The 244223-nt window shown below is 45.7% G+C and overlaps 1 protein-coding gene and 2 long non-coding RNA genes across 27 annotated transcripts, besides 1 other annotated feature; 1 reads left to right on the top strand and 2 right to left on the bottom strand.

The window, feature by feature from the left end:
- Window positions 1-47147: 47147 nt before the first annotated feature.
- Window positions 47148-172556, bottom strand: Map4k4 (mitogen-activated protein kinase kinase kinase kinase 4). Of its 25 annotated transcripts, none has more exons than XR_001784729.2 (33): window positions 172172-172556; window positions 171884-171949; window positions 111224-111280; window positions 99406-99531; window positions 96641-96751; window positions 92808-92898; window positions 90189-90319; window positions 89521-89575; window positions 88198-88276; window positions 86658-86833; window positions 84416-84488; window positions 83159-83369; window positions 76276-76437; window positions 73484-73570; window positions 72709-72927; window positions 71867-72028; window positions 69471-69701; window positions 68545-68651; window positions 66636-66787; window positions 65928-66025; window positions 65119-65127; window positions 63595-63770; window positions 62781-62901; window positions 61617-61808; window positions 59235-59288; window positions 58761-58931; window positions 56205-56348; window positions 53780-53914; window positions 52274-52374; window positions 50604-50753; window positions 49939-50098; window positions 49009-49148; window positions 47152-48829 (listed from the first exon to the last, which is right to left on the bottom strand). XR_001784729.2 is itself a non-coding variant. In XM_006496041.2 (33 exons), exons 1-33 carry the CDS (start codon window positions 172226-172228, stop codon window positions 48746-48748), a joined length of 4152 nt encoding a protein of 1383 aa, XP_006496104.1. In that variant the 5' UTR covers window positions 172229-172556; the 3' UTR covers window positions 47152-48745. The 25 variants fall into 25 exon arrangements, 23 of the variants coding, with proteins under 23 accessions (NP_001239129.1, NP_032722.2, NP_001239130.1 ...); XM_006496041.2 differs by having other exon boundaries at window positions 59235-59352; XM_017320994.2 differs by having other exon boundaries at window positions 59235-59352; window positions 66636-66784.
- Window positions 122986-127848: an enhancer, noted in NCBI's record as "VISTA enhancer mm1333". NCBI's record gives its function as "enhancer in: dorsal root ganglion[7/9] | forebrain[7/9] | cranial nerve[7/9]" and the evidence as "EXISTENCE:transgenic organism evidence [ECO:0001131][PMID:17130149]".
- A 35812-nt stretch (window positions 172557-208368) lies between the features above and the next one.
- On the bottom strand, window positions 208369-221015 carry Gm35600 (predicted gene, 35600). The gene is made up of 3 exons (NR_168308.1): window positions 220945-221015; window positions 209509-209759; window positions 208369-208882 (listed from the first exon to the last, which is right to left on the bottom strand). It is a non-coding gene; the product is annotated as a predicted gene, 35600 (long non-coding RNA).
- Window positions 221016-226127: 5112 nt separating this feature from the next.
- Window positions 226128-231030, top strand: 1700066B17Rik (RIKEN cDNA 1700066B17 gene). Its single transcript, NR_040465.1, has 5 exons — window positions 226128-226149; window positions 227612-227793; window positions 228119-228230; window positions 229355-229440; window positions 230902-231030. It is a non-coding gene; the product is annotated as an RIKEN cDNA 1700066B17 gene (long non-coding RNA).
- The last annotated feature ends 13193 nt before the right edge of the window (window positions 231031-244223 follow it).

The raw sequence follows: 244223 nt of genomic DNA, 5'->3' as shown, positions 1-244223 counted from the left end.
TGAATAGTCTTCTCATCTTGTCAAGATAACAAAGAGCCTGAGATAGCAAGGCCAGATCACATTGTTCCATAAGGAACAGAAGAGAATTGTACCCCAGAGCATCCTGGGACCCACACTCTGTTGCCTCTCCTGCTAACGTCACCTTTTGAAATAGCCTACTCACCTCCCAGCTGCCCACAGCTGACCCCTGCTTCCTTAACCTCCCTCAGCTTCCAGAGCTGGTGATGCACCCCAGTGACCCTCATTCTGCTCGCGGCTGTGGTTGGTGAAGACTCACAGTGGTGAAGTCACAGCTGGTTGCTCAGGACACCTGGACGAAGCTGAAAGATCAGAGCACTGCAGCTTCTCGCCCTCCTGGTTGGGGGTGACACCCTGGAGACTCAGGGTCACCGGCGGCCACACACACAGCAGGACTGAGTCTCTTTGTCCTATACATGGTCAGGGTTCAAGGACAGCCATTGTTATCTCCCATGATCCTTCTGGCTACAAGAGGGAGGCCTCTGAATGCTCCAACTTTTCACCAGGCAGCATGATCGAAATCTGACCAAAAATTGGTGGGGAGTGGTGGAGAGAAGCCCATGGTGGACAAAATCAAGACATTGCTCTGAGGGTACAGGACACAGCACAAGCCTCAGGGTGGCTACTCTGGGATCACAGGCCCAGACCTCCCCTGGATGCTGCACTTTACACATAACCACTACCCCTCATCCCACCTTTGACCTACATTCAGGTTTCTCTTGCATGATTCGGTCACCGGAGTGATCCCTTCCTGCCTCCTTTGACCAAAGTCCCTCAGGAGCATACACTTCTGAGCACTGGCTTTTGCCTCTGAAATGCAAAGCTGAGGGCCACTGAAGAAGGAAATCAGAGCCCGAAGTTCTACTGTCCCCAAAGTTCTGCTGTCCCCATCTCCAGAAAGGAAAGGGGAAGACTCTGAAAGCCTCCTTTCAAGACTCCTAGAGCCCTGACGATTTGACAGAAAGCAAACACCCATTGACTTTTCTGTAAAAACAGCTGGCTGGCCACAGGACTCCTTAGCCCGGGGCTTCCAGGGGAGCGGACGGATGCCCCAGGCCAGGACAGCACCAGACACAGCAATCAATATTCATGAGCAGGGGGAGAGGGATGCAAATGGACATGAGGCAAAACCCTTGCCTTGCAGGGAGGAGGATCCAAATGTCCTGAGTTAAACACAGACCGTTCTTAAGCAAGGACCTTGCCTCATGGGCACCTTCCTATCACCGTGGACAGTGGGCCACGACCTCCATCTTTAAGGCACATACATGAAGACAGCATCTAGCCAGTACTAGGGACCCACCCTGGCCCATCTCCATCCACATCTCCCTTAGATCTGGCCTCCTTCCAACGTGTACACCAGAACCCTCCCAAGACGCTGCTTCTGGAAGAGCCCTCTAAAGTGACAGAGAGGAGCAGAATGGTGTTACCTAGACCACTCTTAGCCTCCATCCTGAGCCTCCCCCTGAACCCCCAACCCGAGCCTCTGCCCTGAGCCTCCCCCCTCCCCCCTCCTCCCACCCCCGAAGAGCCTCCCCCCACCCTAGCCTTTCCCTGAGCTTCTGCCCTGAGCCTCTCTGCTGTCCACCCAAGGACATTGCAGGCTCTTCCAGCCCTCTCTGTAGATTTCCTCTCTGGGATAAAAGGAAGGACCAGGATCTCTCTCCTTGCTTGCTAATCAAACCTCATCTGCTTCTTTTCTGGGCATTTTTCAGACTGCTGGTGTGTGGGTCCACAGTCTTTCTAACCTCCCAGTGAGAAAGCTGGTGTCAAGATCTAAACAGTATTTATATTTATTTTATTTCATGTGAACGAGTGTTACAGTGTGCATCACCTGTGTGCCTGCTGCAAACGGAAGTCCAAAAAAAAAAAAAAAGGCATCGGATGCCCTGGAACTGGAGTTACAAACAGTTGTGAGAGACCTTGTGAGTTCAGGGAACTAAACCTGAGTCTTCTGCAAGTGCCTCCCAAGTACTCTTAACCGCTGAGCCATCCTTCCAGCCCCTGGCATCGAGATTTTTAAAGGAGAAGTTCTGTATTTAGCTGTACAAACTGAGCAGGACTTGGCTTTTATACTACTTGGGCATTCTTTTTTAAAATATTTGGTTTTGGGGTGTGTGTGTGTGTGTGTGTGTGTGTGTAAATGCCATGTGCTTGTGGGTACTTGTGGAGGGCGGAAAAAGGTGTCAGATCCATCGGAGCTGTACTACAGGGACTTGTGAGCTACCTGATACTGGTACGGAGAACAGAACTTGGGTTCTCTGGAAATAGTGAATGTTCTTAAGTGAGCCATCTCTCCACCCCAAGATGGGCATTTTTAGTCCCAAATCTGAAAGACATCTGTATTAGCATTCTCACTGAAAACATACAAGACATAAGCAACTTAAGGGTGGGAAGATTTATTGCAGCCTGTGGTTTTACAGGTTTTAGTCCGTAGTCTGTGGTTCCATCCATCCTGAGCCTGCAGTGAGGCAGAGAATCTTTGGGGAGAGCAGAGCAAGTGGCAGATCTCTGGTGGCAGAGAGGACACAGAGAGAGAGAAAGGGGGTCAAATATACAGGGCTCCAGTGGCTGCCTTCCTCCAACCAGGTCGCATTCACTAGCATTCCCACTTTCTCCCAACAGTGCCTCCAAACTGGGAGTCTACCAGTGGGTTCATCCATTCATGAATTTAGAGCCTTCCTGATCCAACAACATCTCAAAACCTCCTCAGTTTGTGAGCCGTCTTCTAGGCTTTCCAGGCAGCATTTCACATTCAAACTGTAGCAGGCCCTCAAACTTAAACATCTGGAATACAAAAATGACATCACAAAAGTCCATACCTTGACATTTTGTTTCATGCATAAAATTATTTTTTCAAGAGTTATTTTTTTATTTTATGTATATGAGTACACTGCAGCTGTACAGATGGTGGTGAGCCTTCACGTGGTTGTTAGGAATTGAATTTAGGACTTCTGTTCGCTCCGGTCAACCCCTCTCACTCCAGTCAGTCTGCTCGCTCCACTTAACTCCGCTTGCTCAGTCCCTGCTCACTCGAGCCCAAAGGTTTATTTATTATTATAAATAAATACACAGTAGCTGTATTCAGACACACAAGAAGAGGGCGTCAGATCTCATTATGGATGGCTGTGAGCCACCATGTGGTTGCTGGGATTTGAACTCAGGACCTCTGGAAGAGCAGTCAGTGCTCTTACCTACTGAGCCATCTCTCCAGCCCCACGGAAAAAAATATTAAAAATATTGTATAAACTATTACTTAAGACCACACACTGCATAAAATGTATATGAACTATAAATAAAATAATAAAATGTGTATATGAAATATGAATGGATTCCCTGATTAGTTTAAGTCTTATGACTGAGATATCCCAATAATTATATACAAATATTCCAAAATTCTTCAAAAAAAAAACTGAAGTATTTCTGGTCCCAAGTGTTGTGAGAGAGGACACAGAATCTGTGGCAGCATAATGCATGTGTTGTCTGTTAAAGCAGGGTGGCCTGTGATATCTAACTCCCCTAAGTAAATGTTAACGTGGAGCCTTAGGCTTGTTCAAATGCAGAGAATGTGGCAAAGAATTCCTCACTAGGTCAACTCGCCAGACAGAAAACCTTAGCCCTAAAAGACTAAAGGTGGAAATGACCAGCAGCTGCCCACTTTGACCTTGCTCCATGTTGTCATGACAGCAAGTTAAAAAGGTATTTTAACTTGACTTTACACGAGCCAGTGGTTAATAAAGGACCGGGAAAGTGTGGACCGGGAAAGTGTTCTTGCATTCTATACGCAGAGGAATTTTCCTTTCTCCATCTTTCAAGGGAAGCCAACCATCACCTCACATGTCATAATCTTCTGAGACAAAAGCCAAATATGCATTAGGCTGCTTAGAATCCACCACCAGGAACTTTTCTCCCATGAGAAAAGCGACCAAGGCTGGATAGAGAATGAAGATTATCATTCCTACAAGGTTCTTACATCCTGGAAGCAAGAGGAGACAGCACTTCCTAAAACGGTTCTGCCCAACCCATTCATCTCAAAGACCTTTAGCCTCAACAGTGAGAGCCATTTCCAGCTCAAACCTAGCATGAGCAGATCACCATTTTACCAATCAAAACCCACTCTGGCCAGTTGGTTGGTGTCTGAGATATAAATAAGCAAGAGACTTGCTATAGCTGTGAGCTTCTTTCGGAAAGGTCTGACGAACCCTTTATTAAACCTCCCTTACTGGTGTGCCTGCAGTCCTGGGGTACAGTAATTCTGGGACTGCCCATGACATCGTATACTGAGCTTGACGTGGTTTTAATGTCACTGTGAAGTTTGGATACATTTTGTCCCCTGTAGAAAGTTCGTGTGCCAGGTAGTAGATCCCCAGATGGTAGTACTATTGGGGGAGGCTCTGACTGGTGGAAGTTGGTTACTAGGACAAGTGCTTGGGAGTGTCTTATCCCTGGCCCTTCTTGTCATTCCCATTCTCCCTCTCCCTCTCCCTCTCCCTCTCCCTCTCCCTCTCCCTCCCCCTCTCTCTTCCAAGCTGTCTCCCTGTCTCTCTGTTTCCCTCTCTCTCTCCCATCTGTCTCTTTATCTCTCCCTTTCCTTCCCTTTCTCTCTGTTTGTCTCTGTCTCTCCTCAGCTCTGTCTCTCTGTCTCTGTCTCTCTGTGTGTCTCTCTCCTTCCCTCCCTCTCTGTCTCTACCCATCTCTCTGCCTCTCTCCGCCTTCCTCCCTCCCTCTGTCTCTGTCCCTCCCTCTCTGCTGTCTCTCCCCTTCCTTTCACTGTGTGTCTGTATATCTCCCCTCCACTTCTCTCCCTCCCCCATCTCTCCCTAGCTCTGTCTCTGTCACTCTGTGTGTCTCTATGTGTCTCTTTCCCTCCCTTTTACCTGTCTCTATTTCTTTCTCCCTCTCCTTCCTTCCCTCCCCCTCTGTCTCTGCCTCTGCTCATCCCTCTCTTTCTGCTGTCTCTCCCCCTTCCTCTCTCTATCTCTGTCTCTCTCAGTCTCTGTATGTGTGCGTGAGCATGCTTGAGCTCTCTCCCTTCCTCTCTCTATCTCTGTCTCTCTCTGTCTCTGTATGTGTGTGTCTCCCCAACCCATGCTTGAGCTCTCCCCTTCCTCTCTCTCTCTCTCTCTCTCTCTCTCTCTCTCTCTCTGTGTGTGTGTGTCTGTCTCTGCCTCTCTCTCCCCACCCTTCCTCTCGCCCTCCCCTTTCTCCCTTCCTTCCCCTTCCCTATCCTTCTCTCTATCTTCTTCCTTTTCTTTCCTGTTTGCACCCTATGGTATGAAGCTTCCATCCGTCTCCCACCACTAATAACATTCTGCCTCACCTTTGACCCAGAATGAGTAGAGTCTCACAATAAGGACCAAAACCATGAGCAAAACTAATCTCTTCTCCCTTGATGCTTTGCCAGGTATTTGACCATAGCAGTGAGAAAATAAGTTTACTGTAGCTTGACCTTGTGGTGCCCACCAAAGACATAGACCTGAAGCGAGTCCTGAGCAGACACTAGACAGACATGGAGGGGCCTTCCAAAGACTCCCAGGCTGCCTTCTTCCAAAGAATCAAATGCCATGAAATGCAAAGCAAGACTGTAAACCAGTCCAGCCAAAGGGAGGTGACAGTTAAATCCAGGAGGGATGCCAGGTTCTCTTGTACTGTAATTATTGGGACAAATGGGAATATACATGGTTCTCTGGCTGGATGAAACTCTCCTATCTTCAGCAAATAGGTTCTAATGTGTTTAAGAATAGAGGACTGACTAGTCACATCTTTAACAATTCAGGAAAAATATTAATGCCTGCACACAGGACAAAGGGTAGAGGATGATAACGTTAATATAATAGTAAAACATTAATATTCAGAGAAGCTGGTTGAGGTTTATGAAGAGTCTGTCTACCATTCTTACAATATTTTTCGAGGTATAAATTACATGGAAATAATGTCTAAGCTAAGACTAACACAGTTCTTAAGTCCCAGAACCCCTTGGCTCATCAGCTGACCTTAAGGTCATCTCCATAGATTTCCTTGAAAGAGCCTCTGAAATCACCCCAAGCTTCATTCTTCCTACACACACACACACACACACACACACACACACACACACACACACACACTCCTTGAGATCAGGCTATACTCTGCCCTAAGACCCTGTGTTGTGTAGAGGATTAGCTTTCAGGCTGTGCCTTCCCTTGCATGGTTCCATGCTGTAGGCAGCCTGTTGCGTTTTGAGAGCAACTGCTAAGAATGAAGAGAAGACTGCATCTTGTCTACACAGGCAAACAAGGCGCCGCATGTAGAGCACAAACATATGTTACGCTGCAAATAAAAGACGGCCACCAAGTTAATTTGCCAAACTAAAGTTGGAAAAGACAGACACATGAGTCTACCAAAACCATTTTTAAAAGTTCCAGCCCATGAACTTTTGAAAGCACCTGATGAATGTGTGCTACCACTCCCTCCCTGAGTCACAGTAACAGGCAGATGCTTAACACTGGGCACAGCTGCCCCTCCACCCCTCACCAAACCTGGCACACACACACCGTGGCACTGACAATGAGTGCCCAACTGAGAGCCTCAAGACAATTCCCTGCTACAAATTCTCATCATAGACTCAGGACCTAGCTCTCACCTTACACCAAGCCTATTCCTTGAACTATCTCTGTGTTCCTTAATTCCAACCAAACACAAAGGCTGCACCTGCATCTGCCCTTTGCTTCCTCAGTAAGGTCTGTGAGCGAGTGCTGAAAGATCTTTAACCCTTTCTTGGCCACTTGCACACACACACACACACACACACACACACACACACACCACATGTAATTTGTGATCTAAGGGTTATTATTGTTAACGTGAGCACGAGAGAACGTGTGAGTGCCAATTCCACATTTCTGGCAATCCTTGCTGTAACTCCCTTCCCCACCACCCAAACCCCCTTGCCTCAGCTGTTTAGGGAGTTTTGTTCCAGACATGTTCCAGGTTGGCCCTTTCCTCTTTTGATCAGGATCATGCTTCTATGGAAATAAAGACAGCCCAAATGAGAGCCAGCAAAGGCTTGTACTGACATATCAGCCACTGTCACCTAAGATTTGGCAGACTATAAAGGCAGGTGGCAACGGGGAGTCTCCTCCCCTGGAGGGCAGGGAAAGCATCAGAGGGATGCAGGCTACTGGCCTGGGGAGCTGCAGGAGAGACTGGCCCTGGGCAGTGTGTGTGTGTGTGTGTGTGTGTGTGTGTGTGTGTGTGTGTGTGTGTGATGGACTGGGGCAATGCTTACCTTTCTTCCACTGATTGTAAACTGGAAGCTGGGACAGTTGTCTGTTATTCCCCAGATTGCCTTAGGGACATTGTTTGAGACACCCAATGGTTTCCTTGTTTGGCTCAGTTTGAGCTAAGTTATCACAGCAGACAACGGGTATGACCTTGATTGTCTGCTGCAGACCCGGGTCAGAGTTCTGTTTTATATACATGCCTTCATCATAACTCATCGCTTATATTCATTTTCTTACATGCAAAGACCAGTAAACCCAGGTTCCTAACTTCAACCCCAGGCTGTGAAAATCATGCCTGATTTCTAAAGAGCTAAAACAGTCTTCAAGCAGCCAGGGGTCTGTTTTTACATGCTCTAAGTCCCCATTAACTAGCCAGCTCCTGATCAGTGCATTCTCTAAGGAGTCCTTGGCCATCCAGGCTGCCATTGCTCCAGTATCTCAGATGAGCCCAGTAGCCAGCGTTCCAGCCTTCTGAGAAAGGATGTCAGGTCCTTCTTTGCAAAAACTGTCAACTGATAATAGACACACACACACAGTTAGACACAAAGATGGGGAAAACAGGGTCTTCTGTTTCCACACTCACACTGTCAGGCAGAGGGATTTCCAGCTTGTAGAGATTGCTTCCTTTATGGCTTGGTCACTAGATGACACCTATATTAACAGTGGTTTGGAGGATGAAAGCAGAGAGTTCGTAGATAACCCCCACCCCCAGATTTAGTGTCTTGAGTGTAGTGAGTATATTCAGTCAATACTTAACAATGCAAATGATGATAGAGAATCCATTTCTTCATGCTCCCACAGAACTCATCTTGGCAAATCCCAGCCCCACCTCCAGAGAGTGTTTGCATTACACCCAGCATTCTATAGAGACAAACAAAAGGAGAGTCCACCCAGCCTCCACCACCCACAAGCCTAAACCCTTCCAGAAAGACCTGTAAGGACACCCCTGAAGACATGCTTGGAGTCTAAATTGGTCCTTTGGATGTTAAATGAGGCCTTACAGGAACAAGGGCATGAGAGCAGCCTGAGTCATCAAGGCCATAATGACATCTATGTGAATGAGGTAGCCCTAATGTTCTCCAGGCCCCATAAAATGTAGATGATGTCAGTGCGCAGGCCAAAGTCCGCACAGACCCATGACCTCTGATCATGATGGAGCAGAGGTGGGTGGTAACATTTCCCATAAAATCTCTTCGGAGTGTCTTAAAAGTCAAACATGGCAATGGGGTCGCCAGGACCCAATAGCCTGGGATGCTTTCCAGGATGAACACAGTCCCAGAAGATTCCCGAGTGCCGTCATGACAATGCTGTGTGCCACCCGTGTAGGCTTCTTGTGGTTTTAATGGTTTTGAGATCTTTTATGCTCAGGTCTCCCCTGCAAGCCTTCCAAGCTACGGTGATGCATTGTCTCCCTGTGGTGGTTTATTTGAGATCACCCATCTAGCCAGAGTTGGCTTTGCTGACGCAAGGACAGTTCCCCTTCCCACGATGCCTGTCTCTGGAGCATCAGCCTTTGTGGGGAAGTACGTTTCTAGACCCAGCCCACACCAGTCTCCTGTAGATCTCGGGACCTGTAGAACCATGTCTTGGATCCCAAGGAAAACCACTGGCTGGGGCCTGCCTGTTAGATCTCAAACTGTCCACTTATCCAGAGATGAATGCAACATGGACTTTAGTAGGATTTTTGGGTTAGAAAGGATGGGAACTTGTGAAACTGATTTCTGTCTGCCAAGAGGAGTTCATTTCTCTAACCTCCGGCAGAAGGAACATATGGATCCCTTGACATCTGTCATATCAAAGCCCATGCAGGCCTCCCAGTTCCTACTTACAAGTACCTGTTATACATTTCAAAGCTCCCACACCTCTCCCGGCCCTTCCCATCTCCCAGCTACTCACTGTCCATAGAACCCTACTATCTTCTTCTCTTTATGTACTTCATCTCTCTCTTACTGTACTTTCTTTTCTATCTCTTGCTCTATCTATCTATCTATCTATCTATCTATCTATCTATCTATCTTCCCTAGCCTATGTCTAGTCTCCTGGTCAATGTGTTGTCTTTTATAAAAAGATGAAAGGCAGGGATATGTTTGGTGGAAGTACAGTATGGTGTAGGAGAAGGGGGTGCTTCTGCAGACCCATGCTGAGGCATCCCTTCCCCCTTGAGGTATCAGCCACATGACTGCATAGTGTAGAATAGAGTTTATTCGGGGCACAGGGAGGGGAGTTGAGAGGGTAGTAGAGACAGAGAAAGGCAGAGAGAGAGAGAGAGGGAGTAGAATAGAAGCCAGCCATGAGCACCTAGAGAGAGGGGGGAGGGAGGAACAGGGAGAGAGGGGGATCAGGAGCAAGGGAAGAGAGAAAAAGAGCGAGGAGGGGGCAAGCAGCCCCTTTTATAGTGAGTCAGGCATACCTGGCTGTTGCCAGGTAACATGGGGCAGAGCCTAGACTAAAGGCTAACAAAAGCTCGGTCTACTCCTTCCTTCTCTGCTCTCGACTCCTCCAGATGCTTCTAGCTGTTCTTTCTCTCATATCTACAATCAAAAGCATAGCGCAGCCATGCAGGCTGTTTCTTTACCACACACCCTCACATACACCACCCTCTCCCACTTTGTCTCTGAAAAAGGAAACAACTCTACACAGGGCAAGTCCAGAAAGACCATGTGTGTGCTCCAGGAGCCATGCAGAATGCTGTCTGTGTTGTGTTTGAAAGAGCCAGGAATATGTTTGGTGGAGGCTCGGTATAGTGAGGTGGAAGGGGGTTCCTCTCAGACCCATGCTGAAACAACATCCCTTGCCCCTGAGGGATCAGCCACATGACAAGGTATAGATAGAGAAAGGGGGGGGGGAGCAGGAACGCGTGGAAAGAGGGGATGGGGATGGCCAGAGAAGGGATAGAGAGGGTAAGAGAGTAAGAGAGGGGAGGAGGCAAGCAGCCCCTTTTATAGTGATTCAGGCACACTTGGCTGTTGCCAGGTAACTGTGGGGCAGAGCCTAGAAGGAATGCTAACAGTTTGGGTTGACGAGAGAGAGCAGGAAGGGGAGGTTAAAGAACTGGTAGCTGTCCTCTAGCAGTCAGCTCCTGATGCCCTGACTGCACTTGGTGTCCAGAGGATTCAGAGGGCTGGAGGTTTGGGCCTGAGGCTCTGAGCTGGTACAAAGTCATACCAGGGTATGTGACGTCCCTCCATCAGCCTAAGGGTGTGGAGCTCAGCTTTGAGGCTTGCTAAGGCTTGCTAATGGTCTGGACTTCCCAGGTGGAAAACTGAACTTTCAAATTACACTTTAGCCGTGCTGAAATCCTGCTTGAGGAAGGTTTCGAGCCTTACGTGCAGGGCTGAAAATGGAAAGCCAGCATTGCCCAAGCATCACTACATTTACTGCCTGAGATGGTTAGTTCTGTTGCCCACTGGATTGGATAAGAAATGACTTGGGGACCACTGTGGAAGAAGAGGCAAAGGGATTGCAAGATCCAGAGTTCGGGGAAAACAAAAAACAAAGTGTCTACGGAAGAGGACAGGACCACCGAACCAGTGAACCCTAGCAGCTGTGGTGGCCTGCATGAGACCCTTGTGAGATCAAGTCCGTCCCGTCGGCATTTCAGCACAGATTGGGTAGGGCTCACACATCCCCACCCCTTGCTGAGAGGCTGCTGACATGGCTCCAGAGGAAGAGAGAGTTGGTTTTCTTTAAGGATGTGGTCCAAGCTCTAGTAGATGGCCTACTACTCATACCAGCAAGTATATGGGCAGCATAAACTGGACTCTGTGGGATATAAAAAAGAAAAGAGAGAGAGAGAGAGAGAGAGAGAGATCATAAAGTTGGAGGGAGAGGCAGTGTGACGTGGACCTAAGAGAGAGTAATGGAAGAGCAGGTGCTGAACATGATCAAGTGCATTGGACGCATGCGTAAGATTCTCAAAGAAGGGCACCAATGTGTTTTTAAAATGTGGCGTAAGAACTGGGAGGGAGCACCTCAGCGGGCCCTGCCAAGGTGTCCTCCTGAACTATCAAGTCATGTTACAGACCTAGGAGCAGAGCAGAGGAAGGAGGTCAGAGAAGGATAGAAAGAGAGAGGAGAGAAGAAGATAGATGGAGGCTGGCTGGGGACACAAGGGGAAGAGAGAGGGGGAGAGAGGGGAAAGATGGAGAGAGAGAAAGGAGCAGAGCAATCCTTCTTATATGCCTGGATCCTGGCTCATACCTGGGACAGAGATGCAGGCTGTTGCTAGGTAACTGTTGGGCGGAGCCTAGAGGAATTGCTAACAACAATAATATTTATGGGGCAGTTAAAGAAGGACACCAGGGAGGGTGTTTGTGATGGTGTTTCTAGAAAGACAGATCCTGAGCGTTCTGGCCTCCTGGATGGATTAAGCCCCAGACGGGTTCACAGCACAATGGCCTTATTGGGAGTTGGTGAGACATAAGGAGAGAAGCATAGTTGGAGGTAGTTAGGAAGGAAGAATGTTCTCGGAGTTATGGCTCGCCCTGTCTCCTTTCTTTCTCTGCTTCATGTCTAACATGAGGTGAAGTGTTTCATCTGCTCCCGCGGTCATGGTCTTTTTACCAGACACACGTGGCTGAGCAGCTGTGGCCTGAGCCCTCTGAGGACCGCATTTGGAGCCAACCCTTCCTCGCTTAAACAGTTTCTGTGAGACATCTGGTCAATGACAGAGTAGCTAATGCACTGTGTATACAAACATGAATGCTCAGTCTTCAGGCATCCATCCGACTTGTGGTCCAGCTTAGTATGTCTCCCAAGCCATCGTCACTCCACAGGCAAAACCAAGGGCTGTGAAAGACCAGAACCACTTCTGCCATTTTCCACAGAGCCCTGCTTTGTTCTAGCTATCCACCATTACTGTAGTCTAAATCCCTCTCAGCCCGGCTAACTGCAGATGATCACACACACACACACACACACACACACACACACACACACGCCCCCTTAAGACTTGCTGCTGTATCTTAGTTGTGTCTGCTTTCTTCTCTGCAATAACTAAGGAAAAATTAATAATAAGAGGCTCACTCTTCCTTCTCCATTTCCCATAGAATGTCCTTTACCACATTGGGAGTTCTGAAAGGAACATAAGTCATTTTAGAATTTAAACAGGAGACTCCTTGGAGCTTTACGACCCAGGCCCCATCTTCATCCTTCTGAAATACAGGCATTGGGGCTGTCATACGCAGCACCATAGCTGTCAGTGTCTGTGGCAGGTGAGATGAGAAGTTGGCAGCACCTGACTAGGTTGCCACACCCCCCACCCACATCCCATAGGCAGGCATTCATTCTTCTTGTGGTTGTGTGAGATCAATTAATTAGCACAGGTGGTGACCTGTGCACTGCAGAGGGGACGTGAGTCACCAGAAATACTGCCATGATCTTTCATCGATCCAGGCATCTTGTTTATCTCTTGTGCAAGGGAGGAATCTGCTCGGCTGTATAGGAAGATGAGATTTCTGTCTGCAGTCTCTTAGAGCATTGCCTTTGATACATATCCCGTTCTGGTTCGATGCTTATTGTATGCTACTGATGAAATGGTTTCTCCCTTCTCTACCTTTGTAGAAAGGTTCTCTGGGTTGGGAGAAGATTTCGTATGTTGCTGTGTTTTCTAAATAATCGGCATCAACTTCCTCTTTTCCCAGAAGCACATCGCCCTCCTGGACTGAAGGTCCCCTGGCAGAAGATAAATGTCCCTCCTAAAACTCTTCACCAGCCTGTCATACAAGCTGGTTGGGAGTCAAACCATTAGGAGGTGGGGGTTAGGGGAAGGAAGTTAAGGTGTTTGGGGGATGGCCTTCCAGGGACTGTTAGATTACTGCCTTGCTCCTTCCTCTGTCCCCTGGGTGTCATGAGGTAAATAGCCTCTTGGACCCTGCATTTCAACTACAATAAGCTATATTGTCCATGGGCTGGAGGCAACCTAGGATAGATGAACAGCAACACAAACAAACAAAACCTTTCTGTCTTTTAAGATGATTATCTCTGGTGTCTTGTCACAGTGACAGAAAGCTGGCTAACACGTGGTCTTGTACCAGGGGCTACTTGAAGCTGACAGTTAAGGAACTCCTGGAAGTTTATTTATATATATCTATATATATATATATATATATATATATATACCCTTCCTACTCTGATTAGCAGCCACTGGACCTGAGGACTGAAGCCTAGGGAGGGCACAGTTGTATTCAGTTTCCCCTCCTGGCCCAGTGCAGTACATGGGTGATCACAGGTACTGAACGTTCATCTTGATATCACAAGTGAGTGAACCCAGGATTACTCAGAGAAATACTCAGAGGGGTGGCCACGGGAAGTTGGGGCTTGGAGGGTTACCAGAGCCACCAAGGGGCTTGGCAATTTCCCTTCTGGGGCCTTTTCTTTCCTGTGTGCCTTGCTAAGATCCTTTTCAGCATATTGATAGCACCTGGCTTCTGTAAGAAGGCATGGATCCCCTGCCCTGAGCAGTTCCCCAATCCCCCAGAAGCCTTCGGGGGCTGCAGGACTACAGCTTCTACAGCTGGGCTATTACTTCTGGGGAGTAGCTGAGGCAGGGTTGGGAGGGGCCTATGACCTGACATGAAGCCAGAAGCCTAACATGACTGTCTTCCCAGAGCCAATTTATACAGCTCAGCTGTTCATTTAAAGCAAGATAGAGAGAGAAAACAAATGGGGATTGCACAATGCAGAGTCAAGATTTCACCCTGGCATCTGAGTTAGTCTAGGAGGGGACAGACATGTTCATGTTCATCCTTGGGGCTGTGTTCTGCCCTGCCCTCCATGCCCCACTCCCTAAAGGGCAAACAGGGGAAGTTCTACAGGGCCACCTTCGAGGCAGGCAGGGCACGGGTGTCCTCCCCCTTTTATGGGCAAGATTCAAAGAGGCTCAGTGATGAGCTCATAATTTTCCATTGCACATGCATGCACACACATGCTCACGGCACCCTAGCTAAGCCAGGCTGGCTGTCCCCTGCCCTGTGTACTGTTCAGGCTCCTCTTTGACTCTCAAGAGGCCAGGCAAATGATGGGAATGTGAGTGGAGATAAGATGGGTGCATCACCCCCAGTCTCAGGTGTCCTCTCCCTGGGTCTGTGCTCATTGCAAGGTGCTGTGCTCTTGTCCCTGATGGAAAACTCACCCCTGTCATCTCTAGCTGTGGGCTCTTTAATTCCACCTCTCCTTAGGCAAGCGGCTCTCCTGGGTGACTGACTACCCTTCTTGACCTGTCCTTGGTACGTCCAGGGTCTGGCTAGGTAACATCCTAGGAGCTTCTCCCGGCCATCGAGATGTACTCTTGGGCCAGCTTTTGTGGTAAAATCCTGCAAGGCAAGGGGATTAGAAATTTAAGGTGATTCTTGGTTACCAATTGAGTCTGAGTTTGATACTAACCTGGGCTATATAAGACCATGTCTCAGAGAGGAGTGGGGTGACAACAAGCCTTAACTACCCTGTCCACCACTACCTTCCAGGACTGTTTGCAGTAAGGGGTGGACGCAACCGCATGCACAATAACTACTCCTGTTGATCAGCCTCCATGGCCCCACAAAGGCATTCTGTTCCTGAGATGCAGTCCCTGGGTCAGAGCCAAGCCCAGTGCCTCTTACAGATACCCTTGGCTAATTCTACTGCTGTGCTATTGCTAAAGCTTCAGTGAGGTAGTCTCCTCAGACCTACAAGGAGCCCATGGGGTGGGAAACTGGAAACTAGAGGCCTTGGGGACGGGGGAGGGGGAGTCTGAAAAAGAGGCAAAAAAAAATCGGTACATGAATTTCATTTGTGAAGTCACCAATCCCCATATTTTGTGTCCTATTATGAAAGTGTCAAGACAGAGGTCCAGGGGAGCTGACCTGACAGAGACCCTAACACCAACAGGTAACACAGTCCGTACGCTGTCTCCTTGCTAGGGTGTGGGAAAGGAACACTCGATCAGATGTGAGGCACCTGATCCACAGGACGGAAAGGAATAGCCCTGGTCTGTGGTGTTTGCACACAGCAATTTCCCAACTGCAGTGCGCCGGTAAAGAAGTCAGCCAGAACTCTGCCCGCTTGAGTTGACTCTGCGAAACAGAAGCAGATTAACAGAGCTCAGGTAGCCACCATTAGTTCCCAGCTCCGGGAAAGAGGCTGTGGCAGGGGTCCTGGGAAACACAGCCCTAACCTAAGGCCGGCGCTGGCCCAGAGGCCCCTGAGTTCTCTTGCCTCTGAGATAAGTTTACAAGCCCAGTGGGGACACAAGAGGAGGACCTGGGTAGGGTATTCACAGAGAAGATGCTGCACCCTGCATTCAGGGATCTGGCCTGAAGAGGCTCAGGTCACCTCCTGTCACTAGCCCCGCCCACCCCACCCCCACCCCCAGCTTGACTCTTCATTTGTCAATGGAGTATCTGGGCAGCAGTTTCTGCTCTGCCAGATACAGGGAGCCTCGAGAGTGGCCAGGCAGGCAGACTTGAGCCCAAGGCACACAAAGTTGATTACCCCTTCTATTTTAGGCCACTGGCGTAAAAGAAAAGTGGGTTTCCTTGATGCTTCTCCAACTGTAAACGAGATGTTTTGGCTTTCTCAGAGTGAGGGATGACTGGGTGTCTTAGAAGTTAGTCACCGGCTCTCTCCTGTGCCTCCATTTGTCAAATGAGAGGCAATCTTCACAAATGACCTTAACAGTGACCTTGAAGGGCTGGCAGGGGAGTGGGGGTTCTCTGCTAAAGGCCCTATGAGTCAGCGTGCAGCTCACCTGCCTGACCTACCCAGGCTCTCTTCCTCCTGTTTAATGGGAGCCCACCCTTACCGCTACATCAACCCTTTGAGTGCACCATTTGAAGAGAGTAGAAGGGGAAAGCCATGCTAAGCATCCAAGAGACCTGGTTATCAAGCCAAGGCCAACCCCTATTTGCTGTGCCTGCCTCACCTTCCCTTGGCCTATCTAGGGAAGGCGAGCTTTAGAGAATAGTCAGGTGGGGGATGGGAGCTGCTGCTCTAGGCAGAAAGAACAGCAGAGAAAGTGGCTGGACCCTCTGACATGTGATTGCTCCTTCTGGGAGATCTTATCCTGGGCGTGTCATTGAGCTACGTTGTCCAATCTTCATGTCCATATGTTGCTGAGAGATGTGAATGAAGATGTTTAAGAGGCAGGGTGGCTCTCACAGGACCCCCACTGTTCCTGTGAGAGCAAGTTATTTTACATGGAGGCTTTTCCCTGAAGCTCTCTGCCTTCTTTTCAAATCATCAGCAACCCCCACTCCCACTCCTACACTACCCCACCCCACCCTCGTCCCACCCCTCCCCAACTTCCACTTCTGCCATTATGTTATCTACCATTGCGCCATGTAACCCAAAAAGTCCTCATTGGAGTTGAGCAGAGGCCAGCACCAGGCTCCTGAATCTTTAAACATGTGAGTTAAATGAACCCCTGTTCTTTATAAAGCACCCAACTTCAGGTATTTAGTTACAGAAACAACAACAACAAAAAAAAAGAGTTAATAAAATACCCAACATACTTACTACATATTCTAGAAAAACCACCCACTGCTCCTGGTCAACGAAATATTTTATTTCTTGTTCACAGCAAATAGCAATCTTGTTGGCTGAAATCCCGACAATTCCAAAGACAACTGGAAGGAGTTAGGCTGAATGGCTTGGCGTCATGCTAGGGGTCAGGCTAGATTACATTATGGTCCAGTACATCATCCTGTATGTGCTTTACCTGAACAAGTGAGTATTACAAGACCTGCTGTAGCCCAAGGCTTGTTAAGATGATGGAGAGACAAGCTAGACTGACTCGGGATGCCCAGGACGGCTATCCTACAACAAAGATCCTAAAGCACCTGCTGCTGTGACTGGAGATGCAGAGTGAGGTCCCATCCATTGGTCTGGGAGACCAAGAGACACCACAGCCACTGTCTAGTCACGTCTGCTGATAAAACAGTGCCATACTGAGCGAGATACATTGTGGAGACAGGATGCACCCCCAGACAGCACTACTCTGCCACACTGTGAATGGACGACTGCCAACCGCTGAGCCAACCCAGAGGTGATGAAGCACCCAGATGTCCCATGAAATCACAAGAGATCATCAAAATCTTTATTTTGAGTCATTTGGTTTCAAAATCATTCATTCCCCAGCAATAGATATAGGGGAATTACATGACCTAGTAAATAAAAGTCTTGACTCAAGAACGCTGCAAAGAAAAAACACCCATGATGACAGAGAGGCCCTTGCCTCAGACTGCAGGGCCCAATGGAGACTGTGTAGCTGTGGTTAAGATAGGAATCATGCACAAACAGTCCCGCACTATGAACATATGTGCCTTGGCTTACCATTGGATTGCCATAAAGCCCATTGTATGGCAAGTTGGAAAAGTTATAAGTCTATGTGATTAAGGCACCCTATGGATTAAAATGCACCAATCCGACACAGGGTTAGGACCGCTCATGGAGGCAGATAGGAGAAGTTTGCGCACACTCCACATCGCTGCCAGGCTGGGCGTCAGGCTGTGAGAAGCAACAGGGGTGGGGAAGCGCAGTCTGAGATGCCCAAGGAACTACCAAAGTTGGCTCAGACTCTTGGGCACCACATACGTCTCTGGGTGCCACGGAAGAGCGGGTTCTGGAGTCCCCGGGGCCGCATGGAGGGATGGCAGGTTCTCACTCTCGGACACCGCAGACATCTCTGGATGTAGCGGAAGAGCTGAGAATGAGCAGGGGGAGCCACAGGCTGACTCTAGCCCGGGGTCGAAGGAAAAAGGGCAGAAGGAGAGCTCCCGGCTGGTTCTCTCGGGGATGAGAGTCCTTGGTTTGTTCAGGCAGGAGGCTTGGCTTGGTGGAGACCATGTCTGGGAGCACAGGGAGGCCTCCCACAGGAGATTAGATGCGCGTCTCTTTAAGAGGAAGACCTGCTCCACTGCTCCAGCACAGCAGGTTTCGGTGAGAAGAGGAAGTCCATGGCTTTAAGGCCTTTATTGTAGAAAGGCAGAGAGAGGGAGAGAGTAGAGAAGTAGGGGTCGGTCATGGCCATGTAGAGAGAGGGAAGAAGGAAATGCCGGGGTGGGGGGGTAGCAAGAGGGCAAGAGAGAAAGGCAAGAGTAGAGAGTAAGAGTAAGAGTAAGAGAGGGAGGAGGGGGGCAAACAGCCCCTTTTATAGTGGGCCATGCCTACCTGGCTATTGCCAGGTGACTGTGGGGGTGGAGTTCAGACAGAATACAGGGGTACATGATTGATGGCCACAGAATTATGGAGCTGGGCCTTGTATCAGGAGCCTGGTGTCTGAGACCGTGGCAGACTTCCTTCCGTTCCTTGCGGAGTTATCTACTGGGTCTCCAGGATTTTAACCTAGCTCAACCAGAAAACAGGCTGCCTTTCACGGTCCTACAGTACCCAGCATCCTGATCCCCACAGGGTAGCAACTCAGCTAGCTCAGGTTCTCTCCTATTCACTCTGGAGTCTACAGCGCTGGCTTGGAGTTGAAGCTCACTGCTCGTATTCAGCATCATGAGAGAGGCTGTGAAGTAAGCTTGGGATATAACCAACCAGGGTCACAAAATGAAGCTCTCCGGAAGGCAAATGGATCCCATAAGTTATGGACTACAGAGAAAAGATCAAAGTTTCTGTCCAGTGAATAACATTTTCAACCCACAATAAAGTTGACAGTTGTGGGTTGATTTCATCAGAAGTCAGGGACCATCTGTACCACTCTGCTTCACAATGGCACCCTGGTGAGAGGACGGGGCTTGAGGTTCCACGTGGAGGGTTGTAAAGGCTCTAGTGTGATGGTTAACCTGGTGTCCAGCGGTGGGAATGGCCATGACACACCAATCAGCTGCTTTAACACTATCTCTGGCAGTGTCCAGAGGGAGCTTCCTAGAGATCAGCCTTTGGGAGGCTGAGAAAAGATCCTAGTGTGGCTGTACATACACAAACCTGCAGAATGGACTGACTGGGATGGGTGACAAACCCTGCTGGTTGCTGGGTTGGTGCATGGAGCTCTCTGGTTCTCAGGCCTTTAGACTTGGGCTGGAATCTATACCATGAGCCTTTTAACTTGGGGGGGGGGAGCATATCCTACACCAGCAGGAGTTTCTGGGTCTAAAGCTTGCAAACAGGATGTCATGGATGGCTCAGCTTCTATAAAAATGAGTCAGCTCTTCATCATAAATCTTTCTTTATACAGATATGAATGTAGACTTGAGAGATGCAGTAGAGAAGAGAGGGGGAGGAGAGAGATTCTCGTAGATCTGTCTCTGCTGAGAAGTTCAACCAGCTTGTCCATGATCTATTTTCTCTCAGACTCTGTCTGGCATTACCAGGAAACTCAAGTGCACAAATGTCACCTAGTCCACCCAATAAGCAGCTCTCTCCACTCTGGCCGGCCCTACCTTCATCTTCAAATAAATATACCCATCAGACCAAGAGGCTCATGGGAAGTGAAGTGTGAAGTCCATACTCAGAGGACAGACCTAGGGAAGATTACAGGCCTAGGAGAAGAGTAGAGGTGGCATGACCCAAAGTTTGGGGTGCTGGTGCTGGGTTGCAGCCTAGAAAGAAGGATACGGGACATGGCTGGCCTGACTTCTTCACCTGAAGATTCCTTGCCTTGTGAGGAGGCTCTTGGGAGCAAAGGGTGGCAGGTCTAGGGAGAGCCTCCTCTTGCCACAGTCTGAGGCTGACACTGAAGGCTGCAATAGGCCTGGAAAAGCTGAGCAGCAGAAGAAAGCAACAGAGCATAGGTTTATTCTCTCTTAGCTCTTGACCATGGATGTGATATGACTAACTGCTTAAGTTCCGGCCTTGACTTCTCCAAAACGATGGACTGTAACCTAGAATGGTAAGTAAAATAAATCCTTGCTCTGCTCAGTTGTTTTTGTCAGGATATGAATCATAGCAACACAATTATACTCTGAAAATCTTCTGCCAAGTGAAAGAAGCCAGACATGCAGAGGCCCCTAGTGGGACAAGAATTAAAAATCCACGAGCTGTCTGTATTTGGCAAATCTACAGGGACATCAAGTAAATTAGTAGTTGGGTAGAGCCGAAGGTTTGAAATAAGCAAAGAGTGAAGAACAGGGAATTCTAAAATATGTACACATTGTGGGCAGCCACCCTACTGAACGACTTAACATATGAATCACCTCATGTTACTTGCCTGTGGCTCCTGGTGAGAACACTTGAGAACACTTCATTTTCTCTCTGTTTTCAAAGACACCATACATTGTTGTTAGCCATGGTCACTTTGTATACAGAAGACATATCATTCCTTCTAACTAGAGGAATACCCTAACTGAAGTTGATGCTTTTAAGATTGTAGCAACACCTCTCCATGTGATTACCCCAGTCCCAGTAGCCATAGCTCTCTTCTACTTTAACATTTGTACTGTACGCCAGGCGGTGGTGGCACATGCCTTTAATCCCAGCACTTGGGAAGCAGAGGCCAGCCTGGTCTACATAGTGAAGTCCAGGACAGCCAAGGCTACACAGAGAAACCCTGTCTCAAAAAACATTTGTACTGTATTACTTGGTAGGGGTGTATGTGTGTGGGGGTGTGTATGTATGTGCCCATGACACCCATTCAGAGGCCAGAGGAAGATACTGAGTATCTTCCACTGTCACCTGGTCACCTGCCTCCTTGTCCTCCTGTACACTGGTTACTTTTCTATTGATGTGATGGAACCCTGTAACCAAGGCAACTAGGAGAAGGGTTTATGATCCCAAAGGGATAAAGAGGTCACTGCGGGCTAAGTGTGACAGGCGGTGGCGGAAACAGGAAACTCGAAGCTCACGTCCACAAATACAAGCACAAAGCAGAGAGGGCACATTGGAAATGGCTCAAGGCTTTAACCTCCTAACCTTGGAGCCCTCTCCAGCAGTGACAACCTTCCTCCAGCAAGGCCACGCCTCTTTAACCTCAGCAAATAGCACCTACTACTGCCAATCAAGTGTTCAAAGGCCTGAGATGATGGAGATCATTCTCATTCGAACCACTGTACCTAGAGAGGTTTCTCACTTGCCTTACCTCAAGCTCCCGGGAGCCAGATGTCTCTGCCCTTCCCCAGCCCCCTTGCTGGGGTGTCCCCACACCCAGCTTTCATGTGGGAGCTGGAGATTCAAACCCCAGTCTTTATACTTGCATAGAGCACTTTTACCCACCCACGGAGCCATATCCCTGGCCCCTCTACTTTGCTCCTACCAGTTTATGTGACGTTGTTTGCACCTGGCTTATTTTATTTAACAGAACATCTTCCAGGTCTAACCATACCGTCACAAATATATTCGCTACCGTTCATTCACAGATGGATATTTGTTGATTTCATGCTTTGGTATGTTTTTCAACAGTCATTGCCATATTGATTTCCAAAAAAGGGCAACATATACTATCCATAATTCCAATAGTATAGGAGGACTTTCCCAAAATTCCTCTCAATAAAAGGGTATCTTCATCTTAATTTTTATAAGTTGAATATTCTAATTTGCAGCTCCGTAACTGTGAATGGTTTTTTTTTATAGTTGTCTATATCTTTGCAGACTTTTAAGTTGGTTTTGTGAATATGGGTTACTTATTTATTAAATTGACTAACTTTTCTAGATGTTTTGGTTTTTTTCTTTAAATTTTTTGAGTTTTAGCAGTATTTCCATATGCATTAAAAACATCCCCTTCCATGTGATCATTACCCCTTGGTTTCTGCTATGGCTTGTTCATGTGTCAGACAAAGGCCTCTGGGGTAGGACTGAGACCTAAGGGCCTTGGCCTGTGGGGTCAGAGGAGCTGTTTGCAGATGGAGCTTCTTCCTGTGGTCAGGGTCAGGATGCTGAGGCTCTTTCTGCTTCCCCTTTCTTCCATTCCTGGCCATGAGGTGAGCAGCTGCCTCTGTCATACACTCATGATGACACGTAGCCTCACCACAAACCGCAAAGCAATGGGCAAACGGACGACCATTCATGGGCTGGGTCCTCCAAAACCATGAAGACAAGTAAACTTTTCTACTTTTTAAGTTGATTGTCTTCGGGTATTTTATTGCAGCAATGGGAAATTGATAGCTTCGTTTCTAGTATAATTTGATATTCCAAGACATATGTATAATCATAACACATAATATCTTCCAGATTTATTGACTTGGATTAAAAAGTCTCCCTTGTCACAAGCATAAAACATGGCTCCTTACATTTACTTTGTCTGATTTTTATTTGAATATTTTTACATTTGATTTGCGCAGAGTGTTTTATATAGATGAAGGCAGCGTTCGATTTTTCTTTTTCTAAAAATATATTATTTATGAGTATGTGTGTGTGCAGCGCGTATGTGAGGACTCCAGAAGAGGATGTCAGGTCTCCTGGATATGGAGTCACAAGCAGTTATGAGCTGTCTACACGGGTGCTGAGAACCCAAGTTGGGTCCGCATCAAGAGCAACAAGCATCCCTAACCACTGGACCATCTTTCCAGCCCTCTCTTCTTTTGTTTGATGAGTGGTTAGTGGCACTAACACATCGGATAGGTAAATCACAGACCAATTCAAGAGCGGTAGCATGAATAGTATAGTTAAAAAGCAGGTAGACTGATTTGGGGTATCAGTTCCACCACTTCCTGTCTATGGAACCTTAAGTATGTGTGCTGGCTAATTTTTATGCCAACTTGACACAGTTAGAATTGGTAATAAATATCCTGAGACTGACTCTAAGACTGTAGGACTCTCTCTCTGGATGTGGGAGGAGACAGCCCACTGAAGGTGTCACTATCCTGAAGTCAGCTTGGCCATAAACCATGGTGACCTCACAGAGGTTAGCCGCAGAAACAGGGTGGCATCTCTATGGTTGCCTGCAGACTTACTGTTCACCCCTGGTCCCTTGTGACTGACTTTTCCTTCAGACATCTGAGGACAGAGTTTCCAGAGCTCTGAAGTGCTTCATCCCTGAATGTCATCTCTGTTTCCTCCATGGCAGGAACTCAGAGGCCACTTTATTGTGAGAAGGGAAATGGAAGGGCATCTATGGCCAGACTTCCCTCAGGGAGCCTGGCTTCTCTGTCCTGACAGGTCTGTAACCTTGTCCTTCCTCTAAGTCTCTTTCAAACCCTCTTTTCATTAGCACCATAAAAGTCTTGCACAGAGCTGTCTTGCTGTTCCTGATTTCTTGGGCATCACTTCCCAGCATGGGAAGCTGAGGCTACTCAGGGAACCCCACGCCGAGTGGCTGGTGGAGGATTTCCCAGAAGCAGCGAGTCCTGAGGAGGTGCTGCACCATAACTGTGCTGAGGCTCTGGTAGAAGAGATCATTAAGACTTGTTTTTCTGGACCAAGAATAGGAGGTATATTTTACACGCTACATCCTATTCTCTGGACTCTGAGGCCTTGTCCTGCTCACTGAGCATCTATATGCAGGAACTGGTGAGTCTTTCTTCCATCCTGCTGTAGCACCGGACCTATCTTCTTGCCTTGGAGCTCAGCTGACACCCCTCTTCCCGTGGCCTGGCCACCCAATCACAATGTCTAGAGCAGTGGTTCTCAAGCCCCCATCAGTCAGGGCTTCTTGTCATTGTCTCCAAAGGTCAAGGAAGATATTTCCAGAAAACATTTTGGCATGTGTGCTATGTGTGGAAACATGACCAAGGGACAGGAGGAAAAAGCAGAGACCCTTTAAGGCGGTTCCTCACCCTGTGGTGACCCCAATCATAAAAGTATTTCCATTGCTACTTCATAACTGTAACTTTGCTACTGTTACAATCTGTAATGATATCTGATAGGTGACCCGCAAAGGCTCACAAGGACTTAACTGGGCAGAGAACACAAAACTGGTATGAGGTACTGCTGAAGCCGGAGGGATCGTGTTAGTTTCCTATCATTTCTGTGATGAAGAGCCTCAGACTCGGGGTTGATTATCCTCTGTCTGGTACCTTGCCTGCTGGGGATGTTGGCAGAGCATCATTCCATGCAGAGGCCTGGTGAGTTAGGCTCTACCCTGCTCAGATTTCTACGCCCCTGGGCCCCTTACTGCTCACCTCTCCCTTTCTTCCTGTAAGTTAGAATCTCTTGAAAGGTGAATTATTTACATTTCTTTTATACTTTGCTTTTAAATTTGTAATAAATTTCTATTTGTAATTCTTTTTTGTTTCAATAATTCTGTCTAAAGATGTCAAATGTTGTCTAAAACAAAATAAATAAATAAATAAATAAATAAATAAAGTTTTATTATTCCAAACTTGCAAGTGTTGAAAACGTCATTAAAAACTGCAGGTTTAATAATAATAATAACCCTGCAGGTTTGCCTTTTTGTTGTTATTGTTGTTTTAAAATAATGTTTACAATTGAAGCTTGGATGTCCTTTTTTTTTTTGAAGCTTGGATGTCCTTTTTTTTTTTTTTTTTTTTTTGGACATCATGTCTGTACTGGCTAGCTTTGTGTCAACTTGACACAGCTGGAGTTATCACAGAGAAAGGAGCTTCAGTTGAGGAAATGCCTCCATGAGATCCAACTGTAAGGCATTTTCTCAATTAGTGATCAAGGGGGAAAGGCCCCTTGTGGGTGGGACCATCTCAGGGCTGGTAGTCTTAGCTCTATAAGAGAGCAGGCTGAGCAAGCCAGGTGAGGCAAGCCAATGAAGAACATCCCTCCATGGCCTCTGCATCAGCTCCTGCTTCCTGACCTGCTTGAGTTCCAGTCCTGACTTCCTTTGGTGATGAACAGCAGTATGGAAGTGTAAGCCGAATAAACCCTTTCCTCCCCAACTTGCTTCTTGGTCATGATGTTTGTGCAGGAATAGAAACCCTGACTAAGACAAATTGGTACCAGCAGAGTGGGGTATTCCTGTGACAACCTGACCATGTTCTGGGGAGGATTGTGGAAGGACTTTGGAACTTTGGGCTTGAAGATCCATTCGTTGTTAAGAGCTCTGTCAGATGTTGTGTAGGAGCTTGGAAGATAATGTTGAGAACAGTGCAGAAGATGGAGGTTTGGTTTGTGAAATTTCAGAGGGAAAATTAAAGACTCTTTTCAGGGCCATTGCTGTTTTGATTGTGAAGATTCTGTAGTTCTGGTTAGCTGGGGCTGAAGAATCAGCTGTGATTAACAAGATACCAGAACTACTAAAGCAAAAACTTTGCATTACTGGGACTATTGATGCTGGTTAGCTGGAGCTAAGAAATTAGCGGTGATTAAGAAGAGACCAGCATCATTGAGGTGACATCTTCTGGGAGGTGTTTTCTGAGAGCACAGTGGCTGTGTTCCAGATATAGCCAAAGTTGTACCTTGTGCTGTGGCTGGACTTGGTAATGTGTAAGAGTCACCCAGGTGGTACTGGTTTTGAAGGCATGAAGGAGTTGAGCAGAACAGCTGAGGCTTGGCACTGTGAGAGGCCATGGAAGGCCATTGGTGAAAGTGCAGCCTCAGTTGCAATTGATGGCCCAGGACTGAAGGGGTCATGCAGTGTTTTGGAGATGCCAGTACCATGAGATGACCACCAAGAGCAGCAGCAGCAGTGGAGTACAGGCGTCTGGAGCCTACAGGATGACACATGTGCTACAAAGGGCCTGGCTGGAGAAGTGATCCAAGCCCTTGGAGGAGCCCAGAAGATCGTGAGTTGGATCCCAGACATTGGACGGTTAGAGATTGACTTTTGCTTTTGATTGTGACTGTGCCCTGATATTTTCCCTCTTGAAGGAAGAAACTGTTTTAGTGGAGCCCACAGTTAAGAGACTTTTAATTGTAAAAAGACTTTGGATTTTAAAAGAGATGGATATTTTAAAGAGATTGAAATTTTAAGCATATGTAAAGACTGTGGGACTTTTAAAGTTATTTAGAATGGGGATGAATAAGATTGTAAGGGTTGAGGCTTACTAGTGATGTGTTTGTGTGTCAAGTTGACAAGGGGTCAATTGTACTGGCTAGCTTTGTGTCAACTTGACACAGCTGGAGTTATCACAGAGAAAGGAGCTTCAGTTGAGGAAATGCCTCCATGAGATCCAACTGTAAGGCATTTTCTCAATTAGTGATCAAGGGGGAAAGGCCCCTTGTGGGTGGGACCATCTCAGGGCTGGTAGTCTTAGCTCTATAAGAGAGCAGGCTGAGCAAGCCAGGTGAGGCAAGCCAATGAAGAACATCCCTCCATGGCCTCTGCATCAGCTCCTGCTTCCTGACCTGCTTGAGTTCCAGTCCTGACTTCCTTTGGTGATGAACAGCAGTATGGAAGTGTAAGCCGAATAAACCCTTTCCTCCCCAACTTGCTTCTTGGTCATGATGTTTGTGCAGGAATAGAAACCCTGACTAAGACAATGTCTAATTCATCATCCTAGGAAAAGAGATTAAATAACTCAGAACATCTACTGTGATGTAGGAAGGGACTGTGGGTTTGTGGCCGATACCTCACTGGACCGTCCTTCCCTTTCCGCTTCCCCACCCCCATCAGTCAGGGTTTCTTGTCACTGTCTAAAAGGTCAAGGAAGATATTTACAGAGAATGGTTTGGTATGTATGCTACGTGTGCTATGTGTAGAAACATGACCAGGAGACAGGAGGAACAAGCAGAGGAACTTTTGCAAATGAACTCACATTTCAAGATAAAGTCAGTCTGACCTACTCTGCAAAGGAAGGCCCCTCTCCTGCAAACCGGAAGTATAAAGCTCACCATTGCCCTAAGGTGACCCTCCCCCTCTCCCTTCCCTCCCCTCTCTTCCTCCCTTCCCCTCCCCTCTCCCCTGTTCCTCTCCTCTCCCCTCCTACCCCTCCCCTCCCCCATTTCCTCCCCTCCCTCTCCTCCTCCCCTCCCCCTCCCCTCTCTCCTCTTCCTCTCCTCCCCTCCCTCCCCCCTCCAGTCCCTTTCATTTCTTCTCTCGCTCCTATTGTCCTCCTCTCCCCCACTCCCCTTCTTCTCTTTTCCTCTTTCTCCTCCCCTTCCCTCCCTCCCTCTCTCCTCTCCTCACCTTCTTTCATCCCCACTTCTGCCCCCTCCTCCTCCTCTTCTCTTTCCATCACCAGTTTTACCAGGACATCACAAATATGTTGATGACTAATTTTTTAAATACCAAATGCTTTCTTCCCACCGAAAACCCATGTAGACACATTGTGACCCTTCAGGAGTGAGGAGGCTGTGCAGTAACTTTGTGCTGTTTACTCTATATGGGCAGTGACACTAAATGTTGACGGTGGTTCAAGTCTCGGAGATACACTCCAATGACGGCTGCTCCTAACGTGTTTCTAAAGTGGTTTACCCAAGGAGGTTAAGAATCAAGGTCAGACAATGACTATGGAAAGAGGAAGGAAGCTAATCTGCTAACCACTGTGCTTGATGCCTTTGCTGGGATGGCGAGGTTTGACTATAATTTTCTTGAAAAACAAACTAAGAATGGCAGGTGAGGACTAGCCTCAGCTAGAAGCAGGAAGTGTCCCCTGTTGTCCACCCAGCTTTCTTCATGGGTTCTGAGACACTTGTGGAGTATTTGTGTGGTTAATACCAAGATTGTCTCCAACCTCCCTGCCTCCAGCCAACACTGTATAGCAGACAGAGCCATGCATTCATCACGTAGCCCTGATAAAAACCAAAGAATAAGAAAGCAATAAAACCTCAGTTAAGGCCCCAAAGTCAAAACCTATGTGGAAAGGAAGCAGCTTTCAACCAGGTGAGAGCAGCTGGATCCTTGCAGGGTTACCTTGCAGGTTCTGACGAAACATTGCACATCTCGATAAGAGCAGGACTTCTTCATGGCCCCTCTGTCTCATGCAGCGGTGGTGAAAACCATTGTTTTAGATGGATATCCTCCTGCAGGATATCCTTCTCAGCTTAGATTTGGGTCACAGATACACATCTGGTGACCGGAATTTGTCCTCAATGAGGAGGGCCCAAGGCTCCTCTCTTGCATGTAGCAGAGGACTGGACAGGTGAGTCAATAAGGAAGTAGTAGGTACGCTGGCTACATTGTGTGAAATTCTGGAGCCTAATCAGTTTTCCTTCCCCTAAAGAGAGAGGAGTCATGAGGAGGCCATTGGAAGACACCTGAAGTGGCTCCAGAGCCATCTGATCCAGGAAATGATGCCACATCCTGGGGCTTTGGGGCACCATTACACCTAAATATTTGTTTGTTTCGGAGGACCTGGACTCATTTTGAGTTGGCTCAGGAGTTGGGGGGGGGGGGTTCTCACATTAATGAACCTATTCTGCCCAGAGATTTGTCTCCAAGTGAGAGACAATATCTATATCCTGTCAAGCTGGCCTGTAACAGTAACCAAACACAGTGCATAAAGTGCTTACTGTGTAATATCCTCCTGATACATTGTTTCCTTATGAGTTACCTATATCCAGTAATACATTCTTCCCTTCTAATTTTGGTTTGAAGACTGTTTTGTCAGATATGAGAACAGCGACATCTGTTTGCTTTCTAGGTCCATTTATTTAGAATTACCTTTTCCATGATTTTACCCCAAAGTTATGCTTTTCTTGGAGGCAACAAAGAACTGGATATTGTTTTTTGATCCAACTGGATAGTCTGTGTCTTTTGATTATAGGATTGCATTCATCACTACGCAAAATTAGTTTTGAAAAAATGTATGCTAATTTCTGTCATTTTGCAGTTTGGAAGTGTGTTTTGAATGAGGATAGCTCCCATTCATATGTCTGAATGCATGGTCTCTAGTTGTTAGAACTGTTTGGGAAGGATTAAGAGGTGTGAGCTTGACGGAGGAGGCGTGTCGCTGGGTGGGCTTTCAGGTTTCAAAAGCCAGCAGCACTCCCAATTATCTCTCTGCTTCTCTGCCTCACACTGAGGGCCTTCATCTACTGCTCCCTCCCCCCAGTCTGCCTGCCTGCGCCCATACTTCCTGCCATGATGGTCAGGGACTCTAACTCTGGAACCATGAGCACCAAATAAAATGATGCCTTTTAAAGTTGCCTTGGTCGTGGAACTTTGTCTTATCAATTAAAAAGCAACTAAGACAGACACTTTCCTATTTCAGTTTTGCATAACTAGTACTTAGAGTTCTTTCTTTCCCATAGCCTCATGATAGCTTTCTCTTCCTCTTCAATGCCCAAGTGATCCAAGTACCTTTTTAGTGGTTATGAATTTCTTTAGTTTTCTCTCATCATGAGATGATTTTATTTATCCTTCACTTATGATAGTTTTGTCATATATAGTAAACTTGGTCAGCAGTGATTGTTTTTTTTTTTGTTTTTTTCAGTTTGAACAACGTTGTTCCAAGCCCTCCTGGCTTTTAAAGTTTCTGTTGAGAAATTTCCTGTTATTCTGATGAGTTTGCCTTTATATGTGGATTGGCGCTTCTCTCTCTTTTGGCTTTCGATATATTTATTTTCTGCACTGAGTTTTAGCTTGGATGTGACCTGGAGAGGTTCATGAAAGCTGCTTTGAGGAAGAGTCAACAACAGCTACGTTGACTCTGATATACATGATGTTGGTGCCTTTTGATGTTAAATGGTTTGAAGATTTTGAAGATTAACTAAAAATGTATTGGTATGCTTATTTTTATTTATTTTTTACTTATTTACTTTACATCCTGCTCACTGCTCCTCTCCTGGTCACCCCCTCCCACAATCTTTACCCCATCCTCCCTCCTCTTCTCCTCTGAGTGGAAGGATAGCCCCTGGGTATCCCTCCACCCTGGCACTTAAAGTCTCTGTGAGTCTAGGTGCTGCCTCTCCCACTGAGGCCAGATAAGGCAGTCCTGCTGAAGAGCATATCCCACATACAGGCAATAGCTTTTGGGGTGGCCCCCGCTCCAGTTGTTCAGGACTCACATGAAAACTAAGCTGCACATGTAGTATGCTTATTTTTATCTAAAGAAACTTTCTTTAGTTAATGGTGGTTTACAAGGTAACGTATACACTAGACATTAATGTCATTGAGATGAAACAGGTCAAAAAAGGTCAAAGGAATTATTGCTATGTATGTATAGGTCATGGGGAAGTTTAGGGTATGATTTGACTATAAATATGACTATAAATATGATTTAACTATAAATAAAAATGTTGTGAGATTCTCAGCTATAGGTTTATAGATGAGGGGGTAAAATGAAATCTAGAAAGTAACATAACATTTAATCTCATTATTTTTTTAATAGTCTTGTTTGAAGTATTCCTCAAAAATTAGAACACTGTCTCCATATATTAGTCTTCACAAGAAGAATTTTGTAGTTGTTATTCAATACTTTCTCAGCCAGCAAGAAACTGTACCTAGACTCTGGATGTGAAAGTCCCTTCCCACACTCCTTGATTTTCTCTTCCTGGCCTGTCTCAAGCTTCCCATCTGAAACCTGTCCCTTAAGCTTAGATGTTGATGGTGGCCAAATGTAAAGATGCATTTATGCTGGGTAGGAACGTAGCCTCTGTCTATTCAGGAACTGGAAGTCTCTACTGGCCTGATCTACAGGGAGCAGGGCAGTGTCTAAGCTCAGAGGTCAGAGAATTGTTTGATGGTAATCTGCAGGGGGGGGCATCATTTACTGAGATATTAAACTACCTAAACAATAAAACATATAGCTGATTATTGTGTCTTACCCTAAGAGCATCACTGTGTTAAGTAGTGTTCTCTAGAGAAACAGAATGGATAGATGTATATATATATAATATACATTTTAATTAATTAATATATTATTAAATAATATACATTATTAAAGGGAATTCACTGGAATAGTTGATATCTACAGGGGCAAGTAGTCCTGCAATGGCTGTCTGCACCAAGGAGAAGACAAGTGCTGGTAGCTACCTGGTCTATAGAGCTGGGTACCCTAGCAGTCATAGTCCTGGCACTAAAGGCCTGGATGATTCATGGAGAGCTGCTGTTCCTTGATTTATGTTGGAAGTTGCAATCTGATGTGAGTGAAAGGTAGACTTACTCACCAGCAAGAAGTGAAGACAGGCAGGCAAGCAACATGGCTGTTTCTGGAACCTCCTTGTATTGGGGCTCCCACTCCAAAGGTGCAGCCTACTCCAGGAGCTGACCTCTCCCCTGAGTTCTCTCCTCCTCCCTGCAATGCCTCTGCTCATGTCTCTTGATTGACTCCAGATCCCATCAAATAGACAGTCCAAATTAACTACCAGATGCAAACCCTTTTCAACTTGCTATCCCAACCAGGCTTCCCTATGCCATACCTAATTTCCAAATAAAGACAATAACAAAGTCATAATTCCATCTAGCATGATGTAACTATCCTACACGCAACCAAAACGTACTATTCTTCCCCAGGAACAGGTGGCAAAGACTCACAAGGAGTGGTTACTCTTTTAATACTGGACAACCAAGTACACTAACATAGAGTTAACAACACTTAAGTACAATAAGATGTCACTCGATATTATATTTACGTGGTAAAGGATTAGAGGGGGAAAACCACAAATACCTGCACAGTGTGTATACAGACATGCACAAAAATATGTTTGTGGGTTTAGTGACAGATTATGCAGGAGTGCTAAGTACATTCACACACTTGGTCAAGGTTCACCTCCATGTTCATGATTCCATTAGTATTGTAATCCTGAACTGCCTGTGCCCTCTGCTTGGCCTCTGAAAACCATCTTTCTACTACATCTAGGAGTAACTAGGGAGCTCATATGAGTGAAATCATAGTGATTGCTATTTTGTGTCTGACTTATTTCACCTTGCCTCATGTCCCTATCTGCCTTCAACTCCCACCCCCATTTCCTTGAATTTCCTTCCTTTTTAAGGTTGAACAGTGTTTTTTGTTCAAGGCATGTGAGGAGAAAAGATGTGAGTATCTATCTCCTTTTCACAAGACCTCAACTGCAAACCAAAGTTTGATTCCACCAACGTTTACCTTGGACAATCAATGAGTTTATTAGGCAAGGGTGACTTTAAAGCAGCCAGGATGCTTGCACCCAGCATGGGTGATGGTTTCACCAATGCAGATGGCTGTAGATGCAGCCTGTCAATTAACCTTCCCCATCCTATGTACCTAGTGCTCCACTCAAACCCCAAAGCCACACGCAATTAGGGAAGAATTGAATATGAATGGTTGGAAGGAACAGCTAGACACTCAAGCGTTTCCAATAACCCTCCCACATCCTTCTATGAGGGAGCCTAGCTGGGCTGAACTCTTGCAAGCAAGCACAGCTGATCTTATGAGGATGGGGACTCTTTAGCTTAGACAAGCATCATTCTATAATTGTCAACTCCATGTTGTTTATATACCCGTCCAACAATGAACACCTGAAGTGTGTTAAATATTTCCGAATATTTGAGTCTGGTTTCTAGTCTTTGGGGTATACATGTATGGGGGTGGAACTGCTGTGTCGCAGGGGTGATTCTGTGCTTACTGTTTGAGGAGCTATCATCCTGACAGCTATACCTGCTGAGATATTTTACAATGCCATCAACAAGAATCCCAACTCCTCCACATTCTTCCATAATGTTCTGCTGGCTCATAATTAATACATGCCTGATTAATAATGTTGAGCATGTTTTCTGTGATTCTTGGCCATTGGAACTCATTCTTTGAAGACATTTCTACCCGAGTATTTTGTCCATGTTTTAATCCTTTTTGTCTGTTTTGTTTTGTTTCCTGAGACATAGAGTTCATATTAAGCCCTTATGAGACACATGATTTGCAAACCTATTCTTCCCTAAAGTAACTTGGTTTTTATTCATAAATTTAAATATGGATCCCAAAGAACTTCAGTGATGGCAGAGATTATTCAGCATTATGCACAGATGGGGGTGGGGGCGCTCTGCTGAGCTATAGAATGGTCTGGTGGGTAAGATGCTCACAAGTCAAAAAGATTAGCATTATCTGTAGTTGGCAATGGAGAGCATCTTGCTGGTCTTGCCATTCTCAGACACAAATGCTCCATGGCTTCCACAACACTCATGTCGTCTTTTGCCTCTCCTGAGACCACATTTCCCACCCAGCCACACAGACTAGCAAGTCAGGTGGAAAACTGAACCACTAAGGTTTCATCCAGCGTTCACCATGGACATGATACTAGGATACTACCGGATGAAACTCGCATGCTCAAATTTCTCCCTGTAGATGGAATTGCCACCAGTGTCATTACAGTGTGTGAATTCACCATTGGCACAAGAATCCTGGAATAATTCTTGGAAAAAAAGGAGTCATTACATCCAAATCCTTTCTTTCTATTGCCAAGGGCACAGAAGTTTTGTTTGGTTTTGTCTCTTTGTTTTGCTATCTTTGGAACTTTGCCTTGATACTGAAGAATGTGGTGGGGGTTTACCACGACTGCCTACAAGGGATAATGGTATATGAAAAGCCCTTAAGGCAGTGGTTCTCAATCTCCCAAACACAGCAACCCTCTAATACAGTTCCTTGTGCTACGGTGACCCCCAACAATAAAATTATTTTTGTTGCTACTTCATAACTGTACGTTTGCTACTGTTGTGTATGAATCATAGTGTAAATCTCTGATATGCAACCCCTGTGAAAGAGTTGTTTGACTCCAGGGGGTTGCAACCCACAGGTTGAGAACTGTTGCCCTAATGTAAAATGTTATCAATCATTTCTGTTACCAAATTTCCATGAGTGTGTTTCATTGATCTCAGCTTTATATAGAACTTTCTAGTCTTGTTCCTTTAAACATGGCCATAAATGTTCCAAGGTAACTCTAATAGGTTCTTTAGTACATTTTACTATATTATTTGTATCCCTTCCTAAGGATATCTGATAATTTTATGGCATGTTGAACATTATATATGGGAATCAATTTTTTTTTTATTTTTTATTTTTTGTCAAGCAGTTAGGGTTACAGGAGGCTCACTTTGTCTGGTCTGGGCTTGATCTGACTTGACATTGGCTTTTAGTGTTTAGGCATGGCTCCTTTTTCAGGTTTGTTCCTAATCCTAGTGTTCCATCCAGTTCTTCTATGCTTCTCCCAAGGAGTCTGGGGTTTTTCTAGGATCTGCTTCCTGAGCAGGCCACTGGGGTATTTGGCTCCCAGACTCATGAGACGATCAAAGCTCTATCTCCCTTCTTAATCTAGGGCCTTGAATTCATGCTACTTATAAGTCAACAGTTACAGGAGGAAAACAGAAGAAAATCTTGCTTCTTTGCAATTGGCTTCTCTTTTTAATATAAGATTTCTAAGACTTAGCTTCCTGAGACTGTAGACTACCATCCACGGTTTTGTTCCCCAGTGACTATGAAATTGCTAGACTGCCAGTTTTAGTTCCCAGCTGGTCAGCTTCCATGTTTCTAGCCTTAGGCTACACTATTTTCAAATAAGCAACCCCTCCTTTAGGAGCAAAAGCAAAGCATGAGGCCCACCTGCATACCCTCTCCCCTTTCATGAAGACTTATTTTTATCTTTTAAGGCACTTCTAATTGTGGCCAATAGTCAGGAGTATGCATTCTGTCTTTACTTAAACCTGAGCTTGAATAGTGTTTGCCAAAATGAAACCAAGATCAGTAGAAAGGTTACAGTGAAGATATTCCAGGAAACAAGACAACAGTCTTTAATAAAAAAAAAAAGGCAAAATAAAACAGAGCTCACTCGTGAGACAGATCATCCAACTGTCAGTGTAAGTAGTGAAGAGAATAATAAACGCAATCAGATTATAAGTTGAAAGGGTCTATATTCATGCCAGGTAGGATGTGTTTTTATGTTCAAGAATTGGATCCTAAATGAAAGTATTCTGAGCACCAACAATAAAAGGAACCTCTTAGATGCCTCTAGAGTGGGTGTGAAGGTTAGCTTTGTCAACTTGACACACCTAGAATCATTGGGGAAAATTGTCTGTTTGAGGGATTGTCCATATCTATTGGGCATGTCTGTGGGAGGGTGTCTTAAATCAGCCAATGTGGGAAGATAGGTACAGCTCATTGTGAATGGCACCATTCTCTAATCAGGGAGTCCCGAACTGAACTCTGTGAATGGAGAAGTCAAGCTAGACACAAGCAAGCAAACTTTTCTCTGCTATCGGCTGTGGGTTTGATGTGACCAGCTGTTTCGCATTCCCGATGCCTTGAATCCCTGCAGTCATGGACTATAACCTGAAACTATAAGCTAAAATAAACTCTTCTTCCTCTAAGTTGCTTTCTGTCAGAGTATTTTATCACACCCATTATGAGGTTCGGGATGAATACAAACATTTTCAGAAAGACTACTGTATACATTTCTTCTCACCGACTCTGTTGAGGAAGTTGCTCAAGGATGTTCTTCAAGAAAATAAGGAAGGAAAACAAAAGAGAGAAGGAAATGAAATCCAGAAAACATCTAACCCAGGTAGGGAGAGGAACAGCAGTCGCGGAAGGGAAGTCCAAAGAGAGATGTGGCCAACAGTCCTAGACAGCAACTCACTAAAGGAGAGCTGGAAGCGGTGGTCTACAAAGGACCCTGCTGGAAAAGGTGGATTGCATTCTAGATCTTCAATCCAGTAACCCCGAGAGATCTGGTAGACCAGAGCTACACAACCTTTTAGCCTTCTGCTTAACATTCTAGGGGGAAGAGCATGCAATTCAGGAGAGATGTGATAAAAAATATTTACCATCACTTGAACAACTAACAGGGTACTGGAAAAGGCTGTTCATCCTCACATGAGAAATTCCTCCTTTTCATGGTCCAGAGTCACATCATTCCAGCGCAGACTATATGGAGAATTATGTACCATCAGTTTTCATAGTTGACTTAGGGAGGGGCTTTCTGGGGTGATGAAAGTGCTAAAGGAGGTTGTGATGAGCGCTCAATGATTAGAATTGATCCATGTAGACCTTCCAGATAAGGAATTTATTCAGGTCTAATTACATTTTATCTCATTACAGCTGTTTGGTTTGTTTGTTTGTTTGTTTGTTTGTTTTAAAAAAACAAAATGTAAATCTTCATTTGGGTCATGGGATGTTCTGGGATGAGTTACTGCTGATCATGGACTGAGGTCAGCGAGGAGTGGCTACAACAACAAACACATTTGTTTGTCAGTTTGTTTGCTTTTTTCTTTAATGGAGATAAAAAGAAACCTAGTTTATGTGCATGTTGGTTTTTTGAGACGGGTTCTTACTACATTTCCAAGGATAGTCTTTAACCCATGGTAGCCCAGGATAGCCTAGAACTTGAACCCCTGCGTTAACCCCCTTAGTGTTGGGATCGTAGGTGTGTGCCACCACCCCTGGCCCTCAAATTAATTTTTGAAAGTTACCTAGAAAGACAAAGAGGCTAATGGTGGAGGAGGGAAAGAAGCTTGAATTCCTTGGCTGACTCTATTTGGTTTAGTAAAACTGACTCAAGAACAGATATTATTTTATATGAGTATAAAAAGTTAAATTTAAGGAGCAACCCTGAAAAACTCTGAAGGAAACAAAATGATGTGCCAACCTGGTGGCATGACCACTCTAAGGGTAAAAGTAACAATGACGACAAAGTAAGGTCTAATAAGAAGGCCGTAACTCCTTCCCAGTGGTCATACATCATTCAAGGTGGTTCAGTAGAACTCTGAGCCTTGCTGTATGTTTTGTGACCAGGGAATGACATTGGTGTTCAGAACAGGAGAAAGTAGATTTAGAATTTATAGGACTAACCAAAGAAATTTAAAAAAAAAAATCCCGTCACCCTGAATATCACATGCAAGTCTACAACGTATTTGCCATTAAAATAAGATCAGAAAAGGGATGTGTAGATGGCTCTGCTCAAAATACACCAAATAAATGCATTAACATATCAAGGAATAAATAGAAATATTAATAAAATCTCAGCCAGGGTGGATAGTGCACACATGTAACTACACTTCTGAGGCTCAGGCAAGAGGATGGAGAATTTGAGACTACCCTGGGCTATACAGTAAGAAAGAATTCACAAATCTGCATGTTATTATGCAGGGACCATGACAGTCTATCCTGTATTATCCAAATGTTAGTATATGTGCTGTTGAAGTGAGTACAAAGCCATCCAAACAAACAAACAAATAAAAAAAACCCTTTACATTGAAAGGAACTAGAAAAACTACTAACTGTATACTACTAGTAATACAAATACCAGACTGATCACAAAAAAATCACAAAATGGTATTTCTTATGAAGACAGTGCCATCTTAGAGAAATGGATGAATTCAATAAGTGCAGGAAATGTATCAGAGACTGACTGTCTCATATACCAACAGCTACCAAAAACAAGATTCTATGGACCAACACTTAAAATATATGTGCACGAATCATGCTTATCGTCAACAAAGGGATTTATCAGCCACATACAAGATGCTGTACTCACCTAGATCGTGATTCACATACATCGAAAACGAAACACACACAAACACTCCTAAGAACACATCGCTTGATGAAATCTTTACTTTTGTTAGGTATGGGTGCAGTTATTTGGTGTATTTATTTATGATTAGGATTGTCTAGGGGTTGCTTTGAAATGACCCATGGGGATGAGGTCAGACATCTCTAAGTTGATACATAATACTTGAAGCAGGGGGGGGGGGTGGTTGTTGAGGGTAAAATGGTTCAGTGGATAGAAGTTGCTCATCCAAAGAACCAGGACACAAATTCACGTGCAGCTTACAACCATTTGTAAGCTTGTTCCTGGGGGCCTGATGAGAGGACCCCAGTTCAATTTCCAGCACTGACCTGGTAGCTTACAACCATTCAGCAACTCCAGTTTGACACCCTCTTCTCGTCTCAACGGTGCACAGACATACATGCAAATATGCATGCATATAACCATATGTTAGAAGGTAATTGAAGCATCCAGATAGACATGTTTTTGAGATCTTTCATTATTTTTAATTGCGGGGGTAGGGGTGTAGGTCTGTTCACATGAACACTAGAGGCAAGGCAATGGAGGTCCCTGGAACTGGACTTACAGGCAGTTGTCAATCATCTGAATTGGGTAGAAACTGAACTCAGGTCCACTGAAAGAGCAGGAAGTACCTTTAGACTGCTAAGCTATCTCTCTAGACACCTACTATTTTTGTGAACACTTAAGTTTTTCCACAACTAAAATAATAATAAAAAATTAGCCTATTTCCATATCATGTAATAAGTGTAAACTTTCTCCATAATGGTGGGTGAAGACATTCACATTATCCTCAGAGTTGCATCTAAAACAGCCTCTTTTGATTGAAATGACACTCAATCTACACAGAACTGGGGTGTCTGGCTTCTTAAGATTGTACCACAACCACTGGGATCATGAGCAATGTGGAAATTAGGAGGAAGGTGTAGAACCTTCCGGCGAGAGATTTCTTCTTGTGTCCTCCAGCAGTTTCTGTCACAGGGGCTTGCCCAGGACACTTGACCTGGATAATCAGACACTCTGGTGGGTGAGACCCTGCCAGCCATTTTCAACAAATTCTCTCATCCAAGCTCAGAGACTACTGCAGAAGCAGGGCTGGAAAGATCATGAAAACTAGAGACAATGAAATTCTGTAAAGAGTGTTTGTTGGACCTGTCCGGGCCATTGCGCCCATGAACCCAATGGTACATCCACCAAACCAAGCAAGGCAAAATACCAGCATGGGTGGATTAGGGCTGCACGAATCCTACCACTCACTGAGGGGCTATTCGCAATTGATAGCTACTGGGAAAGGAAATCCATTTTCCTCAGGAATGTAGCCCTCGAAAGACCACTCAAACTCCAACAGACTGAACTACACTCATGCGCCCACAGGTAGCACCAAGTGGACGTACTGCTTTTAAAACAAGTAGAAGATGGGAGTTGAGGCAGGCGATACAAGAGGAATTAGAAGTAAGGAAATAGGGGATATGTTTCATTAAAATGTAGTATATATTCATATACAAAATTCTCAGTCAAAAAGGCATATCCAAAAAAAAAAAGAAAAGAAAAAGAAAAAAAATGAAACAAGTAAAAAGAATAAAAATAAAAAGAATAAAAGATTATTCCCTTCTTGGGAATGTGATCCGTGTCCCAGGTTGGAAATCCTAGTGTTTTTAACTAGGCGTGACTCTAAGCGTCACTTAGCTGGCTTCTCCCTGATCTCCACGCTAAGCTCTCGTATGCTTCCTTGCGGTCTGGACATACTGTCCTTTTAATTCCATATACACATCAGCTGCCTTTTGGAATCGGAGATCAGATCCCCGTCCATGGTAACTTGGAAGATCTGAGCATTACAGAGTGATCCAATTATAGCTTGTAATTATGGTGGCTTGTACAAAGTGCAGCAATTCACAAATCTTCCCTGAACGGACAAAACTCCCTTTGTTTCTACTGCAATGATGAGACTTCATGCTGCTCTGTGTCAGTTACACACGACTATGATAGCAGCTGCCCTTAAGTGGAGCTGGGCAAATGTCATCTAAGACCAGGAGTCAGTTCTATAGAATGGGCAGCCATGACTCAGCAGATTCCAGAAGGACCAGGCTCTTGTGTTACTACCGATTCGTGGCAGTGATGGCTCCTGGCCATCTCTCCAGCATGCACAGTGAGCTCTCTTGAGTGAGGTCCAGTAAGAGCTGAAAATAGGGTTGCACTTCAAAATAGCCAGGGAGACTCAGGTGACAGCCACACCTTTTCCAACAGTCTAGAGTGACTTACTTGTGAAGGATCCTGGGAATCTGTTACCCAGTGACTGGGACATATGCGACTGTGCTGAGGATAATAAATTACACAGCCACCATTAAGTTTCTCAGTTCCTTCCATGACAGGTCTTTGCCCCATTCTTTTAAGATTACACAACGGCAGAAACCAGAATGCAATGGGGGAGTGGGTTTTTCCCACAGCTATAAGTCTCTGAGAACTTTCCAGCTTGGCGGGCCCCTCGTTGATGCCACCAGTGAGTCAGAGGCCCCAGATAAACACCTCTGCTGTACATGAAAGTTTTCTGTCTGAAACCCACCTGTGTAGGGGAACAGCAGCAGCCACTGGCTGCATATATGTGTGTGTGTGTGTGTGTGTGTGTGTGTATGGCTTGCAACTTCATGTGCCTTCCTTGCAGCCTTTAGAAAAAGAAACCCCTGCAGCACAGTCCTGGACCCCACAGCAGAGAGTCCTGGGCTGTCCGTGAGAAGAAGGATTTCTTAGCTTTCACCCACAGCCAGCTCACTGCCTTGAGGTTTGCAAATTATGGCCTCCTCCTTTAGCTTTCTCACAGAACCATTTTAATAGAGCCAGAGAACAAAAGCTTTGCAAACTCCTGTGTGTGTGTGTGTGTGTGTGTGTGTGTGTGTGTGTGTGTGTGTGTGTCTGTCTGTCTGTCTGTCTGTCTGTCTGTGATTGTGTAAAACCCAGCCTAGGTAACAGTGCAGTGGTTCTCAGATTCAGTTCTAACGCTGTGACCCTTTAATACAGTGATCCCCCAACCATCAAGTTATTCCAGTGCTACTTTAGTTTTGAATGCTATGAACCATAATGTTAAAATTTTGACAAACAGGATATCTGATATGTGACCCCCCCATGAAAGGCTGTTCAACCTGCAAAGGGGTTGAGACCCACACAGGTTGAGAACTGCTGTTCTAGTGGGATTTTTGTCTTGGTTATCCTGTTGACATGACTTTAGTTCTATCTATCTATCTATCTATCTATCTATCTATCTATCTATCTATCTATCCATCCATCCATCCATCCATCCATCCATCCATCCACACACAGTAATATACACTGAGATGTAGAAAAATCCAGCCCATGGAGATTAGAAGACCATGTCTCAACTCAGGCCCCCCATTCCAGAATGATCTCTAGGGGGACTATTTAAGAAGCAGTAAGATGTGGACAAATGTCGGGGACAAACCTTGGAAGTGTCTATAAAGCCTCTAGACATGTTAAAGGCCTTAGTATGGAAAATAGTGTGAAGGGTGTTTTATAAATTATGTGTTGAGATTGCATTCTGGAATACACTTATTCAAGTGCATTAGCAAGCTTTGTATGTGTTTGATTAAATGTGTGCTCCAATAGCTTGCATTACCACAGTGACTTGCTGTGTGCTCATCTTTACATTTCTCTGGCTAGCCTCAAGTTGTTAGAAAGTAACCCAATATTATTGACTTCATGGCCTTTCAAGTTATCTTGCAAAGCTAGGTGTGTCCATATCCCATTGTGACTTTTCTCTGTATTAGAAAACACAGAAACGCAAGCTTGTTGTGGACACTGACAGGCACCCGTGGACTCTGCCAACAGAACGTTTTCTCTCATTGCTTGGCCTCGAAGGCGCACATATCTGCACTTGAAATCCTCACCGGTGCTTTTCAAAGCATGCTTTATATATTGGCATAAATAAATCTGGAAACCTGAAGGAACTGGTTTAGAACACAGACATTCCTTTTGCATCAGAGGTGTGGCTGAATAGGAAAGCTCTGATACTGCACCAATGACCAGCTGGCTACAGGCCAGGCAGGAGTCACCAGTTTCTTCTCCTGAATCCCCAACCTGGATGCTGGCAGGTCAGTGGGGGAAGAGGAGGCCACATTACTGAAATCAAGCAGAGTAAGCCCTCCATGAGCCCTTACTCATGAGGGAGCAGGAGGAAGCCACCAACTGTGCTGTTGCTGACCCCATTTTTGTGTACTCAGGACAAGACTCCAGGCTGCAGCCTTATCCATTTGTGAGGCCATTCAAACACTGTAGACATTTTCCAAGTGGGTCTGACGCGTTCTCAAATCAGTTATGAACTGCTTGCCTCCTGAGTACATACCAAGCACTAACTTCTCCAGGCAGGCAGCTGGTCACCAACGGGACCTCAGGTTCTCTGTCTCAATGCCCTATTCTCAAGTGGCACAGGCACATCAGTATTCAGTTTCCTCTTTATCCTCTCAACTTCTAATTGTCCTCTTCAAACTGAGGTTGACTCTGTCCTGTACTCATTTCTAATGCTCCACTCAGCTCCTGCACTGGTATCTCTTCAAAGAGTCAACAGGGAGTCTTCTGTTGCCCAGGCCAAGAAGGTACATTAAGAGCCTTCACTCAGGACCAAGCACACAGTGAAACAATCCTCTTGCTGTCACTGTTGCTACCCAAGAGGCAGGCTAGGATGAGGTGCCCATCAGCAGAGCATCCCTATCTTACATAATTCTCATTTGTCCCTTATCTTTTGTTAAATCCAATATGGCTGGCACTAGCATCGGGGCCCTTGCAGCTGGCCTGCACTCCTGTGACAAGGCTGACCCGAGCGAGATGTGAGTCTAGATCCTAGCAGGAGGACTTCAATGTGCAGCCTGAGAGTGTCTCTCCCTCTGTTTCATTCAGGCAGCCACATGCGAGACATGAATCTAGATCCTAGCAGGGGACTTCAACGTGCACCCTCAGAGCGTCTCTCACTCGTTTCATTACGGCAGCCACATGCTACTGTAGTTTAGTAAGTTACAAGTCTTTGGGGCTGGAGAGCTCACTCAGTGTGTACGCTTCTTGCAAGGAAGCATGGATCCTAGCACATGTGTAAAAAGCCAAGCACAGGGGAATACACCCCAAACCGCAGCTCTAGAGACATGGAGATAGGGGTCCTGAAGCTTGCTGGCTGGCCTGCCAATCTAATCCAATCAGTGAACTCCACAGAGTTAGAGATTCTGTCTCAAAAACAAGGCAGAGGGCTGGAGAGATGGCTCAGTCGTTAGAGGCGGGTCACATTCAAAAGGGAGGTGGAGAGCACTTGACAAGGGCGCTGGCACCAACGTCTGGTCTCTATTCCTAAGTACATCCATGCAAATACACGGACACACACGCACTTCAGCACACACACAAATGAAGGCTCTATTTTCGATTCTAGAACAGTGACCGCTATCCCAAGTCACCCTTCAGGCCTGTTTCCCCACAGGAGCATGGTACCTTAAGACTGCTCAGCACACAGTGATTGCTCAACTTGACCAAGAAAGCCACCGAGTTCCCAGAAGTTTACGAGCTCCCACACTTACTCAATGATGTACCCTGCTAAGGGAGGCGAGGGGACAACCAGTCCTTCAGAAAGCAGACCAAGGAAGTATCATTGATACCAGTAACACATGGGAATCCGAGGCAAGACCTTTTGAAATGTCCTTTCCATAGGGCTGCCCAGGGTAAGAAATGGATCCTGTGCAGCCCAGCAATGCCTCTTCCTAGGAGTGAGCAGGGCAGGCCATGAAGGGGCAACTAAGGTCCTGAGCTCACCAAACTGCCCAGACTGTCCATGATAGGCAGGGCTAGTCTGCAGATGGTAGCTTCCAAATGGCCTCTGTTCTAAACTGTGACTCTCGTGAATCTAATAGTCCACAATGAACCTGATGCTTGGTAGCAGGACTATTTGGGGAGGAAGGGGCCATTGGGATTCTGAAACTGAAAACACTCTCTTGAAGTCAACAGTGACAAGAGTAACCTATGGCTTTCCTTGAGAAGCCTTGTGAGCTGTGGTTTAGGTAGTCAGCTCTCAGGATAAAGGCAGGGCACAGATTAAGAACCATGAGTGCCAATAAAAAAAAGTATTAATTGCCGGCATGTGCTACAGGACAATATGAAGACCACACTAGGTGCAAAGGCCACGCAGTGAAAGGTGAGGTTCATGACTGTGGAGGAGGCAAACTGAGAGTGAGCAGGAGATGGAAGGTTGCCTATAACCAGGAGATGACTGTGGAAGGGTGGGAGGCCTGGACCCTGTGTGAGTGCTCAGTGGATTAATCATATGATGTGAACGCCGAGACAGTATTCAGTATCCTTTACTGTGGAAAGTCAGTTAACACTGCTCTAAACTCAAGGAAGGGACAGGAGGCACTCCCTCTAGCTCTGTGTCGTTCCCTGAACATCTGTGGGCACCTTGTCAGACTTCTACATCTGAGCTCAAAATAGAAATAACAATCTTAGAATAAAAATAATAATAATAAAAAACTCCAAACCAGGGCTGGAGGGGTGGCTCAGAGGTTAAGAGCACTGGCTGCTCTTCCAGGGATCCCGAGTTCAATTCCCAGCAACCACATGGTGGCTCACAGCCATCTGTAATGGGGTCTGATGCCCACTTCTGGTGTGTCTGAAGACAGCTACAGTGTACTCATACATAAAATAAATAATCTTTTAACTCCAACTGGGGACACTAGGGAAGAGTCCCAGCCTCCTCTGTATAAGTTGGCGGCTCTAGTTTGCCACTCCTGCTGTGACAAAACCCTAATCAAACCAAGTTGGAGAAGGAAAAGGTTTACTTCATCTTATGTTTCTAGATCACAGATTTATCCCAATGGAAGCTGGGGAAGGAGGCTGGAGGCAGGGACTGAAGCAGAATCCATGGAGGAACGACGCTCACTGGACCGCGCGCTGCTTCTGCTCAGCCAGTAAATGCCATAATGACTTTGGCCAGCTCTATTCCTTAAAAGCATTCCGTCTACCCCTGCTAAAGGAAAACAGACATGTATGTCATCCTTTGAAAGTGGTACATGGCACGATTGAAACTCAGTGATCTGATGTAACTACCAAAACAGAGTGGCCAAATCTGATTGCAATTACTTCCTTCTAAACTCCTAACCAGAGGGGAAGGCTAGAAGAGAAAGATTCAGAGTCCACAAAGACACCACTAGGTTTTTATGCTGAACTGGCCAGCTGCAAACAGAAAAAAAAAAAAAAAAAAAAAAAAAAAAAAAAAACCCTCAGGTCACCTGCTGGCTGAGGCATTTTCTATTTTACTCTCTCTCATCTTGGAGATAACACGAGACGCACAGTATGTTGGTCTCTTTGATGATGGGGTACGCATCCCTGTCAGCACAGGCAAGGTGACAGTCCTGGGAACTGGCGTCAGTCTCCCAGAGCTAGCAAGCGCCTAGAACACCCTGGGGACAGAGGACTGGGCCCTCAGTCACACTGACATCATCTAGCTACCGCGCCCAAGCCAGTGTTTATGAACCAATCAAGAATGGGCTACTGTATGTCCTACTGGAAATATTTCACATTTCAAAGGACTTGTAACTTCATGTGTGTCTGCCACGTGGTCTTCCATGTGTAGGCCCAAAGAGGGTGAACTGGAGTCCCATTGCTGAGCTGGGTGAGGGTGGAGCTGCCCCACCATCCCACACTCTATGAAGTGACCCTACTTGGACATGCGGGAGCCAGGACTCCTCTTCTCCTCCACTTTCCCTTTTGCTTCACCGACCAGTGAGGACCTTTTCACCTTACATCCGAGCAGTCTGTGCCTATGCCTGCTACATCTTCATAACTGCCCTTCAACGTCTCCCAGAGCCGGCCACAACAGCAGGGGGAACCTGTTCTGACCTGGATGGGCCAGCTAGGGGAAGGAAGGAATACACAAACCCAAGATCTTCATATAAGGCAATGCCTAAAGGGTCAAGACACACTGAAGTAGGAATTTTTTCTTCTTTATTTAGGAAAGAAAGGCAAGGGAGAACAGTAATTTGTGTAACAGTAGACAAGTTGGCACTGCAAAAAAAAAAAAAAAAAAAAAAAAGAGAGAGAGAGAGAGAGAGAGAAAGCAAAGGCAGGCTACTTGTCATAGCCTGTTCGGCTTCGTGACCTCGAAATTCAATGCAGTCCTCACCTGTACTATAATTCGGCAAATCTGTAGCCGGCAGAATTGGGGACTACAGATCCTTACCTAAGCTATACCTAAGCTAGAAACCTGACAGCCTGCAAAAGTCACTCAAAAGTAAGTGGTAAATGGGATGCATACTAGTGCAAGCAAACCATTTCTGTAAACATTTCCTCCGATGCAAATGTGCAGAATAAGCACACTGCACTGCCGCAGAAGAGGCTCCTGACTTATGTACAGAAAGGCACTGAAGCTCTGGCTGGTCCCAGACACACCTAGGTGTGGTGGCCCTCAAGAGTACTTCCATGGTCTGTGTACAACGGTGTGACACCTTAATACTGTTTTGCCAAAATGACACCTGAAGAAAGCAGTGTCCTGTGGCGGGCAGGAAGGGAAAGCCTGCCCCTCCCTAACCAAACGGGAAGTCACAGCAGCCCACTTCTCATTCCCCCGGGGGCAACTCTCCTGGGATATCTGAACTAACTTGTCTAAGCTCACTGCCCAGTTTACAGGGTGTCAGGCCCTGAGAAGGGAAGGGCAAGATGACCAGGGTGGGGCTTGGGGGGAGGGCTGCTCTCCTTCAGCTGGCCATGGAGTTGGTCTGGGTCAACTAGGTGAATGCTTATGGGCTGACAGGGCAGGGCAAGCAGCATAGGCGCAGATGACCAAGTCCATCCTCCGCCCACAGCTCCCTAAGGGAAAGTTCTAGCTATTAACAGTCCCAACGATGTATGTTTGTACTAATTGCAGCCTTTGGCTGACAGACTCTGACACACAGGAGTAAGGTGGACAGCAGCCTCCTGGTTCTTCATGCTGCTTTGTGCCTGTAGCTTGATGTTTCTCCAGAGCCGTTGGCTTGCCTTTCACGGCACTCTTAAGTCAGGGAGACGGCTGGAATCACACAGACAGCTCTGTCTCCTCTTGATCCATGCACTTGCCTTGCCTTGCAGGTCCCTCTCATTTTATAAAAACCCCAAGTGTGGGTAGGAGGCTGCCACCATTAGACTCTGACTGAGTCCTCTGCTGATGGGATAGTCCAAGTCTCACATGGGATAACTCTTTAACCCACTCTAGGTTAGCCACAAACCAGAAGAGAAACAGTTTTTGCATTACTCTGAAGTCATACAGCCTTTTGCTTCCTTTTCCCCTAAACGGAATAAGGGTCGCTCGCTTATCCTGACCTATCTTTGTTGGTATTAACAACCAACCATTTAACTGCAGTAGTATATTGTGTTTTTCACTAGATTTTTGTTGTTCATTAAACAGAAGTGAATGACTGACAGCTGTGTGAACTGAGGCCGATGGTACAGGCTTGGCAGTAGGTACGGATGACTGTTACATGGGACAGGGATTGATGAAGCATGCTGTAAAAGGAATTAACCACAAAGGAAGATCCAGCCCCTGAAACCCCGAGCTTGTGTTTGGGGAATGAAGCACACAGAAGCTGTCACAAGGCTTTCCCATTCAGAGCAAGATGGCAGGGTGTGGCTCAGCGCTGCCTCTTCACTGAGACACTAGCATCCTCAGAGAATGTAGTGATGACCATGAAGCCATGAAGCAAATTATTACAAGACATTTATTACAAATGTCACAGACATATTCATAAAGAAAAATTAGTTTTAAAAAAAGAGAACAAGAGAGCACGTGAGAAAAGGAGAAAAGCCAGAGTGTCGATTTTACACCTGAAACACAGGCAGGGAGGGGCCATCTATGAAGAAGTAGGGCAAACTACATTCTTAAAACAGTTTTAGTGCATTGCATTCTTAGAAAAGGGACACACCGTCACTCCCAAGAAAGGCTCCTGCAACATCAACAGTCTGTGTGACTCCCCAGTGTGACCCCTGCCTGCTTCCAAACCCAACTGAGAACAATGACATCTCTTATGTGTCACAGGTGGCAGCTGGCTGCCTGTCACCCGCTAATGGTGAACTTGGTGAGAACAGAGCAGTCTGCATGCTAGAAGCAGACTGCAGCAGCTACAAGGCTACTCCCTGCTGTCATAGACAGGCTTGTTTTTTATTTTTTGTTTTTTTCCTTTTTTGTACCTGATTTAGACTTGTGACAAAGTCAAACTTTAATCAGATAGTTTTGGTATTAAGGTTAAATTAAACATTAATGTTTTCTGCCAAAACCATAAACTAAGTCACCTCTCAATGCATTAAAAACAGTGAGGTAGGCAAAAAACAAAACAAAATGAAACAAAACCCCACAGGAAAGCTGACCTTCTCCTACGGTGTGTGCAGGCCACGGGGAGCTGCACTTAGGCCTAACAGACTTTAAACCTGTAGCCGAGGCCGGGCTAATACTGTCACACGACAAACTTCTGGCCCTCCAACAAGACACACACTTTTCTTTTCCTTTTCTTTCTTTTTTAAGAACCACCTGCACAATTTAGGCAAAACTTGGTACACAGAAAAATGACTGAGTTCTTGGCCAGGACAATCCCCTCCAAAAAACTTTCAAAGAAACAAAATGGGACCCTTTAACCCACCCCACCCCACCCTAAGCCCCACCCACAAAAAAAAGGTATCCTAGTAACTGTGTCTTTCACATTTTATAAATATTAACTTCTTAAACCTGCACCTTCTTCTCTGTCCACATACTGTCACATTACAAAAAGAGAAATGTCAATTAAATACATTGTTAATGTTACTATATTAAATCTGTTCTCTGCTTCTGCAAGCTGCTTCTTACGCCCACTTTTCACTTCTTTGTGCCCACTGCCAAAGTCTGACGGTGCGCTCATCACACCCTTCAGACACCCATAGGACAGTCGCTCGCTCGCTCGCTCGCTCGGAGACGGCCTCCTGGAGCTGCAGGGAAGGCGCAGCGCTCGCTCGCTCACTCGCTCTTCCCGGTCTGAGTCCATTCCCAAGCACTCCTAGCACCGATGGTGGAGTCCAGACAGCACCAGCTGCAATGCAGCCTTGATTTATTTGAGAAAGGAAAAGGAGAGAATGGGAATAAACTGGCAAAAAGTGTAGGAGGGAGGGGAGAGGGCCCGACCCGACCCGATGCGACGCGCAGGTGGCCTGCAGACAGCTGTCCTGGCTGCACCAGCACAGCTCTGAGCTCCAGTTGCAAGGAATTCCAAGGTCTCGCTCAGGGTCTTGCCGACTCCAGAGGTCAGTGATCCCAGCTCACACTGCCTCTACCAGCTCAGAAGAGAAGTCCTGCCTAAGGTCATGAAATAGACCTGGCTGCTGCCACCAGAGCGGACGGAGGCAAAGAACACCTGCAACACAATGAGAGGACACAGTCAGCAGCCATTCACTATCTCCTGGTGCCCAAACCCAGATAGGCCCAAACAAAGTGTCTCCTTGGTTTATTTTAGAATGCATCATCACTGCCAGTGGACCACAAGCCACTGTACACAGCAGCCACAAGTGCCCAGACGCCGTAAGGGAGCCTTACCTTGTCATTGCGTTCACACAGGAACTTTAGTCTCTGAGCCCTTTTGTGCATAAATACACCATCCAAGTGACCAGTTTCCACAGATCGTATCTCTATTGCCTTCTCTCCCCAGCCCATTGTCTGATTCGACCGGATATATGCTTTGAGAGAGAGAGAGAGAGAGAGAGAGAGAGAGAGAGAGAGAGAGAGAAAGCATTAACGAGGAGGAGTCTTGACAAGCCACTTCAGATTCCCATGCACGGATGCTGAGTCCTAGCCCATGACGACTTGGTTTGCCAGGAGTTCTGCCTCAGTGCTAGGCATATCTCTGAAAGCCTACTTAACATGCAAGAGGCCCTGGGTTCACTTTACTCAAGTGACCAAAAGAGGGCCGTGTGCTGTCTGCCTGTTCTGTCACTGTGTAGTCATGAGTCAGTACCAGAACAAGTCAACTTCCCTGGGGTCTTTCATGCCACTTCTACAAACAGCCATGAGAGAAGGGAGGACGAATGGCGAGCAGACACACTGGGGACATAAGCACAGCCATGCAATGTCAGGCATCAGCCTCAGCTCCTGACCACAAAGCAGAAGGCTACTCAGGGGCCTGTGGGGCCTGGAACCCAGCCACTCAAGAGCAAGCAGCATTTCCTTCTCTGATTCTCTTCATGCCACACAAATTGGTCAAAAACAAAACACACACACAAACACACAAACAAACAAACAAACACCCCAAATACCTGCCCTTTCGGTAACTTAAGAGTCAGATTAAGAGGCAGCAAATGCACAGCTTTTAAAGTAGCCTAGAATGACTGGGAATTTGTTCCAACCTTCTCCCATCTGCTGATAACCACCGAACAGCCAGACAGCATGAGCAACATGCAACATTAGTACAACACACAGATGCGGTCCTAGTGGCTCCTCTCACGGATGCCTCGTCACGACGTGTCATACCTACAGATGTCGGCATCTCTCCCCACTGCAGAACCACGTCCTTGGTGATCCTTCCGTACGTGTTAACGTAAACCCCCTCGTCTTCGTAGCACACCAGCAGCTCCATCCCATCCGTGTTGGGGAGGATAATGATTGCATGGGGTTTGATGCTACACTGAATCTAGAGAACAAGAACAGGGAAGCAGGTCTGTGGTCATCTCTGGAGCTGTGAACGTGCTCAGCCAAGAATGTCCAGTGAATGTGGTAGTGCCGCACCCTTGGCCATCCCTACCAAACAGGCAAGAATCTTGGGAAGCCCATGCAATATACAACCCAGAGTCTATCATTTACAGGCTGTGTGCTCTGCTGATGCACGTGTTTGAGGTCCTGGGCACGTAAGCCGATGGCGGACTCATCTGAGAAACATTCCCAGCCCAAGGTGCTCTGCCTGACAGCAACAGTCCCAGCTCCATCCCACGTTAGTCAAAGCAAGTGCTAGAGGTCCTTCAGGGGCTTCTATGGTTCCCCAAACATGAAGCGACAGAAAACAGTGCTTCATTTAAATACTCACCCTACAGCACGGGGATGAGGAAACCCTGCTTGTGTTAGTCACTGAGCAGAGTAAAGGGGAAAGTGAAACCAAGTGAAGCCAGGCAACCAACCATAGAGTGTGGGTTCTTTCTTACATGTGTTGGTAGATAAATGTCATAGACTGAGCCTGAATCCACATCAACAGCATGGAATCCCGCACAGGATCCATAGATCACTTTCAACCTCTGGCCTTCCTCCACAGTGAGATCCACCAGTAATGGCTTATGTAGCAGTTCTCCAAATGACTACAGAGGGAATCAAGACAGAAGCAGGAGAACAAACTTACACGTCAGATGAGGAGCGAGCTGCAGGCATTTGATTGATCAAGTGGATTGCTAACTAGCATCTGCAAGGCACAGCTTCCCTCCTACCTAGCTGAAGAATGCTCTGTCCTATCCAGTTGTGTCTTGATTAGAACAGAAGGCAAGGTCAACAACAGCAAGAACGGGTACAGTACAGGGTTCGAACACTCTGAGCTGCTGTAGGGATCAAGGCACCAAGACTCTGTCAGGGTTGGTGCTATGAGAGTGATAGACTGGAGCTGTGTGACTAGACTCAAGCTGCAGTCAGTTCTTCACATCAGCACAGTTCTTAGGTCTGGGGCTCTGAGCTCCAGCAGTGGTATAAAGTAACGCTCACACCAGTATCTAGCACGTGGGAATATGAATACCAGACCCCAGAAGATGATGTAAATGATTTTATAACTTACTGTCTTTTCTCAATAATACTAGGACTTACCAAAAATGGTAACCCTCACTCTGACTCCAAGGGGAAACCAAGCAGGAAGTACCCTTTAATTCAAATTTCCCAAGTAATTGAAACTTACTCATTCAATAAACTATATCAAAATTGTTTTAAACACAATCATTTTAGATGAAATTGTTTGTTTCTCCTTACTCTCTGCTACAATGTTCCTTGATTACTGTTAAAGTTCTATACCTCAAAATAGAAATAACTATTATATCTATCTAATGCTAGAACAGTAGAAATTTTAATTAAGAATTTTATACACTGGATTTAGGGCAATCCCTAAGATAAATTACTAAAAATACACAAGAACGCGGAGCCTGTTAGTTCTCTGCAGTTTGGGAGTTGGATATATACAGACTCTGACAGCCTAGCACTGTTTCACATGCTCCCTCCTACGCCACACACCAGAGCGAATGAGACCAATTATGAGTGCCTGTGAACTCACAACCAAAACAGTCCCAAGTTTAGCACAAACCATTTTTCTGTAAATATCACAATTTTGTCAAAGTGAGTTTTTCAAATTTATATGAAAACAGGACCATATTATACATATTTTAAGTCCCTCCTTCCATTTAATGTATAGTATGTATTGCTTATATCATTAAAAGCCTGTAATTTATGTAGTTGATCTTTGTTTTGCTAGCTATCCCTGGCTGGCCTTGACCGCACAGCAATCCTCCTGTCTCAGCCTCTCTGGCATGCACTCTCACACCCAGGTTATTGCTTAGTCTTTAGATTGTACTGCCCTAAGCACACGCACGGCACAGCCGTCTCTTGTTGCGCCCTCTAACCTCGAGGCTAGATCTTCAGCACATCTATGTCTATCGGGGACCAACTACTTTTTTAGGGATGGTACAAATACCATTTTGGCAAATAAATCATCTGAGAAGTTAGAAAATAGTTATATAGCCTATTTTTATGTTAGAATAGCTGAACTGACAGCTTTGTCAGGTTAACGCATAGCTTTATATTAACTGTTCAGACCTTTAAGCCAACTTAAAACTGGCAGTTTTACCTTAAAGGCCATAAATTTGTGATATGGCTTCGGTGCCCATGCATAGACTTCCACAGAACTCTTCAAAGCAATTACCAGAAACTTGATTCTTTCATATTTTACTGAAACAAACATAAAAAGCAAGAGAAATACTATCAGTATTAACACGAGCCATAAATTCTTTTAGTTGCCATTTGCAAACTTTATAAATATACCCTCTGTTACTCATCCAAACAACTAGGAGTTGGGGTGAGAAACACAAGAGGATTTAAGCTACCCATGCAGCTTTTCCAACTCTTCAGTGTGTAATTCAGTTTCCTACATCAACTAAGACCTAATAGTTTAGCCGATAATCGTAATGTCTTAGATTTCACAGACATTTTATTATCAAGGGTATTGCCAGGCAGACAACCCTGAGGACTGGAGGGCTCACACGGACAGAGGAATATGTTAGAAGCAAACTTGTAAGCCATGTGACTCACAGAACACGCACCATCTTTCACAGCTACTCCTGCTTCCTAGTGCGATGCTCTGGCCTGCTCTGTAGCCCACCTACATGGACCTCCCAACATCACACTGCTGCTTGCCTAGGAGCAAGGACTTGCTACCAACACAGCTTTGTTAAACTTCACATGCTGTCAAATCCACAGAGTTATAAGAGGATGACCAGCGGGCACTGTTAATAGACTTTTCTGAAATAATGGAAATTATCCTGTGTGCACTGCTAATCACTATAGACCATACCATAGCTATCACTAATAATCCCTATAAGACCATACCATAGCTATAAACATTAAGGAGGTACTAGGGCCCCATGGGAACCAAACTAAAGCCTGTTAATTTCAATTAAGTATATTTTAGCCTCCTGGTCTTGGTGGGAACTCAGAATCATCCTAAATGCCAACTGTAATCATTATTAACCAGCAAACTGCCACAATGGATAAAGAAGACGACGTCAGATTACAACATCCTAGGTGAGGTGAACAGAATAACTGCGTATAGTCTGCACTGTATTAAGATATGCAAGCATATCAGTGGACTCCGTAACTGTAACCAGCTGACTTCTATAAAATTACACTGACGGTCCCTTAAAACTCTATGTTACGGCCCATTCTTTCTCATAATTTCTAACCAGCACTTACTTTTTTCTTATGGAATCAAAGTTGCCTTGGGTTTTGTTACATGACTTTGTGAGAATCACTGAATGTTCCAAGGAAGAGAAATGCCAATCACAAAACAGTTGCTAAGACAACAGACCAGCCACAGTCACTTATAAATAAGGGCATAGGGGCTCTGCACAATGTACTTAATTAAAGATAACAAGCCATGTTACCAGTTAAAGGCTCAAGTGTTCTCCTAGTGACTGTGAAGGACCTCCCAGCATACAATATCTACAAGCTGGAAAGGTGAAGGAGGGAAGAGACCTGCTGGTCACAGGACACCTCACCAGTTTCATACAGCCCAGTAACTTAAACCTGACTCTAATGGAACTCTGAAGAGCAGAGCAAGGCCCCCCGGAGCACTCACCGACTTTATAGTGCACGCACCCTTCCAAGTCGCCCACAGTGGTCCACCCCTGCTTCTTCTCAACCTCTGGATCATTATGAAGAATCTTATTTCTTAGCCAGGATAAATAGTAGACACGTAACTTATCCTTTTTGCCTAACAAGATAAACAGAAGTATTTTAAATGTGTGGTCAAAAACCAATGTTATCAATAACAACAGTGTCCAAGAAAAAAAAACAAAAACAGTAGACACATTTCCTCTGAGAGAGACAGTCCATCTGGGAAAAGCATGGAAACTTCTTGAAACAATTACAGTGATGATTTTGGATAGCAAGCCCATTATACAAGAGTCAATTACTTTCCTATATACCAACAACAAATAATGAGGAACTGAAATAAAAATACTATTCATATTAACACTAAAGAAATGAAATAGACATGGGTCTCACATGACTTGTTTAAAATACCTATTTGAGGACAATTAGGAACATGTTAAAGATGTTAAAGAATTAAGTGCAGAAGAACTGTGTGCATGGATAGAAAACCACAAGGTCAGTTCTTCCTAACTTCAACTACAGATTCAACCCCAATTCCAGCCCAAACCATAGCCAAGCTATCTGTGTGCATCAATAAATATACTCTAAAGTTTATACTCACAGGCAGAACAGTGACACACTAAACAAAATATTTAAATGAAAACCAAAGTTTTTAAACAGTTCTTGACTTCAAGATTTACTAACCAAGACCATGTGGTTATTAGCAAAAGAATGAGCAAGTCAGTTAGTGGAGTAAAGGGCCCAGAAACAGAGGCACCACACACAGTCAGCAACAGAGGTGCCACGCAGTGAGAAACAGAGGCACACACACAGTGTGAAACAGAGGCACACACACAGTCAGCAACAGAGGTGCCACGCACAGTGAGAAACAGAGGCACACACACAGTGTGAAACAGAGGCACACACACAGTCAGCAACAGAGGCACACAAACGAGCACAGTGAACAAAGCAAAAGGAAAACGTCTTCTCTAAAATAAACAATGTTATGAATGAAAGGCAATTTATTTGCAAACCTTAAAGCCTTTGACAAAAATAAACTAAAAACGAGTTGCAGACTTAAGTGTGAAAACGCAAGCTCCCAAACTTCTAGAAGAAAGCATATGAAAATATCTGGATGGATCTTGGATTTAGCAATGACTTTTTGGGTAAAACACCAAAAGCACAACCACAAAAGTGAACGCAAAACAAAACAAGCACAAAGTGTTAGGCTTCACTACGCTCTGGAAGATGTGGAGAATGAAGAGAGGAGCCAGAGACCGGGAAAAAGCACTTTCAGGGCACATGTAATAAAAGACTGCTATCTAAAATATTCAAAGGAATCCAAAATTGAGGAAAAAACCCCAACAACCTAAGCGCACAATGGGGTAACGGTATAAGCAGACCCTCACATGGGGAGAGAGCTGGGACTTAGCCACAGGACTGCACAGAACATTCACGTACCAGGGGGCTCCATGTTTACACAAGACATCACTCCATCAACCTATCAAGACGGAAACCGCCCAACACTGACAGTCTCAGACATCGGGATGTGGTGCAGAAACTGTCCTTCCCAGCTGTCTGCTGCAAGACAATGGGCCCACGCTGCACGACAGCTCAGCAGCTCTCCACACCAATAGACTTCTGCCCAGTGCTTCTGTCTCTCAGCTGTGTTACTTTGATTTTTTTTTAACCAAATACATAAAATGAAAGCTTGTGCTTAAGCAAAAAGTTGCACATAGATACTTATCTAAGCTTTCTTTATAACTTGCTATCCAGAAGCACCAAGATGTCTTTCAATATATGAATAGACAAGCAGCGATACATCTGAACATTTGGTGGTAGAACATTTGGCAGTATAAAATAACAAGATACTGAACCACAAAAGACATGAAGCAACCTTAACTTAATGTGCACTGCCAAAGAAGTTAGCCCACATATGACATGATCCATATATTCAGTCACACAAAGTTTTATCCTCATGAATCTAATGATAGGACATTCCAGAATAGTAAAGTCATCAAATACAGTTGGTCAGCTATCATTGGGGACTCAGGAGGAAGTACAAATAATGCTTTTTAGGGGACCAAAACTAGACAGACTGAAATACACATATCACTGTAGAGTGCCAAAACCAAGCAAATGCTCTCCACAGTGATATAAACTACGTGCTTTGATTAATAGTAATGTATTATTACTAACAAGTAAGAGACAATGTGCCACCAGTGCATAACATTCAAGCACAGATGTCAATGACAGGCATCTGGGAGTGTGCCATGGCTGTGTGCATCTTTACATCATGAAAACTCACAATTCTTCGGTATCTCAGCCAGTTCAGAGAATGAGCTGAGCTCAGTATGTATGGCTTGGCACACTGCAACTAAGGCCATGATTCTGCTTTAAAGAACACTCACCAGATATTGTCACCAGGACATTTAGGCCTTCGAGCACATCCATTTGCTGGAACCGTCTTCGGCTGATCAGAGGGTATACTTTCCCTTGGCCACTTCTGTCCAAGAGCATCAGACCGCTCTCTGTACCAACCAGCAAGTTCACTCCTGTTCAAAAACACGGAAAGGCCTACATTTTAGGTTGTGATTGTGTAGAGCTTTACCATAGACCAGAAAAACATTTTCTACTTGGAAGATGACAGTGACCGTAATTCCTAAAGGAATGCCCAGAACAGTGAGGTTAAAGCAATGATCCCCCCACCCCCTGACACAGAAGCGACAGTAGTGACATTTACTTAAATACATAGGGGAGCAATGAGAAGACATCCCCACGGCACCTGCCCCCAGGGAACTGAGCTCCCAGTTGTAAGCTCACTATTTCTTGGGTTTCGGAGATTCTGGTCCATCTGCTACTATGGCCCCACAACTGGCAACCTTGTAGAATGACTTACAGAGAGCACGTGCCTCTATAATCTCCACTGGCTTATGGGCTGGTCTCAATCAGTTCCCACCACTGAGAAACAACTGCACTGTGTCCCCACCTTTCCAGGAGCCTGCTTACCCTGCCAGGACATCACCTGCTCCCATCTCTCTCTATTTCTTCCATGGACACTGCCAGCGCTAATCATACACATGCCCACTATGGCAGGGCAGCAGCTCCTATGGCCAAGCTGTACTTCTCTGTTCTTCCACACACAACAGATTTCTCCTAAAGCCAGGATTACCGCTGAAGGTAACTAACATCTTCTTCCTGGGCCTGCCTTCCTTCCCTCCTCTGCCCAATACTCCATGCTTTCTAATCACGTGACAGCTGGCAGACACAAGCCTTCACTCAGACTGTCCAGATAACCTCCACTGTCTCACAGGTGCACAAACTGATCCCCGTTTTCTTATACACCCACTGAGCCACACGGTACACCTTTAAAATGTATGCCTTCCAAGACACAGGGTCAAAAGTTCTGGTCTAGCTGCTGCCTGTCACGCACTTGTCCCAGGAAGGAAGCAACTAAAGCAAAGGCCTTTAGACTGATCAACGCACTAGATCAAAGTAAAGAAAATGGAGCCCAGGGCTTGCTGAGACATTAGAGGCACATGATGGGACACTAGGACTGCTTGTTCCCACGAGTAACTTTGTTGGGCTAAGCACTTATTACCAATTTCAACATAACATAAATTTAAGACAATCTCTATAGCTAATATAACATACATACAACATTAAAACCATTCAATGTGAATAAATGATAGCCTACTTTCTGAAATAACAGCAAATGACATCTACTGCACAACAGCAGTGTGCTAGACACACTTCTGTGCCAGCTTCCTGTTGTATGGTCCCCATAATCCCTTAAATAGCTAGTTTTATTTTTATCTATACCAGTGTTTCCCAACCTTCCAAACACTGCCACCGTTTAATACGGTTCCTCATGCCATGGTGATCTCCAACCATGACATTATTTTCATTGGTACTTCATGACTTTTATTTTGCACTGTTATGGTTTGTAATGTAAATATCTGTTTGCTGATGGTCTTAGGCAGCCTCTGTAACAGAGTCCTACGACTCCCAAAAGGTGGAGAACCACTGATCCAGATGGTCAACAAGGTCCTTACACTGCAGGACCATATGAGCTTCAAGACAGTCATGACACAGGCAGAATTTGTGATCCTGAGAAAGCAGATGGGTCTGCTCTGAATTTGGCAGCTTCTCAAAAGACTTTGGTAGAGGACAGAGCAGGAACCTAAGCAGGCAAGAGAGAAGGTCAGGCCACGTGGGTGAGAACAGGAGCCGGGAACAACAGTGTAAGGTTCTAAAGATTAAAGGCAAGCCCTCGTGTCCACCTCCGCTGTTTCTCCCTAACAAACAGAAAGAAGAAAGGCTGAGATGTGGAGGGGAGGAGAGCTGATTTACTGCTGCAGGGGACGTGGTGGCTGCAATGCTCAGGAACAGGACTGTGGGGAGTCATGCCATCTGTATGTGAGGTCACCTCATGCCATTAGCATGTACAATGACTTCATGCCATCTGCATGTGCAGTGTCAGGAGTAAGAAACTTCTGGGTAGAAGGAGAGTACTTTAACAGCAGAACAAAACTGTGGGAGTAAATGTCAGGGCAAGGGCAGGAGGGCGGGAGCTGGCAGGAAGGCTAGCTTGAATTTGAGAAGGCAGAACTGAGCATGCAGCTATCCTGAGCACAGACAAGCCAGGCTGATAGCCCCCTGAAGACTGCTTCCAAGAGCTTCATCTGGAAATTGGTCAAAGTCAACAACTCGGTGAACACAGACATCCAGACTTATTCTTCCTCTCTCCTCATACTGACTACCTCACAGGAGGAGTAGGGACAGCTCCCTCTTCCCAAGGTCTTACTGCTGACACCACTGCAGTCATACGCATGCGTTCTGCTGCATAGCACACCCTCAGCTAAGCTGAAGGCACAGGGCAGGAATCAAACAGTGTGTGCTTCTCTGCATGACAACTCTGTGCTTCAGAATAAAACTACGTCACCCGACAGCAGTGAGGTACCTACCCCATAAGGCAGCACACAGGATCTCTGAGTTAAATCTCTTCTTGTATTTACGAATCTCGGGGGTATCACTCTGTGGCCTAGTGTTCGTGGGGTTCACATTGACCACTGAGCCTTTCCGAGTAGGATCTTGCCTTATGGCTTCTGGTCTCAGCCCATCACAGGAAAATCCCACTGAAACACAGTGCAGTGAAGACTCAGCTTCTGTACACAGACACCACGCCTCACACCCTCAGATGCCCCAGATAAATATCTAGACACTGCAACTGATGCTTTCTCAAAGAAAAGGTGTTCTAGAAAACATAGACATGGAAAGGGAACTGACCACGACCTCACTGTGACCCTGGCAAAGGGAGCGATGGCCTTGCTGGCGGAGGACTGCGCCTTAAGTAACCATGCCACGCTCGGGCCCGTGGGAAGGGGCCTGGGGACCAGGTCCTGTCTGACAGCTGCTCTCCTTGACGCTGCTGTACTTACCCACGGAAGTCACTGTCGTCCCACTAGATGGAGAGATCTGTAGTAACCTGGGGTCTATAAAAGGTGTAAAGGAGGAGGAAGATTTGTGTTTCTGGAGTGTGCTACTAGCGGACTGAGTCTGAAATGTAAATTTCAATTTCATTAATAGAAGAGACATTTAAAACGTGAACAGTAAAGACCACCTCAATTCACTTACACACAGTACCATCTCCCAACCCAAGCCTTCTCCTCCTGCATCAACTCCCCCAAAGCCCAGCAAGGCATTGCAAATGCTGCATCTCTTCCCCAAGACACATACACACCAAGGGCAGTGATGCTGCAAACTACCAGCAAAAGCACCACTTTACGATCAGAGTTCCTACACAGCATCTGAAGTGTCGTAATAGCAATTCACTACCTTCCCAATTTACTTCCCATACTACAAAGTACAATTGATAAAGGTATCATCTCCTATCTACTGTGACAGACTACTGGTGTGATCTCCTATCTACTATGACAGACAACTGGTGTGATCGCCTATCTACTGTGTGTAACAGACTAACTGGTGTGATCGCCTATCTATTGTGACAGACAACTGGTGTGATCTCCTATCTACTGTGACAGACAACTGGTGTGATCACCTATCTACTGTGTGTAACAGACTAACTGGTGTGATCGCCTATCTACTGTGACAGACTACTGGTGTGATCGCCTATCTACTGTGTGTAACAGACTAACTGGTGTGATCTCCTATCTACTGTGTGTAACAGACTAACTGGTGTGATTTCCTATCTACTGTGTGTAACAGACTAACTGGTGTGATCTCCTATCTACTGTGACAGACTGCTGGTGTGATCTCCTATCTACTGTGACAGACTATTGGTGTGATCTACTTTGTACTATGACAGAATCACCATTAAGTCCATACCACACAACAGGGCTCATTAGTAAACATACAAATGACAGGAGACATGACTTTCTGGCCTTTTAGGAGCACTGGTGTTAATAACGTAACTTAAAACCAAAAAAATAAAACAAACGAACAAACAAACAAAAAGCTCACAGAGAAAGTGAAACAGTTAAGTGGAGATGTAATGATGGTTAAAATCAAACAGAAACACCTGCCAGTTAGTGAGTTAAAACTATGGTAAGATGGAGCATGTGATACCACCAAGGAAAGGCGTGCATGCACAGGTCTCAGGACAGAACACACCGATCAAGTGCCTTTTCCTCTACTCACTTCTGCTGTGGGGAACCTGAAAGTCGCTGTGTCCTAGAGCCCATGCCATCCTAAGCTTCCCCACTGACACAACATCTGCCATCTTGCAGGCTTCTCGCCCTGCCCTATCAATGAGTGGCCAAGCCATGACGGCCAGTCTGATGCCGACTCTGCTCAGAAAGCAGCTGTCGGGTGCCTGACCTCAGCAGAAGGCTGTTCCTGTATTTTCTAATGAGGGAACCAAAGGATCGCTCTTGTCCACAGTCAACCAAGTGTTTATGTTGACAAGACTGGCTGAAACTAAATGCCTGTTTAGACCTCTCAATTATTAAACAATGGACTCAATAGGCCCCAAACCTGTGAAATCAAATACTTGCCTAACTAAGCAGGTGTTCAAGGTGGGCTCTGTCACTGCTTGGGCATTAGGTCATGCCCAAGACAAAGAACTCACCCACCTATGACCCAGACTGAGCAGTACAGCCATGCCATGAACTCACAGGACTTCCTCTACAAAACCTTAAATTAAAACAGCGCTCTGGCCTTTGTCCTTGCTCAGCATCATCCTTTTCTACATTCTCTCCCCAGCACTTGACTTCTTAAACCCTGAGTACGTGTGGATGTCAAGGGAACAGATCCCTTTAAAAGGGTGGGTGAAACCAAAGTTGTCAACCAATAACCAACCCCCTCCCCAAAATAAACAAATGAAACCAGCAACCAACAACAACGGATGCCTATCTTCGGGGGATTCTCACAAAAGACAAGCAGTTTGTGCAGATAAGGCCAAGTCTATGGAGTCACATTTCCCTGTACTTTATACACTGGATAAAAAGAATGAAGAGGCAAATTCCACAAATGACTACAAGGATTTCATGCCAAATACGTAATGGATCTGAAAACACAGCAATCATTTTATTTACTTAAAAAAATAAATAATAAAGCAAGCCATGCAACTCTACTATCTAGAAGGGAAACAGTGAACTGGCAAGTCTGGGGACAATCCATCTAGGGTTAGGGATCTGTATGCAGATCTGAACATGTTACTTGGACTGGGGAGGAGGGCAGATGGCAGAAGAGCAGGGAGCAGGGAAGGGGGAGGGCTTCTGGGAAGGGCTTCTTTGCAAACTAGCTCCTAGGCAGTGCTGGTCTAACCCCAGGAAAGCAGCCAGCTGTGGTGTGAGACATACCTCATTAGCAGTGAGCTTGTCCTGGGGTGTCTGTGGGGACATGGTGGGTGTCGGCTGGCTGGAGGATGGGGAGGAAGAGGTGGAGGAAGTGGAGGAGGAATGGCTTTGCTGTAAGAGATCTGGCAAGAGGTGAATGCGACCCGCAAAGCCATTGCTCTCATGATGGCTGGCACGCTTTTGGTCAACTGTACTCTGTAGAAAAAACAGGCACACTGGTCTCGCTCAGGCGATGCTGATATTGCCGACAACCCTACTGATAACTGCTTTGTTCAAGGTGCTGTGTGACTTTCCAAACTGTGTTAGATTACCAAGGAAAATCCAAGGAAATTAGCCAGAATTGCTCAAACTTCCTTGCCAAATGCCCAATTTTGAGCCAACTGAAGTCAGAGTACCTCACTGGGGACCACCCAATACAAGTAGAAAGTGTTTCACCTGGTTCATTTGCAGCAATAGCAACTGATGGGAGACCACCCCCTTGTTTTCTCTGAAAATCTAAGCCACCTCTAGAGAGCAGCCTGTGGTTCCTCTGAATCCTGATCTTCTTAGGTTCTTCCTAGTTTCCATCCAAATACACTGCTGTGGCATGAAACACCCAGGGGAAAACCCAGAGCCTGGAGCGTGCCCTGTCCTGCTGCAGTGAGGAGCCTAGCACTTGGATGAAATCTAAGCTAAGAATGAACAGTTAGAAAATATCATGGTCCAAGCAGAATCCATCTTGCATCACAAACAGAGATTATGTTTTGGACCTCAGGAGACCCACTCATCCCTGGGCCCCAATGCTGCAGACACAGGGCCAGATGCCCCAGCAGGGCCTCAGGGTGGCCATTAGAGGCTCCAGATCTGTACCTTCCCTCTGTGAGCCTTCCCAGGAGTCCCTGTGGCTTCTCTACCACTCCAACACAGACTGTGAGACTCAGCATGGTGCTTGGATGGAGGCTGCCAAGGGCATGCAGAGGAACAGCAATGTGGGTGGAAGACTACTGGCTACCTTTGTGGCATGCAGCACTCCTGCCTCCCTCGCCCAGGACACGCTACCCTCAGAGCTGTGTTAACATGAAAACGATGATGATGTAGAAATAGCATGGGTGAGTGAGTGAATGAGCAGGTGGGTTAATGACCATAGAGAAGCTCGGCCTCTGACAACAGGAGAGGAGGCTCCGGTACCTGGCGGACGATGAGGGTGCCCTCCTTGGACGGGGTCATGGCTGGCTCACTTTCTACATCATCATGAACGATCATTGTTTTCACAGATTCTGTTTCACCGTTGCTCAGGTTCGGAGATGACCTGAAGAGACAAGATCTGCAAGTCACGGATAACAAGCCAAGCCGTGTGACCCTCTCAAAGCTTGAGGCAAGAGGAAGCATCGGGTGTAAGTTTCCTATAGGACAGCAAGCACGTACGTGGCTTTCTCCCACAGAAGAGTTCCTTGCTGTTCACTTTGTTCTTAAGTAGAACATTAATTAGAATGAGTTCTTATGTCTAATTAAGTCATACCACACTGAAACATCCCTTTTACTGAACCCTTAAATTAAAAGAAAAAGAGACATGCTGAGATATTGTGGGGAAGACGCTGATATGTGTGTTTGTATGTGTGTATATGTGTATGATGTAGTGTGTGTGTGTGTGTGTGTGGTGTGGTATAATGTGTGTGTCTGTGTGGTTGTTTATGTGGTGTGGTGTTAAGCATGTGGTGTGTACAGGGCATGTGTCGTATTTGGTTGTGTGGTGTGTACAGGGTGTGTGTGTAGTGTGTGTATATGGTATGGTGTTGAGTGTGTGGTATATAAATGGGGCACATGTAGTGTGTGTCTGTATATATGTGGTGTGTACAGGAGGCATGTATAGTGTGTGTGTGTGTGTGTGTGTGTGTGTGTGTATAAAAGCTGTATGTCATTGAGTTCATGAACAGGGCAGAAGGCTGCAGCGGAGAGAAGGCCCAGTGGGAAGGCTCTTCTCTTGAGCCCAGCAAGCACTAACGCTGCTCTGGTGTCTTCTGGTCCCGAGGTAGAATCATCAGCCCCCTCCTGTTCCACGTCCTCCTCCTCCTCATCTGTGGTCCCAGACTCCTCACTGGAGGATGAGTAGTCTGTTACTTTGTGAGGTGGCCGAACATCTTCCACTGCTCGAAGCTCTTTGGCCAACGCAGTCAAGTCCTAAGACACAGGAAGGAAAAGGAAGTTAGGAAAGAGGAAGGTAGGGAGAGAAAAGGTGACAAGCCTTTCAGGCCAACTGCCAGTGAGTAACCAGAGTCAGCATCAGGAAAGGACTCGTGAGGAGTTTGTTGGCTACGGCTTTGGACAGAAGGAAGAAGGCAGGTGTAACAGACAACTCAGTCCCACTGTACAGTGTGTAACAGACAACTCAGTCCCACCATACAGTGGTCTGCAGGGTGAGCTGACAGCATTGCTTTCAGTAAGTCTAAGATAGGAGAGGCTTTTGCTGCGAAGACAGGACTGCAGGATATCATGACTATTTTTTTTTTAAATAAAGACAGTTGTTTTTTTTCTTTTTAGGATTTCTGTTTGTTTGTTTTTTGTTTATAGACGTACACTGTAGCTGTCTTCAGAAACACCAGAAGAGGATATCAGATCCCCATTACAGATGGTCGTGAGCCACCACGTGGTTGTTGGGAATTGAACTCAGGACCTCTGGAAGAGCAGTCAGTGCTCTTCCCCGCTGAGGCACCTCTCCAGCCCAGACAGCATGTCTAAGAGGACTATTTAGAACTGCGCACACTGCCCCTAATTACACAGACATAGCTGGGCCTTTTCCCCTCCACGGTTCATGAAGAATCCCAGGCTGCCTAGACAGCAGATTGCTAGCACACGCTCACCCTCACCTCCCTACTAGTACCTGCCATGCCCGAGCTGGGGCGTCCGCAGTGGGAAAGCCCATCTGCCACGTGCCACGGCAATCCCCACTGGCCTTCCCCCAGACTTAGCCACATTCTCAATTATACAATGATTGAGAACCTCAGAGCAAAGTTTACTAAAAACTGGCTTCATTTCTCTTTACCTTGTTGAGATATTTTAAGATTCTTATCAATTCTTTATATCTAATTTCCTAGACTGATTTAAATCCCATTTAAGTCCAAACTCCCTTTTCTACTTGGGAATTTTATTTAAAATCAATAGCATTTTAAAAAGCAGTAACTATATGACTGGTTTTCCCTTTTAACTTAAAGAGCAGTTCCAACTTAGTATTCTTCTTTTATGCAGTTAAGAATATGTTTTTTACCTTTGACCTCTAGCCTCTGAACTATCAGAAGCAAGCTTGAGCCTGCTCTGTCCTGGCAGCTATCTGTGACAAAGCAGCTCCTTTACAACAGTTGTTCCAGGTAGGTTTGGCAATAAAGACCCAAAGCTTGGTTCATCAGCTAAAGCAGCCGACGGTCATTAAAGGCAAGCGGAAGGCAGAGCGCAAGTCTGAGCTGAGCAGAGCCGAGAGGCAGAGAGCACCGCTGAAGCTAGCCATCAGAGGGAGGGAGGGATGCGGGCTTACCACTTCTCCCTTCAGGACACGACGATTCCATGGAGGTGGAGAGGGAGGCCGACATTGATGAAGGATGCAGAGAAGGGAGCAGGCAACAGGAAGAAGGGGGAGGGGGTATCCAGAAATCAGTTAAAGAGGAACCTAAAACTTCAATAGGCTTAAAACCCCACAAGTACCCACAGTCACATGACTGACTGCCATGATAAGGATCGAGGAAGCAGTCAAAGTCATCAGCCCAGAGACCAAGGGCAGCACTCAAGACACAGGAGCGCTCATTCACACTTATTCTGAAAGCCAGTACTGCAAACACCAAACTTACCAAGAATAAGGTCGATGACAAGCAATGATTGTGCATCGTGCACGGGTATGGGTGTGTGTGCGTGCGTGTGTGCGTGTGCGTGTGTTGGAGCTTTTGAATTTTACTCAGTATTACTATAAAATACTCATTTCCTTAAAAACTGCCAATACATAAAATTATATTTTATTCTGTGCTTCTCTGTACGGCTAATTGGACAACTAGTGGAAGGCTGAAGTGGAACAGAACTGCCCTGCTAATGACTTCAGAATTGAGATGCCTAAGGGCGAACCCACAACGGCATCCTGCATCAGACAACTCTTCTATTTCCCCACAGCAGGGAAGGGCCACACAAAAATCAAACCACTGCAGGCCTCTCCATCACTTTTCCTTTCTTTTCGCTGGAGACTGAGCTTGGGACCTCCCACATGCAACTGCATACCCCAGCCCTTCAACAATATTCTTAACACAAAGGTTTCCCTCCAGCTTGACACAGAACTAAGTGATTTTACACAGTACTTACCGCAGGCTTGAGAGGCCGGAATACTTCTTTCTTATCGTCAGGCTTTTTGGCTGCACTTTCCTGGCGTGGCGATGGAGAACCTTCAGACTTGGATGATGCTGGTACGTTCAGGAGAGACAAAAAAAGCAGAGACACAGATAAACGCATGTCACACACTCTCCACCTCCTCCCCTTCAGTCTAGCTTCTGGCTTCCCCCTGCTGACGTCAGTCGACCCCTCTCCATAGGGTCTGAACTCTGGGGTAAAACAGGGCCAAGGGACACGCTGGCAGCCCTTCTGAGGGAAAGGCTTCCCTCTTCCCACCTCTGTTTAATACCTGCTTCCAAGTAGTGAGAAGAGCTCAGTGAAGGAACTTTTTGACTACTGTCACCAGTAATACACACTGACTACAGCACAGCCTCAGAGTTCAAAATGGAAGAAATGTGTTCAAATCCCAGCTGAGGCATTTAGCTAATTCACCTTAGGCAAAGCATTTAATTCCACTCAGCTGTGAAGCAACCATGGCACCCGTGTGCGAAGCACTGAAAATACAGCTTTCTGGGTAACCTTATTGGCACTGATTATATCCTCAGCAATCTATGTCAAAGCATCACTTTGTAAAATGCAGCTATATGCAGAGCTGGGCCTCCTTTTACACATGGAGTTCTTCTAATAACAAACTGCAGCCATGGCTGTCCCTAGAGAAAGTGTATAGGAGAGATAGCCTACATCTCACTCTGAAGCGTTCACCGGAGCCGCTCTGAGACCCAGGATGGGAGCCAGGCTGGGATCCTGAGTTGCTGGACCCTGAAGAGCTGCCACTGCCTGGCCTGGGGACCAGCTTTTCCACTCTCTCCCAAAGAAGCCGGGGCTCAATACTGCTGTTAGAAAAGGAGAGAACAGTGTCATCCCATCATACTATAGCAGAGACATGCACTGTGGAGGCAGAGAGAAGCCTGCAACAGCAGCTAACACAGTGCACTGCACAGAGTGCACTGCATACATAGCATGCACTGCAGAGCTCACTGCACACAGAGCACACTATACACACAGCATACTGCACACACAGAGTATACCACACATACACAGCACACAGTCTGTACTGCACACACAGTGCACTGCACACACAGCACATTGCGCACATAGTGCACTGTACAGAGTACATTGCACACATAGTGCACTGCACACAGGGAACACAATACACATAGCATACTGCACACAGAGTATACTTACATAGCACACACAGCATACTGTACAGAGCATACTGCACAGAGTGCACTGCACACAGAACACATTGCATACACAGCACACACTGCATAGTGCACACACAGCACACTGCACAGAGCACACGGCACTCGCAGCACATTGCACACACAGTGCACTGCACACAGAACACATCACACATAGCATACTGCACACACAGCACATTGCACAAAGTACACTGCACACAGAGCATGCTCCACACAGAGTGTGCACTGCACACACAAAGTGCACTGCACACAGAGCGCACTGCACATTACAAAGACTGTATTCAGGGCCAGCATCTTCAATATCTTAAACCCAAAAGATGCTGAACAGTATCTTCTTGCTAAAGCACATGAAATCCATGTTATATATGAAGTGAAATATGACTGTTTACACCTACAACCACTTCTGTCTATAGACCCTACTCTTAATTGGAAATAATTACTCAGAAATTTTTCTGTATCTAGGTTGCCCTCATCCACTATGACAGCTTCCACACCTTGGATACCCACAGTCCACTCTGATGTGTGGAGGAAGCAAAGCCGTGAGGCTTCCTGCCATGGTCAGACCCATAGCACACATACACTGGGAAGAATCTGTGCCCTGGACACTGTCTGTCATAGGAGAATGCCAGATCTCTCTGGTCACCAGCATTAAAGTGTTGCCTGCAGACTCTGGACTGTCATCCATCTAGGCACTTGTACCAACACTGCCAACACCACAGGTCCACTGATGACCAAATTACCAAACACTTAATGATATCTGCAGGGCAACAGTGACAAGTTTTCAGTAAGTGCACACACAGCACACTCCACACCTGAGCAAACGTCAGAGCCACTAACAACACGTGACTCCAGCCACCAAAAAGGTGAAGCTTAATTCATTTTAATTAAGTTAAATTCATACTCAGCCTCATTGGCCAAGAGCTACTGCATCAGACAGAGCCACCCTAAACCTCAGCAATGACATCACTTGGCTAGCATGGTAGTCTATGGCAGGTTGTGAGGGAATACTAACTTGGCTGTGATTTCTTTTAACTCAGTCTAAACCCTCACAATTTCTTCTAGACTAAAAACCTCTCTCAAATTATGTTTCTTAGAACCTGTTCTCAATTCTCCCTTCTCTACCTTTACAGAGAAATATAGTTTACATTTCAAAATTACAATACACATCAAGATTCAAATCTGCTTCTCACTACTGATCAATAACGCTGCTGCTGCTGCGTGTGTGTGTGAGTGTGAGTGTGTGTGTGTGTGTGTGAGTGTGTAAAATATGTCACATCGGTCTAGAACCTCAGTGCTAGAGATGCACATTTCTGCAAACAGACAACAGATGACTTTCTGAGAGACTGGGAGCCACAGCACATCTCCTCCTGTCAGTTCTCTTTTTTTACCTGGTGGAATTTCTCTGTCCTGCTTGGCTATTCTGCTGTCCACCGCCCTGCAGTGGGGAATCCCGACGGGAGAGGACAGGGGAACGAGAGGTCGTTCTCACGGGAACCTTTAGGTAGGAAACACAGCAGTTAAGACAGACAACAGAAGAACACCACAGCTCCCCCCCAGCCCCCCCTCCTCACAGTACACTTTATAACACAGCCTTCCTCAGTCCGGAATGCCTGCCACGAAGCTAGCTCTTCCCTTTCCCAAGCCTCCCCTGCTCCTGCACGATCCAGACAGCCTGGCCCATCTCTACAGTCCTGTCATGCTGAAGTCATGTTTGGACTGAAGCGGGTGGCAGAGAGCATACAGCAGCGCTTCCCTGAGATAGTATGTGAGAATCACAAAAGTAAGCTCAAAGAAATCCAACAACGGTCTACAAATAGATCAGCAGGAAGCAAAGACTGGCAAAGAAGCGAGAAAATATTCAGAGGAAGCAAATTCCAAGTGGAGGAAAAAATAAACTGAGATGTGCCTTTTAATCCTCATGTACTATTAAGTACAATACGCTCAACTTTAAAGTAAAAAATCATGGTCTTGTTAATTTTTCCTCATAAGATTTTTTCTTAAATTCTTGATGTCATGCACAATAATGGAGAGCTTCTGTACACATTTATAATTCTACTTATTTAGAAGCATGTTGCTTAAAATTTTTTCCATAAATACTTTTTATTAAACTACGTTTAAAACCAGTCAATGATAAAAAGCTAACTAACCATTGGCTAATTGTAACTGCTGAGGTGGGGAATGGCTTCCCTCCCTGAGAAGTCATTTGAAACTTCTGGCCCTTTAGCCCTGATGAAGTAAGTCACTGTTCCCATCATCACAGCAAACAGTAAGTTTAAATAAAGAGAAAACAGCGCGTCTGTCTGTCTGTCCTTACCCTTGGAGGCACCTCGTCACTGTCTGATCTAGACCAAGCCTTTTGGGTGGGCTCGGGCACCTCCGACTTAGAGTCAGAGCTCTGACTGAGCCCCTCACTGCGGGAAGGTGGACATGGGTCCTGAGAGCGGAGATGGTGGTGTGCGAATTTGGGAGAAGGGTCACTGAAGGAATGGGATCTCGAGACAGGGGAGACATTGTTCTTGAGAGATGCCAGGTGGGACCACTGTACCTTACAAGAAAACAAAACACAAAACATTCAATGCGTTCTGCATACAACTAGCTTTTCTGGTCAACACTAAATCCCAAACAGGAGGTGGGTGTGAGTCGGGGAGGCATAGTGTCAAGCATGGAGCAGCCAATAGGCTCCATGCTGGTGACAGGCAAGAGGAAGAGCAAAGGCACACGCATAAGGGAAAGTGCCCAGACACAAACTGCAGACAGCAGTGAACAGGGGCATGCACAGACCCCCGAGGGGAGAGTGATACATGCATGTCCATGTCAGCACAGAGAGCTGGGGACCACATGACAGAGACACTGCTCATCAGCAAACCTCCCCACCACCTCAGAACCCTGGGTCTGAGAATCTTACTGACGGGACTTATTTGTGCGTGCACACACACTCTTCCTATTATGGGACTGTAGCAGAGAAACTTAAGAACAGCCAACTTTTCAAGAATACCAATATTTTTTTCTCCCAATCTTAAAATGTTTTAGACCTAGCTGAGTTTACACTCCTAGTTATGAAAAAAGTGGGATTAAAATTTCTTTACCAAAATATCCAGTACCAAGAAAGCCCAGGCTGACCAGCATCAAGATACTCTGGGCTGACAGTAGGAATATGCCTTTGAAATGAGAACTCAAGGACATGACAATTGGCCAAGTGAATTTCTGCAGTCACTTTAAAAAAACATCCTCTCAGAACTCTATAAACTATTTTAGTAAGAGGTACCTGTACCTCACTGCTGGAGAATAACCAACCACTAAGGCGGTTATGGGAGCTGTAACTCAGCACGCACTAATCAATGTGTCTTGTGCTGACTTGCCTGGCTTCTGCAGGTGAAACCGGCAGTTAAGACCCAGTGCATAGTCTCTGTGGCTCACAGGCAGATCCAAAGAATCCTAGCTTTGGTACAATTCCCATACTACTAAAACATCTAAGTGTTCACTGGGAGAGCAACCAAACGGATGTGTTACCAAATAACGCTAAGTGGGACTCAACGCTAGGAGCCACACGAGTTTCCCTCCTGCAGGTGAAAGCTTGGGGCAAGAACTCTGCAGCGGAGGAAGAGAGGCTGTCTGTCTCATCTCCTCAAACAGAAGCTTCTCGAGCCTGCTGCTCAGAGGCAAGTTTGCCCTTGTGTTGGGTTTAGCTCTCAGGACAACCATGCTTCTCACCAGGAAACAGGCACTAAGTGGAGCAGCAAGTGGCACCTGGCCCTTCCCACTGCCTCTGCTGGCATTCTCTGGTGTAGCTCTCTGAAGCTCTCAGCTGCTATATCTGCATAAACCCCACCCCCTGTACCTCAGATTTGCTCAGCTCAACCATCCCCCAGGAGGGTTGGTTACTGCAGAACACATTCAAATTCTCATGTGACTGCATCTGTCACAGAAGGGCCATTTCTTCTCAAAACCACCAACTCTTGTCCTAGGTGACATGCAAACACCAGGGCCGACCGAGTACAGAAAGCTCAGAGAAGTGTGTGAGGCAGAGCAGCATGGAGGAGTGCCTACACACCCTCAGGGGATGGGTGTGTCTGCCACCTACTGTCCTTTCTAGACAAGGCTGCTGCTTCTCTTCTGAGCACTCAGACAAGACAGACTCTGGGACAGACTGAAGGAAAAGTCATAAACTCTGTCCTAATCTCTTACAGGAAATCAATATTCAACCCACTAGGCATAACCTGTGTTCAATCTTGACAGGTTTGAGAATCTGGTTTTGTATTTTAAAACAACAAACAAACAAACAAACAAAACCAAAAACCTTTTCCCAGGAAATTTACACATTCAGCCAAATAAATAGGAGCCTGCACAGAAATGCAAGGCCACCTTTAGCGTCCAAAGGTCCTTCAGGGAGCTGGGACCACAGACACAAAGTACTTACTTCAAAATGTTCAGGTTAAAAGTTCTCTTCTAACCTGCTTATACAATAAAACCAACGTTCTAAAAATATAATTTAAAAAAGTATTTAAGAGGAAGGAGGGACTTCACATCTGAGTTAAGGAGGGGGAAATAAAAGTATTGACTGGAGATAGCCATAATGAGTTCAATAAAAATCTTAGACAACAAAACAAACAAACGACAAGCCTCCTCTCCCTACGCTGAATGCACGCCTCCTGTTCACACCAGCTGTTGAGACAACGGGCTACACGTGGCACAGGGAGCTACTGCTGCTACCTGTGGCTCCGCTGGTCTCTGCAGGGCAGGGTGCACAGACTCGGAGTTGCCATTGGAAAAAGACTCTGACCGGGAAGGCACGGGTGGCTCCAGTCCTCTGCCCGTTTGCTTAGCCTGGGCCTCAGGGGAGCTGTGGTTAGTCTTTCTAAATCTATCTTCCACCTGCGTCAGAGAATTAGAAGACACGGCTCCATGTTAGTAGGAAAGGAGAGATGAGGAACATGTAAGAGCAAGACAACTGAGAGAAAATGTGTTCTATTCAGCTCTGAGAAGAGAGGCAGCTAAGTGCACAGTGGCGGTGCTGAGCAGGGCTAAGATTTGATAGAGGACTTTTAAAAACTATGAAAATGAAAATTAAGCAAAGCAGCTTCTAGACTATCCTCAGCACCTAGAGCTTCATTACTCTCTAAAGAACAGAATCTGTCCTGGACTCTGCTCCCTGTGAGGGAAGATGTAGAAGGGAGCCATCTGCAGGCCAGAACCGCACAGTGCTCCTGGACGCACCCACGTCCTTCTGTCTAGCCCAGAGAGGACCACTTGCTGCATCCTTATGGGAGGCTCTGGTCATCCAAACACCACTGATCCAGTAAGGCTAAAAGTCCACTGCCTCCTCATGCTAGTCTTAAACAAGACTGACATTTCTCTCATTCGCATGGTAAAGACTAACACTGCCAGGTACTTGTGTGTGTGTGTGTAGTTTTCTTCTGATCTCTCTAGCATTTGTTAACCAAGAAATCCATGCAGAAAACAGAGGTGAGATCCTGCAGTACAGCTCTCGACAGTCATCAGGGGACGCCTAGCTCTCTCGGGACCAGTCTGTAAGCAATAGGGAAAGCAGGTACCTCCCGAGCTCTGTCAGCAGGGTCATAGTGAGGCTTGGGCTCTGGAGCATGAAAGCTCGGTTTGCTCCTGTCCTGCTGCTGCGGGGGCGGCGGCTGCTGCTGTGCGTGCGGCCTCCTGTGGTCGTGCTGTAGAGACAGGAGATATGCTTGTTCTTGTTGCAACTGCCTCTGGAGCCTCTCTGCCTGCCGGTGCTCCTCCATCTCCCGCCATCGGCACTCCTTGGAGAGGGAGAGGGTGACACTGAATCTGGGGACCGTGGCGAGCTCACCTCCTCTCTGGATCCCTTCTTGGCTTTGGTTTTTTTTTTTTTTTTAAATAGCACTTCCCCCATTGTTTAAGAGCAAGGCAAAATGGCTGGGATTTTAAATAGCATGTTACCTGTGTAAAATGTGACAGCATTTGCTAACTGTAACATCATTGCGGAGTAAAGGAATTCAATTAAACATCAGATACAGTGGTATATATACACACATACTCAGCAAAAATTCCCACAGCATGCACTGTGAACCTGATACCTCTGGCATTTTCACATTCACTGAATGCCAGGTTCTGTTTAAGAGTTGACAGGCATTTACCAAACAAGGAGCTAGCTTACTATTGGGAAATAAACTAAGGGCAGTTTTCACTGTGCTTGATAGCATGACCAGAGGACAGCTTCACTGGAACCTGGCTGCCACAGTGAGACCAAAAAAGTTTGACGGTCACTACATCTGGCCAACTTAGGGAAGGGACAACGGCCCTGTGGTATGGAACGGGACAGAGGCGGGGCGTTACCAGTAACATGGCCTGCTCCTGGAGCAGCTGCTGCTGCAGGATCTCCAGGTGCCGCTGCTCCTCCTCTAGCTGCCGCCTGATGTACTCCTGTCACACAGAAATGACCCAGCAGTCAGTACATCCAGGAGGGACGCGACTGAGTCCCCTGTGTGGGTAACCGGCACTCCAGAAGCTCGGCAGCAAGCTCGCCGAGGACTGGACTCCTTAGTGAAGACAACCTGCTGCTGAGGGTGTTTGCAAGGCTCCAAGCTGTAAGTAGTCTAGCTTACTGGCATGATGCACACAGCGGCGTTCAAGCACTGCTGCTATTACACTCTCATCACATCCAATACGGAACTTTAAGGAGGCTAGCTTCCTCTTAAGGACAACAGACACCACAGAAATGGCGAGGCATCATTTTAAATAAGCACAAACCAGCAATTTTTAAAAACTAACACCCAAATCTGTTTAAGATAAAAATAAAAAAAAAAAACAAAAAAACAAAATCCCAAACCAACCAAACAGGATTTGTGCTTTTGCTAATGACTCCAAAAGTTCCTGGAATAATGGCTACAGTCGGAAGATGTGGTCAGGAGTCATGGACTATGGGCACTTCTCTACAGGTAATCTGGCCAAGCCCACGCTGGTGAGCTTGTGTGTCTGTGTAGTGTGTACAGGCACGAGTGCAGGGGCAGGCTGATGACGTGACAGCGGGCGAGAACGACCACCGAGTCACAGTGGAGACGGTAACCTCGTACAGAGCACAGCAGAGGTTTCGGCTCCAGTGCTGGGGATGGGGTAGGTGAGAGGTGAGAACACACAACCCTGCAGTTACACAATTCCTATTAGTACACAGGCATCAGGAAACCCTAACCCAAGCCCATCAGAGACAAGCCGCAGCGCCTGCTGTATACTTTCAGCCCCACATTAAGCAGGAGGACCTACTTGTCCTAGCAGGGGAGCAATGGACTGGCATGTGGGAGAACTGTCCCATGGAGGTGGCTTCTGTTTCTATAGTGAGCGCCTCCTCCCAACCACCCCATTTCATGGCACATGCCCTTAAGTAAAAAGAGCCAAAGATATGCCTGACCAGATGTTTGAGTTAACCAATAGTTCTGGTCAGAATACCAGACAACAGAGAAACAGTGGCCTGCAAACACTCAGAACACCACATCTTATAAACCGCACCAAACACCCAAAGCCAAGTCCCTTTAGCTTACACCTGACATGCCAAGAGCACGCTAAGGCATCAATCAAGTGGCTTTGTGACAGACACGTGGCCTTAGCTGCCTGAGAAAAGAAATCTGTGTCTCAGAGCATTCCTTTTTCGAAAATAACAGAATTTAAATCAGAGCTTGAAAGATCAAGTTACTATAAACATGTTTTCTGACTTTAAAATGCAAGAATACTGGGGGAAATCAGATGCTATGCAAACCACAAAGATCTCGACATGCAACGAACAGAGAATACAGCATATACACGCTTTCGTGGGAATGTACCACGCACCACAGCAAGGGAAGATTATTTACAAAAATAAATAAATAAATGAATAAAAACATAAAAAGCAGAGTAAAACAACCAATTTTAAGAAATGCTAAAAGTGCAGGGTACTTGCTATTCACATCTTTTTCAAGGTTCTTTCACATTTTTATATTTATGAGTGTTTTGCCTGAGTGTATGTTTGTACACTATGTGTACGCATTGCTGGAAGAGGCCAGGAAAGGGCACTGGATCCCTGGAACTGAAGTTACAGATGGTTGTAGGAAGCCATGTGGGGGCTGGGAACTGAACCACAGTCCTCTGGAAGAGCACCCAGTGCTCTTAACTGCTGAGCCATTTCTCCAGCTTTATTCACAAAATCTTAAGAACGAAAATGCCACCATCACATTTCTTGTCACAATCAAACTTGGAATCATGCCTGGGTGACTTCCAACAAGTAGCAGGTAGCATTTTCACAGATTTGTAGCCGCCAGGAATAAGCACCATAAAAACATTAGTAACTAACTACATAAACAAATAAGCCCTACTGTTAGGGCCAAGAAGTAGATAATAACAGGTAGGCTATACCACGGAGATTCTAGGAACATGGGTTCATGTGCAGACCCAGGCTTAGACACACAAGGTCCAGGAGGAGTGTCAAGGCCAGTAGCTGGATCACTGTGTTTGGAAGATAAAGTCATGTTTGTTAGTACTTTAAATATGAACTCCAATTCAAAATGGCTTTCATTCATTGACTTTCTTCCTTCTTCAAAGCTCAAAGCACAGATTGACCAATTCAAAGGTAGGAAAGCCATATAAACTAAGGAAAGTTATTTTCTGTTTGCATAAATAATCTAAGAAATTTACAAATAAGCTCCACAGGGCAATAATAAAAGAACAAGTATACAAAACTGGTTTTTGTACTAAGCAACACAAACAATCTTCAAAGCTACACTTAGGCTACAGTACTCACTCAGCCAGTAGATACTTCAGGCATTTATCAATAGTTTCCTTAAAGTTGGTTTTGAATTTCCCTGTCTGAAAGTTAACCTCACCCAGTTATTTGGAGCTCAAAGGATGTAAGCCAAGCCTGTGAGTGTATATTCAGACACCTGTCACATGTCAGCCTCTTCAAGACTCACAGGGTCTCTACACTGTAACAATTTTTTATTCTTTTTGAAGATAAAAAGTCAAGTCGTTGGAGTCTTCAGCACGTTTAGATACCTAACCCCTGAGCATGCATGCATGCATGCATGCATATGCATTTGGTCCCCGGGACCCAGCTCCACGGTTAGAGGCCACGGATACCTGGGTCAACATTCTTGAAAGCTCACCTGTTCCCTCTCCACTCTCCTCTTCTCCTCTTCTGCCCGTCTCCTCTCTTCCTCTTCTTTACGCCGCCTTTCCAGTTCCTCGAGACGCCTCTTCTCCTCTTGTTCACGCCGCCGCTGCTCACGCTCCTGCTGCCTCCTGGCTTCCCGTTCTCTTCTTTGTTGCTGCAGAAGGAGAACTGTGTAGTTACCAGGAATCTACAGCTGCGGCTCTCAGGAGATTTGCTGACGGCGATAAGCAGGGGTAGATGAGGTGAGTTCTGGACCCTAGCTGCACTAGTCAGTTATTTCTGCATCTCCCTGCAGCTTCCCCACAAACTGTCCTGAGGTGTAATGCTTCTGTGGGTGCTTGCAGGGCTCGTCTTCCACTTTGAAAGCAAGCATCGTCAGTACCCACTGCAGGGCTCAGAGGTCAGCACATCTGTCATTCATGGGCATCACTAACTATCCAGGACCCTTAAGTCAGAACAAAAAGAAGAGATGAATAAAGGGGAGAAGAAAGGACAAAGGAAGGTAAATATCTGAAAAATGAGAAATATGCAGGAGAAAACAACAAAAAGAAATGAAAATCAGCAGAAGAAAGCAAGAGCCACCATCGCTGCTAGGAATACATCAAAGCTACCAATGAGGAAGTGTGAATACTGCTGTCCCGGGCTTTGTTTCAAACACTGAACCTTTAAAGCTAGTTGATGTTCCTGGTATAATTCCCTTCAAAACCCTCCTCCCTACTGTACAGAACACAACAGGCTCAGAAAAATGAACTGACCTGTCCAGTGTCTCCACCCAAAAAGCCTCTGTCGGAATGGTTATTCCGCCTGTAAGGCCTTTTCCAGCTGCATGTGGCCTAGCACCCCCACTCATAGAAGAGTACACCCAACTCAGAGACTCAGCCTGCTCTAGACACAGCACACAGCACACAGCACACAGCAGCTCCTCTATGGTTGACTGTCCATGCAGAATGACACACCATCTGTCAGTACAGGGCATCCACGCCATGGAGTCTAAGCTTTGTCAGTTCTTTCCATGAATGCGAGAGATGCTAGAGTCTCTAATAAGCACTCAACAGTATATGGCCACTAGTCACACCCCACCACTGGGCGCCTACACTGGAGCTTGCATGGATAAGGAAGCAGGTCCACTAATGGCTACTGCACTGGATAGCACCTCTACAGCTCACTCACCCTCCCAGAAAGAGAAAAGTGGTAAAGTTCACAAGCCCTCTCACACAGAGGCTAACCACAGGACAAAGTGAATAAAAACAGTATATCAGAAGTTTATAATGGGTTACAATATAAGGATTAGTAAGAGCTGAGTACCCATTCTGAATTCTCTCCACAATACTCGTGTTTGCTGAAGTAGCAATGATTTCCTGGAAGCACAAGAAATGTCCTGTGTGCATGGTGCCTGGGCAGAGCAGGGAGAGGCTCACCCTTGCCACACATCCCCTGCTGTTTGTTAGCCCGCCTTTAGAGCTTTTAAAAAATCTTAGAAAAAAGAAATCTCTTACTACACATGAATGTTCCAAATCCAATGAAAAGTGGGCAACTGTGTAGTGAAATGAATATTCATCAGCCAGGAGGTCCCACATACCTACCGAGCTTGGCCAGCCTTCTGGCCTTAGCTCAGGTGGGGGGGGGGGAAGCAGAGGACTCCTCCTGCCCTCTGTCTTTTGGGCTCAGATCTAATGCAGAGCTCCATGTCCACAATTTCCAGAGATATAATACCTTTATTCTTTCCTATAAACTAGGTACAAAAAAACCCACATGTACTGGCTAGTTTTGTGTCAACTTGACACAGCTGAAGTTATCACAGAGAAAGGAGCTTCAGTTGAGGAAATGCCTCCATGAGATCCAGCTGTAAGGCATTTTCTCAATTAGTGATCAAGGGGGAAAGGCCCTTTGTGGGTGGGACCATCCTTAGGCTGGTAGTCTTGGTTCTATAAGAGAGCAGGCTGAGCAAGCCAGGGTAAACAAGCCAGTAAGAACATCCCTCCATGGCTTCTGCATCAGCTCCTGCTTCCTGATCTGCTTGAGTTCCAGCCCTGTCTTCCTTTGGTGATGAACAGCAGTATGGAATTGTAAGCCAAATAAACCATTTCCTCCCCAACTTGTGTCTTGGTCATGATGTTTGCGCAGAAATAGAAACCCTGACTAAGACAGCACATTTTTCCTACCACAGGTCTCCATGAACAAGCTAGCAAAACTGAAAGAAACTCAAGAATCATACTTAAAATGAACATCTGGAGCGTTTTCCCTTCAAAGTAAATGAAGCTACAGCCTATCACATTCCCTACACAGCAATAAGAAAACCTTGCCGGACACTGCGTGTAATAGGCAACAGCTAAGAACATGATCATTCTTCTGAGAATAACAATTACTGAATTTTTGCCAACTGGGAAAAAGCAGTTTCAAGTATAAGTTATTTAATTCCACTATATATTCCTGGTTGGATACCATTTCCAAAGGAAAACGTCTTTTACCTTTTTTGGTTATCTACACTGTGGTACAAATAGATCAAGATGACTTCTGGTAAGTGTGAGGCTGGAGTTTGGGAATGCTCTCTGCTCTGTTACACTTTAAAGTCTGGCACCTGTGAGTTTCTCCTTCAAGGGTCCACCCAGGCTGAAGACACAGGCTGATGGAACTCTGAGAGCATCCGTGTCAACGCTGAAGTCAGCTGACAACGCAGGGCCACTGCAGAAGGGACTATCTTGTATGCTGTCTGCGAAGGACCCTCCTTAGGGTTAGAGAAAACTGATGAACGGAAAACCGGTCACTCTCATGGAGTGTTACCACACTCCATGGCTGGTAAGAACTCACAGCCTGACCAGTTCCTACGGCTGCATGATCTTTGCACTGGACGGGGGTCTCAAAGTCTGGGGAAAGACTTTGGGGGAGAGAGAGAGCATTTGTAACGTGTGTGGCTGCCATAGTGTGTGAGTGTGAGCATGTCAAAAGAACACGTAAGAACTTCTAAAAGGTTCTTATAAACATGACCACAGTCTGGAAGCAGCCGAGCCCTGCTGACTGGACAGTCAAGGCCTTGGCTGTGGGGCTCCAGCTCCGGGTCCCTGGAGACACTGCCTAACATTACAGTGGGAGCTGTGAGAAGGCAGCACCAAGCCAGCAGGGATCCCCGAGGTCAAAGCTAGTGCAATGGCAAGAGAGGAAGGGGCTCCCACTCCTCTGCAATGTGTGCAAGCCCTCAGGAAAATCTTCTGAGGCAAAGGAGTTCAATTTTCCCTCCTAAACACACGAAACACGACAGACACGTGACGGCTTGGTAATTCTTCCTCAGACACTGTCTGGTGCTAACTAAAGCTGAACATTAGTGCTAACCCTACTTCCTAACAAAATGTTCTTTTCTCTTATTTCTCTCCGTTTTAAATTTATTCATTTCTATCCACATCTCTGAAGTGGAATATCTGCATGTCTCCTGATGAGAGGAAGGAGAAGAAAGAACTTCACTGGGCACAGGTTCACGCAACCCTGGAGGGACACAATCCCCAGGCACAAAGCCACAGCTCAGACTCCAGGGTTAAACACAAAAGGAAGAGCACAGAGTAGAGATTATTTTCTTTAATACCCACAGAAAGAACAGGCCAGGGAAGAGTGGGTTTCCTACTGCAGAGCTCGTCAACAGGAAGAGGAACAAGCAGAGAAAGGCGCTAGCAGCTTTAGGGCAAAGACGAGGCTGCAGGAGCTCAGCACGCTCTGTGTCTTCCCGGGACCAGGAGAAAGGCAGGAAGCAAACAGTTCAATCTCAGCAAAACCAGAGATCAGACTGCAGGACGGCTATGTGAATGGAACAGCCAAGAGCAGTCACCTGTGCGTAAGATCGTGAGGCTGGCTACAGTGTGACTACAGTGTGACTGAGAGCTGGGTTTATCTCCCCTGGGTTTTTGTCTCTTCAATAAGCATTCACTGCTCGTTTGTGCTTGACCTAATGTCCAGGATTCCTAGGTAAATCCTTTTGGAATGTACAAACACTCCTAGCGTCCACCAACCTACAGATTAAGAGGTCACCAGCACCTGGGTGTGAAACAGGATCCCCTTGCTTCACTAAATAATGCCTACACACACACACACACACACACACACACACACACACACACACTCACACACACACACACTCACACACACACACTCACACACACACACACTCTCACACAAACTCACACACCTCATGAGAAGTATCTTCATCTACAGCTGTCCTTGTGAAAACTGCAACTTCCTAAGACTGTTATCATGTGGGACTGGGGTATTTGGGGTAAAATGAGCTGTTCCGAGCCATTACCATTCAAATCTGGCGTCATAGCAAACTCTTTAGTATTCCCTTGGAGGCAAAAGCTGCATCTGTGTGTCCATACAAAGCACAACAGTACACAAGAGAAGTACTTCTGAAAGATGAAGGACCTCCATAATGAGTGAAGAGGACACACCTAGCTGCAGCAAGAAGGTTTATGGCAAGTGCCAAAGGGGGACTCCTAGATCACGGTTTCCTTTCCTCCTGATTTTTAAGCATCTTATGCTGGCGTACTGAAAGAAAGTCATTTAGGCTTTGGGTTGCCCTTATTTTAATTACATTTATTCAGGGTGCAATGTAAACAGCATGCTGCCACAACACACTCATGAGGTCAGAGGATGACCTGCCAGAGTCTGATTTCTCCTTCTGCCAGGTGGGTCCCAGGGACTGAACTCAGGTCAGACTCAGTGGCCCAGGTTTTCGTTTTTAATACTCAGGCATCTTGTGAGGCCGAGAATCATCACCTACACTGTTCATAGCAAGAATTCCAAACTGCCCGACTTGCCTGTTATTGAAATGTCTACAAAGCACTTAACCTCAAAGATTCCCAAATGACCGCTCTGGAACCTGGGGTACAAACAACACTTAGAGCTACCTCCAATTAAGGAAAACCAGCCTCCAGAGACAAGGAAATTTCCTTTTAATTTCCAATTAAGGAGAAGGCCTCCAAGACCCCAACAAGGGGACCTGTTTGTGAGCACACTTATCACCCCAGTGCCTAGCTCTGTCTGTTTTTAAGGGTTGATTTTTACTGTTTGAGAACTTCACAATCCATATAATATGTTTTGATGAAATCCATCCCTCGCTCTCGTTTCCCTAACACTGTCTGCCCTCCTTTCTTGTCTTTTTTAGATTTACTGTACGTTTAGCAAGCGAGTTAAGTTTAGCCTGCAGGTACGTATGTGTAACCATGTGCTTGGTACCCGTGAGGTCAAGAGTGGTTGTGAGCTGCACGTGGGTGCTGAGAACCAGACTTGAGGTCCTCTGCAGGAGCAGGCGCTCTTAGCCCCCGAGCGTCTCTCCAGCTGCTCCTCTGTGCTTAAGGAAAGCGACAGCAAAGGTGATCCTGAGGTGAATATGAATTAGCAGGTCAGTGAGAAGATGTGAAGCAAACATCTCTAGCTTGCAGGGCATCTTTCTCAGGCCTCACCCCACAGACGTAGCTGCCCGCCAGTCTCACTACCGCAGCCTGAAAGCCCCCCTCACCACCTGTGCTACAAACAAACTCTGACGATCTAGTCCCTACGACAATCCAGGGTAACCTTTGCACCTGCCTGGGCAGTGCAGCCCATCCCAGGAACACAGTAACAGACATGGCCACAGCCACCAGTCTCTAACCTCAAGTCAAAACCAAGCTCATTCCGGTTTTCTGCTCTGGTCACAGAACAGTGAGAATAATCTTACATATTGTAGAAATGATTTTGCAGCAAGTACATTTTAAAAGTTCTACACTCAGTGATTTTCCCCCTAAAAGTCCTAACTGAATGTCCTTTCCATGATCTCCCGCAGTGAGGCTCACTGGCTTTCCAAGCAGCAAACTGATCCACAGACTAATCAAAGGCACCACTGCCAACACAGGCTATCATGACCTAGGCAACAAGCAGCATGCTTAGTTATTTTAACTAAATCCCACCAGAAATGTCATTACAGGGCTTTATCTTTGACGTTTCTTCTACTAGGAAAAACAGTAAGAAGCAGAAAAAAACAAAAAACACAAAAAACACACACATGTTCAAATCAAATGATGAGAAGTTGTGGGGGTTTGGCATATAAAGTAAAACACAGTCAAGAAAAGAAAATTAAAAGTTATGATTCTCAAGTGAATTATAGGGAAATAGTACATTTGTGTGATTACAATACAAATAACCTATAAATAATTACATCACCAGTGTTTATAATATAAATGCCTTTCATGAAAATGGAGCAAACTATACCTACCATAAAATACAAGTAACTTTACTATTCTGCTCTCTGAACCCCTTTAAAAAAATTTATTGCGTGCGTGTATGTGAGGGCGTGTACACACACACACACACACACATACACACACAAACACACACACAGCGGAGTCAGAGACAATTTGCTGGAGTTATTCTTTCTCTCTCTATACTATCGGGGACCCAGTAATAAACTCAAGTTGCTGTGCTGGGTGCAAGCATCTTAATCCATTGAGCAATCTCACTGGCCTAAATGCTTTATTTTAAATCCACCTTAAATGCTAAGGCATTTAGAGAACAATGCTTTTCATATGAAAAAGTCTGAAGTTTCAGAAAAATATAAAACTGGGTCACAAAAGCCAACAATGGCAAAGAAATGAGGTCAAGTCTAAGTGAGTCAATTTAAGCACATGGGAACATGTCTTGGGCTGTCCTGCTCCTCACGATATGCACATAAATGTTGGCAGATCCTCCAGGAACGTGAAGCCATCTAGTGCACAGCCACATAGCCCTACAGAAGCTGCAGCAGGGTAGGGGCAGACTACCTCCCTACCTATAGTTATTTCCTCAACAAGCTAGCAGGGTGTCTGATGTGAACATGAGTAAGGAAGAGGGAAAAAACCCACAGAACTTCTCTTTTCTACCTCTTCCAGCCGCCTCCTCTGTTCTTTCTGCTGTTCAATCCGCTTCTGCCTCTCAGCCAGCAGCTGCCTCTTATACTCCTCCTGCTCCCGGAGCTGCTGCTCCTGCAGAAGCTGCTGTCTCCGCAGAGCCTCAGACCGCTCCTTGTTCTCCTGCTGCAGTCTCAGGAAATCACGTCGCAGAGTTGACTCTCCAGGCACATTGACGATGGAACTGCAGGGGATAGGGTCTGTCAGGGCTCCATGCATCACCTGGGCCTCGTAGGGTGTGACCCAATGGGAACACCCAGTTCCCTTCATGGGGCTACTGACTGGGCCCAGGAGTGACCCAAATCAACAAGTCTACAGGATGACAATGCCTACTGCTCCAACGGCTCACATCATCCTCTATGACTTAGTAATGTCTGAAAATGCAGTCCTAGCAGATAAGCATTCTTTCACGGGACTCTTCTTTCATGTCGGGTCTTCCTCTGGCCCTCTAGTTTTGCATCATGGCACAGAAGTACTAGCACCCACTGGTCTCAGCATCCCTCCGTTCTCATCTGGCCTACACCAAGCCTGCTTTGTTCCCTGACACTATTTTCTATCATCAGAGATGGCAGCAGGCCTCACAGGAGACTTTTCTGCGTTGGGGGCTGTTCCCCAAGCCTGTATCACACAGACTGGCAAGACACACCTCCTTAAACCCGTGTCCCTCTTTGAACTTCTATTCCCAACTCATGGCTCCCATGGGTCTCAACACAACCTTCATCTTGGTTTTGTTCTGTACTCAACCAAAGGTAAGGCCAGAGCTAGAACAGCTGTGGGCGAACCTATTACTAAAGTACAAACATAAGAAAGTAAACCCACTGAGCTAAAGCAGGCAGAAGACACCCGAAGGATGGAGGTCAAAGGCTGGCAACCATATTTGCATGTAGGGAAAATAAGGCTGTGGGAAAGTTTCTCAGCAGAGGGCCTGCTGGCCTCCGAGCTGCACGCTTCTCTGTGTGGGACTGACTTTGGTCCGGCAGCAGACTTGTACCATTTGTGCCTTCTGCAGCAATAAATGCCAAAAGCATTAAATCCTCAACCTCAAACATAAAATTGAATTAAAAACAAAACTAAAAACGAGGCAAGAGTTTGGGAAATTGTTCACAGAGATCTGTCATGGGGTGAGAAAAATGGCAGACAGGAAGCAAGCCAGTGCTGTCCACTGCTCCACGAAAGCCTCACAGAGTGTGGGCAGGCATCGGGGAAGCCTGGGCTGGCTGCCGTCTGTACCTTGGCTCTCCCTCCTGCTCAGGCACTTCCTCCTCCTCCTCCTCGCTCCCGCTGTACTCGTACTCCGTCTCATCTGAAAAACAAGGCCGAGAGAAACAGGAGAGCTCAGATCCTCACAGATGCCCGTGTAGACAAGCATCCCCAGAGTCAGAATGACCAAAACCAAGATGCAACTTGTGAAAACGGCATGGGGAGAAGCGTGTCTGACCTCCCGTCAAAGGTCAGGAATTCTGAGCTGGCTACACTCCCTACAGAAGAGCTGGTCATTCTCCACTGATAAAATCTGAGGAAGTGTATACAAAAAACAAGAAAACCAAAAAACTCAACAGCATCAGCATAGTCACACTCAAGAAAGTATTACACTGACAAATATAAACAGATATCGATACATAGATGACAGAAATAGCAGATGTGTTAAAAATTCAGAGATCTCAAATACTGGTCTAGAGAAATCAAGAAGCTAAAGCAAACGCAGCTCATGTCAAGAAATAAAGAGCAGCGAAGAAAGCACCGAGGCAGACTCGGGGAGAGGGGTCACACAAAAGTAGTCACCACATCCAGCTCTCTGAAAAGATCAATAAGATTGACTAACTCCAAGTTATACTAGTATCATAAAGATAAAAATCAAATTGTTACCATAGAGCCAATGAAACCCAAAAGATCCTTAGAAAATGCTCTGAAAACTTATATTCCAAAGGTTGGCAAGTGAAAAAAAATGAACAAGATTCTAAATGTCTGCAGTTTACCACAATGAAATCTGTAAGATATGAGCACTGAGACTGGGATGGGGTTAAGAAGTGTAAGGCGGGACAGATGCAGGGCAGGTTGTGCCAAATTGTTGAGGATGACCGGACACCAACACTCTCACCACTCCACGAAGAAGAAGGGGAAGACGCTACCAGACTCATCCTATGAAGCCAAGATGACCTACCAGCAAACCCAATAAAGACGGAATAAAAGAACATCAAAGGCCAATTTCTCTAAGGAACATTGGGTTTCTTATATTCTCAACAAAATACTTGAAAGCCATATTCAAGATCATATAAAGACACAACCAAAATGGCTTTATCTCGAGGATGCAGAACTGTGGCAGCCCACACCCCCCAATTTTAATACATGGTGTAAATAAACTCAAGGACAGAGCTCAAAAGGAGAAAACTTGAGCCGGGCGTGGTGGCACACGCCTTTAATCCCAGCACTCGGGAGGCAGAGGCAGGCAGATTTCTGAGTTTGAGGCCAGCCTGGTCTACAAAGTGAGTTCCAGGACAGCCAGGGCTATACAGAAAAACCCTGTCTCGAAAAACCAAAAAAAAAAAAAAAAAAAAAAAAAAAGAGGAGAAAACTTCTGACTCGTGGTACACACCCAGCAGAGGGGAGGATAAGACGGAAGAATCGCTGTGAATCTGCAGCTTACGTTATAGTGAGGCCCTACTTAAAAAAAAAGTCCCCAAGAAAGAAGGAGCACAAAACCTACAGATATACTTCTAACAGTAATGGCTATAGTAAAGGCAAACCTATAAACAACACTGTACTAGATGGGGAATAGTGAATATATTCTCTAAAACCTAGAACTAGACACTTATTTGATACAGTGTTTCAAGTCCCACCCAACTAAACAGTAATACGTAAAAGGTATAAAGACAAGAAAGAACTCAAAGTATTGCTAATCTCAGACACTTAAAGACCCTGCAGGATACAGAATTAACATACAAAACTCAGTAGCTTTCCTATATGACAACCACAAACTCACTGAGAAAGAAACAACTGTCCAGGAATAAATCTGAGGCAGAACCGACCATGAAGTCATTATGCCACTTGAAAATGACACTACATAGCAAAATCTTCCTGTGCTTAAAAAAGTAATCTAAAACATACATATGAAACTGAAGACTGTGTAGTCAAATCAACCTCAGGGAAACGAGGTGTGTTTCACACGGTTTACCCGGGTGTCAGTGTGCGGTATATGACATAAAACCAGGCGGAAATCACGAGAGGGGAGGCGGGCTGTTGAGGAGTGTTAGCATCCAGTGGTCTTGCTCTTGCTGTGCAAGTGTGCAGGAAAGCCCAGGGCCACGAGACAGGAAGAGGAAAGAGGGTGCTAGGGAGGAAGAGCACAGGGGAAGGAGTGCAGCTCAGCAGCAGCAGCAGTACTTAAACTGTCAGAATGAAGCCTGCTGCTTTAACACAGTCTAGGGCCCCTTAACGCTATGGTAGGAAGGCAAACTTAAAGGAGCCTTCATACCTTTCTCGCCTCTCTTCTTTCTGGTCCGGTCTATGTGATCCTTAAGCTGGATTCGAACCTGCCTTTCATTGGGCTGATCCCTTATGAAAGGGTGTTTTAAAAGTTGCTCTGTAGAGGGCCGCTGCATGTAATTCTTCACCAGACAGCCTTCTATAAAGCTGAAAAATTTCTTTGACCTGTAAGAGAAAGTGAAACATATCATCAAACTTCTATCACCAAAGTTAAGCTCAAAAATACTGGTGACGAGCCTGAAAACCATTCTGTGACCAAACCTGCAGTGCACACTAACAATGTACTGCAGCAGTCAGCAGTGTCACTGGGACCACACCTGCAGTGCACACTAACAATGTACTGCAGCAGTCAGCAGTGTCACTGTGGTCACACCTGCAGTGCACACTAACAATGTACTGCAGCAGTCAGCAGTGTCACTGTGGTCACACCTGCAGTGCATACTAACAATGTACTGCAGCAGTCAGCAGTGTCACTGGGACCACACCTGCAGTGCACACTAACAATGTACTGCAGCAGTCAGCAGTGTCACTGTCACCACACCTGCAGTGCACACTAACAATGTCCTGCAGCACTCAGCAGTGTCACTGTGGTCACACCTGCAGTGCACCACAAACAACATTATCATACAGAGCGATAAAAGCAGCCAGGTTTAAAGGAACAGAGTTTAAGTCTACTACTACTCACTAACCATTAAATCATGGAACAAGCAGAGGCACAGGAACAGAGAAAGGCCTTCACTAACGTGGGGGTCAGGGAGGTGCACAGATGACCATAAGTCTCATAACAAACAGAGATGAGCAAGGGGCCTGCCTCTGTTGGCAAACGCAGGGCATCTACGGATGGATGCTTCAGCCAGCCTTACACTGGCTTGAGCTCGATTCATCAGGTCCCAGAGTTTAGTGGACAAAGGCAGAAATGACAGGTTTTACTTTGTGTGTGCACGATGGGGGTGGGGTGGAAGACTCAGCCCTGCCACTGGTTGGTACACTTTATAAAACATCACAACTATAGCTGCAACCCACCCTAACCCCCAACAGGATCTTGCTCTATTACCCAGAATGCTTTTAACTCCTATGTTCAAATGGTCCTCCTGCTGTAGTCAGGGCCTGCAAACATGGCCGATGGCCCCAGACACCCTTCATCAATGTTAAAATGTGTTATCAAAGGACTTTAACACATCTTTGCCATTTTAGAAGAAGAATGTTCTGCAACATATTACACTTCAAAGATGTTTAACTCTTAAACGTTAAACATAGCCTTTTCTTCATATTATGGGGCTTTCGGAGTTGCTTGCTATTAGCGACTAAATGAAATCCGATGAATCAAGAACAACAGGAAGAACTCATGTGCCTTAGACTGTTGAAGGCTGCTGACTTTGTAGTACCGAAGTTAGGGTGGCCAGAATTTTATTCCTGAACAAAATGAAACTATAGAGAGGTAGGGAGAAAAGAAAAGAAAGGCATAGAAAAGGGGGGAAGGGGGAGAGGGACCGACAGAGTGGGGGAAGGGAGGGGGAGGTGGGGCTTACCATTTTTTTGACTTCAGCCTGGGAGGAGGGTTTCTGGGGATGAGAAACAGCGCTCTCATTGGATGCATGTCACAGAGAGCTGGGAAAGGAGATGGCGGTGTCAGTAAGGCTTACTCTCCTGACCACTGGGGTTCATGTACAAACAACTTCATTCACAAATAATTGCCACAAATATGCCAAGCAGCTAAGATATCTAGTTATAAACCCTAGGCCATAACTTGAATTTTACCATTTAAAAAACAATAAAATAGAAGCAGACCAAAAATACACAACTTCAAATTGACACTGCAAAGTTTTCATAAATCAAAGATAAATATAAACTCAAATTCAAAAGGAGAAAAATTTAAGTGTTTAAATCACCTTTAAAATTATAATGAAAACGGCCGTGTTTATAAGGTTGGTCTAAGGATCAGAACAGCTTGGTAAAGGCCTTCGGTGCTTCAAAAGGAAGCAATGCTTAAACGCAGCGCGCACATTCGGAGCCCCCACACACTGCTGTCTGTGACTGGAGGTGCTGACCCCTGTGCAGTTACTGTCTGTCTGCAGACGTACACACTGGCCTGGCACAGCAGATGAGGCACATGCTTACAGTATACTGGTAAGGCAGCTAGGAATGGGGACCAGACCAGCTGACACCACTATCCCAGTGAAGGGAAACTAGGACAAATGACCCAGCACTATGTCCCTGTCTCAATACCATATAAGGAAACACGAGGGACACAGTACTCGCGGTGGACACCCACTTCTGCACAGTAACTGATTCTTAACTGTCAGGACCGTTTCAGTCTTTCGGCAACTATTTCTTCACAACTCTGTACGAGGCAGCATACAGTGTCTGGACACACCTTCCTTAGCAGGCCAGGAGAAACGCCGAGAGTGTTTTCCTTATTTTTTTCTACACTTCTATCACAACTCCAATCAAAGATCAATTTTATGACTGATCGATCTACTGAATTAACCCAAGGAAAAACAAACTCAAATCTTCACAGAAAACCCCGTAAATAAAAGGCAGCATCTCCATTTGTAAACTCAAAATAAATAGAATTTCAAAGATGAGGGACCCCTTTCAGTCAGTATTCTTCAAATGCAAAGAAAAAAGAGCTCTTATTAATTTCAGATGTTGCACATGAATAGGCTGCAGACCCAGGGCACTCCAAAAGGGAAACTGGTTACTGAGAGACCCCTGGGCACCTGCAGCCGCCCCGATGGTGGGTTTCTCATCCAATCACTCAGCCATGCCTGGTTCTGCCCAGTGTCCTTGGGTTCTTACAGGCAATCACTTTATACAGAACAAATGAGCTCAGAAGGAAGGAAGATACTCACGGGGGGCCCCTTCAGCCATCTCGATGGCTGTGATGCCACAGGACCAGAGGTCACTCTGCAAAAACAAAAGAGAATGTTCCAGATGCCTAGTTGTATTTCTGGACAGTCATACAAATGGAATAAAAGCATCCTTCAGGTAAAAAACAAAAACAAAAACAAAACAAATCTTGCTAGGACATTATTATCTCTCCAGCCCTAGGGATTAGATCGCTTTTATTTACTTAAGCATGATATTATTCTGATAATGGTGAAAAGTGTTTCAATTTTTATGTATGTATTAAGGAGTAGAAAAATGAGTCTGTAATACATATTTAAATAATTCAAATTAAAAGAAAATCTTGGTGTAGCAATGATTTAAATTAATTCTCACTAATGGATATTGACAACAAATACTGAAATACACCAGGAACAGTTAAACTATGAACTCAATTTTAACACTACTAACAGGTACAACAATCACTAAAGCAGAAGTTTTGTTTTTATTGACAAATAAAACAGTAGTACAGTCAAGCTGAATCAGATAATGAAATATGAGTTTTATGCCTGGATAAAAAGGTGCACTATGGTTTCAAGTCCCTAGAGGTCACTCTATAATCACTTCAATTTATTTGTTTAAGAGAAGTTACAGTTTACACAAAAATGCCCGGCAAGGGGGTGGGTGTTCTTACTCTGTAGTCGTAAGTGGCGTCTGGGTTCTCATCACAGGCGATGACCTCTGGAGCCATCCAGTAGGGTGTGCCTATGAACGTATTTCTCCGTCCAACCGTCCTGTCCAGCTGAGCGCTTACACCAAAATCAACTACGGAACAAAAAGCAAGAAGAAGTGAAGCGCAATGAACAAAGAAGAAGAAAGTCTATGAGGAACCGCCACAGGCAGCTTGGTTCTGTCAGCTGCAAGCCATTCTGGGAGGCAGCACTGGGAAGGACTGCACCCTTCCCCCTCCACTCTCAGAACAGAAATGTTAAAACTGCATTGCAAGAGCCTGGGTCAGTCCAGAAGAGCCAGGAGGCCAGCCTGGCCTGCTGAGGGATGGGCAGAGGGATTACTGCAGGGCTGGGCGGCTAACACACAGCACTGTACTAAATAAAGAGACTCACAAATGCAGAGTGGGCAGTGAGACCATTCAGTAGATGAAGAGACTTAGAGGAACCCACTGTACAACTGAGGATGTGAGGTCAGTCCATAGAGCGTACATGAAGATGGATCAGACTTCACAGTTGTTCCCTGACATTACGTGTTCTGGCACTTGCAGCCACACACACACACACACACACACACACACACACACACACACACGTGTAGACAGACAGACAGACAGACAGACAGACAGACAGACACACACACACACACACGTACGTGTAGACAGACAGACAGACAGACAGACACACATGGCCTCAGGATGTGAGTTGCCCTTTCAGAGTGACTTCTACTTTCCATGAATTGAATGATGATGTTGGCTAGAAGAAAGCCATGGATGGAGGGAGGCAGGGTCAGCAGAAAGCACACACTGGGTGTACGAACATCAGCACATGCCACCATCATCACAGCCCACAAGCCACATGAGCCCAGCAGAAGGGCACGAAGCTCACACTAATGGTCTACAAAACACTAGACAATAGGCAGGGGTCACACACTCCACTTCTGTGTCCAGAACAAGTTCAGGAAACAGTTGGCTTCCTTGTTGATTGTTCCTCAACACACAGAGGACAAATCCAGGACCAAAAGCCTGATTGAGCTTTCCAGCACCTCGGCCAGGAAAGACTGAGGGTATAATTCTCGTGGCATGAGGTCAGGGCATGGAAACACCAGAGCAAGGACAACATGAGTGTCCCAGCTTAGCCCCAAGAGACTTTCCACATGGGCAGAGCACTGCAGATAACCAGGCAGCAGAGGCACTGCAGAAGGGTGCAGTGAGTTGGGCATTAAGGAGCAGCCTTCTATGGCTCAGACTTTTGGAAGAAAAGAAGAGCAGCAGACTGCTGGGTGTCCGAAGGGAAAACAACATGACCCTTTAACAGAAAAAGTTAATGCTGGTTGTATTTAAAATGTAAGAGCATAAAAATAAAATGGGGTCAAGTTCAGGTGTAGCTCAGGGAGACAGAGAACATGTCTGAGTCATTAGAAAGCTGGCAATGCCGCCCATGAGGCACCCGCTGAATACCCACACCAACACTGAAGACAATGTCCAGGCACCACATGAAAATACACCAGGGACCAAAGCAATCCCGGCTGCTGTGCTCCCAGAATATTCTAGTAAAGGGGACTATTTTCTTCTATTTGAAAAGTGCCATATGATATCAATAGAATTATAATTTTTATAATTATCAACAGCACTATAGGAGGAAAGCACAGGTCCAAGGCAGATCAGAAGGCCAGAGAGACCCCTAAAGATAGGAAAAACTGTACCAGTGACAATGAGGACATCGATTCCCAATTGAGAACAGGATATGCAAAGGTCCTGGGGCAAGGTCCGAGAAGTAATGAAAAACAACGTTGTGCCAGCAGTGAGTGCACATGAAAGCAGCTCTGCTAACTTTTTATGACTTTATTCTTTATTCTATTACTAAAAATAACCATATAATTTCCATATTGTAACATGGGGCATAGGGTAGAAGTGAAGAGCTGAGATGATGGGGCAGGAAAGTAGTAGCGGTCAGACCCCACACTTCTTATAAGGCAAGGCAGGAAGTCTGAACCTTCTTGAAATAGAACAGTAAGTCACTGAGGGTGCCTGTCTCTTTCTGTGTACTTGTCTCTGTGTCTGTGTGCCTGTCTCTCTATCTTTCTATCTGTCTCTCTGTGTACCCATCTCTCTGCACCCCCCTACACACTCCTCCCTATCTCTCTTGTTCTCCCCTCTCTCACTCATCCCCCTTCTAACGTCATACCCCAGGCTGGCTTCAAACTCACAATGTTTTTCCTTCATCCTTCCATCCTGTACTGCACTATGCCAGGCACCACTGTGCTTACATAACGAAGTCTGACTTTTAACTTAGTGTAGGGCAGAAAAGGCACCTCAGTCATGAGTTCCTGAGTTTGGGCCTCATCAACCACACCCCACCCTCCCACCCCAAGTTCAAACAAAAACTTTTCAAACTCTGTTTGGCTGCTATATCTAGGCAGAGTAGACTACCGAAGCATGAAGCGGAGGCTGGGGCTGGCTAAACAGTAAGCCAGTCCTCTCATCCTTCAGGGGAGAAGAAACAGCAAAGTTACCAAAGGGGCACAGCAAGCCACCCGCTGGCACCAGGACGGTGCATCAGGCACACACCGGCCGGCCACCTACCAAGTTTCACCTCAGCATTCTCGGTCAGCAGCACATTTTGGCCCTTGATATCTCGGTGAATAACGTGGTGAATATGGAGATGTGCCAATCCCTGAAAAGAAAAGCAGATTTGAGTCTCAGTTCTCTGTCCCTGTAAATAGACAGCCAGGAGCACCCTTTTATAATAAGGTGCACACGTGGGCCAAGTTTTTGTAAATCCGCATTTAGAACATAAAATTTACCCTTGGCACATTCCCAGAAGACACCGCCAGCCTTGCCACACATACAGAGAGCAGTGAGCTGGACTTTCTTTCCCTCTGGGATGATCACAACCACTTTAAGCTGTGCCTATGACACAGCTTTAGATTGCCATCTGAGGTTTTTCTGCTATAATTTGTGCTATTTGTGTTCAGGACGGCTCCTTTCCCACACCAAAAGTCTATCTTACAGTGGGTGACTGAATTTATTTGAGCTAGACTCGTCCCAGGGGAACAGCAAAGAATTAGAGGGGGCCTTAAAATCCAGCTCTTAAAATGCAGGCTTGTCTTCCCACTACAGAGGAACAAACTGTCACGTGCTGATATATCTCACTCCTGTTCAAGTGTAAAATAATTCTGTCACCAGAACAGCCTCATGTAGGAATAAAGTCTTTCTTCCCTAGGCAAACAAGCACTCTTGGCACACACACTTTGGAAGCCCTGTATCCAGAATGAGTCCAGTCGCATCTCTCAGGAAGGAGGTTGTAGGAAAACACACGCATCCACCTGTGATGTAAACGCAGCGAGGCAGCAGCCACACAACTCATTCACGAGACGCTGCACTCCACAGCGCGGCTTCTTAAGACATAGCAAGCCATTGATTCTGAAGTGCCTCCCTCGGCACTGAAAGAAAGGGTGGGTTACTTGTCAGGGGTTTGATTTTCCTATTAAAAATAAATAAGGGCTGGGGGCTGCAGTGGTGGAGGCAGCTAGAGTCTTTACCGTGTAGCCCAGCCCAGCTTTAAACTTGAAAGCCTCCTGTCTCGGGTGCCAGAGCTCCGGGCGCACAGGCCCATGTTCTCAGGCCCAACATCTACGATTAACGGCAACAGCCCTAGATCACTTTTTCTTCCAGCACAGTGGGTTCTAAATTCACTTACGAATCTGCCAGTGAAACAGAAGTTAGGTTATGTGGTACCTATCTATTCTTCATCATGGGTGCCGAGCCCATGCACATGGCGCACCGTGGTGCTCAGACTAGGAAGCGCCTCTCCTCGGCATGCGTAGCATCAAACGCTGAAAGAGCCAACTGCAGCCGCTTGGTCTTACAGAATCTCTACTTCTACCTCTTCAGTTCACTTCTGTCTTCTAACTCGCATGAACTTCCTCTTTACCCTCTGGCATCTTCCAACAACACAAGCAGCCCTGTCTTCTCAGACAGTTTTGGCTTAAATACAATCTGCACCTTCCAGCAGTAAGTGTGTGAAGTCCTCCCCATTTCTCAGTCCATATTCTGTAAGGACTGCTGCTTCTACTCAGGGAACAGTTCATAACACAGCTACCTTGAAGACCAGGCAAGAGAGCAAAAACAAATACATTTCCCTTATGTGCAGCAAGTTCTTTGGGACCCAACCCTGAACTAAGGCCATGATTACCCCTCCTGGGTACAGACCCGCGTCCACGCCAACTCAGGAAACAGCCTGTGCTAAATCAACTGGAAACAGTTGTCTTCTACGCTTAGCTTCCTTGACTACACGTGACAAAGAGCTGTCAAACTCTGCTCAACCCCGGTGATGTGAAGTCCCACGTTCTCATCTTCAGTACGAAACAGTGCTTTCTATCACAAGGAGAAAACTGGCTTAGCACGTGTTTGAGGAAATAGGCAAGACGGCCAGAACGGCTCTGCCAGTGAGTCCTGTGCCCCTCACTGTTCAGCAGGCTAGCCCAAAACTTGAGGCAGTGGTAGGCTGTATACTCAGGACCCTTGCCTGGAGGGAGGAGAGGGAACTTTTCCATATGGAAACCAGGCACCTCCAGCAATGTCTGAGGACTCACTGGGCTCACTTGTTTTCTCTATCACACCAACTCCTAAAACAAACACCAGCACATAACTGGGTGTTTCTTGGTTTTGGACTAAAACTCTATCATAGAAAGTTGTTACTGTAGACAGCTCATGGGTTGAGAAGGTTCTTATTAAAGATGCTCACTAAGGAGGAAGCAATCTGTAGCATTTCAAAGAGTGCCATGTGCCACCACGCTGACTAGAGCTACGAGCAACTTAGACTTCTCGCCAATGTTCCTGAAGTCAAGGGTGACATTACACTGACAGGTAACCTGCTCTCCCCCGGGTTAGAAACAGGCAATCATCTTTGATATCTGAGATACATCCTATGTCTAGAAAATGATGCTAAAAACACGGATTTCTTGTATCTACCTAGAGTGGTGCTCTATCCTTGAAATTTTGCAGCACACAAGAAGCCAAAGCAGATGCCCACAAATCTAAAGCTACTGCCTACAAAAAGGTGTGTGTACTTTTGAACAGAGAACAGCTATCAGCCAAGCTCCTCACACCCATGCCTAGCCAGCTCTAGGATGCAGCCTGTCCTTGCTGCTGAACCCGGCCTGAGGGTTCATTACTGAGCCCTAGGACAGCAGCCTCTCCCTTTTAGGCTCAACTCTCCTGAGAGCCATAAAAGGCAGGCACCTGATACTCAGTGAGGACAAGTGTAAGGCATTATGGATTCTCCTAACATCACACTCCCACCTTTCTTGAAAGCTCCAGAAAATATATAAGCAGAGAGACATTGAAACATTTCTCTGGGAATTCTACTCGACAGTTTTTAAACTTGCAGCCTTCCATGAATCTTAAGTATAAAAAGTAAATCTAGTTACACTTAAAAAAAAAAGACTAACTTGTTACTAGACTTTGATTAGTAGGCAAATAAATAAACTTTCAGTTTGAGTCCAGAGTCTTTATTTCTAACCCATGGAAGGACAAGTCACCCGGCAATCAGTTTAAGTATGCAGCTTAGGGAAAAGGGACAGAACAGCTGTGGCAGTGGGAGAAAGAAGTCCCTTAGCAACTCACACACAACTCCCAAATATGAGGCTCTGAAAAACCTCCTGTGCTGTCAAAGAATGCATTCAGTGGCTAAAACTCGGTAGTTTAGAAACTTGCTCTGAGCTCATTAGCCAGCTTTGCAATCGGCTGGGGGGTGGGGGGGAGACCCACTAAGCACTTAGGACTCTACTTCATAAATATTCTAAGAGATTCTAACAGCTAAAGCCAAAGCCACGGAAGGTCTGGAAACCAGCACTCAGCACTGTGAGCATTGCTGTGCTGCCTCTGCAGAGCTAGCCCAGACACAGCCAGCTGTGTAGGCTCATTCCTCACAGGAGGCACTGCTGGGCACCATAGAACAATCACAGACTCGGAGAGCCTCAGCTACCCTGTGGGACTGGAGCCTGGCTACAGGGGCATCCCAACCTCCTCCACATGAAGCATGACATGAGCATGCTCAAGTTCCTCATGCTGTAGCACAGGAGCCACACAGCCCTCCCTCAGGTCACTCACATTCATACATCTAGGACAGGATGGCTGCTATAACGCACACCTTATGAAGCAACCACAAGGGGGAGGCTGTACTCTATATACAGAGTTTGTTTCAAATAGTTTCTAAACCACACAGGCCAACCTCTTGGGTCTTCGGGGTTGAACGTATGTAGAGTAAACAATGTATAGAGAATGCTTGGCTACCAAAAGAGACAATTATCTCTATATATAGAGAGAAAGGAATGCAATGACAAGCGGAGGAGTCCGTTCCACATGGAAGCGTAAGATCAGAGCACAGCACAGGTTGCTCCTGCTTTCCTTACCCTGAGGATTTCCCTGGAGATGTAAGCAATCCAGTCTTCTTTGAGAGTGTTCCCTTTGGTGTTCTTCACAAGGTCTGTGATGGACCCAGCCCCACAAAACTCCATAACAAGCTACAAGGCAGACAAGACATGTTGTAACAGCCATATCCCAGGCCTGAGCACATATCCAAGCGAGGTCACACAATCCTGTTACCTTACAAGCCACCTGGGCACATGCAAGGTCACATCGGAAGCATCCAAGTAACAACAGTTTGCTTTATAAAAGTATATTCCCTGCCGTCCCGTTCTGTGGCCCATGCCTGGGTGCTAACTCTGAGGTGTATCTTCCCTCCCTCTAAGGGAAATCACTTTGGTGGTCATCACTACCAGATTATTAGAGATCTGTATTCCAGAAGTTCTTCCTGAAGATGTGTTGTTCTTATATACTATTATCTTGAAATGACTTCAGAATATTTCCTATTAGCCGAGTCTAAATCAAAAGGGAAGTGGTTCTTTTAAACCACAACATCGTTTTGAAGGTGTGTATCTGTTTAAATATGATAACTACACTTGTAGACTTCTTAGAAAATGAACTGAACTGTTCCAAAACTTCAATCATGACAGGAATTAAGCAATAAAAATAGGAATAATTGTCTCATTTCTACCTTTGCAGTCCCTGTGTCTCCCTCCTCCCTTCCTCCTCTTTTTCTTTTCCTCTCTCTAGCTTGTGTGTCTGTGTGTTTTGTCTCGGCAGAGGGCTGATGAGGCTGTGTGAGGAGCCAGCTCCTGGCAGCCCTGACTCCCATCTGAGGGGCTCTGCCATGGAAGCCACAGTAAACCCCCTCTCAGTTGTTTCTGTCAGTGTTTTAACACAGTACGAGGAGCTAAACTACTATAGTCTTTGTGTGCTAAGACTGAAACCAAGGACACTTTCATCTGTATTTTTATTTATTTGACAGTGCACATGTATACACATACATGCATGTGGAGAAAAAAGCATGGCCTCGGGTATCATTCTTCAGGAACTTTCCTCCTTCCTTCCTTCCTTCCTTCCTTCCTTTCCTTTTCTTTCTTTTCTTTTCTTTTCTTTCTTTCTTTTTTTGGACAGTCTCTGTGTGTAATTTTATATATCATTAAGGAATTCTAGGACCCAAAAATGTAAAACGAAACAAGAAACAAAACAAACCCTAACGATATTTGTCTTCCTGCATCTGCCTCACCTCACTGAATAGGATGATCTCAGTCACATCTCTTTCCCAGCAAATGCAGAGTTTTATACTTCTTTGCGGCTGAACAGCGTTCCAGCGTGTATATATAAATACTGCATTTTCTATTTATCTGCCCACAGGTATGCAGTCTGGCCACATAATGTGGTCATGTGTGTACAGGTATCTCCTCGGATATATCACAATGGAGTCCTTCTGGTACTTAACGTGGCATAGCTAGATCTTATGGTATTTCTACTCTTAGGTTTGTTTTTTTTAAGGAACTTCCATGGTGACTGCAGTTTACATTTTACAGGTAGTGTGTGTGAGCTCTGTCCTCACAGGCATCTGTGGCTGCTTCTCCTCCAGAGCTAAGGACGCTGCACATGTTCCCAGTCATTTGTGGGTGATGTGTACTTCATCTGAGAACTGCCTGTTCAGTGCTGCATCTTTGATTGGGCTGTCTGATATTTTACTTTTTTTTTTTTTTTTTTTTTTTTTTTTTTATTTTTTATTTATTACATGTAAGCACACTGTAGCTGTTTCAGACACACCAGAAGAGGGCGTCAGACTTTGTTACAGATGGTTGTGAGCCACCATGTGGTTGCTGGGATTTGAACTCTGGACCTTCGGAAGAACAGTCGGGTGCTCTTATCCACTGAGCCATCTCACCAGCCCCCGATATTTTACTTTTTAAAACTATACTGTAGATATTAATCCTGTCAGATGTATAGACAGAAAAAGTTTCCCCCGTTCTATACACGATCTTCTTCATGTTTTCTCTGTTGTGCAGAACTTTTTAATCTTATCCAATCCCATCTTCCAACTGTTGATATTGCTGCCTTTCCAGAAAATCCTATGACTGTAGCGAGGTGACTGCCCTATGTTGTCCTCTAACAGATCAGATCTTACATTAAGACCTCTGATCTATTTTCAATTATCTTTGTACATTACGAAAAATGGCAACCTAGCTCCATCCCTGAGCCTCCAGAGAGTCCTCTGGCATAGATGCTGTTCTCTCCTGTAAGTTTCCTGGCAGACATCTTTGTCACTGATCAGTAGCTGTGACTGGGTAGCAGGTCTGTTTCTGGGTGAATCTATCGCAGGCCTTCTGTACCTCTTTCATGTCAGTCCCAAGCTGCTAGTGCTTCCTATATTAACCTTTTTTAAGTCAATAAAAAAAGTTATCTTGCCTTATAAATTTTAATACCTTCAGCTTAACTCACACACCTCACACAGATGACAGGCTCTCAGTCACCATTTTCTGTAGTTTTTGATTTGTTTTTAAAGGCTGGATGTGTCAGTTCAAGAAATTTCCATGGAATTTACCATTCATAATAAACTATTATTGTTAATATTATCTATGAGTGACTGACACTACCTTAATGTGAAACAAAACGAGCTTCCTGTAAGCTGGCAGCCTATTCCTGATCTCTTTGCTACAGTGCAGACAGGGTAGGGAAGCTGCTGTCCCTTTGTCTTTGTTTCTTCCTTCCTCCCTCTCCTTGTGAAGTACTCAATTCCGTTACTGTGACAACCACAGACAGGATGCACAGCAAAGGCTTGCACATATCTACCTACCCAGAGTTGGTCATCATGTCCTGGAGGGCTCTTCTTAATGAAAGCACCATAGTACGTGGCAATATTTCGATGATGAGAATACTTCTTCAGCATATTTATCTCCAGTTTGATTTCTTCCTCTTCATCCTTAGGAAAAAAATAACAAAACATGTGGCTCTTGACCAACTAGGTTTCCTCCCATACACACCAGTGAAAGCAACAGAGTGTGCACTCTCTTCATCCACAGCTCAGCCTTCTGAATATGACCACGGGAGAAGGGACGTAACAAGTCTGACCATCAGCGGCACTGATAGGCAGAGTCCCAGCTGCCCCTCACTACCTAAGACCTCAGGCCGGCTACTTACCTCTCTGAGTAGCAATTTGCTTACCTCAAACACCACCATACATAAAAAGGTAATTTGACAGATACTATTTCAATTAATCATTTTCTAAAAGCCATTTCTTTCTTAGGGAACATTTATAAATATATTTAAGACAAGAAGAGTTTTGCAAGGTAATGGACAGATGACAACACATGATTTTAGAGACAGTGTGCAAGGTTCCACTCGGGTGGGGCCAGCAGGTGAGGGGGTGGGGGAGGGGAGAGCCCTTGTGATAAGATGGGAAGAGGAAGAGGAAGGAAAGAGGGACATACAAGCATGAAACTTCATCTTGTACATGACAAAGGATGAGAAGGTGCAGTCTCTGTCTCCTATACACATGGGGAAGAAACTGCACCCATCACCATAGGGAATTTATTCTGTTGCCTGCTGCACACACTGACAAACTTCCTGTAAGAGGGCAGATTAAGGAAGATCTCCAAGTACCATCTGAATGAAGGAAAATCAGAATTAAAGTGAGGGGGGAAAATGTGTGTGTGTGTATGTGAGAGAGAGAGAGAGAACGCATGTGCAAGTGGGCACGTGTGTACACACACACACACACACACATACACACACACACACAAGAAATCAATCAGCCTTGGGGTAGGAAAACTGAGCAAATCTCGAGAATCCCTCCCTCCCTTCACTCCTGCAAGGCCTTGGACGTCTGCGTGAACACACTCACTCTATATTGACATTTCTCCCTCTCCTGAGAGATCTGGGGTTTCTCAGTAATACACAGGTATGTGCACACGCTTGCACAAAACCAGCATTGAACTTCGCCAATAGAAAAAACTGCCCCGATTTGAAATCTTTTCTCCAAAGGCACTTTATACTAGACAGAAAAGAGTAGTGATTAACAGAAGCAGAAAGAAGCATGTTCGTAACCAAACTAAGAATATTCAACTTATAGAAAGGCTTTAATTGTGTCCTTCATCTGTACACGCACTCTCATTTGTACAGGATAATGGCGATTAATACAGGTGAGACAAGAGAAGGTGGTGAGTTTGTTAGCAAGGAACAAAGAGGCCTGCTTACAAAGCCATCTAAAGCTGCTCCTGGAACAGGGCCCACAGCTAAACACACGCTCCAAAGAGCCAAACGTCCCCTTGCCTTACACTCACAGTAGCCAGACATGCAGATTGGAGTATTGGGAAGAAAGAGTACACAGCCCGGTGCGGCAGTGCCTGACTTTAACCCAAGCACTAAGGAAGCAGAGGCAAGGGGGGCTCTGAGTTTGGGGCCAGCTTGGTCTACCAGCTATCCAGGCTGGCCAGGGATATGCAGTAAGATTATCTTTAAAAAGAATACATGGGGCTGGACAGATGGCTCAGAGGTTAAGAGTACTGGCTACTGTCCTAGAAGTCCCGAGTTCAAGTCCCAGCAACCATATGGTAGTTCACAACTATCTATATATAATAGGGTCTGATGCCCTCTTCTGATGTCTGAAGAGAGCGACAGTGTACTCACACATATAAAATAAAAGTAATTCTTGAAAAAAAAGAATGCATGAATAAAACAAAAAGAATAATTTTAACAAGGTAGGAAAAGGGTCAAATATTAACTCTTGTCTTAAAGTTCAATCAGCCAAATCCTTGAGTTCAGTGCTGTGTGAGCTGCCCAGACTTGGAGTCATTTTTACCCTCATGTCCCTCACTCCTCACTTTCCCCCACTCTCCATCGTGTTCCATTAACCCAAGACCACTGTTCCACCCCCTAGACAGAGGTTCTACTTCTTAGCAGACAGTAAAGGCCATGAGAGCCTCCGGTGAGCTGCTCCCTGGGCACTGCAGAGTTCTCTCTCTTCCTCTAGGGACGAAGACATTCTTCTAAGATCCAGCTGTTCATCACTTTAAGAAGCTCAGAACTCTGAGCTAGGCGTGGTGGCGCACGCCTTTAATCCCAGCACTTGGGAGGAAGAGGCAGGAGGATTTCTGAGTTCGAGGCCAGCCTGGTCTACAAAGTGAGTTCCAGGACAGCCAAGGTACACAGAGAAACCCTGTCTCAAAACAAAACAAAACAAAACAAAACAAAACAAAACGTCAGAGCTCCCAAAGGTTCCATAACCCACTGGCTAAAAACCAAGAGTGTATTCTCAAATTGTTGAACGCTTAAAATCAGTGCTGTCTGCTAGTCTGAAAACCCTGAGTATGTATACTGAGAATTATGATTGGCAGATTTTCATGGCACTGTTTCTGGTGATGCGACACATCTCTATTTATGTTCTGTCACCACTCTGCACCATCACAAGACACAACATAACACCTTTGAAACTGGACTACAAAGTAGATGTGGAGGAGGCCTGTACTGGCAGGATCGACAGGCTGAGGCAGGAAGCCTGTGCACGTTTGTGCACTATATAATGGGGACACATCTGGGTTACATCTCAGAGTGCATGAAATACAAGACTTTAAGTACAATCAAATTCAACAGTAGCCTTCCCACATGATGAAACACCATTGAGATACAGTGATTGCATGCACTTATTTCCCAAAATATGCCCTAGGTCTTCAGCAGTCAAATCCTAAGGCAGGAGAAACTGAGCTGCAAAAAGTACTTAGAGGAAATCACAGTCTCTGTTCCAAGTACTGCTGTAGGATGATGTAATGTAGTAGATACTCTGAACATTACTTCTGATGCTTTTATAATTCTAAAACAGAGGACCACTACACATAAAATAAAATAAAAAGACACTGAGCACCACTTACTGTCATTTACTGTCTAATTATGCAGGCCTAGCCTAGGAGAAAAAGCATCAGAAGTACAGAATTTGCCAAAGACCTTTGAGCCAATTACAACTAGGATATCATGACTAAGATTCAGTATACAGTATTTTACAGTCTTTAGGATATAGTTATAACGATTTCCAAATTCCCTTTAATAATTAGTTTAAAGTTTGGGGTTTGGAGACATGGCTCAGCAGTTAAAAGATCGGGCCAGAGAACCCTACTTCTATACCAGCACCTGCAGGGAGGATCACAACCATTTGGAACTCCAGTCCAGAGGATCCAATGCCCTCTTCTGGCTTCTGAGGACCAAGTATGCATGCAGTGCACACATCATGCAGGCAAAATACCCATCCCATCCATGCACATAAAAATAAATACACAAATCTTTTACTAAAAAATAACTTTGGTAGTCTCATTTCAACATTTAGTAGATACACACATACAGCTACCAAAGTAAACACCTCATTTAAGGCAAAGATACAGCAGTACGCAGACTTAAGGCTGACATTTCAACCAACAATTGAACTGACAAAGTAACACAGAGGAAGCTGATGTACCATCCCATGTGTCTTCCTGCAAGTCCAAACCACTGTGTCCTTCACACTCCTCTTGAGGGGAGCCAGGGTGATCACAAATAGGGGAATCTGAGGGATGGGGCAGGAGCTCTTGGAGCAAAAGGGCTGTCTTCTGGTTTCCTCCACAGTGAGGCACTGCTGACCCCAACTCTATGAGTTAATGCAGCTGGTGCCAATTAGCAGGCTGGCCTCTGACCAACAGGAGCAACTCTCATAGACAAGTTCTTCATCTGGGGCTGGGTTCTGACAGTGGACAAGCTTTCAGTTGGCTCCCTGGCTATCAGAGAACTGATGATAGTACTGTCTGTGAGACAGACAGACCTCAGAGGTAATAACTAGGACCCAAGAAAACTGTGAAATGTTCTGAGTCTACCATCTTTCCACCAGGCTTCTTTACAAAATTAATTATCAGGCAGTGACAGCTGAACAAATGGGGGGAGGGGCGCAACTGATGGTCTTTGTGAAGCTGGAGAAAGGAGCTGATGATGTGAGCCAATGTCTCTGGCAGGTTTGTGTCCTGAGATATACAACTGAGCATGTTCCTGAAAGACAATACCTGCTTCTTCACAACAGTTTAAATCAACTGCTACTGAGCTCTGCCCTAACGGCTGCAAACTGAAAGAAAACAAAAGATTTCACCTTGCAGAGTCCGGGCAGATCCAAGAGTGTCTTACTCAGCATAAGCCATGGTAAATGTAGCACAGAATCAATTAAATTGAATCTGGTTTTGGTTCAAACATAAAAAGTTACACAACTTCAGTTCACCATACAACAAAATGTAAATGAAGATAATTTTACAGATTCTAGAAGAGGATACATTTCAGAATAAATGGAATTTATTATGGGACTGGGCCATAAGAAATGGCAGCCTTCAAAGTACCATCCTCACCCAAATCACTCAGTGCTTTAGGAAAAACTGCAACCTTGATCAAAACTAACAACATCCAAGTGATGGAGACAGAAAAACGCTCTCTCAAACACTCCAATGTTAATATTAAACTCATGCTCTTTCTTAATGTAACTGAATCCATGCCTTTCTTCTGGGAATGGCCACAGTCTCAGAGCTCTTCTCTGCCTAATGGCAGGTCTAGTCAGAGCAGTCCTCAGAGGGCCTTCTTCCTCCTTCTCTAACCAAGTTGGTTCCTTGCTGAGTCATTCAGTCAGACCTTAGTGCTCATCTGGAAGCGTGGGACAGACGTGAGACGGCACGTCTCTACAGGAAAAGCAGAACGGGCAGAGCCTCGTCCCCTCCTACATACCACTCACTCAGGGGTGACTCTGGAGGACTATGCTCCCATGAAGGAGACCATGGCCGTCACAGAAGTCAGAGCACAACTCTGGGATAAATAAAGCCCTCCAAGAAGCACAATACAAAAAAACAAACAAAAAACAAAACAAACAAACAAGCAAGCAGCAAATGCTGATCTTCCTGAACCCCAGGAAGACACTTTTTTCTAGGTCCCCAAATTACTAGGTTGTTCCAAAGTTTCATGTCAACACCTAGAAATCCTGATAGGTTCCAATTTTTAAGGCAAAATATAATATGTGTGTTTTCACCCTCAAATACTCCGTATTAATTTCCAAAAATCAAGTTCTCTACAAAAAGTGATTCCACCTGAATGTTTTCTAAAGCACAAGAACCTAGACTCTAAAATCCACAAGTTAGCAAAGCAGGATGACCTTGGCAACAGAATGTGGGTCACACATGTCTAAGTGTGTGCGTGTTAGGAACCTATCAAAATGTGGCCGTGTGTGTGAGTGTGCACGTGTTAGCTATCTGTCAGAATATGGCCATACACATTTTAAGTGTGCACATGTTATATATGTATCTACCATAACATAGCCATTCATGTGTAAGTGTGCACATATCAGGTATCTACCATGAGGGGTTAAATGCACAGAAGATAGGAAACAAGGAAGAGGAGGGTATTCTGGCAGAGACTACCTCTAGGTTAATATCTTCTTTTCTCTTCTAATTTTCCACATGGTCATACATAAGAATTAAACAGAGATTTCTGTCCGATCCTATGGTCTGCCTCCCTGTGTGTGGACATCCTGTCTCCCATCCCTGATGCTATAGGGTCACTGTCAAACCTGAAGAACCAACCACACAGCCTTGCTAGGCTAGGCCAGAAACACTACAGAAACCTCAGACCTGTTCCTTCTTGTCTGCAGTGAGTACCAATGTAGGACCATGAGCTAAGATCGGCAAGTTCCACAGGTAAGTCACTCCCGAGAGGAAGGAAGGAAGGGAGAGGCTGGCAGCTGCCCTCACTTCTCTTTCCTTGATGCCCTGAGGCTCCTTTCAGGAAGGAGCAGGCTGAGGTAAACTCCATAAGCTCCCACACTGCGCAGTACAGGAGAGAAGAACACTCTCCACTCAACAGCGTTAGCTACTCAAACAGACCAAGTGAGGACCGGCAATGAATGGGCAGCGAGCGCTGAGACAAGAGCTCCGGGGTACTGGTTAGTTCATAATGTTGTTGCACCTACAGGGTTGCAGATCTCTTTAGCTCCTTGGTTACTTTCTCTAGCTCCTCCATTGGGAGCCCTGTGATCCATCCAATAGCTGACTGTGAGCATCCACTTATGTGTTTGCTAGGCCCCCGCCTAGTCTCACAAGAGACAGCTATATCAGGGTCCTTTTAGCAAACGTTTGCTAGTGTATGCAATGGTGTCATCGTTTGGAGGCTGATTATGGGATGGATCTCTGGATATTGGCAGTCTCTAGATGGTCCATCCTTTTATCGCAGCTCCAAACTTTGTCTCTGTAACTCCTTCCATGGGTGTTTTGTTCCCAATTCTAAGAAGGGGCACAGTTTCCACACTTTGGTCTTCATTCTTCTAGAGTTTCATGCATTTGGCAAATTGTATCTTATATCTTGTGTATCCTAAGTTTTGGGCTAATATCCACTTATCAGTGAGTACATATCATGTGAGTTCTTTTGTGATTGGGTTACCTCGCTCAGGATGATGCCCTCCAGGTCCATCCATTTGCCTAGGAATTTCATAAATTCATTCTTTTTAATAGCTGAGTAGTACTCCATTGTGTAAATGTACTACATTTTCTGTATCCATTCCTCTGTTGAGGGGCATCTGGGTTCTTTCCAGCTTCTGGCTATTATAAATAAGGCTGCTATGAACATAGTGGAACATGTGTCCTTCATACCAGTTGGGACATCTTCTGGATATATGCCCAGGAGAGGTATTGCTGGATCCTCTGGTAGTACTATGTCCAATTTTCTAAGGAACCGCCAGACTGATTTCCAGAGTGGTTGTACAAGCTTGCAATCCCACCAACAATGGAGGAGTATTCCTCTTTCTCCACATCCTCGCCAGCATCTGCTGTCACCTAGATTTTTGATCTTAGCCATTCTGACTGGTGTGAGGTGGAATCTCAGGGTTATTTTGATTTGCATTTCCCTGATAATTAAGGATGTTGAACATTTTTTCAGGTGCTTCTCTGCCATTCGGTATTCCTCAGGTGAGAATTCTTTGTTCAATTCTGAGCCTCATTTTTTAATGGGGTTATTTGATTTTCTGGAGTCCACCCTCTTCAGTTCTTTATATATATTGGATATTAGTCCCCTATCTGATTTAGAATAGGTAAGGATCTTTTCCCAATCTGTTGGTGGTCTTTTTGTCTTATTGACAGTATCTTTTGCCTTGCAGAAGCTTTGCAGTTTCATGAGGTCCCATTTGTCGATTCTCGATCTTACAGCATAAGCCATTGCTGTTCTATTCAGGTATTTTTCCCCTATGCCCATATCTTCGAGGCTTTTCCCCACTTTCTCCTCTATAAGTTTCAGTGTCTCTGGTTTTATGTGAAGATCCTTGATTCACTTAGATTTGACCTTGCTGCTAGTCCTTCTGCCATGCCCTGAATGCATGTAGGGCATCTCTGAACACACTGCACATCCCTATGATACTGAGCACTGTGTATAGCTATCAAAACAGTTGTTCTTTCAAATGTGATTTTTAAAGCTATGTAAGAGAGCTGAAGATGTGAGATTTTGCTCAATAGAAAAATAAACTTTTAAACCGGGCAATGGTGGCACATGCCTTTAATCCCAGCATTCAGGAAGCAGAGGCAGGCGGATTTCTGAGTTCGAAGCCAGTCTGGTCTACAGAGTGAGTTCCAGGACAGCCAGAGCTATACAGAGAAACCATGTCTCAAAAAAACCGGAAGGAAGGAAGGAAGGAAGGGAGGGAGGGAGGGAGGGAGGGAGGGAGGGAGGGAGGGAGGGAAGAAGGAAGGAAGGAAGGAAGGAAGGAAGGAAGGAAGGAAGGAAGGAAGGAAGGAAGGAAAATATACTTTTACAGGATTAGCATGATCCAATTTAAAAAGGCAAACAAAATAAAAGTTCTGACGTTTTCACAATTGAGGTTTTGCTACTTTAAGCCTACTGCTTTAGCCACTCATGACCCTATTTGGCACTCAAAAAGAGTTCTGCTTTAGATAATTAGAAACTAAGTAACAAAAACCCTGCTCACTATGAGTTATACCAGGGCAGCCCACCACATGCTCATTTCACTTCAGTCTAGCCATGGCTCACTAACTTGACACTGGGTTCTCAAGTCTTCTCTCCTTCTCCCTCTCCCTCCCTCGTCCCCCTCCTATAGTCATGGGTGCACTGACAGTAAGCAGACAGATAACAGGGAGGCAGAGGAACTTCCTGGGAGCGAGGTCTGGGAGGAGGCCCTCAGAACACTGCAGCTGCTCTCATCTGCCAGCAGACAAGCAATGCCACTCCCGCTTAACAACAGTCATCCCTCTCCAGAGAGCCTCATCTCTTGGCACTCTGCAAAACATATGGTAAGAGTTTGTCTGAAGCCTCCTGAGGGTAGCCAAGTCAGAACAATTGTTTTAAAAGTGGAACTCTCCCAGGAGACAAGACACAGAACACATTTGTCAGAAAAAGGACCACCTACCATCCCATGCCTACACTCACATTCTAAGTAGTGGGAGAGCAGAGCTGGGGTTCTGCATAAAGGAAAATTAAGTCCACCACCATTATGCACTTGAGATTCGCTCTTCTGGCCTTTGGGGCACTTGTACACTTTTCTCTCTCTCTCTCTCTCTCTCATACACACACACACACAGAGGTGAGGAGACATGGACAGACAGACAGACACTCTCAAATGACATGTCCTCCTCAATAGTATATATTAGTTTATAGAGACAAACTTTTAATGAATATCCCCTGACGACTTTAAAAGATTACCTACTTAAATTCCTAAGCAGAAAGGGCATGATCACACTGAAGTCTGCCTGGCTCATCCTCCTCCAACCAGGCTGGGAAGAATGATCAGCTTATGCCACTTCCCCTCTCCTGCCCAGTGACAGCATTGTCAATGTCCATGTTCACACTGCATCCAGAATGAAGAAGGGAAAAAACAAACAACCCACACAAAGCGTCAGGCAGCACCGTCACAGCCACATCCAAGCCTGCACTAAGTAATCTACCGACAAGACAAAGCAAACCTGTAAGGAGCTGAGGCTGCCTCCGTGCACACGGAACAGCTGATCTTCCTACAGAGAAAGTGCTACACCTTGGACGAAAATACATCACAACTGCTGGTCTAGCTAATTCTCCTTTAAACTAACAGAAGAAGCTTGTAGAGCAACAGCTGAGAGCAAATAGATAACTCACATCTACACACCCTTATGTAAATACAAATGGATCTCTCTCATCTACACACCCTTGTGTAAATACAAATGGATCTCTCACATTTATACAGCCCTTCCATAAACACACATGGAAATCTCATATCTATACAGCCCTTATGTAAATACAAATGGATAACTCACATCTATACAGCTCTTATACACACAAATGAATACCTCACATATATACCCTTGCCTGAATACAAATGGGTAACTCGCATCTATATAGCTCTTACATAAATACAAATGGGTACCTCATGTCTATAAGCCCTTGCATATATACAAACGAAACTTAAGAACTTACATTACAAGGCAGGGGATAACAGCCCAATGGCAACAAGCCCTGATTAAATAGCAATACTCTTCTCAACACTACAAGCTCCCAGACAGGATCGTGTACACATCTATGAAGAGATGCCTCCCTCGAACACCCCTTAGTCCCTCCCATAGCGTCATGTCCAGGTTCTTCAAATAACCAAGCTCACTAGTGATGTAGGCCCACATCCTCACTCACTGCAGCTAGTGATGGAGCTAGATTCACTCAGGCTTCCAACAAGATCACCATACCATGGCCTTCCCACCCACACTGTTCCTGCCCGCTGAGCCTGCTAACCAACACCCAGTCCTTGCTAATAAGGCACACGCCTGTCTGTGACTTTCCCAGGAATTAGCTCCTGCACCTGTGTCCCTGAGACGAAAGGGAAAGCAGATAATCTGACTCTCATCAAGACAGCCCTCTCCTTGAGCCCTCCCCTCCCAGAGCTGACATCTGCAGCTCAGCTGCAGACCTCTCCTATCTGCCACCCAGGCCCCAGCATCATAAGCCCAGAAGCCTTGATGTTGGGGCAGGCTGAAGCAGTCCAAGGTCTTTTATTCACAATCAACACTTCCTCTGGATCCTCTCCGAGCCCCAGGCCACAGCAGAGGTCATTCTGAGAGAAGAAAATGTGAGAAACATCACTGAGGAGCTAACAGACTCGATGGTTGATTGTCCGTTGGTCTTTAAGCATCACTTTTGACTTTACTGGAATAAACGAGCTCCCATTAATTGCTTTTAAAGGAGCTCTACAAATAGTCAATCACCTGTCCAATGCTGCCTTCTTTTTCAAGCAAGAAACTATGGTTTGTAGCACAGTAGTACAGCACTACTCTAGCTTGGGTACACAAGGGCCTCATTAATCCCCAGCACAGAGAACAGCAAGAATAACACAGAGCACGTAGCACATGTCCACGTGAGCATGTACTTTATACATGTCTCATAGAGACAGGACTGAAGAGAAATACACTGAAGGGCTCCTGTCAGAAAAGGGAAGGACTTGATTTTTCATTGCACTCTCCTGTATGCTTCACTTTCTGCATATTACACATTTATAACCAGGCTCCGCCTTAGAGAAGGAGGGTCAGACTTGAAATCCATCTGTGGCGTGAAGTAAGGCACCAGGAGGCTACAGCGGCTACTCAGGGAACACAGCCCAGGCTGAAAGCACGAAGCCCAGAAAGGAACTAAACTCTGGATTCATAAATAGCCAAGCTTAAGGCTAACTTACTTTTTAGACACGGTCTTTATATAGCCCTCACTTTCCTCAGTAATCCCTGGGTTTAGGGAAATGATGGTGTGACGTAAAGACCCTGCAAGCTCCTCAGGCTGCTGCTGAGCTCTTTCTACAACTTGGGGCTGGATCTGATTCAACACTGAGTCAAAGGCAGCAAGTGCAAGAGAGGAAACATTAAAATAGCTTAAAATGAGGCAGCTCTAGCTCCTCATACCCGATGAAGGATGCACTCACAGAGGCACGTCCCGAGTGCGCAGTGTGCGTGTGTTCAGGTGTGTGTGTGTGGGTGTGCATGTGTGCATGTGTGTGAGTGTGTGGGTGTGCATGTGTGGGCTCACTTTTTGTTTGACTCGGTTCTCGGTTCCCATCTGAAGCTGCACAGTAAATCCTCATTGACTATTGAAAGAACTATCTTTTGTCATTAAATTATGGCAACAATCTACTCGACATTCTAACAGATGTTGCTGTCTTCCAGCCTCTGGGAACTTGGCTCCATGTTTTCTTTTCTCAATATAAAAAATAAAAGAAATGGCACAGATGTGGTCTAATACCCCAAGGGAGCTTTCCCTTTAATCACTGCGCATGTGACCTCCATGATCCCTCCCCCAACATTTTCCTTTCTATTAGTGAAGATGTTTCCAATTACAGCCCATTTTGTGGCCAAAGATGACATCACTCCGATGGAGGAGGGTTGCTGCGGGTTGGTGGTTTAAATCAAAAATGCATTAAGCAAATGAGATTCTTAGTTACTTAGGACTATCTCAACAACTCAAGTCGCCTGGCCTGCTGCTGGACCTTGAGCCAACACCAGAGCAAAGCCATGTGCTTAGGTGATCACTATCTCTAAATGTGCCAAGGAGGGCAGAAGTACCAGGGCCGGAAGAACTTGAAAGTCACGATGTCTTCATCAACAAGTGTGGTCCAACCTTACCTCGGTGACGTCCATAACCTTGATGGCGGCCAGCTGACCCGTTTTAACATGTCGACCCTGGAGACACAGAAAACAAAGACTGGTCAGTACCGACACTCACGACGGTTCCTCAGAGGAAGTGGCTAAAGTCTCTAACCCAGCCTCCCCCGCGCCTTTTCTGTTACTAATAAAAGGTAACATGCTTTTAAGTGCATGCTCATAATAGAACAACGGAGCTGATAAAAACAAAGACAGAAGATCGAATGAATTCGGATAAAATATCAATTCTTTTTCTGATACGTTTGATGTACTATCAAACTATCTCCAAGTTTCTCAAAAGACTTTTGTTAAACTTATGTGTCCATGTGTGTACGTGTGAGCTTATTTACACTACATGTGTTCAGGAGCCCATGAAAGCCAGGTGAGGACCTCAGATCCCCTTGGATATATGGAGGGGCTGGCAATCAAGCCAGGAAGCCATCTTCCCTGACACCAATCAACTTAAGTAATCTGTTTTTCTATATATCAGCCTCAACCTTTTCTTCAATGGCCAAAAACAAAACAAAACTAGAAAGCCCTCTAGATATTTCCTTTATGCCATAAATGGTAACTGAATCTTCCTAGTGGACCCCAATAGTTACTACTTGATTTCACAAATTATATTGAATGTCCCCAAAAGTCAATGTATGGTGTATGGAGACTGTTATCCTGAGAAGAGGAAGTATTCAAGGTTCAGGGACAAGCAAAATGACATCATAACTGTAATCTTTGATCTAGGACCTAAACTGTGTAGCTTATTCATACCACTCTGTATGTAAAACAAAAACAAAAAACAAAAAAAAAAAATAAAACCCCTGTGTTATCATTCTCCTTTCTCACCGATGCGGAGGGTGCGTGTGGTTAACCCCTACTCTCTGAAGCAACTAGGAACCACCCTGCTATCGTAAACGTAACTACTTTTAAGGACTCCACTTTAAGAGTGGCCCTTCTGCAACAATGCAGAACAGAAAGAACATCTTCACATATTCCAAAGCCAGTCTCTTGTCTTGTGACAGGAAGAGTACATTTATAACATCAAACCCAAGAACAACTCGGCATTTACTCACAGAAATTGTTCAGGGACTCAGATTATAACAAGGACAAAGCAGTCCTGGAAAATGGCATTATGTGACAACTAGTACACTCTAAATAACAACACTGGGACAAGCTTTATACTGCTGTGCCCATGTCAAAGAGGGCACAGTCTATACACTTCAGTCTATACACACACAGTCTATACACTGGTATATACACTTCAAGGCATCAAGGAGTACAGCAGGCAAGATGCATCAATGTGGATCACTTAAGCAAACATAAGCCCAGGATATGAAAGTCTATCCCCCTGTCAGTAATAACATGTAGCTCCCATGACTAGGTCCAACACGATCACATGACTCTGACAGCAGTCACATGACTCTGGCAGCTCAATCACAAAGTAAAATTGTGCTTTTCTTGAACCCAAGAAGGGAGAGTGCATTTAAGACACAGTGTAGTGAGTGCACTCTCTGACCTGGCCATGTGTCAGACAGGTCCAATAGTTCCCACACAGCCCCTCAGCCCTCCAGCTTTTCTACAGTGTCTACTTCCAAATCAAGGCAGCAACCTTGACATGGCTAGAAGTCGGGTGGTGGGGGGAGGGGAACAGCACGGGAGTTTTTTCTTTTTGAGGACACAGCTATGTGCTGCTGGGTAGGGACTCTTTAGGAGCCTGATACAGTACCACTTTAGATTACAGATCTACAAAACCCACGAGTCGATCAAGACGCTCTGCAAAGACTTATATTGTGGCATCTTTCTTTATTGCAAATAGTTAATTCGGCTAACGCATCCTCTGTCTGTCATTTCAGACAGTGTGCCTGCCCCACAGGAACCAGAGTTTCCCTCAGAGGAGAAACCTCGCGGCTTTCGATTCATTTCTGCCTTTTTCTTTTCTTTTTTTAATTTTAGGAAAATTAATGTTTCCTTTTTAAGAAAAACAAAACCAGTCCTAGGCTTGACGGTGATAGAAGCTAAGGAGAACGGCCTGTTTTCCAGCTCTCCTTCAGTGTTTCTAACCAAGTCAAAATTGCCACCTTGCCCTTGCAAATATGCAATACGTAACACACGTTCCAAGGAAAATCGCACTATAGAGTGTTAGAAGTCGGAACACCATGATAGCCTGTCTCCACCTTTGAGGAAGCCTGGCCTGGCCCACAGAAGGGCAGAGCAGGTGATGTAAGTAAGGGCAGCCTCTCCTAGCATCAAGGCCTAATTAAGGGATGCATGTTGCATCATCTCTACCTAGACCTCACCTAGCCCTCCTTAAAATATCTAACACTTCTCTATGTCCACTGACAGGGAAGGTCTGATGGCCTCTTTTACGGCAGTGGGAATTTGGACGATACATTAACACATCCAAGAAGGAAGAGCGTGAGCCTCTGTCGGTCTCTTAGCCCACAGAGACGGTCCCAACACTGCCTTATGCCATGTCCTCCACAACAGGTTTCTTTGGCTAATTGGTTTTGGGTTTTTTGAGACAAGACCTCTTGAGACCCAGGCTAGCCTCAAAGTCCTGGCCCTTCTGCCTCAGCCTCTCAAATTCTAGGCTTACACATGCCCAGCTCCATCACAGTGTTAGACTCATCTCAATTCACCCTCACAATCCTTGCTGCTACTGCACACCTGGTAGGGGGTCACCATAATGTCGCCCTGTTTCTGCTCATGGTGCATGTGCGCTCGCTCTCGCTCCCCCCACCCCGCCTTAAAGTCTGTGTTGTTCGGCACCATCCAACTTCAAGGTAGATGCAAGAGTACACAAGGTTTTCATTTACTTTATGAAACTAAGCAGCTGCTTAACTTGGGAAAAATACATGTTTTCTACCCGACAGTACAGACAAGTGCCAGGTCATGGAACCTTAGCTCCACAATGGTGACCTTAAGGCCGGTACATCCTTGTAGTCTGGAAGAGCAGAGTAGACAGCAGCCCAGGCTGGCTCTGGGGGGCACTTGGTGGACAGGTGTGTCTTGGGCAAATGCCTGTGCTCCTCACAGTACATAACCCAAGTACCACTTCCCTCATCTTATAAACCAGAGAAAGTAAGCCTTAGAGAGAGGACCCACTCCCTTACAGGTGTGCATGCTAAACAGATGCATCCTATCTAACCAAATAAAACAGAACCTCAAGCATATTATTCTACACATATTGGTAGCGATTTCTAATACACAATAGCCAACAACAAACAAGTTGCTAATCCCTGGCCTGGGCCTCTTAGAACAAAGAAAGGAGTATGAGGACAGACTCAGAACCCATGAGCTGGGTCTCTGAACCTTGTATTGGCTTTTGTCTGCTGCCATAGTTACCTCACTGGCCCTTTAAAAAAAAATATTGGAAATCAAGATGCTTCAAATGTCTACAAAATTTAGTCTATAAATGCTTAACAACATGGTAACTACTCAAGAAGATAGTAGTCTGGAAATGTTTGCTTGTGTTCACCTGTGCGTGCGTGCACACAGAGTATGAAGAAATACAACATGTATCTCATGAGAGAAGCAGAATTTGTACTCCATAGTCGAATCACATGACATTAAGAAACTAACAGCTCTTCTTTGCCGGGAAGGGCAGAAGGGTAATTTCTAGGAAGCAGTAATCACCTGAAGAGAATCAATCAAAGGGGAGAACGTGGATTCCCTCAGAACTGGAGCAGCACACAATCTTCTCCACTTCCCACAACAGGCACGCAGGTGGTAGCGAGCCACAAATAAAAGAACACAGTGTTTACAAAGGATGACAAGCCCTGTCACAAAACCATGCAACCTCTCGGCAGACAAGCAGGCAGGAATGGCTTGTCATCACTGCACCCAACCAAGAGAGATTCCCACAAGGTTAGAAAGATTTCATCATGGCCTGGCTGCTTCTCATTTGCACTCAATGATAAACTTTGTTTCAGAAACCTGTTCCGAGACATCTGAGTGGCGGTTGGTGGGGTTCAGCTCATGAATCAACTTGTATAACAAGCAAGAAACACTTAGCTTGAATGCCCAGTGCTCACATAAAGCTGGATGGAGCGTGTCTGCAAGTCTAGTGTTCCTACGGCAAGAGGAAGGCAGTGACAGAAGCCAAGTTCACGGGCCAGTTAGCCTGTGTCTGACTATCTGCAGTCAACAGAGATCCTGTACCTCAAGGTAAAAGGCGCTTGCACCCAGCAACACCAAGGTTATCTATCAGTCTCTGACCTCCACACAAATGCACCGCCATTCACACACAAGGGTGGTGAACACTCAACACAAAGAGACAATTTTATTTAAAATAAAGTTTATGGAGGGGTTTAAAGAGACAGCTCAGTGGTCATGAGTATACACTGCTCTTCCAGAGAACCTGAGTTTGACTGCTAGCCCAGGTAGCTCACAACCACCTGTAGTTCCAGCTCCAGGGGATCTAACACACTCTTCTGGCCACTGCAGGCACCTGCATGCAGGTGGTATGCATACATACATACATATGTGCGTGTGTGCGTGCGCGCGCGCACACACACACACACACACACACACGCACACGCACACGCACACGCACTTTTTTTAAAAAGAAAAAACAATCCCTACGGTAGAGATGTTAGGCTTTTCTAGTAAAGAAGCCAAGCTCCCGACCAAACATAAAAAGACCGCTCCTGTTCCCACAGAACAACCTGAGGACGGGAGAGAACAAAATGAGCCCCACGGCTTCCTAAACCAGTGTCCGCTGGCTTCTCGTGCACCCTAGGGTTTCAGGACCACTCCTTCTGAGGACTGCTGAGCGTGGGAGGAAGAGTCTTCTCCGGGGAGAGCTCACCAACTGGCTATCCACTACCGAATGGTCAGCCTTGAAAATGTGTCATGTGTTCAGTGACAGACTGAGCAGAATATATATAGAAATATGTATGTCTACACACATACATCTAGGGATGTAACCACAATTAATGAGAACGGGGGCCATGAACTTAAAAGAGGGAAGGGGGGATAACAGGAGAGCTTGGGAGGAAGAAGGGCAGGGAGAAATACTGAATTTTAATATAAACTCAAAAATATTTTTTAATGTTTAAAAAAATGACTTAGAAGACCAGACCGAGATTCACCTCTCTCTTACGCACAGTTCATATGTGGAAGGAAAGCCATGGAGTCACACCATCCAGACCAACACACCCCAGTGGTGTTCCATCTAGACCATGAGAGGTCAGCTCCAAACTTCCAAAGCCCTCCTTGCTCTCAGTTATTTCCAAATCACACATGGAGCCTCCACAGCCCTGCGGTAAACAGCGTGAGTTCAGCGCTAGGCCTTCTTGATGACCGCCACCCATCCATCCAATCCAAAGGCAGAGACCAGTTTAACTGGTTCTGCACTGTGAACCTCAAAACCACAATCTTCACTATGATTACACTTTTCCAGGAAAGGTCTCTTAAAAAAATTAGCAGGACAGAAAGGAGACAGAGCAGCCATACAGCGCTCCATGAACCATCTAAGCCAAGGAAGAATGTCACTGAGAAAACAGCTGGGTGTTCTAAACATCTGCCTGCCCTGCAGGAGAGCAGAACACTGCAGCAGGAGCTACAGTCTCACCTCTGACCCTTCCACCCCACCCCCCACCCCCACAAGGCTAAGAGCATCGGCTCACAGCTGTGCAAAGCTCACCTATTGCTCCTACTTCTTACTACAACCAACATTTACTGTCGCTTCTCCATCTTCCAGGGCCAGTGCTTCAGACGAGCAGGCAGGCAAACAAAGGAAACATAAATGTATATTATGGGACCAGTAAGAACTTGTGTTTTAATAAAGAAGACAGAACACCTATTCTCTTAAGAGTTTTAGATTAGAAACCTCAGCATTGAATCATGCTCTCTTCTGGTAAAAGCTACTTCTCTGAAAGTAACACTAAGGAATACTGATGGTAAGAGTGGAAAGCTAGAGCAGACAATATGATGTCTGTTTACGCCACACCCATCCACAATCAAAGAGTCTTCGTCTTACATAGCTGAGATGGCAAAAAAAAAAAAAAAAAAAGTAAAGTACACTATGTACCATGTTTCCTTTAAAGAACTCACATGAATGAGAAACTTTCTAAACCTTGAATCTTTGAGTGCCATAAAAATGCTTTTGCTAATGGCCCAGGGAAATTATTATGAACACCAAGTACTAACCAGTCCTGCAATTAGAACACTTCAGGGAATTATTATACCTGGCAATACAAAGGCTATGTCATCTGGGCTCTCCATCTCTGTTCTGTCATTTAGAAATTGTCCAAAACACAGCTTCTTACACAGTGGGTCCAGATCCCAAAAAGGGAACATAATTGAGTTTGGGGTGTGACAGTTTGAGTATGCCTAGCCCGGGGAGTGGCACGATCTGGAGGAGAGTTAGATTAGGTCTGATGCTTGGGCTTTAAAACCGTCATCCTTGCTGCCTGGCTAGCAGCCTTCAAATGAAGATGGAGAACTCTCAGCTCTGCCTACACTATGCTACCATGTTCCCATCTTGATAATGGACTGAACCTCTGAACCTGTAAGCCAACCCCAATTAAATGTTGTCCTTTATAAGAATTGCCTTGAGGGCTGGAGAGATGGCTCAGCGGTTAAGAGCACTGACTGCTCTTCCAAAGGTCCTGAGTTCAAGTCCCAGCAACCACACGGTGGCTCACAACCATTCGTAATGAGACGATGCCCTCTTCTGGTGTATCTGAAATTAGCTACAGTGTACTTACATATAATAATAAATCTTTAGGTCGTAGCAAGTGAGGCCCGAGAGGCCCGAGTGAGCAGGGCTGGAGCGAGCAGAAGGTCCTGAGTTCAATTCTCAGCCAGCAACCACATGATGGTTCACAACCATCTGTATAGCTACAGTGTACTCATACACAGCATGTGTCGGCCTGAGAATCTAGGCTATCACCGTGTCTGGTACCACAGTGTCTAAGTACAGGGAGATAGGAGACAGCACAATGGGCAATGCATTCAGGTCCTCAGCACCCATGTCAAAAGCTGGGCGTGACAGCACGCACCCAGAAGGAATACTGGTACTGAGAGCAGAGACAAGAGGATCCAAGGGGCTGGCTGCCAGTCAGTCCAGCCAATCAGTGAGCTTCAGTCAGTGAGACCCTACTCTAAACATTCCATAAACAAGAGAGATGAGTAGAGGAGGCACCTAACATTGACCTCTGACCTCGGTGAGCACACACACAGCAGCCACTACTCACCCATCAATTTTAATAAAAATCCTGCTTACTTTAATGGCAACCATTTATCCAGAAACACACACACACACACACACACACACACACACACACACACACACAGAATTGTAGTGTTATCTCCTTACCCAAGAAGTTTCCGTTCACTTCCCCCCCACCCGTGACTTCAAAGCAGGGTTCACTTTGTGAAATGACACCCACAACATCACTGCAGTACTGATGTGTAAGGAGAGCTCTTGCAAGGTACAGGTGACCCCTGGGCCTGAGCTGAGTCTTTGGGAGACATTGCTGTTGTCACTGTGTGGCCTTTGTTGTCTTTAGTCAAATGCACTTGCTTGATCCTCTCTGAATCTATGGCGCCATATCCCATGGAGAATAATATCAACACACTTCAGTATTAACAGCAAAACCCCAGTTCGCAATAAGAAAAAAGTTGTAAACACTACCCTGAATCACATGTTGCAGTAAGTTGAACACTGAAACACAGTGAATAAGATATATAGCTGTCTCCTGGATGCACGGAAGGGGCAGGTACTGGATTAACAAGGAGGCAGTACAAGAAGCAGCAACCACCACAAGGTGCTGACAGGGCACTCCTGAGAGCCCTGATCCTGTCCTCTCACTCCTTTGCCCACACTAACCTACCATGCAAGCACGACCCTGAGAGACAAGACGTATGCCAGACACAGGCAAACTATAGGTAGAGAGCGTCTCCCATCCCTTAACCAGCTATAAGCTGGTTTTTGGTGGTGGTTGTTATTTAAAGTGCTGGAAAAAGAAGCAAGTCACTAACTTCTGGACCCTAAGCTCTCACCATCAATACCAGTCCAGGCCTGCACACAGTAGGCAATCAGCTGAAGGTTTTCAACAAATAATGAAGACGAGGAACAAACCTTTGTACATACAACCTCAACAGGAGCCAGGTCCTTCAAGCTGCTGTGACAACCTTCCCTTCTAGGTTTCCAGCAGCACCTCCAACAGACCATCCAGAGGTAAGTTCATTGAGATACAACTTCTTCACAGAAAACACAATTGAATGGAGGTGTGGAGAAGGAAGGAAAGGAGAGGATGGGGAGGGAAGGGGAGGAAGAGGAGGAAAGGAGACGGCTTCTCCAGGGCCAGACACTCCAGTTGCCTCGTGTACTCAGCCTCACACACTGTACACCATAGCCTTGCAGAGCTACTGAACAACAACACACAGGACACTTCAGGGATTTACACTGATAGGTGAACATAAAACCTGCAGATGGGTAGCTACAACCTTAATCCAACACTTACAAAATAAGAACCATATAAATACAAGGGGGGGGGGACTGAAAACCCTAGTCACCATTAAGATGATTAACCCAGAAATCTGACAATGCAAAACCCTGATAGCTGGGCAGCTGGAGGGGCTGCCCAGGGCCTGGCTCTGGAGAAGGCCTGTAGAACTGGCTGTAATCTATGAACCCTAGGGTCCTCCAAGAGCACTCAGAGGTCTATTTCCTAGGAAAAGCACGGCTCTCTCTTAACACTGGGAAATCAAAGAAAGAACACACTGAAGGCTTTAGGGTAATGGATCTGTTCTAACTATAGATTCAACAATCCATACATGTTTTTAAAAATCTATCTGGACTTCTGCATACAAAGAAAACTAGAGCCACTTTTACTTGACATTTTCTTTAAAGTAGCTGGACCGAAGCAACAAAGACTAAAAGCCCAGGAGGTACCTGAGCCCTTGATTCACTTTTCCTGTTTCCTCAGTGAGGAGCACTCAGACAGACAGACAGACAGACAGACAGACAGACAGACAGACATATCTGCTCACTGCTGTGTTTCCTGGCATTGCCTTCTCCCCTCCCCCTCCCCTTCCCTTTTCCTACTCTTTCACATCCTCACTCAAGAAATTCCACATTTACAGTCCACGGTGACCCAGGACGTTCAGATGGAAAAGATCAAAACCAGGACAGGCAGTGTTCCTACCCAGATGCTACAATCTTCAATGAAGTGCACGGAGGGCCCAGTTAGTGCACGGAGCATGAGACGGGCAGCCGAGGGACGTCTCTGAACACCACCCCACACCAACATCAAAGTGGGCAACAGTCCTCTGAAAACCAGACAAGGCAAACCTGAGGATCACAGGCAGTGGCGGTGGCGAGCGGGCAGGCCCACACCAGAATCCCCCTCACTAGGCATCTCACATCTCAGGAAGGACGAAAACTGACGCCTGGGGCAACTTTTCTTTTCCTCCTCCTCGAGTGGAGACATAAAACAGTTTCACTCAAGTTCCTGGACAGTTAAACCTCCACTGTCCTCAGTTAAAGATGAACAAAATGTGGGCGAAAATAAATTATTTCAATAGTTCTGCTTCATTTAATTCGTAAGTGTGCTCTTAATTTGATACTTCAAAAGAATTTTTTAAAAATTCATTAAATGTCACCAAATAGTACTGCAAATCCTCTTTCAGGTGCACAAATCCTCATAAACCAAGTTGAAAAGGACTGAAAGTTTGAGAGACGATGATTCTGAATGGCTGTCCTGTGGCCTAGACTCCAACTATAAGTCTGTGAGCCTCCGACCCTCTTCATGGGGGGGGCCACGCCTCAACACTAGCTCAATGTCCTTTCCATGTACCCTCGGCCATGACTGGTGATCCCAACCAAAGAACCTCAGCAAAGACAGCAGCGTCTGCTGAAGGTCTGGCAGTGGCTATGCTAGGCTTAGAGGGCCCAGAAGCCCAGGAGGAGCACTGCTGACCTCACCTGGATCACCTCAGGACCAGTCACCTGCCACAAGCAAACTGCCATGTAGGGAAGAACAGGTGTCCAGGAGGCCAGAGCCCTCCCTCACGACCCCTGCCTCCCACAATGCCAGTCTTCAACACAACGTGTGACTGAGGGATGAATACAGGAAACAGCATGGTGAAATATGTGTGGCTCTACATTCCATGCATCTTGGTATGGTTTCATACCACCTAGTGACACCTGTCTGCCCAGCATGGCTGCCTATTCTAACAATTTTGGCTCTAATGACTGACGGCCACAGAGACATGAATGGCCCAGGAACCCCTGGTTAGTCTTCTCAGTCCAATGCAATGGAGAAAATTAAAGGAAAACACTGAGTCCTAGCTTCTTAACAAACAGGGCCAGGAGGAAGATAGGCTGTTGCTAATCACAGTGTCTGCATTGCCACAGTTTTACACAGTAATATTTTTATTCTGTAAAAATTCAAAATGAGCCAAATTCAAAAATTTCAAAATGCAAAATGGTGGAACATGTCTATAATCCCAGCACTGGGAGACTAGGCTAAACAGAGGGATCAAGGGCAAGCCATGCCTCTCTAATGTATGGAAATGCCGCCTCAAATTATGTGCGTGTGTAAGATTCATGATACTAAACTATTCCTATGTCTATGACATTACTATGATTATAATTATGACAGCCACATAGGTAAACAGCTTAAGTAACTATAGTAATACAGTACATGTCAAGGGAAAAACTATACAAATAAGTAAACATTATAAAAAATTAAGAATTTCTATGTTTCAATTAGTTATTCAAAAGAAGTTCAGAAATAACTTTATATTAAGTAACTGGATACTTTGTATTTCATATTAACCCCACCCTCAAAGGGCAGTGATAGCAGTAGGGGCAGGAAGGGAAGGAGTAGTGCTCTGGGTACCAGCAGTGCACATTACAGCTCACTGGCCAGTTACTAGACAGCAACAACCATTGAAGCAAATCTCATAGCTAAGTAAAGGATAAGACAGCTGGCCATTCCTGCACCGGTTAGAAGGGGGTGCCTAAGACAGGAGGAGGCTACTGGAGCCAGCAGCTAGAACACTCTCAACACCAAAAGCTGTCGCCTGGAGAAAAGGGCCGGGTGCACCACCAAAGGTAACTCTCAGGCTCGCACCAAAAAGCACCACAGCTGTACTTCCCAACGCCTGAGATTAAACAGCATGGCTATTTTGGAGATTACAGATTATGGCACAACCAAGGCCAAGGGCACCAAAGTAAATTGGTCAAAAAATAAGCCATGGGCTCATTCTGAAAATTAACTGCAAAATAGAGGCTAGAAAAAAAAAATGGCACTAAGAGAAATGATAAACTCTTTAATCCTGAATTAGTCGGGAGGATCTAATAAAAGCCAGGTTAATTACAGCCCCTTTCCGCTCACCGTGCAGTGAGATAACAGACTTCCACTTCTGAAAGGAGTCTCAAACAAACCACTGCAGTTCTTTCTCATTAGACCAGACCTTGTCAACACCTCTCTCAGTGGAAAGGAGCTGGCTGACCTATGCAAGCAGAGTTTAGAAACACTATTCCAGTACAGGAAACATAAAGGGAAATGAAGACAAAGATGCCAAAGCTGGAAACAAATGAGAAAAAGCACAAGCAATATTAACCTTTTAAAGAAAACCCTGAAAAGGGGGAGGTGCCAAAGCAGACAACAACTCGACATTAGAAGCTTAAGGTTTGCTTCTTTCCAAATACCCAGTCAATTCTACTTGCTGGTACATTTACAGACAAGAAGACCAAGGCCAGACCTCAATGAGGCAGAGACAGATGCTGCTCAGGCCCCAGAATCTTTCCACCATCCAGTTAAGACATTTATGTCCATGCTTATCACTCAGGTGAGTGGCAACTGCTGAGGCAACATCATCCCTCCCAGGTTATGAGACCACAGCCACCATCTTCCCCTGCTAGCCCCTCCCTGCCCCGTGTCAGCCCCGCCCCACACTGTCTCAGTACTGCCCCTCACCGTGTCAACCCCACCCATCACCATCAGCCCCGCCCCTCTCCATGTCAGCCCCGCCCCACACTGCCAGCACTTAACAGCACCAGAGGGCACCACCACACACTCAGAATGTAGAGGTAACAATCTGTCAGATCTATTTTTCCATGTTAAATTCTTGTAGCATAGAGAGCAGGCAGCCACTTTAGTTCAATTTACTGAACAAAAGAGAAATTCGGCCCAGAAACAGTCAAAACGAGAGCATGGGTCCACAGAACAGAAGTCCTCTGTGAGACCCGTCCAGGACCTGCAGAAACAGCAGGAGCACCCCGTGCATGCCCTGAACCACAGATAACCCTTGTCATTACAGCAAGTTTGGGTTGGGTTGGGTTGTTGTTTGCTTTACTTTGCTATTTTTGATTTTTTTGTTTTGTTTTGGCTTTTTAAACTAAGTGGGGGAAAGGTCAACATGGGAAGGACGTCCCTTAAAAGCATTCTGGGTCTACACTTTAAACACAGCCTCAAAAGTCACTGTTGCTGGACAGAAAATACCGTTTTGTCTATTTTAAATTGTTCAAATATAGAAAAGTAAAAAGTCACATGGCCCTATATGTAATGACTAATTGTTTACTGTCTAGATTAAGCACCTGCTAACATAAACATTGATCTATTTCTCCTAGTAAGACACATGACCTCCCTGAACCAGTTCAAATGAGACATCAAGACAACCCTTTCTAAAAGGAAGAGTGCTGCCTAGCAGTTTTCAGACACAATTATCAGAGCCGAGGAAAGCATGATTCCCATATTACCCACCAATCAGTCTGCACTCACACACCACACTCTAGCTTGCTTCAGCCATCTGCCTCACTATCTTCTCTTGACTGTGTTGCTGTAAATGTGAAAGCCACACCTCCTCACACACATGCCCATAGGTGGCGTTAACTGGGACGGCTTTAAGACCTTAGGAGTCTTGCCAGGAAGTTATGTCCTTAGAGGTGAGTTTTGTGGGCAGGCCTCCCTTTCTTTCCACTTTCTGCTTGCTAATAGTAAACAGTACTAACAGCCAGGGCAGCGGGCTCCCGACCCCCATCATTATTAGCCCTTCTTACTCTGCAGCCAAGATAAACATCTCTGTACCTAAGACAGCAGACCAGCTTCTTGATACAAAGTCTCAAGGAGAGTAGATGGCTTCTTGATACAGTCTCATGTTTTGAATGTATCTGACTGGTCCCTTGTATTACCTGTGTTGATAAATTTGTTCCTCTTAGTCAGAAGTTTACCTGGCTTGATTCAGATTAGCATTGTCAGGAGCCCTCTCTGAATCAAGGCATGCCCATAGTGCTGCCACATAATGGAGGCCACTGAACTGTGTGCCACATAAGGCAGGCCATCAGACTAATAGAAACATTGTCATTTTCCAGTATATTTCTCTCCCTTTGCGTATCTCTGAATGTAACCTACTAGCTTTAAACTCTAGAAAAGTTTGCTTCACTCAATCCCCTTGGTTGAAAACCCAAAGTACTTGTACATATTCCGGAAGTAACTCTGGCTCTTCTCTATTTACAACAAATTAACTGGATGGAAATTTTTGTTTTACTAGCCCCAACAATATAGTGGCCAACACCCTAAAAAAAAACTCTGACCAACATACGGGACCAAAGGGTGTGAGAGATCCACACCATGGGTGAGCTTGTACTCTTTAAACCACGAACCAACTCACATGCTAACTACAGCAAGCAGCTCTGAGAACAGGGGCCTCATCCACTCACTGAAGTGGGAGCTGAGGGTGTGTGCAAAGAAGCAACACTTCTCCACCTTACTGAGCCTTCTCTGGAGCTGTGCTGAGGCTAGGTGGATTTAGGACCCAGCATCCAGTCTCAATCAAAGGCAGGTGTGTAAGAAGACATCCTGGCTGCTCTGGCCTCTTTCCTCACATATCAAATGATGGTCATCTGTCATCTTTCCATACATGATAGCTACTCAAATTCATTACCATACATATTATATCCCGGCCCCTACCCACCCAAAGCAACTGCTGAGAACCAGCATCAAAGAGACCACTGCTTCCCATAATCCTCTCCGCTACTCCTTCCAATTACACCAGAAGGAGGGCTAAGTACTGAGGGCCCAGGAGGAGGAAATTCGTATTAAGTCAGAGACCCTCTCAGCCCTCTGCTAGTCCTAGTGAGACAACAGTACAGCTTTGTGTACCACATGCTTTCGGGGGGGGGGGGGGGGTGTTCTCCACAGCAATTTAGAATGAGGAAATTATGTTTATTGCCAGACTTTTGTTAAAGGGCTCCCATTTAGATGGTTGTGCCCTTAATAATCTCCCCCTGTGCCACTTCAGCTGTTTTACCTCGACAAGAGCTGACAACTCAGCAGATGGCATCAAAAGTACTTCTGTACTGAGCTGAATGGGAGAGGCAGGGCCTGGGCCAGACAGAGGCTCTATTCACAAGTGCCTCCTTTGAAAGCGTCTCTGCTGCTCCAAATCCTAAGTCTTCAAGTCAATGCAAGGGGAAATCTTCACTGGCCAGAAGGGGAAGAGAGGGAGGGCAGGGGGAACATCAACTGTGCCACCTGGGCCAGCCATGGATGGCTTGCCAAGTCGAAGCCAGCGTAGATTACGCATCACATCGCCACGCGATGCCTACCATATTGTATATTCTGGATCAGGATTTCGTCTAGACCCTTAAGATGAGGCACCTCTAACTGAGAAACATACAATCCCTGGTATCATCGCCTGGGTCACAGCATCACCGGTTACCACATTCAGTTAAAAGTTCACTTCCCATCACAAGCTTTCTAGTCCTGAAAATGACTTTGCTTAGCAGGGACTCCTGGTTCTATTTTTCCAGCCAAGAACCTAACTAAAAGCGTCGAAGTTGGCCAGTCCTACAGACCTGCTGGGCCAGCATGGTTCAGGGAGTTCACCAAGGTGAGCTCTGGCTGCTTCCAACTGTGACTGCCCTGTCCTGCTTCCAGATCCATGCTGTGTGCACTCAGCGCAGGTGACAGATGTGGCACCTACGATGCCAGACACACAGACTCAACTACTTATGCAATATCTCACAAGTCTCTCTGTAAAAACCAAGCCATCCTGTCTGCAGCCATAAAAGAAAAAAAAAAAAACAAAGCCTCAACTCTTCATTAACATAATCAGGAAAATGAAGTGCTTTGTTTACATCAAAACCAAAGAAAAGCATTTCTGCTCCGGTAGAATATTTATTCTTTACACTGTACTTACTGCTGCAGTAGAATATGTACTGTTTATAGTAATTTGTAAAGCACAAAAGCTGCATAGAAACCTTATTGTCTGAACAGTTTGCTCCCAGAAGATTTATAAAAACAACTGGTCCTTTGAGTCCCTCCTAAGTGGGAGATGCATCTGACCCCAGCCAGCATGAGGGATAGAGGAAGAAAGAGCAAGACTTGGCCATATTGTGAGTTTGAGGCCAGCACAGGTCTAAAACAAAAGATTCCTTTGATTAATCCAGTTAAACAACTCAGCTTTAAGCTAGATTTTGTTTTAAACTCTACTTTTCTAACCATACTTAACCTCCACTTAACTACATTGCTTTACCCAGTTAATACTTTGATCATATTGGATGGAGACATTTTTAAAACTTCAGTGAAACAGAGACAATCATTAAAAGGAAAGGGGGCGGATTTGTGAGAACTGTTACACTGCCTCTGTCACCAACAGCTCCCTCCCCGCCTCTCCTAGGAAATCTACAAACTTGAAGGAAATACTAAAAAGGTGGTGTTATGCAAGAATCTTCAAAAATGAGGGGGTGGGGATCTAAGAGCTCTTTCTAGGAGAAAACCAAGGAGACCAAAGGGCACGAATTCAGATCGCACAGACATTTAATATGGTTTAACAATCATTTTCAATGATTCTCTGTAAGACACTCCAGTAAGAAGCCTAAATAAAATAGTACCCCTTTTTTAATAGCAGGAGGACCCCAAAAGAGACTGATTTAACTCGAGATTGCTTAACTTGAGAGAACAAGCTGGCAAGGTGACAGGTTACTTCTGATGTCCCTATATCTGACACTGGCTGAGTTTCTCAAGCCTTTTCCTTCCTTTCTTCAGACCAGCTACCTCCTCATACAAGGAAAAGCATCTAAGGCCAAGCTATAGGAACCTCAGGACAAAGGATGCCAAGGAAACAGTGGGGAGTCAACTTGAGACCTGGGGGAGCTTTATATAGACACTGAGGAGAAGACAAAAAGCATCATGGTATCCTCAAGTCTCTCTGTACCATCCCTTTTTCAAAAAGGATGTAAGACAGCATTATCGCCACAACCACAACACACAAAACATCTGATTTACCATGTTCCAAGACAATGAGTTCTACCATCAAATCCACTGTTACATGGCAGACTGTTTTTATAAAGTTTTATTTTCCCATTTAAAATACTCAATGATCTGCCGGGCAGTGGTGGTGCACACCTTTAATCCCATCACTTGGGAGGCAGAGGCAGGCGGATTTCTGAGTAACAAAAAAATAAAAAATAAAAATAAAAAATAAATACTCAATGATCGGTTACTAGAACTGTACATTTGATTTACTGAATTAAAATTCTGGAATGAATTTTACACTTTGATTTTTATTATTTGCAAACAACAGATCATTATGCTGTAGATATGACCTACTCCCTACAGTTTTTATTACTTGCTAGGATGGTGTTCTCACAGACACAGAAACATAGTTTATTTGCAATGTTTCTGAAACTTGTAACAAGTATTCTAGAACTGCCAAGTGAGGATGATCTAAAAATAGGTTAATAGGTCATTATTCCAAAAGCACTCACAAAATAATACCCACAGCAACGAGTTTCTGACGTCACTTAACTTCATGAACTACTGCTGAAGGTTCCTTAGGCCTAAGCTTTCCGCTCATGTACCTTCTATCTCAAAGCTACACACAAATCCTTGTGCAGTGCTCTCAACAACTGAGACCTCAGAAGCTAAGCAAGCCCTGCATCTGTGTTCTCCATGAAATAAAATACAAAACTCACTACCTATGGAGGTATGCCTACAGCTTCAACAACACCTGGATAAAGTCAGTGCTAACACCAAGCTGCAGGCCTAAGGGATAAACAAGGCAGCCCTGTGACAAAGAGGATCACAAAGCACAAAGGACAGGGGCGTGGGGTCCCTCCTGACACTAGCACTACAAATGCCACTCCCACCGACCTTTAACCACTGAAGGATAAGTACTGATTTCCCCAGCTACAAACAAGAACAGGCTGGTCTATATTGCGTCTCCTCAGTTTCCAGATGTGATGTCAGCTACAGCTTATATTTAGGCCTATAATGAAACCTCGCAGGAGGGTCTGAGAAGCAGCACTTAGGGTCTATGATTTATTTTAAGATCAGAGTCTTCATGACCTCCTGAGGCAAAGATGGGTCAAACACAAAGAGAGGGGCATCCGCTGTTCTCATGATGTACAGGCAGAAAGCTGGCACGCCTTTCTACTGAGCAGATGCTCACCTCATTGAGCATCCTCAGCAACAAAAGGAAACTCGACTCTCTATCCCTTACACACACACACACACACACACACACACACACACACACACACCACCTCACAGAACAAAACAAGGCGACAAACACCACCTCCCCAAGACCAGCAACACTGAGGGTATTGCTATACTCCACGTGCCCAGAAATGCAACAGCAGTGCAGAGCCACTGTTCCCCAGCTCTATGAATAAGGCTCACTAGGACAGCCACTTCACAGCACAGCCAAGTGAAGAGGAACTGTAGCACTGGCTGGGTTTACTTCCTGCCCCTAGGCAGTCAACTAGGAAAAAATGCTAACTGTCAGTTAAGATGTGTGTACATATGACTCAAAGCCCCAAAATGCTCACAATGCCAATATTTTCACTCCCAACAAAAATGGTGGGTTATATTTTAATATTCCTTTCTTACTGTACAGAACTAAGAGCAGGCACAGTCAAATCTTCAGTGACAGCTCATAATGAAAAGGCCAATGGCCAATGAGAAAGCAAAGGTGGATGTATGAATGCACAAGGTTCTGTCAAGTTCTCTCAGATAGTTCTCCTTCCTCAGAGAGTATCCCTCACAGTAGTAACTAACAGCTTATTAATAAAAACATCCTTAAAAGTACTTTAAGGGAAGTGGGCGATGTGGAAGAAACCGTGTTTACTGGCCACGAAGGTGGGAAACAAGGAAAGGATGAAATGCAGCCGACTTCCATTATCCCTTTTACCAAACTCAGAACTCAGATATGGCTAAGCCTTCCTGCTGCACAGCTACATGGCCAGCATTCCTGCAACAGGCAGTTCTTAATGCAAACACAAATGCCCGTATACACATTTTGTCCTGTGCAACACGGACCCCGATCCCAGAAGAAGCCAAACTCAGCTACTGACTGTAAGGATGAAGAATACACTAGGGACCAGAAGCCAGGTCTGGGAGACATGATGCCCTTCAGCTCCTCCAATAGTGTCCTAGGCCCACCCAACACTAGCTGTGCAGACTTTCCCTCCTGCAGAGTCCTAAAAATGGAAAATGGGAGGGTGGGAGACAAACAGTGAAGAAGACAGGACAGTCTTCTTGCCAGGCTGAAGCACTTACTTTTAGTCCCTAGTCCTGGCCATGTGAATTCAATCTTTATGACAGACAGAAAGCCTTTACTAGGAAACCTACAAGAAATCTTTTAGGAAATTTTAGGCCAGAATACAAGAATTTTTCACTCTACTTAAAAAATACATATATATCAAAACAAATTCCATTTTTAGAAAGCATTTGACAAAATCTTGTCACTTTGTTAATCAAGATTCACAAATCTAGCACAGGCAAATTCCTCATTAACTTTTCTAAGCTAATACAAGATGGGGGGGTGGGGGGGGGACTAGCTGTCCATACCCTCAACTACCTCAATAGGTTACTCTAAACAGATAAAAAAAAAAGTACATTTTACCCTGCTGCTCGCTCTTATGACAACACACAACTCGGTAGTTATTCTCTGTCAATGTCACTGTATTATGTGGCCTCTTCTGGGTTTCTTTCCAACCCTCTTGAAAATGAATAAAGTAAGAGGCTCTCCCTCTCTTCCCACCACTGAGCCGCTGCTGAATGCTGCTGAATGCGCAAACACGGTGCTGTTTTTAGCGCCAGCCAAATGCCAGCCTCATTCTCCCACAGCACCCTCCTCGGGCTCTAATTCACTCTGCTTAGTGCAAACGTAAATCAACAATTCTAGCTCCCACAGAAAAACAGGCGCATAACCCAGAACCTGAAAGTGATTTCTCACAAATACACCAGCACCCAGTCCCTGGATCTGAGCAGCAACAAGAAGACTTACTGTTAACAAATCCCTGCACAGACTCTCAGTCACAGAGAGAAAACAAAGACCATGCAGATAAATAGCCAACAACGAAAACCAGCAATGTTGTTCAGGGCTAGGCACTCATGCTAGAGCCTGGCTCCTCTCTTGCTAGGACCACCCCTCTGCATCTGTGACCCCTGAAAGTCCACGGGAAAACTCCAGCAGGAGACAAGATGTTTGCTGAAGAGCAAACCATGCAGATGATTTCATTCTTTAAGCCACAAGAATGAGGGGACTTTATAAAACCCACAACTGATTAATTCCAAAGCCGCAGGAGAACACCTGTGAGTGCCGGCAATGTCTACAGTGAATACTGTTTAAATAGATTATCTGTTAGACTTGGGGATATTTTTACCAGGTTAAACACGACTCAGTGGGCATTTGTGGACAAAATGGCTAAAAAGATAACTAAGCTAATAAAAATGGCTCACACACTTGCTGAAATCCCTACAACTGTGTTTCCTAGGTCAGAGCCTGATGAGGCCACTCAATAACTTCATTTCTTCTCAATAAAAATAGATACACACACATACATACACACACACACACACACACACACACACACACCGCTAAATTCTCCAGGGAATGCATTTCACATTTCGACAGCCTCCTCCAGGCAGCATAACGAAAATGTTTGTGTGCAAAATACCAAAACACACTCAAACACTTCTATTTCAAAGACCTCAGATCACAACTCTGCCACCGACTAGCTCAGTAAAAAGTCAAACAAGCTTCATAAACAGCCCTAAGCCTAAGTCTCATTACCTAAGAACAAGAAAATAATCTGAAGAATAAACTGAGACAGTGTAAGCAGAAGCAAGCTCTACAACTTGTAGCATGCACAGAACACACAGTAAACGCTATTGTTGCCACAGTCATTTATGATGCAGACAGAGCCAGTATTGTCCAATGCTCTGTGCCGCCCTTGGTGCCATGACTCTATCTGCACAAGGCTGCCAAGGCTCCCTGTAGGCAGAACCTGGCACCAGGAAAAGCAGGACAGGGGCACTTTGGCTGGCATGGTTTTATAGACAGACACAAGACAGGACCCAGCAGTGACAACACAGAATGTGACTGTAGTTGAACTTTTCAGTAGAGTTCAGTGGAATGCCCTTGAATTCTAAGCCAGCACCTTTCAGGGTGTACAGTCACAGACAGGAAATGCAAGTTTATAAAGTCTCCCATGTTCTCTTCAGCTCAATGGAAATACAACATCTCAAACAGATTACTGGCACACGAGAGCGCTGACACACGAGAGTGCACACCTCCATGAACCTTCCGGATCATCCTGTTTCTCTCCCTACTTCTTTACCGTGGCACTAACACCAAGGAGCTTCTGTCACAGGCATAAGCTTGTCAACTGAGATCTTGAGAAAATGGGTGGAGTATTAAATGAATCAGAACATGAGAAAATGCAGGTTAATAGGGGAGTGGCATCCTCTCTTCAGCCAAGAACGAACCAATGCAAAACTGAACCAATGAGGTAATGGCTCCTGTCAGATAGGCACATGAGTCACTGAATGAAGTGCTGGGCACCTGGAACACAGCTGAGAACCTCGCACCTGTGGCCCAGCCTGATCGGGGCTCCCCTCCCTGACTCACAGGCCAGACTTCCAACACTGCCTTCTTGTCCCTATTGCATGCCATCAGACTTCAACTTCATTATATTTCAATCCACTTTAAAACTCTGGAAGGAAGAAGGGATGGCTCCAAGGGAAAGCATAATAGGAGAATCAAAGAACTGAACAGAAACACCCCAAACACCAGAGAGCACTACTGGCTACCAGCTAGTAATGCTCACATGCTCAGCAGCAAGGTCACCACCACAGAGGGCGAGACTACTCACAGTTCAAATACAAAAACTGCCCAGAAAGCCGAGGAACCACAGCACACCTTACCCGGGATGCTGAGTACTGTGCTGGCCCCTACAGCTCTACACCGAGTCAAAATACAATGGAAAGCAGAGCTACTTAAGAATGTGAGTATGCATGACACCCAGGACTGGGATACAATGTCTGCTAAGTGTCTCCACTGAAGGCATTCACAGTGCAAAGACCCGGGTGTATGAAATGACATTTAAAGACACTCTCCCAGTCAGTTACAAATCTCTTCCTCACTCATCATCTAGCGTGTCCACCTCAACACTCAGTTCTTCACAACTGCACACCTACACAGGAACTGGAGATGCACGAAAACCCAGAGAGCCCAAGTAAAGCTCCGCACAGTTATAGCTTCTTGGAGCCAGACTTTGGCTACTTTGTGGGGTTTTTTCTTCCACCTTTCTCCATCCTTTCCACCCTTTTGACTCACTAACACTAGATGAGAGAGGAGGAGGAGGAGGAGGAGGAAGAAAAAGAAGAAGAAGAAACAAATAAGAGTAGAAAGAGATGACATCATCGTTAGACTACTTCCTGCCAACTAGGGGCATCAAGTCCCTTGGGTATTGATTGATCTTTGCAGTCAGGATAGCTAATTTCTTCTTGTTTCTTCTTTGTGCACAACTACTTAACAAACTATGGCCAACAACAACCACCCACACCACCTCTTGGGGCCCTAGTATTTACAAACCCTCTAAAAAGTCCCCAGAATTCCAAATGTCACACAGTCGCAGAAACTATAAGCTGGCTGGAAAAATCACACCCCTGCTAGAGCATGTGGCAAATCAGAGTCAGCTGCTGTGGACAATCTGAAGCAGCCTCACAGGCAACATCAGGGATTAAAACAAAAACACTTTATTTCTGTGTTTTTAAAAGAAATTAAAATTCTCATTATAGCTTCTAAATTCTGTTCCTCGTAGATGGCATTTAAGTCCTTAACAACCCTCCTGTGCCTGAATGAAACTATCATCTGCTTCAACACCTACTATGGAATTATCTGCTCTGTACCTGTTTACCTCACCGTACTGTCTGCTTTGTAAAGGCGAACAGAGGCCATTTATTTCTATAAATGGAAAGAGCAATACACTAACACTCACTAGGTACCCAATAAGCACGTGCTAAAGAAAAAGGACAAGAAGTGTCACAAGAGGCGCTTCATGAGGTCTAAGGCTGTGCTGCTTCTCATAGTTCCATACTGTGTCTGGGAAGCAGGAAAGGAGCAGACTCTTGGAATTCTACCGCTCTACCCCACAAGCATGGCAGGAAAGGAGGAACAGCACTGGGAAGGCTGTGCCTACATACAACCCACTCAGGACTTACCAGCGACTTCGGCTATTTCTTAGTTGACTTTTCCTGATAAGAATGTGTGTGCATGCATGCATGTGTGCAGGCGTACTGTGTACAAGTGTTCTTCACAGAATGCTAACTCATAACTCAAGCACCGTTGTGAAAGCTCTGTCCTACTTCCCAGGACACCCGGGAGCTGCGAGTGGCACAAGAAAGAATGCCATGTGGTGAGTAGGGGAGCCCTGAGTGTGTGCGCTGACATGAGCTTGGCCGTGCCAAGGCCCAGAGTCTCAGCCCCACGGAAGGAGCTGCCGAAGCCTGCCCAGGTGTGGCTCCGAGGAATGGCAAGGGCCAAGCCTTCCCTGGCTCTGCGTACAAATGCAGATGATGTGGTGTGTGCAGAAAACTTCCTCTGCAGCTTTCTCCTGTGGATGATGTTTACAGCCTGAAGGCCGCTCCCCTGCAGACACTGCTCCTGCAGAGATTAGCTACAGCTGCCTCCTTGTGTATAACCATGGCTCCTCGTGTATCTATGTTAGCAGCCTCACCTCCTTTTGCAGCTGTATGCGACAACCCTGCCTCCCTGGTTAAGTGTATTTATTAATAAACACAATGAGCTTCCAGAATGCTGCAGCTTTTCCAGAGCCCTAGAGCACCTGATCCCACCTTCTCTGTGTCCCCGTGTCTGCTTTCTTCACTCCCACATCACCCCGGCCAGGGTTTGGGGACTAAGCCATGCAAGGACATGGCACTGCCTCCTGTCTTGCTGCTCTTATCAGCACTAAAGCTAAGCTGTCATCCCTGGAGACAGCCAAACTACCTAAGTGAAAAGCAAGTGAAATGATAGGCTAAAGAGATGGCTCAGGAAAGGGGAGAAGCTGAGCTCGGATGCCCACTACCCACCTAAACACTCCTGGTGTGGCAAGCTCCAGGATCGACCAAAAACCTGTCTCAAAAACTAAGATGGGAAACAAACAACAGAAGATGCCTACTTCAGGCCTCCACATACACACCCACACAAACATATATAAGGAATACACACATACACATGCACAGACATATATAAGGAATACACACATATACATGCACATACACACCTACACATGCACATACACACCTACACAAGTATACATAATGAATGCACACATACATACACATACATACACATAGATAGTAAATGTGTGCACATGCACACACACATCAAGCCAAGTCTTTACAAAGAAGTGGAATGAGAAGGAACAGTAGGTGGCTGAAGCAGCATCCACCACTAGATGGGTGTGAGTTCGGACAACCTTCTCCTGTTGTACCATCCTGCCAGCCTGGGTATGTTTCCTCATTCTTTATTTCTAGTCTCCTGCTATCCCCAAGTTCAGAATCAAGAGTGATGAATATAAATTATATGGACACTTGAAGCTTCAGTAAGTCCCTCACCTCACAGCAAACTGCCCGGCTTCAGAGTGGGAGAGTAGTTTGCTTTGCTTTGCTTGATCATCAGAAGATGTCCTTCTGAGTCCACTCCAGACACTCCCACCTAGCCACTCTTCCAGGGTATTTAGCATGCTCTCAGCAGCTTTACCCTCTCAACTTTAGACTTTTCAAATGCCAAAAAAGCAGGGTATAGAGTTATGTGCAAAGCCCACTGAGCCTCTCCGGGATACTTCCTAAATTACTATGATACTGTTTTACACCCACAGTCTCAGGGTGTGGCTGCTCCTTTGAACACATGGAAAATACATTACAATTATGCCCAGCATATCAATGTGCTGAAGACATTCAAAGTGTGTCTGCTTCTCTGGGCCTAATGGCAAAGTTATTATCAATGGCTCCAAGTTTCTCAAGAAGTCTCCAAAGGGTTTCCTCACTAAAATCATTTTTAAAAAGTGGTGGAACAAGTGAGAGCAGTTTACCCCAAGCCTAGTGGATTATCTTTCACGGCTGTAAAGGGTAATCAAGCTGACTTCTTGTCCCAACACAGGCACAATTAGTACTGAGATAACGCAACAGCTAGTTGTGGCTGTTTGTTGATAACTCTGTGTGCCAGGCTGCTTCTCTAATCCCTATATAACTTAAGGGAGAAAAGCAGTCCTTTGGGAAAAGAAGAAATAAACAAGGCTGCCGGGCTCACCAAGCAGACTCCTCTCCAACCGAGCTGTTTTAATTTGCAGTCACATGCAGTACAGACCTTTCTAATTACAAGCTGAGAATACCTGCTCGCTCCTTTAAGGAAGTCTTTAATTATCCTAGCCCTGCAATGCCTGTTCCTTCCAGGGAGACCAGAATCATCACATCACATCACATCCTCGGACCCAACGAGATATAGACTTTTTGGGACCTAAGTGCGCAAAAACTACCCGAAACCAATCTGTCGGATTTGTTTCAACCTACACCCTCAGAGTCAACTCTTCCCTGGGATGCCAACTTCAAACTCTGTCTGGGGAAAAGGGCAGGAACCCAAAAATGTTTTGTTAACCTATGTAGTTGTGAATGGTCCTTTCAAGTAAAACCTTCTATTTCATAAAAACACTTTAGGCTAAAAGCCTCAAGTTTCTATGAAGAATTTGTGCCTCCACACTAGGAAGTGGGCAGGCCTTTTGTGTGGACAGTAACGCCACCTGGACAAGGCCTGGAAGCTCTCCCAGGCACCACCCACCCTGCACATGCCACCACACATGCCGACACACACATCCAAGACTCAGGCAAACTCTCTCTTCCCCAACACAAAGGACAGCACAGTGCTCTGTACTACTCAAAGGGCAAATCTACAAATCTAACATCTAAAATTCACTGAGTAAAAAATTACATTTTTAATGAACAAAATTTCATTAAATTATAAATCAAATTCAGCACCAAACAGCCAGCTCGTCTGTGCCCCTGGCACAGCAGTAGAGGGCATTGTAGTAGTTTTCTTCTTGGGAAAAAACAAAAACAAAACAAAACAAAACAACGGTAACCGCATCTGAGGTGGGGCTGACAGAACAGAAACAAAGGGTGACAGCATCTTTCCAACAAAATCGCCACGAAGCACTCACGTGGCCCTGCCGCATGGGGGCGCACTACACATCTGTGGAAGCGGATTACAGTGGCTGTGACTGGAGCCTGGATACACACTTGATCCCAATGGCCAATCAATGCTCCTCCTTCCCGCGAGCTGCACCAGTGAGGGCCGTGACTGACCTGACACAGGACTCTTTTCCTGTCACTTCTAGCAATGTGAGGAAGACTGCCTGTCATATGTAAAGCATCAAATACTCAGCAAAACTTTTGTCCACTAAGCTCTGCCACCAGGTTTGTGTTTCCGGTTTAGAGGCAGCAGCAGAGGAAGTGGGAAGTCCTTGCTCGTCGTTTTTGTTCATGCCCAGGTTAGCACTCCAGTAAAGATGCTTTACTCTTTGATACACACACATTCACTGTAAGCCAACATAAAACGAAAGCACAAAGGGACAGGGAGAGCAAGCAAGGAGCGAGCAGGAGGATGGGAGCGAGAGAGCGGGAGGGGAGAGCGGGGAGAGCGGGGAGTGCGGGGAGAGCGGGGAGTGCGGGGAGTGCGGGGAGAGCGGGGAGAGCGGGGAGTGCGGGGAGAGCGGGGAGTGCGGGGAGTGCGGGGAGTGCGGGGAGAGCGGGGAGAGCGGGGAGAGCGGGGAGAGCGGGGAGTGCGGGGAGAGCGGGGAGTGCGGGGAGTGCGGGGAGAGCGGGGAGTGCGGGGAGAGCGGGGAGTGCGGGGAGAGCGGGGAGAGCGGGGAGTGCGGGGAGAGCGGGGAGTGCGGGGAGAGCGGGGAGTGCGGGGAGAGCGGGGAGTGCGGGGAGTGCTGGGAGTGCGGCTCAGGAAACCAAGGAGACAAGAAGCAACTCAACCTAAAAAGCTTGGGGGAAACAACCTCATCCAAAGTGAATCGCTGAAGTCAGACAGTACCCGAGCTTACTCCAGGCTTTCAGTACAGAGCCCCATTGCCTTGGACAGCTACTCTGTCCTTCAATGTGAATGGCATCCTATCATCTACCACCGCATATTGAATCAATTGCTGACAGGCAGAGCTGCCTCGGAATGACAGTGAGCTCTTCAGGACTGCTAGACCAATACTCCTCCTTTCTCCAGTGTCCAGCACAGCAGCAGTAACAACTGCGACATTCAGCCTTGAGAGAGACACTTGGTGCTTAAGTTTACAACCCTGTTAGTCACTATGAATGGCTCTGTTTTTTTCAAATAAGGGTACTGAGAATCAGATAAATACATTTCATGGGGACCCATCGCTAATAATTGATAAAAGGAGACAAAGCAGGGTGGCCTGTCCCAAAACATAAGCCAACAATCCTGTTTCCAGTTTTGGGTTTTTTACTTAGAAAAAAAATCAAACTTTTGTTAAGGTGAATAGAATCACAATTTACACTAGAATTTAAAGCTGAGTAATTCCAGAGGGGAAGGAGACAAGGTAAAATGCCCTTGATCCAACTGAGCACGAACCAGGACTCCACAGAGTCTGGGATAGCCTTAAGGGAGAAAACAATCGCTTACAGTCCAGAATCATTAGTGTCCCCAGGGTTCTGAGGTCCCACAAAGTTTCCCCACTCTCCTGCCTTGAGTGAAGTAACGCTCCCCACCCCCAAAGCTCCGCCTCGCCACCTGCAGCAACAGGAGCAACAGTCGTGGGGATCCTTTTAGGGGTGAAGTGTATGGTTCAAGACAGGCCACAGACTTGCCTAGGTTGACTGCAATCTTTCCTGCTATGAGCAGCTACAGTGGAGTACTCCACTTCACAGACTACTGCAGACACCGGGTCAACGAGTGGTTTCAAATTGTGACTGTACTAGAGAAAGTAAATTCCTTATGGAGTAGTCTAGATTTATAGAGTAAGTGAGAGGCACAATACACTGTGGGAGAAAACATCAAGATGATAATAAATCACTGTAAAACCCCAAGCAGCACATGTCCCCCGGACGCCTTGACAGAACGTCCTGCTCTCCCAGGAGATGCAACACCTTCTGTTCTAGGCCTGTAACATGTTCAGGATGACCCTTCCCTCACATGTACTTTTGATGTGAAAGCCAGAGTCCATCCCAGCCATGAGGAGGGAGAAGAGCTTACCTACATGGTGACAGGTGGGACCCACTGTGATGGCCGGAGTTCCAACATCTACAGCTGAATCTCAAAGTTAAGAGGACAAAGATGGAACTGTCTCTAACTTAAGTAAACTGAGTTAATTTCTAGGGCTGAAAGTTTTATCACAGACTCTATGTATCCACTGTAGAAGACGTAAGTTTCCATCTTATTTAAGTAATCAGCCCTGCTCTATACAGCACCGAGTCCACTAGGAAAATAGCTGGCAGCCTCCAAGGAACATCCACTGCACTAAGAGCCCTGCTCTGGCAAGGTGTACAGACAGACAGGTAACGACCCTTGCTCCCACACCAACCGCCTGGTCTTGCTCCTTAGACCTCATGTGGTGCAAGTAAAGAATTCCTCAGAGTTGCTCACTGCGCTCCACTCCCTGTGTGGTGTACAAACACACAGGAAATGAATAAATGGGGGGAGGGGGGGGAGATGAACCAAACCACCTGCCCAGCGCACAACATGTGAACTATTAGAGAGATAATGTCTGCTGCTACCTACCCAGTGCCCACAGCCTACCCTCGGGGCTCAAGCAAAGCTCCAGGACAACCTGGGCTACATGGCAAGACCCCACAAGCAGGGCATTTGGAAGGTGATGTCAGGAAAAGGACCTTCCTTCTCCTTTGTATTTACTCCATACGTTATACAAAACTGCAGAAATGTCAGGTCAAGGAAAGTCTCAGGACTCCTGCATCAAGAATACACACACCCTCCACGTGGCATATGCCCTTATGACCACCGTTCCTTTGGGGCCACCCACACTGTAGCCTGACATCAACTAAATATCATGTTTGGGAAGCTCCATCGTCACTTAGTGTGGTTTTACAAATGCCACTGTTGTCTGCTGACTGAGGAATCCAGAGCGAGGGCCCTCACTGGCTCAGATGTGGAGAATGGGCAGCTCCACCTGGATGCCATGCCTTGGACTGCCTTAAAGTCACACGTGCTACCTCACAGGAACCATGGTTAACAGCATGGCTACCAAAATGGACCAAGGAGCGATGAGATGGCAAATCCCATTGGCTACTCCATCACGTGTGTCGTAGCACGAGCGCCATCTCAGGTAGTGCACACCACCATCCTATGAGGTCCTCATGTGTCACTCCGATTCAGTCTCTCTCAAGGTCATGACCAATTTGGTGATAGGGACCTAAAGAGAGCGCACGTGTGAGCAAGCACAAGAGGGGCAAGAAAAGGCAATCATCCTATGTGCACAGAGCCAAAGAGCCAGAGCCAGAGCCAGAGCCAGAGCCAGAGCCCTGCCGAGCACAGAGTCCAACGGACACCAGGGTTACTAGTATTATATCATTTTTCACCAATAAGCCAAAAGTCCTTCTGTAGAACATTTTTTTCTCTCTATGCAACTCTCAAAGCACTAAGTTATCTTCCATTGTTTTGTTCCGTTCAAACTGATTAACTGCCCCAGACTAAAAAGAGGCGTGTGCTTTTTAAAATCTGGGTTGTTTCTTATGGTGTAGACTAGAAGCATTCCTTTGTCAAAACATAAAGGCAGTTTTACCCCGTGACAGGCCAACGCTCAAGCCAAAGTCAGTTTCCCAGCGGAAACTGTGACAGCATTTGAAAGTTTCCAGTGAATTAGGGGCCAGGCGTTTATGTGAACCCTCAGTCTCAAGTGTCCCACCTTCTCAGTGAAAGGTACTTTAGAGGCTTCAGAAAGAAGTGGCTTCCTCTTCTCCTTGGAGGGGACACAGACTCAACTGTCGCTGACAGTCTCCGCTGACTCGGCCCCACGCCTGAGGAGCCACACAGGAAGACTGCATATTAGCTAGTCGCCTGCCACACAGCAGGGTCAGCCGATATTAATTCAGGCAGTCTTTGGTAGTCCTACGCATCCCTGGAAAGCCAAGTCTGTGTAAAGAGAAATAAAGGAGGCAAGAATTCACATGAGGGCTCAGGAAGAGAGGGGGCAGAGGGGAAAGGCATTCCTGTAGGCCCTGAATGCTAACAAGCAGGCAGAAATGACAACCGTTTTACTTTGCAAACTTTCTTTCATCTGAGTCACCTGTTCCAAACACAGACCCTGTCTTGAGTGGTTCAAAGGAGGGGCATGCTGGGAAAGAGCGCACAGGATTTCTCCTGTGTGCATTCATCACCATGCTCAACGAGGCACTGGGCAGGCCCGCCACAGATTACTTCAGAGCTGTCTCTTATCCAAACGTAACTAACTACTTAGTGTTTCCCAATCTTACTGTGATCATCAAATGAGACAACAATTAGTAACAGCGAAGGCGGAGGGGACAGAAAGAAAAACACCTCGCCTTGGCAAGACCTCACTAGTCACTTGAAGCAAGGATGTACACTGCTACATTCCTTGGAACCACGTGACCCATGGGATTTAATCTCAAAGTCAAGAAGAAAACAGCAAGCTCCTCAGCCAGGTAAGGCCCATGGATTACTATATAACAAGCAACAGCACAAGAGCCTCTGCCTCTACAGCTACCAGATGGCAGCTCTTCTGGGTGAGAAATAATCTCAGATTAGCGTTTATGAGCAGCTTTATCACCTGTGCCTCACGGACTCGTCAGAATGACTAACTTCCATGACCAGCACCCCAAATTGCCCAACCTCCTTCCTTTCCTGTGTGTGGACAGCTCAGGATAACACAGTGGAGAGAATGAAAACGAGCCCGCAACGGAGAAAGGAAGATGAAGAAGGGTGAGCAGGGTGAGCACGAAGAAAGGAGCTGCGAAGCCTAATGCTGCCGGGCTCTTAATCTTAATCACACCTTTCCCACAAATGTGGATGTAGTGTCCGGCAGGTGCCCAACCTACTGTGTCATGGGCACTAACTCTGCATCTCAAAGGACTGTCACTGACAGTAAGACGTGCAGAGCACTGTGAAAGCAGAACAGGCATTAAGGAGTGAGCACGGTGCTAGGGGGTTAGTCACGTCGGTAGGAGAATCGGGAAAAGATAGGCTAACAGAACTTCTTAGGGTGGCTGGAATTAAGAATAGAATGGGTTACACCAGGCTAGGCTGAATTCAGCTACACGATAAGCCAGGAGGTGTGGAGGTGACCCTTAACACTAAGTAAAGACTGTGGTGTGCTGTGGCAACAGACAAACCTGCAGTTATAAGCAGGGCACAGGGAGGGATGGGGCAGAGGCCAGCAGAGGTTTTAAGTGTGAGGTGGAAATGAGGTAAGAGCCAGGGCCCAACAGAAAGCTTAGAGAGAGTGACAATGAGGGAATGCATGTTGGGTGGCTTTCTCCACACCACGGGCAACCAAAACGGGTCTCCCGGTCTGTCACAGCATGGAAACTGCACTGATAGACTAAAGCCCTATAATGAACAGAGGCAGAGGCTGGGCAGGAGAGGGCTCCAGTGTGGGCTTCGAGAGCCAATGGAAGGACCCTGAGTGCAGCAGCAGTCCTGGCAGCAAGTCTGCCACACTGGCTTTCCAACACTGGAGGCCACAGGCTGCTTTAACATCAACAATGAACTGTCCTGAAAGCGCCTGGCAGCAGGCATTCAAAGCCACTAGAAATTAACAGTTGGCCGTATCAGCCACACCTGGCCTGCCACCCTGGCCCTCCATGCTCCTCCTGTCTCTAGCACTTACACTTGCTTCCATGCACCTCCGTGTTCATTTCCTCTTGTGCCTCCTATCCCTGCAGCAGCCAGAGGACTTGTAAAGAAAAACAGTTTAGAATCTTCAACAGTCTCATGTGCTATATCTTTTGAGCAATATCTGACAAAAACAATTTTGTTTCTAATGTCTCCTGTTGGAAGAAGCCCGTGCAAGACCCTACATCTTCCTTGGATTCTGACACAGCAGCCCCTGGGGAGAGTTGCTGTTATCCTGGATCCTTAAAGATACATCAGTATTGCATGAGGACAGTTTCTGGCAAATGTTTGCTTTATAAACAAAGTAGAAAGTTAAAAGGGTCAAATGAAATGTTTCTATCACACATAAAACGACCCAGCCAATTCACTCACAGAACCATCTTTTCCTTCATAAATACTGAAAGAGACACACTATCTAATCATCCCAAGTTTTTAGTTAACCCTGACACCTTACTGATGGTCTAGAAAGCCACACCTGAGCAGCTACAGAAATGCAGAAGAAAAGAGATGACCCTCCTGCACCCCAGAAAGGTCTTCAATGAACTCTTTGTGCACCCCAGAAAGGCCTGAGAGGACATCCTCCTGCATTCCAGAAGGGCCTGCAGTGATCTCCATGATGTGACTTGTTGGCCCCAGCTGATATGTCATTATCACCAATGGACTTTTAATGAAGACTAAGACCCAGGGCTGAAGAGAAAGCCCAATGACTGCAAGCACTGTCTGCTCTCCCAGAGGGTCCAGGTTGGATTCCCTGCTCACTCGCTCCCCGCTCCCTCCTCTCCCTTTCCCTCTTCTCTCTCAACAGTCTGTAACACAACCACAGAGGATCCAGTACCTCTGTGAGCACTCCTCAGACACAGCATAGACACACGTGCAAACACAAATGCCAATACACATAAAACAAAATGAAGAATGAAATATAAGAATAACAACAGAGAAAAGCCCGTAAGTTATCTGGCTGCCGGCAATTCTTCATGGCACAGCACCCATAAGTACCTGCCAAACTGCAGCAAACCATGCACAGGCTGGAACAATCACATAATATTTCTAGTCTACACTGGAACCCACTATGTGGCCCAGGCTGATCCTGTACTCCTAATTCCCCTGCCTCAGCCTCTTGGGACTATAGGTCTGAACGAACCAGCACCATCAGATCTTAAACCCACTCTGATCCAAAAGAGTCATCACCGTCATTCTTCCGAATTCCCTAGATCAAGCATGAAGGACTGGGTTTAGAACCCAGCACCCATGGAAAAGGAAGTGAGGTGCAGTGGGGTGCAGTGGGGCATACTTTGCAATCCCTGCACTGGAGAGCAGACACAGGGCCTGTCAGCCAGTCTACCCTACTCAGTAAGCTCTAGACTCCATAACAGATCCTGACATCCTCTGACCTCCACATGCAAGCATGCACAATGCACATACACACAACAGTAACAATGACAATGAAGACGATGACGATAACTGACAGAAGAAGACACAAACTGTGGGGCTGAGAGCCGGCTCAGCAGTTAAGAGGACCAGAGTTTGTCTCTTCGAAGCCCCCCCGCCCCCACCCCCCCACCCCCGTGGCAGCTCACAACCACCTACACTCCAGCTTCAAAGGATCTGGACCTCCATGCGCACTGAACGCAGGTGGTGAACTTACCTGCAAGCAAAACACTCATACACCTAAAACTAAAGTAAGCCAATACTTTAAGAGTGTAGGGCTGGAAAGATGTCTCAGCACCCATTTTTGTTTGTTTGAAGTGAGCCAAATGCCTTACAAACCCTGATTACCTCCTAGTGAAACTCCATACTAGATGACAACAACAACCATCTTTTGAAAACACTCCACACTTGAGAGATGAGTAGGCCCACACCTCCTTCAGTAGAGGAGGAAACAGAGGCCCAAAGACATGACAGGATCTAGAATCCACTCAAGATAATTAATCCGTCAGTATGCCAGTGACAGGGTCCCTCCTGATCCCTTTCTGCCACTTTCTAGTATTATGACTCAGGCCACTTCTACCTTCCCAGGCTGCTCCAGTCTCAGAAACCTCGTCTGCGACTGTATGGACACATCCTGAAAACTTGGCTACTATCCACCAACAACCACCATGAGTTTTAAATGGCTTATCATCAAACTGGAGCACATCCAAAGGTATTCCGAACACATACAGACAGACGTGGAGAAGCTCAGAAATCTAGTTAGCACCGTTAGGGCAGAAGTTCCAGAAGAACTTCAGAGACACGGCTTGGTGACCGTGAGCCAAGAAGCTTGCAAGGGCCGGAGGATAAAAGGCTAACTAGGGGTGCTGAGGAGACTTCTGTCACCTGAGCAGGTAACTGGACTAACTAACCATTCTCTAATTCCCAGGGTCAAGTCAGTCAGGGCAGTTTTAGGGTTTCTTTTAATCTCCAGGATAAAAACAGATGCTTGCAACAAAAAGTAAGTAGTTGGTGCTTTGGAAGAAGAACTTTCAGAAGATCAAGTCTCAATGTCTTAAGGTAAAAGCTTTCCCAATCCAAGAACTGAGCTGTGCTCTGCCAAGGGCCGCTGCCCCTCTATGCATGTAAGCAACACAGGGGCCAAGCTTTCTTAAACCCGATGCTCCCCTCTGGTACATGGCGGCAGTGTACTCATATACATAAAATAAATGAACCTTAAGAAAAAGAAAGAAAAGAAACCAACTTAATGCTAACAGTGACTCTCAACAGTTCTGCACCGATTGTTTAGAAAGTAAATTACAGCCTACTCATAAATCTGCTGTCTGTTGATCTGGAATCTTTTGCTTGCCTGTACCCTGATATACAACCAGAATACACGGCCACTCTGCGCTGTATTACTACTACAAAATGTTTAAGAAACCATGAATAGAACATCAATTTAAATGAGTTCAAATTACATGCAAAAAAAAAAAAAAAGACAGAGAGAGGGAGAGGGAGGAGGGAGGGAGGGAGGGAGGGAGGGAGGGAGGGAGGGAGGGAGGGAGGGAGGGAGGGACAGAGAGAGAGAGAACCTCCTCAAATATGCATGGCTATATGCTCCTACTATAATGCCAACATTTGGTGTATACAACATCATTTCAATGATGTGACTATATACAACACACAGAGGAGCTTGTTCAGCCCTCAAAACAGGAAAAAGGAAAATGAAACAGTAAGAAACAGATTCTGAAACCCTCTCAATCCGTACTGTTGATAGCCCCAGCTGGCTAACGTTAGGTCAACTGACCCAACATAAAGTCATCCGAGAGGAGGGAAACTTGATTGAGAAAATGCCTCCACAAGGTAGAGTATTTTCTAAATTAGAGATTGATGGGGGAGGGCCCAGAACCCAAATCCTCTGCAAGACCAGCAAAGCGCTCTCGGCTGTTGAGGATTGGTTCTAATGCTTGATTTAATCGGGAATCTGTGTGTCCAAACACTCAAGGTCCTTGTCCCCAACTGGTTTTTGATCGATCAATAAAGATGCCAATGGCCAATGACTGGGTAAATGACAGGGGAGGGACCCTTAGATTGTGTGGGCTAGGAACTGGAAGAGAGGGAGAGAGAGAATCGCTATGTTTCAGAAGGAGACAGATCAAATTTAGAGCTGCAGAAGGAAAATCATCTGAAATGTAGGAGAAAAGAAATGTGGCCCCCAACAGGGCTGCCCAGAAGTGTCTTGGGCAGCAAAGACTAGGTCCACCCAGAAGGAACAGGGCAGCAAAGATAGATCATAGATTTAGAGGGTGTTGAGTCAGGAGTACTGGAGGGAAATCTATGATAGCTGGGTGGAGGATTAGAACTGCCCAGCCTTTGAGTAGCCAAGGCATTTCAAAAATAAGTTAATGTGTGTGTGTTTCATTCACTGATCCAAAGAGTCCCAGGTGGGTGGGTGTAAATGTGCGCCCTGCACCGCCGGGAGCACAAAGCGATGCAGCTAAACTCACCGCAACGCTTAGCTACTGAGCATGCCTTTCAGTCCCCTAGGTTGTGATTTCAGGAAATTTACTAATGCAACTTAATGAAGAAATCATTTGAGTTGAGCAAGTTAGACGAGGTTGTAATTCTGGGACAGAAGGATTCAATATCAAGTAGTCTGGGCTTGTGAGACCCTGTCTCGATGTCCCTGATCAGGAAAAGAAATCTTTTGTAAACGTTTTCTTGATAAGAGAAAAATCACTATGTCTATCTACTATAACCAGTATATAATTTAGAAAAACAAGTTGAAGTGTTCTTGCTGAATCTGGGCAGAGGTGATACAGCCTTTGCATCAGACGGGCAGTCTTCAGAGACTAACAGTTTTAAGACTATTTCCTACGATTCATAGGAATGAAAACCAGATTTGAGATTTTGACCTTTCAAAGCACTGTAGGTAGTCACGCCAAACTGCACTTAGCATTATTCATGACACTTTTTCTAATTTAAACTGTCTAGTTATCTGTACGTATAGATTTAACGTTTCAGTTTTACAAATGTGACTTTGGTAGTAATTTCCATTATCAAGTTAGTAGGTTCAGAGTTAAAAGACAGTAAATTTGACGGCTACTGGCAACTATCAATACAACATGTCGATACACAGAGGTAACCCTCGGAAGCAGCCTGAGAATCCAAAACCCACCGACAACCGCCTTTGGGAAGGGACATTGACCTCTGGTCTGGTCTGGGTAAGACCCCCCGCCCCCTTCCCAGGAGACTGCAGGCCTTGAGGAGGGTGGCCAGAGGGCTGGCAAGGGGAGAAGACACTAGAGGAGCCAGGCCAGGCTCAGCAGGGTGCGGCCTCGGCTTCTGACAGCTCTGTGAGAGGAAGTGTGATTCACATTGAGCGGGAGACTTGTCCCAAAGCTTCACTTTCCCAGCAGTACTTAGAGCACAGTCCTACCTCGTTAAAAAACAACCCAAACCCAGCAACAAACCAGCCACATAACAGACCTGCTTTCAGCGAGTGTAACAGCTGCTGGGGTTAGCTGGATGTAGCTGCACCTGCCCAGGGCATCTTCTCTATCGGTGGCCTTTTGAGTTTGGAGACTGTTTACCATGGATTATAGGGAGAAAGCAGGAAGAAGAGATTTGAAAGGAAATATTCAGACAGAGTTGCTCACGTTGCTCAGAATCACCTTGGCAAGCTGTAAAAGCTTTCTCCCAGAGCAGACCGGTAGCTTTGTACAGTGGCACAGTGTTTGTGGTTAACCGAGAGGTAATAGCTAATCAAACACTTTCCCAGTACCCAAGAGCAGCAAGTCAGGCTCGCTGGCACAGTGCAGTCACTAGGAAGCTCAGAATAAAATAAATAAAACCAATGCCTGTGCTGCAGCCACAGTTTGTACAGGCACGAGGTGAGCATCCTCGGGGGTTCCTTGAGCACGGACACTGTAGTGCACCCAAGCAGCCAGTGCTGGTGTGAGACCTGACCGAACAGTGAGTTGGAAATCCTTTACAAGCTTTTCTTCCATACTTGTTTCCTTTGGAACAGGGGTGTCATTGTTGATGGCTGTCAGTTTCTCTGCCTGTCATGGTAAAATAAAATAGCCTATCAAAAGCAACCTGAGGGACAAAGGGCTTATTTGGCTCACAATTCCAGGTCATGGTCCTTCCTGTGGAGGAAGTCACGGTGGCAAGAGCCTGAGAGCGCTGCTTACAGTGCATCTCCACTCACACGGGGAGAGCAGTGATCTGATGGGCCAGTGCTCAGCTTGCCCACTGCTTTATACAGACCAGCATAGCCTCCAGAGACGGTCCCTACCACAGTGAAGAGGGGCCTTCCCACATCAAGTTGACCTGTTAAGGTGTCTCAGAGGCTGACCCTGCCAAGGGGCTTGCCTCCTAGGTGCTGACCTGACCATTAACACCAACTATAGCAGTGATGACTAATGTCATTTATAACAACTCAACTGTGTGGAAAGCTTGATTTAGTCCACGGTAGGAATCTGCTTCCTTAGTGCTGTGAGAGCCTATCCTGTCCTCAGGCTGGAAAGGTATGGATGACTACCACTTACTTCCTCACTCTGCATAGAGTAGAAAACATGTCCTGCATGCTTTTGGAGGAAGAGGCTGTCTCTTACTTGGGGTTTCTATTGCTGCAATAAAACTCCATTACCAGAAGCAAGCCGGGGAGGAAAGGGTTTCTTTGGCTTACACTTCCTCCTCATGGTTCATCATAAAAGAAAGTCAGGACAGGAAATCACACAGGGCAGGAACCTGGAGGCAGGAGCTGATGGATGCAGAGGCCATGGAGGGCTGCTGCTTACTGGCTTGCTCCACGTGGTTTGCTCACAGGAAGACAGCCTTGGAGTCTCCTCCAAGTGGAGTTACAGATGGTTTGGAGTCATACCTGGGGGTGGTAGGAACAGAACGCAGGCACCAGGCATACACATGATATACATACATACATGCAGACAGACACTCACATAAAATAAATTCTTAAAAAAACCAAAGAAGCCAGGCAGTGGTGGCACATGCTTTTAATCCCACCACTTGGGAGGCAGAGGCAGGTAGATTTCTGAGTTCAAGGCCAGCCTGGTCTACAGAGAGTTCAGGGACAGACAGCTACATAGAGAAACTCTGTCTTGAAAAACTCAAAATAAATAAATAAATAAATAAATTGAAACAAAAAAAAACCAAACAAACAAAAAAAAAAACACCAAAGAAATTAAAGCCTAAAAATTAAAACTGATTTTAAAAATTAACACTTATTAGCGTGCCTACAGTTAAAATAATAAGAATAAAAATTTTTAAGAGAGGTTGCAGCTAGGAAGGACATGCAGGACAGAGCCACATCCTTAAGATGACCAAGGGGAAACTCAGCAAACTCTAGACCCGAAGCCACTTTGTCACAGGACAGCCCCGTGACTAGCTGAAACTCAGCTGTATCTTCTATTTCTTGCAGTCAAGACTATCTTACCCACAACAACATTAAACAAACATGAAACAATCTTGGCAAAAATCACTGAAGTGACTGCAAGAATTTTTAGTTAGTCAACAACTTTGAGAATTTTTAGAAAGGAATGTATCTTCAAATAGCTTAGCAGTTTTTCTCTTTACTTCAAACCACTAGTTTGGAAACTCCGGAAAGTAATTTACTTCAGATAAAGCTATCAGTGGGAAGACAAAGATAGTTCAATCAGAGGGGGAGGGGCGGCATTCACACTGGGGCGAGAGTCCCTCTGCCTCACAAGGTCTTAGGAATTTCTAAGAGGTGAGGGAAGCAGATTCTTATGCACCATTCCCCACAGACATGCAGATCTCTGCCATGCAGACCTTTGCAGGAACTAAGAGCGAATCTGCTTCTTCCTCAGTCTCCTTCTACTCCTCAGGCTCTTCCTGCCTCCCACCCACTTCTTCTGGCACCTGTATTCCCACAACCTGGTCTGAAGCTTCTCTGTCAATGGCACCTTTCCCTGACTGCTTTCCTAGATGCAAGAAAGAGCACGCGATCAAAACGGGGACGGGTGTGCATGAAAGTCTCGCTTCTACCTGCCCACCCTTGCTGACTCAGAGCACAGCTGTAGTCTGAAAGCTGTCACCGGATGGCTCTGCAGCTCTTCCACACCACAATGGCCTCTTGTGTCTCTACTAGGAACCCTCTACCCTGGGCCAACTCTGTCGCCCTCACTCGGAAGGCAGGCCTCCTGCTCATTCTCTCTCAAACACTGTTCCTTCTCTGCTAGATGTGCTCTAGCAACCAAAATGGGATCCCGAGTTTCAGCAACTGCTACCAGTGGTGGCAAGGAGGCAGCGGCATGACTCTGTACTCCCCGAGGGGGGGGGGGGGGGGAGACCCCCGACCTTGGTGAAACTGAGACCTGAGCAGCCATAAAGCCCCCTACCTGTGTACCCAAAGGTCAGATGTGGCCATCTCAACTATCCTGTCTCCACTAAGTCCTAGAAAACCTAGAACCCTCACTAAAAGCTACAATCTATTCACATCATCAGTTTGCGTGGCTTCACAAGACACTTCATCCTGCACACATGAGATACAATCTCAATCCAAATCTGGCACTGGATTAGGTCTGCTCCAATGAAACCCCTAGGCAGTCGCCTAGCCTGCAACACGCTGGGCAGACTTCAACAATCTGCATCCTCAGTATTCACGGTGTGGAAGTACTTTGACACCATGGAGGAAGAGTAGACCCACGAGTCCCAGGCCCCACCCAGACCTACTGAATCAGAGTCTACTGTAGCTGTAGCTGAGTTCCTTTTCAAAATGAGCATTATTTAGAGTGAGCCCAATCTGATTGTTCTCCTAGACAGCCAACGAGGAGCCTGCACACTGAAAGCTGGGTGTATTTGACTTCCTCTACAGAGCCGGGCTCTCATTTCCTGTTGAGCTAAGAAAAGCAAGTCTAGCTAGCATTGCCAGGCATGAATTGAGGCGCCTTAGCGAAAGCAAAGGTTCCAAGCCATTTGGGTCACTCTGCTATTGTCCTACCTCCTCATGCTCATCTGCAAATACTGTAATTAATGGTGACTAGACTTTTGCTAGAATGAAGATATTTTTATTAGATATTTTCTTTATTTACATTGCAAATGTTATCCCCTTTCCTAGTTTCCCCTCCAAAAATCCCCTATCCCCTCCCCCTGCTCCCCAACCCACCCACTCCCATTCCTGGCCCTGGCATTCCCCTATACTGGGTCATAGAACCTAGAATGAAGATATTTTTTAAAGGTCAGTACTATATCCCCCACCTCAATCCCCCAACATTCAATATCTTCTTTAACATTACTTTAAAAGAGAAAAAAAGGGAGGAGAAAACTAATGTGACCAAAAAAGACTATGGTGTTTTAAATGTTTGTCAACCCTATCATATACCACAACACTTCTAGTTAACTACCAGGTGACACAGCAGTTGCTGAGGGGTTGGAGCAGAGAGGAGGAGAGCCACTGTGCCAGCATGGACCCAATCCACGGCCTGATGATGATCATGAGAAAGCAAAATGACGTGGCAAGCCAGTAAGCTTGGAGAGCGGTTTTCACCCAGGAAAGGCACATTTACTCCCTGTTGCCTTAAACCACATAAAAGCATGGAGCTGTGTTTGTCCCTTACCAATTCTGTATCTGTATCATCTAAAATAAGCATCTGGCATTAATGTTGTGAGTGAATATGCCACCTACCTGATTACAATGCCCACTATATTTGCTGTTCATTTTCAGTTAATAATGCATTAGTACTCAAGCAGTTTTGGGGTGTGTGTGTGTGTGTGTGTGTGTGTGTATTGTTATGGGGCAGCTGAGTCTCTCTCAAAATTCCTAGGTGAAGTCTTACCCTACAATAGCTTGGAACATATTGGTTAAAATTCAGAGTCCCAATCCAATCTGACAGATTTCCTTTCAGGAGTAGCAAACTCAACCGTAAAGAGAAACACTAGGAAGGCATGAGAGGAAAAGTCACAGGAAACAGAGACAGTGAGCCTCCACAGGGCAGGAAGACACGAAGGCCTCAGGAGCCCAGTAATGTCCCTCCCACAACCTCTAGTCCCATTTCTAGGACCCAGGAAGCCAGCGCTGCTGTCCAGCCTCCCAGGCAGTGGCCTCACGATACAGTGGCCCACGTTATGGTGGCCCAAGCGAACGAGCACAGGATTTGCTTACACACATCTGTTCCCCTACTTCTTGAGGCCTCACGCTGTTATCACATTCTCTGAATGGTGAAAATCGTGAACCAGGCTAAGCATGATGTCACATGCAGAGAATCCCAGCACTTGGGAGACTGCTAAAATTCAAGGCTAGCAAGGGCCAGCAAAGACAATGTAACAAGACTGTCTCAAAGGAGTAGTGCTGGGAAGGATTATTAGTAAATAAACTTGCAATTCATGGGAATTGAGGGGATACCCATTTTTAATTGGTTTTCATTTAACTAGCAGGAAGTAAATGTCGGGCCCAGAACAGTGGGTTTTGTATCCGGAAAAGGTCTATAGTCTCTGGAAGATCCATTCTTTGACTACAGTTCAAACAAAATGTCCTGTCAGACAGTCCCTAAGTCTTTAGTGAGCATACATGGAAATCAGAATGGTCTTCACAACAACTTAGAAAGGACTTTAACTTTTTATCCTGCTTGGTCAGTATCAGAGCTGACCTTCACTATGTGCAGTTTCCTCAGAGCTTGCTTGTGGAGAGTCACATAGGATAAATGTACGAGTTTCTTGTACCTAGTGGAGAGACAATGTTTTCTTCAAAGACCCTCACTGAAATGTCAGAAAAGAATGTTCCTTATAGGTTATCAGAAATACCACCATTTTCTCAGCATTGAAGTTAATGTCTCAACAAACGTTTCCTCACAAGTGAAGGAAATGTATTTTAGCAAAAGCTTCCTGCTCTGCAGTTGAGTCAACAGGTTGCTTGATGAAATCTGGGTTCTAGGTAGTTCCTCTTTCAGTAAGATTTATAAGCCAGTAGTTGAACAAATTCAATGAAAACTATGCTTTAAAAGTCAGGTATGACAGCCCACACCTTCAATCTCTGTAGAGTTTGGAGCTAGCCTGGTCTATATAGTGTTCCAGGACAGGGCTACTCGGTGTGACCCTGTCTCCACCACTGTTCTTTGGTGCTCTGGATCAGAGCTGAGGTCTATCTGTACTGAATGAGAGAAGCATTGAGTACTGAAGTTACTCTTCCACGAGGCATTTGGGGTGGCCGCTGAGGTGGGTAGACCCTGGAATGTTATTCTTGGTGGAGCCCAGTGACGGAGGACTAAGACCTTTTCCATTTGTCATAGTCAAACTGGAACTCTGAAGCAGCAAAGCACACTCTTCCTAATACAGGGAATATTTTAAGCAAAAATGATTGGATTTAACAGAACTCTTGGACCAAATGGCTCTTGAAAATGAAAGCAAACTATTACTTAGTGGTCCATGGACAGACTCCAGCCTACCCTAAATCACAGGAGACTTTTGTGATATTGAGAGGTATGTAACCTACATACAGAACTTATATATGTTCTGAAAACGTCTTACAGCATAATTTTTAAAGATATTTTACATCTAGATATTGGCATAATTCCCATTAATTGAAAGATCTCATCCTGTTTTTGTATTGTATGGCCCATAATTTATAAGATTGTTAAGATCTTGAAATGGCTGGCATTATCAAATTATTCTTTGGAGTATACATAGAGCAAGCAGTACTTAGCAATGTTTCTAGAGGCCCCCTTACAAAAGTATAGTAGTCTGCTATATAACAGAGTATCTGCAAAAGGGGAGAAATACTCATGTTGAGAGGAATAAGTACCAAACAGAAAAGTTCGTAGCAACTGCTATGCAATGTTCCTAAAAAAAAAAAATTGTGTCGTGTGTCAAGGTCCGCTGCCAGTAAAAAGATAGGCAGAATCAGCAGGCTCTTGGATGAACTATTCCGGAAGAAAGCTCCCACTTCCTAATTTCAAATTAAGGTACAGGAATCAAGATGTTGTGATATCGGCCAGAGACAGACACAACAATCACTGCAGCGAAGCTCAGGAGTCCAGCAGCTCTCAGTGAGGTCTACAAGTGTGTTAAAATAACTGGTAGGGTTGTGGGGGAGAGGAGGGTAGTTTAAAAGTCTTCTCAAGAAATGATGCTCAAGGAGATACTCAGGTGTAAATGGGTGAATATGTGCCCAACTTAAAGCATGCATGAGCTAACCAGCAATGAACCTAAGAGCTAAAACAACCGAACTAAGAAGAAAGCACAAGAATAAACCTTTGTAACCTTGGATTAGGAAAAGGTTCTTAGATGTGATGCCAGCATCATAAGTAAAAAAGCATACTTCTTATTTCATCAAACATTTGATATCACCAAAATGAAAAGCGGACTTGGAAAATATATACCATAAAGAAAGTGCAAATACAATCCAAGAATACACAAAGATGCTGCACATTATAGACCCAGCAGCTTGGACAAACAGAGAATACTTAGGCAGAAAATTCGTAACTCATAATATCACTCAACTTAAGCAACAGGTGAAAGACTTGAAAAACACTCCCATAAAAATACTCAAAAGGCCAAAAGCAAGTGAAGACATGCTCACTGTCATTAGTCGTCAGAGACATTCAAATCAACACCACAGGACAGATAACAACCATGCCCATTATGAAGAATGACAGCTATCACACGCATTGGCAAGGATGTAAAAAGCGTACATTCCTAAACTGCTGTGGGAGTGTCACGAAACTACCCGCTCTGCAGTTCCTCAAAAAGTCAGTTAGCACAGATTCCTACAGCCCCAAAAGTCTACACAGGAACTGCACACACATGCCCACAGCAGCGTCAACCCTAGGAGCTCAAAGGGAAACATTAGCTGATGAGCCAGTGTATGGTGAATAGCTACTCAATGGAACATGACTACACAAAGGGGGACATAAGGTACTGACACCCACTACAACATGCTTGAACCCTGAAGACATCAGGCTGAACAAAGACAGTCACTGTGTGCTTCCACTTACAGGAAATGCCTAGAGCACCTCCAGCAACAAAAGGCAGAGGGCTAAGGTGCAGCTGTCAGACACTAGAAGGACCAGGACATGGGTCTGTGTGAAGGATGTCACCAGATTGATTGGCGGTGGAACTCTGAACACACTAAAACCCAGCCAGGTCTACAGAGTGAGTTCCAAGACAGCCAGGGCTACACAGAGAAGCACTGTTACAAACAGGCAAACAAAACCTAAGACAAAGCTCTTTCTAAAGTTAAGATGTCTCTTCTACATGTCACTACTACCATCAAAAACAGAGGAGTTGCTGGGCATGTTGGTGAACACCTTTAACCCCATTACCGGCAGGCAGAGCTCTGAGTTTGCATCAACGTTCCGACCAGCCAGCAGTGAGACCAGATGTGGCAAGACACACCTCACATCCCACACCCAGGAGGCTGAGAGAGGAGGAGCTCAAAGCCAAACTACACAAGATCTGACTTCAGGAGAAGGTCTGAAGAAATGGCTTGGTTAAGAGACCAGATTTCAGATCACAGCGCCCATGGAACAAGCCAGGCATCACCGCCCACATCAGCACTGTGCCGCCTCGGCACTGCGGCTTGATTCAGGGGAGACTACGCCTCAAAAGACCAGGAGGAGACTTACAGAGGTAGGCACTGATGCTATGCTCGCCTCAAACCAGCGGCTCTCAGCCTTCCTCACACTGCAACCCTTTACCACACATCCTCATTCTGCAGTGAATCGTAACATAACCATTTGATGTGCAGGAGATCTGACATGCTGAGAACCACAGCCCTACACATCTGCATCTGCATATGAACCACACACACACACACACACACCAAGTTGTTTTCAACTCGGAGAAAGGAAAAGGGGCAGAAGGGGAGACTAGGCATCACACAAGTGAAAGGCAGACTGACCCCTGACCTCTGGTTGCTAGGTCTACTGGCTCCCTTCAAACCTTCAAGCCATGACTCAAGAAGAAAGAAACCAAAGCAAAGACCAGCCTGCTCCCTCAGTGAGGAAGAGCTGAGAGGCTGGGTAGATTGAGAAACCAGAGGTAAAATTGGAATACAGAGGCTGCCCAGACATGAGGAACCCAAGGTCTAAAAGGGGGCCTGCCTGAGTTCAGCAAGTACAAATCAACACATGTATATAAGGAAACTATCTAAGGCAGAGACAAAACATGTACAGAAAAGAGATGAAGGAACAAAGCCAGTACTCGCATACTCACATACTGACTGCAGAGCTCACCAGACACTAAGCTAGTGCCAGAGACACTCACCAATGCTAAGTCCTACTAAAAAAAACAGAGAAATGGGTCCTCAATGATAAACTGGCTTTCTCCTACATAACTGAACTGTCTCTCAGACAAACTTCAAGAATACTTACAGGAATAATAATAATAATAAGAGTAACAGTAATAATAGTAATAACAACAACCACCACCACAGCACTAAAACACAGTAAAATTCATGGCAAGTGGCATCTACTGAAAGACTAACATTCTGGAAGTCGTAGCACACAGAGAACAGTAAGACTACTAAAAACTATGCAAGACTGACAGGTTAGAATAACATTGGTAAAGCAAACAATATAGCTATTTCTTATGTGCAAAAATTAGAGAAAATATAAAGCCTAAAAAATTATCAAAAAGATCCAAAATCTTTGATATACATATACATATACATACATACATATATATATATATATATATATATATATATTTTATACACACAGACACACACGTATACACACACTAATGTCCGAGATTAAGAAAAAACTAGATGAGACTACTAGCAAACACACCCATGGACGTAAGAACACAAGGCAGGTGCCAGAGATGCCTCAGTGGCTCAGAAGTGCACAGATATGGCCCTTGCAGAAGACCCAAGTTTGGTTCCCAGCACTCAGATTAGATAGCTTAACAAGCTGTCTTCGGTGGCCTCTGAAGGCACCAAACTCACATGCACATATCCACAAATACAAACATACACAGGGTTTTGTAAAACAAGTCCTAAGGGGGTGGGGTGGGGGTGGCCATGAAGCCTGAGCAACAGTGACCATCCTAAATGAAGCCCTGAAAGAGCCTGAGGAAACAACTTGGAGGGTGGGTGGGTGGGCAAGCAAGCTGCTGCAGGCAGATCTGGGGCTCATATCCACATCAGGAGTCCCAAGCCTAGGAACCAGGGAGGGGAAACAGGACAAAACCAGTTGTCTGAACCCAGTAAATCCACAGACAAATCCACAGGTACAAGAAGCATGCATATATAAGGGATGACCCTGTATGGCAGCCCAGAGGCTACTATGTGAAGCTGAAGTGAACCCTGATTTCATCAGAGACCCCAAGATGTTGGTGATGGCAGAGTTGTGGGATGACTGCCAAGAAGAACTGCAAACCAGGAACAGAAACAACCCAAGAGAAAGGCATGTGTTGCAGTCAACAAAGCTAAAAGGAGTTGGAGATCTGAAGACTTTTGACATCAGACATGGAGATGCAGAGATTGGAGCCTGCCCAGCTGGTCTCCAGTCGTACTTACGCACGCACTGATGCTCCTTCCTCCCTACGGGGATTGTAATGTAGATTCTGTGCCTCTGTATGTTGGAAGTATGTGATCTTTTTTTATTTGGACTTTTACAGGGGATTACAATTAAGAGATTGCCTTGAGTCTCAGAAGAGGTTTTGAAATTTGGACTTTTAAACAATGTTTTGACTGTAACAGCCTATGAGGAGTTTTGAAGTTGGACTGAATGCATTTTTGCATTACGATATGGCTATAATAAGCCTATGGGGACCTGAGAGTGGGATGTGGCGGTTAAGAATGGCCCCCACAGGCTCATATATTTGAAGGTTTAGTCACCAGAGAGTGAGTGGCACTACTTAGAAGGATTAGGAGGTGTGGCCTTGTTGGTAGGTGTGGCCTTGTTGGTAGGTGTGGCCTTGTTGGTAGGTGTGGCCTTGTTGGTAGGTGTGGCCTTGTTGGTAGGTGTGGCCTTGTTGGTAGGTGTGGCCTTGTTGGTAGGTGTGGCCTTGTTGGTAGGTGTGGCCTTGCTTGAGAAAGTATGTCACTGAGCGTGGCCTTTTAGATTTCAAAAGCCCAAGCCAGGCCCAGTGTCTCTCTTCCTCCTGCCTGCATATCCAGATATGGAACTCTCCGCTACCATATCTGCCTGGGTATCACCATGGTCCCTGCCATGATGATAATGGACTGTAAGCCAACTTCAACTAACTGTGAGTCTTCACAGCATTAGAACACTGACCAACACAGTCACGTGGTGATCAATACTGTCAAGCCGACAGGATCCAGAAACATCTAGGAAACAAACCTCTAGTCATTTCAGTGTGGGATTTCCCACACTGGGTGAAGTGAGATGGAAAGATCCATCCAACATGTCGAGTCCACCACTCCACAGACAGGAATCCTAACCTGAAAACCAGAGAAAGCCAGCTGTGCAAAGACAAACTGCTCTCTCCTTCCTGCTGCACCAGACACCCACTCTCCTTCTGCCATGCCTTCCCCCCAGAATGCACTGCGCCCTTAAACTACAAGCTAAGATAAACCCTTCCTCCTTCAGCTTTGCTTCATAACAAGTAGCCAGCACACAGTGGCAAGGAATACGTACGGACCAGTCCCAAAGCAAAGAAAGGAGGTGCACAGGAAAGGAACAAATATACACTACAAGTCAGGTTTTACTTCCAGCACACAGGAGGCTGAGGCAGGAGAATCTCTTTGAGTTGGAGGCCAGCCTGGTCTAGAAAGAGAAACCTGATCCCAATAAATAAATAAGTAGTATAGTAGTAATTCTAATACAACCTATAAGATAACAAAATTATAGTAACCTGGCAAAGAAAATGGACTTATAAAATAAACAAAACAAAACAAACAAAAAACAAAAAGACTCCCAAAGACAAGGAAAAAAACAAGTCCTTGTATACAGAGCCAGAAACAGAAATCCTACATAAAATTTAACCATTAAATACTGATTTTGTGTAACAGTAAGCAAGCAACAGAAAATATTTTCAGCAGATTGAGCAACAAACTAGCGAAAAATGAATTGTCCAATTCAATCTTGGGGTTTGATGCTGACAATGCCCAATTAAAACAAAATAAAACAAAGGGAACTTCATACTTTGAAAACTGGAATTAATATCTATGGAATCCTTTTCTAGTAAGATCAGGAAAAGGTTAGGAATGGTCTATATTCACTGTGTGGGCCTGCAAGATGGCTCGGCAGGTATGGGTACTTGCCCTCACACAACAACCTGAGTGTGATCTCTGAGCCCAGTGAAGGAAAGAGTCAACTGTAGCAAGCCGTCCTCTGCCCTATACCCCCAGACCATTGCATGCTAACACCCATATGTACATACACATGCCACATATAAAGATAAATGTAATTTTAAAAACTAAAATAGGAATACTCAATTCATATTTCTTTCAAAACCCAACAAAACCATTTTACTTAGCTCAGAAAAACAAAACCCTTTTATTCACGTTATTAAGAAGCGGTTATGTGCTAAGTAACAGACTACATGTGTGACGACGTCCTGAGTAGTGAGCGTTATATTCACTGACACACACTGATGCTACACAGCTGGGAAATAAAACACTACAAGGGCAATAATAATGCACTCCCATGATCAAGTGATCTAAAACTGTGTGCGGCAGCTTAGACAAGAAGAACGAGGTTCACCTTTTAACTTCTATAACCAGAACTAGAGGAACTTTTAAACCTGTACATGGGTTTATACCAAAACCTGTAAGCAGTGTCAGCAGTGTAGCCCCTTTCCAGCTCTAAGGTCATGGGGACCAGCGCCTGAAACAGTAGCCTCCTCTCTGTGCATACAGCACACACAGGGTCAACTTCACATCTCCATTCTCTGGGTATCATCCCAAATACTACTCTAAACACATTCCAAGGCCTAGTACGACTCCACCTCTGAACAGAAGTCTGCCAGGTTGCTGCACGGATAGACTGGTACATGAAATTCAAAACAATGAATACCAAGTAACAGCAGACATAGGCAGCATGGCCTCCAAGGCAAACTGAACGAGACAGTCACCACAGTAAATGCAGAACCCTCCTGTCTCTTTATTCAAATCTCCCACCTGGTATTAACCAAGACAATACATCACAGGCTTAATGGCTTCTTTTAAATCTACCTACTATCTATTTCTCCTCACATAGCTATGACTCACGCAAAGAATCTCTACTGTGGACACCACTGTTTCCTCCTAACAATCCACTTTTCCTCCACTCTGACTCGCACAGCCCTTGCAGGGCTCCATCTGTGACACCACTCTCTTACCCTGCTCTCTTCCTGCCCAACGTTGGGCTCATAAACTACACAGAGGCACAGACTGACTTTCTTGTTCATTGTTCACATGGTGCCTGGCACACATTATACACGTGTTAAGTATTGCAGTAATAAATAAGAGGTCTCACCCAGCTGACTAGGCTCAAAATACTTGAGGACAGTGAACCAAAAAATAAATATTATGCCCTTAAATCACTGGAAAGAGCTGAGCACCCACAATTTTGCCCCCCCCCCCCGGAAATCAAAAGAGAAAGAAGCTGGAATGGAAAGAGAGAGCACCACAGACTCAGAGGATGGAGGGGATACCCAGGCCCAACAACCACCAAGTAGCACTGGAAGGCTTGTCCTCACCACGCCCCAGACTCCAGTGTCTCACGCAGAATCCCGACAGAAAGGTCTGTCCTTGATGTCTTTACTCAAATAACAATCTTTAGCCTGAGATCTCAATATTGCAATAACAAAAGCTACGCATGCAGCAATCATACAGAGAACATCAGAAAACTGAGGAGGGTCAAGAAGTCTGGGGACAGCAGTAAGACCACTCCCACATCAAGAGCTTCAAAATGTTCACAGTTATTACACTGAGTAAGAGCTGAGCTGAATGCCTCAAGTCTCTGATAAAAATAATCATATATATGATCATTCTCACACACACACACACATATGCACACACACACATGCACACATACACACATGCACACATACATATGGGTTTGTTAGTTAAGTCAAGTTTCACACAATATTACCACCACCATAAAAATATTCTAAGAAACTTTTGAAGGAAACTCAGATGGGTAAAATTATCCCTTCACATGTAACAGAGAAAATCACTTATTTAACTTGAAATGCACTTGTTTCTTCTGTCCACGTATCAGAGATGTTTAAGTGTGTACACAGACGCTCCCGGCAAGCGACAGGAGTCAGTTCTCGCCTGCCACCTTGTGTGATCTCAGGTTGGAACTCAGCTCTTCCCTCTCAGGCCTGCCCCTCCATCCTCTCAACCAGGTCCCGCTCAGGGCAACAGCTCCTATCTGGGGCAAAGGGAAACCCTAGTGCTCCACACCATGGCACTGGCTACCTCTATACAATGAAATCTGCTGAGGAAAAGCCTGGTTTCTGGTGTTAGCGAAGTTCGGTGATAGTAAACAGTTTATCTTTGTGGCTCAAAAGATATGACTTAACCTTACAGCAAGCCCGGGGAAGGTAAAGATTCGGGAAGTGCACCTTTCAAGTGCTTTCCCCAATCCAAAGCTTAGTGTAAGTCAGAAATCAGGCACCACAGAGATGAACTCAGAAACCGCAGGTGAAGGTCAGCAGGTGCTGTGCACTGAGTTAATTTAAAGAATAAAAAGGCAAATCCACACAAACAGAACCATTAGTACTTGCCTGGTGCTGTGAGCTGGGACGGTGAGTCTCTGTAACTGAGTATTCATGTCTCATCCAGATCGCCACACTGCCTAAACCTGCAGTGAGTAAAGGCTGCCCTGGCCTATAAATGCATTTAAAAAAAAAAAAACAAAAACTGAAATATAAGCTTCAACAGGGTACATTTCACAGTAAATAAGAGAAAACTTTAAAAAGCTTCTAAAAGCAGTTTCCAAACTCTTCATCGTCTTAAACGCCAAGTTTTGGAAACTGAAAAGGGATAGAGCAGTTACTGATGCCAGGCACTAAAGCAAGCCAAGCAGCCTGCCCTCTAGAGGCCAGAAAGCATCACTGCTCGAAGCAACTGATACCAAGGAAGTACAGACCTAGAATCAAGAGAATGTGTCTTAAGTTTGTAGCCCTTTCTTTGCCTCATACAGTCACCAGGTGACTATCTCACATCACCCAAGCCAAGGCAAACCAGAACTCTGGCCCTAGTCCTTAGAGGAAGGCTGCTCCAGACACTGACAGACTAGATAAGATAAACTCAAGGCCATGCAGTGACTTACTGCACACCCTGCACACTTCCCCCCCCCCCCCCCCCCCCGAGAGCCACTGGGGGACGGATGGATTTCAGCAAATGAAACAGTAAGCCAAAGAAGGTGACCATGAGAAACTGAGGTGCTGCAGGACAGAGCTGGACACCAGGTCTCGGGGCAGTCTGCTCTGCCCAGCTCTGAGGAAACCCCCAAGTGGTTAAGTTGAAATCAACAGGTTATCCGAAACAATCAATCGTATGTATTCAATGTTAGGGAAAACTGGTGAGAGGGGCTGAACACTGCCAGGTGCTTGTCTTGTCTCTGAGGGTACCTAAGGGGACTAGTAATCATGTGACATTGGTACCACACATAAGAGAGCAAAAGCAGTTTAAGAGGAAAGGTGCGGTTTTAACAAGGAGGTATCATAGTCCAGTTGGCTATAACTATCATGTTAGCCCCAGATGACGACCTCATCTATGGGAGGAACAAGAAGAGGAGACAAGTAGTCAACTGCTCTTGAACTACAGCAGCCCAGCAGCAGCGGCAGCTACTGTCACAGGATGTCATCAGGGTTGGTAAACTGAGAAAAGGGGACCTCAGCATGCACTAGGGAGACGTGGCAGAGCAGTAAATATCTGATGCACCAACAGGCTGAAGTACAAACCTAAGGGCTCTTTAGAAAATCAGCTGTGTTGGATGGTGTTTTGTTAAGGCAAACACATGAAGGAACGTTTTGCTGAAGCAGATACAGGAGAGAAGGCGTCCTGCTAAGCAAGCTGGTGAAAGGACACGTGATGAAGGATTCTCTGCTAACTGTGAATGTATTGGTCCACCTTACATTGTGTAGTTGAGCTGTGTTGGTCAGGACTCCTCAAAAAGAAGCAAACCAAAAAAACTTCTGGTGGTGTGCTGCAGTTTCTTGCCACTTCGAAGATTCAAGCAGATTGGCAGAGTGATGTCAGCTGAGAGAGACACACATGCTGAGGCAAGACACATGCAGAGGCAAGACAAGTGGAGGGCAGGTGATGTTGGAGGACATATAAAATAAACGTAACAGACAGTGACGAGCCTGAACTAGACTTGCTTATAGAGTTAGCTGTGCAATACTCATTGGTCTCAAATCTTCGCTGAGCTCTTTGCTTCCATGAGAGAGGCACAGCGGAGAACTTTTCCTGGTGTTCCCGTGGTCCTGGCCCCTCCTTATGACTTATACAAAGGCTGAGGCCTGACTGTGTCTGCTAAGTGGTGCCACCAATGCTGATTCATGGTATCCTACTCTTCTGAACAGCACTGTAGTATATCTCTCCTTGAAGTGTTTACAAGTCTACCGAGCTGCCGCTGACCTGTGAACTGAACTGCCGATTTCCAGACAACACAAATGGGAGTTGCTCCAAAGAACCTCTCTAAACAAGTCCACTTCCCCACCCCCTCCATCCTTTTATTCCCACTACCTTTGGTGGGTGATGGGCTAAAAGGGAGGTGAAAGCATTTAAGAACCATCATTGAAAACAGACTTTAAAACAATGTTAAGTTAGAGCAGACAGCACAAAAAATTGATGCCTCTGAAGGGCAGGATACCTCCACGTTCTGAAACAAGCATCTAAGGATTTCTGACCCCAGCACTATGCACAGGTGGTGACCTTACTACATTCTAAACCCTCTATTATCAAACAACAGAGAGGGTGTTTCTAAGTTATAAACCAAAGGTACGGTTCTTTCTCTTAATTATTTGAATGTAATAGGATAACATGTTCACACATAGCCATATCTGAGACACAATGCTGGATCAGAGACACTTGACAATACACCACAGGTCCCTTGGCTCAGCTTCTCAATGGTGGGAAGTCAACTGCTAGACACTGACAACAGCCTGCTCGTGAGCCAAGTAAGGGGAGCTGAGAGCCTACTCCAAATCAGTTTTCCTAGTCAGGCCTATGCTTCAAGACACAGCTCACTGCCCAGGTGCAGGCAAGACTGTCTCAGAAACAGCACACACACCTACAGCAAACTGCCACAGCAAAACTACACACTCTATGGAAAATCTACCTTCCATTTCAATTGCCAGTCACCTGCTTTGACCATGTTTTACTAAACAGAAGTGCTACTGAGCCACCAAATTTTTTAAAAAAGAGCGCTGCAGCCAGGTGGATGACATTATTACAGTCCCAGCCATTCTGAGACGTAAGTACAAGAACCTTGAATTCAAGACCAGACTGAGTTGTTTGAGCTACAGAGATAAACTAAGGAGACCCTGCCTGCCTCATTTAAAAGCAACAGTTGGCTGGCAGTGGTGGGGCAGGCCTTTAATCCCAGCACTGAAAACAGAGGCAGGCAGATCTAAAAGTTCAAGGGCATCCTGGTCTACACAGTGAGTTCCAAACTAGACAAGGGCTACTTAGTGAGGAACTGTCTCATAAAAGCAAGCATGTGCCTGGGCACAGGGGCATTGGCTGAGGACCTAGGAATGATGTACAAAAGCATGCATATACCCTGATATCTGTCAGTGTGTGTGTGTGTGTGTGTGTGTGTCCCTCTATCCTGCATTCACTGAAGGAAGCAGCAGTACCCCCCCCCCCACACACACACACCCAGTACACTAACACATAAGAATCCCTATGCTGGAAATAGTACAGTGGGTAACTGAAAACACCCAAGGCTGTACCTATTTCCTTTGACTCGCCAAATAAATTCTAAATACCTCTTAACGGTCCCATGTGTAAAATAGGCTAATGTCTCAGTCTTACAAGAAAAGTCCTGGGGCTGGTGAGATGGCTCAGTGGTTAAGAGCGCCGACTGCTCTTCCAAAGGTCCTGAGTTCAAATCCCAGCAACCACATGGTGGCTCACAACCATCGGTAACGAAATCTGATCCCATCTTCTGGAGTAGCTGAAGACAGCTACAGTGTACTACAGTGTACTTACATGAAAGAAAGAAAGAAAGAAAGAAAGAAAGAAAGAAAGAAAGAAAGAAAGTCAGTCCGTCCTAAAAACGATGTTGCTTGTTGCTTTAACCCAAACAAGACCAGCGGTCAGTCTGTAGCACTCACACAGTCTCGTAGCTGAAAAGATCATATTCTACTACTGGCAAACTGGTGGAAAATTCTAAAACCCAAAAACATATTTCTGACCACTCATAGTAGATGTAGTGGTTCCTCGCCCTTCTTCAGTCTCTTCCTAGACATCTTTCCCAGAGATGTCCCTGATTCAACCTTTGTGCTATCCTATAGCAAAACAAACTAATCGACTCCTACAGTTAAGTAAGTGCCTGGGAAGCCTCACGCTGAATGCTGACCGTAAGTCTAGTATTTTAACACTGACTCCAGATGAGAAACCAAACAGTGAAAACTTTACTTAAAATGTCAAAGCAACTGCCTGAAGATACTTCGCATAACACAGTCTACTAGGTATCTGTCTACCCAGAGAGAAACACTGTAGCCACTCAGTCAAATCCTTAAAACCATCTAATAAACGCGGGATGGGAAGTCTCTGCGGACCCAGTCCTTGACTCTAGTATACTTTCGAGCACTTACTGTCCATAAAATCCCATCATTGAAGCCACAGAGTGGGCCTGACAGGTGGCCACATGTCACCTCTCACCAGAGCTGTGTCTCAGCAACTTGACCTTCTACGTTCAAAAAGTGTTCATTTAATTTCTGCAATTGTTTACATAACCTGCTGCTTGCTTTTTTTTTTTTAAATGACTGAAATGAATAACTGGGGAAATGAAAGCAACGATCACTCAGGGCATTGTGAACTTAATACAACAGAATAAAATGAGAACTGTCTGACGACCAGTCCTAGGCTCACACCAGTGGGCAAGTGCTTACCAACAAAGGAAACAAACCAAACGCCACACACAGACTTAGATGTCAAAGCGACTCTAAGGAACTCAATCACAGAACCTTCACTCACTAGGAATGAGGCTCCTTGGATGATGGTTCTCTGGCCCAGCACATCTTCCCTGTGCCATATTATTACTCCAAAAGGAGTTCAATTCCTTTTTGATGTGTCTGTTTATCCAGGCTCAACCTGTGACACATACAAGTGCTATCGGAAAGGCACAGATAATGTCTTTGGATTGTGATTAATACATAGAAATACACACATCTCCAATGCTGGCCAAGAAAAAAAGCAAAATGCCAGTCTGCAGCTTGTCACAATGTTTCAGAAGTCAAGACCCCAGCGGCAGGCAGGCAGCAGAGAAGCACGGACTGCTTTGATGTCCCTGCTCTCCCGGAAGCACCGGGTAAAAGTTTGGGGTGGATAGTCTGAAGAGCTACACAGCAGTACTTCTTGCTCAACAGGCTGGCTTCCTCCCATCTTGCCCACATCCAGGATCCTTCCAGCATTAAGGAAAGCCAAGTCTCAGAACACGTCGGAACATGCCCCTGAGCTGCAGGTCAGCTGACGCGCCTCAGGAGGGAACATCTTGCTCAGAATTCTCAGGGCCCTCTGGATGGCTTCACCACCCCCAGGAACAAGAGATGCTCTGCTTGCCAGACAACCGTTGAGGCGCTTTACCCCTGAGCAGCAACCAGAACCAACCGTGTAGCACTCCTACCCCATCTACTGAAGTTCCACCCTATCTAGCGGAAAGAACTCCATTTAAAAGTGAGAAGCAACGCCTATAATTTGTACATGCATCCCCCAAGTTAGATATATGGGGAAACCGCCAAGTATCTGCTGCCTCAACTTTTCTTCCTCTCTATCTCCTCCCGGCCCCGCCCAGACATCTCCCCTCTAGACTTATGTCCTAGGTCAGTGGTCCTCAACCTTCCTAATGCTGAGTCCCTTTATGGGTGACCCTCAACCATAAAATTACTTTTGGTTTTTGGTTTTGGTTTTTTGGTTTTTCGAGACAGGGTTTCTCTGTGTAACCCTGGCTGTCCTGGAACTCACTTTGTAGACCAGGCTGGCCTCGAACTCAGAAATCTGCTTGCCTCTGCCTCCCGAGTGCTAGGATTAAAGGTGTGTGCCACCACCGCCCGCATAAAATTACTTTTGCTGCTACTTCATAACTATAATTTTTGCTACTGTTACGAATCGTATGTAAATATCCGTGGTTTTCCCATGGTCTTTGCTGAGAGACCCCTATGAAAGGATCATTCTGCAACCCCTAGGTTCCTCTGTCCCGGGCCAATCATCTTAACTGTTCTTCCCAGAACACCGGCTGATGAAATTCTCTCATCCTGGGGACCCCCCAGGCCCAATAATACCTACTAACAGACCCTCAGTGCTTGCAGAATGACGTCGCTCCTCAGCTTCCCCCACCCCACCCCCCACAGACTGCCTTCCAGACAATCACTTCCCTAGTCTGGCCATTCCCGGTGGCTACTCTTCAAGCTTCCTCCTGCACACACCCTCATCCCTCTCCGCCTTTCCTAAGGTGGTGTTAGCTGCCCTTACAACAAGGCCTTTGGGCCTAAACTTGCCTCCTGCTTAACCTCTCAGTTCACATGAAGCCCCTCTTCCGAGGACAGCGAGACAGAGCACATCTGGTCCATCCTCCTTAACTACAGTACCTCCCTGAGTCCACCCAGATTTCAGACACAGACACCCCCACCCCCACCTCCACCCCAGCAGTGACTACCACTAAATTCTTCTCTGACACAGTACAATCTCTTCAAAACAGAATTCTCCTTCTTGGGATGGCAGTGAGTTTGCAAAATATAAAATAGTAGTAGTTACCCAAGGAAAAAACCATCAATCCTCAAATATTCAAATGGTAAGTTAAACCCAAAGTAACATGGCAACAAGCTTGTGCCGGCCTTAATCTTCTACACTATAATTGTCCTCAGTGATGATAATAATTAAAATTCGCCATTTATCCAACCTGGACAACTAGTAAGCAGGCAGGCCACCACTACAGACATTTCTCATGTATGGTGTTCTGAATACAACCTTGTAAACAGAACTTCATACACAGCAGGTTTCCAGAGGCAGAACTGAGGGCCCAGCTCACAGTAGGCAAGCACTTGCTCACTGAATCAAGTACCCCCCAAATTATTTTTTCTAAGCTCTAATTTTATGGGTATCTTTCCACATAATCCTTCAAATACCTAAGGATAGAAATAACATTTCTCTGAAGAAAATACATTGTCTTTCCATTTCTTTTTTTTATATGTCACCTTTGGGGGGTATTACATGCATGTAAGCGTATGTACACGTGGAAGTGCGTGTGCATGGATACACATGCCTGTGTTCACCACCCAGCCACCAGAATATATGCTCCTCTATCTCACATACACATACACATACACACACACACACACACACACACACACACTCACACACTCACACACTCCTTATTCCCTCAAATGATTCGCTCCCTGAATCTGGAGCTAGACTGGAGGGCAAGTCCCAGGGGTCCTCCTGACTCCAACCTCCTCACAGTGCTACATTACTGGCACAGACATTTCCAGCTTTGTAAGTGAGTGCTGGGGATTTGAACTCATGTCCTCATGACTGCACAGCAGGCATTCTCAGCTGCTGGGCCATCTCCCTAGCAACTTAACTCCTCTTTGAAAGAAAAAAAATGGCAGATAGGATTCAACCTCACCAGCCCGCTTGTGTTAAAAATATTTCAAAAACCAGAACATAGCCTCAAAAAGTCATCTTTGTAGAAACCTCACTTTCACTTCCGGTCTCTGCATGTTATTTAAACACACCCCTCTAAATAAGCAACCTGCCTCTCTATTCAACCAAGCATAGGGGCTGGGAGGGCATCTCAGGAGGCAGAGCACTTGCGGAATTCAGAGTCCCACTACCCAGGTGGACATGGTGACCCTCAGCAATCCCAGCATACAGGAGGCAGATACAGGGGGCCTAGAGCCAGACTAGCTGAACTGGGAGGTCCTGGTTTTCAGTGAGAGATCTTTCCACAATTCACAGGGAGAAAGCAGTCATGGAAGACACCTGACATCAAACTTAGGGCTCCATATTCATGTGCACACGCCCACGTATGGACCCATATATGGGGGTACACATACCACATGCATGTGTATATGTATGTATGTATGTATATATGCATGTGTGTATGTATGTGTGCGTTTGTGTGTATATGTATGTGTGTGTATGTATGTATATATGCATGTGTGTGTATGTATGTGTGCGTTTGTGTGTATATGCATGTGTGTGTATGTATGTATGTATGTATGTATACATGCATGTGTGTGTATGTGTGCGTTTGTGTGTATATGTATGTGTGTGTATGTATGTGTGCGTTTGTGTGTATATGCATGTGTGTGTATGTATGTGTGCGTTTGTGTGTATATGTATGTGTGTGTGTGTATATGTGTGTGTGTGTGTGTGTATGTATGTGTGTGTGTGTATGCTGAAATAATTGAGGACTCTAGGTTGTTCAGTTAATGTTGTCCCCGAAAATGCTTTTCTTAAAATTTGTCTTTATAGCTGTTAATAAATTCACCTATTAATATCCTAACTCAAAACCACGCCATGCCAACCAATAAAAATGGAACCTAAACCAACCCGCACAACAGTATGGGATCCAGAAACTGTGTGTTTAAAAGGGAAGGGAAACAGATGCCATTTCTAGCTCTCCCTGTACCAGTTCACAAGCTTAGTAGCATGTACTGAAACAGGCAGGACATACTAAAGGGAATCTGATGTGTTTTAAGTGTGGAATGACATCGGGACAATGTTTAAAAAGAAGAAAAACAAACCTGGAGTGCTTATCAATAAACTGTTATCTAAGTTCAAGACATAAGAAAGTAAGAATATGTACACCAAAAAACCAATGGTGGGCTATTAACTGCGCTATAAAAACTCTGTGTGCATGCTTAAAAATGTCCCTAAAGATAGGGTGTGTGTGTGTGTGTGTGTGTGTGTGTGTGAGAGGGAGAGAGAGAGAGAGAGAGACTGAGAGAGAGAGAGACTGAGAGAGAGAGAGAGAGAGAGAGAGACTGACTACCTACCTGTAAGTAAAACCAAGCACTACACTACTATGTATGGGTTACACGCACCTTTTACATCAATGTCTTAAGAGATTTGAACTCAATATTTTTCAACTGCACTGGGTATAGTTAACACATCCCCGTTACTCCCCAAAAGCAGTGTTTAGCAAATCTACTTCAAAAGCCTGGGGGCGGGGTGGGGGGCGGTTAAAAGAGGAGAGGTAGAGGACAAAGAACTTGCCCAGATTAACACCACAAAGTGTCCACCTTTTAAAACCAACTAAACCCACGCTGGCCTTTTAAAAGGCACTACTGCTTTCTGGCTTAGTTCTCTACCCGCAGTTTCCACGCTGACCCAGGGAAACACAAACAATCCAACTACTGTGTAATCAGGTCAAAAACAAGCTCTGGCTAACTCACTTGGAAGAGTCTACTCACAACTTAGATCTGGCCAGAAAAACTAGGTTAGAAAAAAACCAATCCGTGCTTAAACAAACTCTGGAGCTGGGAAGAGTGTCTTTAAGCCAGTTACCAGCCAGCCACTCCAGTGAGTTGCAACACAGTCTTTTCCAAAATTTTCCAAAGCCTTCCAAATTCAGTTGGGCCCAGCAGGCTGTTAACAGGGCTCCCTTTCAAATTCAAAAATCTGGCCCAGGCCCCAACAGTTAACCAACAAAACATGCTAATTCACTTGAGATCACCTAAGAGTACTGACTCAGGCTCTGACCACAGGCAGGCCTGTCAATACCACCTTCCAGGCCCCGTGCTGGGGAGAGGGGGAAGCTGGAGCCCCGGAGAAGCAATCTTGAGCACATAAACCCTATTCACAAGGCTGAAAAGGGACAAAAGAATCCACACTTAATTTGGCCTCAGAAAATGTCTACAGTCAGCTTCAACCACCACCCCCATTTTTAGGGAAACAATGACAATTCTTCATGGTGAGCCACAAAGCCCTCCTTCATAAGATAATTTTTCTCTGTGTGTGTAGCTCAACCTTGACCCAGTCCCAGTAACTAGAAAACTCCCCAAGCAAAGATAATTCCAGAAAACCGTTTACCAACAAGAAGGAAATCAGGAAACCGAACGAACGTAAAGGTTTTTGCTTTGTTTTGTTTGTGTTTTTTTTTTTTTTACACTTCGGAGCCTGAGCCGCCTTCTAGACCGAGCGAGCGAAACAGAATGAACAACAGTTCACAGCCTTAGGTGCCAGCTCCGCGGCGACACAGGCCAACAGATTCCTCAGCTTCATCTGCAGCCCAGGGAGGAGGATAAATTTAAAGAGAGAGAACGACCAGGGGTGGCGGGTGTGAAGTCTGGCATCCTCTCTACTCCTTGCTCTCTCTCCTCCCAGCCATCTCAATTACACAGCTGTCACAAAGGTTATTCCTGGAATTCACATTTTATAATCCCCACACTGTAATTCCTCCTGTTCCCGTGGCCCAAAAGCACACTCCCCCGCCCGCTTCCCCAAGATACTGTCCACTAGAACAGGGTATGCTGGCCAAGCTTTAAAATCAGTACCAGGTAACGCTAGCCTCCCCAAGTTGGAGCCTACGGCAAGCACTCCGAAGGCAGAAGCACGATGACATGTCTCAAGAATACCAAGGCAGTGGCTGAGTGGAGTCATAGGCAAGGCCTGTCTACACCGAATTTTAATTCACGGACAAACGCAAACGCATGAAGGCCAGATTTGGAGGAAAGGGGGTTTGGGGGGAGACCCTGTGGTCACCCTCGAACACAAAATTCCTTTTCTATTTTGCTAAAGCCAAGTGCATGCCTAACAGTGTAGCTTATTTCCTTTATCTCAAAGCCAGGAAATGAGGTCTTTTAAGGCCAGTCTGAACACAGGCAAAAAAACAAAAAAGAAAAAGAAAAAAAAAGAAAAGCCAGGCGAAACCCCCTTTCCCAACTTTGGCCAGGCGGCACGGCCTGCAGTCAGCAGCGTTTCGTCACCCTTTCCCTCGTCCCCTAAGAAGTTTCTCCACGCCACGGGGAACAAAGGCGCCCCACACCGACCTTATAGACTTGTCCATAGGTGCCATTTCCAACCACTTCCACCAGCTCAAAAATCCCAGCAGGGTCCTGGAGAGAGAGGAGGGGGAGGTTATCAACTCAAAAGAGGGACCCCAACCGAGGAGGGCGAGAGGGCGGAGGGAGGGATGCAGGGCGGTGACAAAGGCTCGCCCCGCCGGGTCCCCGGGAGCGCCGTGGCACCCGCCCGCCCGCTCGCCCGGCAGACAAAGGGGCCGCCGCGCCCGCGGGTGTCCGTGTCCACCGCGGCGCGCAGGGCGCGGCCGCACTCACCCGCAGGGACGACAGGTCAATGTCCACCAGGCTCTTCGCGGGAGAGTCGTTCGCCATCTTCCCCGGGTCGCCGCTCCGGGAGCGGGCGAGAGAGCGAGAGACGGGCAGGGGCTCGGCGGCGCCGGGGCTCGGGCCGCACGGGCAGGCCGCCGCCGCCCGGGCGGCTTGTCGTCCGGTCGGAGCGGAGCGCGGCGCGGAGAGCGCTGGCCGCGGAGCTCACACCATGGCTTGGCGGTCCTCCCTCGGCCCCCACCCGCCCCCCGGGCGTCGCCCGCCGCCTCAGGCCCCGGCGCCCCGCGCGCGCGCGCCTGCACGAGCGGCCCGGAGCTGGGGCCGGAGAGCGCGGCGAGCGAGCGAGCGCGAGGCCGCGAGACAAAGATGCCGCGGGAGGCGGGGGCGGGGGCGGGGACGCGGGGCACCGACCGGCGCCGCTGAGGAGGGGCGAGCGACTCCCCCGCCCCCTCCGCCGGGAGAGCGGGCGGAACCCGGCCCTCGCCCTCGCTCGCTCGCCGCCCGCCCGCGTGAATATTCAGCAGGGGTGGGGCTCGAACAATGGCCGGGCGGCCGGCCCTCCGCGGATGGTGGCCCGGCCCGGGGTGGGGCCGGGAGCCCTCGGGGCCTTCCCGGAGGAAGTGCGGGGCGCGGCGGAACACCCCAGCCTCCGCTAACAATGAATGAAAGACTCGGAGCGCCCCGGCGGCCCCGTGGACACCCCACCCGCGCCGCTCGCCCGGGAGAGGGTGTGCCAGGACGCGCCGGGGTCGGGCCTCGGACCCCTCCGCCGCCTACGGCCGGTCGGTCCCGTAGACCCTCGTTTCCTTTTTACCCCCCAAGGGGTGTTCCTCTCCTTTCTCCTTTCCTGTCTCAGTTTGTGGCTTGGTTGCTGCTGGAGGATTCGCTGAGCATCACTTGACCGTCCGGGAGAATCCAAAACAGTCGCTGTGATTGCTCGCTGCTGTGTTCCCCGAGCCAGTTTGGCCCATGGGAGGGAGGGCGGACGGGCGAGCCCTCTGCTCGGGATCTAAAACCCTGACAGTACCTGGATGGAGATCACCACGGGTCACCAAACAGGCTTCTTCCAGCATGCCACAGCAAGTCAGCTAGGCAGTTCAACTACTGTCCCTCTTTATCACGTCCCAGGACCAGCCAAAAACATGTTTAGTGACTCCCTGTTACCTCACAGCGGGTGTTCTCAACAGTATCCCAGAATGGCCAGGTACAAGATCGCTGTAAAATTGCTTGACTCCCACATGTAGAAGGCCTAGAATGGGCCTGATAAGTTAAGAGATGAAGCTAAGCTTGGTGTTACATGGCGCCCCCCAAAATCCACTGTTTCATGGGCATCTAGTTGTCAATAACGTTCTGCACCTCCCTCCCCACACACTCCACACTGTTCTGATTTAAGCAGTACACACCTTATAGCCTCGGAGTAGAAAACCCCCAATACTGCAATTGTTGTACTCAAACCCTAAAGACCCTAGCCTAGAGAGGAGCGAGCATACTCTCCACTTCGGCCTATACCCAGAGTTCAAGTCGCTGCCCCCAGAGAATGTCCAGCGCTCTTCTGCTTGGGTTACGTTCTAAGATGTTTGACATGAGACTCCATTGTAGAGTGAAATTATATTCGGAACTCCCAATATCTGTTCCTTAGGAAACGCACAGGAACAAAAATGTTGGTGAATTTGTTAGCGCTTGTCTGGTTTGGCTTTGTTATTATTTATTGATAATACAGTGATGTGTGCAGCCCATTTCATATATCTTATCTTACTGTTCTTCACGTGAACCTTGAGTGGTACTCTTAATTTTGCTGCTTTATACATTAGGAAATAAAATCTGAAGAATTACCTCGCCCACTGTGCACAGCTGATGGCTATACAAATACGGCAGTCTCTCGGCACCGCCCCCCTCCCCAACCCACCCCCACTCCCAGTCCCTAATCCCAGTCTTTCCACAGGTTAACATCAGACCTATGACATGGAGGCCTACCTCATACCACTTCCTTCTTATCTATATGAATCCTTTCCCATCAGTTCAGAGCCATTACAGCCATTACATCCTACTATCTCGGATTTCTCCAAGCCCCGCCCCCCCCAACCCCTATCCTAAGATGCAGTGAGCAGGATCCGTACTGAAGCCATTGTTTTCCATTTTCAAGGCAGTATCTATTATTGAAAGGGCAAGCCAGCGCCCAGGATATCTGAAAGAGCATCACAATTTGTCCTCAGAGAACTTAAAGCTAATGTCCAAAGGGCAGTTTGTAAATACGCATAATATTATATTGTAATTCCAGCCAGACAGAAAGAACACTAAGCAGGTGTTCTCTGAAAGTCTCCTGGATTTAGAGCAAAGCTGAACTGGGTTTGAACCCTGGCTCTATTATTTATCAGTTGTGCAACCTTGCTCCGGCTGCCTAACCTCTCAGCCTATTTCCTCTCCAGTATACCAGATAAAGGCAAGAGATAAGAAAGACAAGAAGCCAGGGCTCAGGCAGGAGCAGTGAGGACTGTGACTAGGTCACGGGATGGTAGATTCTCCAAAGACATGACACCTGAAGGAATTCCAGAAAGTGCCATAGAGTCAACGGGTAACCCCTCTACCTGTGGCTCAGACCTCTCTTTACACTTGCTAGCATATTGCTGGGAGCAGAGGAAAAGATGGGGTTTGCTGGATAACGGTGACCCAATGTTTGCTTTTGAACCCAAAGCCAAAGTAAATGGAACGAACAGTCTCACATCTGCCCCACTTGAAATGAGCTCTGTGGGTAAACTCTTGCTGAAAATGTACATGTATTCGTTCACATAATCATAGCAAAATATCTTGAACTGGGTAACTTTAGTATGGCAGCCCTCTGTTATATTTCTCCTTTCTGTGGTATCCTTTACCTGAGACCAACGTTAGTCTGAAAAGCGTTAAATGAAAAGTTCGGGATAAATTTTACAAGTTCTAAACAACCTATTACAGCATCTTGTTATAATTGTTTTACTTTATTGTTTTTAGTAAATCACTGTGCCTACATTATGAGTTAAATGTTATCGGGTATGTATAGGAAGTTGATACATATATATTACACATACAAATGAGTCTCTGCCTATTGTGTCATTGTGGGTGTTTAGCTACCATCTCCATTTTCACACATCCATTGAGGATCTTGGCAACTATCCCCTGCAGATAGACTACTTTCTTGTACTTCAGAGTCTCTGTGTGTCCAAGATGAAGGTTTTAGACTACCTGGTTTTGAATAAGGGCTCTTCCTGTCTGGAAGACATCCATCTGGGTGCCTGAATAAGAAAAGAATGTGCTCTGAGGTGCCCTGGCCTTCTGGGATCTGCCCTTGTTGTTTGTTTTATTTGTGTGTGTGTGTGTGTGTGTGTGTGTGTGTGTTTGCCTGCTTGCCTGTGCATGTGTGAAGAGACCAGAGAGGCCATCAGGGCCCCTGGAACTGAAATTAACAGGCATTTGTGACCCATCTGATGTGGATTTGGGGAACCAAGCCCAGATCCTCAGCCAAGTGACCCTAACCACTAAGCCATCTCCTCAGCTCAATTTAGTGGAACTGTGGTACTTTCCCAAGCACCCTACCTCCCCTTGCAGACCTGAGGAGAGGGAATAGACAGAGCTTCAGCATACGAACGGGGCTGGGGACAAGCCCTGTTTGAATACTTGGTCCCAGCTGATGGAACTATTTGGGAAGAATTAGCAGGCGTGACTTTGTTGGAAGAGGTGTGTCACTGGGCGTGGGCTTGAGGCTTCAGAAGACTCAAACCATTCTCAGTGCTTCTCTGCCTCCTGCGAGTGGGTCAGGATGTGAGCTCTGAGCTGTTGCTTCCCGCCTCCTCCTGCCCTGCTCCCTGCCATGGTGGTGATGGAGGTCGACCCCTCTGAGAACTGTAGGCCCCACGTAAACCCTTCTTCTACAAGCTGCTTCGTTTATGGTGTTTTGTCACAGCAATAGGAAAGTTACTAAAATAGTATCTGATTGAGACCACAAACATGAAAGAGGTGAATTGGAAAATAAATATCAACCTGGCATTTTAGGTCAGGGAGTAAAATCGCTGTCTTAGGTAAAGAAAGAAAACTTGGAAGAGTGAAGATCTCAGCCATCCTGGGTCAGGATCCTCAGAGACAGAGAGTGCTAATTGCCCGTCAATATAACAAGAGAAAGCTCTATTTTCCTCAGCTGGGAGGTTTCAGTCCACGAGAAGTTAGCCCTGTTGCTTCTCAACCTACAGCAAGATGGCACAGTGTGGCAGGGAGCACATGCCAGACCATAGTCATTCATCTCATCGAAGCCAGAAGCAAAGGCTTGGAGGAGGGAACAGGGTCCTACTAAGTCCCCAGTCCCTCAGTGACCCAAGATCCCTGCTAGACCCCACTTCCTGAAGTTGCAGCTTCACTAGCAACATTCTGGAAGTAAGCCAGCCACATAACACACAGGCCTTTGCAAAACATCTAAAATCAAAACTCTGTCCAAGGAGTGCACAGCTCAGAGCAGGACACAGCCTGTGCACCTCTAAACACCCTGCTTCGCAACACTGTTGCAATAGAGATTAAGTTTCCAACACAGGAACTCTAAGTGACAGGGTCAAACCACAACACGTGAGCTGCTCTGGGGCTCAGCAGGCTATGAGACATGAAGGCTCATCTTCCTGAGGTGCAAGGGGTGGCAGTCCCATCCCTACCCAGGCACAAAAGTTCCAGGGGGGGCTTAATTACGCAGGGCTGTTGGTTTGATGATTACAGCATCACGTTGCTTATTTCCTAGTTTTTTCTTTGTTGCAAAAAATATTTGGGGAAATGTATTTTCAAGGTCAGAATAAGGCAGAGGACAGCATGGATAGAATTGGAGCATTCAAGATCACTGAGGACTTAGGATGTTTAGAAATAAGTAGTGAAAGTATTAGTGACCCAAGGCAATGAAGCTAATAAGGGAAAGGATGTTGAACTGTTAAGAGAAAGAAGGGAGAACGCGGGCTGACAGGCCAGAGACTTTTCTCTGATAGACAAGGTGTTAAGCAGATGTGTACCCTCTTGTTTCCTCAGTTTTCGAAGATGGAATTGGAAGTGTGGATGAAATGATTAACAGGCCTTGGGTTCTAAGATTTAGAGCCTCTAGTTTCTGTTTGCTGTGTACGGAAAAAAACACTATGCAGCATAACGTTAATAGCATATGGAGAATACTATGAATGGGGCATCAAGCTCTCACCTTTAAAAACCATGGTTCAAGGGCTGTAGGTATGGTTTAGTATGAGACCATTTATATACCATGTGCAAAGTTCTAAGTCACATCCTTAGCACTGGGAAAGGGAAGAAAGTGTCCAGGGTGGGGGAGGGGGAGTAGTGGGACACACCTATGACTCCAGCTGTCTAGAGGAGCAAAGACAAGAGGGTCTGAGTCTGGAGCCAGCCAGCCTGTGCCCAGAGGGAGACTGTGTCTTTAAAAAGAAAGTCTTTGATCATTGAAAGATAAGACCCAAATGTGTTAAACTACTGATCTGATCAGAGGGATTGAAGGAGATAACCAGAGGACCAGCCAATAGAGTAGACGGTGTGGATTACAGAAGACAGATCAAAGGGCAGCAAAAGCAGAAGTGGCCCCTAGGAGGGACCCACATCCTGTCCTGGCTCCCTAGGCTGTGGGTGTTGGCACATCTGTGAGGAAGAAGTTGTCTTAGCTCGGGTCTCCCAAAGCAGATCCTGAGATGTAGATTTGGGTATTGGCAGTTAATTTGCAGGGATCATCCCATGAGACACAAGTGAGAGGGTGTCTGAGTCAGTATAGACCCTGTTCACAAGCAAGGCAGTGCTGTGAACAGCTAGGCTATGTATGCATGCCTAGCTTGCTAAATATGAAAACAAAAAGAGAGCCAGCCAAGTTCACTTCATAATCCCAGCATAGGCTGGGTAGTATTCAAAGGACAGCTTGGTTGGCTCACAGTTCTGGAGACTGGGAAGTCCAGGAGCATGACATCATCACACTGCCTCACCACACGCCAGAAAGGGAAGGGCAAGCAGGTGTGTGCAGAAGCAAGCAGACACAGCCTAGCCTATACCAATCCACCCTTAGGATGACTAATGCTGTCTGCAAAAGAACAGACTCGGAAAAGTATTAATCCCTCTTAAAGTGACCACACCCCTCCCAAGAGAAAGCCAGAAGGATACTCTCCTTTCAACATGAGTTTTGAAGAGCCCCAATCCAGCCAGAGCACCTGTGCTCACAGAAAAGGGGTTATAAACTTAAAAACAATAAGCTGGGCGAGGTAGCCTACACCTGCAAATGTAGCTACAGAAGACACCGAGGCAGGATTTGGCATTTGAGGACCACCTCACCAACATCCTGATACCCCAATAATAAAGAAAAAGCAGAATTCTGGTTTTGTATTGTTATGAGTTGGGGGTAATGGGGGGCTCATAGATATATGAATGTTCCTGTGCGTGTGTGTTTTATGTGCACTGCTGCCTCAAACTCCAGACTAGGCAAGTACCATCAAGTGCCACCCCAAATCCTTAGCTTTCCAAATAGAGTAGCATTTTGTAGCCTAGACTAACCTTGAACTCCTATCCCCCTGTGTTAGCCTCCAGAGGGCTGAGATTATAGGCATGCACTACCACACTGAACTAGAATACTCTTTTAAGTAAAGAGCCATGTATATTATCGATTATTAGAAAACTTTGAGCAGACTTTATTTACACTCCAGCAGGTGTTTATGTCCTCAGTATATACAGTTACATATTATATGCAGCTCCAGAAGGGAGCTGGACCAGAGGAGTGCCTCTAGGGCTCAGTAGCTATTGTATCACAACAGGAATGGAATTAAAGTACAATGTATCTGGTCCTGACCAAGCAGCAGCAGAACTCACACTGAAAAGGAGCTTCAGTCACAGGCTTATCCCTTCTAAATGCATCAGGCATGGGGAGATGCTTCAGTAGGTAAGGTGTTTGCTGCTTAAGCGTGGTGGCTTGAGTTCAGATACCCAGTACCCACATAAAAGCTACCAGTGTATGAAGGATGACGAGCAGAGACAGGTGGATCTCTGGAACTAACTGGCCAGTCAGTCTAGCCAAGTCAGGCAACTCCAGGTAAAAGGGAGCCTTTATCGCTTAAATATAAGGTGGAAAGAAACAGACAAAGATATATCCAGCATATACCTGCAGCTATATGTATTCACGCGCGCGCGCACACACACACTCACACTCCACACACACACACACACACACACACAACCAGCAGTCAAATTTTTAAATGAACAAACCAAAGACTACCATAGTGGCAAAGGAAGCCCATCAGGGCTACTGGTCCCCAATTCTTGTTTAATTACAGTGAGTCCATCTCAAATCTTCTTAGGCTGCATAACAAAGTTAGACCAGTGAAGAATGGACTGTGGGCTTTAAATGTGGGACTCGGGAGCTACGGAATCCCTGTTCTCTCAAATAAACTCACTGTACTTTCATTATCTTTTCCACATCTATAGGCTTTTATTCTGTGCTGAAACTGTTGCGAAAAGAAGACCAAAATCAGGCCAGGAGCCAGCCATGACTGATGTGCGGCGTTGGGTCCCTGATTCGTGGTCATGAACAACTCCCTGAGATTGTTAGTTGGCGTTGAGAGACAGTGTCAAAGGGAAGAGATGAGAAAGGGTGATTAGATGGTCACAAAGCTGTTCAGCTCTGGGAATGCAACTCAGAATCGCAAACGGTAAAGGCCGCGTACTATCACCAAATTGCAACTTTGCTTGAATTACAACATACTGTTGCTAGCTTCCTGGCTTGTAACTGAGGAAAGAAAAGATTCTGATGTGTAATAGTACTGTGTGCAGAAGTGTTAACACAGGCGCTGTCTTCAGAATCACAACTTAGCTCTTTAGTTCTACAGAGAGAAGAAAATGCAGAAGAGAAGAAATCAGCCAATGGGAAGGAAGAGGAGAGGATTCAGCCAATGGGAAGGAAGAGGAAAGGAAGCTAGCCAATGGGAAGAAAGAGGAGAGGATATCATCCAATGGGAAGGAAGAGGAAAGGATGTCAGCCAATGGGAGGGAATAGGAGAGGAAGCTAGCCAATGGGAAGGAAGAAGAACTAAAGAGTAAAGCTCTGGAGATGCACTTAACATATGCCATTTCTAAATGTCACCACCCAGTTTGAAATTTCCAAGATCTGGGGACAAGGTAGGCACTCAGAGAACCAGTTGCCTGGGGAAACCTTAAGAGCATTTTTATAACCACAAAGTCTTTAGACACGAGGGAGCTATGAAAAAAAAATCATCCGCTGCCATTGGGTACAGAATAGATAAAAACTAGAATCCAAGTTGTTTTTCAGACTGTGTTCCTTGGATCTGGAAGTTTCCCTGAAGATGGTGTAAGACCTCCCAGGCATTCCATGAGGTTTCTAGAACGTCACAGTCCTGGAAGTTCCACAGGGGCTCTAGAGGATCACAGTACTAGAATGTTAAGACCACACTACCCTTGCTTTCTCTTTTTCCACCAACAAGTTTTTCTTTCATATGTGGCGTAAATTTGAGAATGTGGATGGTGGGGGGAGGGGCTGGCTCACTGTTTCACTCTGGCTGGCCTTGAACTAGCAGATATCTGCTTGCCTCTGTCTTACAAGTGCTGGGTTAAAGGGTGAGTGATATTTTTAATGAGATTTCTACTGCTAAGAAAATTAGAAATCCCCATTTAAGGTGCACTAGAAACTGGGAGTTCTGTGATCACACAGCAGAAATATCTCTTAAGTGTATTTCTGGATTCAAAACTAAGCCATGCTTTAAACAGTTTTTAATTCTTTGCCAGGACTTTCAAAGAGAGAAAGAAGTGGATTTAGGAATGGGAGTCCGGAAACCTGGCCTCTAGGTTCAGAAGCTACACTGGCATAGTGAACAAACCATCCAGCCTGATGCATAGATCAGACAATGCCCTGTTACTGTTCAGGTCTATGGATGCTCGGGATACAATTTGTCCCCAGCAAAAGTCCTGTTGAAATCTCCTTGTCACAGTGATGGTACAGAGAGATTGGGGGGCGGGGGGGGGGTCTTAATAGTTACTAGGCTAAGCTGGGTGTAGGGGTGATATCTTTAATCCAGGCACTCAGAAGGCAGAGGCAGAGGCAGAAGCAGGTGGGTATCTGTGAGTTCCAGGCCAGCCTGGTCTACATAGGAAGTTCCAGACCAGCCAAGGCAACAAAGAGAGACCCTATTAGACCAAATAGAGACAGACAGAGGGACAGACAGAGAAACAGACAGGCAGGCAGACAGACAGACATGGACAAAGGAGTTATTAGGTCACAGGGACTCCACCTCCCGGACTTGAAGTCCATGAGGGAGTTAAAGAATCCTTAGAGAGTAGTTAGTTATGGAAAGAAGGAGATATTTATGTAAGAGCCAGAAGATAAGGTGAAAGACCATGAAATGCCATCTAGGCTTGACGGTTACATGACATGAGATTATAACAATAATTCCCTATACAGGCCTACACAAGATAAACAATCTGTCAATAATCGGTCAGGGATAGGGGAAAGACTCATGGGGCCTTATTATTTGCTGCTGAGCTATTGGCCATTGATGGATTCTCAAAGAGCAGAAATTGTTTTTAGTTATATACCTACTTCCAAGCTCATGGACACCCCTGCTTAAACTCAGTGAGTCATAAAACAAAATGATTAGACATGAATAAGAGGAAAAAAATCTGTAGGGAGGAGGGTAAATGGTAGTACAGGGGAGTGGTCAGTGTGGATTATATACACGTGTAAAATTGTCAATAAATATAATCAATAAAAAAGGAATGGGCTGTTATAAAGTTCTCTTTCTGCAAACCCACTTCCCATTTCGCTTTCCTCCATCCAAGAACTGAAACAGCGCCGGCCGCGCTCTCATCAGAAGCTCAGCAGATAGTGATGCCTGATCTTGGGCCTTTAGCCTCCAGAACTAGGAGCTAAAACGACTTTTCTGCGCAGGCTAACCAAAGTCAGGTGCCCGGAAGAGCAACCGGAAGTAGACTGAGTAGCGTTTGTGTCAATACTGTGCGTATGTCTAGCAGAAAAGCCTGACCTCTTACATCCGTTACTCTTCTCGTTTCCATGACAAAATAGCGGAGAAGGTCAGTTTAAGACAGGACTTGTTTTGTCTCACGGTTTGAAGTTTCACGGTTGATCGTAGTGGAGGATGCGTGGTGGCAGAAAAGTGAGGTTGCTGCTCACGTCGCACAGTAGTCAAGATATGGAGAGAGATACGCTCTGGCATGACAGTTGTTTTGCCCTTTGGATCCTGTGGGGCGTCCAGCCCATGAAACCCAAGTCTCCCTGCCTCAGTTAAGCTCTTTTGAAAGAGTGATCACAGACACGGCCAAAACTGTCTCCTAGGTAACCCTAAAATCACATCAAACTGACAGACAAGACTAACCATCACACTCATGTTTCTCACAGAGCAGGACTTAGAGAATTATTGATAACCGGAAGAACTTTAAATTTCTCCAAAGTCAACCCAAAAGACAGTATCTGAGACAATAAGAATCACAAAGCAAAATTGCTAACGTTAATCTGGGTGATAGTGATAGCGCTAAGAACACTTGCAAAAACATAAAATGTTCGTACCATTATTGAAACTATCACTGTACACAATTTAAGCTCATGGCCATAGCTATGTAAAACTTAAAAATTACTCTGGGGGATGCCGGGCATGGTGGCGCACTCCTTTAATCTCAGCACTTGGGAGGCAGAGGCAGGGGGATTTCTGAGTTCGAGGCCAGCCTGAACTACAGAATGAGTTCCAGGACAGCCAGGGCTACACAGAGAAACCCTGTCTCAAAAAAAAAAAAAAAAAAACCCAAAAAACCCAAACAAACAAACAAAAAAATTACTCTTGGGAATGAGTGATGGGAAGAAATACGTAAAATTTTAGTAGTTTTTAGCTGAAAAAAAAAAAATCTATCTGTGATTTTCTTTCCTCCAGGTCACAAGCTGAATTTTCTGAGCATGATTTCTAATACTACATTTTTAAGTAATGTGAGATAAATTATTAATTTCCATAAGGTGACTCTTACAAAAACCTTATGCTGGGCTGAGTAAACCAGCATAAATGTATGGTCCCACAGCCTTGGCGAGAAGCCCTCTCCTGCCTCTTCCAGCTCCTGCTGGCTGCTGACAGGCTTGCTTGCCTTTCTTGGGCTCACGCCGTAGGCCACTGTCCGTCAGATGGCACACTGTGGATGTCTTCACACTGTCTCTTCCTTCAAGGACACCAGGCGTATTGGGTTAAAAGCCCAGCCTACTCAAGTGTGACCCCATCCAAACTAGTGGAATCCTAAGTACCGTGTTTTCATGTAAGGTCACATTCTGGGTCAGTTAGACCTTCACCAGGTCTTTTTGAAGGGAATGAAAAAAACACTATTCAACTTGTAAGAGAAATTTAACATTTGGGTGTCTCCTTCAGTAGTAGCATGCCTTCATCCAGTCATTCACTCATTCACTCATTCATTCATTCTACGTGATTTGGCCTGGAACTAACTGTAAGGACTAGATTTGCCCCAAACTCGAAGCTACCCCGTTATTCTTTCTTATTGGAATGTGGTAGTTTCCACAATTTAGCCACATGGGTGGGTTAGGAGATAATTGTTCAGAGAGGGTTTTCCCATGATTCATCTCATTTTCTTCCTTGACAGTCTCCTTGTTATCCATTCTACCATGTATGTATTAGTCACCCATTGTGTTAATCTAACAAAAATTTAATTCTTCTGTCTTTTATTTTATGGACGTGGGTGTTTGCCGGCCGTGTCTCTGCGCACTGTGTCCTTGAGTAAGCAGAAGAGGCACGGGATCCCCCAGAACTGGAGAGACAGATGTTTGTGAGCTGTGGAAGAGCAGCCAGTGCTCTTAACCACCGAGCCACCTCCCCAGCGCAACCTATCCAAAATTAAAAGTCTAACCAGAAGCTGCGAGTTTCTCATCGACACTGTGGTTTTTCAAAGAGATGTGACGTTTAGAACAAATATGCACAATTTGCAAATCACTCTATAAAGAGTACCCTTGGAATGGAAGTATATACAAATTTTAAAAGTCAGGCCATTTGGCAAACATATATCAGATGTCAGAGAGGAGACTATTAGGGGAAAAGAAGACAGCCAACTAAGGTTAAAATAGCTCTAAACAGAAATTGAGCTTGCCAAAACAAGTATTTTTCAACATTGAGTAATCTCCTATTCTGCCGGGATATTTGCACACTAGCTAATATTTTAAGATAATGTCTTACTGGCATTTTACTATGTGACCTTTTCTGATTGTAGAGCTAGAGATAGCTGCATGCTTACTATGGAGACAAATATATTTATTTGATATTTTGTAAGAATGATGTCTTGTTCTGAACTTGAGAGAATTGTGTGACATAAAAATATAAGGAATTATGGTGTGGATTGAACAAAGCAAGCATGACTTCCTTTATATCCCTGAACAGGACTCTACTGCTGCCCTGTGCCTTTGCAAGTAAGATATTTGTTTGTCTTGACGCACGCACACATTCATCTTAATGAGAATGTTGGTGATGTCATCAGAGTTGCATGTGTGCTTCTTTGTGCCATTATTCTTATCTCCATTTTCTTCTTAGGAGAGCTTTGTTTGTATCAGAGGCCTAAGGAAATTAAATGCAAAGCTAAGCTGGGACAACAAAACTTGACTGTGTGCAGAAAGGAAATTAGAAGCTGACACCCAACTACTCTGAACATTGTGTCAGAGGACTTGAAGTGGAGCCATTTCCCCCACAGGAGTCTTGCTGAGACACAAAAATACCTCTTTGATTCACAGTGGTCAAGCTGACCCCCAAACCTGGAGTCTTCTCTGTGAGCCACCCCTCCCCTTCTCAACTCCTTGTGTCTCTCCTACAAGGGGCCAGAAACTAGTCAGTTACGTATGTGGACTCAACCAACTGCAGGTGGCTTATTTGTGGCTTAGTCAGGGTGTCTATTGCTGCAGTGAAACACCATGGCCAAAAATCAAGTTGTTGAGGAAAGGGTTAATTGGGCTCACACTTTCAGATCACAGTCCATCTTTGGAGGAAGTCAGGACAGGAACTCACACAGCAGGAGCCTGGAGGCAGGAGCTGATAGAGAGGCAATAAAAGGTGCTGCTTACTGTCTTGCCTCCCCTGGCTTGCTCAGCCTGCTTTCTTATAGAACCCAGGACCGGCCAGCTCAGGGATGGCACCACCCACAATGGGCTGGGCCCTTCCTTGATCACTAATTGAGAAAATGCCTTACATCTGGACCTTATGGAGGCATTTCCTCAACTGAGGTTCCTTTCTCTGTGATAACTCCAGCTTGGGTCAAGTTGACACACCAAACCAGCCAGTCCAATTTGGAAAGGCCTGATACTGTGGGCATGCATAGATTCCACCACTCCTCCCTGAACAAGACAATACAACACCCATTTCCAAACATCATATTGGGTATGTTAAGTAATCTAGCGGTCAGCTAAAAGAGGTCGTGTGCAGGCTCTATTCAGAGTCTTACAGTTTTTATCTAGGGCACTCAAGCTTTCGTGGATTTTGGTATTCTGGGTTGGCAGGGGTGGGGGATGACCAATCCCTAGTAGACAGCAAGGATCACTCTAAATGGAGAAATCACCTGTGTTGACGGGAAAGCGGTAGCAGGCAGCAGAACATGGTGGCTGTGCTGGTTTGTCATGTGTTTACCATCTGCTGGACACTGTGCCCTGAACTTTCCTTGCACTGTTTTGTTAAATCTTTACAGGCTGTGTAATAAACACTTTTGTCATGACGATTTCATGGTGAAGGAGACTAAGTCTTTTGGCTTTGATTGTACCTTTAGAAGGTACCAGAAGCAGGACTTTGGAGATCAGAGCCATTTGACAACCTCTGCATCATCACCATCACTACCATCATCGTCTAATTTGTATTACACTTGTGTATAAGGGGTGTGTGCACATGCACCATGGTGCACGTGTGGAGTCAGAGGACAACTTTGCAGGAGTTGGTTCTCTCCTTCCACATGCAGGTTCGTGGGATCAAACTCAGGCTTGGTGGCAAGTGCCTTCATGTGCTGAATGAATGTTCACATAGGCTCCACACCCATGCTTTTGACTTTGGAGTTTTTGGTGACTTATGCATTTTAACTGATTCTCAGTAAAAGAGCCAGTTCCTCAACATGATGAAGGACTTTTTAAAAATTCCTTTTAATTAGAGATTAAAAGTATTAGCCAATAATCCTTATCAATAATCAATACATTCAGTATATTAACATCTCCATTTTTCCTAGCATGTCCATTTGTGTACATATCTATTTATATGCAAATGTAATCAAAATTGCACTATTTGGTGGTATGCTTCTTTGCACTTCATTTATTTTTAACATTCTCCCAACACTGAATATTTTTACAAGCTAATTTTTAATAGCTTGTTTGACTATAATTTATTTCTCCCATCCCATCTTGTTAGTTTATTTCTAATCAGTTAGGTACTGAGAATCATTCACACTAACATGGATGGCTTCCTGATCCTCTATTCCCTCTCTATGGTGACACTTACTTAGAGTCAACCAGAGCCCAACAATATTCAATGAAAAAAAATCCCTTGAACAATTGGCAAGTTGAAGTTCTGGGCCATTCTGAGTAGCAGGAATCTTGTAATGGCTCATTTTCTCACCTGGGACGTGAAGGAATTGTCTTTTTGTTGTGAATATTCATGCTTCATACACTTACACCACACACACCCACATACCCACACACTCTCACACACATACACACACCCACACACTCTCACACACACATCCACATACTCTCACACACATACACACACACCCACACACCACACATACTCACACTCACTCTTACACACACACACACACATACACTCACACCCTCACACACATACACACCCTCACACACATTCACACACTCACACACACATACACACATACACACACACTCACACATTTTCACATACACTCACAACACATACATTCACTCACACACACACTCACACACATATTAATACTCACACACACATACAATCACACATGCATACTTACAGTCACACACACACTCATACATATACACACATACACACATTTTCACATGCACTCACACACATACACTCATACACACACTCACACATATTCATATTCACACACACACATACAATCAGACACACATATTTACACTCACACACACACACATACACACACCATTAATTATTTAGTGTAGGAACAAATATAGTATGCCTAAGGTTCATTTCAGGCACCCACTGTGGGTCTTGGGGTATATTTAGAGAAATTTCCTAAGATCAAAGTAGAAGATTCTTGATATTGTTTGTTAAACTCCATCCAAAAAGGTTCTGCCATGCTGTCAGAGGGAGCAATCAAAAGGTAGTGTGTCCACTCTGGTGCGAACACTGAGGGAAATATGGGCATGTAGAGTACTCAGTGAATTTCCCAGCTCTTCCCAGCACTTGATGTGTCTCTGTGGGCTCAGGAAAGTACCCAGTCTGTCAGCGAAGGTCAGGGGCAGAGGGCGTTACACTCAGGCTTGGGTTCTGCATTGCTGACAGCTCACACATGTGGGCTTGGTGGCCCCTGAAAAGCACAAAGAACCACAGCATTGGAGAAGGTGTGAGGTGGCAGGCAAGGAAGTTCCCAGAGGGCACAGCTTTCTCTGCCCACAGACCCCTCTGCTTCTTGACACAGTCCTAGAAAGATGCACCTGCATTCCAATCAGAAATGTGCAGGGGGAGATAACAGAGCATCACACACACACACACACACACACACGCACGCACGCACGCACGCACGCACGCAAACACATACACACTCACAAGTGATGTTACACTGTGCACAGGAGCTGGGATCAGTCATGTGTTTTTGTTCTTTTATTTTTGATTTTTTTTTTTTGAGACAGATTTCACTCTGCACCCCTGGATATAGCCCTGAACTCACTATGTAGACCAGGCCTCTGACTGCTAGAGTCCCCCTGCCCTCGCCTTCAGAGTGTGGGGACTACAAGGGAGAGTTACCATAATCTGCTCACGTGTTTCCCTAAGAAGAGCCTCTCCCCTAAAGATCCTCCATCCCCACACGGAGCCCCGAACTTGCTGAACAAGTTCTTGTTATTTTTCCACACTTGCTGAATTCCAGCCATGTAATAGATGCTGTCTTGCACACAGCTGGCCCCGACTCTGCAGTCTTGAGAAGCTGGCAAACCTGGTGAAAAGCGGGGACGAGGGGAATTGCACTCAGCCGAAATGGGGTCTGCAAAGGGCCACTTGTGGTAATTGCCATGTCTGCTTCCACATTCTCGGACAACTACTTAGAGCTCTGACAGACCGTGCAATGACAATGCCTGGCTTGTTGGCCTGAACAAAGGCAAACAACGCTCCCCACTTCCCATGATTCCACGGGCCATTTTGTGGGCTGAAACAAGAAAGGAAGGGAACCTGGGGTGCCATGTGCTCTGCTTTCACTGAAGATGGAGAGACATGACACCGGGGCTGTGTGTCCAGGTTTGCCTGTCCACTTCACAGGGCTTACTAATTATGCTACAGGTATATGATTTACTAAATGCCTATTTTTCTTACACAGTATCAAAGTGAGGCAGAAATAAGAAACTGAGACAGTTTGTAAAAGAAGGTTTTTTTGTAGCTGCGGCCTCCAAGCTGAGACAATTGGTAATTTTTTTTTTTTTATTTGGTAGCTGCAGCCCCTGGGGACAACGTGGCTGCTGCTACTGTGACCCTTTATGCCTAGTCAGAGGTGACCAGGGTCATCATCCCTGCCCAGGAGAGAAGAATATATGGAACCCCCAAATTAACTTCCACTAGAAGAGAATGGTTATCGATGGTTTGAGTGAATGAATGCCCCTGTAGACTCATGTATTTGAATATTTGATTCCCACTTGGCTAACTGTTTAGGAAGGGTTGGAGTTACGGCCTTGTTGGAGGAGGTGTGTCATCAGGGGGTGGGCTTTTAAGGCTTTAAAAGTTCACATCAGATCCAATCTTGCTTGTTTTCTCTCTCTGCCTGCAATTTGTAGATCAGATGCGAGCTCTCTGCAGCTGCTACAGTACCATGCCTGCCTGCCTGCCTCCTTGCTCCTCACCATGATGGTCATAGACTAATAATCCTCTGTAGCAGTAAGTAAGCAAGCCCTTCCCCTGCTCCCTGCGGCCAAATACTTTCTGTTGTTATAAGTGGCCTTGGTCATGGGTTCTCACCACAACAATAGAACAGTGTCTAAGACACAGGGGTCTTCATATTTTTCAGTTTCTGGGTAACAAGACATGTTTAATTAACATTAAAATACATTTTGTTGTGGCATTACTACATAGATAATTTCCAAAAGAGACATTTAATAAAATATTTATTTGATATATAATATAGTAGAAATTATTATAATAGTAATTAATATTAGTTTCATGTTATGCTTATATAATTATATATTTATTATACTTTTATATCATATATTTAAATTTTAATATACATTTATTTTATGTATTTATATGTAAATATATGATATATATACACACACATACAAAATTATATTATATATTTGCATAAGTTAGGGTATTACTGCTGTGAACGGATACCATGACCATGGCAAGTTTGTAAGGACAACATTTGATTGGGGCTGGCCCACAGGGTCAGAGGTTCAGTCCATTATCGTCAAGGCAAAAGCATGGAAGCATCCAGGTAGGCATGGTGCAGGAGGAGCTGAGAGTTCTACATCTTGTTCAGAAGGCAAACAGGAGAAGACACTAGGATGAGGGTCTTAAAGTTCACACCCACTGTGACACACCTACTCCAACAAGGCCACACCTCCTAATAGTGCCACTCCCTGGGCCAAGCATATACAAACCATCAATCACATTCCACTCCCTGGCCCCCATAGGTTTGTTCAAACATGTGAGTCTATAGGGGCCATACCTAGCTATAGCATAATAAAAATGTACATTTAGTGCAACTTCCAAAGTCCCCATAGTCTATGGCTGTCTCAACAATATTAAAAGTCCAAACATACATAATTATATATAGCATATATAATACATGTAATTATATTTACATAACATGAAAATATTAATTGATAAAATAATATAATTAACATTATAATTATTTTTTAGCAAGTCTATTATCCTGACTATTCCCTTAGCACCAATTCACTGGTCTACAGCCATCTTTCATTATTACTCTCATTAATGGTACTGTGGTGGCCTAGTTTCCTTTCTGCTGCTATGATAATCACCATGACCAAAACACAACCTGAAGGAAATGATTTATTTCACCTCGCAGCTAAAGTCTGTCATGAAGGGAAATCAGGGCAGGAACTAAAGGCAAGAACCTGGGACAGAAATTATGAAGGAATTCTACTTACTTATAGGCTCACATTCAACAAATTTCCTTATATAGCCTAGGATGCACTTGCCTAGGGATGGCACTGCCCACAGTGGACTGGATCCTCCCTTTATCAATTAGCAATCAAGAAAATGTTCTCCTAGACATGCTCAATAGAAGCATTTTCTCAATTGAAGTTCCCTCTTCCCAGGTGACACCCAAATTGAACGGTGGCATATGGTATGACTCCTCATTCCAACTTAGCTCTCATAAAGCCATTACATCAGCTCTCCTCGCAAACAGCTCAGTCTGGCATGCAACACGGCCGTGGACAAAATGTAAAATTCCATCTGGTTAAGAGGAATGCATAAGACTGTGTCATGCCCCAATCAAAAGAAGAATACACTGGTAACTGTTTTAAGAGCTAGAGGCAGAGCTAGGTGGTAGAGTGGGTCCATTGATAGGCCAGACCCTGGGTTTGATTCCCAGCACTGAAGAAAAAAATCACTATAGATAAATCAAAGGTCGATTGAGCTCAGTGATTGTGTGTTTACCATGCAGGAGACCCTGGGCTTGAGGGAGGTTAGACTGGAGCCCTCTGGAGCTCACCAAACAAGCTACAGGAAAACAAACATTTAACCTACAGGCCTAATACTCTGGAGGCTCATCTTTAATTCTTTCTCTTTGCAGAGGAAAATAAGGGTTAGCCTGATAAAGCCAGTTGTTTAAAAGTTCTAGTGGGGCTTGTTTTCAATTCACACTTTCTGACTCGAACCCAAAATATTGAGCATGCAAGTCCACCTCCAACTACAGGGTCATATCAGTTAGTGTGACTACCAGTGAGATATCCGGGGGGCTGGGCATGGTAGTGCATGCCTTTTATCCCAGCGGTTGAGAGGCAGAGGCAGTCAGATGTCTGTGAGTTAAAGGCTGGCCTGGTCTATATAGTAAGTTCCAGGACAACCAGAACTACCCTGTCAAAAAATATTCAGGATGAGGTTTTTTTTTTTTTTCCTAGTTCCATCTATTTACCTGTAAATTTCATTTTTAATGGCTGAATATGATTATATAAACGTACCACAATTGCATTATTTATTCATCTGTTGGTGACATCTAGGTTGCCTCCAATTTCTGGGTATTGTGAACAGAGCTGTAGTGTACAAGGTTCTCTGTAGCAGGATGGGGCGCATGCGTCCTTCGGGCTTATACCTAAGAGCGATACATCTGGGTCTGGAGGCAGGCCTGGTACCTGATTCCTGAGTGATTCCCATGGTGGCTGTTCAGGTTTGCACTCCCAACAGCAGTGGAGGAGCGTCCCCCTTTCCCACATCCTTCCCAGCATGAGATGTCATTTGTTTTATTGATCTTGGCCATTCTGTCTAGGGTAAGAGGAAATCTCAAAGTAGTTTTCAGTTGCACTTCCCCGATGACTAGGAGGCTGAACATTTCCTCAAGGGTTTCTGTGCCATTTGTGTCTCCTCTAGTGAGATCTGTCTGGTTAGTCCTACACCATATTTTTAAAGTGTGTTGTTTGATTTCTTGATGTCCAGGTTTTTGCTCATTTGCTTGCTTGCTTGCCTTTAATTTGTAGTTGTTCTTTATATACTTTAAATACTAACCCTCTATCTGAACGACCGTGTTCCTTGCCATGAAGGCTTTTCAGTTTCAAGAGGTGCCACTAATTAACTCTTGGTCTTAGTGACTGTGCTATCAGTGTCTTGTTCACAACGCCCTTCCCATGCAAACAAATTCAAGATTATTTCCCAGTTTCTATTTTATCCGGGTCAGTACATGTAGCTTTATGTTGAGGTCTTTGATGCATTTGGAATTGTTCTGTGCAGGGTGATAGACATGGGTCTGTTTGGATTATTCCCTATGCTTTGACTAGCAACGTTTGTTGATGATGCTCTCCTCTTTCCAGGGTAGTTTTTTTGAGGGGGGGGGGCTGCTTTGTTAAAAAAAAAAACATGTCTATAGGCTCGTGAATTACATCTGAGTCTTCAGTTCAACTCCACTGACCATCATGTGTTTTTATGACAATAGTATGCTGTTATTACCACAGCTCTGCGGCACAACTTGAAATTGGGGGTGGTGACATGTCTAGCCATTCTTTTATTATTTAGGATCATTTTAGCTATCCTGATTTGTGTGTATGTGTGTGTGTGTGTGTGTGTGTGTTTCACGTGACAGCTCTGCTGTTGCTGTAAATAAATATCAAGAAGAACTCATCATGTTGGGCAGTGGTGGTGGGTACCTTTAATCCCAGAACTTGGGAGGCAGAGGCAGGTGGATTTCTGAGTTTGAGGGCAGCCTGGTCTACAGGTCAAGTTTCAAAACAGGCAGGGCTACACAGAGAAGTCCTAAAAATAAAATAAAATAAAATAAAATAAAATAAAATAAAGGAACAAAGAATAACTGACCGTAGTGAAGAGGCATGCTCAGAATTTACCTGGGGAAGAAAGTGAAGAGATGGACTACCCGGGCCAATAGAGATCAGAGCTGAGACCGCCCCTATAGATGCTTCGGTCTTACTTTAGCTTCCCAATGAACAGGCTAGCACTCCTCTCTTGTTCACCAGTGCTTAGGATTTTACAAGCACTATCATGGTGCCTGAGTATTTTTACCTTAAAAACGCCAAACCCAACAGCAAACACTAACATCACCAAGTCAGTCAGACTTGGAGCTATGTGCTTGAGAGGAAAAAATACCTAACTTGCCCTCTGCACAATCCTCCTCCCCACCCCCACGACCCCCAATACCAGCCTCTGGTACAAGGTGTTCTGCTAAACACTCAGTGTGAGAGGCATCTAGTTGTCAACTAATCCTTTCAGGCAAGACCATTGTAATGCTCCTTTTACAGGTATGAAGACAGGTTACGTATGGCCCAGATATCAAAATGTGGCAAAAGAGAACAAGACATAGGCAATGTGATTGGAAATTCAAAGCCACACCCTATACAGGAAATGATGAGACATCTGACTTGGAATGGTGCAGACGGCTGGCAAACAAGAGAAGGAATCAGACAAATGAAGCAAACTGAGGGCAAAGCAGAATACCAACAGGAAAAGCATCGTATCCCTCCTGGGGAAAGATGCAGGGGCATCCTGGGATTTCTGGACAGGTTCCTTTTTGTCCAGAATCCTAGCTGAGAGCTTAAGTCTGAGGACCAAGCGATATTCTGAGTTCAGGAAGCTTCCGGCGGACTCTAATGGATGGGGCACCATCTCCTTGTAGGGCTGATCTACATCCTCTGCACATTAAGGGACAGGGCAGTTTGGGTCTTCACTGGATGTCTTTTTTTTTTTTTATGTGCATGGGTGGTTTGCCTGCACGTATGTCTGTGCGCCATGTGTGTGCAGCGCCCAAGGAGACCAGAATAGGATGTCTAATCTCATGGAGCTGGAGTTACAAAGCCTTGTGAGCGGCCAAGTGTGTGGGGACTGGATCAATGTCCTCTGGAAGAGTGACAGTGTGTTCCTAAGTGCCAAGCCTTCTCCCCAGCCCCATCACCGGCATCTGTTCTGTTCTGTTCTGTTGGTTTTGAAACAGGGTCTCACTGTGTAACTCTAACTGTCTTGGAACTTACTATGTAGACCAGGCTGGCTTTGAACTCACAGAGATCTGACTGCCTCTGCCTTCTGAGTGCTGGGATTAAGTGAATGAGCCTGGATCACTGGACATTTCTATTTATCTGGTAGCCACACTGATATGACCCTGTATCCCTGAGTAGGATAAAGTACCCCGTCTAAGACGGAATTAGCAGCAGAGAAGCTGCTATGCTTAAATATGTTCCTTATAGATCATGTGTAACCATATTACATATTGGTTGGGACAAATGGGCTTTACAAAAAAAAAAAATCACTGTTGAGTTTTTAGGTTAGCATACAAAAATGTGTCACTATGTCACCTTTATACACACATATACATATGACACATATACATACATATACATGTGTACATGTGTGCACATATATATATACATACACATGTACATATATACATATACACATATGCATCATATACATATATACATACACAAATATATACATCATATACACATACATCCACATATACATCATATATACATACATGTATAGACATATATGCACATACATATATACATATACATAATATACACATATTCATCATATTATACACATACACATATACATATAAATCATATACACATATATAACATCATATTCATATGTAATACACATTTACATCAATACATATACACATAACATCATATATATATATACACATACACAACTCATCAATACATATAGACATATACATCAATACATATACACATATATGTCAATATATATGCACATATACATCATATACATACACACACACACACACTCACACACACACACACACACACACATATCGTGTGCCACTCTGCTTTGCTGTTCTTCCTGGCTGGTTTCTGTCTTGCTCCCCAGTAGTCCTACCTTCTGCTTTCATGTCATGTGTTTTCCCTTACCCTCTCTTAAAGCTGTGACCTGCACACACACACAATTTTAGATGTATGTTCCACATAAAAACAAAAACCATGCAGTATTTAAACATGGAGTATTTGTCTTTCTGAGTCTGTCTTACTTTAACATAATGATTTCCAGTTACATTCATTTTCTTACAGAGCCATGACTTAGTTTTTCTTCATGGCTACATGAAATTCCACTGTGTGTATGTATGTCCCGTCTCTGTTAATGGGCATCTAGGCTATTTCCGTTTCCCAGCTACTGAACTCTGCAGTGTGTTGATGTAGAGTCCCTTGGGTATTTGACCCAGAGTAGGTCACAGGGTAATTCTATTTTTAGATTTTTGGGAAACTTTCACACTGATTTCCATAACAGCTTCACAGATTTTTCATTCCCACCAACAGTGAAAAAGGTCTCCTCCTTTTCTACATCCTGGCCAGGCATTTGCTCTCCCGATTACAGCCATTCTGATTGGCTGAGGTAGAATCTCAGAGCAGTTTTAATCTCTATTTTCCTCTGAGGAAAAAGATGCACCAGAAGCAGAGGGCAGGCAGAGAGCAACCCTGAACAGGAGGTGCACACCAAGAACTCTGAAAAGGGACTTAGCTGATTCAGTCACTACAAGAGCAGACTATGAGGCTGCTCATGACGAGGCTCCTTTGATGACCTCTGGAAGAAACAGATGTGGAGGAGCAATTCGCCCACGCGTATATATCCATCCTCCCTTTCTTTCTCCAGTTTGACTTTGAGATGGCATGTTTTAAAACTGGAATACAGAGAGCTGAATCGTGTCTGCAAGCTGAAGACCTGAAGATATGTTTTTTAACCTGGTGCTGGATAAATTTATGTCAACTCCACACAAGCCATAGTCGTCTGAGAGGAGGGAACCTTGATTGAGAAGATGCCTCCATAAGATCAGGCCACAGGCAAGCCTGTAGAGCATTTTCTTAATTAGTGGGGAGGGCTTAATTCTCTGTTGCTGGTGCCACTCTGAGGCTGGTGATCCTGGGTTTTATAAGAAAAAGCAGGCTGAGCAAGCCATGGGGAGCAAGCTGGTAAGCAGTATTCCTTTATGGCCTCTGCATCAGCTCCTGACTCCAGGTTCCACCTTGCTTGAGTGCTTGCCCTGACTCCCTTCAGTGATGAACAGTTATATGGAAGTGTAAGCCAAACAAACCCTTGCCTTCCCAACTTGCTTTTGGACAAGGTGTTTCATTGCAGCAATAGAAGCCCTAACTAACACATCTCTCCTCCCCACCCCACCCCCTACCCCCCCCCCCCCCCCCCCGCCTCAAAGGAATCATTAAAACGAACAGACCAGGAAGGGAACTAGCACAGGGAAGATATTGCTGTCACCCAGATTTCTGAAGAATTCCTGGAAGACAGAGTGGTTAGGACCGAGTTGGTCGTGAGCAAAGGGGTCTTGTTGGAAACTCTGGACCATGAAACAATCCTGTTCCTCCACACAGTGCATGTAATTACACAGAGCAGGCCTGGCGTTTGGGGTTTTGTTGTTGGTTCTTTATTTTGTTTTCTTTCGTTTTTCATCACATAGGGCAAGAGAAGAATAAAATATCCTCAACAACAGAGGAACTGATATGTGGAAAAGAGGGGGAACGTTTTGCTAGTAAAATATAATTAATCACACAGTAAAAACCTCATCTGTATATATTATTGATCTTAATAAGTGTAATGAACTGAAATTTATGAGTTAAAAGGCAAAAACTGGCTCAAAGAAAAAGTTAGGCGGGCCGGGCATGGTGGCACACACCTTTAATCCCAGCACTTGGGAGGCAGAGACAGGCGGATTTCTGAGTTGGAGGCCAGCCTGGTCTACAGAGTAAGTTCCAGGACAGCCAGGGCTACACAGAGAAACCCTGTCTCGAAAAACCAAAAAAAAAAAAAAAAAAAAGGAAAAGAAAAGAAAAAGAAAAAGTTAGGCATTATAACTGCATTATAACTAGTAGTTGCACAATAGCTCAGGCTCTGCTGTGCCAGCCTGGGCTTGCCACCTATGGGATGTATATAAAGTGAACATGTGAATGTATCTGCTCTGCTACCTAATATATAATGTTTCTGTGACTTACAGACCAGATAATGTGTGGATAATACCTATACTCTGAGAAAGATAGCTCAATGGTTAAGAATGCTGGCTGCTTTTCCAGAGGGACCTAGGTTCAATGTCCTAGCACCCACATAAGCAGTTCATAACTGTCTGTAACTCAGGTTCCAAGGGATCTAACACCCTCACACCAATGCGCATAAAATAAAATTAAATAAATTATTTTTTGAAAAGTATGTAAAGTTCCCTGCAAACTGTGTTGAATTCAGTTATTGTTAAAACAAAAGACACCTGAAACAAAATGATAGGCTTAAAGTTTGAAAATGCAGAAATAAAGAGGGGAAAGCAGATAGTAATGAGAATAAACAGGGAGCCTTGAGTTCAGCACAGCAGTGTAAGGTGCCTGTGCTTGCCTGATCCCACTAACAGAGTATGTGCTTGTGTGCTTGTGTGTGTGTGTGTATATGTGTGTGTGTGTATGTATATATGTGTGTGTGTGTATATATGCATACACATATATTATATATGTGTATGTGTGTGCTTGTGTGTGTGCATGTGTGTGTATGTATGTATACATATGTGTGTATGTGTATATATATATGTGTGTGTACATATATGTGTGTATACATACATACACACACACACTATAAAAATAAGAAACTACAAAAACAGCTTAGAAACAAACAACTAATTGTTAAACAATTCAATATCCAGAAGACGCTAAGGTGTTTCCAGTGGCAGAGGGACCCAGAAGTAAGCAGGCTTATGTCACAGTCAGGGAAAAGCCTGCACCAGAACTACCATTGTGAATATGGAGAGACAAGCCTAGAAGACTAAAGAAGAAAGAATGATTGGTACACCCATGTGCAATCCAGCTGGGGCTCTCACTACACCTCTGCAGAAGACTAGATAGACACACTAGGCTTGGATGAGGAACAAGAGACAGCAGAGCTAAAAGCTAAATAAAATAAAATAAAAATACCGTGGGTATGAAGGGTGAGACCTCTGTTCCCTTCCTACATGTGACGTCAAGACTGCTGGTAGCTGACATGGTAAAGATGACCTCTTTTTTTGTCTGACGAGCTTAAGAGAAAAATACCTGAACACGGTGATGCTTGAGTTTCTGCAGCTGGACTGCCTGGACAGATGTGCTTGTAGTAAATTTGAAGGGAAACAAGCCACATTCCAGCACAAAGAAGCTATAATAGAGGTTTCCCTTTTCGTGTTTGGGAGATTGACTTGTAATTATGAAAGGACACTTAAGGATTGACAATGAGTTCAAGAAAGCCTCCACATAACAGCAGAAATAAAATGAAAGAGAGGGAGAGAGGTAAGGAGGGAGGGAGGAGGTGGGGGCAGAGCAATGCAGAATGCAAGATGCTGACAACACCAAAGGACTATTTCCATTTTCAAAGAGGTAGAAAGATGTGATCAAAAGACCAAAATGAGGTCACATCCCAGGGTTGCTGTGCCTCTTTTTTTCAACGTGACACAAGTTAGGGTCATATGGGAAGAGAGAGAAAATATTCCCATCTCATTGGCCTGTGGGTAAGTCAGTAGAGCATTTTCTTGGTAATGACTGTTCTGGGAGGGTCCAGTCCACTGTGGGCAGTGTCACTCCTGAGCAGGTGTTCCTGGGTTGCAAGCCATAGCGGGTAGGGGGAAAGGGAGAGGGAGAGAGGGAGAGAGGGAGAGGAGCTAGAGAGAGCACAAGCCATCAAGCAGTGTGGTGGCTGCTTTAGCTCCTGTCTCTAGGTTCCTGCTTCGAGTTTCTGCTGACTTCCCTCAATAATGGACTGTAGTCAGGATGTGTCAGCCAAATGTGCCCTTTCCTCCCCAAATTGCTTTTGGTCCTGATGCTTATCACAGCAATAAAAAGCAAGCTAAAACAGTTGTCACTGGGGCTGGGGAGATAACTCAGTTAGAGGGCTTGTCTTGCATGTGGAAGACTCTGCCTTTAATTTCCTTGGAAAATAAAAAATGCCATAGCCCATTGGAAGAGATCAATACGATAAAATTGGAAAGAAAATGAAATATTAACAGTTTGAAACATCCCCCACAAAGTGGAAAACAGAGCATAAGAAGGAGATAAAAGTTAACCAGAAATAATAGTGGAGCTGTGAATCTGCTTAGCAGGCTCCCCCCAAATCCGTAGATTAAGAAAGAATTAGATATCATGGAAGAGGCCAGGCGGTGGTGGGGCACGCCTTTAATCCCATCATTTGGAAGGCAGAGGCAGGCGGATTTCTGAGTTCGAGACCAGCCTGGTCTACAAAGTGAGTTCCAGGACAGCCAGGGCTATACAGAGAAACCCTGTCTCAAAAAAACCAAAAAAAAAAAAAAAAAAAAGAAAAAAGAAAGAAAGAAAAAAGAAATCATGGAAGAGGATTGGGTCAACAACTGAAAGATTTCCCAGCCAGAAAAGGCCTAATTTTTTTTTTTTAAATGAAAAGGGCTAACTAACCAACTAACCAATCAATTCCAACTAACCAAACAGTGTTAACTAACCAGCCAGTTCCAACTAACCAACCAACTACCCCACCAATGCCAACTAACTAGCCAATGCCAACTCCCGTGCCAACGCCAACTAACCAATCCATGAAAATAAATTCATACGAGACAACTCAGGGTGAAATCTCAGATCACTCAGAACAGAAGACCCTGAAGCTTCCTGGAATGAAAATAACACAGATAATGGAGCAGAATTGATGGCTGACACATCTCAAGAGCACAGATGTAGCCAGCAATGCCTACAGAATCTCAACAGCAGGTGATTCCCAGCATAGAAATACTCAGATTTCCCCTAAACCCTCATTCAATGAAGACTAAGAAAAGACATGAGAAGCCAAGCCACTTTCAAGGAGCCTGTCCTGATGAGTCTGGTTGAGTCCACCAAAACAAGGGGGCAAACCAAGAGAAACAGACACGGGATCAACTGTCAAACCCAACACAGGAGATGGGAGGGCCTGCCCAGGGCAAGATCAACCAATGGCAGAAAGGCAGACAGTTGCTGTGTAACTGCGGAGGAAGACTGTCTGGGGACAAGTACCTAAACCAAGCAAAGGAAGAATTTTATTAACTGCCAAGAGAGCAGATATTACTCGGAAAGGATATAAACTGATCAGATATCAAGTAGCTTAGCTATGAATTATACTTTCAAATACTTATATAAATAATTGTAATGATTTGGAGGAGAATGAGGAATGACATTACGAGTGGCGTTGGGAGCTATTTAAGAAACCTAAGTAACAAGTGTCCCACACAGGAAATAGATTGAAACATTGAGAGTCAGGAGACAGCCATGGAAAGCTAAGTATTCAGAAATATGGAAGCAATTATCAGCAGAAACAATGTAACGAGCAGACAAGCAGGAGAGGAGATAAGGGGACAAATGAATGACATAAGGAGGTTTGGCATTAAGTCCTATACATAACTATTCAATTTTAAAAGCTAAGCATCCATACAAGTTAAAATATATATAGATTAAAAGCATAAACACAGTAGATGTGACAATATTAATACCAGATAAAACAATATTTAAGCCAAAAGTATTATGAATGAAAAGTTATTTCATAATGGTAAAAAGTTCTCTCTACCAAGAAGACACATTGTTGTGAATCTTTATCCTCTTGATTACATACAGTCATTAAGTAATAGTCTTAATATGTATTAAAATATGACAAAAACATTGGCAATAACAAATTTATCAGAACTCTTTATCCAAATCTTTCTCAAAAAGCTGAGATTAAACAGACAAAATAATTAATTCTGGATTCATGTTGAAGACATGAATAGTATAATTAAGTAGAACATATTCTTACACAACCATGTAAATATTTGCATATATATATACACACACACACACACATATCTCTACATACATGCTTTTCAGTTGACCTTAGAACACTCATGAGATACACTAAGTTAAGGGCTAGTGCGGGAACTCAGCAGGTAGAGGTGCTTGCCACGGAGATGGATAACTTGAGTTCAGTCCACAGGACCCACATGGTAGAAAAAGAGAACAAATTCCCACTAGTTGTCCTCTGGTGTTCCCACACATGCCCACACACAAAACAAGTACATTAAAATGTAATTCTAAAAAACTTAGGAGGCACTGCTCAACAATACACATTAAAAATCCCAGTATAGTTCAACAGGAACATACATTATGGTTATCCAGTCTAGGACCATAAGCAGTAAGATTAAAAATAAAGAAAGCAAAATGGCAGGAAAAAAAACTAAATCACGTACACACGTTCAATGTTAATCTCTACAGTAAAAAAGAAAATTTAACTGATATTGTTAACTCTTTTGAAATGGACAGTATATTTAACAAGACAAAACCTGAATCTTAAAGGTGGCAACTATATCTTGAAGACGATGTGTCAAGGCTGGAGAGGTAACTCAGTCCTGAAGGTACCTGCCAGTAAGCTCCAGTTCACACCCCAGAAACAAAGGAAACCCAGGAGTGGTGCTGGGTGCTTGTAAGCCAGCCCTAGGGCAGCAGAGACTCCTGGATCCCTGGGGTAGCTGGCCTGCCAGCTTAGCCTAATTAGAAAGCTCCAGGCCAGTGTGAGGCAACCTGCCTGAGAAACTACCCAAGGTCATCCTCTGCAAAACACACACACACACACACACACACACACACACATGCATACACGCACAAACACACGCACGCACACGCACACACGCACAAACACACACACACACACACGCACGGGCACACACACACACAAACACACACGTGCACACGCGCACACACACATGCGCACGCACACAAACACACACACACACACAAACACGCACACGCACACGCACACACACAAACACAAACACACACACACACACACACACACACACACACACACACGCACACACCATACTAAGTAGACCAGCAGGGGAGGGGCAGTACCTTCTGCACAGTGCAACTCTCAACACGGTTTTCAAGCCTTTTCCATCACTCAGATCACCCAGCGAGAAATCCTGTAGCCGCTAAAACCAACCACCTCCTGTTCCTCTTCCCCAGGCCCCGGTAACTTCTAATCCACTTCCTATGGATTTCTCACTATTCCATGATAAGAGAGCCACCCACCTTTGGTGTTCTTGGGACGGCCTTATTTCAGCTGTCTGTCCTCAGATCTCCTCCGCCATCACATTCAGTATGGCGTCCCCTTCTATGGATTAATACTGTCTTATGCTAGGGACATCATGGCCAACAGTGCCTTTGAAAGAAGGAGAATACAGACAACAGATCAATTACTTTGGAACAAAGAGAAAAGAAAATCTCTCCTTAGGTTGGACATGGTGGCTCATGACTTCAATCCCAGCCCTCAGGAGGCAGAGACAGGCAGATCTCTGGGAGTTTGACGGCAGCCTGCTCTAACAGATACTGTCTCAAAAACAACAAACAAACAAACAAGAATCTCTCCTTGAAAAGTTCTCTGCTTAAGTTAGAAGAAACTTCTCCCAGACCCAGAAGACAGGTAAAGGGTTCCAAACACCTAGAAATACAGGATGTCTAAATCACTTTAGAAGAATAACACAACCCTGAACAGACAGAAGTCTTAATAAATAGGCTAAGAAGAAAAGATTTCCTACTGAAAACATAGGGACTTAAAAAAAAGCCTGTGAAGTGAAATTTTTCTCTGAGCTCTTAGAAACTCAAAAGTGACTGTCCCTGCAGGTTTGTGCCAAGAGTCCAGGACAGTCCAACCCTGACAAATCTCTCACTAGAATGGAACATTTGCAAACTAAAGAAGAAAAACAACATGTATAGTCTTCTCTCACAATTTCCACCAAATCCCAACCTCTCTTTCCAAGTGAATTAGAAAAAGAATTTTCCTTTGCTAATTTCCTTACTTATTGGTGAAATAATATGAGTGTCCCATAGAAGCCAGGGTGATACAGGCTCAACAACCACAAAGGGATCGAGACCCACAGGTTGAGAAACACTGCTCAAAGGTCTTTTCTCCTTAAGGACAAATACCAAAGAGGCGAATTTTAATGAAATGAAGAAAATTTTACAGCTTTTAGGAAATACGAGAGTACACATCAAAAATAAGAGCGCTCATGTTTTAAAACTGTCAATGAGCTCAGCGGTCTGTAAACTCCAAAGGGAATTTTAATCGGATATTTAGCGGAAGTTGGCAAACCGACTCCAAATGCATCGGGGAAGATAGAAGTATGAAGAACCGACAGAAATACTGAAAAAGCGAGGATAAAGAGAGGAGAATTGCTCTGCCAGATTGTGAAACAAACCGCCAGACTACCACAGAGCGGGGTGATTGCCGCGCGGGAGAGATTCTCAGAGAAGCTCCATCTACACCCTGGGATTTATTTCGTCACCCAAGTGGCGTTTCAAATTAGTGTGAGAAGTGGTAGGACATTTGCTGTCCACTGGGAAAACACAGATCACTGCCTTGCATCACAGGAAAGGCAATTGATTTCAGGTCTAATTAGAGAAAGTTCCAAATAGAGACTGCTGAACTCGGGATAAGCAGGGTTGCTGGCTGGGAACCAGATTTCCCGTTCAATGCCCCAGGCCGGCTGTGAGTGGGAGCGCTAACCCCTAGGGACCTCCCTGCCTTGGTGTGAGAACCTGCAGGAAGACTGAAGTGTTCTGAGGTGTGTTTTTTAGTCCGTATGCTCCTTCCAAGTCCTGTTTCATCAGCTTGGAGATGCCCAAGGCCCCCAAAACCAGATCCTCCTGCGATTTAATGCTATTTCTGAGCTGGTACTGGTGCCAGAGAGCAGATGGGGAGGTCAGAGGACAACTTCAGGGAGCTGGTTTTGTCTTTCCACAGTGTGGGGCTTGAGCTCAGGCTCAGTTCACCATGTTTAGCAGCCGTGGACTTTAGGGAGTGATGTGTATTCCATTCGAACCTGTGCTGCCCAAAAGACCTTTTCACGACATCGGAATTATTCCCTGTCTTCACTGTCCAGTTCAGTAACCACAGGTGTGGGAGTGTTAACACTTAAACTGGGCCTGGCACGACAGGAGCCAAATGTGCCACATGTGACTGCCAACGGATGTCTGTGAGGCCATCAGCCTCAGCCCCTGGGCCAGGGCCAGGTAGGACCTCGTGGAAGTCCCACAGTGTAGAGCTGGACTAGAACCAGGGCAGTCTTCAGAGAAGCTAGTCTAGCTTCTTACTGATTCCAGACCCAGCTACAAACTTAGTAGCTTAAAACAGTTCCAAAGAATTATCTCACACTTCCGGAATTCAGGAGGCCAAATTGATCTTAATGTAGGAGGAGGAAATTGAAGCATTCACGAGGCTGGCTCCTTGGGGACTTAGGTTCAGAGGCAGAGGTGAGCAAGAGGGATGGTATTTTGTACAACCTGCGCACTATCTTCCTGACACTAGAGAGGTAGTGACTGTCTTTTGAGTTGTAAAGTTCTACAAACAGAGCAAAGTTTAAAGAAGATTAGCCTGGCCGGGCTGTGTGTGAGTAGGTGGAGATGGGGGAGGGGTGCTGGAGAGCAGGGAAACTAGTGAATAAACAGAAGCATGGGATGTTTTGTTTCAGAGGGAACAGGCAAAGAAAGTGTCTGGCAGAAAACACCTTGTCAAGCAGAGAATGTCCTCAAAACATCACCAATGGTGCTAAACAAAACATGACCACAGTGGCTTAAATCGTTTCAGAAAGAAACATAATTTCTGATTTTATTGGTTTATGTACTCGAGGAATTTGTGTAATTGAAGGGTCTGTCCAATGACTTTATTAATGCCTAGCTCTGTTACCCAGGAGTGCATGTTTCTCTGAAATACACTGCATACGGGAGACACTGAAACCTTTCCACTTGCATCAGGTCATTTTCTAAGCTCAGCCAATGACTCTATCTGAAGGAGTATGGTGGCCCAGGTATTTGAATGAACACAGATAAGATGTAAGGCTCAGGGGCCATCCTTCCAACAGCCTGGGTTTTTAGCACAGGAAGTTGTGTTGTTTATCATCTGCCCTTCACCTTGAAGAGAAAGAGAGAAACAAGCCCGGCTCTTACTTACCAGATGGCCCTCTCTCTGTGGCTTGGGTGCCATCTGGAATTGGTTTTGATAAATCCAAACACTAGAGCTACATTATCTTTCTAGCTAAATATATCAGGTAGTTCATTAGCCTGGCAACCTCTGCCTTGCTTTCACTAGCTAAACAAGATAGGACTGGAGACGGAGTGTGGGTTTTGTTCACCAGGAAGCCACTGAAGAGAAATCACTCTGCCTTCAGTGACCTCTAGAATGATTTCAAAGATCCAGAGGCCAGCTGAGTCCCTGAAGGGGTGTAGACACTGCCCTGGGGACCTGTGGATAGCGGCATCTGGCAGGATGCGGGCGGGGCTTGGCTGTGTTTCTGATCCTGGGTTATTACTCAAAGCACTCCAGTCTCCGGACACCTAAAGACTAAAGGCAGCCAGAAACTTTCCTCCTTCTCTTTAGAGGATTCTCATCTTTGCATTTGTGCACATACATAAAAAGGTAAAAGTAAAATCATTTTCCAAGCTTGGAACAAAACCCCAGGCCTGCCTCACCCAGCCTTTCCACGGCTCGCTTTCAAATGTGTTCCCAGCTCCGCTGCTTCTTTGGATTTTTTTCTTGTCTCCCTATTTTGGTTGTGTGTGTGTGTGTGTGTGTGTGTGTGTGTGTGTGTGTGTACATTCAGGTCCATGTGTATGTGTGTGTGTGTGTACACATTCAGGTCCGCGCGTGTGTGTGTATGTGTGTGTGTGTGTGTGTGTGTGTGTGTGTGTGTGTGTACATTCAGGTCCATGTGTATGTGTGTGTGTGTGTGTACACATTCAGGTCCGTGTGTGTGTGTGTGTGTGTGTGTGTGTGTGTGTGTGTGTGTGTGTGCACATTCAGGTCCATGTGTACACTTATGTGTGGTATGTGGTGTGAGTATGTGTGTGTCTATGTGTGTGTGTATAGGGCAGAGGTAATTGAAAGGCCCCTTCCGTTTTATCTCGCACTTTGACTTTGGAGAGAATATGGAAGAGAGCCTTGCTCACTGAGCAGGAAGCTCAGCCATTCGGACAGCCTGGCCGGCCAGTGAGCTCTAGAGATCCATCTGTCTTTTTCTGCGCCTCCTGTGGCACAGACCAAAGAGTCCAGCTCCTCCCTGGGTGCTACTAAGGCTCTGACCTGCTTAGTAGAGAGCACTTTCCCAACTCAGCCATCTCCCTGGCCCTGCATCTCCATTCTTTTTAAAACAAATGTTAAAGTTTGTATATGTGCACACAGACAGCCTGGTCTCCAGTCGAGCAAAGGTCTGGAACCCCGGGGACCTGTGAGTGGTGATTTCCATCAACATGGGACAGAAGGTGTTAGATTATGTCTCCTGGACCCCTGGTTCCTGTTGAAGTTACTACCCCCACAGCCCCCGCAAGAGAGGTGTGTGACTATCAGTCACATAGATAAAGCCCCAAGCTTCTGGCATTCTGGCTAGACTCCACCCCCACAGTTATCTGACTATAGCCAAGTATGCTCCTCCCCACAGTTACCTGGTAGCCCAGCCCACTATAAAAGGGGCTGCTTGGCCCCTCCTCGCTCTCTCTAAGCTCTTACTTTGCTTACTATCATCTCTAGTCTTCCTTCTCTCTCTCTCTCTGTCTCTCTCTTCCCCCCCTCTCTCCACGTGGCATGGCCAGTCTCTCTCCCTCTTTTTACCTTCTCTCTTTCTCCCTGCCTTTCTACAATAAGGCTCTAAAACCATAGACTGTCTCTGCTGATCAAGGCCCACTGTGCTTGAACGATGAGATAGGCTTTCCCCTAAAGACCTACATCTAACTTCTCCCCAGAAGGCCTTCCTGCACTCCAGCCACAGACCAAACCAAGGACTTTTATCTGCTTGGGAACCACCCAGCACCACCTCTCTCCCTGCCCTCTCTTCCCTTCAGCCCCGGGGCTGACTGAGCCGTCCCTGGGGCCCCCATTTTGTTCTCAGCTCTTCTGCGGTGTCCAGCGGCATCTGGGATCCCCGAGACTGAGAACCTGTTATCTCTAGCTTCCATGAGGCCTAGAGACCTAGAACTTGTCCACCCCCTTGGACTGGGTCCTGAGCTTCCCACAGCCAGACACCTACCCGGGGCCTCGTGGAAAGCCTATGGCAGTCCTCCTTCGTCCACCAGCCCAGAGCACGGGAACTCTGGCAGGACACAGGTTTTCTCCCACTCCCTTTATTCCCCCATGCCCAGCGCCCAACATAGGGGTGTTTTGCCTGAATGTATGTCTGTGTACCACATGTGTACAGTGCCCATAGAGGGCAGAAGATGCCTTGGAACTGGAGTTAGAGATGGTTGTGACCCACCATGTGGGTGCTGGGAATTGGATGCAGTAACTTTAAAGACTGAGCCTTGTCTCTAGCCTGCATGTGTCCAGACTTTTTAAAAACATACTTTTGGTACATATCTTTATGTTTCCATTTTACGTCGCCATTTGTTCAGAAGGAGAGAATCTGCTCTCACAGGTCACAGGCTCCCTCTCAGTGTGGTCCTCTCCATCACTCAACAGCAACAGTGAAGGTTTCCATGTCTATGGAAATGGTCCTTAATGCTCAGCTCTTCCCTGGGCCGTAGTTACTGCCTTTTCTTTATTCATTAAACCTTCATTGCCCTTCCTACAACAATAATATTTTGTTTGTTTTCTGGAAACAGGGTCTTACTTTGTACAGTCTGTAAGGCTGTCCCGGAGCTTAGTATGTAGCTCCAGCTCGAATTCACACCAGTCCTCTACTTCAGCCTCTCGAGTACAGGAATTTCAGGTGTGAGTTCCCACGCTTGACTCAATAATCTTTTGTGTTTAGATTTTTATGTGCCAATTGGTGATCTACCCTTATTCTTATAAATATCTCCAAATAGCAGTTTCTCCTTTCTTTGTTCACATAGTAAGTATTTATTAATAGTAAGTATTTATTAATATTGTTTTCCTTTGGAGAGACCCCTTCTTTAATAGTCTGTCCTTCTGTCTGTCATTCCCTGTCAACACAAGACAGACTTATCCTCGGCGTGGCCACCTCTTCTTCCCACTGAACTGCAGATTTGTCCTGGAGCTAGGGGTGTCTCCCCTTAGACCACACCCTCTTCCTGATAGAGCCCATTATTCTTTTAAGAGCACAAGAAAGAATCGAGGCATGGGGGGGGGGGGGTAGGGGCAGGACTGTAATCCCAACATGCCGGAGTAGGAGGATCCCAAGTTTGAGGTCAACCTGAGGATCTGCACAGCCAGACTGTCTCTTGTAATCAAACAAACAACAAGCATAGGCCAGAGACTAGCAAAGCAAGGTTTGGAATTCTGTTCTACCTTCCTCGTGGCTGCCGAGGTAGAAATGTAGCTTTGAGATGTTGTTGAAGATGGATACGTTTATTGTCCTCTATCACTTACAGCAGAAGCTGATGCCAGTCTCTACTCAAAGCCTTGATCCTCCTTCTCTTGCTCTCCTCCCCTACCACCTCTTACACTGTTTTGAGTCAGTGGAAGTTTTTAAGATTCTCTGTTGGTCAGGGTCATGTGACCTGTGGACAATTCTGCAGTGGCTCCGTGAGTCCCCTTCATCTACAAATACATTCTTTTCTTCCAGGAAACTGTCTCACACCGTGCTTCCTTCTTCTCTCTGCTTTTCTCTCTGTCCTTCTGCCTGTTGTGGGATGCCTTTCTAAGTGGATCTCAAATCCTGGTGAAGAAATGGCCCAAGCAGTACTGTTGAGCAATAGGAAGAAACCACCTGGGCTGTAATGGCTGCTTGCAGGGTAGGTCAGGCCTCACACAAGGGTGGTCAGCTTCCAGTCATTAGGGTTACCAGAGCAATCCAGTTTATAAAGAAAGCAGCCAGGACTTGAGCAGCAGAGAGGGGAAGCTGTGGGGAAAAGAAAACACAATGATTTGGAGGCTACGTTTCTTCCTGCTACTTAGTTTATTTTTTACACTTTTAAAAAGATGGTTTTTTTTTTAATGCATATGACTGTTTTGCCTGTGTGTGTGTATGTATACCATGTGGGTACCTCGGTGTCCTTGGCACTCAGAACAGGCACTCAGATCCTCTGGAACTAGAGTTAGGAGTGGTTATGAGCCACCATGTGTGTGCTGGGATGCAAACCTGGGTTCCCTGCAAGAGCTGCAAGCGCCCTTAATATCTGGGCCAACTCTCCAGACTCCTCCTTGTTTCTTAACCTCATTGAAAGCTATTTTTTTTTTATTTGAGATGATCTCTCTCCTTCTCCCTCTCCCTCTCCCTCTCCTCCCTCTCCTCCCTCTCCTCCCTCTCCTCCCTCTCCTCCCTCTCCTCCCTCTCCTCCCTCTCCTCCCTCTCCTCCCTCTCCCTCTCCCTCTCCCTCTCCCTCTCCCTCTCCCTCTCCCTCTCCCTCTCCCTCTCCCTCTCCCTCTCCCTCTCCCTCTCCCTCTCCCTCTCCCTCTCCCTCTCCCTCTCCCTCTCCCTCTCCCTCTCCCTCTCCCTCCCTCTCATGCTGATCTTAAACTCCTCACCTCAGCCAGCTTCCTGCCTCTGCCCCTGAAGTAACAGGAGATATAGGCGCATTAGACTGTAGTCAGCCTTACTTATTCCTGTAACCTTACTTAGGAGGAAGTAGGGTGGGCAAGATGGAAGTCGGTAGAAACTCCCACGTGTTCCCAAGTGTAAAATAGTATTTCCAAAAGCTTTGCAGATCCCCTCTCCAAGTTCACCATGATGCTCTACAAATATGAGGAGGTGCGTATAAGTCCTGCAGGTGTTCTTCCTGTAGAAGGAGTAAACATAAAGACTTTGTAGGTGTCATGACCTACAGCCTGGGAAAGGCTGGAACTCCAGGTCTGGTTCCTGTATGAGAAAGTCATCCATATTTAAAAAAAAAAAAGTCGCCTGGCTGGAAAGAGCAGTGGTAAGACCCTCGCCTAGGTGGGGTCCTCACTAGCACGCTTCAACAAAGTAGCATCCAGTGTCTGATATCGAGGCTGGCTTGGTGGTCGGGTGTGAGGCTGGAGGAGGGAACTTGCTGGGTAACTGGAGTATTTTGACTAGGATGGTGATTGTTCAGGTATATACAGCTCTTGAATTCGCTGAATTCATACTTGAGATCGGTGCATTTCGCTTTATGTGGAATGGAGTGTAACTCTTTAAAAAAAAAAACTAAAAAGAAGACAATTAAAACGAGCAAGATTTTCAAAATGTCCTCAGAATGCTCTGGCTGCTTCCCAGCTTCTGATGTCACTTTGACCCCATCTCATCCTGCTGCTCTCATTCAGGGACAACCGATGCCACCGTCCCTCTTGCCAGGCGATACTCATCTATGTGCCTCCACCGCCTCTCTGTTCATGAGTTATCTCTTTCTTGCTTTGTGCTAATATCTTCTGGCACGAATCCTTTTCATCGAGATTTTAAGCTGCCCAATGCCCAGAGCCCTTGTTCCTTCGTTTTGCCTCTTCAGATTCCTCCGGTATAGTTGTTTAGTTTTTCAGAGAAGGCTGGATACGTGTTGTTCAGATCGACGAGTTAAAGGTTAGATGAGATAGTGGTAGGGACTTGGGTCCCAGGAAAGTAAGGGTGGAAATCCTGGATACCCAAACTTGAGTCAGCAAACCACACTAAGTTTAGGTTATGCTCATGTATAAAAATTAGATAGTAAAGGCAGTTTCGCAGAGTAGCTAACAGTCGTTTAGAAATAGCACCTGTAGGCACACTACACCGTCTGCCTCTTGATTACACTTGTCCATTTTCTGTTGCTTTAACTGAGCAGTTGAAGCTGGGTGAGTTGTAAGGAACATATATTTGGCTCCTGGTTCTAGATATTCATGAGAGCTGGCTTCTGCTCAGCACTAGCCAGGGATTCTCAGCCACACGTGGAGAGCTCAAACGAATGGGGAGACAGGGAAGCCTACTCGGGGACCGTTACTCTTGCTTTTCTCTAATGAGAGCTAAATCGTCAACATTACTCCCTTCCGAAGGTGATGCCCAGGGTTTCCGAAGGTGATGCCCAGGGTGACCTAGCTTTCCCACAAGGCCTTGTGTGTATTGGGTGGGTGGGTGGGACAGTCAGTGTGCACAGGTGTGGAGGTCAGAGGTCAACCTGCTGGAGACGATTGTCTTTTCACGTGGTGGGTTCCAGGGCTCAAACTTAGGTCACTGAGCTTAGGAAGCGAGTGCCTGTGAATCATCTCACAGCCCAGGCCTGAGCTATTAAAACAGATTTCAATCACGTGGATGAGTGTGTTTGTGTATGAAGTACGTGGACTCTAAAGCCAGTTGTAGCAGATCTTCCTGTGCTGGAGTTATAGATGATTGTAGGCTACCCAAGGAGGGCGCTGGGAACTGAACTCAGGTCCTGGGCAAGGGCAATGTGCTACTTAACCAGTGAGCCATCTCTCCAGCCCCAGGCACAAACCCATAAAGGTTCTCTACCTTGTGTTACGATTGCCACACTGGGACCTGGCTTCCAATGTGTGAGTCCTTGGGATTCAAAGCATAGCAGTAAGAACTGAATGCCAGTTATGAATATTTGAATACCTTAAAAGGGAGAGACGATAGAGATACAAGCCAATGATCCCAAGAGTCAGTAATAACCCTCCAGGCCTTCCTCACTAGAATGTTCTAGCTTGGCTTGCCGGCCACCTCTCGGAGAACTCCCAATCTCCCCAGGTTTCTTGTGTTGGGGACAGAACCATGGAAGCACCAGTGAAGGCAGCAGGAGATGCAGGTAACTATCATCCATGGTGGTGCCTCTGGCATTTCCCATGGAGCATCATAAAGACCTTCTCCACCATGATGGCTTACTTCATCATGGGCAACTGTGGCCCCTTCATATTGCATAACCCACAATTCATGTCTCCTAACTTTCCTAACATTGCTTGGGCCCTATTATATCTTTACTTCTCTTTCAAGGCTCTAACTGTTGTTAGAAAAAGAAGAGCATTAGGAGAAAGAAGAGGAGGAAGAGGAAAAAGGAAGGAGGAGGAAGAAGGAAGAGGAGGAGGAAGGGGAAGAAAAAGAATGAGGAGGAAGAAGGAAGAGGAGGAGGAAGGGGAATAAGAATAAGAATAATCAGGCTCCTTTGAATCACTTCTCTAAATGGTCCAGTTGCATGGAGTTGCTGAGTCAACTAATAAAGACTATCTTTAAATAGTCCTGAGGTGCTGACCTGGCTTTAGTCAGCTTAATTGACACCTTTGTGTGTCACCTTAAGGTCTTTTGAAGGAACCCTTCACTCCTAGATGGTGTTCGTAGAATTGTTGATGCTCAAGGGTGCGTACCAAGTGCACACAGCTCATGTTACCCAGAACGAATGTTTGCCTCTGGCATACTCCGTATCGCAAAAACGTGGGTGGCAGTGTGTTGATACTGCCCATAGCTGCCAGGATGGGCTTTGCTATTTGCATAGAGGGGTGGCCTAGGGTTTTGGCTCTGGTAGTTGTTTGTCTGTCATTAAAGCAGTCCACAGTAGTGGGAGGAACCTTGGGTAGGATTTAGAACCAGGTATAAGTGAATATAAGCTTTCGCTTAGCTGCAGCTGTTTAACTGCTGTGTGACCTTGGGTAAGTTACTTAACTGTACTGAGCCTCAGTAGGTGGATTTGTAAATATACGACCTGTACATATGGAAACTTGGGTTGATAATACAACTCAGCTCGGGACACGCAGGAGCCCCTAAGTAACAGACATAGTAGATCGACAATAATTTCCACCAGGCTAATGTGGATGACAACATCAAATCAAATGTTAGTGCCCAACTTAGGCCCAGGGAAGCCACTTAGGAAACAGAGTTGCCACCCTACAAGGAAGTTCACTTTCTGAAAGGGCCACATACCTGCAATTGGTTACTAAATAGCCCAGCCAATCAGCTGTCCTGATGACCTAATTGCTGACAGGGACCAGGGCCTTTGATTCAGAGATGTTTCCAGTTCAGCGTTGTCCTGAGAGTCTGCAGATGTCTGTCTCTTGCACAGTCCCAAATCAGAAGCTGCTTGCCCTGGCTGTCCTGCAGGTAATACAACCCCAGCAGAGGCACACTTGTCTTTCAAAACACCTTGCCTTAGGATGGCTTCAAAATCTGGATATGTGTGATATATGGAATGCCCATTTATGTAGGTGTGTGTGTGTGTGTGTGTGTGTGTGTGTGTGTGTGTGTGTGTGTGTGTGTGTAAAGACCAAAGGAGAATGTTCAGTGTTCTCTGCTACCCTCTTCCACATTCCCTTGAGATGGAGCCTTCTACTGAATCTAAACCTCACAGTTGATTGGCTTAGCTGATGGCCAGCAAGCTGCAGCAGTCCTCAGCACAGGGGTCACAGGTGTGTGCAGCTGAGGCTGGCTTATCATGTGAGTCTGCGAACCTAAACTCAGGTCCTTAAAGGTGCAACAAGCAATTGGACCTGCAACTCAGGTCCTTAAAGGTGCAACAAGCAATCGGACCTGCCCAACCACCTCCTCAGCATGAAAAAACGAACTTTTAAATGCAGCCAGCCTTCATGACAGAATATTTTCTAGACAGTGCTTTTATTAGACTTAACTTACAAAATTTTCAGTCAAAACTTTTTTGAAAACATGGGCGCTTTGGAGTAGGGGGCACATTGTTAATTTAAAAAAGTTTTTAAAAATTCTTTAGACACAGAACACATAAGGAGAGAGAGAGGAGAGAGAGCTGCTTTGTAATAGCCCAAGGAATCTACTGGCCCCATTTGATAATAGCAGGGATGGAGAAAGCTCCTTTCTAGTCGCCGACCCTAGCGGGCACAGCAGAAGCTTTGCCAGCGGTTGGCATGGTACTTCTCAGACTTTCTGGGTGCGTCTGATTTGGGAGGTGAAATTCCTTTCCAGGTGGGATCTGCTGCAGCCCCTTCAGCGTGAGGGAGATCTGCCAAGGCTGGGTGGACGGACAGCTTCCATCCTTCAACGCCCACACTCCTTCCCTGTCTCGTGCTTTGCCCTTGCTGTGCTTTCCCTCCTGTGACCTCCAGTGACCTTCCTGTGACCTCCAGTGAGTCATCTCACCTTCCCTGGCTAATTTCCTCATTCTTAAATGTCCTGACTGCTGCTGGAGGCCAGATGACCCCCCAGTGAGCAATCTGAGAAGAAACCTGAACTCCAGGACTTCCTGACCCCGTGCTAACTTTCCAGCAGGGAGAGAGAGCAGACAGAGGGATGAGCTTGCTTCTGCTCAGCATCTGGGCACAGCTGTGGTCCTCTGTTCTGCTCACTGGCGCTCCCTCCCCTCTCTTCAAGTGAACCAAACCACTTTAAAAAAAAGATTCTTATTTTGCCAGCAAGGTCTGTCTAGGATTTATTTGACTGTCAAGCACTAGTGTGTGGCCACTATATTCATCTCCAGTTCCTCCCTTCCCTTCCCTTCCCTTCCCTTCCCTTCCCTTCCCTTCCCTTCCCCTCCCTTCCCTTCCCTTCCCTTCCCCTTCCTTCCTTCCTTCCTTCCTTCCTTCCTTCCTTCCTTCCTTCCTTCTTTTTGTCCCTTGCCTGTTAAAGCATCAGCCCATTCAGAGATGGATACTGCAAATTCTCTTCCCAATTGACCCTGTCCTGGCTTCTTATCTAGCTGGTAGTATTCTTGTGCATCTGTAGTCACATCTGAATCATCCAGCAACCCACGTGATAAGATGTTTTCCTACAATCGACACAAGTCGACACGGGTAACAGCAGAATGGACCCGAGCCTCAGTAAAAGCCTGGAACTTCAGACAGCAGTTAGCCTTCAGATCTTCAGAACCCCATTTCCATATTCTGCCAATACATAGAGGTTGGGATACTCCTCCCCCCTCCTTTGTAAAGAAAGACTCTTTGCAAAGAAATAGCTCATTGAACAGGCATACAAGGGTGTGGAGATTCACCTTGATTCTTGGCTACTGACTTAAGCTGGTGGATGTTTCTGACCAGGCATTGTCAGAGAAAGCATCAAGGCTGACCCTGTACACTATGCGGTGGAGCAAACAGACAGGTACAGGAAAAACACAGGTCCCATTTGGCCACTAACTATGGAGCTTTCAGGAAACAAAGAGAAGGGAGTAAATTTCATGGACCAGGATAATTTAGCCAGTCCAAGGGTCCCCCACCCTCCTGCTAGCATCATTACTTGGAACAGACACACACTGTGCGCTCACAAGGTGGAGTGCTTCTGCTAGGTCACTCCCTATGGACTGGAAGCATCACCCTGATAGGAGAGCAGACTGGCAATGCTTCTTTACCTTCTTGGGTATGTCCTCAGCGAACCTCCAAAAGGTTGCATGAAAAACACTGGATGCTGAAGGGAAAAGAGGAGCCACCCTGGACAGAGCTGGAATTGTCTCTGCAGGGGATCAGAGCTCTAGGGTAGTGCTTGGTACAGGAGCTGCCATCATCATGAAACCCCAGTCCCTGGAGAACTTGTATCCTCATCTCTGCTTAGCTATCTGTCCTCTGATGACTAGAGCCTCTCGCCTCACCTGAATTTCCTCCCGGCTCTGCTGTTTCCACACTACTCCTTGAAACTTCTGGGCCTCCCGTGAGACAAGTCTTATTGCATGCAGCCCTACTGGGTGCCATCTCTGAGCTCTATGGGCCTCTGTTTCTGCATGTGTTAGAAGAAGCCTGCAAAAGTCCATCCTGTAGGACTGAAATCAGGACTAGCGTAATGCTTGCTTGGAGCGTGTTAGCTATTGATGGGATCTGCAACTCTCCTCCACAGGCTGCACCATTCTAGGGACTCAGGACCAGGTTGTTCATTTCTGTATCCCCTGTGCTTGGCACCTTTCAGCCTCATAATAAATGTCTACAGGGCAGAGTGGGAGAGAAGTGTTCTGGCTCACTGTGTGCAAGCATCTGCTGCTCACAGTCCCGCCGTTCCCAGACTGCCTGTTAGAATGATGCCTAGTTGGTCCAAGATGCCAGCCTCCGACTGGCGCCTTTGTTCACCAGGACTTAGAACTGTCACCAGAGGAAAGGGTGACCTTCACACAGACTTGCCCTATACTGCCACGGGAACAAAGATACAGAAAGAAGAAAATGAGAGTCTGTACTCAGGGGCATTCTATAATCTAGAATGTAGCAATAAGGACGAGAGAGGAAACAGTTTGTATGGCTGTCTCACAGGGGAGCCCTGGCCCAAGGGCTGGTTCTGGGAATCCACGCAGCGCAAGTGGCTTCTTGCACATGGCTCACACTATGACACAGATGGTGTGTGTGGGTGGTACATGAATGTGGCCTTTGCCTGCTTTCAGAGGTCAGGTGCAATCAGAGATTTCCAATAACCAAGAAAGTTCGTCCATGTTGTGGCATGAGGGGCTATCATCCTGCACTGCAGACATTCAGCCAAGAGCTAGACCGATTAACCCCTAGGCCAGGATGCCATCCTGCCAAACCCACAGACACTCACCCTTGCAGACACCAGCAAAGCAATGGCTGCAGGAAGAGGTCTGTTTAGTCACTGGGAATAAAAGCTCTTGGGCCTGCCTGAGCTACCAGACAGTTCTCAGTTCCTTTCTAAAATTAGAAAGTAGTGCTTACCTCCCCTTCGCAGAGCAGGCAGGGCATCCTCGAGCCCAGTACAGTCTGCTGAGTGGCAGCCTGAAGCTCTACAGCTCTGTACCCAGCACATCCTCCTGACAGTTTTATAATTTTTTCTTCTACATTATTATTAGTTATTTTGTGTTCACATCCTACTGCAAAGTCTCCGTGGTCAGATCAGAGATATGTCTGCTCCCCTCTAGCTCCTGGTGCTGTCCACGCCTTGGCTGGGGAGCAGGGATGGATCCTGGGAAGGTTCTTCTGACAGACAAAGGAAAAGTGAAGTAAAGTCTTGAGATTTCAAAAACCTATGAAGAAGCCAGGCAGTGGTGGGGCACGCCTTTAATCCCACCACTTGGAAGGCAGAGGCAGGGGGATTTCTGAGTTCGAGGCCAGCTTGGTCTACAGAGTGAGTTCCAGGACAGCCAGGGCTATACAGAGAAACCCTGTCTTGAAAAAACAAAAGCAAACAAACAACCAAACAACTATAAAGAGCTCTTAAAATAGGGAGAGATTCGGTGTAATGTCTTAAAGATAAAACTTGCCAAGTGGTTAGGCAAGCACAGTGCCTTGGAGGGTAAGGTGGAAAGCATTCTTACTTTCTCTTGTGTTTTCTTTCTCTTACATGTATGTGTGTGTGCATGCACATGTGTATGTGTGTTCTAGTGCCTGTGAGCACATGTGTGGACGTGCAGGGTTGACATGGGAGGGGGGCTTCCCTGATTGTCCTCTGTCATATCTGCTGACACAGGACTCACTCGAACCCAGAGCTCACTGATGTGGTTAGACTGGCTAGCAGCTTGCTCTGAGGATTCCCTATCTCTACATCCCAGGCACTGGAGATGGGTCTCCACACCCACCTGCACTGATATTCGGTCTGAGAATCCAAACCCTACTCCTCATTTGTATGGCAAGTGCCTTAATCACCGAGCCATCGAAGGAACCCTGCCTTTTTCCTTTAAGCATGCCTGGCCACTCTCTAAACTGCTCAAGGAATCGTTCTGTGTTTTAAAATCCTTTCAATCTTCATTAATTGGCACATTTGGGGCATAATTTTCCCTTTTCTTTTCTTTTCTTTTCTTTTCTTTTCTTTTCTTTTCCCTTCTCTTCTTTTCTCCTCCTCCTCCTCTTCCTCTTCCTCTTCCTCTTCCTCCTCCTCCTCCTCCTCCTCCTCCTCCTCTTCCTCTTCCTCTTCCTCTTCCTCTTCCTCTTCCTCTTCCTCTTCCTCTTCCTCTTCCTCTTCCTCTTCCTCTTCCTCTTCTTCTTCTTCTTCTTCTTCTTCTTCTTCTTCTTCTTCTTCTTCTTCTTCTTCTAAAGATGGTATTATTGCTGGGCAGTGGTGTTACATGCTTTTGATCCCAGCAGTTGGGAGGCAGAGGCAGGCAGATCTCTGGATTCCAGGCTAGCCTGGTCTATATAGTAAGTTCCAGGACAGCCCCTCAAAAAAAAAAGTAGAATTATTTTTATTATTTTGATTGTTAAGAAGTGCTTCATGCTTAACAACATAGACACATAAAGTAGAGAGTATAAAATATAACTAGGTCCATGTCCAAGGGTTTACTTGTTGGTGACTTAATAAAGTGTGACATACAATGGGCTTTTAAAAACTAGTACAACATCACGACCTCCTTTGCACAGGGACACATGCTGGTCCCATTGTCAGCAGCCAGACAGTTCTCCTCTCTCTCTCTCTCTCTCTCTCTCTCTCTTTCTCTCTCTCTCTCTCTCACACACACACACACACACACACACAGCTAGGTCTTTAGACATATTTAATTTTTTCCTATTATAAGCCACAATGCAGTGAAATCCTTACACCCAAATCTTTGCCATGTGTTTCTCTGGTCACCCTAAAATGCATAACTTGTGAGTTCAAGGATCCAAGCATTTCACATTTTCATCCAAAACTTCATGCATTCAGTTTCCCAGTCTCTAGCCCCTGGTAGAAATTAACCCAACCCAATAGGGCATCCCGACCCTGACACAGGTTGGAAAACACACAGCTGGTATGCTTCCGTAGTGTGGTAGGTAAGAACATACTGTATACTTTCCAACTGTTTTTATATCCAAGGCATGTGTCCTTTTAAAACATTCACAGTAGTCCATGGGCTGAGTGAGAACCCTTAATTCTTGCTTTGGAATCTCAGACATAAAGCCGTTCCCTGGCTTTGACTGCAAGTCTGTGTGCAAGTCAGCAGTGAGGTCCTGGAACGTTCCTGAGAAGAGAGTCTCTTTCCCTGGGCTGGAAGGTCCAGCTGGGAGAGTGCGAGGTCACCTGGGGAGGAACCTCTCCTGGGCTCTGCACATCTTGAATTTGTGCCAAAGCACAAAGAATGACCTGGATGGGGTGTTTAGTTTCTTTAACTGACCAAGGTAAAGTTGGAGAAGGAGGAGACGGGTGGCCCAGGGTGTCGGTCGGTGTCAGGCCTGCCCATAAGCCCTGGGTTGGTGAGAGGTGGTGAGCAAAACAAGCTTAGAGAGTTCCACGCTTCTCTCCAGCATCCCATTTGGAGGCTGAGAGAGGACTGGTCCAGGTGCTCTCCCTGCCTGGCTGCGTCCTTTGAGCCATAAGCTCATTTGCAAACCATCCCCCGCTGCTTCAGTTGCGTAGGAACATTCAGACACTGCTCCTGTTACATAGAATTTAACTTGAGCTACCAGGGGAGGGGGTATTTGATAGTCCAAGGTTATCTTACTTCTTCCTAGTAGCTCAGCAGGAAAGTGGCTTTTTATAGAGGCCAGCATGGAAAGTTCCATAGCCTAACGTACCCCAGGCAGCTGAGGAGACTGCTTTCCATGGAATGTGTTGTGTTGATTGCAGGATGGAGGCCACAGTTACATATGGCGGACACTGAGCCCTTAGGAGTGAGGTCAGTTCAGTTCGGTATTAGAAAACGTTTAACTGATGTCAACAACTTGATATCTGGGAGTATTTTTCAGCATTAATTTTTATGAAAACAAACAAACAAACAAAACCAATCAAGGGTTTCTTTTTGAGAAATTGTGTCTTTAGTTACATGTATGTGCATATTGGTTTGTGTGCATGTGTGTTCAGGTATGAGAGGAGACCAGAAGGAGGTGTCAGCTCCTCTGGAGCTGGACTTAGATTATGTGATTGTGAGCCTCCCCACATGGGTGCTGGGGACCTAGATAGACTCTTCTGCAAGTGCAACAAGTGTTCTTCACTGTGGGATGTCGAAGAGAATATAAAGCAGCCCAGTGACGTTTCTACTGATGGCATTTCTAAAAGGATAGCGTTCCAGATAAACAAAAGGGAATATGAAAGTCAATTTTTTTCTGGTTTCAGGATTTATACTATTTAACACAGTTCCTGGAAGATGGGAGCTTCTTAGCTATTCATTCACCCATTCTTTTATTTTTATTATTATTATTATTATTATTATTATTATTATTATTATTATTATTGCCTCTAGCAAACACCTGACATGAGCTAAGCACTAAGTGACTACAAAATTCAGACCTGTGCCCACTAAGCCTGCAGCACACTGACTGGATGCAAAGAGTAAATCTGTGTATGTGTGGGGACTCCCTAAGATGTGACATCACTTAGATGTGACATTACTTAGGACTGATATTATAATCAACTTTCTTCTAAGCTTCATGGATTAAACTCCTTGCTCTTTAATCTGTAGAAGCTATAGTCTTCTGACATGTGTGTAAGGTGTAGGTTTTCCCATAAGTGTCTATTGACCACATTTGGATGAGTTGGTTAATGGAGATCATTTGTGGGAGAGAATGCAGGCTGCTCACACAAGTCCCCCACAGCACTCATTGGTATGGGGGAGGGGTTTCTGTAACACAGCACAATTCCTGCATCAACACGTGATTAGCAGCCCTTACCATGGAGCCAATGGGCATTCTATTAAAGAGAGTGATCAGGCCCTGTACAAATCTTATTTTTTTCCCCTTGCTATATAGCCCAAGCTGGTTTCGAGCTCACGACCACCCTGTCTCCAAGTGTGTGTGTGTCTAGGGGCGTGCTACCATGCTGGGTCCTGTGTAAATCACCCTGAAGATTTGGACAGATCGAAAAAAGGGCAGTTAGTTTCCCCCCCATGGGTAGAAAGCAGATGGAGCAATACTATCAATAAGTTAAGACAACACTGCAGAGGGATTATAAAAAATCAGAAAGGGCTCTGTGGTGCAGCGGGTGCTTAGTATGGATTTAAGCACAGTCCCCCACCACAACCCCAAGCCCAGGAAAGCAATCTGTAATGTTGCTCTCTAATGTACTGTGGCTCTCATGGGAGAACCTTCAAACTCTTCCACAAAGCACTCTTAAGGATCAGAAACACAGACGGGAGTCCAGAGAGGGGACTGTTGTTTCCACTGGCCACATGTGGTCATTACCATCCCCAGAAGAGTTCTGTGATTTACTGTGCACTCATGTAACTATCAAGGGGCTGAGCCGGGTACTTTGCCTACCTCAGTCCCAAGTTGAACTCACTCAGGAAGGTGGTCTGAGTTCTCCAAGAGCCTCCTGTCTGGGAAGAGATGAGAATACACAGGGATCAGTGACATTATACAAATGCTGTCACAATGGCGATTGTGAGCCATGTGAGCCCAGACATTTTATAGAGAAGGATTGGCCAAAAGAAGGGGGGGAAGAGGAACAGCTCAGGCTGTGCCAGTCAGTTTTCTGTCACCTGACACAAGCTGGGGTCATGAGGAAGGACCCTCACTTGAGAAAACGCCTCCATCAGATTGGCATATAGTCAACTCTGTGCACCATTTTCTTGATTAATGACTTGTATGGGAGAGCCCAGACTACTGTGAATGGTGCCATCCCCGATTACGTGGTCCTGGATTGTATACAAAAGCAGGCTGAGCAAGCCGAGACAAGCAAGCTGGTAAGCGCTGTTCCTCTGTGGCCTCTGCATCTTCTGCTTCCATGTTCCTGCCCTGGCTTCTCTTCATGATGGACTGTAAGCTGAAATAGACCCTGTCTTCTTCCAATTACCTTTTGTCATGCTGTTTATCACAGCAACAGAGAGCAAGCTAAGACGGTGGCCTAGCAAGGCCTCCATTCTGACAGTGTGGGCAGGCCCAGATAGACCCAGGCCCAAGTGTTTTTCTGTCTGACTTGTTCTGCTGTGTTCATGTGGTTTCCCTCATTCATCTCATTTATCTGAATCTCAGTAAGCTTGCCCTGTGTATTCTAAGTGTATGCACTACCACTGAGCTCCACCCCCCAGGCTGGGAGGGATGTCAGAGTGTGGGGTGTGTTGTATTTATGGAGATCCTTGCTATTCTTGGAGTCTGGACTGTCAACAGGATGGCAGGAAGTTCCTGTCTAAGCAGAGATGTGACAAGAGACATGGGTATCTTGTCTCAGGTAGGGTAAGAAGACTGGAAAGAGCAAGGGCAGCCACTGGGTGAATTGTGGTGAGCCCAGGTCAGAATCAGGTACCACTGAGGCAGTGGAGACAAGACAAATAGATGGCGTACTGGCTAACCAGCAGGGCCCACCTGAGCCTCCATCCCCTGTCCTTTCTCACAGGCAGTGTGGGAAGACACAAGACAATGAGTCAGCAGAACTCTGCTCAGTTCCCGCTCTTACTCCAGGCTGGTCACCCGCTCTTAGGTCAAAGCACATTAACACGTCAATCCTGGAATTCCCAATGAAGAGGAAGTGGTGTGTGCCTGACCAAGTTCCTGCCAGGCGCAGACACTCACACGTCTACAGACAGAAGCCAAAGGGCTTTTGGTGGCTTCTTACTCTGTTTCTTCCAACAGCTGCCAGAGTGCGGTGAGGACAGGATTCCTGGCATCACCAGGCCTGTGTGCCACACATAGGTTTGCCTCTGAGTTCCAACTGAATAGAGAACCCACACATGTTCCCAAGAAATACACATCTAGCCGCTTCACCTCTAGCTACAGCTGTAATGTGTCTTTACTGGAACAAGGTTAAATGCATTTTGAAGTAGCTAAGACAATGTCACCCAAAGCATTTAGGACACATTGGGGGAATATCGTTGAAGAAAAAAAAATGTCTTCCTTTCCCACAATGCTCATTTCCTCAGGTTGCTAGGGGTAAGATAGAACACGTCTATTCAAATGAGAACATATTAGAATGGGATCCCATTACGCAGAGAGCTCTCGGTATTGAAGTGGGTTTGGCCTAATGCTGCGTGTGTTATAATGTTAATTTTGGTCCCCAAAACTGCTTACAGGAGTGTCTGCACATAAGACACAGGGGACCCTGCCCCCAGTTGGTTTTGGATTGATCAGTAAAGAGCTGTTGCCAATGGCGGGACAGGATGGAAGAGGTGGTACTTCTAGGTTCCTGGGGGAGGGGGTAGGAGAACGTGGGGGTTGGAAGAAAGGGTCGCCAGGAGAAGGGGTAGGACAGACCATGCCAGGAAGGAACAGGAGGGAGTAATGGCTGAAATGTAGGTACAGAAGCCTCCTGGGCAGCAAAGACAGGGGACTGACCAGAAGGAGCCAGGGAAGCAAAGGTAAAATATAGATTTTTTAAAAAAGATATTAATGCAGGAATACTGGAGGGAGTATTTGCTGGCAGTGGGGGACTTTTAGAAGTGCCCAGCCATTGAGATCGTCAAGACATATCAAAATTGAGTTAGTGTATGTGTGTCTTTCATTCTCAAATCCAAGAGCTCCTGTAGCAGAGACTCGCAACCAGCCAGGAGCTCAGAGCAGGTTTAACTAACTCGCTGCTACATTGTATTTGGGTTTTCCCTTCTCTTGAAAATGTATGACTGGCACGTCTCACACCCTACAGAGTTGCTATCCAGTTTACTAGGTCATGGTTGCACCTTCTCTTTGTGTCACAGGCGTTCTTTTGACTGAGCTCTCTCCCCCTCCCCCACCCCTCTCCCAGCTCTTACTCTCCATAGTTATGATGCTGTTCCTTGGACAGAGAGGGACTAAGAGAAAGAGAGAGGAGGTCATTTCTATCCAGGCTCTCTCTGAGTTCGTTTCTTGTTACTATGACAAAATACCGAAGACCTGAGTTCTATTCCTGGGATCCACGTGATGGGATGGAAGCACTTACATTCACGAGTCGCACTTTGGCCTCCATGTGCACACTGTGGAAAATGCACCCCAATAAATGGTAATAAAAATGAAGTGAACAGCAAATGAGAGAGATACCTGTGTCAATCTCTGTTCTCCACATACATGTTAACCCATGTGCACACGTGCCCAAGCACATGCATGTGAGCACACACACACCAAGATATAAGGCAATATGATCATTCTCTACAGTGTCCTCAACTAACCTACAGTTTCAGACTGGCCTGTCACATGAATAATACCAGCAGAAAGCAGGTGGCAAAGTACCTTACACAGGGCACGAAGGACAAAGACTTGTTTTCTTTGCATAGGTCTTGGCTTTGGATTCTGATCCATTCCGAGTCAACACTTGTGGCCTTGTACAACCCGCCCTCAGCCTCTTTCAGCCCTTAGGGGGACAAGGACAGGAAAAATACATAAGCCCCAAGCTGGGCATTTAGCATGCTATCAACATGGCTCAAGGAGACCCTGAGGATGGGGCTTCCCAGAGTGGTGTACTCAAAGCAGGTGAAAGGCTAGGAAACACTTCTCAGAAGAGGCAGGCACCGTCTTTAGGGGTTCTGATAGTACACATGGGGAAGCAATATTTCAAAAGAATACTAGAGTGGATGCCCACAAATGAGCTGTATGAGGATAGTCAGGGCAAAGCAAATGGGCACTACAGTCACTCTACACCGTGTCCTGTGCAGGAGCAGAAGTCGGTCAAGAAATCGGCAAACACTGGCCCAAGAAGCTGGGCTTAGATGGTGAGACGTGTGCAGATCCTTAAGGCTTAGAGCAGAGGTGTCAAGGTATCATGCCTTGGGTGGGAGAAACCTAAGATGTTAAGGGGTACATAATACAAGAAAAGGTGGGTGTAGGGGTGTGTACAGGGGCCGTGGTAGCTCTTGAGTGCTCTGTTGAAGGGCTCCTCGGTGAATTTTGTCCTCTGACATCATTATCTAAAGTTCTAAAGACATTTTTACTAATGAAATAGGTTTTCACAAATACTGTATTAAACAGCAATTATGCAGTCAGTCTTTGAAAGGGACAAATGGAATGTCTGGTCACAGTGTCAGGCAGAGGAAAGAGGGGACTGGAAAGGTTGTAGGGGTCTTAGGTGAAGACAAGGGAGCCCGAGTAGGCACTGCTCCGTAGCCTGTGGGAACTGCCAGCACTCACTGGGACTGGGAGCACAGTGGAATCAGGCTCAGAGCGCAGGTGAGGACTGGGAGCTGCATTTTATTTCGAAATCACAACATCTCATTAGTCCTTTTCCCCGACACCTTTGATGTTTTCATGAGATATATTACTTTTTGCAATTAAAAAAAAAACCATTTTGCTTGATAACTATACACCCAGCTTTTAGATGGGTATAAGAAAGCAATATTTAAAAGGACCAAGGATTTGAATGAGATTGACCATGGCTAGGGATGACATTATGCCTTTTTCTTCCACCTCCAAAATCCATGTGTTGCGGCGATGCCCATCTCCCGTGTCCCAGAATGGAGTTCATTTAGAGAAAATGAGTTTACAGAGATGATTAAGACAAAGTCATTAGGGAGAACTAATCTAATATGATTAGTGTCCTTATAAGAGAAGGAAATTAGATACATATATAAACGGAGGTAGAATACAAGGCCACAGGAGAAGGCCCACCATCTATAAATCAATAAGACAGCCTACAGAAGAAACCAGCTGCTATAGTTCAGAGATGACTTGAGTGTCCTCCTCAAAGGGTCATGTGTGGGAAATTTGGTTCCCAGTGTGGCAGTGTAAGGTGGTTGAACCTTTAAGAGGTGGGGCCTATCGGGAGGTGGTTAAGTTTTTGTGGATGCTGCACTAGGCAGGGATTGATAGAGTTGTGACACTCTGGTCAGGTCCTTGGAGATCAAGCTATAGAGCCTGAATTTCTCTGATTTCGGATCTTGCTATCCGATTTCAGCACATGTTCCTGCAGGGAGGCCCTCACCAGAGCTGAGTGACAATCAGGGCTGTGCTCTTGGACTTGAAGATGTATGAGTTAAATAAAACCTCTTTCTTTACAAAGAACCCAACACCAGGCAGTTTTGTGGTTTTTTTTTTTTTTTTTTTGTAGCAGTGGAAAATAGACTGATATACCAACACTGATGCCATCTTGGACGTCTAGCTTTCAGAGTGGGCAGAAAGCCAATTGTTTTACAATTGTCTTCAGCACCCTGTGATAGTGTGCTATAAACTAGCACCGCCATCTTGCTTTAGAGCTGCAACCTTCCTAATGCTGTGATACTTTCATGCAGTTCCTCATGTTGGGGAGACCCCCCCCCCCAACCATAACATTATTTTTGTTGCTACTTCATAACTGTAAACCTGCTACTGTTACCAATCATAATGTAAATATTTGATATGCAGGATATCTGATATGCTATCCCTATGTAAGGGCTGTTTGGCTCCAGAGGGGCCACTCAGCCAACAGGTTGAGATCTACTGCTTTAGAGGCATAGGAAGATAGAAAAAGCTTTTGGAGATAGGTATGGTGAGGGTGGGGGAGGGGAAAACAGGAAGTGAAGTCACAATATCAAAGGGCATCTCCAACCTGAGGAGCGGTGGTCTGTAGACATCATTACACAGAGGCCGGTGAGAGCATCAGCTCCCAGAAAGCTTCCTGGACTTAAAATCAGGAAGTCGCTGTGACCTTTGAGATGACGCCACTGTTCCAGCAGGGGAAGTCCAGGCACACTGGCTTAGGGAGGGACGCAATGCCACAGTCACGTCTTGATGGCAAGACGTTTCATGTGAAGGCTAGGGACAGATAGGACAGTAGTTACAGGGGCAGAACTGAGAGAGAGCTTTTAAAAAGTGGTTTTACTATTATATCTTAATTGCACATAATAATTGTTTTCATTGTGCATTTTGATCACTTTTATCCCCTCAACATCTTGTCCCTCCCACCCTCCATTAATCCCGTTCCCCTTCTCAACTAGTCCACCTTCTAACCTCATCCCCCCTTCCTTTATTTCATGACCCAGTAAGTTTCATTATTGTTATTTACAGGAGCGCCGGGTTGTTGTTTGTGGGAGCATGGGTGCCTTACACCAATGAAGAAAATATCTTTCCTTTCCCTGTCGACTGTCAGAGAGAGAACGTTTTTAAAGAGTCGGGGAAAGTCCAGGGGAAGCCAAAGACTAGGAGGAAGGGAGGAAGGGGGAGGAGAAAGAGGAGAAAGGGAGGGGGAGGAGAAGAAGGAATGGGGGGAAAGAGGAGGAGGGACCAGAAAAGACCCTGGTGTCTAATCTACCTTTGTTGAAAAAGTCACAGGACGAAGGCAGGTCTGAGGATAGGGCTGGGGGTGGGGTGGGGGTAGGAGAAGGAAGAGGTGCTGTGTGGCATCCCCATTCTGAACAGAGTCTCCCAGCCCTGGACTGCTCCTTTCCTTTAGCCTCCCCTGGCTTGCTCTGATCTCTACTGTTACTGAGTTTAGGAGGTTCTAGGTCTATGCCTGGCTCCCAATGTTTGAGCACCAGCATGTATTACTCAAGGGCTTCCCTAGCTGCTGAACAGGGGCCAGACCATGTTGAAGTCAGCACCGAGGCAAACACACAAACCTTTGAGGTCAGGGATCTGGGCATCCAGAGGAGACCCAGAGCATATTCTTGTTCACCTCGCTCTCCAGCAAAATGCTCCAGTGGTTTTTCCTGGTTGGGCCTCTCTGGGTTCAGTCCCCAGGCAGACCCTTTGTTTTCTTAGGCATTGGTTGCAGAATTACTGGCAGGCTGGACTCTAGGACATTGCCTCCCCCGCTTAGTGGTTTTGAAACTTTCAAAGAGATAGTTCAGTCCATCTTTCAAATAACATTCCAGAAATCCCTAAAATATCAAATGGCTAACGGTTTGTGTTACACATATATATTCCCACTATAGCCTCAGCTTATATTCACACACCATAGAGCCCAGTAATGTGAACCGAGAGCAGCTTTACAGATGGAAAAATGTAGAAGGGTTATGGGAACCTGGCACCGTCTGAAGCCAGCCTTGGGGTTCAGATTATTTTTAGAGTTTATTTTGGTCACACTGTAATGAGAAATTCCTCCTTCACACAGATAAAGGATTATATAAACCATAACAATTAAAAAAAATAGTCAGCCTTGCAACCTTGAAATATTTCTGTAAGTCATCAGAGAATGGCAGGGACCTGATATCTCCCAACGTCTTTACAACGAACTTGTTTTGTAACATACCTATTGGTCTGCAGTGAGGATACGTTGAGAGCCATTATGCTACGGTATGAAAACAATTTAATATATCTTAAAGATGAAATTTGAATAAAATGTTTGTAAAAACCTAAGTGATGTTTCTCAAGGCATCAAGAGCCACCTTGAGAGAGCTGGTTGTGCTGGCACACACCTTTATGCTCAGAACTCAGGAGGCAGATGCAGCCAAGTATCTTTGAAGTCAAGGACAACCTGGCCTATATAATAGTGAGTTCAAGTCCCGCCAGGGCTACAAAAGTGAAACCTTGTCTCACAAACAAAACATCAAACCTGGTGACCTGAACCTTGTGACCAATAAACATTTACTTACTAACTCTTTTGTGACAAATTCCACAGGCAGCTGAGGACTCAGCCCAGGTGAGGCTTCCGCCTGAAAGATGAGCTAAAGCCAGAGGGAAATTCCATCCAGGACCTCACATGTGACTCGTTCCAAGGGCTCTGAAGACAGGTGAGTGGGAAGCCCCAGGCATCAGTGGGCTGGAGGTACAGTGTGGGTGCACAGCAGGTTTCCCGAGGCCCTGAACTCTGTGCTGGGAACACATCAGTGCATCTTATCTGAGGCAGGGGCATTTTTTTTTTTTTTAAGTGCTCTGCAGAAACCTAAAGCAGAAAACACAGAACTCAAAATACACTATATTTATCTCTTACATGTACCTAACATGATTTTAAATTATGAAGGTTTATCTTTTTGAGAGAGAGAGAGAGAGAGAGAGAGAGAGAGAGAGAGAGAGAGAGATTGATTGAGCAGAAGAGGGTATCAGATCCCCTGAAGCTAGAGTTATAGGAGATTGTGAGTTTGTTTCTTGTCGGTGCTGGGGACTGATTCGGACTCTCTTACAGAGCTGTACTCTTAGCCGCTGAGCTATCTCTCCAGCCCCAAAGTTTAATTAATAAAGTGGGTACAGTAATAGATTATCAATTGAATCATGAACAATAATAAGCCCCACAAAATTATTTGAACCTCATAGATCGTTTCCATCCACAGTCCCCATATTACGTGGGGTGATGACTGAAAGCTGGAGGGAGCCACTGGAGGTGAAATTCAAGAATTAAGTGAAGAGTGAAGAGAGAATTCTTGGAAGGAATGCAGAGACCCAGGCCTGGGAGGGGAAGAGCTGCTTTTACACTGGGATAGGGTTTGGAGGTAGCTGATGCATGCTGGAGTTCAGGACACAAACCTGGAAAGGTGGGGAGTGTCAGGCATGAAGGGGAGTGGGGCTTCAGGCTAACCAAGAGGTGGTGATGAACGGAGCTGATGGTGTCTAAGCCAGACAAGGCTGTTACATAATTTCCATTTGTTTGTTCCCTTTTGAGAGAGAATCTGGATATAGAGTTTAAATTGGTCTTGAACTTGAGGCCATCTTCCTGCCTCAACCTCTGGAGTGAGGAAGCTATGGGCCTGTTTTACCACACCCAGCTATAATTTGTGATTTTTTTTTTTTAAATAAAGACTTCTATTATTATGGGGGCATCTAGGAGACTGCGATGAAGCTAAGGGTGGTGGAGGCTGAGGCAGATGTGTTGAGTGATATTTAGGAGATACCGTGAACACAACTCGGTGATTGTCTGCAGTGGATGAAGAAGGAGATGCAGAGAAGCCGAAGGCCCTGCTTAGACTGCCATGAAGAGAGGATTTGCACCCAGATGGTTCTGCCTAGGTATCCCTTCTAAAGCATTATTAAGTCAGACTTCCAGCTAAGACTAATCAGCTTGGACACAGGACAAAAGAAACGCCTGAAGCCTGGGCTCTCATGAGGGAGCAAGTGTTTCTTCATGGAGGAGGTCTGGCTTACCACTTGTTGCTAAGAATGAGTGGAATTATCAGGCAAGAATTGGTTAGCTGGTGAAATTAGTCCACCAGCCAAAGACCAGAGTGGGTAGTGTCTGTGTGCCTCTCTCTCTCTCTCTCTCTCTGTCTCTCTCTCTTGTGTGTGTCTGTCTGTTTGTCTCTCATGTATGTGTCTGTCTGTCTGTCTCTCTTGTGTGTGCTCATTTGTGTCTGTGTATCTCTCTCTCTCTCTCTGGGCATGTGTGTATCCATGCATGCATGCATGCGTGTTTGCACAGGTGTGCAAGCACGCACACTTGTGCACCTGCACAGAGCCCAGAGGAGGGCAGATGTTTTGCTGTCTCTCTACCTTATTCCCTCGAGGTGCAGACTCTCACTGAACCTGGAGCTACTCTAGAGGTCGGCAAGTCCCATGATCCTCCTGTCTCTGCCCACAACAGTGCTGCGGTACAGGCTCATGGGTGGCCACATCAATCAGGCTTTTTATATAGAATCCAAAGCCCAGTACTCACATTTGCACACACATCCTCACCTGCTGGGCCATCACTCCAGCCTTGAGTTAATGTTACATTAATGAGACAGCAGACAGATTTCTCTCGGGTCTTATCATGAGGCAACAATATGCTTTCCAGATAGACGTTTATTGCAACAGACCCTACCAGGAGGATCTGAATACAGAACTTTCCAGTAAAGACAAACAGCCCTGGGGCATCTGTCTCCCTCAGTGTCACAGAGTCCCTGGCACTTCCTTAGTGCATCCCAAAGTCTGGTGTTGAGTGTTAACAGCAACACTCAGGCCGGGCAGTGGTGGTGCACGCCTTTAATCCCAGCACTTGGGAGGCAGAGACAGACAGATTTCTGAGTTCGAGGTCAGCCTGGTCTACAAAGTGAGTTCCAGGACAGCCAGGGCTATACAGAGAAACCCTGTCTCAAAAAAACAAAAAACAAAACAAAAAAAAAAAACAAACAAAAAAAAAAAACTCAGCAACACTCAGGTTGCCAAGGTGTTTGGAGGGGCCGGGAGGGGGATTTTTGTGGTTTCTGAAATAGGAAGTACCACCCTAAAGTGTATCATTTCTGAAGTGGAGAAAGTTCCGGTAGGCTTTCAGAAAAGCCAGCCCAATGACAAGCTGATGTTTTCAACATATTTATAGGTCAAAATAGTAAAAACATGACTTATCTCAAAGACCAATGGTGTTATTTGCATGTGAAGTGACTAAAGTACACTCCATAGTTGCCCACTCTGAGAATTTATTAGCCACAGAAATCTAGCTCGCTTTTGTGAAAGACACAGTGGGCTGCCTATCGTGATTGTTTTTCTTTACTGCAGACCTTCAACAAAGCTCGCTTGGGTTTGAAGATGAATGCCAATGGAGACATACGTGTTGATTATCGACTCTGTGGCAAAGCATCGTGGTTTGATAACAGTAAAAGTCGGTTCTTTCCGAAACTCACAGTCATAAAGAGATGGGTGTGGTCTGTCTGTCACCAAGGGTGTTGCTTTGCTGGGCTCCGAACAAGTCAGGCCCTGATTAGACTCCAGTTAAGAAGCTTGTGTGTGTGTGTGTGTGTGTGTGTGTGAGTGTGTGTGTGTGTGTGTGAGCGCGCGCACAGAGGATTGTCCTGTACACATCTGTGTGGATGGCAACTGGCTGTGTGGACCACCTTTGCCCAAATGACTCCAGTGGCCTCTGGCATCAGAATCCCTGTCCCTGCTGGGAGCAGGGGCAACTCTGGATGGTCTATGCTGGCATCCTGACTCCAGAAACTGAAAGGGAGACACCTGAAGCTTGGAAGTTTCCCTGGCCTGTGGTAAAGCAATTCTTGAGGGAAAATGGCAGAGGCCAAAAGGAAGCAAGACCACACTATTGCCTTAACCAAACGGGAGAGGAGAGGAGTTTGACTCACTCCGTGTCGTTTGCATCCAGAGCCACCATCCTGATCCCTGAAGTGTGGAAGCTTCAAATGGTTTGCCATCCAAGAAGAGCCAGGGGCTGACAAGATGATTCAGTGGATTTGAGCATTGGCCACCAACCCTGATGACCTGGACTTTACCCTCCAGTTGTCCTCGGACCTCCACACATGTCATGACACACATTCCCCATCCTCCAATACATTAATAAATCTAAAAGGTATTTTTTTAAAAAGCCAGAGAAAGGTTTGGAATGTTAAGGCAGCATGGTGTTAAGAGCTGTGGACTCTGGGCCCACACTGCCTGGGTTCAAATCCCCATACTTCTGATGGCTCTTATGTGTGGGAAAGTTATTTATCCCACCCCCGTGTTTTGGGCTCTCTCTTTGAAAAATGGGGAAGGGGAGGTGTGGGGTTAGTAATTAAGGGTTTTCTTGGGGGCACAATTGAGTTCATAGTTGTAAAGTTCATAGAAGAGGTCACTTGGAAAGTCAAGAATTTCTGTAATCCACCCAACACCCATCTGCGATCAGGTACTAGAGAGCTTGTGAGAACAACTTCTTCTTCTCCTCCTCCTCCTCCTCTTCTTCCTTCTTCTCTTCCTCCTCCTCCTTGTTTTCAAGGCAGGGTTTCTCTGTGTAGCCCTGGCTATCCTGGAACACCCTTTGTAGACCAGGCAGGCCTCTAACTCACAGATACCTACCTGCCTCTGCCTCCATTACACCTCTACCACACTGGCCACCTCCAGTGGGAACTTCTAAGGAGTCCATCTTAGGAGCCAAGCACCCACTCCCACATCTTCCATCACAACCTTGCCCTTTGGACCACTTCCCTGGATCTGTTTTGAGCTCACATCACACTCAACCTGGTCAGCTCTTCCCTCAGGGAGCTCCTCCCTTGCTGCCTGAAGGCCTATCTCTCCTCCTCTGACTTCATTCGTGCCCACAGGGCCTGCAGCTGACACCTGCCGCCAAGCCCTCCCTGAGCTGATGTAGTCGGCTTCTGCATGCTGACAGACAGGCTTGTGGCAAACCCCAGAGGCTCCCAGGAAGTGAAAAGCCCTTCTATTCTGGTCCCTCCCCATGGAAAACCAGGATCACCGAGCAGCACAACCATCCTTGCGGGCCTGGGAAAGCCTCCACTGGCCACTACCCTACCCAGTTTTCACACAAACCTGTCAGCTTAACTATTCAGACCCTCTCAGACAAACCTATTTACTATTCTCTCTTCTTCCTAGGGGCCCTCTGGTACTTCTCTCTCCTGGATATTGTCTCCAGCCTTATCTAGGCCAACAGTATACACAATACGGGGTTAAGGACAGCTACAGCGTTGCAGGTAAGCGCTACAAAGCAAAATACACCAAGTATTCTGTAATAGTAACCAAGGTGCTGGCTGAGAGGGTCTCTGCCCAGGCAACATTTAAGGAGGATGAATCCAGGCCTTCTTGGAGTGTACATGTCCTGAAACAAAACAAAACAAAACAAAACAAAACAAAACAAAACAAAACAAAACAAAACAAAACAAAACACCTAAAGGTTAAAGAGGAGGGCTGAGAGTCGGCTTTCGGTGGGGTTTTGGTGAAGAGTTCAAATTTTATTCCCAATGCAATGGGAAGGCTATAGGTTAGGCATCAAGTGGTCCCAAAGATTCACGTGTTGAAGGTTTTGGTCTCCAGCTGTTGGAACCAGTTATTGAAAGATGATTGGACCGTGAAGCTTTGACCTAATCAATGAGTGGGTCCACTGAAGGCTGTGTAACAAAATAGTGGCTGGGAGGTGCGCTGGGAGGTGCGCTGGGAGGTGATGTGAAGTTAGAGGCGGGGCCTCCTTGGAGAGGGTAGCTCACTGGGGTCTCCCCCTGGAGGCTAGATTTTGCCCTGGCCGGTTCTATCTATGTCTCTGCTTCCTAGCAATCAGGAGATGAGCAGCTGGGCTCCAAAGGTGTTTTCTCCACCCCACAGGGGTGTGGCCAAGCGACCATAAGAGGAAGTGTTCACACTTAGAAGCTCCTCCCATTTCAGACGATGAATTTTAAGCAAAGGAATAACTTGCTTTTCTTACATTGAGAAAACGCTTTTCTCTTGTCTTCACTTAAAGTGTAACTACTTAGAACTTACCACGAAGCCTTGCCTCCTCTCCTTAGTTTTCTTTTGGAATTTCCGAAGGAATAAAGTGCCAAGTTCCCGGGTTTCTACACCACGCTCTAGCCCAGTGCTTCCCACCCTTCCTAACGCTGCGACCCTTCAGTACAGTTCCTCATAGAGTAGTGACCCACCCCCCTCCCCATCATAAAATTGTGCGGCTACCTCATAACTGTAAGTTTGCTACTGTTAGGAATCATGGTGCAAATGTCTGTGTCTTCTGATCCCCAGAGGGGTCGCGACCAGTGTTCAGAACTGCTCTTGTACGTTGAACGCTGAACTTTGTCCTGCGCTGCACTGTCCAGTGTGGATTCTGGGGGAACCAGTGACGTGTGCCTCTAAGCACCCCTGGGTTTGCCCTTGTTTCAACCTCAGAGACAATGGAAGTTCTGCTCCAATCAGAGACTGACTCCCTCCGAGTTAAGTCCTCTCTGGACCACCCCACCTCCCTGCTCGGGTCATGTGCTTCCCCCAACGCGTGTCCTGTTCCCTGCTCAAGGGTTGTCAGGCTTTCATAAGATAACTCCTGTGGTTATCACTCATCCAGATTCTTACAGCCAGCTGCTCAAAGCTTCCAGATAATACACACAATACTTACTTCTGTTTTCAATTGCTGATCTTCAAAATAAAATAAAATAAAATAAAATAACAACAGCAAAAACAACACGACTTTTTTTTTTTCCTTCATGAAAACAAGGGTTGGTTTGTGCAGCTGTGGCCTTTTGTATGGCCTGCATCTGTCAGCAGATGGGCAAGGACCCTGAAGAGCCTGTGTGATTTCAAACAGCTCTTCCATTCGTTCACGCAAATTAGAAATCCTGGCCCCAGCACACTGTAACCAATGTAAAAAATGCATGCAGCTGGCTCTTTGTAACAGCCCACATTGGCGGCTACCCAAATGTCTATCAGCTGCACAATGGATAAATAAACTGCGGTGTATTGGCACAATGGAGTACCAGCCCAAACAGATAAAGGCCTATCTATACCATGTCAAAATACGGATACTCTCTCACAGGCATAATGCTGCCTGAGGCACAAAAGTGTCACACGGTATGATTCTGCTTAGTGGACATAGAAAGGTGGGAAATGAATCTGTGATGTTAAGAATCGGGATAATAATGTCTGTAGCATAGAGTAGTGAATGAGGTGGTATAAGAAGGAAGGTCAGGCACAGGCTATGCCCTGCATGGAGATGCGTTCAGTCTGTGAGGATTCACTCAGCCGACACCTGTGATGTGCACATTTTTCTGTGCCTATGTTCTTGTCAGCAAGAGTTGGAAACAAAACCGGCCCTGTCTGTGACAATATAACGTCTACATAGTTTTCAGCCCTAATCACCTATGAACATAAATTTGTTATCTCTTCTGAGGTAAAGCGACCCATGGGAAATAGGAGGTGGAAGTTCAAGACTTCTCTTACGTTGTTTGAAAACAAAACTCTCTAAGACATTCTTTCGTAGAAGCCACACCTTGGTCACACTGCAAGTGTGCTGTGGATGTGACGGGACAGTTTCATTCTTCAACCAAGCCAGTCTTAAATGAATTTCTATCTATGTACCTTTTTTTGCTGGCACAACATCTCTCTCAAGTTCTTATGGTGAGATCTTCAATTATAGGATCTTCCCCCCCACCACCCCCGGAAATAATGGAGATGGACAGTAGAGCTTATAAAACCCTTATCCATCAAAACCATTGCTTGCTTATCTTTAAAAACACTTCTCCAGTGGGGGGTGGCCAACAGCTTTAATCCCAGCACTTGGGAGGCAGAGGCAGGTGGATCTCTCTCAGTCTGAGGCCAGCCTGATCTACAGAGCCAGATCTCGGCCAGTCAGAACAGGAAGAAATCATCTTGCCAAATATGATTGATAGGTAACAGTGGGAGAGCATGCGCTTGCTTCTTCTTCTTCTTCTTCTTCTTCTTCTTCTTCTTCCTCCTCCTCCTCCTCCTCCTCCTCCTCCTCTTCCTCCTCCTCCTCCTCCTCCTTCTTCCTCTTTCTTTTTTTTTTTATAGAAGCCTTCCTAGTGCAACAGTACATGCATTTTTATGTATTTATTTTTTCTTCCTGGCCCCTCTCAGAAGAATCCATCTCTCTTTTTGTTTTGTTTTGTTTTTTCAGAGACAGGGTTTCTCTGTATAGCTCTGGCTGTCCTGGAACTCACTTTGTAGACCAGGCTGGCCTCGAACTCAGAAATCCGCCTGCCTCTGCCTCCCGAGTGCTGGGATTAAAGGCGCCCCGGTGGAAGCCATCTCTTTAATGCAGTGAGACCCAGGCAGCATGTGGCCGGAGCAGTTCAGTACCCTGACTACAGTGATTGACTTGGAAATGAGCAGGAAGCTCAGACTGGGTTTCCCTCAGAATTTTGTTAGAACGCTAGGGCAAGAGACACATTCTTTTCTTTTGGGATCAATATTCCCGGGCATGATAAACCTTTGCCAACACAGAAGAGGAAGAAGGTTTACACTTACACAATGACGCCTTTCTGATGATCTGAATCCCAGGACCCAGTGCTCCTGAATCCACCTTGAACATCCCCCTTATATAGGCTTACATCTTCTCTCTAGCACAAACACATTTGAGTTCATTTTTCTTCCACCTTATGCCACAGACATCCAGATTTATCTAGACAGGACGTTCCGTCACCAGGACTCAGGGATATGTTGTAAGTCCCCCTACACTCTGGCTGCTTCCTTACTGACACCAGTTATTTTGCCATTACTGGCCCAGAGAAAAATGATTTGTTCTTTGTATTTTTTGAACCTCAGAGACAGGGAAGGAACTGGGCAGAACCTTCCTTCCAAACTACTTGGAAAGAGCAGTTTGGGCCAGGCTGTTTTCTAACCCAAGGTAAAGTATGAAGCAGAGGTGGCAACCACAAACTCCTATTCTCTGAGCAGGCCACAGCCAGGTGAACAGGAGAGAGAAAGAGAGAGAGAGAGAGAGAGAGAGAGAGAGAGAGAGAGAGAGAGAGATTTCACAGGTAGAAAATGGACATCACGACTTTGGCGGAACCTTCTGGGGCAGGCAGAGGAGGATACAGGGTTCTGTCCAGTCACTCCCGCCACCATGTTCCTGAGTGTTACGGTTTGAATGTGAGATGACTCTTGGAGGCTCACGTGTCTGAACTTGTCCCCATCTGATGGTATTTGGGAAGCTTGAAGCCTCCTGGTCCTGGAGTGTAGCCAGCAGACTCAGCTGGCCTTTGAGGGTCAGTGGGCTGGCCTTTCCTTGCTGGCTGGGTATCTGCTTCCTGGCCTACACCATGTTGCTAAGCAGGCACCTCAGACTCTGGCCACTGTGGATTGAGTGTCTGCCATGTCTTCCCCACCATGGTAGGCTGTACAATTAAACCACAAGCCCTAACAAACCTCCCCCTCTTAGGTTGCTTGTGGGAAGGACTCCATCATCACAGTGTTGGGAATACTGCACACTGTGGAGCTAAAGCTCACAGGATGACATACTCAGCGGGGAGAGATGGTTTCCTTGACTTTATTTTTCCAAACAAACAAATAAACAAACAAGTGACGACAACAACAACAGAAAAACAAAAAGCCCCCGATACAGAGTAAAGTATGCATACATTTTCTATATGAATGTAAGTGCCAGAGAGTGGGTTGCTTCAACAATAAACATTGATTTTCTCAGTCCTGACCTAGACCAGGTTGGCAGCAGAGCTGATGTCTCCTGAGCTGTGGTCTGGCATGCAAGAGGCTGCCTCCTTCTTGTCTCCTGTGTGTGTGAGCATCTTTATCTTGTCATATGAGGACACCAACCCTATGAACTTAGGATATGTTCCAGTGACTTCAGCTAACCTTAATTATCCCTTTGAAAACTCTATTTCCAAAAATAGCCACATCCAGAGATTATATAGCTGGGTATTTCAACATGTAAGTTCAGCCTATAATGTTTAACAGCAAATAACAAAGTTTTGTTTTTGTTTTTAAAATACTACCGCCATCTATGAATTGTGCAACATTTGGATGGTTTAAAATGCTTGCTAGCCTTCAATTATTTTAAAAATAGAATGAACAAGCTATTTTAACCATGCAGGAAATCATTATTTTATCAGAATAGACAAAAATAAAATCGGGTAAGGAATATCTTGCTGTAGAGGCACCTTAGGAATGTTGGCTAAAAGGAAAGCCAGAGCCAAACTGTCCTAACACACAGGCTCACCTGGGCTGGAAGTCTGAGAAAGCCCTGACTGGTTCTTTCCCCAGTTCTACACTGGTGTTCTTCAAGGGCATGTGTGTGTGTGTGTGTGTGTGTGTGTGTGTGTGAAGGAGAGTACACAGCTTCCTTAACAAAAGCTGCTCTCCAAGAAGCCTGCCAAGTGAGTTTAATTCTGATTAATGTTCATGCTACGAAATCGCTAAGGTGGAGGAAAGAGAGGACACAGAGCCCGTGACTGACTTTTTTAACAACAGCCTGCAGTGTGGCGGTTTGCCTGGGGAAAAAAAAGAGGGGAAAAATGATATACAACACTGCCGTCATTATATGTAACAGTGGGCATAGGCAGTCTAAACTAAAGACGTGTGAGGCACTTTCCACGTGCCAAAGGAGATGCCCATGTAGCGTCATCTCACTGTTGTAGCTTGGATACGAATCCCTCTCCTCAGGGCCGAGGTTACAAGCATGCTCCCCTGTACATGCAATGCTCCGCGGTGGGCTTTAGAGAAACTACTGGGTCCCAGGACTCTGTCTAATTAATGGATTGGCCCCTTAATGGCTCCACATGATGGCCTCACCAGGACACGGTGAAAAGCAGGATAGTTTCTAACTAGAGGAATCGGGTCCCCCGGAGATTGTCTAGAGGAGTCTTGTCTTTTCGCTCTCTCCTTCCTCTTTCTCTCTCCCACTTCCTGGTGGCCCTAACGTGAGTCGTCTCTTCCACGTGTTCCTGCCACTATAATGTTCGGCGTCGCCTCAGGCCCCAAACAGTGGACTATGAGAACTATGGACCAAAATAAGTAATTCCTCCCCACTTGAATTTCTCTTCCCAACATTGGCCCCAGGAGTGGAATTGTAACCTTGTGTTACAATACAGCTTTAACTTTAAAGCCAGCTAACGTCCGGTATCTTGTATCATTTGATTTTTGTGGTGCCCAGAGGAGCAGGAAGAGCAGAGAGGACCAACCTGTGCGGGCTCTTTCTGCTTCTCTTCTTTTTTTCCCCATCCAACATCTCCCGGCAACCTGGTGTTATCCTTGAGCGCTGAGGTACAGGCTCACACAGGAACTTGCCCCCGGCTGCCTTTTGTTTGGACCTTCATGTTTTAGACCATGCTTGTTCTCAGCAGTAAGGTCTCAACTTAGATGACAGACACCACCACGAGACTCCTCTGATCCTCGCTGCAGTTCTATCCAAGACCATTGGGTGAGTCTCCAGGCTCAGTTCCAGACCAGGACCTGCCTGTTAGGTGATCTTGTGCCCCCTCCAGGTTGAGGCTCACTGCCCTGCATCGTTCCCTGAGTTTTCTTCCTAGCCCTTGGCACTATCGGAAATTCTCGGACATATGTGCTTGTTTCTGCTCCTTTGCCACTGCTACAATCAGCAGCGTTTGCTTTGATGTTTGCTGCAGGTTTTGAGCACTGCCGGGCATGAGAATCCAATAAACACTGGTGGGATAGGTGGATGAATGGTTGCAGAGACCATAACGCTGGGGATTCTGGGATTAGACAGGGTGGGATAAGTGAATGAATGGCTGCAGAGACCATAGCGCTGGGGATTCTGGGATTAGACAGGGTGGGATAAGTGAATGAATGGCTGCAGAGACCATAGCGCTGGGGATTCTGGGATTAGACAGGGTGGGATAAGTGAATGAATGGCTGCAGAGACCATAGCGCTGGGGATTCTGGGATTAGACAGGGTGGGATAAGTGAATGAATGGCTGCAGAGACCATAGCGCTGGGGATTCTGGGATTAGACAGGGTGGGATTAACGAATGAATGGATAGGAGAGACCGTAGCGCTGGGGATTCTGGGATTGGCCGGGTGTTCTAGTTATTAAAACCTAGACATATCTTGGAAGAGGGGATCTTACTTGAAGAATTCCCTCCACAGTCGTCCTATGAGCAAGTCTGTGAAAATATTTTCTTGACCGATGATTGATGTGAGAAGGCCTGGCTCACTGTGGGCCATGCAACCTCTGGGGTTGTGGTCCTAGGTTTTTTGACCCTTGCCTACAGGTTCTAGCCCAAGTTCCTGATCCGGCTTCTTTTTATGGACTCAAACATGATATAATAAACTCTTTTTCCTCAAGTGATGCTTTTGGTCATGTTTTTATCACAGCAAGGCATGGTCGGTGTTGAACATCAAGTGGCTACCTGCCAGCCGGGAGGTAAGTCATTTGAACTTCCCAAGTCAGTTTCTTCCCTTGTAAGGCGGAAACAAATCTGACTGGAAGAGTCATTAGGACAACACATGTCTACCTCACTTTAGATGAGAAAATACCTGGTATTATTTTCTGCCAGTCACAGGGAGGAGGGGGGCACATTCAGTCCCTCCAGAGATAAAGGGGTCAGGGATGAAGGTGACGCTTGGGAAAAGAAAAGTCATTTGTGGACAATGGGAAACGGTGGCTACAGTCTGAAGCCCTTTCATGGAGACCCTGGAGCCCCGTTATGTGGGAACAGGCAGGACATACTGTAAATGCAGCCTGATGGCTTTGGTCAAAGATTATTTCCTGAAGCTCTGAGGATCAGACATGAGATCCCAAGGTGAGAGGAAAGCTCCGGATTTTCCCTCCTACGTGCTCTGCTTTGTGAAGATTACCTGCCCTTTGGAACAGGAAGGAGACTTGCCTGCCCTCTCCTTTAGGTTTTTGTTTGTTTGTTTGTTTCCCATACAAAAAGAGAGCTCTCAGCTCAGGACTAGCCTTTAAAGATGTCTTTAAAACTGTTATTCTCCATGGCAACAGAAGAACAGATGAGCGGAGAGCCTTACCCCAACCCCCAGGTTTCTCCGCATCTTCAAAGTGACCTCAGTTCCTGAAGGAAGGACAGCACACATGCTGGAAACAACAGCTTGCTTCCCTTTCAGCATCCTGAGGTCTCATGCAGTGCATTCTAGAAAATTCTGGAGCAATGCACCTTAATTTGATACAATCCCATAGAACTGGTCTCTTTCCCCCACCCCACCCAAAGGGTTTGAAGTGCTACACTTTTAAACAGCTGAGTGTCCCGGCCAGTGCATTTAAAATGTTTTGTTTCACACAAACCCAAACTAGGCAGAATTGTTAGGAATATGTTTTAAACACAAGGAGATCTGGAAGAAACAGTCTTCATGCCAAGCTTGTGAAAGGATTCTTAGTGTCCATGGAAACAGGAGGGCTCCTCTCTTACCTGTGTTCCTCTTCCCTCTGGGGGTGGAGTCAACCAGGAGTAGCTGGGAACTAAACTCAAGGTCCTCTACAAGAGCAGTCTGTACTCTGGCAAAGGAAACTCTATGGTCATCTTTGACGTTTCGCTGGAAGCTGAGCTGGCTACGTAGACTAACAGTGTAATAGCATGCCTGTCTTGCCTGCTCTCAGAGGAACTACCAAGCTATTCAAAGAAAATCTGTAGAGATGAACCTTGGGCTTAGAAGGCCAGAGATCAACCAGACCCTGCACTTCAGCTCCAGCCCAGCTAGGTCAGTGACAGCCACCTCCACCTGCCTCTGCGATTTCAGTCTCAGCCCTCAGTCACAGCCCGGTGCTCCAGGCTCTTTCCTGCTGTAAGGCATTCTGGTCTGGGTGCTTGGGCTCATGACCTTTGAAAGATCCACAGCCGTATCTTAGATCAGGAAGAACATGTGTCAGCCCCTAAACATGAACATAAAACATTGAAATGGGAATAAATATTTGATTAGAGTCTATGTGAAATGCAGCATGCTATTAATGAATCAGAGGCCAGTCTACTGAAACTGTATATGGCTACATCAAAACAGAACACCATCAGACATAGCAATAGATTGGCTGCAAGTGGGTCCGGGGTCTCTGACAGTCTTAAAAGGAATAGAACACACTGGACACCTCCATTCTAGATTTGGGCCTGATGTCATTGCTTAGGAATTTTTGCCACCTTAGGCAAATCAATAAAACTCACGAAGTGATGTTTTCTCATTTACAGAATGAGCTTAAATGAGGCAGAGGTCACGGATGGCCACTTGTAGATGAAAGGGCGGCAGCCTAAGTGTTGGCTGATTTTTATCTGGGAAGAATCCAAGGCAAACACAAGAAACAACCAGAAGGATTTACTGCTCATTTTATGACAATCTTTACAGCTGTAATCAGATCTCTGTCGGTGAGGGCTGTCGAGAGAGTGAGGGCGGGGTTCGGGGGTTCTCCCACATGCTCCAAGATGCTATGGTGAGTCTGGGGTCTTCTTGGGGAAAAGTGGAAATTTAATACAGCAGCTAGAATTATATTTATGCATTCCTTATGTTTCTAAAATTCATGCAGAAGAATGGTACATTATGAGTAAACTAGATTACTGGAGACCGTGTAATCTAGTTAATGTGCGTTCACGATCCCTAATCCATTGCTCTGTTTTACAGAGACATCCATGGCCACTGGCATCTATCTTCTTGCAATTCTCCACCAACCTCATGCAAGTTCATCCCAGACCATCTCAGGACAGCCTCACTGTGTACAGCTGGTGCCCTCTTCCTTGGCTGGATCCTGGACTCAGCAGGACTGTTTGTATCTGGACAAGGAGGACCAGGAGGCGCTTACTGTTGACTGGTGGGCCCAGAATGGCCCTGGCTGGGATCTCTGGCTGGGGATGGGATCCATGGCAATGACTCAGATGGCCTGGTTGCAAGGAGAAAGCAGTAACATATTCCCATGCTCACATCGATGTATTTGAAACAGGACCTAATTCAGAGCAGGTCTAACTCTGTGGTTAATTATGTACCATATTATCCAATAAAAGGTATTTTAAAATTCCAAACCTGGCTAAATTGGAATCTTTTCCCTCCATCCCTGAGGTACTTGGGTTTTCTGGATTTACTTAAGAAGCAAAGCTTTCGTGGCCTCCTGGGGGAGGGGTCTTTTTGGGGGACGAGTTTGATTTTCTGGCATACAGATTATTGATTGTCTTTCTTGAGGTCCAGCTTTGTTCATTGGATTAATGTCCAGCTCCGGAGACACCCTGCACCCTGGAGTCTCAGGCTTGTGCATACCATTTGCCCAGTCTTAGCTACCCTCCTGGTCATCTTTAGCTATACATGTCTTGCTCAGCCCCTAAGGTCTACCCAAGAACCAACCCTTCTAGAAACTTCTGCTAGGCTACCACAGGGCACAGAGACCTCTCATTGTAATTTTATAGACTTTTACTATCGTGCCTTAGCCTGTATTCTGTTACTATAACAGAATACCTGAGACTGGTTCATTTATAAAAGAAAGACATTTATTGTGGCTCATAGTTCTGTCAGTCTGAGTGTATGGTGCCAGTACCTGCTCAGCTTCTGAAGGCGGGGGCACATGACACTTCATGCAGTTACAAAAGTGAATAATTACAAAGAGAATATGGGACACACTGGACCAGGAACTTCCCAGTAATTCCTTTATGAGGTTGGAGCCCCCAAGAAGCAAGCTGCCCTTGAACAATCCCATCTTTCAATAATATTACAATGGTTTTTGCACAAGTTTGGAGGGGCCAGGCCATAGCTAACCCAGAGCACAGGGATGGCCCTTGTTGGGATTTAAAGTCTTTCTTGGTGCTGATTCAACACTGTCTGGGATGACAAATGTCACAGATTCTGGAGGAGATGAACAAAGATGTGAAAGATGAGGTTGTTAGGAGCAGTCCCAAGGGTCCAGCTGGCGGTGGCTGCTGGAGGGCGGGGGGTTAGAGGGAGGGGTGCTGGAGGTCAAAGGTCAATGCTGGGGAGCAGGGCACAGAACTCTGCACAGAGAAGGCAGCCTTGTGAGTTTGCTTCAGAGACAGGTCAACAGGGAAAAGATGTGAGAGCGCAGAAGACTGATCAGGGAACAGGGCGAAAAGACTTAAAGATCAATAGGATTTCTTAAAGACCATGTGATGAGGCCAGAGCACCCAGCCTCACATGTAGGCATCAGGAATTATAAGCTGTGGAATCATGAACAAGTTATTTAGTTCCTCTGGGCCTCTCTTGCCTGTCCTCTGACCAGGCCAGACCTGTCTGCTCTTAGACAAGGGCAGAGACTCGTGCCATGTCATCAAGACCATGGGTGGGTGGAGCTTGTGCACTGTTGGAGGACATCTGGGTCCTATTCTTTGGGCAGTAGGAATCTTGAATTGTTACTTAAGAGATTCAGTTACAGCTAACAAGAAGAGCCTGGACAGTTGTAGCTCAGGAGCACTGGGGAAGGGACCCAAGCTTCCCCTGTGCGGGATGAGTGCTCTACCATGGAGCCATATACCAAATCCAAGAGCGATGGCATATCCATGCTGGCATCTCTACCTTGAATAGTTAGATGCCTGTAAGCCTTTGAAGGAATGAGCAAGGAAATGAAGGGAGGAAGCCAGGCTCGAAGGCTCTGGTTTCTGAGTGCCTGGTGTCGCTGCACCCTACCAGGCTGCAGCGTTTGTTCATGCTGTCCAGTCTGCTTGCTTTCACCCCTTCCAGACTCCGAATTC

The sequence above is a fragment of the Mus musculus genome, chromosome 1 (assembly GCF_000001635.26).
Source record: "Mus musculus strain C57BL/6J chromosome 1, GRCm38.p6 C57BL/6J".
In the NCBI taxonomy this organism is placed as follows: domain Eukaryota; kingdom Metazoa; phylum Chordata; class Mammalia; order Rodentia; family Muridae; genus Mus; species Mus musculus.
The sequence above is the reverse complement of the archived record's forward strand: the minus strand, read 5'-3'. Positions and strand labels throughout refer to the sequence as shown.

Coding starts and splice junctions, on each gene's coding strand:
- Map4k4 (XM_006496041.2), bottom strand. CDS start 172,228: ATGGCGAACGACTCTCCCGCGAAGAGCCTGGTGGACATTGACCTGTCG. Junction 61,809..62,780: donor GCACCCTCATCGTCCGCCAG/GTACCGGAGCCT, acceptor TTTTTTCTACAG/AGTACAGTTGACCAAAAGCG. Junction 56,349..58,760: donor CCTGTGTGCTGCCTTATGGG/GTAGGTACCTCA, acceptor GTTTTTGAACAG/GAGTGAACTTGCTGGTTGGT.